The sequence below is a fragment of the Anastrepha obliqua genome, chromosome 2, assembly GCF_027943255.1.
Source record: "Anastrepha obliqua isolate idAnaObli1 chromosome 2, idAnaObli1_1.0, whole genome shotgun sequence".
Classification (NCBI taxonomy): domain Eukaryota; kingdom Metazoa; phylum Arthropoda; class Insecta; order Diptera; family Tephritidae; genus Anastrepha; species Anastrepha obliqua.
The window spans coordinates 58,973,358-59,209,825 of NC_072893.1; the positions used below are offsets into that span (position 1 = coordinate 58,973,358).

Sequence of the window (236,468 nt, forward strand, 5' to 3'; positions counted from 1 at the left end):
TAAAAAAAAACTTGTTGTATCAGTTGGCGTTTTGTGCCCTGGATTTCGAAGAGTGGACTTCCGAATTATTGTCATGCACCAACTTATTTGACTCCGAAGGCTACAATTCTTTGGCCATTTTAAAATCCTTTTCGCGTGTGCGTAGAACAATTTAACGAGATATCATCGCAATCGGATGTATGTTACATTTACACAGATGAGGGAAAAACGCAAACTTTAATTTTCTTATATGAGATTGCATAGATGCATGCATAAACCTAATATTTTACATATAAAACTAGCACTGAAGAGTTCACCTTAGCGGTTTATTACGGTATTACATAGAAAAACGTTCAACACATGACCATTTTCTAATACAGCTAATTTTTTATAAAATAGTACTTAATAATTTTCAGGTCAGATATCTCTCATATTTCTCCCAGTTATGAGGAAATAAAGAAGGTAGTTTTTTTTGTATAAAATATTTGGGGGGCGTGTTTGATATTTTAGTTGAGAGGTTTATAGAAAACTTCTTTAAATGTGGAAAATCATGAAGATTGTCGAAGCAGTCTTTAGAAACGTATCGTTTTACAACCTCGTAACCAAGAGGAGAATATAACAGTAAAGCCATTAGAGATACCCCAAAAATGTGAGTAAATTATATTTTAACCACTCTACTTTTATCACACGCTGAAAGGAACAAGAGCCTTTTCTGGGTTATTTTCGCGAAAAAGAATTTTTCATACACATTTTTTATTACTATTTTCCGAGGTTTTTTAAAATTCAAAATGTTTATCCAGAAATATCGAGGTTCCTAAAGAGGAATACAAAACAGAAAGTTAAAGTCAAATATATATTGTTTCACAAGATAATTTGAACTTGTAAGAGATTAAAAATTTTTCTCTTCATTTACAAAATTTTTAATTATTATAGAATTTGTTTACAAAATAGCAAGAAATGCGATATAATAAAATGTATATGTAACAATATTGCTTTGAATCCCTGAAGCCGAGCCGTACATCAACACTTCGAGTGGCCTTCGTTTTATCATATCAGCCCCAAATACGATCTTAAACCATACAGGCACAGTCGCATTCGTGACACAGCTGTGATCGGTGTGTTTTTTTTTTTGCAGTGCTCTGGTTTCATTTAGCAAAAAAAGAAAAGGCGTAGTAAAATTGAAAGATACAACAGATAGTGACATTTTTTTCGCGGAATTCGGTGTATAGCGCTGTAATGGTTCTGTCTGTGAAAACCACGTGTTTTTTTTTATTATTACTTCCTGGAATTTCCACCTGAAAGGCTAACGTATAGAGTTTTCTTACCGCAAAAGTGCCTGCGGTAAGCCGCAAAAAAGGTGATGCGATGGCGTCCTCAACGCCTTCGGCATCGTGCTCAGCAGAGGATTTTGAGGAATTTTGCGCTAGCAATGAATCTCTGATCCATAAACCTGCTAGTGAAAAAGTGGATACAAATCTGCGAAAGACTAACAATAAAGGTCAAAGCGATGTATTTAAGAAAAAAAGAGTGAAACATATTCTTGATCCGACCAAGCCACATGCTTCGGTTGAGAAGAGTGGATTTCAGTCAGATGGAAATGAGAGTGAGGAGATGATGGAGTGTGAGGTTGTAAAATCTTCGAAAGACTCCGTAAAAATGCAAAATATTTGTAATGCTGAAACTGGTACAGTTGAAAAAAATGCAACTGCCAAAAAAATCCAGAATACAAATAAATCAGATAGCTCCGTTTACTATCCATCCAATTTTATAGGCAAACCTTTTGTTTTAGTAGACACCTCAGAGTGTGACCTATTCAAAAATATCAAAATTAGAAATGGCATGAGTCTATATCAGCATATCCGTCACTTAAAAATACAGGATATCGATATAATTGAAGCAGTTGGTGTCACCTTATATAAGGTATTCTTCTTCAATCCCAAATCGGCAAACAATTTCTTTACCAATAATGACATTTTAAAAATGAAACTAAAGCCTTTCATTCCCAGAACGGCCTTTGAAATATATGGCGTAATTCGAGGAGTTGCGCTTAACCTTTCCAATGAAGAAATCCTAAGAGATATAAAGTCTGCTAGCAAGGTAAACTTCGTACAACGTTTTCTTAGACGTGATCCGGAGGATTCAAGCAAATTTCTCCCAACCTTCTCAGTTAAGCTGGGATTTTTGGGCAACAGCCTACCTAAGGATGTCAAGCTTGAGTATACAAATTTTCAAGTAGAACATTACTTTCCATCTGTTAGACAATGCTACAACTGTGGAAGATTAGGACACACACAAAAAGGCTGTTGCTCTGTGGTAGTACGGAAGTTTGTATACCGCCATGCAAAATAAGTCAATGCATTCTATGCAAAGGTAACGACCATAAATATTCAGATAGGGAGAAGTGTCCAGTATGGAAGAAGGAAAATTAAATTAATAAATTGAAAACCGTAAAAAAGTTATCTCGTAAAGAAGTGCTAAATATTTTCTTTCCGAAAAGCAACAACCGCTTCGATGTCTTAGATGTTGAAGATACGGATTTTCCGGTACTGGTTGAGAACGACAACATGATCGACTCTAATGAAGTCATAAATCGTTCCTTGACAAAAAAGAAATATAGCTCAGTTGTCAAGAAGGGTGCAATTCCCAAACAGTCCTCTGTCAAGCCTGATAAGGTCTTGAACAAAAATACCAAGCCTCGTGTGGTTCCAGTCTTTGAAAGACAAGACTATCAAATTACTTCCCAACTAGAAAAGGTGTTATGGGAGCTAGTGAAGATAGCTAGAGCTACTTGTGTAAGACTTAATGATACTGAGACCCTTGCCCAGGTCACCAAACTGAGCGGTATGAGGGATCAGACTTTGGCTAATCGAGACGTAGCACTTTTTAAGTGCGGTTCGGCATTAGTAGATTCATTAGATTAAATGTCTGCAATATAATTGCCAATCCTTGAAGACAAATATACACAATATTGATTATTATATTAATAATAATTGTGTTGATGTGGTTTGTCTTAGTGAAATATTTGAGTATAATGAAAATAAATGTAGAAAATGTATCAATTTTAATATGATTAGAAAAAACAGACCAGATGGCTATGGGGGTGTTGCCATAGCCCTGAAAAAACATATTCAATTCAAGAGCATAACGTTCGCTTCTTATCTGGATATAATTGTTGCAAAGACGGTTAATTTAAACCCACACTTTGTAATTTGTGCGGTCTACTTCCCTCCAAGTCTACACTTAAATGAATTTGCGACCGAAGTCAAAAGGTTGTTTCAGTTTCTAAACGGTTTTAGAAATGTTTTAATTTGTGGCGATTTCAATGCCAGATCGACTGTATGGGGTGACAGTTTAAATTCACCCAGAGGTAAGAAATTGGTTGAACTTGTTAATTCATCCGATTTCTGGTGTCTGAACAATTCTTGCTTTACTTTAAAAGAGATCTAAACAGGACCGATGGGTCGGTTTTGGATCTAACCTTCACAAATGCTCCTACCAGCTGTACTTGGAATCTTCTGCCTTTTCAGCTTGGTGGTAGCCACTATTTCCCAATTTTAATAGAGTTCTCCAAAGTAAGTATAAACAATCCCAAATTTCTGGCCAAAAAGAAGCTTCTAAATGCCTTAGGGGATAATTCCTTTGATCCATCTTTTGAAATGATAGAAAATAAACTTCAAGAAGAAATATCTGCTGCCACCTTCCGTTGGTCTGAGAAATGCAAACCAAAGGCTTGGTGGAATGAGGGACTAGCCAAGTCCTATCGTCTACTTGTTGCTGCTTACAAAAAAGCTAAACCCTATCCATCTCCGGAAAATTTGGAAGTAGCTTTGCAACGCAAGAAGCTGTGGCAAGCTGAAGTAAAAGAGGGCAAAAAAGAAAATTTTGAGGAAAAAATAGCGGAGCTGAATTGTAATTCAAATTCGAGAGAGGCGTGGAATTTTGTAAAATGCCTTAGAGGAGTAAATGGATATTCTGCAGACTTTAAGTGGAACTCAGACAATAATGATGTGTACCTTAAGCATTTGAAATCACAGGTAACACCCAACTCTGCTGCCTGGCAGGAATTACCCAATACAACTCCTGTATTCAGGCTAGCCTTTCAGTATGATGAAGTGGTCACGGTGCTTAATGCCAAAAAACGGCGCTCAGCAGGAGGCTGGGATGGAATAACATACGACATGATTCGCGCTCTCTCTGACAAAAGCTTATGCAACCTTTTAACAGCTCTAAATGATGCTTTTCTTGCAAATAATATTAGAGAATCGTGGAGATGTATTAAGATTGTTCCCATTCCAAAAAAAGATAAAGACCTTACAGACTTCAAAAATTTTAGACCTATTTCCTTGATTTCAGTCATATTAAAGTTAATTAACCAAATGATCAAGCTAAAAATAACCGGTGCCTTTGATGGGAGTCGCGCCCTCCCCAGGAACTCTTTTGCGTACAGGACGGATAGATCGGCTGCTATGTGCATCAATCAATTACAATATACAAATACAATTGCTATATGGAAAAATAGAGGTCTTAAGGTTATACTCCTTACTTTGGATATAGAAAATGCCTATAACTGTGTAAGGAGTAATCTGTTAGTTGATATACTCAGAAAAAAAGGCATAGAGGGTCATTATACGTCCTGGATTGCGAATTTCCTATCCAATAGAATCCTAAAAATTGGTACGGATTCGGTTGTTGTAAATGACGGCTTACCCCAAGGTAGATGTTTATCGCCTATACTTCTTAATGTCTATACGGCTAAGTTGCACGATATTCAGGATAATTGTACCTCCATCTATCAATTTGCGGATGATTTTATTATTGCCTCATATCATAGAGATTTTGATTTGGCTGAGGCCAATCTCCACAGTAAAGTTCGAGAGTTTAATCTTGCGGCAAATACGTTAAATCTGTCATTCAACCTTGAGAAATGCAACCTGATGTATGTTGCAAAGGGTAACCGTAAAACTCTGAACAATAATTTTGGCAGTGTGATGATTAAACAGACAAAAAGTATTAAGTTCCTTGGTCGTGTAATAAGCTCATCACTGACCCTAGGAACGCACTATGATCAGATAATCAAGCACTCGGCCTTCAATTTAAATTTTTTCAAGATGTTGACTTCTGTCAGGGCTGGGTTACACCCCTCAGACTGCTATGAAGTTCTATAGAAGCTTTATAAGATCAAAAATTGAGTATTGTAGGACCACCACCGGTCATGCAAATAAGACTGTGATCAGAAAGATTACTATCTTTCAAAATTGCTTCCTTAGGAGAAGTTTAGGGGTTCCTCCAGCTACACCAGTTCCCTTGCTGTATGCTGTTGCCTATGAGTTACCACCCACTGAAAGATCTCTTTGGCTTACTGCCAAAGAAATCGTGAAATTAAAACAAACAAACTCTAGCATTTACAAAATGATTGAAAACTCTGCAGAGGTTAAATCCAGTTATAGCTTTGTTTTCAAAAAATTTGAAGAGATTTTTGTGAATACCAATGTAAATTTAATGACCGTAAACTGTGAAAACTCGGTGGTGATAGATGACTCCTTGTCTAGAGCGAAAAGCAAATTTTCTAATCATGAAATTAAAGCTATTTTTGCTGAAAAAATCGATGAAATCAAGCGTGATGGTGTCGATCTTCTGGCAACTGATGCGTCTGTTGAGCTTAATGCCGTTGGGTGTGGCATTTTTAATGGAGCATTTGTTTAAAATAGAAATGCGAACCTCCTCCACTTTTGGTGAGTTGTGGGCCTTGCTTAAGGCCTTAGATATTGCGAAAGAATGCAAAATGAGTAAGATCTGTATTTTTACTGATAGTCTGAGTTCATGTCTGCTGCTCAAGAAAGCAAGCTCCAACAACTGCTGTGTTACTCTTTTTAAACAAAACGTAAATGAATACGGTTTTGACAGTGTTCGGGTGATTTGGACGCCTGGACATGTTGGTATTCCAATAAATGAAAGAGCCGATGCCATTGCAAAAAAAGCTGTTTGCTACGGCTCAATATTGAGCATAGAATTCACTTTTGAAGAGGCACTCAGAATTATAAGAAATTTAATATTCAGGGATTGGTATGACGGCTGTCGTTCATTCTCAGAAGAAAAACCAAACCTTTTTGCCAAACTGCATGATTGCTTGCCGACAAAACCTTGGTTTCATAAAGCTTCCTTTGATGTCAAAATTATCAAAATGGTAAATAGAATACTAGTAGGATGTACTTATGACATCATATATTTCCAAAAAATAGGGGCCAATAACACTGATCTTTGTATGTGCGGTGAAACTAACTCTTACGTTCACAGAATCTTTAACTGTCCACTCCTTAATCACATCAGAACAAATTACAGCAAGCTTGATTCATACACGGACCTCGTTTCCGTATTTAAAAACAATGAAGTCTTTAGGTCTTTTATTTCATTTCTTAGTGCTGCCAGCCTTTCCTTTTAAATAATGTCACTCTCAAAACTTTGATGCACCAGAGCACTTAGTTTTGCATACTGAAAATAGGTATTTTTCAATACCAAACGTTGAACACCCTGGCTTTTTGTGGATGTAAAATCCCGCCAAACACATCTCAAATTCCAAAAAAAAACCATACAGGTAGTATTGTATCTGTTTGAGGACACCTTAATTCCGGATGCCGTTTGGTCTTTTTTGGTCTTTAGTCTGGCACAACTTGACTTCTAACAGCTGATTTTTACTTTGTCAAGCTTGTCCGTAGTGGAAGCAAATCTATATATGGTGATATGGTAGAGTAGCTAATTTTTTTTATTACGATTTGCTACGTCAAAGTGACCAGCTTAGCTGTTGCGTTTTTTTTTTATTTGTTTGCATTCTCATTCTCAGATTTTCACGTTCAAAGTACCAAATTTCAAAAACAAAATATATGTAAATATCGTTGTTGCTCTGGCTTCACCACCTTGTATAGTAGTTGTGCAGTTTCAGAGGATTTACAGAACTACTTTATATGCGTTCTTGATGCCATTGCCCCTAATGACATTAATGGTCGTTTCATCTCTAAATACCAATTTATCGTTTTAATAAAGATCTGAATTTTTCGTTTTTAAAAGCATTTAATAAGATTTAGTTCGTTTCTCCCGATTTTTAATAAGACCAATAAAGGTCGATATATGCAAAATTTTGTAGCTCAAATCTTAATCTGAGTTGAAAATATATGTACATGAGAATGTATTTATAGGAAACGCTAATCTCTATTCTTCTGATTTCCTGAGTTTCTTCTTTCTGAGTTATGGAAAGAACTTCTTGAATATTACTTAAAAGCTCTGTCGAATAGTACAACTTGTTTAAAAGTTTGAAAATTAAAAAAGATTCGTATAATTAAAACCTAATATCTTTTTTAATATTATTATTGAAAATCATACTCATTGCAATATTTTAATCAAGTATATATAATTAGAAACTGGCAATGCTGTGAAGTTACTCGCCATTTTGTTTTGCATTTTTCACCACTTGGGTGCATAGAAAATTTTAAGAAGGCGAGACAAATCTGCTTCAAATTTCAGATTGGATTAAAAATTTGAGAGAATTTTGAAGAAAGTGAAAGATACAGTTTTATGATTAATAGTGATATGACTTTTGAAATGATTTGTGATTGATCTTAATCGAAAGGTATGGATTGTATTCCAGACAGTTTTAGAAATAAAAGCAGAACACAGGGAGCGAATTAGTAGACGTCTTCGTATCTAGTGTGGTAGAAAAGGCGTTGATAAATTTTTTCGACTATCGTCGACGGACGACAGTTGACGACGTTAGAGCTAATCAGAATTGTGATTTCTGTTTAAATACTTGAATCTAATGGAAAAATAAAATATCATAATAGAAATAGTGTAAATAAGTAATTGGGAATGTAAGTTATATAAAAAATGATATTCGGGTAGTTCGAGCGATAAGAAAACTCAAGTAGAGTATGTGATGAATGACGAATATAGTTGTGGTTGTGTATGTAGGTTTGTGTATAAAGCAGTGCGTTGGGGATATAATGGATTAAGGTGTATTCAGTCAATTTAGTTTTTTAAGTATATGGAGAAATAACTATTTTATCCGCAAATAAAATATATTTATATAAGAATTGCTTGTTTTGGTATTATCGAGATAATTTGAATATGTAATTCAAAGTCGAATAAAATATTTTGGGGTATGGGGTTGCTGTCGTTATCGAGACCATTTTTTGATTTGGCTAAAGGTGTAGCACTTTCTATGTTTCAAATGCTCAATTTCCATTGGAGTACAATTTTTCATTTAATATTGCAGAACTATTTATCATTTCTCAAGTAAGAAGAGATTCGACGTCAATGGTAAGAAGCGACGGCGCCGACGTTGTCGCACCCAAAGTAAAACAAAAAGAAAACATTTAATTGGCTTTGGAAAACAACAAACAATGTGGCTTGTTTTTTCGATTGAAAGTTCGGAATATATGGGAGGCATTAAAACTCAATGCTATAGAATTTTATTGGAATGATCTAAATAAAATAAATACATTTTAACCATATATGACCCTATTTATTTTTATTGCTATTAAGATATTGGATATACATATATTTTATCTCGATCTTTTTTAATTAATTTACTTAAAGGAAGCTAAGGGTGTATTTTAAGCACCTTTACAAGAAAAACTAGGATACGTAAGCACCTTCACAGAAGCAAATAACATGAGCAACAATGCCACCAGCACGTCCTGGAAGTCTTAAGGATCCGGAAATTGCCGATCTTTTCAACAAACATGATCCTGAAAAAATATTCGAGGATCTGCGCGAGATTGGCCATGGCTCGTTTGGCGCCGTTTATTATGCGCGATGCAATCTTACCAAAGAAATCGTGGCCATCAAGAAGATGTCCTATTTGGGCAAACAAAGCCTTGAAAAATGGCAGGACATTCTTAAAGAAATCAGGTTAAATGTTATTTTAGTTTATAGCAAATTGTCAATTGATAATAATTTTATTTTAGATTTCTGCGTCAATTGAATCATCCGAACACCATTGAGTATAAGGGTTGTTATTTACGTGAATCTACGGCGTGGCTGGTGATGGAATATTGTGTCGGTTCGGCTTCAGATATTATTGAAGTGCACAAGAAGCCATTACATGAGAATGAAATTGCAGCAATTTGTGATGGCGTTTTGAATGGTCTAAGTTACTTACACAGCTTAGGGAGAATACATAGAGACATAAAAGCAGGGAATATCCTTCTCACGGATAATGGTATTGTCAAATTAGCAGATTTTGGTAGTGCTGCCATTAAATGTCCGGCTAATAGTTTTGTCGGCACGCCGTACTGGATGGCGCCAGAGGTAATTCTGGCTATGGATGAAGGGCAGTATGACGGCAAGGTAGACGTGTGGTCATTAGGTATTACTTGCATTGAATTGGCTGAACGAAAACCTCCATATTTTAATATGAACGCAATGTCTGCTCTTTATCACATTGCTCAAAATGATTCTCCAACCTTATCGGTAAGATTGCATGTTTTATAGACTTCTATAACGAATAAAAAAATATATATTATTTACAGAAAAACGAATGGTCGGACACGTTTTGCAATTTTGTCGAGTTGTGTCTTAAAAAAATGCCCGTGGAGCGTCCCTCGTCATCGAAACTGCTAAAACATACATTTTTGACGCAGCCACGTTCAGATATTGTACTGTTGGAGCTGATCGCCCGTACAAAGGCGGCTGTGCGTGAACTAGATAATTTGAACTACCGTAAAATGAAGAAAATTCTTATGGTAGACACCTGCGAGACTGAGAGCGCCATTGGCGATACGGATGATACACAAGACGAACACGCCGGTGGCGATAGCAGCAAAAGTAATAGTATTACTTCAGAACACTCCATACATTCGGTGGGTGTGTCGGCGGCCAGTAGTCAAGTAGTACAGCCATCTCAAACCTATGTCTTAGTACAAATGTGCGCAACTAATGTCTTTCTTTTTGTAGAGCTCTTCGTCGAACTCTATCCCCACCGCTCAAAACCACATATTGACGCAACAGCAGCATATTGCTGTAAATTATCAGCAACAAGCAGCTGCAGCCGCGGCGGCGGCAGCAGCCCAAACAGCGGCTGTGAGTGGAGCTGCAGCACGAAATTCTTCACGCCAGCGGAATCTGCCACCATTACCTAATATAATGCACAATATGAATAACAATGTTACTCCTACGAACTCAACTTCGGTCGTACCAGCGCCTATAATGCCGGTGTCGGTCACAGGTCATCCAGTTGGTAGCGGAGGCTCCCCTGCAGCAACAGCAAATATGAGCACTGGCATGTTGTCGCAGGCTATTGGTGTTGGCGTGGGAAGTGCTGGTGGCGGTGGTGATCGTATGCCGCGCTATTTATCATCACCCGCTGCCGCTGCCGCCGTATACGCAGCATCTTCACAGCAAGCCATCTCAAATGCTGTAAATGAGCATGGACCGAACAATTTTGCAACAATTCGAACTACAAGCATCGTAACAAAACAACAAAAGGAACATATGCAGGTAAAAAATTTGTATATTTCGAGAGTTTGTGGTCATTCAATTTTTGATATGCATCTTAAACGTTTTTTGTTTCTACATATATACATTTTTTAAGTACATTATTCTCACGATTGAACATTTTATGTTTGTTGCCAATTGTTGAAATTTTAATTGATGTTAATAGAACACTTGAATAAATTTTGCGATATTACTTAAAATTTTGCACTAGAACAAGAGTTCAGAATGGTAAAATTGTGTCACTTTGGGCGATAAATTGCGTGACTTTTATAATAAGTATCGCCTTAGATTTTGGGGTCAAATAAATTTGGCTATCCAGTAGAGTAAAATAAAAATAACGACTTTACTTACAGTAATTAATGTTTTAGAAAGAAAAGTTATGAAGTGTTTTTTGGTTTGGTTACATAAGTACTGCATCACAACGAATATTTTTTCCGTTTCCTATTTTATGTTAAACGAACATTTTTTCCCACTAATATATTTATTTAGCACTGCCTCCTAAATGCCATGTGTGAGCGGTTGTTTTTTTCGGTGCCGAAAACTTGTTTCCAAACGAATATTTTGTCCTGTACAGTAAACAGCTTTGATTTTAAAATGCAATGACTTGTTTGAGTGGGAAGTTTTTCGTTTGTTTGCTAAAACAATCATTTTCTAACGATTTGCAAGAATAATAATGTTTCAATATAATAATAATTTATATAGTTTTTCTATTATAATTAGCGTTGGTTAGAGGCAGTTTTGTTTTTAATCTCTTTTCAATTCTTCACTTAATATGCCATCTGGAACTAATAATTAAACTTAAAATATTTTAGCTGTAGCCGGTTGGGTTGAAATAAATGTACTTGACATTAAACTACTCTGAAGTAATTGTAACAAAGAATCTCTTACAATAAATTGTTTCATTGAAGCATTTTTCACATGCATCATGTATATTTGTAAAAAAATATATATCCTGAAAATTAATTCCACCTTACTCTCGCTAGGAATCGTACTCTTATGTCCTGTGCCCATCCAAATGCGGCGAAAGTGGCAATTGTATAATCTCATAACTAATTAGGATGTGCAAAACGAGCGAATGGGATAATTTAAAACACCTGATGGCCGCAATAAAACAAAAAGTCACACGCATTCTGTTTGAGTAACAACACTGCCGATTTCTTTAAATTTTGCTTTCATTCCATCTAAAATGAGATACGAAATTACGTTTAATCTATTTCATTTATTACACTTCAATCGCTATGTGTTGGGGCTTAAATCAAATACAACTGGTGCTGGCTTTACACACTTATCAAATCGAAATCATAAAGGCTAGTTGTTCTGCCTTTTCATTCAAACATTGTCTGCGATTTTAAGGAATGTTTTATTACTGTTTTTTCGTTAATTGTCTGAAAGCAAAATATATAAATTATATATTATGTAGAATATTTTTGTCTATATTTGACAAACTTACTGTATCCAGTTCCAACTGTATTTTGAAGTCCATTTTGATGAAAAAACTAAGAATTTCATTAGTCATTGTATACACACATACCTACAAATTTTTAGTGCATACACATTTGATGGCATCATTAATAATGAGATTTTTGGTTATTTTTTTTATTTTTAATGAAAGTTTTTTTGTAATAAAACACATATGCGCTTACGCCTTTTAATTTATATTGCCCTAGCTTTGGTGCCCAAAAAATACGTCCGCAGTAAAAACGAATCGTGTCATATTAAAAATAATGTGCCTTTCTTGAGAATAACGCTTTATTAATTATTAATTTTTAAACGAAGGAGGATTTAAACATTTTCAGTTCCCGACAGGTGTTTGATTATTTGAGTGAATTATTATTTCTAATATTTATTTTTGAAAACCTAAACATTTTAATCGCAATCCCAAACTTTTTTTAATTAGTCCAATTATCCAATAATTAATCCATTTCAAAAATTTAATTTTTGTTAAAAAAAAACACAAAAAAATATTCATATTTCAAAGAATTGCGAGCGAATATACTATATTAAAGAACAAAATAAGTTTTTCCACACAAACGGATGGCTTTTTAGTTTTTTGCCGGCTCAGAGACTTTTATAGTATATTTAAAAATGGATTTTTAAATTTAATTTCTTAAAAATCTGTTAACTTCTTCAACGCGACTTAGTGATCTTTGAGTGCAGTACTATTTTCCCTACTTTTTACGGATTAGAAATACAGTTTGTTGCTGGACTAATCTCGCACAATTCAAGCATTTTTTTTTTAAAGTGAACGAAAAAATGGTGTTGGAAATTATTTCAATGCTTATTTTGTAATTTTCTGACTCTAGTCGTTTCTGCGACCAACTTCAGTAGACTCCAATGCATCTTCTCCTTGAATGTAGCGCTATAGCGAGGGGAAAGTTGAGACATCTCGGCCAACACCAGTCAGAAGAAAGGCACAGACGCTCAATCCAACCAAGCTCTATCCTGAGTTTAAGGCACCTTTCTGGTCTAGAGACGTGAAAATTGAATAAAAACAATCGGTATCTATTGAAAATCATTTTTATTCATTAGATCAATTCTTTATTTACAAAAAAAAAAAATTTCAATGACAATAATAAAAAAATTGCTTCCCTTGACGTAACACATGCCATTGGCATAATTGATTGACCTGCTCAGCTACGGTCGATTATTGATCAGGAGGTATGCCGCTATGTGGGTATCATATTTAAAAAAAAATTTCTAAATATTTCATCTGTTTATTGGAAAAACAAAAAAAAAAGGATTTTTTCACGTTCTCGCTCTTGAAAAAAAATAGAAAAGTTGATTATCAATTATAATTCTACTACCCGCGATAGCCACAAGTCTACTCAATAACATATTAAAAATTCAAATCAATCGGTTCAGTACTTTTTGAGAAATTACCAACGCCAACTCGGAAAAAATAGTTTCGAAAAAAACACGGTTAACGCACTTATACCTGGGCGTCGTACTCCAAACCGGTATCGTTTTAAAGGACTGTAACCTTTAAACTACAACGAATTTCAAAATAAAAATGTACAAGTATTTTTTTGAAAGTATAAACTGTCATAACATGAAAAAAAAAACAAAAATCGATTTTTTCGAAATTCTAGACCCAAAAGATGCCTTAATAAGAAGTACAAACCTCGTAGAAAATCGAATCTAATCTAATCAGTAATTCTCTGTGGCCATATAACGGCAACCGTTGTGGTGTCCTTTATGATATCTTTAAATTCGATTCGATTAAATATATGAAAATAAATGTCCAAGGATTAGTTTTATTTAGGTGGCTAGCAATAAGCAATATTTTGTATCTAATTTAGATTTTTATTATTTTGCATTTGTTTTGCGTGACAGTTGCATATCATCGTGTGCTTAATTTAGCATTGTACCCTTAAAAGTGTTGTTGTTTCACAATGACTTTTAATTATTTCATTTCGTGAGGAATTGGATAGATTTAGTTGGATAGTAATTTGTTTATAGAAAAAACACTGTTAAAATACTTAAAGAAAAATATATATATTTAAAAAAAAAAAATTTATTTCGTATAAATTTACCGAATATTTACCATTTCCATGAAATACAGCTAAACAATCTAATAATGTGTTGTCCCCATTTTGTACAGGAGGAAATGCATGAACAAATGTCGGGCTATAAACGAATGCGCCGCGAACATCAGGCTGCGTTAGTGAAGCTCGAGGAGAAGTGTAAATTGGAAATGGAGGCCCACAAGGGCGGATTAGACAAGGAATACGATAATCTACTGCATAACTTTACAAGGGAACTGGAACGGCTAGAGGTGCGTTCGTCGTTGATGCATACTTTTTGTGTTTTTGTTTTTTAAGCTTATGCTTAATTTTGTATGCGTTTTCAGGCGAAACATCAGCAGGATTTGGAACGCCGACAAAAGCAAACATCTGCGGCTGAAAAGAAACTATTTAAAGAGATTTCGCTTAAACAGGAAAGCGACCGCAAAGCCTTTGATTTGAACCGCAAAAAAGAATACAAGGCGAATAAGGAGCGTTGGAAACGTGAACTTTCCATGGATGAATCGACACCTAAACGACAACGTGATTTAACGTTGCAATCGCAGAAAGACAATTTGAAGCAAGCGGAAGCGCAGGAAGAACAGCGATTGCTCAGAGTACAAAAACAGTATATTGAATTGGAGATGCGCAAGTTCAAAAGAAGGCGTCTAATATCTCTTCACGAACTCGAAGATCAATTGTTACGTGATGTGAGTGATGAGATGTTAACGCATAGTTGCTTTTTATTTTTTTATGAGAACTTGTATATATCTAGGAATTAAGCAAAAAGCAACACCAACTTGAACAGGCGCATGCTATGCTTCTAAAACATCACGAAAAAACGCAAGAACTGGAGTATCGGCAACAGAAAAGCGTACATCAACTTCGTGAGGAACAGGTATAAGAAATTGTGAACTTTTTTCTTGCATTTATAGTTAATTTTTTACTACTATATTATTGTATTTATGATTTCTGCTCAGATAAATACTCAGCACGACACGGAATTGAAGAACCAAAAGGACTATATGGAGCGAGTTAAGAAGGAGCTTCTGCGAAAGCACGCGCTAGAAATCAGACAACATCCTAAAAGTTTAAAGGTGTGTATAAATGTGTGTATCATAGTAGCATTTGATAAATATCAGCCCAGGATTGAAATGCTCGAAAATGACAAGAGGATGGTTCGGGTCTCGCTTATCGGAACGATTCGGCTTTCATTCCAGCAGCATTCTGCAAACATTTACGGCGAATGTTTATGTTGTAACGACAACAACAACTGATCGGGTATACGTTACCATAATTGCTACTATTCTAGCTGCATCCAAAATTATTATATATTTACGTTCTGGACACATTTGGACAATTTGTATCCTTAATCGATGACTTCTAAAACGTACCATTGAATTGCATGTATTATTATTTACTGATGCGCAAATTGATATGGTAACGTGTTTTTATTGCTTTCAGCAAGTCTTTCGAAGTGATCTACATGTAAAAAAAAATGTTATAAATATTTTGTTCTGCGGCAAATGACATTTCAGAAGTTAACCACTATATTATTAATACCCGAGTTTGCATTTATACTCGTATTATACTTTCTCATAATCCTTTCGTTATTTTTTTTTTTATTGTTTAGCAAAAAGAATTGCAAATCCGTAAACAATTCCGCGAAACGTGCAAAACTCAAACAAAACAATACAAACGGTATAAGGCACAAATTCTCCAAACAACACCGAAGGAACAGCAGAAGGAAGTTATTAAGCAGTTGAAAGAAGAGAAGCATCGAAAATTAACACTTCTCGGCGAACAGGTAAATTAGTCATTTTTGTCTCCTCCTCAGACTCACTTACTTTAAATTTACATTTGCAACTGCAGTATGAACAAAGTATTGCTGACATGTTCCAAAGTCAGAGCTATAAATTGGATGAGACCCAAGTGATTGAGTGCCATCGTACCAACGAACAGTTGGAGTACGAACTTGAAGTACTCACTGCCTATCAAAATAAAAACAAGAAACAAGCTCAGGAGCAGCGTGATCGTGAGCGCAAGGAGTTGGAAAATCGTGTAAACGTGCGAAGAGGTTTACTGGAGAGCAAGGTAATGCGGCGCTACATCTCCATTGTTTTTTTAAACATATTTTGTATGCTTTATTTTGTTTAGATGAATGCGGAATTGCAGCAATTCAATCAAGAACGTGCTGAACGTTTACGCATTAAACAAGAAAAGCATTCTAGAGAGCTGGAAGCTTTCGATCAGGAGTCACTTGCATTAGGTTTCAGGTAAGGGTATTCAAGATTTACAAATTTAGAGTTTTAGCAAACTTTGTTATATCCACTTGTGACCCTCTCTTTTAATTCTAAGAAATGGTTCTTGGCTGCTAAATTCCTATAAATATAAACCAAGTAAGGCGTAAGGCTTTTTTAGTTCTGCAATATTTATTTAGTTTTAATAACAATTTTTAATGTTGATGAGTTGATAAATAATGTTTGGGATTTAAGTGCGAAGAATATTTTTTAAAATTTTCCGAAAGTTACAATGTTGAGCAATAATATCCATTTGAGACCATAGCTTATCAATTCCAATTGTTCTTAGAAGAAAGCAAAAATCTTTAATCGATATCGGAATGAAACATTGGGATGAAACATTTTCATTAGCAGATGCCATAATAAAATACTGCCAAGAAAATGAGTGTTAGTTAAGAAAAGGTAAATAGGGTAACTCAATTAGGATTTTTAATAACTTCCACAAATCACACAGTATTTCACTCTTTTATTAATAAGATTCCACTGACTTATGGGTGAATGTGTGTGTGAACTATTTTTGATAATATTAAATTCAAGAGAATCGTACTATTTTAACTCTTAAAACTGTTCTAAGTTCCATACAAAAATTTCTATTTTTGATTTCAAAGAAAAAACCTCCAACAAGTTAAAATGTCTATATTCAATCTTACGGTTACAATATTGGATGCCTGCTAACAAGTTTTAAAGTGGAATTTTGTAATTTGTAAATGGGAAAGCGGTGTTTTGTGCAAGAAATAACTGCTATCTTTATTCTGTTTTAAAATATAATTTCGGATTATTTGGCCTATAAATAATGATAAAATTAAATATTTTAAATTTTACTGTAAATCAATTTGGAGACAAGAAAACGCAAATTCACACAGCCTATAGAAATATTTAAATAGTGGCAATTAGTTTGGCAGCCGGCGTCTAAAGTTTAGATATGTATACAATCAATGTCCAAAAAAGTGTACACCATATATTGACACGCTTGGACTTTTTATTTATTTACTTTTTAATTTTCTTTCTAAAATTGATTTTTTTAAGTTTCTAAATTAAATTTTTCTAAAATTTTGATAAAACTTCAAGTATGCAGTTTATAGATCATTGAGTTATGGTATAATAGAGTGCAAGTTACGCTAATTTTATAGAATTTAACGCCTACTCCATTTTTTTTATATGAAAAAAAAACAAAAAAAATTGCCAAAAATCCATGCAATTTTTCAACCGCTTAAAATTTGCACTTAAATATACATATATATAACATATATGGCCGAGCTTACCCTTCTATATGTGGTGTGCGTCTTGATGATGTTTCACAAATTGAGTTGCTTTTTTAAGAGGAGCTTTTTCATGTCAGAAATACACTCGGAACTTTGGCATTGCCTGCCGTTATAAAAAATTGTTCTTTCTATCATTTTGGTGTTTCATGTACGGAAATTCGAACCTACGCACTTCCGATTGGTAGTCACGCACCAATCCATTTGGCTACGGTGGCACTTTATTATGCCAAAATTCAAAGATATATAAAACAACATTCCCGAAAATTTTCTAAAAATTCTGAGTAAAAAGTTGGTAATTTTGATGAAAATTTTAGAAAAATTTAATTTAGAAACTTATTTATTAATATGTGGTGTGCATTTTATTTTAACGCTAATAGTACATACACAAAAATAAAAAAAAACAAAGGCGAATCTATCAGGTCAGTCCATAAGTTCGTGCGTTTTTTAAAGGTAGTTTTAAAATTAATGAAAAAGATGTTTAAAGTATTTATTATTCAATAATATATTTTCCTTCATTATTTACAATGACTTCCCAACGTTTAGGCAAATTTTTAATTCCCTGCTCAAGAAATTTTTTGTCCTTGGAGCCAAAATACGTTTCGATATCCCTTTTATAAGTTCTTTTGAGGAGTAGTTCTTGTTACTCATATGGGATTGAAGTCCACGGAAAAGGTGATAATCACAAGGAGCAATATCTAGAGAGTATGGTGGCTGCGGCATTAGCTCCCATCCGAGCTCGTTCAGCTTGCCTAATGTTTGCCTTGCGGTATGAGATCTTGCGTTGTCGTGGTGAAACAAAACTTTGCGTCTATTCACTAAAGACGTAAGTGCCTCATTCAGGTTTGATAGCTGATGGGAAAAATAATCAGCAGTTATCGTCTGGTTTGGTTCCAGAAGTTCATAATAAACAATACCGGCCATACCCCACCAAATAGACAGGACAATCTTCTTGGGGTGAAGGCCATCTCTAGGCGTCGGTTCTGGTGTTTCATCTTTATCTAACCACTGGCGTTTCCGAACAAGATTATTGAAAAGGACTCATTTTTCATCACCAGTAACGATACGGTTCAAAACACTTTCATTTTCCAGCCGTTACAGTAGCTGAGAACACACATTCACTCTCTGCTGAAGGTTGGCGACGGAAAGTCTATGCGGAACCTATTTTCCCAGCTTTGAAACCTTTCCCAATTGAACCAGATGCGCGTGAACTGTTACATGCGATGAATTTAACCTCTGAGCTATCATATCGACTGTCAAATTTGGCTCAGCTTCCACGAGTTCGAGCAAGGCGTCGGAGTTAAAGACTTCAGGACGACCAGTGCGTGGGGCATCCTCCACGTCGCAGTTACCACTTCGGAGTGTTGAAAACCACTTTTGCGCAGTCCTTACACTCACGGTATCCTCTCCGTGAACAGTGTTTATTTCTGCAGCAGCAGTTATTGTATTTTTACCACTTTTATAAAAAAAAAATAAAATATGCCTCTTATACGCATTCGAAGATTCCATTTTATTTTTTAACAACACGTGCTTCTATCCGCGATTAAAATCGTGCAGATTGTAATTGAAAGTATAAGGACAAGTCCACCTAGCATATGGCACAGCACAACATTTTGAACATATTGATACAGATTTATGTTGTTATATTATATGAATTATAACTTAGTAATATTCTAATACGTATTTGGTATTCTTTTTTCTTCAATTTTTAGCGCCCTATCACTCAGCGAGGTGTCGCGGGAAACATACCCTGACGAGGAGGGTAGCTTATCAGGGTCCATGATAAGTTTAGCGCATAGTAATAGCTCTACAAGTTTTCCGGCTGGCTCCCTATAGCATAGAAACGTAAATAAGTGTAATAATGGCAATTTTAATAACACTAACATAATTTCAATAACAAAGAAAGGATTTCGTAATTCTAGTGATGATGGTAAAAACCAATTAAAAGACGACATTGAAGTAAATCGATTAAATCAGGTGTCGCTCTCTTCAATGTAAAAAAAAAACTAAAAGCAAAAACTTAAAAATTCAAAATTTAAAGCAAAAATACATTAAAGAAGGAAAAAGTATGAACAATACGCATGTGAGTGAAAATAAAAAGAAACTAAAATAAATTAATAAAAGTAAACAAAAAATATGCAATTTATTGAAGATAAAATAATAACATAAACATAAATAATAATATTAGCAGTTGACGCGAGTTATATTTATTATTAAGTTAATAAACTAATTAAAATTAAAAAAAATACAATCGAAAATTAATAACAGCGACATAGAGAAAAACAAAAGCAGATATAAAAGACGGTAACTAAAATAAAATAAATTTGCATTAGTGAAAAATTCCTTAAGCCTTGGAAAGCTTGGAATAAAATAATCGAAAATAGGCGTAAAAAGCTAGCTGCAAATAGGGGCGTTAATTTTTTATATAATGCAGTATAATAGCCGCTTAAAGAAATATATACATGCATGTAGATTACAAAATATCATAAAAAAAATCTGTCATGCGTCCGCACGAATGCTCGCTTACACACATCCATATATGGGACTGTATGTACATTAAGTTTTCGAAACATTATTCCTGCTTAATAGTTTCCATACGAAAAAAAGTTCAAGTATTAAAATACAACAAAATTTAAATTATTAAAAATTTGAATTTTAAAATACAGCAAAATTTAAATGTTTAAAAATTTCAATTTTATAATACAAAATTTTAATTATTGAAAAATTCATTTTTAAAATACAGCAAAATTTAAATTATTAAAAATTTCAATTTTAAAATACAAAATTTAAATTATTGAAAAATTCCGTTTTAAAATACATCAAAATTTAAATGTACCTATGAAAGATCGCATTGCATAATTTTTCATACAACGCAAATGTATATGCTCATATAGCGAAAGTACGGCAAAAACGATAGGCATTAACAAAAGAACTGTTCATATGTATTATGTACATACAACACAAATACTATACCCAGATATGTATACGTACGTACGCACATATGCCTGCATATTGATACATTCTGCGGACACCGCCAAATTTACAACTTACAATTCGAATGCCATTTTTCCTATAACTATATAAACACACACACATGCTTAAACTTACCTAATATATGTACATATACATGTGTATGTGGGGATTTAAATTAATCTAATAGTTTTGTAGCTATATTTTATAACCTACGCACTGCCCTTCACACAAGCTATTGCGGGTACTTTTGTTGTGCTGATCCAGTGAATTTCTTTTCTAAGTTATTTTATAGAAAATGTATGTATAATAAATACACAACAGCATGGACAAATTTTTATAATTTTCTGGTTGTGATATAACAAATCAAAGAATTTGCAACATCTTTATTTAAATTGGTTAAATGATCAATGTCGTAATAGAGTTATTATTCCGTCACATTTATCTGTATTTTCGTCTGTTAGCAGAGTCTAGTCCCACCATTATATTATATATGCACACATTGTGTATAATTGTTGGAAATTTTGTTTATATGTATAACTTGGGATAACTCTTTGGCCGAACTTTTTGAAATTTGCACGCTTTTATTGTCATAGTCCCAATATAAGTTCTATCGTTGAATCTATCGTATACTACCACGAATCCGTGAGAAATCTGTCGAAAAAAATTTAAACACTCCAAAAAGGTGTGGACTTACTAATACTAACTTCAAAGTGTCGCTTTACGCTTCAGTTTCTCAATTTCCTGCCAAAACCAAAAGCGCTCGTTCCGATATGCGAGAAAGTCATTGATAATTGATAAATATTTTGTTTTGGCTTTTGTTGTTGTTGTAGCACCAACATTCGCATTCCCCCTAAATGTTTAAGGAATGCTCCTGGAGTAACTTAATTTGGTCGGATACAAGTTTGGATCGTTCCGGTAACGCAGGAACATTTGTTATTTATTTCATTCGCCTTTTTAAATAATTTCTATACAAGTTATTTGAAGCTTGAAGTAAAAAAAGCTATTTTCTACACCAACAACAACAACCTGCTTCCACTTAGAGCAATTGAATTTTAATAGGTGAAAAAGTAAACGAGCTCATATTAACTTCTCGCGCATTCCTCAATTCGCAAAGCTTGGCAGTGATTATTATGACTACCGCGGCTAATGACTGCTTTCTAAATGCTTGTGTAAAAAAAATTTAAGCATAAATATATGTGAAAAGCCTTACTAAATTATTTTAACTACAAAAAAATGTCTAAAAAACAGTAAGGGTAAGTGAGTAAAAGAAACCTCTTTACTAAAAACTAATTATTATTACAGGTGATACATAGTTTTTTATAAAAAAATCATACTTTTTTACCAAAGCATAAGGCTTTAGCACAAATATAGATGGTTTACGAATATACGGAGTAGCGGTCAGTAACCGTTTTGCAGATTAGTGGTCACTAATAGCGACTGGCTGATAGCTTTTTTATGAATACCGGCATAAAGTTGGCGTAATTAAATATTTGCATTTCAAACAAATGATTTTTATTTTTGACGTCCAAACTTGCATAGGCCCTTTAAATGTATAAGGGACATTTAATAGTTTTTACAAAAGCACAACGATTGTACGCGCATTTGCGAGTTATTTTAGCGACACATACTATTGTTTTTGGCTTTTAGATTTTCGGTTATAGATGGTTGGAATTGGTGCAATTATACTATGCCAAGCTTGTTTGTTTTTTAAAGCATTTTAATGTGGCAATTAAATAGAATTTAAGCAAGCGGCTTGCATTATTTATAATGCACAATTTACAAAAATTGTCAATTATGTTAGAAAATTGTTGTGTATCTATCGTACATTTCGGAAAGCAATTTAGTGCTGGCTGAAACGTTTTATAGACATGCATCTTCTATCCCAGGAAACTCAGTAAATCAATAAACAATTTTGCTAACATTCCAATTAAATAACGTTTGGCCGCTTATGTGGCGGGAAAATTTTCGTAGCAAATTAAAATTTTCAAATGGCACTGTGCAGCCACCAATAATCTTAAAAATCAACAAGTTATACACAGTTCAAGCCCGTTGTGGTAGCAGTGCGAACATGTTTGCTGCTGTAATTAAAGCCGAGCTGAACTGAACGCAAACTGAGTATCCTAAGGAAAGTATTGATTTGCTGTTCATTGTTATTGTATTACAGCGCATCAGTCATCCTGAGTATTATTCTTTAGTTTTGAATACGGGCGTACAAACGTACCACAGTATCTTAAATGAATCAGAATCTGAATGTTAAGAGGTCATAGAAAATTAACATGCTCATAAAATTACAGCCCGTTTCACACTAGAGCGATCTTGTGCATTATTTCATATTGGCCATTGAATGGATATCGTGCTCGTATATGACTGGAATTACGCTTTCGCACTACTATTTCGAGCTGCTAATATTTTTATAACAAATATGAATATAAAGAAATTGCATGAAAATAAGGACTATATCAGAAGTTCTATTAATTATAAATTGGAAAGGGAAATTAGGATATTTAAAATAAAAATAATTTTTAAAAATTTTACAATTAGCTAAAATGTTGTGTTAATATAATATAATTTTAGTAAACAACTTAATATTGTATATTTGTTCATGTTTTTAACTTTTTTGTTGTTGAGCTGTGCACGCGAGAAAATGTTTGTTGTACAGCTTTTCTCTAGGCCACCGATTAATAGTTCGTTTCGTATGCTAACGGTTCAGTTTTGTTCGGAAAATAAAATAAATATATTAAAAATGTATAATTACACATACAATACTACAATTTTATAACATTAATTTCCAATAAATAAATATGAAAAAAAAAAACATGAGGGCTGGTCACGCCGTATTCGTTGCATTGCCAAACACAGCAGCTGCGTGAAAAGAAAGCAACGCATAATGCAATGCTTTGGTTTGGATACTTGAGCTCGGTGTGAAAATGCCCATACAGGCATAAATATTGTACAGTACTTTAATATAAATGTAATATTGTGTTATGTTGATGGAGGGAAGGGAAGGAAAGTAAATGAAATAAATAACCTCAAAGTTTATAAGAGCAACACAACAGAGTATTATTTATAGTCAAAAATGGATGACAAAGTCGATTTCAAATTATAACTCCATTTAATTCTACTTGATGAAAATAACCGAAAAATGAAAGACTCCAACAATATTTTTCGTAGTAATAAAAAAATGTTTGAAATGCATATTTTGTAAAATTATTATTTTGGCTTTAAAGCAATTTATATCGTTGTTCCTTTCCTCCATTTCAATTAATATTTATTTTAAGTAAGAGCTATAAAGATGCAATGTTGATTGCAACAGAGAACGCCACATATAAAATATGTAGAATAGTTTCCACGCCAGCAAAAACAAACCAATCATAAATGTTAAAATTAAAGAAGCAAAACAGATCCAAACCACAATTTTAGTAGTTTAGTTTTGTAGTAACTTAAAATTTGTAACAATACACACATATACATGCATATACATACATACATATATTAAAAGAAAACTTAAAAACGTATTAAAAGATCATAAGAAAAACTTTAAAAACCATTTTATGTTTAAAATAATGAAATCAAATTTATTTTATTTTTATGCTAGATATTATAATAAAAAACATGAAATAACAAAATTAATACGTCTATAAACAATAAAGACGACGAAAATTATATAATTCAATAGTTTTACTTTGTCAACTCAATCACAAAATACCATATTCTCGGGTAGTTGTGTTCTAGCGGATTTATTTTCTCTAGAAAAAAATTCTCCAATTTTGAACTCCTGGGTATAACATTTTTTCTTAAAAAATTTTGAGTGTAGAAAATTCGAACTTCGAAACAGCTGAATTCTGAATTTTTTCACACAGTTCTAAGTGGTGCGAATTGTGTCAAAATTTTAACTGCTTCAAACAAAAACGGAAAAAAGTGAGAAGAAGTAAATAAATATTAAACAATTCATAATAAATATAACATTAGAAACACAGTAGAAGTCAGACTACAGAAACAGCTGCAAAGTGAAAACCCAATTTTCTCGAATCGATGGTGCATTTAATTGAGAACGGCCATACGATCATGATGCTTTGAGTCAATTAATATCATTCAAACAAATGCTCCTCTTTTGAATCAACAGCAGAAAGCAGCGTACGAAATATTGGTCGACTTCATCGAAAGAGTTCTTCCCCGATGTTGCTGTTGTTGTAGCAGTTTACTAAACCCTGATGGTGCAGTGTAGTAATCGATCGTCATCATCTAACGGTGGACTCAGGAAACGTGCTGTTTCGGCAGGTTGGGTCCAGAGGGAGAGGGGATGTGATTATGTAGTTAGTATCGTGCGGTGTGTCTTCCTATTCTGGACATATATCGACTATGGCCCGGTTGATTCTGCATAAGTAGAAGTTTAACCTACTACAATATCCAGAACTTAATTGACACAAAGTTAATTGATCTTTGGGTTCCTCATTGACGGACAGCGTTTAAACTACCTCCGAATTTGCAAACGATAAATGAATTACCATACATTTCTAAAAAATCTGCATCAATTGGGACGAGTGTACGATGTCATACAAATGAGCATTGGAAACACAATCGAAAGTTGAAGAATTTGTGCAACGACCTGAACATCTTTTGTGATAAATTGGTACTGCTGGCCGGCGACTTTTCGCCAAACACTGCCAATCATTAAAAGATAACTGATTCAAATAATAAAAATAAATATTTGCTTGAAGTCATCGATTTGTGGAAACAACTATGTATGTTAAAATTTTCAAGTTGAACACAAATATGTGATTTTACTAACGCTAATAACGCTATGCTCCCGAGAGGAGTGAACAAGGAAAAAAAACATGAAAATAGTATTGATTCTGCCATTAGCGTTGATTCCAACCGATTTGGCGCTTTAGTTTAAACGTGGCTAGTTCCCGGTTCACCTAGCATTCGCAATGACGATTAATAAATTGCAATGCTAAGCATTAGACGTATGTGGAGTAATCCTGGAGAAGCTCTGTTTTGCTCATGGTCGGTTGTATGTAGGTATACTCAAGACTCGATAAATCATCGGCTCTTTTGGTTTTTAAAATAATAAAATTTCTATTCATTATAAAAAATTAAAAATTGGAAATTTATGGAAACATTAGTTTGGATTAATCTTTTCTAGACGAAGAGACTGAGTATGTATATAAAGATGCAGAATGAAAAACAGTTTCATCAACAACTCTTAATTTTAGAATACAGGTGCCATTTTATAGTAAATTATAACTTTCAATGTGGTTTTTACAAGAGTCATAAACAAATCACTTTTTTATTACATTAAACAATCTATAAAACTATGTTTATTTATAATTTTTGTAGTGGCTATAATGAATTCAACGTTATTATCTTCCTGCTGAGAAAGAAATCTTAGCGCTGCGATCTCCGCAAATGTACAGCCACCTATGAAAAATATCATAATGACACGTGGAATGTTGAGAGCTGAACCATCGATCGGTGTAGTTGAATTGTGGCGACCACCGATACCAGTTAACTGTGCTTGAAAATCTTCAAAAGTTGGACCTGGTAAATTATTGATTTGGCTTTTCAATGATTGCCAACCCAGAGGTTTGAGTGTCTGTTCCACGATTCGTGCAGTCAACGGTGCATAAAAACTATGTACATAACTTATATCTTTTGGCTCCACTTCAACGACGTCGTCCACAGTCAAATTTAGGGTCTGTAAATGAATGTTACAAAGCTATTACATTTAACGATTTGCAATTTAATGCATACTGACCTTTCGCAATACTGCATATGCCCGCGCTTCTGATTGAGTGTAGAGTAGGCCTGCCTTTTCCAAATTACTTATTTTAAGTAAAACATCAAGACCGTATACATGCACCAGTTCGCGTTTATAATAATTCAAAACCTACGATAAACAAAAGATGCGATCAAGTTAGATAGATACGTCATTAATTGTTTAGATTTATTAACTTTTTCCTTGAATCCGGAAGCCGCGGCACATTGCATTGACAGTAGACGTAGCACATTTCGAATATCGCTTTTTTTGGCAATTAGACCTTCAATATAGGCACTGGCCTTGTCTATGTCCTCACACATCATAAACTCTTGCTCGGCTGCGAGGTCATCGGAAAATTCGAACACATCCAATTGTTTTCGAATCAATTCCGCTATCGTGGTATGCACTGCCACAGATTGTTTTTGTGCCAACAACGCTGGCAACTTGTCTACAAAGCGTTTCATATCCTGTACCGATGCATCCTGTGCATTCGCGTTCATTTGGGCACTAATTTCTCGAGCATTACGAGATAAAATTTTTCCAACTTCGTTAAAATTTTTATTTCTCAATTCTGCGTACAACTTTTCTCCTGAGTTCAAAAATATAGTTTTTTTTTCTGCTACAAGTTGAGGCTGAGATGGGCTTTGTTCTTCGTTACGTGAGGTGAACAATTCAGCAGGCAATACAATTTGGTTATTTTTGATACCGAAAAATTCATCGATTAAACCTTCATATGTAAGTTGCGTAGCCACCGCACTTAGAATGTCAATTGAACGGTCAAGAAGTATAATTTGATCTATCAAGCCTTTGTCACTGTTCCACATCTTTTCTTCCGTACCCAGTTGTTTTGCATGCTCCCAAACTCTTTGTGAATTACCACCTTTCCCATAGATTTTTGGTATACGTCCATAGAGACGTTGTAGTTGTACCAATCCAACAGCTGCCTGATACAAGACTGTCGGATCACCATCAACTTCAACATCATGGAATGCAAACGGCATTTCCATTGAAACGATATCATTGTCTATAGGAAGGAAATTCCATTCCAACTCTTTAATTTGGGTAAAGTTATCATAAACTTTTAAATTCTCTAAGTGTTTAATGCACAGACAAGATTTCCGTGGTACAAAATATATGTGGAACTGCCGCTTTTTATCTCGATTCCTTTTTACATGTTCAGCTACTATGTCCATGAGCCGCAGTTTTGTCCGAACTATGTAAACGATATTAGAGGCATCGCGTGGTAGTTGTGTGTCTACGTTTAGCTTTAGTAGCTTTACGTTCCGGTCTGAAAATAGGGATGGAGAGGCTACCAAACCCAGAGGTCCCAGTATTTCTTCATCTAAAAGCAACTGTTTGGAACCGTCAATTAGCTGTAGAAGATTTACAATCTCCCTACAAGCGGACTCCTGCAGCAACTGAATATTTACACGGTGACTTTGCAAATAATGAAACATCTGAATGTAATACTGAAAATATTCTAGTTTTACTCTGTTGATATCAAAAATAAAGGGCGTCTGATTGTGGCCAATTAACAGCTGATATCATCATCTTTATAAAGTGCACATCATTCACAATAATTTCAATACGAGTAGTGCTGTGAAAAAATGTGTGAGAAATACTTCAAAGTTTTATTTAGAACATAATGCGTTTTACTGTATCTAACATTTGCCCTAATTCTAATTTTAAATTTTATGAGAAAAAAATAAAAAAAAATTTTTTTCTGTAATAAAATATGACGTTTGATGAATTAAATAATAAATAGAAAGAAAAAAAATATTTGGAAAAAATATTCTATTAAATAGTTAAAAGTAACAATAACGAGAAGGAAAACGTTGAGTTAATTTTTCAAAAACATAAAACATTACGGTATGAAAATAAAGTTCCTTAAATATAGTTTTGTGTTATAGCTTTTTCTTAATATTATTGGCTTCATTGCAGGATTAGTTTGCATTTAGGGTCATGAATATTAATTTAATTATATACTGCTTGAAGAACGTTGACGGAATTCGAGAATAAACAGATTTTCAATACTTGAATAACTGAAGACTTACGGTGCCCACAAAAAAACTTGGACTAAAATGAAAGATGCACAAACCGCATGATAAAAGAGAAATACGAGGCAATTCAGTATAAGTTGTTCAACACTGTCACTTCCAGAGTAAAACAGTGCTGCAAAAGTATATGACAAGATTAATGCAGAGTCACGGTTATTTAAGAGATAGGAAAGTTATAGGAAGGGGAACCATTTGCTCCACGAAAACATTTGAGCTGCAGTTTTTTTTCAGCAGAATGTACAGCAAAAGAAGCAATTCTCGTCGCCAACTATGAGAAAATTGGATGTAAAATAAGAAAATGTGACCACTCATATATTTATATAAAGAAATAAAAGACTATTTGAAAATTCCGAAGGAACTTTGAGACTAGTTGGACTCTAATTTGTTAAAATTTAGTTTGAGCTATAAGTAAAAGGATTTCTGAAGTAATTAAAGGTAAAGAGATGCAAAAAATTAATTTAACTAAAAATAATTTACTTTTCTCGTCATGTTCTTAAACTTGTTTGTACAAGGGGCACACATTTAATTACCTTTTGAATGGATTATAATTTTGCAAGTGTCGTTGTACTTCAGTCATATTTCATACTTGTGGACTAGACACCTACAGACAAGAAATGGAGCGCGTAAGGTCACAATAAAGACTTCCATCATTTAAAAAAAAATTTGTTTTTATTTAGTATTCAAAAACAAAATTGAATGATTCATTTTGCGCCACCTTGTATAGGACTAGAGTTGTCATATACAAGTTTCATAGAAAACCTTATTTGCTATAAGCAAGGCAAAAGTAGTAGCAGTAGGGTTACACTTTGACGTTCTCTATTTATTTGGTTTCTAAACTGTCAAATTTTGTTAAAGCTACTCTAAACTGTAAATTTTTTGTTTATAGATTTTGACATTCTACGCACCAAAACAAAAACAAAATACATTTGGTCTATTGGTTTTTACTCTACTGCTGCTCCGTCTTTAATGAGCCTTAGCTAGAAGTAAGACTCAATAAAAGTCTGATATGATCGGTCTTATAATTTTTAACATCATACATATGAATGACCAGTAATCCGAATTTATTATGCGTGTTGTAATAAATAAATATCACATATTAGCAAATGGTTTACTTTTTCGTGCTTAACTCTCAATCCATAATTAAAAAGTGAGATTTCCCATACACAATTCCTCTTCCAAAACCTGAGATTATAAAATAATAGATAATAACCATATTTAAAACAATAATAAATATAATAATAATAACCAAACTTATAAAAATAAAAATTCCACCAAAGCAATTTCTATGAAGAAAAATCTTTCAAAACAGCCTTGATAGCTGATTGTCAATGTTGCAGATAATCTACCATATGTGAACGGGTAGATTAATTTTGTGGATTCATTGCTAATAAATGCATATGTGAGCGGACTTTAACTCTTAAGTTATAATCCAGTTGCATGAAACGCTTTATACAATAATCGCTAGTGCATACTACTTATTAATATTTTTCGTATCTCTTATGCTACATATTCGTGAATCAATTCTTGAATGACTACTGAAGAAACTTATCCGTATTTTGTTTAATGTATTGTTATTAAAAAATAATTTAATAAACAACGCGTATCTGAAAGAAATTACCGCAATGGAAGCGGTTTCTTCAAATGATCCAATGCGTACAGCGTTGAAAATGCTTATTCGGCATTCAAAGTGAGTCTTTAAGGAGTTGTGTTTGTGACAGCTGTTCTAAGCCTTTTTGTTGTAAATGCTAGTAGTAATATTTTAACATAATGTTATTTATTGCTTTTTGTTAATCATTCAAAAAGTAGCGGGTTTTCAAACGCATTGAAGTGGTCGAATCTGATTTCGAGTAATAACTCATTTATTTTATTTGCAGTGCTACTTTTAGCGCGGACGATGTGCTGAGAGAATTTCGTACGACAAAGGAGAAGCGTTCCAATCGAAAGTTATTGAAAATATTAGAAATAATTTCAAAAAATCAACCACAAGCGGAAGAACATTTGCTGGAAGCAGCCAAGTTACTGGAGAAGTATATAGAGAATTGCTTTATTTCTGTCAATTTAGCGCTATTAATGCGTTTCGTATCACCTTCAGAAAAGACCCATTCTATTGTTTGCTCAGTTTTTTGAATCATTATTCTGAGACAAACATCATGCAGTCAATGCGGAAAAAGGATATATCTACATCAACCCCATTATTGAGCAAAAAAATGTTTGAAACAGTTACTCCAGACAGTGTATCTGACGTAAGTAGCACATCTAATTTATTGAAGGAAACCATTCTGGAGGAATTACTATTATTTTTTAGATCAAAGAGCGGGTGGTGCAAGCAGCTACTGGAGGGCTAACACGTACGGGACAAAATAGTTCTATGACAAATGTGGTCGGGGGACATTCTGCAAGTTCCTTGCATTTTACTACATGTAACAAACAACGAACTGATACACCGTGGGACTACCATACAATTGATAACCTTCAATTTCAACAAAGCAATATCAGTGCGATACCAATTAGTAGCCAAGAGACGTTACTCTTATACGATCTTATATACTGTTTAACAGGCATGCATGGTTCATACATAACACCAGAAGAGAGTGTAACCAGTGGACACAACGGTGGTCTTAAATTCAAGATATCTGATCAGATCCACAGTTCACTAAGAGACATCGCACAAGAGATGCTCCCTCTAGCCTCTTATTATACATGTGTAGAACAATTCATACAAAACGCGAGCTTCACAGACTGTGGCCAAGTACTACAAGCTTTGAGTGAAGCGCTAAGAACTATATTACACGATTATTATGTGAGTATTTTTTCTGGTTGAATTGACTATGCTATCGTCTGATATTTTGTGTACTATAATATTTATATATATTAATATTATTATTGTATCAACAAGTTGCTCTTGGCTCAGTTGGAATCAGAGTTGAATGCCGGTAATTTAACGGTCCATAAAATGCTATTTTATGTACGACCCACTCTAAATACAATGGAAGTTTTGGCAGGTGCAGTATCGGACATTTTGGTGGTAAGATTTACTAAATACCCATTGTGACGCCTTCAAAATATTTTGTCTTCTCCACTGACAGAACGAATTACGTGGTGGGCAAGTTTTAACACTTCTCTTTAATAAAATCAGCGCTTTGACTGGTGATGAGGAATCACAAAAGTTTGTCATACAATTAACACAATTAGCGGCGGTGCCTTACATGGAAATTTTGCAGCTGTGGGTGCAAAAAGGTGTTATTTGCGATCCGCAGCAAGAATTTTTAGTCGAAGACAATGAAGTTATTCGCCGTGAAGAGTTACCTGAACATTATTCAGCGGATTACTGGGAGAAGCGGTAATATCACAAAATATACATATTAGCAATTTCTACATTAATTTATATATTTGTTTGGCAGGTACACAATACGTCGTGAACGTATCCCATGTTTCCTTGAAAAAGTTTCAGATATAATATTATGTACTGGCAAGTACTTGAATGTTATCCGCCAGTGTGGCAAAAAAGTGACACCGCCTCAATCAATGAATTTGCAATTTTCACCCACAAATCAAAATTACATTAATGTCATTCAAAATGCATATCGATTCGCTTCAAAGAATCTCTTAGAAGTGTTGCTCAAGGAAAATGATTTGATGGGACACCTCATGTCTGTCAAACGCTATTTATTGTTACATCAAGGTGATTTTATCACACAGTTTATGGATGCATGTGAGGATGAGCTTACTAAAAATGTTGATAAAGTATTGCCAATGACGTTGGAAAACTTGCTCGGACTCACATTACGTTTATCGTCTGCTAAACATGACCCGTATAAAGATGATGTTCACTGTGAACTGTTAACTTACGATCTAGTAACTCAAATGTCGAAAATTATGAATAACGAAGAGGGTGTGTATATTATCAACTATAGTATTATAGTAAAAAATTAAATTCAATTAAACTATACATATACATGCGTAACAAAGTTATAGGTAAAGAAAGGATCTTTATTGTTTTTACTGCAGAGTATTGGCAATCGCACGATCGACTGGATTTAAATGGTTTGGAATGCTTTGCCTTTAGATACGAAGTGAAATGGCCTGTTTCTTTGGTGTTGAATCATATAGCAATTTCCAAATATCAAATGCTTTTCAGACAGCTTTTTTATTGCAAACATGTTGAACGACAATTGTGCAAGTAAGTTAAAAAAATTATCATGAGTAGCTTATTAATTTTTTTTACTACGATAGCCACAGTGAGAGTTATGAACTCAGTAACGCATTTCAAAATTAGTTTTTTTCTATGCAACTCGTTTTCACTATATACATACATACATACATATATATGCTTTAACATTATCATTTCCTCTTTTAGAATTTGGAAGGAAAATTCTATAGCCAAGAAATTTTCACCACAAGCAGCAGAACTCTATCGTTCCGCATTTACTTTACGCCAGCGTATGATGAATGCCGTACAAAATCTTGAATATTACATGATGATTGAAGTTATCGAACCTAATTGGCATATCTTCATACAGAATATGAATAAGGTAAGTACATACATATACGCACACGCCTTATTGGATGTAGAAAAAAAGTGCATACCCTTTTTAATTTTAGATTGAAAATGTAGATGAAGTGCTTTCATTTCATCAAGACTTTCTGGATTCCTGCTTGAAGAATTGCATGCTGACCGATACAACGTTGTTGAATCGTTCAATTTTCAAGTTGTGCAACATTTGCCTAAAGTTCTGTGAATTCATACAGGTAAATAAGAAAATATTTTCCCGTTTAGAGAGTTCACTCGCTTACCGTCAAATGTACTTCTAAAAAACATTACTTGTGGAATATTGAAGAATTGGCAAATTTCAAAGTTCTTTCCGCTTTTCATTCTCATAATTTTCATTACTACTCCAGATATGCATAGATTTCTTTAATTACTGTTATTTAACTTGTACATCTGCAAATTTTTTCCTTCATAATCTTGTTTTCCTATTGCTTGAAAAGAAATCCCAACGTTTTTTTCTTGACGCTGAGCTCAAGTCAATGGTCTGCGACAGTAACGATGAGGAAAATTCTGATTCGGAGGTTGATTTTTCGAGTCAGAAGCAGGTACAAACGAATCTAAGTTGTGACATATGTATATATATATATATATATTATATATCTTGCTTCTGTACATTTATTAACAAATGCTCTCAAACTTTTAAACTTACACATGTGCTGATTTTTTAATTTATTAATATATTTTCTTCATAAATTTGTTTTTCGGTTTTGTAAATAACAAATATTTAATTTGTTGGTCAACTGTATATGTAATTTATGATGCAAAATTTATTTTCATAATTTTTAATAAATATCTTTTTAAGTCCGAGTCATCTTTGGCACCAAACGACACTTTTTCGGAACGCGTAAAACGTTTTGATCTTGAATTCACCGGATTATTAATTGGACTCTTAAAACAGATTAATGATGTGGCATCGGACAACCCGTCGGATCGTTTTATTAACCTAGTGCATCGCATCAACTTCAATTCATTTTATAATCAGCAAATGGACAAATTATGTGCCAAGGACTCGATGATGGCACACCAGTAAATACATATAGAGTGATTGCTCAATCCATTTCTGCAGTATTTCCACATAATTATTCTGTTTAGCAATTAAATATTTTTTTTTGCATATCTTTCTTTAATATTTTACAATAAGTATTCATGTTTGTTTGTTAACCATTCCTGAAATTTCGCAAGAACCTGTGTCATTTAAAATAAATAATACTCTTTCTTTGTTGAAAAGGTGTTTGTATTAAGTAACACTTGGTATTATTAACAAATCAATGCTGGTACGTAGGAAAATATATATAAAAATCCAATTCTTGTGGTTTGTTAGTTTTTTTGTCGGTGGGATTGATTTAACACGTTCGCGGACACTAAAAATTTCAGGGAATTGCAATATCCAAAATCTGATGATACATATATTATAAGAGTAGTCAGAACATCGTATTTTAACTGTTATACAATATAAAAGTACTTAATGAATCAAGTGGTCATTACTTTGCAATGTATATTAATTACAAAAACTTAAAGTTACACGGAATTAAATGAACAAAACTTGGCTCTAAAATTTGAATGTTGTAGCATTAACGTCATTTTGCATTACTATAAAAATAAATGCTATAGCGCGCGCGTTCACGCCGTTAATTACATCAGTTTTATTAATTCGAGAAATAAAATAATTGACCACATGTCAACGACCGTGACAGGACTCGAACCTGCAATCTTCGGATCCGAAGTCCGACGCCTTATCCATTAGGCCACACGGCCAGTTGGAATTTATCTGCTAAACGTTCAATACATACGAAAGCACTACAAATCTGTTCTTTTATTACTTACAGCCGAGTTGCCACAACAGTTTGAAAGCTATTGTCGGAATGTTATTAATAGCTAACAAATAAAACTTATAGCTAAATAAAAATATGCAATATGCTTATGAATTAAAATTTAAAATGTGTTGCTTTTATAAAACAATATAAAAATTTCTGTAAGCAATTTAAAAATACATACTCATAAACGAAAAATATATTAAGTAAATAAGTATAAACTTCAGGTAATTAAATACGGAGGTCATAGTTTTTCAGCTTAAAATAACATATACATACATATTTATATTCACTTTTGGTTTTTAATAACTTTCTTACTAAAAAAAATCCAGAAAAAAAAGATTTTGTGTGATAACAATCTTTATTTTGTTTTTTACACGTTCCATTCCTTGTTTGTTTGTATACTGCATCTTTCTGATTCACAAGTGTCCAATATGATTGACTTACGATATGCCTTTTGCAAAAATTATTAAATAACATAACATAATTTATTTTCTATTAAATAACACGAATAAGTAAACTTTGCACTCATTTAAATTTTTTGCCCGCTTATAGTTTGTAACATCAGAAATACGGACAGAAATTTAGTCTTAACGTACGAAAAGTGAGCGTAGTTCTTATCCAATCTCAATATAAATGTCGGATCTAAACAAGAATGATAGATTTTTGATAAACATATCCCAAGTGACGTCAGCCCATCTGCTATTTTTGTAAATTTCTCTCAGAGGCTAATAACGATCTGCTATCCAGCGCACCTCTAACAGACTTTGCACCATGAGATCTAAATGAGTGTGGCATAGCGTATACCCTTGTGTGCAAGTGCGCGTGGGTATAAAATTTACAGACCCACTCGAAATCTATTGTTATTGCTCTCAAACCCACAATTTACATATTACGTTTGCCACAAAGAGATTGTCCCGCGTTAAATGAAGATTAGCAGAGATAAGTATATCAACAAGAGCCCACTTGACGAGCCAATAGTCAAATTAGATTTAGATTTAAAAACTCGCTGCTCGATTTTAATGTATTTCTAAGCGACCCAATAACTAAAACAAACAAAACAAGTAAAAAAAAATTAATATCTTATTTTAAACATTTTTATATTAGGGGTGTATATATATATAGAGGGGTGTATACCCATCTTAAAACTGAAAACCGCACCTTCCGGAGGTTTATAGTTTTTAGGTAATTTAATGTTAAAGTTCTGTAATTTAGGGAAAAGTTGGTGTTGCCATACACTTGAAATAAAAACGAAGTTCGTATGCAGAGATGTTCAGTGGAGGGTTGATTGTAAAACTGCAGTGTTTTTTTCTGTAATTTAAAATTGAGAAATATTTTTGAAAATAAAAACATACAAATCATCAAAACTTAAAAATTATTAAGCGTACCACAAAAAAAAAAAATAAAGAAGATTAAAAGCTAAAAATTACGGTTTATAAGTGTATTGTATTGCTCCGATCAGTTTTACAAACGGGTCCTGATGCATAGAACATTTTTTGGCATGGGCGTGCTTCGGCCGGGCTTCAAAAAAATAACCCCATCAGTCCAACTCCGACTACGCAATCCACAGTATTTTTGCGTAGAACTCCTTTTCGTGTTAAAACCATTGAACCCAAATTTTTCTTCATATTTTTGTTTTCATTTGCAGGCATCCGGCAACACCGTACTGTTCTCATTCCAATCTTCTTCTTATTCGCGTTTAAAATTGAAAAGTGGTTGTATGGACAAATGCATTTGCATTTAATTTTAACGAAAATAATTCGAATATAAGTATAAAAATAGGTAAATACACGCGTGTGAGTGTATATTTAGCGAATTTTTAGTGAAGTGTAAAAAAATATATAGTGTAATGTGCCAAACTATAGTGAAGTTCCCGGGGGCACTTTGAAGGCAAATAATTACGAAATTATTATTTCCCGAATAATTTGGAGTTATAAAGATTGTTCCTTAACACCTCCATAACATCTCCACCAAGTTTGTGCGTTATTGCGAATCCCAGCCAAAGATGTGATTTTGATTAAATTTGCTTTGCATATAAAAGCATCATTTTGAAATATAGTGAAGAACAGTCCACAGGCAAGTCCATCACCCACACAAAATTTGGCTCCAATTCTTAAAGATGGTCTGATTTTGTTAATACACGTTGTTAATCTTTATAAAACGCTGAAAATATTTATTTCAAGCCTGTTTCTTTTTTCATTGCTTTATTGTTTAAGGGGTTAGGGTAGTAAGAGGCCCGAAAAAATTATCATTTTCAATAATTTTTTTTTTTTGTTAATATAGTTAATTGCTTTATTTTTCAAAAATAAAAACAGAGCATTAATACATCATTTTTCGACTTGACTTTAGCAAAATTTCAACAAAAAAACTAATAATTGGGAAAGTTACCGCTGTTTGTGTGGAGCCCGTTTCTCCAGAAGTCCCTTGCGGTGATCATCACACATCCTTGGAGATTCATCTAAAATCAATTAGTTTTATTAATAGATAATCTTGTGCCTGATCGAAGCTTTTGGTTTTTGAAATTAACAATATGACGGGTTCAGGAAATATTTTTCAGATTTTCGAGAAAAAAAAAACGACAAATAATTGTTTAAAAAAAAAGGGAAATTAAAAAAAAAAATCCTTTGATCAGGCACGAGTTTTTATGTAGCAGTATAAATTGAAATCTACCAAGCGGTTTTTAAGTTACAGTGATCTCCAGTTCAAAAAACATAGTTTTGAGAAAAACGCATTTAAATGCTAGCTACTTGCTCTCGAACGCTCCTTTGTTAATTGTTGAATAACTCGAAAAGTATGTTTCGGATTGACTTCAAATTTTCACACAATATTTTTAAATATTATACTTTAAGAAAATGCAAAAAAAAATCAAATTTTTTGAAAACTCTGACTATCCCTAACCCCTTAAGGTATAATTGTATTTAGGCCCACGATACACACATATAGATTGAGATCCACTGATAAATACACTTTTTATGATTAAGTTTAATATGCAACCATAACTGACAAAAGCTCAAGTCGGAGTTTGCAACTTGGTTACAAAATATCACTATTAGTATGAAATTATTTTTGGAGATTTTTTCTCCTTGCGTCAGTTTCTTCATTTCGGGTCGCAAGCGAAAAAGTAGCCAATTCAGCCAATACCTATGACTCTTCTTAAACAAATTGCTGCTACGTCTACAATATCGAGCTTGGGAACTTTTTCCGAATCTTCAATATTTATTAAATTGAGCTTTTTATTCTAAGCTCAGCCAACTTATTTTCTTCGATGCATTCTGTCCGCTAACCAGCGGCGCACTAACCTAGTCGGAGGCCCAGGTCGGCATATTTAAATGAGGCCCTTCTTAGTGCAAAAAGATTGTGATTAATTTTAAATATGTCTGCCTAAGTATTTTTACATAATTATGTTTATTTGATTCAGGTCTTATAATTCGAGTTTGAATTAGACTTTAATAAACAGTTGGAATAATAAAATAAGTAAGTACAATTAAAAAAAAAACATGCAATAGAATTAAGAAATAATATATTTATTTACATATATTTTATGATATGCAAGTATGTAAGAATGAAGGCATAATACATATGTATACATAATATTATGTAGGTAACATGAACCTTATACTTATATTAAATTTTATGTTTTCGTGTCTTCATTTTACTTATCTCTTCAATAACTGCAGTGAAACCAATTTCTTTTGAAACTTTTCTTTCAATTGAACGCACAGACAGAGTGACAAGTCGCTCTTGATTCATTGTAGATCGAAGGTAATTTTTAAGGAGTTTCAATTTAGAAAAACTTCGCTCGCATGATGCATTTGAAATGCAAATTGTTAAGAAATACTGAAATATAAGCGATATGCAGGGCGAGGGCTCAGTAAAGTCCCATGTTATTATGAATTGTAGGACTTCTTGGGATGTCCATCTATGTAGATGCAACGTCCGCACTCGTATCGGTAGTACGGATGTGCCTGCGGTATCTTTCTATTTCTTGTAAAAGCTGGTCTTTATCAAATTCATTGTAAATTTCTACCAGATTATCCAGTGCTACAGCCAGAACGTCATCTGAAGCTTCCATCATGAACTTTGTTTGAATTATTTGGAAAATATTGTTTATTTATTTGATAGCCTTGTATCGTTGCGACAATTCCTGTATAAATCGGACTATGCATTCAAACATTGACCGCCGTATTTCATCTTGAATCGATAATTCAGCATCACGAGCTAATTCAACCTCCATAGTTTTTTTTTACCTTCCTTCTTCCTCGTCTCTCGATGTTAATATTAATATTATTGCAGGGCAATATTCATGCAGGGCTTTTATTTTGATAAGTCCTATATCCAGAGTCATTTTTGGAGACTGTAAATATTTTTGAACCAAATAACTTCCTCCAGTAAAGAGACCCAAAATTGTACATAGGTCAAAAAGGTAAAATCGCAAATAGCCGGCAGTAGCAAGTTTGCTCTTGATCTTGTACCAAAATTTGCTTGTGAAGGATCTTGTAAATTTTCGAGTACATTGACTATTACCTCTACGTTTTCTTTGACTACTTTTACTGACTCGTAATGTGCGCTCCAGCGAGTATCAGATACACGTTTTAATTTTTTTTCTTTTTTCTCATTAAGCAACTCCCGTCTCTTCATAGATGCCGAAAAAAATGAATGTAATTTCTCTACTGTTCCAAAACACGTGACACTAGAAGGAACGCATCAAAATGCGTGGACTCCGCAAATATTCAAAGAATGATTCGAACAAGAACTGAAAAGCGCTTTTGGATTGACTTCTCGGATTTTCCTGCACAACGAAATATCAAGGCCATCTTTTTCTAGCTGTTCCTGAATATCTTTCGACATAGCCTCAGCAGTTTTTCCAGACATCAAAATGAAACCCAAGAAAGATTCTCGTACCTCCACGATGTCATTTCTATATGAACGTATCTAATGATTTGGCTCATTTGGTCTGTTTTACTTTCATCAGGGGTGCTGTCAAAAAGGATTCCGTAACACTTTGCCCTTTTTATATCTGCAATAAGTGTTCGCCTCACATGTTCACCCAAATATTGAATAAATTCATTTTGTATACCTTTTGAAAAATAACTGGGAACTCCTTTTGAACCACCAGCGGTAGCTTCAAGTGGATTATATTTTGATAACAGTCGTATCAATTCTAGAAAATTTCTACTGTTTTCAAAAAAAATCTCTACATACAACAAGCAAACACTTACAACTGGGATAACTGAGAAATTCGCAATAAATGAGTGCACCACAATAGGAATATCGGTTTATTTTGAGTTTTAAAGAAGAAAACATACATATATGACAACAGACAATTTCACTAGAAGAACAGTAGTTGCAGAGCGAAAATAACTACCACTATCCCATTTAAGCATTGCTACCAAATTTAGAAATATTATATAGTACATATATGTATGTATATAGCGAAAAGATGCTAACCCAATATTTTGGCATAAACTAACAATTGGAAAACGGTAGGGATATGTATTAAATCGTTGTACACTCATTGAAATAATTCATATAATATATGTATATATGTATATGATTTTATTAGGGTCTCGTTAGGTGCATAGTAGGTATTGAATAAAATAGTTGGTATTCATATTTGGTTTGTTTGAAGTGAGTGTACTGGTGGGGATTTAAATTGTCAACGACCATACCACGCTGAAAACATCGGTTCTCGTCCGATCACCGAAATTAAGCAGCGTCGGGCGCGGTTAGTACTTGGATGGGGGACCGCTTGGGAACACCGCGTGTTGTTGACATCCAACAATTTTTTTTCTTCATTTTATTTTTGCATTTCTTATTAATATAATATTTATTTGAAATTATAATTTTATACTCTGCTCTTATATTAACGTTTGCTATTTGTACTTCAATGAATTTCTTTACTCGTTTTTACTCCATGTAGTTAGTAGAATTATTTAACTCGTTTATTTGTGTAATCACTCCTTTAATGTTTTCGAGTTTACTTTATTTAGTTAAAGAATTAATTTTATATTTTATAAAATGTTTTATGCATAAAATTCAAGCCGAATAAAACAAGCTTGCAACAGCCACCCAAAAACTACATACAACAAGCAAACACTTACAACTGGGATAACTGAGAAATTCGCAATAAATGAGTACACCACAATAGGAATATCGGTTTATTTTGAGTTTTAAAGAAGAAAACATACATATATGACAACAGACAATTTCACTAGAAGAACAGTAGTTGCAGAGCGAAAATAACTACCACTATCCCATTTAAGCATTGCTACCAAATTTAGAAATATTATATAGTACATATATGTATGTATATAGCGAAAAGATGCTAACCCAATATTTTGGCATAAACTAACAATTGGAAAACGGTAGGGATATGTATTAAATCGTTATACACTCATTGAAATAATTCATATAATATATGTACATATGTATATGATTTTATTAGGGTCTCGTTAGGTGCATAGTAGGTATTGAATAAAATAGTTGGTATTCATATTTGGTTTGTTTGAAGTGAGTGTACTGGTGGAGATTTAAATTGTCAACGACCATACCACGCTGAAAACATCGGTTCTCGTCCGATCACCGAAATTAAGCAGCGTCGGGCGCGGTTAGTACTTGGATGGGGGACCGCTTGGGAACACCGCGTGTTGTTGACATCCAACAATTTTTTTTTCTTCATTTTATTTTTGCATTTCTTATTAATATAATATTTATTTGAAATTATAATTTTATACTCTGCTCTTATATTAACGTTTGCTATTTGTATTTCAATGAATTTCTTTACTCGTTTTTACTCCATTTAGTTAGTAGAATTATTTAACTCGTTTATTTGTGTAATCACTCCTTTAATGTTTTCGAGTTTACTTTATTTAGTTAAAGAATTAATTTTATATTTTATAAAATGTTTTATGCGAAAATTCAAGCCGAATAAAACAAGCTTGCAACAGCCACCCAAAAACTACATACAACAAGCAAACACTTACAACTGGGATAACTGAGAAATTCGCAATAAATGAGTACACCACAATAGGAATATCGGTTTATTTTGAGTTTTAAAGAAGAAAACATACATATATGACAACAGACAATTTCACTAGAAGAACAGTAGTTGCAGAGCGAAAATAACTACCACTATCCCATTTAAGCATTGCTACCAAATTTAGAAATATTATATAGTACATATATGTATGTATATAGCGAAAAGATGCTAACCCAATATTTTGGCATAAACTAACAATTGGAAAACGGTAGGGATATGTATTAAATCGTTATACACTCATTGAAATAATTCATATAATATATGTATATATGTATATGATTTTATTAGGGTCTCGTTAGGTGCATAGGTATTGAATAAAATAGTTGGTATTCATATTTGGTTTGTTTGAAGTGAGTGTACTGGTGGGGATTTAAATTGTCAACGACCATACCACGTTGAAAACATCGGTTCTCGTCCGATCACCGAAATTAAGGCAGCGTCGGGCGCGGTTAGTACTTGGATGGGGGACCGCTTGGGAACACCGCGTGTTGTTGACATCCAACAATTTTTTTTTCTTCATTTTATTTTTGCATTTCTTATTAATATAATATTTATTTGAAATTATAATTTTATACTCTGCTCTTATATTAACGTTTGCTATTTGTATTTCAATGAATTTCTTTACTCGTTTTTACTCCATTTAGTTAGTAGAATTATTTAACTCGTTTATTTGTGTAATCACTCCTTTAATGTTTTCGAGTTTACTTTATTTAGTTAAAGAATTAATTTTATATTTTATAGAATGTTTTATGCGAAAATTCAAGCCGAATAAAACAAGCTTGCAACAGCCACCCAAAAACTACATACAACAAGCAAACACTTACAACTGGGATAACTGAGAAATTCGCAATAAATGAGTACACCACAATAGGAATATCGGTTTATTTTGAGTTTTAAAGAAGAAAACATACATATATGACAACAGACAATTTCACTAGAAGAACAGTAGTTGCAGAGCGAAAATAACTACCACTATCCCATTTAAGCATTGCTACCAAATTTAGATAAATTATATAGTACATATATGTATGTATATAGCGAAAAGATGCTAACCCAATATTTTGGCATAAACTAACAATTGGAAAACGGTAGGGATATGTATTAAATCGTTGTACACTCATTGAAATAATTCATATAATATATGTATATATGCATATGATTTTATTAGGGTCTCGTTAGGTGCATAGGTATTGAATAAAATAGTTGGTATTCATATTTGGTTTGTTTGAAGTGAGTGTACTGGTGGGGATTTAAATTGTCAACGACCATACCACGCTGAAAACATCGGTTCTCGACCGATCACCGAAATTAAGCAGCGTCGGGCGCGGTTAGTACTTGGATGGGGGACCGCTTGGGGGACAATTTTTTTTTCTTCATTTTATTTTTGCATTTCTTATTAATATAATATTTATTTGAAATTATAATTTTATACTCTGCTCTTATATTAACGTTTGCTATTTGTATTTCAATGAATTTCTTTACTCGTTTTTACTCCATTTAGTTAGTAGAATTATTTAACTCGTTTATTTATGTAATCACTCCTTTAATGTTTTCGAATTTACTTTATTTAGTTAAAGAATTAATTTTATATTTTATAAAATGTTTTATGCATAAAATTCAAGCCGAATAAAACAAGCTTGCAACAGCCACCCAAAAACTACATACAACAAGCAAACACTTACAACTGGGATAACTGAGAAATTCGCAATAAATGAGTACACCACAATAGGAATATCGGTTTATTTTGAGTTTTAAAGAAGAAAACATACATATATGACAACAGACAATTTCACTAGAAGAACAGTAGTTGCAGAGCGAAAATAACTACCACTATCCCATTTAAGCATTGCTACCAAATTTAGAAATATTATATAGTACATATATGTATGTATATAGCGAAAAGATGCTAACCCAATATTTTGGCATAAACTAACAATTGGAAAACGGTAGGGATATGTATTAAATCGTTGTACACTCATTGAAATAATTCATATAATATATGTATATATGTATATGATTTTATTAGGGTCTCGTTAGGTGCATAGGTATTGAATAAAATAGTTGGTATTCATATTTGGTTTGTTTGAAGTGAGTGTACTGGTGGGGATTTAAATTGTCAACGACCATACCACGTTGAAAACATCGGTTCTCGTCCGATCACCGAAATTAAGCAGCGTCGGGCGCGGTTAGTACTTGGATGGGGGACCGCTTGGGAACACCGCGTGTTGTTGACATCCAACAATTTTTTTTTCTTCATTTTATTTTTGCATTTCTTATTAATATAATATTTATTTGAAATTATAATTTTATACTCTGCTCTTATATTAACGTTTGCTATTTGTATTTCAATGAATTTCTTTACTCGTTTTTACTCCATTTAGTTAGTAGAATTATTTAACTCGTTTATTTGTGTAATCACTCCTTTAATGTTTTCGAGTTTACTTTATTTAGTTAAAGAATTAATTTTATATTTTATAGAATGTTTTATGCGAAAATTCAAGCCGAATAAAACAAGCTTGCAACAGCCACCCAAAAACTACATACAACAAGCAAACACTTACAACTGGGATAACTGAGAAATTCGCAATAAATGAGTACACCACAATAGGAATATCGGTTTATTTTGAGTTTTAAAGAAGAAAACATACATATATGACAACAGACAATTTCACTAGAAGAACAGTAGTTACAGAGCGAAAATAACTACCACTATCCCATTTAACCCTCCGTCGGGCGCACCCGATCTGTGAGGCACAGCTCACACATTTTTTTGTCTCACTCTATTATTTTTTACCGTTTACTACTCTTTTGCTCAATAGCTGCTTCTTATGGTGTGCTCTTTATATCAAATCAACTCAGTTTGTGTTTTCCCTTCCCAAAGTGAAGTTATACGCAGTTTGATCAGAGAAGCTCATTGCGCCCTAACTCACCACATTTTTTAAAGTAAGTATTTTCAAAATTACTGATTTCAATTAACTACTGCCCCATTTTAATACCAAATAATTTATTAACATTTAATAATTAGTTGAAAATAACCTGAGTTATTGATGTGGCCTGCAGGGCACATTGCGCCCAAACTCGTTACAAAGGTTTTATGTTTTAATTTGTTTTATATTCTTGATAGAAATGTGTCGTCGATACTTCAATCTAAATGAGTCCAAAGACGTGGAAGAAGTTATAAATTTACTGGTGGCTGATGACGACGATCCCACAATGGAAGACGAATTTGGGGAGGAAAGCGATGTTGCTTCAGATGACGAGGTAGAAGAACGGGGTGAAAATTCCGAGACAGAGCAGGATGATGAGACCGACCTAGATGATGAAAATTCTGGAGACATACATTTTTTTCTAGGAAAAGATAAGATCAGTAAGTGGAATCAAAATCCACCTCTGCGAAGTGCACGCAGAGGGCCTCACAACATAATTACTCACTTACCTGGAGTAAAAGGGAATGCAAGAAATGCTAGTACTGCTGTTGATATATGGAATAATATTTTTACCGACGAAATATTAAACATAATAGTAACATACACCAACCAATACATTGAGACCATTAGAAACAATTTTTCTAGAGAAAGGGACATTAAACCCACTGACCGTATAGAAATACGAGCTTTTATTGGGTTATTATATCTTGCAGGAGCATACAGGGGAATCGTCAATATCTGGAAGAACTTTGGGGAATAGACGATGATGGGAATGAAAGATTTGGCCTTGTCATGAATATTAAGCTATTCAAGACACTTATGCGGTGCCTTCGTTTTGATGACCGAAGTACAAGAGAGGAAAGAAAAGAACTGGATCGGCTCGCTCCAGTTCGAGACATTTTCGAGAAATTCATAAGAAGTTGCCAAGATAGTTACATTCCTGGGGAAAATATGACTATAGACGAAATGCTACCCGGTTTTCGTGGAAACTGTTCCTTTAGGCAGTATATACCATCTAAGCCAAATAAATATGGCATCAAGTGTTTTGCTCTCGTCGACGCGAAAATTAATTACGTATACAATATGGAAATCTATGCTGGAAGGCAACTAGAGGGGTCCTTTTCTATTAGCAACCTAGTTTTGAGAATGTCTGAGCCTCTTTTTGGCACTGGACGCAATATAACAGGCGATAACTGGTTTACTGATATGGATCTAGTTGACGAACTGAAACAAAAAAAACTATCCTATGTCCAGAGGACGAAAATACTCTATCCGAAGAGACCTAAAACAAGCGCAATAAAAGGATTGTTTGAGTTTTATATTTTTATTGTACCTCTAATTAATTAGTTTTCTTGATATAATGATATAATTTACAACAAAATGAAATTTTTATTGGATTCTTTCATTTTTTGTAAACTATTTTCGGTTGACTGTTTTAACTTTTTATTTTCAACCTTAATTTACGACTATCTTTTGTAACTGATAAATTTTTGTCAAATAAACAGATTTTTATGAAAATATTTAGATTTATTTCTTATTCATATCCCTTAATGCCACTTCTGTATTTCCCATATATATAAACTATGTAATTATACTTTTATTATGTGTTTTTAAAAGTGTGCCACTTAGGCACATTGCGCCCGAAGTTCACAGCCTGATAGTTGCGCCTGACGGAAGGTTAAGCATTGCTACCAAATTTAGAAATATTATATAGTACATATATGTATGTATACAGCGAAAAGTTGCTAACCCAATATTTTGGCATAAACTAGCAATTGGAAAACGGTAGGGATATGTATTAAATCGTTGTACACTCATTGAAATAATTCATATAATATATGTATATATGTATATGATTTTATTTGGGTCTCGTTAGGTGCATAGGTATTGAATAAAATAGTTGGTATTCATATTTGGTTTGTTTGAAGTGAGTGTACTGGTGGGGATTTAAATTGTCAACGACCATACCACGCTGAAAACATCGGTTCTCGTCCGATCACCGAAATTAAGCAGCGTCGGGCGCGGTTAGTACTTGGATGGGGGACCGCTTGGGAACACCGCGTGTTGTTGACATCCAACCATTTTTTTTCTTCATTTTATTTTTGCATTTCTTATTAATATAATATTTATTTGAAATTATAATATTTGTATTTCAATGAATTTCTTTACTCGTTTTTACTCCATTTAGTTAGTAGAATTATTTAACTCGTTTATTTATGTAATCACTCCTTTAATGTTTTCGAATTTACTTTATTTAGTTAAAGAATTAATTTTATATTTTATAAAATGTTTTATGCATAAAATTCAAGCCGAATAAAACAAGCTTGCAACAGCCACCCAAAAACTACATACAACAAGCAAACACTTACAACTGGGATAACTGAGAAATTCGCAATAAATGAGTACACCACAATAGGAATATCGGTTTATTTTGAGTTTTAAAGAAGAAAACATACATATATGACAACAGACAATTTCACTAGAAGAACAGTAGTTGCAGAGCGAAAATAACTACCACTATCCCATTTAAGCATTGCTACCAAATTTAGAAATATTATATAGTACATATATGTATGTATACAGCGAAAAGTTGCTAACCCAATATTTTGGCATAAACTAGCAATTGGAAACGGTAGGGATATGTATTAAATCGTTGTACACTCATTGAAATAATTCATATAATATATGTATATATGTATATGATTTTATTAGGGTCTCGTTAGGTGCATAGGTATTGAATAAAATAGTTGGTATTCATATTTGGTTTGTTTGAAGTGAGTGTACTGGTGGAGATTTAAATTGTCAACGACCATACCACGCTGAAAACATCGGTTCTCGTCCGATCACCGAAATTAAGCAGCGTCGGGCGCGGTTAGTACTTGGATGGGGGACCGCTTGGGAACACCGCGTGTTGTTGACATCCAACAATTTTTTTTCTTCATTTTATTTTTGCATTTCTTATTAATATAATATTTATTTGAAATTATAATATTTGTATTTCAATGAATTTCTTTACTCGTTTTTACTCCATTTAGTTAGTAGAATTATTTAACTCGTTTATTTATGTAATCACTCCTTTAATGTTTTCGAATTTACTTTATTTAGTTAAAGAATTAATTTTATATTTTATAAAATGTTTTATGCATAAAATTCAAGCCGAATAAAACAAGCTTGCAACAGCCACCCAAAAACTACATACAACAAGCAAACACTTACAACTGGGATAACTGAGAAATTCGCAATAAATGAGTACACCACAATAGGAATATCGGTTTATTTTGAGTTTTAAAGAAGAAAACATACATATATGACAACAGACAATTTCACTAGAAGAACAGTAGTTGCAGAGCGAAAATAACTACCACTATCCCATTTAAGCATTGCTACCAAATTTAGAAATATTATATAGTACATATATGTATGTATATAGCGAAAAGATGCTAACCCAATATTTTGGCATAAACTAACAATTGGAAAACGGTAGGGATATGTATTAAATCGTTATACACTCATTGAAATAATTCATATAATATATGTATGTATATGAATTTATTAGGGTCTCGTTAGGTGCATAGGTATTGAATAAAATAGTTGGTATTCATATTTGGTTTGTTTGAAGTGAGTGTACTGGTGGAGATATAAATTGTCAACGACCATACCACGCTGAAAACATCGGTTCTCGTCCGATCACCGAAATTAAGCAGCGTCGGGCGCGGTTAGTACTTGGATGGGGGACCGCTTGGGAACACCGCGTGTTGTTGACATCCAACAATTTTTTTTCTTCATTTTATTTTTGCATTTCTTATTAATATAATATTTATTTGAAATTATAATATTTGTATTTCAATGAATTTCTTTACTCGTTTTTACTCCATTTAGTTAGTAGAATTATTTAACTCGTTTATTTATGTAATCACTCCTTTAATGTTTTCGAATTTACTTTATTTAGTTAAAGAATTAATTTTATATTTTATAAAATGTTTTATGCATAAAATTCAAGCCGAATAAAACAAGCTTGCAACAGCCACCCAAAAACTACATACAACAAGCAAACACTTACAACTGGGATAACTGAGAAATTCGCAATAAATGAGTACACCACAATAGGAATATCGGTTTATTTTGAGTTTTAAAGAAGAAAACATACATATATGACAACAGACAATTTCACTAGAAGAACAGTAGTTGCAGAGCGAAAATAACTACCACTATCCCATTTAAGCATTGCTACCAAATTTAGAAATATTATATAGTATATGCATGTAGATAGCGAAAAGATGCTAACCCAATATTTAAGCGTAAACTAACAATTAGAAAATGGTAGGGATATGTATTAAATCGTTATACACTCATTGAAATAATTCATATAATATATGTATATGATTTTATTAGGGTCTCGTTATGTGCATAGGTATTCAATATAATAGTTGGTATTCATATTTGTTTTGTTTGAAGTGAGTGTACTGGTGGGGATTTAAATTGTCAACGACCATACCACGCTGAAAACATCGGTTCTCGTCCGATCACCGAAATTAAGCAGCGTCGGGCGCGGTTAGTACTTGGATGGGGGACCGCTTGGGAACACCGCGTGTTGTTGACATCCAACCATTTTTTTTCTTCATTTTATTTTTGCATTTCTTATTAATATAATATTTATTTGAAATTATAATTTTATACTCTGCTCTTATATTAACGTTTGCTATTTGTATTTCAATGAATTTCTTTACTCGTTTTTACTCCATTTAGTTAGTAGAATTATTTAACTCGTTTATTTGTGTAATCACTCCTTTAATGTTTTCGAGTTTACTTTATTTAGTTAAAGAATTAATTATATATTTTATAGAATGTTTTATGCGAAAATTCAAGCCGAATAAAACAAGCTTGCAACAGCCACCCAAAAACTACATACAACAAGCAAACACTTACAACTGGGATAACTGAGAAATTCGCAATAAATGAGTACACCACAATAGGAATATCGGTTTATTTTGAGTTTTAAAGAAGAAAACATACATATATGACAACAGACAATTTCACTAGAAGAACAGTAGTTGCAGAGCGAAAATAACTACCACTATCCCATTTAAGCATTGCTACCAAATTTAGAAATATTATATAGTACATATATGTATGTATATAGCGAAAAGATGCTAACCCAATATTTTGGCATAAACTAACAATTGGAAAACGGTAGGGATATGTATTAAATCGTTATACACTCATTGAAATAATTCATATAATATATGTATGTATATGAATTTATTAGGGTCTCGTTAGGTGCATAGGTATTGAATAAAATAGTTGGTATTCATATTTGGTTTGTTTGAAGTGAGTGTACTGGTGGGAATTTAAATTGTCAACGACCATACCACGCTGAAAACATCGGTTCTCGTCCGATCACCGAAATTAAGCAGCGTCGGGCGCGGTTAGTACTTGGATGGGGGACCGCTTGGGGGACAATTTTTTTTTCTTCATTTTATTTTTGCATTTCTTATTAATATAATATTTATTTGAAATTATAATTTTATACTCTGCTCTTATATTAACGTTTGCTATTTGTATTTCAATGAATTTCTTTACTCGTTTTTACTCCATTTAGTTAGTAGAATTATTTAACTCGTTTATTTGTGTAATCACTCCTTTAATGTTTTCGAGTTTACTTTATTTAGTTAAAGAATTAATTTTATATTTTATAAAATGTTTTATGCGAAAATTCAAGCCGAATAAAACAAGCTTGCAACAGCCACCCAAAAACTACATACAACAAGCAAACACTTACAACTGGGATAACTGAGAAATTCGCAATAAATGAGTACACCACAATAGGAATATCGGTTTATTTTGAGTTTTAAAGAAGAAAACATACATATATGACAACAGACAATTTCACTAGAAGAACAGTAGTTGCAGAGCGAAAATAACTATCACTATCCCATTTAAGCATTGCTACCAAATTTAGAAATATTATATAGTACATATATGTATGTATATAGCGAAAAGATGCTAACCCAATATTTTGGCATAAACTAACAATTGGAAAACGGTAGGGATATGTATTAAATCGTTATACACTTATTGAAATAATTCATATAATATATGTATATATGTATATGATTTTATTTGGGTCTCGTTAGGTGCATAGGTATTGAATAAAATAGTTGGTATTCATATTTGGTTTGTTTGAAGTGAGTGTACTGGTGGGGATTTAAATTGTCAACGACCATACCACGTTGAAAACATCGGTTCTCGTCCGATCACCGAAATTAAGCAGCGTCGGGCGCGGTTAGTACTTGGATGGGGGACCGCTTGGGAACACCGCGTGTTGTTGACATCCAACAATTTTTTTTTCTTCATTTTATTTTTGCATTTCTTATTAATATAATATTTATTTGAAATTATAATATTTGAATTTCTTTACTCGTTTTTACTCCATTTAGTTAGTAGAATTATTTAACTCGTTTATTTATGTAATCACTCCTTTAATGTTTTCGAATTTACTTTATTTAGTTAAAGAATTAATTTTATATTTTATAAAATGTTTTATGCATAAAATTCAAGCCGAATAAAACAAGCTTGCAACAGCCACCCAAAAACTACATACAACAAGCAAACACTTACAACTGGGATAACTGAGAAATTCGCAATAAATGAGTACACCACAATAGGAATATCGGTTTATTTTGAGTTTTAAAGAAGAAAACATACATATATGACAACAGACAATTTCACTAGAAGAACAGTAGTTGCAGAGCGAAAATAACTACCACTATCCCATTTAAGCATTGCTACCAAATTTAGAAATATTATATAGTACATATATGTATGTATGTAGCGAAAAGATGCTAACCCAATATTTTGGCATAAACTAACAATTGGAAAACGGTAGGGATATGTATTAAATCGTTATACACTCATTGAAATAATTCATATAATATATGTATGTATATGAATTTATTAGGGTCTCGTTAGGTGCATAGTAGGTATTGAATAAAATAGTTGGTATTCATATTTGGTTTGTTTGAAGTGAGTGTACTGGTGGAGATATAAATTGTCAACGACCATACCACGCTGAAAACATCGGTTCTCGTCCGATCACCGAAATTAAGCAGCGTCGGGCGCGGTTAGTACTTGGATGGGGGACCGCTTGGGAACACCGCGTGTTGTTGACATCCAACAATTTTTTTTTCTTCATTTTATTTTTGCATTTCTTATTAATATAATATTTATTTGAAATTATAATTTTATACTCTGCTCTTATATTAACGTTTGCTATTTGTATTTCAATGAATTTCTTTACTCGTTTTTACTCCATTTAGTTAGTAGAATTATTTAACTCGTTTATTTGTGTAATCACTCCTTTAATGTTTTCGAGTTTACTTTATTTAGTTAAAGAATTAATTTTATATTTTATAAAATGTTTTATGCGAAAATTCAAGCCGAATAAAACAAGCTTGCAACAGCCACCCAAAAACTACATACAACAAGCAAACACTTACAACTGGGATAACTGAGAAATTCGCAATAAATGAGTACACCACAATAGGAATATCGGTTTATTTTGAGTTTTAAAGAAGAAAACATACATATATGACAACAGACAATTTCACTAGAAGAACAGTAGTTGCAGAGCGAAAATAACTATCACTATCCCATTTAAGCATTGCTACCAAATTTAGAAATATTATATAGTACATATATGTATGTATATAGCGAAAAGATGCTAACCCAATATTTTGGCATAAACTAACAATTGGAAAACGGTAGGGATATGTATTAAATCGTTATACACTTATTGAAATAATTCATATATTATATGTATATATGTATATGATTTTATTTGGGTCTCGTTAGGTGCATAGGTATTGAATAAAATAGTTGGTATTCATATTTGGTTTGTTTGAAGTGAGTGTACTGGTGGAGATATAAATTGTCAACGACCATACCACGCTGAAAACATCGGTTCTCGTCCGATCACCGAAATTAAGCAGCGTCGGGCGTCGGGCGCGGTTAGTACTTGGATGGGGGACCGCTTGGGAACACCGCGTGTTGTTGACATCCAACAATTTTTTTTCTTCATTTTATTTTTGCATTTCTTATTAATATAATATTTATTTGAAATTATAATATTTGTATTTCAATGAATTTCTTTACTCGTTTTTACTCCATTTAGTTAGTAGAATTATTTAACTCGTTTATTTATGTAATCACTCCTTTAATGTTTTCGAATTTACTTTATTTAGTTAAAGAATTAATTTTATATTTTATAAAATGTTTTATGCATAAAATTCAAGCCGAATAAAACAAGCTTGCAACAGCCACCCAAAAACTACATACAACAAGCAAACACTTACAACTGGGATAACTGAGAAATTCGCAATAAATGAGTACACCACAATAGGAATATCGGTTTATTTTGAGTTTTAAAGAAGAAAACATACATATATGACAACAGACAATTTCACTAGAAGAACAGTAGTTGCAGAGCGAAAATAACTACCACTATCCCATTTAAGCATTGCTACCAAATTTAGAAATATTATATAGTACATATATGTATGTATATAGCGAAAAGATGCTAACCCAATATTTTGGCATAAACTAACAATTGGAAAACGGTAGGGATATGTATTAAATCGTTATACACTTATTGAAATAATTCATATAATATATGTATATATGTATATGATTTTATTTGGGTCTCGTTAGGTGCATAGGTATTGAATAAAATAGTTGGTATTCATATTTGGTTTGTTTGAAGTGAGTGTACTGGTGGAGATATAAATTGTCAACGACCATACCACGCTGAAAACATCGGTTCTCGTCCGATCACCGAAATTAAGCAGCGTCGGGCGCGGTTAGTACTTGGATGGGGGACCGCTTGGGAACACCGCGTGTTGTTGTTGACATCCAACAATTTTTTTTCTTCATTTTATTTTTGCATTTCTTATTAATATAATATTTATTTGAAATTATAATATTTGTATTTCAATGAATTTCTTTACTCGTTTTTACTCCATTTAGTTAGTAGAATTATTTAACTCGTTTATTTATGTAATCACTCCTTTAATGTTTTCGAATTTACTTTATTTAGTTAAAGAATTAATTTTATATTTTATAAAATGTTTTATGCATAAAATTCAAGCCGAATAAAACAAGCTTGCAACAGCCACCCAAAAACTACATACAACAAGCAAACACTTACAACTGGGATAACTGAGAAATTCGCAATAAATGATTACACCACAATAGGAATATCGGTTTATTTTGAGTTTTAAAGAAGAAAACATACATATATGACAACAGACAATTTCACTAGAAGAACAGTAGTTGCAGAGCGAAAATAACTACCACTATCCCATTTAAGCATTGCTACCAAATTTAGAAATATTATATAGTACATATATGTATGTATATAGCGAAAAGATGCTAACCCAATATTTTGGCATAAACTAACAATTGGAAAACGGTAGGGATATGTATTAAATCGTTATACACTCATTGAAATAATTCATATAATATATGTATGTATATGAATTTATTAGGGTCTCGTTAGGTGCATAGTAGGTATTGAATAAAATAGTTGGTATTCATATTTGGTTTGTTTGAAGTGAGTGTACTGGTGGAGATATAAATTGTCAACGACCATACCACGCTGAAAACATCGGTTCTCGTCCGATCACCGAAATTAAGCAGCGTCGGGCGTCGGGCGCGGTTAGTACTTGGATGGGGGACCGCTTGGGAACACCGCGTGTTGTTGACATCCAACAATTTTTTTTCTTCATTTTATTTTTGCATTTCTTATTAATATAATATTTATTTGAAATTATAATATTTGTATTTCAATGAATTTCTTTACTCGTTTTTACTCCATTTAGTTAGTAGAATTATTTAACTCGTTTATTTGTGTAATCACTCCTTTAATGTTTTCGAGTTTACTTTATTTAGTTAAAGAATTAATTTTATATTTTATAGAATGTTTTATGCGAAAATTCAAGCCGAATAAAACAAGCTTGCAACAGCCACCCAAAAACTACATACAACAAGCAAACACTTACAACTGGGATAACTGAGAAATTCGCAATAAATGAGTACACCACAATAGGAATATCGGTTTATTTTGAGTTTTAAAGAAGAAAACATACATATATGACAACAGACAATTTCACTAGAAGAACAGTAGTTGCAGAGCGAAAATAACTACCACTATCCCATTTAAGCATTGCTACCAAATTTAGATAAATTATATAGTACATATATGTATGTATATAGCGAAAAGATGCTAACCCAATATTTTGGCATAAACTAACAATTGGAAAACGGTAGGGATATGTATTAAATCGTTATACACTCATTGAAATAATTCATATAATATATGTATATATGCATATGATTTTATTAGGGTCTCGTTAGGTGCATAGGTATTGAATAAAATAGTTGGTATTCATATTTGGTTTGTTTGAAGTGAGTGTACTGGTGGGGATTTAAATTGTCAACGACCATACCACGCTGAAAACATCGGTTCTCGTCCGATCACCGAAATTAAGCAGCGTCGGGCGCGGTTAGTACTTGGATGGGGGACCGCTTGGGGGACAATTTTTTTTTCTTCATTTTATTTTTGCATTTCTTATTAATATAATATTTATTTGAAATTATAATTTTATACTCTGCTCTTATATTAACGTTTGCTATTTGTATTTCAATGAATTTCTTTACTCGTTTTTACTCCATTTAGTTAGTAGAATTATTTAACTCGTTTATTTGTGTAATCACTCCTTTAATGTTTTCGAGTTTACTTTATTTAGTTAAAGAATTAATTTTATATTTTATAAAATGTTTTATGCATAAAATTCAAGCCGAATAAAACAAGCTTGCAACAGCCACCCAAAAACTACATACAACAAGCAAACACTTACAACTGGGATAACTGAGAAATTCGCAATAAATGAGTACACCACAATAGGAATATCGGTTTATTTTGAGTTTTAAAGAAGAAAACATACATATATGACAACAGACAATTTCACTAGAAGAACAGTAGTTGCAGAGCGAAAATAACTACCACTATCCCATTTAAGCATTGCTACCAAATTTAGAAATATTATATAGTACATATATGTATGTATATAGCGAAAAGATGCTAACCCAATATTTTGGCATAAACTAACAATTGGAAAACGGTAGGGATATGTATTAAATCGTTATACACTCATTGAAATAATTCATATAATATATGTATGTATATGAATTTATTAGGGTCTCGTTAGGTGCATAGTAGGTATTGAATAAAATAGTTGGTATTCATATTTGGTTTGTTTGAAGTGAGTGTACTGGTGGAGATATAAATTGTCAACGACCATACCACGCTGAAAACATCGGTTCTCGTCCGATCACCGAAATTAAGCAGCGTCGGGCGCGGTTAGTACTTGGATGGGGGACCGCTTGGGAACACCGCGTGTTGTTGACATCCAACAATTTTTTTTCTTCATTTTATTTTTGCATTTCTTATTAATATAATATTTATTTGAAATTATAATATTTGTATTTCAATGAATTTCTTTACTCGTTTTTACTCCATTTAGTTAGTAGAATTATTTAACTCGTTTATTTATGTAATCACTCCTTTAATGTTTTCGAATTTACTTTATTTAGTTAAAGAATTAATTTTATATTTTATAAAATGTTTTATGCATAAAATTCAAGCCGAATAAAACAAGCTTGCAACAGCCACCCAAAAACTACATACAACAAGCAAACACTTACAACTGGGATAACTGAGAAATTCGCAATAAATGAGTACACCACAATAGGAATATCGGTTTATTTTGAGTTTTAAAGAAGAAAACATACATATATGACAACAGACAATTTCACTAGAAGAACAGTAGTTGCAGAGCGAAAATAACTACCACTATCCCATTTAAGCATTGCTACCAAATTTAGAAATATTATATAGTACATATATGTATGTATATAGCGAAAAGATGCTAACCCAATATTTTGGCATAAACTAACAATTGGAAAACGGTAGGGATATGTATTAAATCGTTATACACTTATTGAAATAATTCATATAATATATGTATATATGTATATGATTTTATTTGGGTCTCGTTAGGTGCATAGGTATTGAATAAAATAGTTGGTATTCATATTTGGTTTGTTTGAAGTGAGTGTACTGGTGGAGATATAAATTGTCAACGACCATACCACGCTGAAAACATCGGTTCTCGTCCGATCACCGAAATTAAGCAGCGTCGGGCGCGGTTAGTACTTGGATGGGGGACCGCTTGGGAACACCGCGTGTTGTTGTTGACATCCAACAATTTTTTTTCTTCATTTTATTTTTGCATTTCTTATTAATATAATATTTATTTGAAATTATAATATTTGTATTTCAATGAATTTCTTTACTCGTTTTTACTCCATTTAGTTAGTAGAATTATTTAACTCGTTTATTTATGTAATCACTCCTTTAATGTTTTCGAATTTACTTTATTTAGTTAAAGAATTAATTTTATATTTTATAAAATGTTTTATGCATAAAATTCAAGCCGAATAAAACAAGCTTGCAACAGCCACCCAAAAACTACATACAACAAGCAAACACTTACAACTGGGATAACTGAGAAATTCGCAATAAATGAGTACACCACAATAGGAATATCGGTTTATTTTGAGTTTTAAAGAAGAAAACATACATATATGACAACAGACAATTTCACTAGAAGAACAGTAGTTGCAGAGCGAAAATAACTACCACTATCCCATTTAAGCATTGCTACCAAATTTAGAAATATTATATAGTACATATATGTATGTATATAGCGAAAAGATGCTAACCCAATATTTTGGCATAAACTAACAATTGGAAAACGGTAGGGATATGTATTAAATCGTTATACACTCATTGAAATAATTCATATAATATATGTATGTATATGAATTTATTAGGGTCTCGTTAGGTGCATAGTAGGTATTGAATAAAATAGTTGGTATTCATATTTGGTTTGTTTGAAGTGAGTGTACTGGTGGAGATATAAATTGTCAACGACCATACCACGCTGAAAACATCGGTTCTCGTCCGATCACCGAAATTAAGCAGCGTCGGGCGCGGTTAGTACTTGGATGGGGGACCGCTTGGGAACACCGCGTGTTGTTGACATCCAACAATTTTTTTTCTTCATTTTATTTTTGCATTTCTTATTAATATAATATTTATTTGAAATTATAATATTTGTATTTCAATGAATTTCTTTACTCGTTTTTACTCCATTTAGTTAGTAGAATTATTTAACTCGTTTATTTATGTAATCACTCCTTTAATGTTTTCGAATTTACTTTATTTAGTTAAAGAATTAATTTTATATTTTATAAAATGTTTTATGCATAAAATTCAAGCCGAATAAAATAAGCTTGCAACAGCCACCCAAAAACTACATACAACAAGCAAACACTTACAACTGGGATAACTGAGAAATTCGCAATAAATGAGTACACCACAATAGGAATATCGGTTTATTTTGAGTTTTAAAGAAGAAAACATACATATATGACAACAGACAATTTCACTAGAAGAACAGTAGTTGCAGAGCGAAAATAACTACCACTATCCCATTTAAGCATTGCTACCAAATTTAGAAATATTATATAGTACATATATGTATGTATATAGCGAAAAGATGCTAACCCAATATTTTGGCATAAACTAACAATTGGAAAACGGTAGGGATATGTATTAAATCGTTGTACACTCATTGAAATAATTCATATAATATATGTATATATGTATATGATTTTATTAGGGTCTCGTTAGGTGCATAGGTATTGAATAAAATAGTTGGTATTCATATTTGGTTTGTTTGAAGTGAGTGTACTGGTGGGGATTTAAATTGTCAACGACCATACCACGCTGAAAACATCGGTTCTCGTCCGATCACCGAAATTAAGCAGCGTCGGGCGCGGTTAGTACTTGGATGGGGGACCGCTTGGGAACACCGCGTGTTGTTGACATCCAACAATTTTTTTTTCTTCATTTTATTTTTGCATTTCTTATTAATATAATATTTATTTGAAATTATAATTTTATACTCTGCTCTTATATTAACGTTTGCTATTTGTATTTCAATGAATTTCTTTACTCGTTTTTACTCCATTTAGTTAGTAGAATTATTTAACTCGTTTATTTGTGTAATCACTCCTTTAATGTTTTCGAGTTTACTTTATTTAGTTAAAGAATTAATTTTATATTTTATAGAATGTTTTATGCGAAAATTCAAGCCGAATAAAACAAGCTTGCAACAGCCACCCAAAAACTACATACAACAAGCAAACACTTACAACTGGGATAACTGAGAAATTCGCAATAAATGAGTACACCACAATAGGAATATCGGTTTATTTTGAGTTTTAAAGAAGAAAACATACATATATGACAACAGACAATTTCACTAGAAGAACAGTAGTTGCAGAGCGAAAATAACTACCACTATCCCATTTAAGCATTGCTACCAAATTTAGATAAATTATATAGTACATATATGTATGTATATAGCGAAAAGATGCTAACCCAATATTTTGGCATAAACTAACAATTGGAAAACGGTAGGGATATGTATTAAATCGTTATACACTCATTGAAATAATTCATATAATATATGTATATATGCATATGATTTTATTAGGGTCTCGTTAGGTGCATAGGTATTGAATAAAATAGTTGGTATTCATATTTGGTTTGTTTGAAGTGAGTGTACTGGTGGGGATTTAAATTGTCAACGACCATACCACGCTGAAAACATCGGTTCTCGTCCGATCACCGAAATTAAGCAGCGTCGGGCGCGGTTAGTACTTGGATGGGGGACCGCTTGGGGGACAATTTTTTTTTCTTCATTTTATTTTTGCATTTCTTATTAATATAATATTTATTTGAAATTATAATTTTATACTCTGCTCTTATATTAACGTTTGCTATTTGTATTTCAATGAATTTCTTTACTCGTTTTTACTCCATTTAGTTAGTAGAATTATTTAACTCGTTTATTTGTGTAATCACTCCTTTAATGTTTTCGAGTTTACTTTATTTAGTTAAAGAATTAATTTTATATTTTATAAAATGTTTTATGCATAAAATTCAAGCCGAATAAAACAAGCTTGCAACAGCCACCCAAAAACTACATACAACAAGCAAACACTTACAACTGGGATAACTGAGAAATTCGCAATAAATGAGTACACCACAATAGGAATATCGGTTTATTTTGAGTTTTAAAGAAGAAAACATACATATATGACAACAGACAATTTCACTAGAAGAACAGTAGTTGCAGAGCGAAAATAACTACCACTATCCCATTTAAGCATTGCTACCAAATTTAGAAATATTATATAGTACATATATGTATGTATATAGCGAAAAGATGCTAACCCAATATTTTGGCATAAACTAACAATTGGAAAACGGTAGGGATATGTATTAAATCGTTATACACTCATTGAAATAATTCATATAATATATGTATGTATATGAATTTATTAGGGTCTCGTTAGGTGCATAGTAGGTATTGAATAAAATAGTTGGTATTCATATTTGGTTTGTTTGAAGTGAGTGTACTGGTGGAGATATAAATTGTCAACGACCATACCACGCTGAAAACATCGGTTCTCGTCCGATCACCGAAATTAAGCAGCGTCGGGCGCGGTTAGTACTTGGATGGGGGACCGCTTGGGAACACCGCGTGTTGTTGACATCCAACAATTTTTTTTCTTCATTTTATTTTTGCATTTCTTATTAATATAATATTTATTTGAAATTATAATATTTGTATTTCAATGAATTTCTTTACTCGTTTTTACTCCATTTAGTTAGTAGAATTATTTAACTCGTTTATTTATGTAATCACTCCTTTAATGTTTTCGAATTTACTTTATTTAGTTAAAGAATTAATTTTATATTTTATAAAATGTTTTATGCATAAAATTCAAGCCGAATAAAACAAGCTTGCAACAGCCACCCAAAAACTACATACAACAAGCAAACACTTACAACTGGGATAACTGAGAAATTCGCAATAAATGAGTACACCACAATAGGAATATCGGTTTATTTTGAGTTTTAAAGAAGAAAACATACATATATGACAACAGACAATTTCACTAGAAGAACAGTAGTTGCAGAGCGAAAATAACTACCACTATCCCATTTAAGCATTGCTACCAAATTTAGAAATATTATATAGTACATATATGTATGTATATAGCGAAAAGATGCTAACCCAATATTTTGGCATAAACTAACAATTGGAAAACGGTAGGGATATGTATTAAATCGTTATACACTTATTGAAATAATTCATATAATATATGTATATATGTATATGATTTTATTTGGGTCTCGTTAGGTGCATAGGTATTGAATAAAATAGTTGGTATTCATATTTGGTTTGTTTGAAGTGAGTGTACTGGTGGAGATATAAATTGTCAACGACCATACCACGCTGAAAACATCGGTTCTCGTCCGATCACCGAAATTAAGCAGCGTCGGGCGCGGTTAGTACTTGGATGGGGGACCGCTTGGGAACACCGCGTGTTGTTGACATCCAACAATTTTTTTTCTTCATTTTATTTTTGCATTTCTTATTAATATAATATTTATTTGAAATTATAATATTTGTATTTCAATGAATTTCTTTACTCGTTTTTACTCCATTTAGTTAGTAGAATTATTTAACTCGTTTATTTATGTAATCACTCCTTTAATGTTTTCGAATTTACTTTATTTAGTTAAAGAATTAATTTTATATTTTATAAAATGTTTTATGCATAAAATTCAAGCCGAATAAAACAAGCTTGCAACAGCCACCCAAAAACTACATACAACAAGCAAACACTTACAACTGGGATAACTGAGAAATTCGCAATAAATGAGTACACCACAATAGGAATATCGGTTTATTTTGAGTTTTAAAGAAGAAAACATACATATATGACAACAGACAATTTCACTAGAAGAACAGTAGTTGCAGAGCGAAAATAACTACCACTATCCCATTTAAGCATTGCTACCAAATTTAGAAATATTATATAGTACATATATGTATGTATATAGCGAAAAGATGCTAACCCAATATTTTGGCATAAACTAACAATTGGAAAACGGTAGGGATATGTATTAAATCGTTATACACTCATTGAAATAATTCATATAATATATGTATGTATATGAATTTATTAGGGTCTCGTTAGGTGCATAGTAGGTATTGAATAAAATAGTTGGTATTCATATTTGGTTTGTTTGAAGTGAGTGTACTGGTGGAGATATAAATTGTCAACGACCATACCACGCTGAAAACATCGGTTCTCGTCCGATCACCGAAATTAAGCAGCGTCGGGCGCGGTTAGTACTTGGATGGGGGACCGCTTGGGAACACCGCGTGTTGTTGACATCCAACAATTTTTTTTCTTCATTTTATTTTTGCATTTCTTATTAATATAATATTTATTTGAAATTATAATATTTGTATTTCAATGAATTTCTTTACTCGTTTTTACTCCATTTAGTTAGTAGAATTATTTAACTCGTTTATTTATGTAATCACTCCTTTAATGTTTTCGAATTTACTTTATTTAGTTAAAGAATTAATTTTATATTTTATAAAATGTTTTATGCATAAAATTCAAGCCGAATAAAATAAGCTTGCAACAGCCACCCAAAAACTACATACAACAAGCAAACACTTACAACTGGGATAACTGAGAAATTCGCAATAAATGAGTACACCACAATAGGAATATCGGTTTATTTTGAGTTTTAAAGAAGAAAACATACATATATGACAACAGACAATTTCACTAGAAGAACAGTAGTTGCAGAGCGAAAATAACTACCACTATCCCATTTAAGCATTGCTACCAAATTTAGAAATATTATATAGTACATATATGTATGTATATAGCGAAAAGATGCTAACCCAATATTTTGGCATAAACTAACAATTGGAAAACGGTAGGGATATGTATTAAATCGTTGTACACTCATTGAAATAATTCATATAATATATGTATATATGTATATGATTTTATTAGGGTCTCGTTAGGTGCATAGGTATTGAATAAAATAGTTGGTATTCATATTTGGTTTGTTTGAAGTGAGTGTACTGGTGGGGATTTAAATTGTCAACGACCATACCACGCTGAAAACATCGGTTCTCGTCCGATCACCGAAATTAAGCAGCGTCGGGCGCGGTTAGTACTTGGATGGGGGACCGCTTGGGAACACCGCGTGTTGTTGACATCCAACAATTTTTTTTTCTTCATTTTATTTTTGCATTTCTTATTAATATAATATTTATTTGAAATTATAATTTTATACTCTGCTCTTATATTAACGTTTGCTATTTGTATTTCAATGAATTTCTTTACTCGTTTTTACTCCATTTAGTTAGTAGAATTATTTAACTCGTTTATTTGTGTAATCACTCCTTTAATGTTTTCGAGTTTACTTTATTTAGTTAAAGAATTAATTTTATATTTTATAGAATGTTTTATGCGAAAATTCAAGCCGAATAAAACAAGCTTGCAACAGCCACCCAAAAACTACATACAACAAGCAAACACTTACAACTGGGATAACTGAGAAATTCGCAATAAATGAGTACACCACAATAGGAATATCGGTTTATTTTGAGTTTTAAAGAAGAAAACATACATATATGACAACAGACAATTTCACTAGAAGAACAGTAGTTGCAGAGCGAAAATAACTACCACTATCCCATTTAAGCATTGCTACCAAATTTAGATAAATTATATAGTACATATATGTATGTATATAGCGAAAAGATGCTAACCCAATATTTTGGCATAAACTAACAATTGGAAAACGGTAGGGATATGTATTAAATCGTTATACACTCATTGAAATAATTCATATAATATATGTATATATGCATATGATTTTATTAGGGTCTCGTTAGGTGCATAGGTATTGAATAAAATAGTTGGTATTCATATTTGGTTTGTTTGAAGTGAGTGTACTGGTGGGGATTTAAATTGTCAACGACCATACCACGCTGAAAACATCGGTTCTCGTCCGATCACCGAAATTAAGCAGCGTCGGGCGCGGTTAGTACTTGGATGGGGGACCGCTTGGGGGACAATTTTTTTTTCTTCATTTTATTTTTGCATTTCTTATTAATATAATATTTATTTGAAATTATAATTTTATACTCTGCTCTTATATTAACGTTTGCTATTTGTATTTCAATGAATTTCTTTACTCGTTTTTACTCCATTTAGTTAGTAGAATTATTTAACTCGTTTATTTGTGTAATCACTCCTTTAATGTTTTCGAGTTTACTTTATTTAGTTAAAGAATTAATTTTATATTTTATAAAATGTTTTATGCATAAAATTCAAGCCGAATAAAACAAGCTTGCAACAGCCACCCAAAAACTACATACAACAAGCAAACACTTACAACTGGGATAACTGAGAAATTCGCAATAAATGAGTACACCACAATAGGAATATCGGTTTATTTTGAGTTTTAAAGAAGAAAACATACATATATGACAACAGACAATTTCACTAGAAGAACAGTAGTTGCAGAGCGAAAATAACTACCACTATCCCATTTAAGCATTGCTACCAAATTTAGAAATATTATATAGTACATATATGTATGTATATAGCGAAAAGATGCTAACCCAATATTTTGGCATAAACTAACAATTGGAAAACGGTAGGGATATGTATTAAATCGTTATACACTCATTGAAATAATTCATATAATATATGTATGTATATGAATTTATTAGGGTCTCGTTAGGTGCATAGTAGGTATTGAATAAAATAGTTGGTATTCATATTTGGTTTGTTTGAAGTGAGTGTACTGGTGGAGATATAAATTGTCAACGACCATACCACGCTGAAAACATCGGTTCTCGTCCGATCACCGAAATTAAGCAGCGTCGGGCGTCGGGCGCGGTTAGTACTTGGATGGGGGACCGCTTGGGAACACCGCGTGTTGTTGACATCCAACAATTTTTTTTCTTCATTTTATTTTTGCATTTCTTATTAATATAATATTTATTTGAAATTATAATATTTGTATTTCAATGAATTTCTTTACTCGTTTTTACTCCATTTAGTTAGTAGAATTATTTAACTCGTTTATTTATGTAATCACTCCTTTAATGTTTTCGAATTTACTTTATTTAGTTAAAGAATTAATTTTATATTTTATAAAATGTTTTATGCATAAAATTCAAGCCGAATAAAACAAGCTTGCAACAGCCACCCAAAAACTACATACAACAAGCAAACACTTACAACTGGGATAACTGAGAAATTCGCAATAAATGAGTACACCACAATAGGAATATCGGTTTATTTTGAGTTTTAAAGAAGAAAACATACATATATGACAACAGACAATTTCACTAGAAGAACAGTAGTTGCAGAGCGAAAATAACTACCACTATCCCATTTAAGCATTGCTACCAAATTTAGAAATATTATATAGTACATATATGTATGTATATAGCGAAAAGATGCTAACCCAATATTTTGGCATAAACTAACAATTGGAAAACGGTAGGGATATGTATTAAATCGTTATACACTCATTGAAATAATTCATATAATATATGTATGTATATGAATTTATTAGGGTCTCGTTAGGTGCATAGTAGGTATTGAATAAAATAGTTGGTATTCATATTTGGTTTGTTTGAAGTGAGTGTACTGGTGGGGATTTAAATTGTCAACGACCATACCACGCTGAAAACATCGGTTCTCGTCCGATCACCGAAATTAAGCAGCGTCGGGCGTCGGGCGCGGTTAGTACTTGGATGGGGGACCGCTTGGGAACACCGCGTGTTGTTGACATCCAACAATTTTTTTTCTTCATTTTATTTTTGCATTTCTTATTAATATAATATTTATTTGAAATTATAATATTTGTATTTCAATGAATTTCTTTACTCGTTTTTACTCCATTTAGTTAGTAGAATTATTTAACTCGTTTATTTATGTAATCACTCCTTTAATGTTTTCGAATTTACTTTATTTAGTTAAAGAATTAATTTTATATTTTATAAAATGTTTTATGCATAAAATTCAAGCCGAATAAAACAAGCTTGCAACAGCCACCCAAAAACTACATACAACAAGCAAACACTTACAACTGGGATAACTGAGAAATTCGCAATAAATGAGTACACCACAATAGGAATATCGGTTTATTTTGAGTTTTAAAGAAGAAAACATACATATATGACAACAGACAATTTCACTAGAAGAACAGTAGTTGCAGAGCGAAAATAACTACCACTATCCCATTTAAGCATTGCTACCAAATTTAGAAATATTATATAGTACATATATGTATGTATATAGCGAAAAGATGCTAACCCAATATTTTGGCATAAACTAACAATTGGAAAACGGTAGGGATATGTATTAAATCGTTGTACACTCATTGAAATAATTCATATAATATATGTATATATGTATATGATTTTATTAGGGTCTCGTTAGGTGCATAGGTATTGAATAAAATAGTTGGTATTCATATTTGGTTTGTTTGAAGTGAGTGTACTGGTGGGGATTTAAATTGTCAACGACCATACCACGTTGAAAACATCGGTTCTCGTCCGATCACCGAAATTAAGCAGCGTCGGGCGCGGTTAGTACTTGGATGGGGGACCGCTTGGGAACACCGCGTGTTGTTGACATCCAACAATTTTTTTTTCTTCATTTTATTTTTGCATTTCTTATTAATATAATATTTATTTGAAATTATAATTTTATACTCTGCTCTTATATTAACGTTTGCTATTTGTATTTCAATGAATTTCTTTACTCGTTTTTACTCCATTTAGTTAGTAGAATTATTTAACTCGTTTATTTGTGTAATCACTCCTTTAATGTTTTCGAGTTTACTTTATTTAGTTAAAGAATTAATTTTATATTTTATAGAATGTTTTATGCGAAAATTCAAGCCGAATAAAACAAGCTTGCAACAGCCACCTAAAAACTACATACAACAAGCAAACACTTACAACTGGGATAACTGAGAAATTCGCAATAAATGAGTACACCACAATAGGAATATCGGTTTATTTTGAGTTTTAAAGAAGAAAACATACATATATGACAACAGACAATTTCACTAGAAGAACAGTAGTTACAGAGCGAAAATAACTACCACTATCCCATTTAACCCTCCGTCGGGCGCACCCGATCTGTGAGGCACAGCTCACACATTTTTTTGTCTCACTCTATTATTTTTTACCGTTTACTACTCTTTTGCTCAATAGCTGCTTCTTATGGTGTGCTCTTTATATCAAATCAACTCAGTTTGTGTTTTCCCTTCCCAAAGTGAAGTTATACGCAGTTTGATCAGAGAAGCTCATTGCGCCCTAACTCACCACATTTTTTAAAGTAAGTATTTTCAAAATTACTGATTTCAATTAACTACTGCCCCATTTTAATACCAAATAATTTATTAACATTTAATAATTAGTTGAAAATAACCTGAGTTATTGATGTGGCCTGCAGGGCACATTGCGCCCAAACTCGTTACAAAGGTTTTATGTTTTAATTTGTTTTATATTCTTGATAGAAATGTGTCGTCGATACTTCAATCTAAATGAGTCCAAAGACGTGGAAGAAGTTATAAATTTACTGGTGGCTGATGACGACGATCCCACAATGGAAGACGAATTTGGGGAGGAAAGCGATGTTGCTTCAGATGACGAGGTAGAAGAACGGGGTGAAAATTCCGAGACAGAGCAGGATGATGAGACCGACCTAGATGATGAAAATTCTGGAGACATACATTTTTTTCTAGGAAAAGATAAGATCAGTAAGTGGAATCAAAATCCACCTCTGCGAAGTGCACGCAGAGGGCCTCACAACATAATTACTCACTTACCTGGAGTAAAAGGGAATGCAAGAAATGCTAGTACTGCTGTTGATATATGGAATAATATTTTTACCGACGAAATATTAAACATAATAGTAATATACACCAACCAATACATTGAGACCATTAGAAACAATTTTTCTAGAGAAAGGGACATTAAACCCACTGACCGTATAGAAATACGAGCTTTTATTGGGTTATTATATCTTGCAGGAGCATACAGGGGAATCGTCAATATCTGGAAGAACTTTGGGGAATAGACGATGATGGGAATGAAAGATTTGGCCTTGTCATGAATATTAAGCTATTCAAGACACTTATGCGGTGCCTTCGTTTTGATGACCGAAGTACAAGAGAGGAAAGAAAAGAACTGGATCGGCTCGCTCCAGTTCGAGACATTTTCGAGAAATTCATAAGAAGTTGCCAAGATAGTTACATTCCTGGGGAAAATATGACTATAGACGAAATGCTACCCGGTTTTCGTGGAAACTGTTCCTTTAGGCAGTATATACCATCTAAGCCAAATAAATATGGCATCAAGTGTTTTGCTCTCGTCGACGCGAAAATTAATTACGTATACAATATGGAAATCTATGCTGGAAGGCAACTAGAGGGGTCCTTTTCTATTAGCAACCTAGTTTTGAGAATGTCTGAGCCTCTTTTTGGCACTGGACGCAATATAACAGGCGATAACTGGTTTACTGATATGGATCTAGTTGACGAACTGAAACAAAAAAAACTATCCTATGTCCAGAGGACGAAAATACTCTATCCGAAGAGACCTAAAACAAGCGCAATAAAAGGATTGTTTGAGTTTTATATTTTTATTGTACCTCTAATTAATTAGTTTTCTTGATATAATGATATAATTTACAACAAAATGAAATTTTTATTGGATTCTTTCATTTTTTGTAAACTATTTTCGGTTGACTGTTTTAACTTTTTATTTTCAACCTTAATTTACGACTATCTTTTGTAACTGATAAATTTTTGTCAAATAAACAGATTTTTATGAAAATATTTAGATTTATTTCTTATTCATATCCCTTAATGCCACTTCTGTATTTCCCATATATATAAACTATGTAATTATACTTTTATTATGTGTTTTTAAAAGTGTGCCACTTAGGCACATTGCGCCCGAAGTTCACAGCCTGATAGTTGCGCCTGACGGAAGGTTAAGCATTGCTACCAAATTTAGAAATATTATATAGTACATATATGTATGTATACAGCGAAAAGTTGCTAACCCAATATTTTGGCATAAACTAGCAATTGGAAAACGGTAGGGATATGTATTAAATCGTTGTACACTCATTGAAATAATTCATATAATATATGTATATATGTATATGATTTTATTTGGGTCTCGTTAGGTGCATAGGTATTGAATAAAATAGTTGGTATTCATATTTGGTTTGTTTGAAGTGAGTGTACTGGTGGGGATTTAAATTGTCAACGACCATACCACGCTGAAAACATCGGTTCTTGTCCGATCACCGAAATTAAGCAGCGTCGGGCGTCGGGCGCGGTTAGTACTTGGATGGGGGACCGCTTGGGAACACCGCGTGTTGTTGACATCCAACCATTTTTTTTCTTCATTTTATTTTTGCATTTCTTATTAATATAATATTTATTTGAAATTATAATTTTATACTCTGCTCTTATATTAACGTTTGCTATTTGTATTTCAATGAATTTCTTTACTCGTTTTTACTCCATTTAGTTAGTAGAATTATTTAACTCGTTTATTTGTGTAATCACTCCTTTAATGTTTTCGAGTTTACTTTATTTAGTTAAAGAATTAATTATATATTTTATAGAATGTTTTATGCGAAAATTCAAGCCGAATAAAACAAGCTTGCAACAGCCACCCAAAAACTACATACAACAAGCAAACACTTACAACTGGGATAACTGAGAAATTCGCAATAAATGAGTACACCACAATAGGAATATCGGTTTATTTTGAGTTTTAAAGAAGAAAACATACATATATGACAACAGACAATTTCACTAGAAGAACAGTAGTTGCAGAGCGAAAATAACTACCACTATCCCATTTAAGCATTGCTACCAAATTTAGAAATATTATATAGTACATATATGTATGTATATAGCGAAAAGATGCTAACCCAATATTTTGGCATAAACTAACAATTGGAAAACGGTAGGGATATGTATTAAATCGTTGTACACTCATTGAAATAATTCATATAATATATGTATATATGTATATGATTTTATTAGGGTCTCGTTAGGTGCATAGGTATTGAATAAAATAGTTGGTATTCATATTTGGTTTGTTTGAAGTGAGTGTACTGGTGGGGATTTAAATTGTCAACGACCATACCACGCTGAAAACATCGGTTCTCGTCCGATCACCGAAATTAAGCAGCGTCGGGCGCGGTTAGTACTTGGATGGGGGACCGCTTGGGAACACCGCGTGTTGTTGACATCCAACAATTTTTTTTTCTTCATTTTATTTTTGCATTTCTTATTAATATAATATTTATTTGAAATTATAATTTTATACTCTGCTCTTATATTAACGTTTGCTATTTGTATTTCAATGAATTTCTTTACTCGTTTTTACTCCATTTAGTTAGTAGAATTATTTAACTCGTTTATTTGTGTAATCACTCCTTTAATGTTTTCGAGTTTACTTTATTTAGTTAAAGAATTAATTTTATATTTTATAGAATGTTTTATGCGAAAATTCAAGCCGAATAAAACAAGCTTGCAACAGCCACCCAAAAACTACATACAACAAGCAAACACTTACAACTGGGATAACTGAGAAATTCGCAATAAATGAGTACACCACAATAGGAATATCGGTTTATTTTGAGTTTTAAAGAAGAAAACATACATATATGACAACAGACAATTTCACTAGAAGAACAGTAGTTGCAGAGCGAAAATAACTACCACTATCCCATTTAAGCATTGCTACCAAATTTAGAAATATTATATAGTACATATATGTATGTATATAGCGAAAAGATGCTAACCCAATATTTTGGCATAAACTAACAATTGGAAAACGGTAGGGATATGTATTAAATCGTTGTACACTCATTGAAATAATTCATATAATATATGTATATATGTATATGATTTTATTAGGGTCTCGTTAGGTGCATAGGTATTGAATAAAATAGTTGGTATTCATATTTGGTTTGTTTGAAGTGAGTGTACTGGTGGGGATTTAAATTGTCAACGACCATACCACGTTGAAAACATCGGTTCTCGTCCGATCACCGAAATTAAGCAGCGTCGGGCGCGGTTAGTACTTGGATGGGGGACCGCTTGGGAACACCGCGTGTTGTTGACATCCAACAATTTTTTTTTCTTCATTTTATTTTTGCATTTCTTATTAATATAATATTTATTTGAAATTATAATTTTATACTCTGCTCTTATATTAACGTTTGCTATTTGTATTTCAATGAATTTCTTTACTCGTTTTTACTCCATTTAGTTAGTAGAATTATTTAACTCGTTTATTTGTGTAATCACTCCTTTAATGTTTTCGAGTTTACTTTATTTAGTTAAAGAATTAATTTTATATTTTATAGAATGTTTTATGCGAAAATTCAAGCCGAATAAAACAAGCTTGCAACAGCCACCCAAAAACTACATACAACAAGCAAACACTTACAACTGGGATAACTGAGAAATTCGCAATAAATGAGTACACCACAATAGGAATATCGGTTTATTTTGAGTTTTAAAGAAGAAAACATACATATATGACAACAGACAATTTCACTAGAAGAACAGTAGTTACAGAGCGAAAATAACTACCACTATCCCATTTAACCCTCCGTCGGGCGCACCCGATCTGTGAGGCACAGCTCACACATTTTTTTGTCTCACTCTATTATTTTTTACCGTTTACTACTCTTTTGCTCAATAGCTGCTTCTTATGGTGTGCTCTTTATATCAAATCAACTCAGTTTGTGTTTTCCCTTCCCAAAGTGAAGTTATACGCAGTTTGATCAGAGAAGCTCATTGCGCCCTAACTCACCACATTTTTTAAAGTAAGTATTTTCAAAATTACTGATTTCAATTAACTACTGCCCCATTTTAATACCAAATAATTTATTAACATTTAATAATTAGTTGAAAATAACCTGAGTTATTGATGTGGCCTGCAGGGCACATTGCGCCCAAACTCGTTACAAAGGTTTTATGTTTTAATTTGTTTTATATTCTTGATAGAAATGTGTCGTCGATACTTCAATCTAAATGAGTCCAAAGACGTGGAAGAAGTTATAAATTTACTGGTGGCTGATGACGACGATCCCACAATGGAAGACGAATTTGGGGAGGAAAGCGATGTTGCTTCAGATGACGAGGTAGAAGAACGGGGTGAAAATTCCGAGACAGAGCAGGATGATGAGACCGACCTAGATGATGAAAATTCTGGAGACATACATTTTTTTCTAGGAAAAGATAAGATCAGTAAGTGGAATCAAAATCCACCTCTGCGAAGTGCACGCAGAGGGCCTCACAACATAATTACTCACTTACCTGGAGTAAAAGGGAATGCAAGAAATGCTAGTACTGCTGTTGATATATGGAATAATATTTTTACCGACGAAATATTAAACATAATAGTAACATACACCAACCAATACATTGAGACCATTAGAAACAATTTTTCTAGAGAAAGGGACATTAAACCCACTGACCGTATAGAAATACGAGCTTTTATTGGGTTATTATATCTTGCAGGAGCATACAGGGGAATCGTCAATATCTGGAAGAACTTTGGGGAATAGACGATGATGGGAATGAAAGATTTGGCCTTGTCATGAATATTAAGCTATTCAAGACACTTATGCGGTGCCTTCGTTTTGATGACCGAAGTACAAGAGAGGAAAGAAAAGAACTGGATCGGCTCGCTCCAGTTCGAGACATTTTCGAGAAATTCATAAGAAGTTGCCAAGATAGTTACATTCCTGGGGAAAATATGACTATAGACGAAATGCTACCCGGTTTTCGTGGAAACTGTTCCTTTAGGCAGTATATACCATCTAAGCCAAATAAATATGGCATCAAGTGTTTTGCTCTCGTCGACGCGAAAATTAATTACGTATACAATATGGAAATCTATGCTGGAAGGCAACTAGAGGGGTCCTTTTCTATTAGCAACCTAGTTTTGAGAATGTCTGAGCCTCTTTTTGGCACTGGACGCAATATAACAGGCGATAACTGGTTTACTGATATGGATCTAGTTGACGAACTGAAACAAAAAAAACTATCCTATGTCCAGAGGACGAAAATACTCTATCCGAAGAGACCTAAAACAAGCGCAATAAAAGGATTGTTTGAGTTTTATATTTTTATTGTACCTCTAATTAATTAGTTTTCTTGATATAATGATATAATTTACAACAAAATGAAATTTTTATTGGATTCTTTCATTTTTTGTAAACTATTTTCGGTTGACTGTTTTAACTTTTTATTTTCAACCTTAATTTACGACTATCTTTTGTAACTGATAAATTTTTGTCAAATAAACAGATTTTTATGAAAATATTTAGATTTATTTCTTATTCATATCCCTTAATGCCACTTCTGTATTTCCCATATATATAAACTATGTAATTATACTTTTATTATGTGTTTTTAAAAGTGTGCCACTTAGGCACATTGCGCCCGAAGTTCACAGCCTGATAGTTGCGCCTGACGGAAGGTTAAGCATTGCTACCAAATTTAGAAATATTATATAGTACATATATGTATGTATACAGCGAAAAGTTGCTAACCCAATATTTTGGCATAAACTAGCAATTGGAAAACGGTAGGGATATGTATTAAATCGTTGTACACTCATTGAAATAATTCATATAATATATGTATATATGTATATGATTTTATTTGGGTCTCGTTAGGTGCATAGGTATTGAATAAAATAGTTGGTATTCATATTTGGTTTGTTTGAAGTGAGTGTACTGGTGGGGATTTAAATTGTCAACGACCATACCACGCTGAAAACATCGGTTCTTGTCCGATCACCGAAATTAAGCAGCGTCGGGCGTCGGGCGCGGTTAGTACTTGGATGGGGGACCGCTTGGGAACACCGCGTGTTGTTGACATCCAACCATTTTTTTTCTTCATTTTATTTTTGCATTTCTTATTAATATAATATTTATTTGAAATTATAATTTTATACTCTGCTCTTATATTAACGTTTGCTATTTGTATTTCAATGAATTTCTTTACTCGTTTTTACTCCATTTAGTTAGTAGAATTATTTAACTCGTTTATTTGTGTAATCACTCCTTTAATGTTTTCGAGTTTACTTTATTTAGTTAAAGAATTAATTATATATTTTATAGAATGTTTTATGCGAAAATTCAAGCCGAATAAAACAAGCTTGCAACAGCCACCCAAAAACTACATACAACAAGCAAACACTTACAACTGGGATAACTGAGAAATTCGCAATAAATGAGTACACCACAATAGGAATATCGGTTTATTTTGAGTTTTAAAGAAGAAAACATACATATATGACAACAGACAATTTCACTAGAAGAACAGTAGTTGCAGAGCGAAAATAACTACCACTATCCCATTTAAGCATTGCTACCAAATTTAGAAATATTATATAGTACATATATGTATGTATATAGCGAAAAGATGCTAACCCAATATTTTGGCATAAACTAACAATTGGAAAACGGTAGGGATATGTATTAAATCGTTATACACTCATTGAAATAATTCATATAATATATGTATGTATATGAATTTATTAGGGTCTCGTTAGGTGCATAGGTATTGAATAAAATAGTTGGTATTCATATTTGGTTTGTTTGAAGTGAGTGTACTGGTGGGAATTTAAATTGTCAACGACCATACCACGCTGAAAACATCGGTTCTCGTCCGATCACCGAAATTAAGCAGCGTCGGGCGCGGTTAGTACTTGGATGGGGGACCGCTTGGGGGACAATTTTTTTTTCTTCATTTTATTTTTGCATTTCTTATTAATATAATATTTATTTGAAATTATAATTTTATACTCTGCTCTTATATTAACGTTTGCTATTTGTATTTCAATGAATTTCTTTACTCGTTTTTACTCCATTTAGTTAGTAGAATTATTTAACTCGTTTATTTGTGTAATCACTCCTTTAATGTTTTCGAGTTTACTTTATTTAGTTAAAGAATTAATTTTATATTTTATAGAATGTTTTATGCGAAAATTCAAGCCGAATAAAACAAGCTTGCAACAGCCACCCAAAAACTACATACAACAAGCAAACACTTACAACTGGGATAACTGAGAAATTCGCAATAAATGAGTACACCACAATAGGAATATCGGTTTATTTTGAGTTTTAAAGAAGAAAACATACATATATGACAACAGACAATTTCACTAGAAGAACAGTAGTTGCAGAGCGAAAATAACTATCACTATCCCATTTAAGCATTGCTACCAAATTTAGAAATATTATATAGTACATATATGTATGTATATAGCGAAAAGATGCTAACCCAATATTTTGGCATAAACTAACAATTGGAAAACGGTAGGGATATGTATTAAATCGTTATACACTTATTGAAATAATTCATATAATATATGTATATATGTATATGATTTTATTTGGGTCTCGTTAGGTGCATAGGTATTGATTAAAATAGTTGGTATTCATATTTGGTTTGTTTGAAGTGAGTGTACTGGTGGGGATTTAAATTGTCAACGACCATACCACGCTGAAAACATCGGTTCTCGTCCGATCACCGAAATTAAGCAGCGTCGGGCGCGGTTAGTACTTGGATGGGGGACCGCTTGGGAACACCGCGTGTTGTTGACATCCAACAATTTTTTTTTCTTCATTTTATTTTTGCATTTCTTATTAATATAATATTTATTTGAAATTATAATATTTGTATTTCAATGAATTTCTTTACTCGTTTTTACTCCATTTAGTTAGTAGAATTATTTAACTCGTTTATTTATGTAATCACTCCTTTAATGTTTTCGAATTTACTTTATTTAGTTAAAGAATTAATTTTATATTTTATAAAATGTTTTATGCATAAAATTCAAGCCGAATAAAACAAGCTTGCAACAGCCACCCAAAAACTACATACAACAAGCAAACACTTACAACTGGGATAACTGAGAAATTCGCAATAAATGAGTACACCACAATAGGAATATCGGTTTATTTTGAGTTTTAAAGAAGAAAACATACATATATGACAACAGACAATTTCACTAGAAGAACAGTAGTTGCAGAGCGAAAATAACTACCACTATCCCATTTAAGCATTGCTACCAAATTTAGAAATATTATATAGTACATATATGTATGTATGTAGCGAAAAGATGCTAACCCAATATTTTGGCATAAACTAACAATTGGAAAACGGTAGGGATATGTATTAAATCGTTATACACTCATTGAAATAATTCATATAATATATGTATGTATATGAATTTATTAGGGTCTCGTTAGGTGCATAGTAGGTATTGAATAAAATAGTTGGTATTCATATTTGGTTTGTTTGAAGTGAGTGTACTGGTGGAGATATAAATTGTCAACGACCATACCACGCTGAAAACATCGGTTCTCGTCCGATCACCGAAATTAAGCAGCGTCGGGCGCGGTTAGTACTTGGATGGGGGACCGCTTGGGGGACAATTTTTTTTTCTTCATTTTATTTTTGCATTTCTTATTAATATAATATTTATTTGAAATTATAATTTTATACTCTGCTCTTATATTAACGTTTGCTATTTGTATTTCAATGAATTTCTTTACTCGTTTTTACTCCATTTAGTTAGTAGAATTATTTAACTCGTTTATTTGTGTAATCACTCCTTTAATGTTTTCGAGTTTACTTTATTTAGTTAAAGAATTAATTTTATATTTTATAAAATGTTTTATGCATAAAATTCAAGCCGAATAAAATAAGCTTGCAACAGCCACCCAAAAACTACATACAACAAGCAAACACTTACAACTGGGATAACTGAGAAATTCGCAATAAATGAGTACACCACAATAGGAATATCGGTTTATTTTGAGTTTTAAAGAAGAAAACATACATATATGACAACAGACAATTTCACTAGAAGAACAGTAGTTGCAGAGCGAAAATAACTACCACTATCCCATTTAAGCATTGCTACCAAATTTAGAAATATTATATAGTACATATATGTATGTATATAGCGAAAAGATGCTAACCCAATATTTTGGCATAAACTAACAATTGGAAAACGGTAGGGATATGTATTAAATCGTTGTACACTCATTGAAATAATTCATATAATATATGTATATATGTATATGATTTTATTAGGGTCTCGTTAGGTGCATAGGTATTGAATAAAATAGTTGGTATTCATATTTGGTTTGTTTGAAGTGAGTGTACTGGTGGGGATTTAAATTGTCAACGACCATACCACGCTGAAAACATCGGTTCTCGTCCGATCACCGAAATTAAGCAGCGTCGGGCGTCGGGCGCGGTTAGTACTTGGATGGGGGACCGCTTGGGAACACCGCGTGTTGTTGACATCCAACAATTTTTTTTTCTTCATTTTATTTTTGCATTTCTTATTAATATAATATTTATTTGAAATTATAATTTTATACTCTGCTCTTATATTAACGTTTGCTATTTGTATTTCAATGAATTTCTTTACTCGTTTTTACTCCATTTAGTTAGTAGAATTATTTAACTCGTTTATTTGTGTAATCACTCCTTTAATGTTTTCGAGTTTACTTTATTTAGTTAAAGAATTAATTTTATATTTTATAGAATGTTTTATGCGAAAATTCAAGCCGAATAAAACAAGCTTGCAACAGCCACCCAAAAACTACATACAACAAGCAAACACTTACAACTGGGATAACTGAGAAATTCGCAATAAATGAGTACACCACAATAGGAATATCGGTTTATTTTGAGTTTTAAAGAAGAAAACATACATATATGACAACAGACAATTTCACTAGAAGAACAGTAGTTGCAGAGCGAAAATAACTACCACTATCCCATTTAAGCATTGCTACCAAATTTAGAAATATTATATAGTATATGCATGTAGATAGCGAAAAGATGCTAACCCAATATTTAAGCGTAAACTAACAATTAGAAAATGGTAGGGATATGTATTAAATCGTTATACACTCATTGAAATAATTCATATAATATATGTATATATGTATATGATTTTATTAGGGTCTCGTTATGTGCATAGGTATTCAATATAATAGTTGGTATTCATATTTGTTTTGTTTGAAGTGAGTGTACTGGTGGGGATTTAAATTGTCAACGACCATACCACGCTGAAAACATCGGTTCTCGTCCGATCACCGAAATTAAGCAGCGTCGGGCGCGGTTAGTACTTGGATGGGGGACCGCTTGGGAACACCGCGTGTTGTTGACATCCAACAATTTTTTTTCTTCATTTTATTTTTGCATTTCTTATTAATATAATATTTATTTGAAATTATAATTTTATACTCTGCTCTTATATTAACGTTTGCTATTTGTATTTCAATGAATTTCTTTACTCGTTTTTACTCCTTTTAGTTAGTAGAATTATTTAACTTGTTTATTTATGTAATCACTCCTTTAATGTTTTCGAGTTTACTTTATTTAGTTAAAGAATTAATTTTATATTTTATAAAATGTTTTATGCATAAAATTCAATCCGAATAAAACAAGCTTGCAACAGCCACCCAAAAACTACATACAACAAGCAAACACTTACAACTGGGATAACTGAGAAATTCGCAATAAATGAGTACACCACAATAGGAATATCGGTTTATTTTGAGTTTTAAAGAAGAAAACATACAGTTGCGGTCAAAATAATAGTAGTGCTACTAAGGTATATAGTTTATTATGTTTATTTTTTCCTACTGACTCCTTTATTTTACTTTCTCCTTACAATACTGTTGTACATAGAGCGTACAATAAAAAAGTACCGTTAAACCGGTCAAAGTTAGCATTTGTTTTTTCAAATTCATTTTTTTCCAATGTTTTGCTGAATTGAGTCAGTCAAAATAATAGTAGTGCGAAGAGTTTGCTCTCAAAAAATACAAAATACAAATTGTTTACTTATAAAACAATTATAAAAGTGCTTTCACTCGTAAGTATTACATTTTGTTAGTGTATTTGTATATAATTTTGATTTAATTTGATTAAAACATTTTACAGCAATGGGACGAGGCAAACACTGCACGGCTGAGCAGCGGCAGCTTATAAAAAAAATGATTTCGATGGGGAAAACTTATAAAGAAGTGCAGGATATTGTTGGTTGTTCACCGACAATGATTTGTAATACCCTTAAATACAAATCGCAGCCAGAAACACGTGGACGGAATCCAGCAATGGCCACTAAAATGATTAAGCGTGTGGTAAGATTTTCCAAAAATAATCCGTTCACGCCAGCAACAAAAATAAAAACGGAATTGGAAGTGGAAGCAAGCGTGGAAACTATTCGCAGGCGTTTGCGGGAACACGATTTGGTAGCTCGCAGCCCCAGAAAAGTGCCACTATTAACAAAGCGACATGTGGCCAACCGACTAAAGTTTGCTAAGAGTCATTTGGAATGGACAGACGAGAGATGGCGAAATATTTTATGGACAGACGAGTCTAAAATTGTGCTTCATGGTGCAAAAGGATCGCGCCAATATGTCAGACGGCCAATTAACTCAGAATACAATCCGAAATATACCTGCAAAACGATTAAACACGGCGGATCCAGTATCATGATTTGGGCATGTTTTTCTTTTTATGGAGTAGGACCGATATACTGGATAAAAGAAATGATGGATCGCCATGTATACGTAAAAATCTTGGAGGAGGCCATGCTACCATATGCTCGGGAGGAAATGCCGCTGATTTGGGTCTTCCAACAAGACAATGACCCAAAACATACAAGCCGATTAGCGAAGGAGTGGTTCCAGAAAAATAGGGTTGAGGTAATGGAATGGCCTGCACAGTCTCCAGACCTCAACCCGATTGAAAATTTGTGGTGCGATGTGAAAGAGGCAGTTTCTAATTGTAATCCAAGCAACAACAATCAGCTTTGGGAAACAGTGGAGCATGCATGGAAATCAATTTCCCAGGAGAGATGTGAAAATCTTGTAAATTCAATGAATCGACGTTGTGCTGCAGTAATTGCAAATAAAGGATACGCTACTAAGTATTAATAACATACTATTATTATTAAGAAATATTGCCTTAGTCTTACTTTAACATAAAATTCCTTCCAAAAGAACACATGTCTTAGTTATCCTTTTTTATATTAATCATACTACTATTTTTTTGACCGTCCATATTCGAAGAGTTCATATGAAATATCATTTTATTTGCATTACATTGGTTTTTTTTCGAAATATTTTTTATAATTACATTGTTAAAAGTCATTACTTTTTAAAATAAAACACAACATAAAAATTTTGCGGAAAAAAATCCCACTTTTTTTCAATTTCTTTCACATGGTATGCGCACTACTATTATATTGACCGCAGCTGTACATATATGACAACAGACAATTTCACTAGAAGATCAGTAGTTACAGAGCGAAAATAACTACCACTATCCCATTTAAGCATTGCTACCAAATTTAGAAATATTATATAGTACATATATGTATGTATACAGCGAAAAGTTGCTAACCCAATATTTTGGCATAAACTAACAATTGGAAACGGTAGGGATATGTATTAAATCGTTGTACACTCATTGAAATAATTCATATAATATATGTATATATGTATATGATTTTATTAGGGTCTCGTTAGGTGCATAGGTATTGAATAAAATAGTTGGTATTCATATTTGGTTTGTTTGAAGTGAGTGTACTGGTGGGGATTTAAATTGTCAACGACCATACCACGCTGAAAACATCGGTTCTCGTCCGATCACCGAAATTAAGCAGCGTCGGGCGCGGTTAGTACTTGGATGGGGGACCGCTTGGGAACACCGCGTGTTGTTGACATCCAACAATTTTTTTCCTTCATTTTATTTTTGCATTTCTTATTAATATAATATTTATTTGAAATTATAATATTTGTATTTCAATGAATTTCTTTACTCGTTTTTACTCCATTTAGTTAGTAGAATTATTTAACTCGTTTATTTATGTAATCACTCCTTTAATGTTTTCGAATTTACTTTATTTAGTTAAAGAATTAATTTTATATTTTATAAAATGTTTTATGCATAAAATTCAAGCCGAATAAAACAAGCTTGCAACAGCCACCCAAAAACTACATACAACAAGCAAACACTTACAACTGGGATAACTGAGAAATTCGCAATAAATGAGTACACCACAATAGGAATATCGGTTTATTTTGAGTTTTAAAGAAGAAAACATACATATATGACAACAGACAATTTCACTAGAAGAACAGTAGTTGCAGAGCGAAAATAACTACCACTATCCCATTTAAGCATTGCTACCAAATTTAGAAATATTATATAGTACATATATGTATGTATATAGCGAAAAGATGCTAACCCAATATTTTGGCATAAACTAACAATTGGAAAACGGTAGGGATATGTATTAAATCGTTATACACTCATTGAAATAATTCATATAATATATGTATGTATATGAATTTATTAGGGTCTCGTTAGGTGCATAGTAGGTATTGAATAAAATAGTTGGTATTCATATTTGGTTTGTTTGAAGTGAGTGTACTGGTGGAGATATAAATTGTCAACGACCATACCACGCTGAAAACATCGGTTCTCGTCCGATCACCGAAATTAAGCAGCGTCGGGCGCGGTTAGTACTTGGATGGGGGACCGCTTGGGGGACAATTTTTTTTTCTTCATTTTATTTTTGCATTTCTTATTAATATAATATTTATTTGAAATTATAATTTTATACTCTGCTCTTATATTAACGTTTGCTATTTGTATTTCAATGAATTTCTTTACTCGTTTTTACTCCATTTAGTTAGTAGAATTATTTAACTCGTTTATTTGTGTAATCACTCCTTTAATGTTTTCGAGTTTACTTTATTTAGTTAAAGAATTAATTTTATATTTTATAGAATGTTTTATGCGAAAATTCAAGCCGAATAAAACAAGCTTGCAACAGCCACCCAAAAACTACATACAACAAGCAAACACTTACAACTGGGATAACTGAGAAATTCGCAATAAATGAGTACACCACAATAGGAATATCGGTTTATTTTGAGTTTTAAAGAAGAAAACATACATATATGACAACAGACAATTTCACTAGAAGAACAGTAGTTGCAGAGCGAAAATAACTACCACTATCCCATTTAAGCATTGCTACCAAATTTAGAAATATTATATAGTATATGCATGTAGATAGCGAAAAGATGCTAACCCAATATTTAAGCGTAAACTAACAATTAGAAAATGGTAGGGATATGTATTAAATCGTTATACACTCATTGAAATAATTCATATAATATATGTATATATGTATATGATTTTATTAGGGTCTCGTTATGTGCATAGGTATTCAATATAATAGTTGGTATTCATATTTGTTTTGTTTGAAGTGAGTGTACTGGTGGGGATTTAAATTGTCAACGACCATACCACGCTGAAAACATCGGTTCTCGTCCGATCACCGAAATTAAGCAGCGTCGGGCGCGGTTAGTACTTGGATGGGGGGGGGACCGCTTGGGAACACCGCGTGTTGTTGACATCCAACAATTTTTTTTCTTCATTTTATTTTTGCATTTCTTATTAATATAATATTTATTTGAAATTATAATTTTATACTCTGCTCTTATATTAACGTTTGCTATTTGTATTTCAATGAATTTCTTTACTCGTTTTTACTCCTTTTAGTTAGTAGAATTATTTAACTTGTTTATTTATGTAATCACTCCTTTAATGTTTTCGAGTTTACTTTATTTAGTTAAAGAATTAATTTTATATTTTATAAAATGTTTTATGCATAAAATTCAATCCGAATAAAACAAGCTTGCAACAGCCACCCAAAAACTACATACAACAAGCAAACACTTACAACTGGGATAACTGAGAAATTCGCAATAAATGAGTACACCACAATAGGAATATCGGTTTATTTTGAGTTTTAAAGAAGAAAACATACATACATATATGACAACAGACAATTTCACTAGAAGAACAGTAGTTACAGAGCGAAAATAACTACCACTATCCCATTTAAGCATTGCTACCAAATTTAGAAATATTATATAGTACATATATGTATGTATACAGCGAAAAGTTGCTAACCCAATATTTTGGCATAAACTAACAATTGGAAACGGTAGGGATATGTATTAAATCGTTGTACACTCATTGAAATAATTCATATAATATATGTATATATGTATATGATTTTATTAGGGTCTCGTTAGGTGCATAGGTATTGAATAAAATAGTTGGTATTCATATTTGGTTTGTTTGAAGTGAGTGTACTGGTGGGGATTTAAATTGTCAACGACCATACCACGCTGAAAACATCGGTTCTCGTCCGATCACCGAAATTAAGCAGCGTCGGGCGCGGTTAGTACTTGGATGGGGGACCGCTTGGGAACACCGCGTGTTGTTGACATCCAACAATTTTTTTCCTTCATTTTATTTTTGCATTTCTTATTAATATAATATTTATTTGAAATTATAATATTTGTATTTCAATGAATTTCTTTACTCGTTTTTACTCCATTTAGTTAGTAGAATTATTTAACTCGTTTATTTATGTAATCACTCCTTTAATGTTTTCGAATTTACTTTATTTAGTTAAAGAATTAATTTTATATTTTATAAAATGTTTTATGCATAAAATTCAAGCCGAATAAAACAAGCTTGCAACAGCCACCCAAAAACTACATACAACAAGCAAACACTTACAACTGGGATAACTGAGAAATTCGCAATAAATGAGTACACCACAATAGGAATATCGGTTTATTTTGAGTTTTAAAGAAGAAAACATACATATATGACAACAGACAATTTCACTAGAAGAACAGTAGTTGCAGAGCGAAAATAACTACCACTATCCCATTTAAGCATTGCTACCAAATTTAGAAATATTATATAGTACATATATGTATGTATATAGCGAAAAGATGCTAACCCAATATTTTGGCATAAACTAACAATTGGAAAACGGTAGGGATATGTATTAAATCGTTATACACTCATTGAAATAATTCATATAATATATGTATGTATATGAATTTATTAGGGTCTCGTTAGGTGCATAGTAGGTATTGAATAAAATAGTTGGTATTCATATTTGGTTTGTTTGAAGTGAGTGTACTGGTGGAGATATAAATTGTCAACGACCATACCACGCTGAAAACATCGGTTCTCGTCCGATCACCGAAATTAAGCAGCGTCGGGCGCGGTTAGTACTTGGATGGGGGACCGCTTGGGAACACCGCGTGTTGTTGACATCCAACAATTTTTTTTCTTCATTTTATTTTTGCATTTCTTATTAATATAATATTTATTTGAAATTATAATATTTGTATTTCAATGAATTTCTTTACTCGTTTTTACTCCATTTAGTTAGTAGAATTATTTAACTCGTTTATTTGTGTAATCACTCCTTTAATGTTTTCGAGTTTACTTTATTTAGTTAAAGAATTAATTTTATATTTTATAGAATGTTTTATGCGAAAATTCAAGCCGAATAAAACAAGCTTGCAACAGCCACCCAAAAACTACATACAACAAGCAAACACTTACAACTGGGATAACTGAGAAATTCGCAATAAATGAGTACACCACAATAGGAATATCGGTTTATTTTGAGTTTTAAAGAAGAAAACATACATATATGACAACAGACAATTTCACTAGAAGAACAGTAGTTGCAGAGCGAAAATAACTACCACTATCCCATTTAAGCATTGCTACCAAATTTAGATAAATTATATAGTACATATATGTATGTATATAGCGAAAAGATGCTAACCCAATATTTTGGCATAAACTAACAATTGGAAAACGGTAGGGATATGTATTAAATCGTTATACACTCATTGAAATAATTCATATAATATATGTATATATGCATATGATTTTATTAGGGTCTCGTTAGGTGCATAGGTATTGAATAAAATAGTTGGTATTCATATTTGGTTTGTTTGAAGTGAGTGTACTGGTGGGGATTTAAATTGTCAACGACCATACCACGCTGAAAACATCGGTTCTCGTCCGATCACCGAAATTAAGCAGCGTCGGGCGCGGTTAGTACTTGGATGGGGGACCGCTTGGGGGACAATTTTTTTTTCTTCATTTTATTTTTGCATTTCTTATTAATATAATATTTATTTGAAATTATAATTTTATACTCTGCTCTTATATTAACGTTTGCTATTTGTATTTCAATGGATTTCTTTACTCGTTTTTACTCCATTTAGTTAGTAGAATTATTTAACTCGTTTATTTGTGTAATCACTCCTTTAATGTTTTCGAGTTTACTTTATTTAGTTAAAGAATTAATTTTATATTTTATAAAATGTTTTATGCATAAAATTCAAGCCGAATAAAACAAGCTTGCAACAGCCACCCAAAAACTACATACAACAAGCAAACACTTACAACTGGGATAACTGAGAAATTCGCAATAAATGAGTACACCACAATAGGAATATCGGTTTATTTTGAGTTTTAAAGAAGAAAACATACATATATGACAACAGACAATTTCACTAGAAGAACAGTAGTTGCAGAGCGAAAATAACTACCACTATCCCATTTAAGCATTGCTACCAAATTTAGAAATATTATATAGTACATATATGTATGTATATAGCGAAAAGATGCTAACCCAATATTTTGGCATAAACTAACAATTGGAAAACGGTAGGGATATGTATTAAATCGTTATACACTCATTGAAATAATTCATATAATATATGTATGTATATGAATTTATTAGGGTCTCGTTAGGTGCATAGTAGGTATTGAATAAAATAGTTGGTATTCATATTTGGTTTGTTTGAAGTGAGTGTACTGGTGGAGATATAAATTGTCAACGACCATACCACGCTGAAAACATCGGTTCTCGTCCGATCACCGAAATTAAGCAGCGTCGGGCGCGGTTAGTACTTGGATGGGGGACCGCTTGGGAACACCGCGTGTTGTTGACATCCAACAATTTTTTTTTCTTCATTTTATTTTTGCATTTCTTATTAATATAATATTTATTTGAAATTATAATTTTATACTCTGCTCTTATATTAACGTTTGCTATTTGTATTTCAATGAATTTCTTTACTCGTTTTTACTCCATTTAGTTAGTAGAATTATTTAACTCGTTTATTTGTGTAATCACTCCTTTAATGTTTTCGAGTTTACTTTATTTAGTTAAAGAATTAATTTTATATTTTATAAAATGTTTTATGCGAAAATTCAAGCCGAATAAAACAAGCTTGCAACAGCCACCCAAAAACTACATACAACAAGCAAACACTTACAACTGGGATAACTGAGAAATTCGCAATAAATGAGTACACCACAATAGGAATATCGGTTTATTTTGAGTTTTAAAGAAGAAAACATACATATATGACAACAGACAATTTCACTAGAAGAACAGTAGTTGCAGAGCGAAAATAACTACCACTATCCCATTTAAGCATTGCTACCAAATTTAGAAATATTATATAGTATATGCATGTAGATAGCGAAAAGATGCTAACCCAATATTTAAGCGTAAACTAACAATTAGAAAATGGTAGGGATATGTATTAAATCGTTATACACTCATTGAAATAATTCATATAATATATGTATATATGTATATGATTTTATTAGGGTCTCGTTATGTGCATAGGTATTCAATATAATAGTTGGTATTCATATTTGTTTTGTTTGAAGTGAGTGTACTGGTGGGGATTTAAATTGTCAACGACCATACCACGCTGAAAACATCGGTTCTCGTCCGATCACCGAAATTAAGCAGCGTCGGGCGCGGTTAGTACTTGGATGGGGGACCGCTTGGGAACACCGCGTGTTGTTGACATCCAACAATTTTTTTTCTTCATTTTATTTTTGCATTTCTTATTAATATAATATTTATTTGAAATTATAATTTTATACTCTGCTCTTATATTAACGTTTGCTATTTGTATTTCAATGAATTTCTTTACTCGTTTTTACTCCTTTTAGTTAGTAGAATTATTTAACTTGTTTATTTATGTAATCACTCCTTTAATGTTTTCGAGTTTACTTTATTTAGTTAAAGAATTAATTTTATATTTTATAAAATGTTTTATGCATAAAATTCAATCCGAATAAAACAAGCTTGCAACAGCCACCCAAAAACTACATACAACAAGCAAACACTTACAACTGGGATAACTGAGAAATTCGCAATAAATGAGTACACCACAATAGGAATATCGGTTTATTTTGAGTTTTAAAGAAGAAAACATATGTACATATATGACAACAGACAATTTCACTAGAAGAACAGTAGTTACAGAGCGAAAATAACTACCACTATCCCATTTAAGCATTGCTACCAAATTTAGAAATATTATATAGTACATATATGTATGTATACAGCGAAAAGTTGCTAACCCAATATTTTGGCATAAACTAACAATTGGAAAACGGTAGGGATATGTATTAAATCGTTGTACACTCATTGAAATAATTCATATAATATATGTATATATGTATATGATTTTATTAGGGTCTCGTTAGGTGCATAGGTATTGAATAAAATAGTTGGTATTCATATTTGGTTTGTTTGAAGTGAGTGTACTGGTGGGGATTTAAATTGTCAACGACCATACCACGCTGAAAACATCGGTTCTCGTCCGATCACCGAAATTAAGCAGCGTCGGGCGTCGGGCGCGGTTAGTACTTGGATGGGGGACCGCTTGGGAACACCGCGTGTTGTTGACATCCAACAATTTTTTTCCTTCATTTTATTTTTGCATTTCTTATTAATATAATATTTATTTGAAATTATAATATTTGTATTTCAATGAATTTCTTTACTCGTTTTTACTCCATTTAGTTAGTAGAATTATTTAACTCGTTTATTTATGTAATCACTCCTTTAATGTTTTCGAATTTACTTTATTTAGTTAAAGAATTAATTTTATATTTTATAAAATGTTTTATGCATAAAATTCAAGCCGAATAAAACAAGCTTGCAACAGCCACCCAAAAACTACATACAACAAGCAAACACTTACAACTGGGATAACTGAGAAATTCGCAATAAATGAGTACACCACAATAGGAATATCGGTTTATTTTGAGTTTTAAAGAAGAAAACATACATATATGACAACAGACAATTTCACTAGAAGAACAGTAGTTGCAGAGCGAAAATAACTACCACTATCCCATTTAAGCATTGCTACCAAATTTAGAAATATTATATAGTACATATATGTATGTATATAGCGAAAAGATGCTAACCCAATATTTTGGCATAAACTAACAATTGGAAAACGGTAGGGATATGTATTAAATCGTTGTACACTCATTGAAATAATTCATATAATATATGTATATATGTATATGATTTTATTAGGGTCTCGTTAGGTGCATAGGTATTGAATAAAATAGTTGGTATTCATATTTGGTTTGTTTGAAGTGAGTGTACTGGTGGGGATTTAAATTGTCAACGACCATACCACGCTGAAAACATCGGTTCTCGTCCGATCACCGAAATTAAGCAGCGTCGGGCGCGGTTAGTACTTGGATGGGGGACCGCTTGGGAACACCGCGTGTTGTTGACATCCAACAATTTTTTTTTCTTCATTTTATTTTTGCATTTCTTATTAATATAATATTTATTTGAAATTATAATTTTATACTCTGCTCTTATATTAACGTTTGCTATTTGTATTTCAATGAATTTCTTTACTCGTTTTTACTCCATTTAGTTAGTAGAATTATTTAACTCGTTTATTTGTGTAATCACTCCTTTAATGTTTTCGAGTTTACTTTATTTAGTTAAAGAATTAATTTTATATTTTATAGAATGTTTTATGCGAAAATTCAAGCCGAATAAAACAAGCTTGCAACAGCCACCCAAAAACTACATACAACAAGCAAACACTTACAACTGGGATAACTGAGAAATTCGCAATAAATGAGTACACCACAATAGGAATATCGGTTTATTTTGAGTTTTAAAGAAGAAAACATACATATATGACAACAGACAATTTCACTAGAAGAACAGTAGTTGCAGAGCGAAAATAACTACCACTATCCCATTTAAGCATTGCTACCAAATTTAGATAAATTATATAGTACATATATGTATGTATATAGCGAAAAGATGCTAACCCAATATTTTGGCATAAACTAACAATTGGAAAACGGTAGGGATATGTATTAAATCGTTATACACTCATTGAAATAATTCATATAATATATGTATATATGCATATGATTTTATTAGGGTCTCGTTAGGTGCATAGGTATTGAATAAAATAGTTGGTATTCATATTTGGTTTGTTTGAAGTGAGTGTACTGGTGGGGATTTAAATTGTCAACGACCATACCACGCTGAAAACATCGGTTCTCGTCCGATCACCGAAATTAAGCAGCGTCGGGCGCGGTTAGTACTTGGATGGGGGACCGCTTGGGGGACAATTTTTTTTTCTTCATTTTATTTTTGCATTTCTTATTAATATAATATTTATTTGAAATTATAATTTTATACTCTGCTCTTATATTAACGTTTGCTATTTGTATTTCAATGAATTTCTTTACTCGTTTTTACTCCATTTAGTTAGTAGAATTATTTAACTCGTTTATTTGTGTAATCACTCCTTTAATGTTTTCGAGTTTACTTTATTTAGTTAAAGAATTAATTTTATATTTTATAAAATGTTTTATGCATAAAATTCAAGCCGAATAAAACAAGCTTGCAACAGCCACCCAAAAACTACATACAACAAGCAAACACTTACAACTGGGATAACTGAGAAATTCGCAATAAATGAGTACACCACAATAGGAATATCGGTTTATTTTGAGTTTTAAAGAAGAAAACATACATATATGACAACAGACAATTTCACTAGAAGAACAGTAGTTGCAGAGCGAAAATAACTACCACTATCCCATTTAAGCATTGCTACCAAATTTAGAAATATTATATAGTACATATATGTATGTATATAGCGAAAAGATGCTAACCCAATATTTTGGCATAAACTAACAATTGGAAAACGGTAGGGATATGTATTAAATCGTTATACACTCATTGAAATAATTCATATAATATATGTATGTATATGAATTTATTAGGGTCTCGTTAGGTGCATAGTAGGTATTGAATAAAATAGTTGGTATTCATATTTGGTTTGTTTGAAGTGAGTGTACTGGTGGAGATATAAATTGTCAACGACCATACCACGCTGAAAACATCGGTTCTCGTCCGATCACCGAAATTAAGCAGCGTCGGGCGTCGGGCGCGGTTAGTACTTGGATGGGGGACCGCTTGGGAACACCGCGTGTTGTTGACATCCAACAATTTTTTTTTCTTCATTTTATTTTTGCATTTCTTATTAATATAATATTTATTTGAAATTATAATTTTATACTCTGCTCTTATATTAACGTTTGCTATTTGTATTTCAATGAATTTCTTTACTCGTTTTTACTCCATTTAGTTAGTAGAATTATTTAACTCGTTTATTTGTGTAATCACTCCTTTAATGTTTTCGAGTTTACTTTATTTAGTTAAAGAATTAATTTTATATTTTATAAAATGTTTTATGCGAAAATTCAAGCCGAATAAAACAAGCTTGCAACAGCCACCCAAAAACTACATACAACAAGCAAACACTTACAACTGGGATAACTGAGAAATTCGCAATAAATGAGTACACCACAATAGGAATATCGGTTTATTTTGAGTTTTAAAGAAGAAAACATACATACATATATGACAACAGACAATTTCACTAGAAGAACAGTAGTTACAGAGCGAAAATAACTACCACTATCCCATTTAAGCATTGCTACCAAATTTAGAAATATTATATAGTACATATATGTATGTATACAGCGAAAAGTTGCTAACCCAATATTTTGGCATAAACTAACAATTGGAAACGGTAGGGATATGTATTAAATCGTTGTACACTCATTGAAATAATTCATATAATATATGTATATATGTATATGATTTTATTAGGGTCTCGTTAGGTGCATAGGTATTGAATAAAATAGTTGGTATTCATATTTGGTTTGTTTGAAGTGAGTGTACTGGTGGAGATATAAATTGTCAACGACCATACCACGCTGAAAACATCGGTTCTCGTCCGATCACCGAAATTAAGCAGCGTCGGGCGCGGTTAGTACTTGGATGGGGGACCGCTTGGGAACACCGCGTGTTGTTGACATCCAACAATTTTTTTTCTTCATTTTATTTTTGCATTTCTTATTAATATAATATTTATTTGAAATTATAATATTTGTATTTCAATGAATTTCTTTACTCGTTTTTACTCCATTTAGTTAGTAGAATTATTTAACTCGTTTATTTGTGTAATCACTCCTTTAATGTTTTCGAGTTTACTTTATTTAGTTAAAGAATTAATTTTATATTTTATAGAATGTTTTATGCGAAAATTCAAGCCGAATAAAACAAGCTTGCAACAGCCACCCAAAAACTACATACAACAAGCAAACACTTACAACTGGGATAACTGAGAAATTCGCAATAAATGAGTACACCACAATAGGAATATCGGTTTATTTTGAGTTTTAAAGAAGAAAACATACATATATGACAACAGACAATTTCACTAGAAGAACAGTAGTTGCAGAGCGAAAATAACTACCACTATCCCATTTAAGCATTGCTACCAAATTTAGATAAATTATATAGTACATATATGTATGTATATAGCGAAAAGATGCTAACCCAATATTTTGGCATAAACTAACAATGGGAAAACGGTAGGGATATGTATTAAATCGTTATACACTCATTGAAATAATTCATATAATATATGTATATATGTATATGATTTTATTAGGGTCTCGTTAGGTGCATAGGTATTGAATAAAATAGTTGGTATTCATATTTGGTTTGTTTGAAGTGAGTGTACTGGTGGGGATTTAAATTGTCAACGACCATACCACGCTGAAAACATCGGTTCTCGTCCGATCACCGAAATTAAGCAGCGTCGGGCGTCGGGCGCGGTTAGTACTTGGATGGGGGACCGCTTGGGGGACAATTATTTTTTCTTCATTTTATTTTTGCATTTCTTATTAATATAATATTTATTTGAAATTATAATTTTATACTCTGCTCTTATATTAACGTTTGCTATTTGTATTTCAATGAATTTCTTTACTCGTTTTTACTCCATTTAGTTAGTAGAATTATTTAACTCGTTTATTTGTGTAATCACTCCTTTAATGTTTTCGAGTTTACTTTATTTAGTTAAAGAATTAATTTTATATTTTATAAAATGTTTTATGCATAAAATTCAAGCCGAATAAAACAAGCTTGCAACAGCCACCCAAAAACTACATACAACAAGCAAACACTTACAACTGGGATAACCGAGAAATTCGCAATAAATGAGTACACCACAATAGGAATATCGGTTTATTTTGAGTTTTAAAGAAGAAAACATACATATATGACAACAGACAATTTCACTAGAAGAACAGTAGTTGCAGAGCGAAAATAACTACCACTATCCCATTTAAGCATTGCTACCAAATTTAGAAATATTATATAGTACATATATGTATGTATATAGCGAAAAGATGCTAACCCAATATTTTGGCATAAACTAACAATTGGAAAACGGTAGGGATATGTATTAAATCGTTATACACTCATTGAAATAATTCATATAATATATGTATATATGCATATGAATTTATTAGGGTCTCGTTAGGTGCATAGTAGGTATTGAATAAAATAGTTGGTATTCATATTTGGTTTGTTTGAAGTGAGTGTACTGGTGGAGATATAAATTGTCAACGACCATACCACGCTGAAAACATCGGTTCTCGTCCGATCACCGAAATTAAGCAGCGTCGGGCGCGGTTAGTACTTGGATGGGGGACCGCTTGGGAACACCGCGTGTTGTTGACATCCAACAATTTTTTTTCTTCATTTTATTTTTGCATTTCTTATTAATATAATATTTATTTGAAATTATAATATTTGTATTTCAATGAATTTCTTTACTCGTTTTTACTCCATTTAGTTAGTAGAATTATTTAACTCGTTTATTTATGTAATCACTCCTTTAATGTTTTCGAATTTACTTTATTTAGTTAAAGAATTAATTTTATATTTTATAAAATGTTTTATGCATAAAATTCAAGCCGAATAAAACAAGCTTGCAACAGCCACCCAAAAACTACATACAACAAGCAAACACTTACAACTGGGATAACTGAGAAATTCGCAATAAATGAGTACACCACAATAGGAATATCGGTTTATTTTGAGTTTTAAAGAAGAAAACATACATATATGACAACAGACAATTTCACTAGAAGAACAGTAGTTGCAGAGCGAAAATAACTACCACTATCCCATTTAAGCATTGCTACCAAATTTAGAAATATTATATAGTACATATATGTATGTATATAGCGAAAAGATGCTAACCCAATATTTTGGCATAAACTAACAATTGGAAAACGGTAGGGATATGTATTAAATCGTTATACACTCATTGAAATAATTCATATAATATATGTATGTATATGAATTTATTAGGGTCTCGTTAGGTGCATAGTAGGTATTGAATAAAATAGTTGGTATTCATATTTGGTTTGTTTGAAGTGAGTGTACTGGTGGAGATATAAATTGTCAACGACCATACCACGCTGAAAACATCGGTTCTCGTCCGATCACCGAAATTAAGCAGCGTCGGGCGCGGTTAGTACTTGGATGGGGGACCGCTTGGGAACACCGCGTGTTGTTGACATCCAACAATTTTTTTTCTTCATTTTATTTTTGCATTTCTTATTAATATAATATTTATTTGAAATTATAATATTTGTATTTCAATGAATTTCTTTACTCGTTTTTACTCCATTTAGTTAGTAGAATTATTTAACTCGTTTATTTATGTAATCACTCCTTTAATGTTTTCGAATTTACTTTATTTAGTTAAAGAATTAATTTTATATTTTATAAAATGTTTTATGCATAAAATTCAAGCCGAATAAAACAAGCTTGCAACAGCCACCCAAAAACTACATACAACAAGCAAACACTTACAACTGGGATAACTGAGAAATTCGCAATAAATGAGTACACCACAATAGGAATATCGGTTTATTTTGAGTTTTAAAGAAGAAAACATACATATATGACAACAGACAATTTCACTAGAAGAACAGTAGTTGCAGAGCGAAAATAACTACCACTATCCCATTTAAGCATTGCTACCAAATTTAGAAATATTATATAGTACATATATGTATGTATATAGCGAAAAGATGCTAACCCAATATTTTGGCATAAACTAACAATTGGAAAACGGTAGGGATATGTATTAAATCGTTGTACACTCATTGAAATAATTCATATAATATATGTATATGATTTTATTAGGGTCTCGTTAGGTGCATAGGTATTGAATAAAATAGTTGGTATTCATATTTGGTTTGTTTGAAGTGAGTGTACTGGTGGGGATTTAAATTGTCAACGACCATACCACGCTGAAAACATCGGTTCTCGTCCGATCACCGAAATTAAGCAGCGTCGGGCGCGGTTAGTACTTGGATGGGGGACCGCTTGGGAACACCGCGTGTTGTTGACATCCAACAATTTTTTTTTCTTCATTTTATTTTTGCATTTCTTATTAATATAATATTTATTTGAAATTATAATTTTATACTCTGCTCTTATATTAACGTTTGCTATTTGTATTTCAATGAATTTCTTTACTCGTTTTTACTCCATTTAGTTAGTAGAATTATTTAACTCGTTTATTTGTGTAATCACTCCTTTAATGTTTTCGAGTTTACTTTATTTAGTTAAAGAATTAATTTTATATTTTATAGAATGTTTTATGCGAAAATTCAAGCCGAATAAAACAAGCTTGCAACAGCCACCCAAAAACTACATACAACAAGCAAACACTTACAACTGGGATAACTGAGAAATTCGCAATAAATGAGTACACCACAATAGGAATATCGGTTTATTTTGAGTTTTAAAGAAGAAAACATACATATATGACAACAGACAATTTCACTAGAAGAACAGTAGTTGCAGAGCGAAAATAACTACCACTATCCCATTTAAGCATTGCTACCAAATTTAGAAATATTATATAGTACATATATGTATGTATATAGCGAAAAGATGCTAACCCAATATTTTGGCATAAACTAACAATTGGAAAACGGTAGGGATATGTATTAAATCGTTATACACTCATTGAAATAATTCATATAATATATGTATGTATATGAATTTATTAGGGTCTCGTTAGGTGCATAGTAGGTATTGAATAAAATAGTTGGTATTCATATTTGGTTTGTTTGAAGTGAGTGTACTGGTGGAGATATAAATTGTCAACGACCATACCACGCTGAAAACATCGGTTCTCGTCCGATCACCGAAATTAAGCAGCGTCGGGCGCGGTTAGTACTTGGATGGGGGACCGCTTGGGAACACCGCGTGTTGTTGACATCCAACAATTTTTTTTTCTTCATTTTATTTTTGCATTTCTTATTAATATAATATTTATTTGAAATTATAATATTTGTATTTCAATGAATTTCTTTACTCGTTTTTACTCCATTTAGTTAGTAGAATTATTTAACTCGCTTATTTATGTAATCACTCCTTTAATGTTTTCGAATTTACTTTATTTAGTTAAAGAATTAATTTTATATTTTATAAAATGTTTTATGCATAAAATTCAAGCCGAATAAAACAAGCTTGCAACAGCCACCCAAAAACTACATACAACAAGCAAACACTTACAACTGGGATAACTGAGAAATTCGCAATAAATGAGTACACCACAATAGGAATATCGGTTTATTTTGAGTTTTAAAGAAGAAAACATACATATATGACAACAGACAATTTCACTAGAAGAACAGTAGTTGCAGAGCGAAAATAACTACCACTATCCCATTTAAGCATTGCTACCAAATTTAGAAATATTATATAGTACATATATGTATGTATATAGCGAAAAGATGCTAACCCAATATTTTGGCATAAACTAACAATTGGAAAACGGTAGGGATATGTATTAAATCGTTGTACACTCATTGAAATAATTCATATAATATATGTATATGATTTTATTAGGGTCTCGTTAGGTGCATAGGTATTGAATAAAATAGTTGGTATTCATATTTGGTTTGTTTGAAGTGAGTGTACTGGTGGGGATTTAAATTGTCAACGACCATACCACGCTGAAAACATCGGTTCTCGTCCGATCACCGAAATTAAGCAGCGTCGGGCGCGGTTAGTACTTGGATGGGGGACCGCTTGGGAACACCGCGTGTTGTTGACATCCAACAATTTTTTTTTCTTCATTTTATTTTTGCATTTCTTATTAATATAATATTTATTTGAAATTATAATTTTATACTCTGCTCTTATATTAACGTTTGCTATTTGTATTTCAATGAATTTCTTTACTCGTTTTTACTCCATTTAGTTAGTAGAATTATTTAACTCGTTTATTTGTGTAATCACTCCTTTAATGTTTTCGAGTTTACTTTATTTAGTTAAAGAATTAATTTTATATTTTATAGAATGTTTTATGCGAAAATTCAAGCCGAATAAAACAAGCTTGCAACAGCCACCCAAAAACTACATACAACAAGCAAACACTTACAACTGGGATAACTGAGAAATTCGCAATAAATGAGTACACCACAATAGGAATATCGGTTTATTTTGAGTTTTAAAGAAGAAAACATACATATATGACAACAGACAATTTCACTAGAAGAACAGTAGTTGCAGAGCGAAAATAACTACCACTATCCCATTTAAGCATTGCTACCAAATTTAGATAAATTATATAGTACATATATGTATGTATATGTATGTATATAGCGAAAAGATGCTAACCCAATATTTTGGCATAAACTAACAATTGGAAAACGGTAGGGATATGTATTAAATCGTTATACACTCATTGAAATAATTCATATAATATATGTATGTATATGAATTTATTAGGGTCTCGTTAGGTGCATAGTAGGTATTGAATAAAATAGTTGGTATTCATATTTGGTTTGTTTGAAGTGAGTGTACTGGTGGAGATATAAATTGTCAACGACCATACCACGCTGAAAACATCGGTTCTCGTCCGATCACCGAAATTAAGCAGCGTCGGGCGCGGTTAGTACTTGGATGGGGGACCGCTTGGGAACACCGCGTGTTGTTGACATCCAACAATTTTTTTTCTTCATTTTATTTTTGCATTTCTTATTAATATAATATTTATTTGAAATTATAATATTTGTATTTCAATGAATTTCTTTACTCGTTTTTACTCCATTTAGTTAGTAGAATTATTTAACTCGCTTATTTATGTAATCACTCCTTTAATGTTTTCGAATTTACTTTATTTAGTTAAAGAATTAATTTTATATTTTATAAAATGTTTTATGCATAAAATTCAAGCCGAATAAAACAAGCTTGCAACAGCCACCCAAAAACTACATACAACAAGCAAACACTTACAACTGGGATAACTGAGAAATTCGCAATAAATGAGTACACCACAATAGGAATATCGGTTTATTTTGAGTTTTAAAGAAGAAAACATACATATATGACAACAGACAATTTCACTAGAAGAACAGTAGTTGCAGAGCGAAAATAACTACCACTATCCCATTTAAGCATTGCTACCAAATTTAGAAATATTATATAGTACATATATGTATGTATATAGCGAAAAGATGCTAACCCAATATTTTGGCATAAACTAACAATTGGAAAACGGTAGGGATATGTATTAAATCGTTATACACTCATTGAAATAATTCATATAATATATGTATGTATATGAATTTATTAGGGTCTCGTTAGGTGCATAGTAGGTATTGAATAAAATAGTTGGTATTCATATTTGGTTTGTTTGAAGTGAGTGTACTGGTGGAGACATAAATTGTCAACGACCATACCACGCTGAAAACATCGGTTCTCGTCCGATCACCGAAATTAAGCAGCGTCGGGCGCGGTTAGTACTTGGATGGGGGACCGCTTGGGAACACCGCGTGTTGTTGACATCCAACAATTTTTTTTTCTTCATTTTATTTTTGCATTTCTTATTAATATAATATTTATTTGAAATTATAATTTTATACTCTGCTCTTATATTAACGTTTGCTATTTGTATTTCAATGAATTTCTTTACTCGTTTTTACTCCATTTAGTTAGTAGAATTATTTAACTCGTTTATTTGTGTAATCACTCCTTTAATGTTTTCGAGTTTACTTTATTTAGTTAAAGAATTAATTTTATATTTTATAAAATGTTTTATGCGAAAATTCAAGCCGAATAAAACAAGCTTGCAACAGCCACCCAAAAACTACATACAACAAGCAAACACTTACAACTGGGATAACTGAGAAATTCGCAATAAATGAGTACACCACAATAGGAATATCGGTTTATTTTGAGTTTTAAAGAAGAAAACATACATATATGACAACAGACAATTTCACTAGAAGAACAGTAGTTGCAGAGCGAAAATAACTACCACTATCCCATTTAAGCATTGCTACCAAATTTAGATAAATTATATAGTACATATATGTATGTATATAGCGAAAAGATGCTAACCCAATATTTTGGCATAAACTAACAATTGGAAAACGGTAGGGATATGTATTAAATCGTTGTACACTCATTGAAATAATTCATATAATATATGTATATATGTATATGATTTTATTAGGGTCTCGTTAGGTGCATAGGTATTGAATAAAATAGTTGGTATTCATATTTGGTTTGTTTGAAGTGAGTGTACTGGTGGGGATTTAAATTGTCAACGACCATACCACGCTGAAAACATCGGTTCTCGTCCGATCACCGAAATTAAGCAGCGTCGGGCGCGGTTAGTACTTGGATGGGGGACCGCTTGGGAACACCGCGTGTTGTTGACATCCAACAATTTTTTTTCTTCATTTTATTTTTGCATTTCTTATTAATATAATATTTATTTGAAATTATAATATTTGTATTTCAATGAATTTCTTTACTCGTTTTTACTCCATTTAGTTAGTAGAATTATTTAACTCGTTTATTTGTGTAATCACTCCTTTAATGTTTTCGAGTTTACTTTATTTAGTTAAAGAATTAATTTTATATTTTATAAAATGTTTTATGCGAAAATTCAAGCCGAATAAAACAAGCTTGCAACAGCCACCCAAAAACTACATACAACAAGCAAACACTTACAACTGGGATAACTGAGAAATTCGCAATAAATGAGTACACCACAATAGGAATATCGGTTTATTTTGAGTTTTAAAGAAGAAAACATACATATATGACAACAGACAATTTCACTAGAAGAACAGTAGTTGCAGAGCGAAAATAACTACCACTATCCCATTTAAGCATTGCTACCAAATTTAGAAATATTATATAGTATATGCATGTAGATAGCGAAAAGATGCTAACCCAATATTTAAGCGTAAACTAACAATTAGAAAATGGTAGGGATATGTATTAAATCGTTATACACTCATTGAAATAATTCATATAATATATGTATATGATTTTATTAGGGTCTCGTTATGTGCATAGGTATTCAATATAATAGTTGGTATTCATATTTGTTTTGTTTGAAGTGAGTGTACTGGTGGGGATTTAAATTGTCAACGACCATACCACGCTGAAAACATCGGTTCTCGTCCGATCACCGAAATTAAGCAGCGTCGGGCGCGGTTAGTACTTGGATGGGGGACCGCTTGGGAACACCGCGTGTTGTTGACATCCAACAATTTTTTTTCTTCATTTTATTTTTGCATTTCTTATTAATAGAATATTTATTTGAAATTATAATTTTATACTCTGCTCTTATATTAACGTTTGCTATTTGTATTTCAATGAATTTCTTTACTCGTTTTTACTCCATTTAGTTAGTAGAATTATTTAACTCGTTTATTTGTGTAATCACTCCTTTAATGTTTTCGAGTTTACTTTATTTAGTTAAAGAATTAATTTTATATTTTATAGAATGTTTTATGCGAAAATTCAAGCCGAATAAAACAAGCTTGCAACAGCCACCCAAAAACTACATACAACAAGCAAACACTTACAACTGGGATAACTGAGAAATTCGCAATAAATGAGTACACCACAATAGGAATATCGGTTTATTTTGAGTTTTAAAGAAGAAAACATACATATATGACAACAGACAATTTCACTAGAAGAACAGTAGTTGCAGAGCGAAAATAACTACCACTATCCCATTTAAGCATTGCTACCAAATTTAGAAATATTATATAGTATATGCATGTAGATAGCGAAAAGATGCTAACCCAATATTTAAGCGTAAACTAACAATTAGAAAATGGTAGGGATATGTATTAAATCGTTATACACTCATTGAAATAATTCATATAATATATGTATATGATTTTATTAGGGTCTCGTTATGTGCATAGGTATTCAATATAATAGTTGGTATTCATATTTGGTTTGTTTGAAGTGAGTGTACTGGTGGAGATATAAATTGTCAACGACCATACCACGCTGAAAACATCGGTTCTCGTCCGATCACCGAAATTAAGCAGCGTCGGGCGCGGTTAGTACTTGGATGGGGGACCGCTTGGGAACACCGCGTGTTGTTGACATCCAACAATTTTTTTTCTTCATTTTATTTTTGCATTTCTTATTAATATAATATTTATTTGAAATTATAATATTTGTATTTCAATGAATTTCTTTACTCGTTTTTACTCCATTTAGTTAGTAGAATTATTTAACTCGTTTATTTATGTAATCACTCCTTTAATGTTTTCGAATTTACTTTATTTAGTTAAAGAATTAATTTTATATTTTATAGAATGTTTTATGCGAAAATTCAAGCCGAATAAAACAAGCTTGCAACAGCCACCCAAAAACTACATACAACAAGCAAACACTTACAACTGGGATAACTGAGAAATTCGCAATAAATGAGTACACCACAATAGGAATATCGGTTTATTTTGAGTTTTAAAGAAGAAAACATACATATATGACAACAGACAATTTCACTAGAAGAACAGTAGTTGCAGAGCGAAAATAACTACCACTATCCCATTTAAGCATTGCTACCAAATTTAGAAATATTATATAGTACATATATGTATGTATATAGCGAAAAGATGCTAACCCAATATTTTGGCATAAACTAACAATTGGAAAACGGTAGGGATATGTATTAAATCGTTATACACTCATTGAAATAATTCATATAATATATGTATGTATATGAATTTATTAGGGTCTCGTTAGGTGCATAGTAGGTATTGAATAAAATAGTTGGTATTCATATTTGGTTTGTTTGAAGTGAGTGTACTGGTGAGGATTTAAATTGTCAACGACCATACCACGCTGAAAACATCGGTTCTCGTCCGATCACCGAAATTAAGCAGCGTCGGGCGCGGTTAGTACTTGGATGGGGGACCGCTTGGGAACACCGCGTGTTGTTGACATCCAACAATTTTTTTTCTTCATTTTATTTTTGCATTTCTTATTAATATAATATTTATTTGAAATTATAATTTTATACTCTGCTCTTATATTAACGTTTGCTATTTGTATTTCAATGAATTTCTTTACTCGTTTTTACTCCTTTTAGTTAGTAGAATTATTTAACTTGTTTATTTATGTAATCACTCCTTTAATGTTTTCGAGTTTACTTTATTTAGTTAAAGAATTAATTTTATATATTATAAAATGTTTTATGCATAAAATTCAATCCGAATAAAACAAGCTTGCAACAGCCACCCAAAAACTACATACAACAAGCAAACACTTACAACTGGGATAACTGAGAAATTCGCAATAAATGAGTACACCACAATAGGAATATCGGTTTATTTTGAGTTTTAAAGAAGAAAACATACATATATGACAACAGACAATTTCACTAGAAGAACAGTAGTTACAGAGCGAAAATAACTACCACTATCCCATTTAAGCATTGCTACCAAATTTAGAAATATTATATAGTACATATATGTATGTATACAGCGAAAAGTTGCTAACCCAATATTTTGGCATAAACTAACAATTGGAAACGGTAGGGATATGTATTAAATCGTTATACACTCATTGAAATAATTCATATAATATATGTATATATGTATATGATTTTATTAGGGTCTCGTTAGGTGCATAGGTATTGAATAAAATAGTTGGTATTCATATTTGGTTTGTTTGAAGTGAGTGTACTGGTGGGGATTTAAATTGTCAACGACCATACCACGCTGAAAACATCGGTTCTCGTCCGATCACCGAAATTAAGCAGCGTCGGGCGCGGTTAGTACTTGGATGGGGGACCGCTTGGGAACACCGCGTGTTGTTGACATCCAACAATTTTTTTTCTTCATTTTATTTTTGCATTTCTTATTAATATAATATTTATTTGAAATTATAATTTTATACTCTGCTCTTATATTAACGTTTGCTATTTGTATTTCAATGAATTTCTTTACTCGTTTTTACTCCATTTAGTTAGTAGAATTATTTAACTCGTTTATTTGTGTAATCACTCCTTTAATGTTTTCGAATTTACTTTATTTAGTTAAAGAATTAATTTTATATTTTATAAAATGTTTTATGCATAAAATTCAAGCCGAATAAAACAAGCTTGCAACAGCCACCCAAAAACTACATACAACAAGCAAACACTTACAACTGGGATAACTGAGAAATTCGCAATAAATGAGTACACCACAATAGGAATATCGGTTTATTTTGAGTTTTAAAGAAGAAAACATACATATATGACAACAGACAATTTCACTAGAAGAACAGTAGTTGCAGAGCGAAAATAACTACCACTATCCCATTTAAGCATTGCTACCAAATTTAGATAAATTATATAGTACATATATGTATGTATATAGCGAAAAGATGCTAACCCAATATTTTGGCATAAACTAACAATTGGAAAACGGTAGGGATATGTATTAAATCGTTATACACTCATTGAAATAATTCATATAATATATGTATATATGTATATGATTTTATTAGGGTCTCGTTAGGTGCATAGGTATTGAATAAAATAGTTGGTATTCATATTTGGTTTGTTTGAAGTGAGTGTACTGGTGGGGATTTAAATTGTCAACGACCATACCACGCTGAAAACATCGGTTCTCGTCCGATCACCGAAATTAAGCAGCGTCGGGCGCGGTTAGTACTTGGATGGGGGACCGCTTGGGGGACAATTTTTTTTCTTCATTTTATTTTTGCATTTCTTATTAATATAATATTTATTTGAAATTATAATTTTATACTCTGCTCTTATATTAACGTTTGCTATTTGTATTTCAATGAATTTCTTTACTCGTTTTTACTCCATTTAGTTAGTAGAATTATTTAACTCGTTTATTTGTGTAATCACTCCTTTAATGTTTTCGAATTTACTTTATTTAGTTAAAGAATTAATTTTATATTTTATAAAATGTTTTATGCATAAAATTCAAGCCGAATAAAACAAGCTTGCAACAGCCACCCAAAAACTACATACAACAAGCAAACACTTACAACTGGGATAACTGAGAAATTCGCAATAAATGAGTACACCACAATAGGAATATCGGTTTATTTTGAGTTTTAAAGAAGAAAACATACATATATGACAACAGACAATTTCACTAGAAGAACAGTAGTTACAGAGCGAAAATAACTACCACTATCCCATTTAAGCATTGCTACCAAATTTAGAAATATTATATAGTACATATATGTATGTATACAGCGAAAAGTTGCTAACCCAATATTTTGGCATAAACTAACAATTGGAAACGGTAGGGATATGTATTAAATCGTTATACACTCATTGAAATAATTCATATAATATATGTATATATGTATATGATTTTATTAGGGTCTCGTTAGGTGCATAGGTATTGAATAAAATAGTTGGTATTCATATTTGGTTTGTTTGAAGTGAGTGTACTGGTGGGGATTTAAATTGTCAACGACCATACCACGCTGAAAACATCGGTTCTCGTCCGATCACCGAAATTAAGCAGCGTCGGGCGCGGTTAGTACTTGGATGGGGGACCGCTTGGGAACACCGCGTGTTGTTGACATCCAACAATTTTTTTTCTTCATTTTATTTTTGCATTTCTTATTAATATAATATTTATTTGAAATTATAATATTTGTATTTCAATGAATTTCTTTACTCGTTTTTACTCCATTGAGTTAGTAGAATTATTTAACTCGTTTATTTATGTAATCACTCCTTTAATGTTTTCGAATTTACTTTATTTAGTTAAAGAATTAATTTTATATTTTATAAAATGTTTTATGCATAAAATTCAAGCCGAATAAAACAAGCTTGCAACAGCCACCCAAAAACTACATACAACAAGCAAACACTTACAACTGGGATAACTGAGAAATTCGCAATAAATGAGTACACCACAATAGGAATATCGGTTTATTTTGAGTTTTAAAGAAGAAAACATACATATATGACAACAGACAATTTCACTAGAAGAACAGTAGTTGCAGAGCGAAAATAACTACCACTATCCCATTTAAGCATTGCTACCAAATTTAGAAATATTATATAGTATATGCATGTAGATAGCGAAAAGATGCTAACCCAATATTTAAGCGTAAACTAACAATTAGAAAATGGTAGGGATATGTATTAAATCGTTATACACTCATTGAAATAATTCATATAATATATGTATATGATTTTATTAGGGTCTCGTTATGTGCATAGGTATTCAATATAATAGTTGGTATTCATATTTGTTTTGTTTGAAGTGAGTGTACTGGTGGGGATTTAAATTGTCAACGACCATACCACGCTGAAAACATCGGTTCTCGTCCGATCACCGAAATTAAGCAGCGTCGGGCGCGGTTAGTACTTGGATGGGGGACCGCTTGGGAACACCGCGTGTTGTTGACATCCAACCATTTTTTTTCTTCATTTTATTTTTGCATTTCTTATTAATATAATATTTATTTGAAATTATAATTTTATACTCTGCTCTTATATTAACGTTTGCTATTTGTATTTCAATGAATTTCTTTACTCGTTTTTACTCCATTTAGTTAGTAGAATTATTTAACTCGTTTATTTGTGTAATCACTCCTTTAATGTTTTCGAGTTTACTTTATTTAGTTAAAGAATTAATTATATATTTTATAGAATGTTTTATGCGAAAATTCAAGCCGAATAAAACAAGCTTGCAACAGCCACCCAAAAACTACATACAACAAGCAAACACTTACAACTGGGATAACTGAGAAATTCGCAATAAATGAGTACACCACAATAGGAATATCGGTTTATTTTGAGTTTTAAAGAAGAAAACATACATATATGACAACAGACAATTTCACTAGAAGAACAGTAGTTGCAGAGCGAAAATAACTACCACTATCCCATTTAAGCATTGCTACCAAATTTAGAAATATTATATAGTACATATATGTATGTATATAGCGAAAAGATGCTAACCCAATATTTTGGCATAAACTAACAATTGGAAAACGGTAGGGATATGTATTAAATCGTTATACACTCATTGAAATAATTCATATAATATATGTATGTATATGAATTTATTAGGGTCTCGTTAGGTGCATAGGTATTGAATAAAATAGTTGGTATTCATATTTGGTTTGTTTGAAGTGAGTGTACTGGTGGGAATTTAAATTGTCAACGACCATACCACGCTGAAAACATCGGTTCTCGTCCGATCACCGAAATTAAGCAGCGTCGGGCGCGGTTAGTACTTGGATGGGGGACCGCTTGGGGGACAATTTTTTTTTCTTCATTTTATTTTTGCATTTCTTATTAATATAATATTTATTTGAAATTATAATTTTATACTCTGCTCTTATATTAACGTTTGCTATTTGTATTTCAATGAATTTCTTTACTCGTTTTTACTCCATTTAGTTAGTAGAATTATTTAACTCGTTTATTTGTGTAATCACTCCTTTAATGTTTTCGAGTTTACTTTATTTAGTTAAAGAATTAATTTTATATTTTATAAAATGTTTTATGCGAAAATTCAAGCCGAATAAAACAAGCTTGCAACAGCCACCCAAAAACTACATACAACAAGCAAACACTTACAACTGGGATAACTGAGAAATTCGCAATAAATGAGTACACCACAATAGGAATATCGGTTTATTTTGAGTTTTAAAGAAGAAAACATACATATATGACAACAGACAATTTCACTAGAAGAACAGTAGTTGCAGAGCGAAAATAACTATCACTATCCCATTTAAGCATTGCTACCAAATTTAGAAATATTATATAGTACATATATGTATGTATATAGCGAAAAGATGCTAACCCAATATTTTGGCATAAACTAACAATTGGAAAACGGTAGGGATATGTATTAAATCGTTATACACTTATTGAAATAATTCATATAATATATGTATATATGTATATGATTTTATTTGGGTCTCGTTAGGTGCATAGGTATTGAATAAAATAGTTGGTATTCATATTTGGTTTGTTTGAAGTGAGTGTACTGGTGGGGATTTAAATTGTCAACGACCATACCACGTTGAAAACATCGGTTCTCGTCCGATCACCGAAATTAAGCAGCGTCGGGCGCGGTTAGTACTTGGATGGGGGACCGCTTGGGAACACCGCGTGTTGTTGACATCCAACAATTTTTTTTTCTTCATTTTATTTTTGCATTTCTTATTAATATAATATTTATTTGAAATTATAATATTTGAATTTCTTTACTCGTTTTTACTCCATTTAGTTAGTAGAATTATTTAACTCGTTTATTTATGTAATCACTCCTTTAATGTTTTCGAATTTACTTTATTTAGTTAAAGAATTAATTTTATATTTTATAAAATGTTTTATGCATAAAATTCAAGCCGAATAAAACAAGCTTGCAACAGCCACCCAAAAACTACATACAACAAGCAAACACTTACAACTGGGATAACTGAGAAATTCGCAATAAATGAGTACACCACAATAGGAATATCGGTTTATTTTGAGTTTTAAAGAAGAAAACATACATATATGACAACAGACAATTTCACTAGAAGAACAGTAGTTGCAGAGCGAAAATAACTACCACTATCCCATTTAAGCATTGCTACCAAATTTAGAAATATTATATAGTACATATATGTATGTATGTAGCGAAAAGATGCTAACCCAATATTTTGGCATAAACTAACAATTGGAAAACGGTAGGGATATGTATTAAATCGTTATACACTCATTGAAATAATTCATATAATATATGTATGTATATGAATTTATTAGGGTCTCGTTAGGTGCATAGTAGGTATTGAATAAAATAGTTGGTATTCATATTTGGTTTGTTTGAAGTGAGTGTACTGGTGGAGATATAAATTGTCAACGACCATACCACGCTGAAAACATCGGTTCTCGTCCGATCACCGAAATTAAGCAGCGTCGGGCGCGGTTAGTACTTGGATGGGGGACCGCTTGGGAACACCGCGTGTTGTTGACATCCAACAATTTTTTTTTCTTCATTTTATTTTTGCATTTCTTATTAATATAATATTTATTTGAAATTATAATTTTATACTCTGCTCTTATATTAACGTTTGCTATTTGTATTTCAATGAATTTCTTTACTCGTTTTTACTCCATTTAGTTAGTAGAATTATTTAACTCGTTTATTTGTGTAATCACTCCTTTAATGTTTTCGAGTTTACTTTATTTAGTTAAAGAATTAATTTTATATTTTATAAAATGTTTTATGCGAAAATTCAAGCCGAATAAAACAAGCTTGCAACAGCCACCCAAAAACTACATACAACAAGCAAACACTTACAACTGGGATAACTGAGAAATTCGCAATAAATGAGTACACCACAATAGGAATATCGGTTTATTTTGAGTTTTAAAGAAGAAAACATACATATATGACAACAGACAATTTCACTAGAAGAACAGTAGTTGCAGAGCGAAAATAACTATCACTATCCCATTTAAGCATTGCTACCAAATTTAGAAATATTATATAGTACATATATGTATGTATATAGCGAAAAGATGCTAACCCAATATTTTGGCATAAACTAACAATTGGAAAACGGTAGGGATATGTATTAAATCGTTATACACTTATTGAAATAATTCATATATTATATGTATATATGTATATGATTTTATTTGGGTCTCGTTAGGTGCATAGGTATTGAATAAAATAGTTGGTATTCATATTTGGTTTGTTTGAAGTGAGTGTACTGGTGGAGATATAAATTGTCAACGACCATACCACGCTGAAAACATCGGTTCTCGTCCGATCACCGAAATTAAGCAGCGTCGGGCGTCGGGCGCGGTTAGTACTTGGATGGGGGACCGCTTGGGAACACCGCGTGTTGTTGACATCCAACAATTTTTTTTCTTCATTTTATTTTTGCATTTCTTATTAATATAATATTTATTTGAAATTATAATATTTGTATTTCAATGAATTTCTTTACTCGTTTTTACTCCATTTAGTTAGTAGAATTATTTAACTCGTTTATTTATGTAATCACTCCTTTAATGTTTTCGAATTTACTTTATTTAGTTAAAGAATTAATTTTATATTTTATAAAATGTTTTATGCATAAAATTCAAGCCGAATAAAACAAGCTTGCAACAGCCACCCAAAAACTACATACAACAAGCAAACACTTACAACTGGGATAACTGAGAAATTCGCAATAAATGAGTACACCACAATAGGAATATCGGTTTATTTTGAGTTTTAAAGAAGAAAACATACATATATGACAACAGACAATTTCACTAGAAGAACAGTAGTTGCAGAGCGAAAATAACTACCACTATCCCATTTAAGCATTGCTACCAAATTTAGAAATATTATATAGTACATATATGTATGTATATAGCGAAAAGATGCTAACCCAATATTTTGGCATAAACTAACAATTGGAAAACGGTAGGGATATGTATTAAATCGTTATACACTTATTGAAATAATTCATATAATATATGTATATATGTATATGATTTTATTTGGGTCTCGTTAGGTGCATAGGTATTGAATAAAATAGTTGGTATTCATATTTGGTTTGTTTGAAGTGAGTGTACTGGTGGAGATATAAATTGTCAACGACCATACCACGCTGAAAACATCGGTTCTCGTCCGATCACCGAAATTAAGCAGCGTCGGGCGCGGTTAGTACTTGGATGGGGGACCGCTTGGGAACACCGCGTGTTGTTGTTGACATCCAACAATTTTTTTTCTTCATTTTATTTTTGCATTTCTTATTAATATAATATTTATTTGAAATTATAATATTTGTATTTCAATGAATTTCTTTACTCGTTTTTACTCCATTTAGTTAGTAGAATTATTTAACTCGTTTATTTATGTAATCACTCCTTTAATGTTTTCGAATTTACTTTATTTAGTTAAAGAATTAATTTTATATTTTATAAAATGTTTTATGCATAAAATTCAAGCCGAATAAAACAAGCTTGCAACAGCCACCCAAAAACTACATACAACAAGCAAACACTTACAACTGGGATAACTGAGAAATTCGCAATAAATGAGTACACCACAATAGGAATATCGGTTTATTTTGAGTTTTAAAGAAGAAAACATACATATATGACAACAGACAATTTCACTAGAAGAACAGTAGTTGCAGAGCGAAAATAACTACCACTATCCCATTTAAGCATTGCTACCAAATTTAGAAATATTATATAGTACATATATGTATGTATATAGCGAAAAGATGCTAACCCAATATTTTGGCATAAACTAACAATTGGAAAACGGTAGGGATATGTATTAAATCGTTATACACTCATTGAAATAATTCATATAATATATGTATGTATATGAATTTATTAGGGTCTCGTTAGGTGCATAGTAGGTATTGAATAAAATAGTTGGTATTCATATTTGGTTTGTTTGAAGTGAGTGTACTGGTGGAGATATAAATTGTCAACGACCATACCACGCTGAAAACATCGGTTCTCGTCCGATCACCGAAATTAAGCAGCGTCGGGCGTCGGGCGCGGTTAGTACTTGGATGGGGGACCGCTTGGGAACACCGCGTGTTGTTGACATCCAACAATTTTTTTTCTTCATTTTATTTTTGCATTTCTTATTAATATAATATTTATTTGAAATTATAATATTTGTATTTCAATGAATTTCTTTACTCGTTTTTACTCCATTTAGTTAGTAGAATTATTTAACTCGTTTATTTATGTAATCACTCCTTTAATGTTTTCGAATTTACTTTATTTAGTTAAAGAATTAATTTTATATTTTATAAAATGTTTTATGCATAAAATTCAAGCCGAATAAAATAAGCTTGCAACAGCCACCCAAAAACTACATACAACAAGCAAACACTTACAACTGGGATAACTGAGAAATTCGCAATAAATGAGTACACCACAATAGGAATATCGGTTTATTTTGAGTTTTAAAGAAGAAAACATACATATATGACAACAGACAATTTCACTAGAAGAACAGTAGTTGCAGAGCGAAAATAACTACCACTATCCCATTTAAGCATTGCTACCAAATTTAGAAATATTATATAGTACATATACATATGTATGTATATAGCGAAAAGATGCTAACCCAATATTTTGGCATAAACTAACAATTGGAAAACGGTAGGGATATGTATTAAATCGTTGTACACTCATTGAAATAATTCATATAATATATGTATATATGTATATGATTTTATTAGGGTCTCGTTAGGTGCATAGGTATTGAATAAAATAGTTGGTATTCATATTTGGTTTGTTTGAAGTGAGTGTACTGGTGGGGATTTAAATTGTCAACGACCATACCACGCTGAAAACATCGGTTCTCGTCCGATCACCGAAATTAAGCAGCGTCGGGCGCGGTTAGTACTTGGATGGGGGACCGCTTGGGAACACCGCGTGTTGTTGACATCCAACAATTTTTTTTTCTTCATTTTATTTTTGCATTTCTTATTAATATAATATTTATTTGAAATTATAATTTTATACTCTGCTCTTATATTAACGTTTGCTATTTGTATTTCAATGAATTTCTTTACTCGTTTTTACTCCATTTAGTTAGTAGAATTATTTAACTCGTTTATTTGTGTAATCACTCCTTTAATGTTTTCGAGTTTACTTTATTTAGTTAAAGAATTAATTTTATATTTTATAGAATGTTTTATGCGAAAATTCAAGCCGAATAAAACAAGCTTGCAACAGCCACCCAAAAACTACATACAACAAGCAAACACTTACAACTGGGATAACTGAGAAATTCGCAATAAATGAGTACACCACAATAGGAATATCGGTTTATTTTGAGTTTTAAAGAAGAAAACATACATATATGACAACAGACAATTTCACTAGAAGAACAGTAGTTGCAGAGCGAAAATAACTACCACTATCCCATTTAAGCATTGCTACCAAATTTAGATAAATTATATAGTACATATATGTATGTATATAGCGAAAAGATGCTAACCCAATATTTTGGCATAAACTAACAATTGGAAAACGGTAGGGATATGTATTAAATCGTTATACACTCATTGAAATAATTCATATAATATATGTATATATGCATATGATTTTATTAGGGTCTCGTTAGGTGCATAGGTATTGAATAAAATAGTTGGTATTCATATTTGGTTTGTTTGAAGTGAGTGTACTGGTGGGGATTTAAATTGTCAACGACCATACCACGCTGAAAACATCGGTTCTCGTCCGATCACCGAAATTAAGCAGCGTCGGGCGCGGTTAGTACTTGGATGGGGGACCGCTTGGGGGACAATTTTTTTTTCTTCATTTTATTTTTGCATTTCTTATTAATATAATATTTATTTGAAATTATAATTTTATACTCTGCTCTTATATTAACGTTTGCTATTTGTATTTCAATGAATTTCTTTACTCGTTTTTACTCCATTTAGTTAGTAGAATTATTTAACTCGTTTATTTGTGTAATCACTCCTTTAATGTTTTCGAGTTTACTTTATTTAGTTAAAGAATTAATTTTATATTTTATAAAATGTTTTATGCATAAAATTCAAGCCGAATAAAACAAGCTTGCAACAGCCACCCAAAAACTACATACAACAAGCAAACACTTACAACTGGGATAACTGAGAAATTCGCAATAAATGAGTACACCACAATAGGAATATCGGTTTATTTTGAGTTTTAAAGAAGAAAACATACATATATGACAACAGACAATTTCACTAGAAGAACAGTAGTTGCAGAGCGAAAATAACTACCACTATCCCATTTAAGCATTGCTACCAAATTTAGAAATATTATATAGTACATATATGTATGTATATAGCGAAAAGATGCTAACCCAATATTTTGGCATAAACTAACAATTGGAAAACGGTAGGGATATGTATTAAATCGTTATACACTCATTGAAATAATTCATATAATATATGTATGTATATGAATTTATTAGGGTCTCGTTAGGTGCATAGTAGGTATTGAATAAAATAGTTGGTATTCATATTTGGTTTGTTTGAAGTGAGTGTACTGGTGGAGATATAAATTGTCAACGACCATACCACGCTGAAAACATCGGTTCTCGTCCGATCACCGAAATTAAGCAGCGTCGGGCGCGGTTAGTACTTGGATGGGGGACCGCTTGGGAACACCGCGTGTTGTTGACATCCAACAATTTTTTTTCTTCATTTTATTTTTGCATTTCTTATTAATATAATATTTATTTGAAATTATAATATTTGTATTTCAATGAATTTCTTTACTCGTTTTTACTCCATTTAGTTAGTAGAATTATTTAACTCGTTTATTTATGTAATCACTCCTTTAATGTTTTCGAATTTACTTTATTTAGTTAAAGAATTAATTTTATATTTTATAAAATGTTTTATGCATAAAATTCAAGCCGAATAAAACAAGCTTGCAACAGCCACCCAAAAACTACATACAACAAGCAAACACTTACAACTGGGATAACTGAGAAATTCGCAATAAATGAGTACACCACAATAGGAATATCGGTTTATTTTGAGTTTTAAAGAAGAAAACATACATATATGACAACAGACAATTTCACTAGAAGAACAGTAGTTGCAGAGCGAAAATAACTACCACTATCCCATTTAAGCATTGCTACCAAATTTAGAAATATTATATAGTACATATATGTATGTATATAGCGAAAAGATGCTAACCCAATATTTTGGCATAAACTAACAATTGGAAAACGGTAGGGATATGTATTAAATCGTTATACACTTATTGAAATAATTCATATAATATATGTATATATGTATATGATTTTATTTGGGTCTCGTTAGGTGCATAGGTATTGAATAAAATAGTTGGTATTCATATTTGGTTTGTTTGAAGTGAGTGTACTGGTGGAGATATAAATTGTCAACGACCATACCACGCTGAAAACATCGGTTCTCGTCCGATCACCGAAATTAAGCAGCGTCGGGCGCGGTTAGTACTTGGATGGGGGACCGCTTGGGAACACCGCGTGTTGTTGACATCCAACAATTTTTTTTCTTCATTTTATTTTTGCATTTCTTATTAATATAATATTTATTTGAAATTATAATATTTGTATTTCAATGAATTTCTTTACTCGTTTTTACTCCATTTAGTTAGTAGAATTATTTAACTCGTTTATTTATGTAATCACTCCTTTAATGTTTTCGAATTTACTTTATTTAGTTAAAGAATTAATTTTATATTTTATAAAATGTTTTATGCATAAAATTCAAGCCGAATAAAACAAGCTTGCAACAGCCACCCAAAAACTACATACAACAAGCAAACACTTACAACTGGGATAACTGAGAAATTCGCAATAAATGAGTACACCACAATAGGAATATCGGTTTATTTTGAGTTTTAAAGAAGAAAACATACATATATGACAACAGACAATTTCACTAGAAGAACAGTAGTTGCAGAGCGAAAATAACTACCACTATCCCATTTAAGCATTGCTACCAAATTTAGAAATATTATATAGTACATATATGTATGTATATAGCGAAAAGATGCTAACCCAATATTTTGGCATAAACTAACAATTGGAAAACGGTAGGGATATGTATTAAATCGTTATACACTCATTGAAATAATTCATATAATATATGTATGTATATGAATTTATTAGGGTCTCGTTAGGTGCATAGTAGGTATTGAATAAAATAGTTGGTATTCATATTTGGTTTGTTTGAAGTGAGTGTACTGGTGGAGATATAAATTGTCAACGACCATACCACGCTGAAAACATCGGTTCTCGTCCGATCACCGAAATTAAGCAGCGTCGGGCGCGGTTAGTACTTGGATGGGGGACCGCTTGGGAACACCGCGTGTTGTTGACATCCAACAATTTTTTTTCTTCATTTTATTTTTGCATTTCTTATTAATATAATATTTATTTGAAATTATAATATTTGTATTTCAATGAATTTCTTTACTCGTTTTTACTCCATTTAGTTAGTAGAATTATTTAACTCGTTTATTTATGTAATCACTCCTTTAATGTTTTCGAATTTACTTTATTTAGTTAAAGAATTAATTTTATATTTTATAAAATGTTTTATGCATAAAATTCAAGCCGAATAAAATAAGCTTGCAACAGCCACCCAAAAACTACATACAACAAGCAAACACTTACAACTGGGATAACTGAGAAATTCGCAATAAATGAGTACACCACAATAGGAATATCGGTTTATTTTGAGTTTTAAAGAAGAAAACATACATATATGACAACAGACAATTTCACTAGAAGAACAGTAGTTGCAGAGCGAAAATAACTACCACTATCCCATTTAAGCATTGCTACCAAATTTAGAAATATTATATAGTACATATATGTATGTATATAGCGAAAAGATGCTAACCCAATATTTTGGCATAAACTAACAATTGGAAAACGGTAGGGATATGTATTAAATCGTTGTACACTCATTGAAATAATTCATATAATATATGTATATATGTATATGATTTTATTAGGGTCTCGTTAGGTGCATAGGTATTGAATAAAATAGTTGGTATTCATATTTGGTTTGTTTGAAGTGAGTGTACTGGTGGGGATTTAAATTGTCAACGACCATACCACGCTGAAAACATCGGTTCTCGTCCGATCACCGAAATTAAGCAGCGTCGGGCGCGGTTAGTACTTGGATGGGGGACCGCTTGGGAACACCGCGTGTTGTTGACATCCAACAATTTTTTTTTCTTCATTTTATTTTTGCATTTCTTATTAATATAATATTTATTTGAAATTATAATTTTATACTCTGCTCTTATATTAACGTTTGCTATTTGTATTTCAATGAATTTCTTTACTCGTTTTTACTCCATTTAGTTAGTAGAATTATTTAACTCGTTTATTTGTGTAATCACTCCTTTAATGTTTTCGAGTTTACTTTATTTAGTTAAAGAATTAATTTTATATTTTATAGAATGTTTTATGCGAAAATTCAAGCCGAATAAAACAAGCTTGCAACAGCCACCCAAAAACTACATACAACAAGCAAACACTTACAACTGGGATAACTGAGAAATTCGCAATAAATGAGTACACCACAATAGGAATATCGGTTTATTTTGAGTTTTAAAGAAGAAAACATACATATATGACAACAGACAATTTCACTAGAAGAACAGTAGTTGCAGAGCGAAAATAACTACCACTATCCCATTTAAGCATTGCTACCAAATTTAGATAAATTATATAGTACATATATGTATGTATATAGCGAAAAGATGCTAACCCAATATTTTGGCATAAACTAACAATTGGAAAACGGTAGGGATATGTATTAAATCGTTATACACTCATTGAAATAATTCATATAATATATGTATATATGCATATGATTTTATTAGGGTCTCGTTAGGTGCATAGGTATTGAATAAAATAGTTGGTATTCATATTTGGTTTGTTTGAAGTGAGTGTACTGGTGGGGATTTAAATTGTCAACGACCATACCACGCTGAAAACATCGGTTCTCGTCCGATCACCGAAATTAAGCAGCGTCGGGCGCGGTTAGTACTTGGATGGGGGACCGCTTGGGGGACAATTTTTTTTTCTTCATTTTATTTTTGCATTTCTTATTAATATAATATTTATTTGAAATTATAATTTTATACTCTGCTCTTATATTAACGTTTGCTATTTGTATTTCAATGAATTTCTTTACTCGTTTTTACTCCATTTAGTTAGTAGAATTATTTAACTCGTTTATTTGTGTAATCACTCCTTTAATGTTTTCGAGTTTACTTTATTTAGTTAAAGAATTAATTTTATATTTTATAAAATGTTTTATGCATAAAATTCAAGCCGAATAAAACAAGCTTGCAACAGCCACCCAAAAACTACATACAACAAGCAAACACTTACAACTGGGATAACTGAGAAATTCGCAATAAATGAGTACACCACAATAGGAATATCGGTTTATTTTGAGTTTTAAAGAAGAAAACATACATATATGACAACAGACAATTTCACTAGAAGAACAGTAGTTGCAGAGCGAAAATAACTACCACTATCCCATTTAAGCATTGCTACCAAATTTAGAAATATTATATAGTACATATATGTATGTATATAGCGAAAAGATGCTAACCCAATATTTTGGCATAAACTAACAATTGGAAAACGGTAGGGATATGTATTAAATCGTTATACACTCATTGAAATAATTCATATAATATATGTATGTATATGAATTTATTAGGGTCTCGTTAGGTGCATAGTAGGTATTGAATAAAATAGTTGGTATTCATATTTGGTTTGTTTGAAGTGAGTGTACTGGTGGAGATATAAATTGTCAACGACCATACCACGCTGAAAACATCGGTTCTCGTCCGATCACCGAAATTAAGCAGCGTCGGGCGCGGTTAGTACTTGGATGGGGGACCGCTTGGGAACACCGCGTGTTGTTGACATCCAACAATTTTTTTTCTTCATTTTATTTTTGCATTTCTTATTAATATAATATTTATTTGAAATTATAATATTTGTATTTCAATGAATTTCTTTACTCGTTTTTACTCCATTTAGTTAGTAGAATTATTTAACTCGTTTATTTATGTAATCACTCCTTTAATGTTTTCGAATTTACTTTATTTAGTTAAAGAATTAATTTTATATTTTATAAAATGTTTTATGCATAAAATTCAAGCCGAATAAAACAAGCTTGCAACAGCCACCCAAAAACTACATACAACAAGCAAACACTTACAACTGGGATAACTGAGAAATTCGCAATAAATGAGTACACCACAATAGGAATATCGGTTTATTTTGAGTTTTAAAGAAGAAAACATACATATATGACAACAGACAATTTCACTAGAAGAACAGTAGTTGCAGAGCGAAAATAACTACCACTATCCCATTTAAGCATTGCTACCAAATTTAGAAATATTATATAGTACATATATGTATGTATATAGCGAAAAGATGCTAACCCAATATTTTGGCATAAACTAACAATTGGAAAACGGTAGGGATATGTATTAAATCGTTATACACTTATTGAAATAATTCATATAATATATGTATATATGTATATGATTTTATTTGGGTCTCGTTAGGTGCATAGGTATTGAATAAAATAGTTGGTATTCATATTTGGTTTGTTTGAAGTGAGTGTACTGGTGGAGATATAAATTGTCAACGACCATACCACGCTGAAAACATCGGTTCTCGTCCGATCACCGAAATTAAGCAGCGTCGGGCGCGGTTAGTACTTGGATGGGGGACCGCTTGGGAACACCGCGTGTTGTTGACATCCAACAATTTTTTTTCTTCATTTTATTTTTGCATTTCTTATTAATATAATATTTATTTGAAATTATAATATTTGTATTTCAATGAATTTCTTTACTCGTTTTTACTCCATTTAGTTAGTAGAATTATTTAACTCGTTTATTTATGTAATCACTCCTTTAATGTTTTCGAATTTACTTTATTTAGTTAAAGAATTAATTTTATATTTTATAAAATGTTTTATGCATAAAATTCAAGCCGAATAAAACAAGCTTGCAACAGCCACCCAAAAACTACATACAACAAGCAAACACTTACAACTGGGATAACTGAGAAATTCGCAATAAATGAGTACACCACAATAGGAATATCGGTTTATTTTGAGTTTTAAAGAAGAAAACATACATATATGACAACAGACAATTTCACTAGAAGAACAGTAGTTGCAGAGCGAAAATAACTACCACTATCCCATTTAAGCATTGCTACCAAATTTAGAAATATTATATAGTACATATATGTATGTATATAGCGAAAAGATGCTAACCCAATATTTTGGCATAAACTAACAATTGGAAAACGGTAGGGATATGTATTAAATCGTTATACACTCATTGAAATAATTCATATAATATATGTATGTATATGAATTTATTAGGGTCTCGTTAGGTGCATAGTAGGTATTGAATAAAATAGTTGGTATTCATATTTGGTTTGTTTGAAGTGAGTGTACTGGTGGAGATATAAATTGTCAACGACCATACCACGCTGAAAACATCGGTTCTCGTCCGATCACCGAAATTAAGCAGCGTCGGGCGCGGTTAGTACTTGGATGGGGGACCGCTTGGGAACACCGCGTGTTGTTGACATCCAACAATTTTTTTTCTTCATTTTATTTTTGCATTTCTTATTAATATAATATTTATTTGAAATTATAATATTTGTATTTCAATGAATTTCTTTACTCGTTTTTACTCCATTTAGTTAGTAGAATTATTTAACTCGTTTATTTATGTAATCACTCCTTTAATGTTTTCGAATTTACTTTATTTAGTTAAAGAATTAATTTTATATTTTATAAAATGTTTTATGCATAAAATTCAAGCCGAATAAAATAAGCTTGCAACAGCCACCCAAAAACTACATACAACAAGCAAACACTTACAACTGGGATAACTGAGAAATTCGCAATAAATGAGTACACCACAATAGGAATATCGGTTTATTTTGAGTTTTAAAGAAGAAAACATACATATATGACAACAGACAATTTCACTAGAAGAACAGTAGTTGCAGAGCGAAAATAACTACCACTATCCCATTTAAGCATTGCTACCAAATTTAGAAATATTATATAGTACATATATGTATGTATATAGCGAAAAGATGCTAACCCAATATTTTGGCATAAACTAACAATTGGAAAACGGTAGGGATATGTATTAAATCGTTGTACACTCATTGAAATAATTCATATAATATATGTATATATGTATATGATTTTATTAGGGTCTCGTTAGGTGCATAGGTATTGAATAAAATAGTTGGTATTCATATTTGGTTTGTTTGAAGTGAGTGTACTGGTGGGGATTTAAATTGTCAACGACCATACCACGCTGAAAACATCGGTTCTCGTCCGATCACCGAAATTAAGCAGCGTCGGGCGCGGTTAGTACTTGGATGGGGGACCGCTTGGGAACACCGCGTGTTGTTGACATCCAACAATTTTTTTTTCTTCATTTTATTTTTGCATTTCTTATTAATATAATATTTATTTGAAATTATAATTTTATACTCTGCTCTTATATTAACGTTTGCTATTTGTATTTCAATGAATTTCTTTACTCGTTTTTACTCCATTTAGTTAGTAGAATTATTTAACTCGTTTATTTGTGTAATCACTCCTTTAATGTTTTCGAGTTTACTTTATTTAGTTAAAGAATTAATTTTATATTTTATAGAATGTTTTATGCGAAAATTCAAGCCGAATAAAACAAGCTTGCAACAGCCACCCAAAAACTACATACAACAAGCAAACACTTACAACTGGGATAACTGAGAAATTCGCAATAAATGAGTACACCACAATAGGAATATCGGTTTATTTTGAGTTTTAAAGAAGAAAACATACATATATGACAACAGACAATTTCACTAGAAGAACAGTAGTTGCAGAGCGAAAATAACTACCACTATCCCATTTAAGCATTGCTACCAAATTTAGATAAATTATATAGTACATATATGTATGTATATAGCGAAAAGATGCTAACCCAATATTTTGGCATAAACTAACAATTGGAAAACGGTAGGGATATGTATTAAATCGTTATACACTCATTGAAATAATTCATATAATATATGTATATATGCATATGATTTTATTAGGGTCTCGTTAGGTGCATAGGTATTGAATAAAATAGTTGGTATTCATATTTGGTTTGTTTGAAGTGAGTGTACTGGTGGGGATTTAAATTGTCAACGACCATACCACGCTGAAAACATCGGTTCTCGTCCGATCACCGAAATTAAGCAGCGTCGGGCGCGGTTAGTACTTGGATGGGGGACCGCTTGGGGGACAATTTTTTTTTCTTCATTTTATTTTTGCATTTCTTATTAATATAATATTTATTTGAAATTATAATTTTATACTCTGCTCTTATATTAACGTTTGCTATTTGTATTTCAATGAATTTCTTTACTCGTTTTTACTCCATTTAGTTAGTAGAATTATTTAACTCGTTTATTTGTGTAATCACTCCTTTAATGTTTTCGAGTTTACTTTATTTAGTTAAAGAATTAATTTTATATTTTATAAAATGTTTTATGCATAAAATTCAAGCCGAATAAAACAAGCTTGCAACAGCCACCCAAAAACTACATACAACAAGCAAACACTTACAACTGGGATAACTGAGAAATTCGCAATAAATGAGTACACCACAATAGGAATATCGGTTTATTTTGAGTTTTAAAGAAGAAAACATACATATATGACAACAGACAATTTCACTAGAAGAACAGTAGTTGCAGAGCGAAAATAACTACCACTATCCCATTTAAGCATTGCTACCAAATTTAGAAATATTATATAGTACATATATGTATGTATATAGCGAAAAGATGCTAACCCAATATTTTGGCATAAACTAACAATTGGAAAACGGTAGGGATATGTATTAAATCGTTATACACTCATTGAAATAATTCATATAATATATGTATGTATATGAATTTATTAGGGTCTCGTTAGGTGCATAGTAGGTATTGAATAAAATAGTTGGTATTCATATTTGGTTTGTTTGAAGTGAGTGTACTGGTGGAGATATAAATTGTCAACGACCATACCACGCTGAAAACATCGGTTCTCGTCCGATCACCGAAATTAAGCAGCGTCGGGCGTCGGGCGCGGTTAGTACTTGGATGGGGGACCGCTTGGGAACACCGCGTGTTGTTGACATCCAACAATTTTTTTTCTTCATTTTATTTTTGCATTTCTTATTAATATAATATTTATTTGAAATTATAATATTTGTATTTCAATGAATTTCTTTACTCGTTTTTACTCCATTTAGTTAGTAGAATTATTTAACTCGTTTATTTATGTAATCACTCCTTTAATGTTTTCGAATTTACTTTATTTAGTTAAAGAATTAATTTTATATTTTATAAAATGTTTTATGCATAAAATTCAAGCCGAATAAAACAAGCTTGCAACAGCCACCCAAAAACTACATACAACAAGCAAACACTTACAACTGGGATAACTGAGAAATTCGCAATAAATGAGTACACCACAATAGGAATATCGGTTTATTTTGAGTTTTAAAGAAGAAAACATACATATATGACAACAGACAATTTCACTAGAAGAACAGTAGTTGCAGAGCGAAAATAACTACCACTATCCCATTTAAGCATTGCTACCAAATTTAGAAATATTATATAGTACATATATGTATGTATATAGCGAAAAGATGCTAACCCAATATTTTGGCATAAACTAACAATTGGAAAACGGTAGGGATATGTATTAAATCGTTATACACTCATTGAAATAATTCATATAATATATGTATGTATATGAATTTATTAGGGTCTCGTTAGGTGCATAGTAGGTATTGAATAAAATAGTTGGTATTCATATTTGGTTTGTTTGAAGTGAGTGTACTGGTGGGGATTTAAATTGTCAACGACCATACCACGCTGAAAACATCGGTTCTCGTCCGATCACCGAAATTAAGCAGCGTCGGGCGTCGGGCGCGGTTAGTACTTGGATGGGGGACCGCTTGGGAACACCGCGTGTTGTTGACATCCAACAATTTTTTTTCTTCATTTTATTTTTGCATTTCTTATTAATATAATATTTATTTGAAATTATAATATTTGTATTTCAATGAATTTCTTTACTCGTTTTTACTCCATTTAGTTAGTAGAATTATTTAACTCGTTTATTTATGTAATCACTCCTTTAATGTTTTCGAATTTACTTTATTTAGTTAAAGAATTAATTTTATATTTTATAAAATGTTTTATGCATAAAATTCAAGCCGAATAAAACAAGCTTGCAACAGCCACCCAAAAACTACATACAACAAGCAAACACTTACAACTGGGATAACTGAGAAATTCGCAATAAATGAGTACACCACAATAGGAATATCGGTTTATTTTGAGTTTTAAAGAAGAAAACATACATATATGACAACAGACAATTTCACTAGAAGAACAGTAGTTGCAGAGCGAAAATAACTACCACTATCCCATTTAAGCATTGCTACCAAATTTAGAAATATTATATAGTACATATATGTATGTATATAGCGAAAAGATGCTAACCCAATATTTTGGCATAAACTAACAATTGGAAAACGGTAGGGATATGTATTAAATCGTTGTACACTCATTGAAATAATTCATATAATATATGTATATATGTATATGATTTTATTAGGGTCTCGTTAGGTGCATAGGTATTGAATAAAATAGTTGGTATTCATATTTGGTTTGTTTGAAGTGAGTGTACTGGTGGGGATTTAAATTGTCAACGACCATACCACGTTGAAAACATCGGTTCTCGTCCGATCACCGAAATTAAGCAGCGTCGGGCGCGGTTAGTACTTGGATGGGGGACCGCTTGGGAACACCGCGTGTTGTTGACATCCAACAATTTTTTTTTCTTCATTTTATTTTTGCATTTCTTATTAATATAATATTTATTTGAAATTATAATTTTATACTCTGCTCTTATATTAACGTTTGCTATTTGTATTTCAATGAATTTCTTTACTCGTTTTTACTCCATTTAGTTAGTAGAATTATTTAACTCGTTTATTTGTGTAATCACTCCTTTAATGTTTTCGAGTTTACTTTATTTAGTTAAAGAATTAATTTTATATTTTATAGAATGTTTTATGCGAAAATTCAAGCCGAATAAAACAAGCTTGCAACAGCCACCTAAAAACTACATACAACAAGCAAACACTTACAACTGGGATAACTGAGAAATTCGCAATAAATGAGTACACCACAATAGGAATATCGGTTTATTTTGAGTTTTAAAGAAGAAAACATACATATATGACAACAGACAATTTCACTAGAAGAACAGTAGTTACAGAGCGAAAATAACTACCACTATCCCATTTAACCCTCCGTCGGGCGCACCCGATCTGTGAGGCACAGCTCACACATTTTTTTGTCTCACTCTATTATTTTTTACCGTTTACTACTCTTTTGCTCAATAGCTGCTTCTTATGGTGTGCTCTTTATATCAAATCAACTCAGTTTGTGTTTTCCCTTCCCAAAGTGAAGTTATACGCAGTTTGATCAGAGAAGCTCATTGCGCCCTAACTCACCACATTTTTTAAAGTAAGTATTTTCAAAATTACTGATTTCAATTAACTACTGCCCCATTTTAATACCAAATAATTTATTAACATTTAATAATTAGTTGAAAATAACCTGAGTTATTGATGTGGCCTGCAGGGCACATTGCGCCCAAACTCGTTACAAAGGTTTTATGTTTTAATTTGTTTTATATTCTTGATAGAAATGTGTCGTCGATACTTCAATCTAAATGAGTCCAAAGACGTGGAAGAAGTTATAAATTTACTGGTGGCTGATGACGACGATCCCACAATGGAAGACGAATTTGGGGAGGAAAGCGATGTTGCTTCAGATGACGAGGTAGAAGAACGGGGTGAAAATTCCGAGACAGAGCAGGATGATGAGACCGACCTAGATGATGAAAATTCTGGAGACATACATTTTTTTCTAGGAAAAGATAAGATCAGTAAGTGGAATCAAAATCCACCTCTGCGAAGTGCACGCAGAGGGCCTCACAACATAATTACTCACTTACCTGGAGTAAAAGGGAATGCAAGAAATGCTAGTACTGCTGTTGATATATGGAATAATATTTTTACCGACGAAATATTAAACATAATAGTAATATACACCAACCAATACATTGAGACCATTAGAAACAATTTTTCTAGAGAAAGGGACATTAAACCCACTGACCGTATAGAAATACGAGCTTTTATTGGGTTATTATATCTTGCAGGAGCATACAGGGGAATCGTCAATATCTGGAAGAACTTTGGGGAATAGACGATGATGGGAATGAAAGATTTGGCCTTGTCATGAATATTAAGCTATTCAAGACACTTATGCGGTGCCTTCGTTTTGATGACCGAAGTACAAGAGAGGAAAGAAAAGAACTGGATCGGCTCGCTCCAGTTCGAGACATTTTCGAGAAATTCATAAGAAGTTGCCAAGATAGTTACATTCCTGGGGAAAATATGACTATAGACGAAATGCTACCCGGTTTTCGTGGAAACTGTTCCTTTAGGCAGTATATACCATCTAAGCCAAATAAATATGGCATCAAGTGTTTTGCTCTCGTCGACGCGAAAATTAATTACGTATACAATATGGAAATCTATGCTGGAAGGCAACTAGAGGGGTCCTTTTCTATTAGCAACCTAGTTTTGAGAATGTCTGAGCCTCTTTTTGGCACTGGACGCAATATAACAGGCGATAACTGGTTTACTGATATGGATCTAGTTGACGAACTGAAACAAAAAAAACTATCCTATGTCCAGAGGACGAAAATACTCTATCCGAAGAGACCTAAAACAAGCGCAATAAAAGGATTGTTTGAGTTTTATATTTTTATTGTACCTCTAATTAATTAGTTTTCTTGATATAATGATATAATTTACAACAAAATGAAATTTTTATTGGATTCTTTCATTTTTTGTAAACTATTTTCGGTTGACTGTTTTAACTTTTTATTTTCAACCTTAATTTACGACTATCTTTTGTAACTGATAAATTTTTGTCAAATAAACAGATTTTTATGAAAATATTTAGATTTATTTCTTATTCATATCCCTTAATGCCACTTCTGTATTTCCCATATATATAAACTATGTAATTATACTTTTATTATGTGTTTTTAAAAGTGTGCCACTTAGGCACATTGCGCCCGAAGTTCACAGCCTGATAGTTGCGCCTGACGGAAGGTTAAGCATTGCTACCAAATTTAGAAATATTATATAGTACATATATGTATGTATACAGCGAAAAGTTGCTAACCCAATATTTTGGCATAAACTAGCAATTGGAAAACGGTAGGGATATGTATTAAATCGTTGTACACTCATTGAAATAATTCATATAATATATGTATATATGTATATGATTTTATTTGGGTCTCGTTAGGTGCATAGGTATTGAATAAAATAGTTGGTATTCATATTTGGTTTGTTTGAAGTGAGTGTACTGGTGGGGATTTAAATTGTCAACGACCATACCACGCTGAAAACATCGGTTCTTGTCCGATCACCGAAATTAAGCAGCGTCGGGCGTCGGGCGCGGTTAGTACTTGGATGGGGGACCGCTTGGGAACACCGCGTGTTGTTGACATCCAACCATTTTTTTTCTTCATTTTATTTTTGCATTTCTTATTAATATAATATTTATTTGAAATTATAATTTTATACTCTGCTCTTATATTAACGTTTGCTATTTGTATTTCAATGAATTTCTTTACTCGTTTTTACTCCATTTAGTTAGTAGAATTATTTAACTCGTTTATTTGTGTAATCACTCCTTTAATGTTTTCGAGTTTACTTTATTTAGTTAAAGAATTAATTATATATTTTATAGAATGTTTTATGCGAAAATTCAAGCCGAATAAAACAAGCTTGCAACAGCCACCCAAAAACTACATACAACAAGCAAACACTTACAACTGGGATAACTGAGAAATTCGCAATAAATGAGTACACCACAATAGGAATATCGGTTTATTTTGAGTTTTAAAGAAGAAAACATACATATATGACAACAGACAATTTCACTAGAAGAACAGTAGTTGCAGAGCGAAAATAACTACCACTATCCCATTTAAGCATTGCTACCAAATTTAGAAATATTATATAGTACATATATGTATGTATATAGCGAAAAGATGCTAACCCAATATTTTGGCATAAACTAACAATTGGAAAACGGTAGGGATATGTATTAAATCGTTGTACACTCATTGAAATAATTCATATAATATATGTATATATGTATATGATTTTATTAGGGTCTCGTTAGGTGCATAGGTATTGAATAAAATAGTTGGTATTCATATTTGGTTTGTTTGAAGTGAGTGTACTGGTGGGGATTTAAATTGTCAACGACCATACCACGCTGAAAACATCGGTTCTCGTCCGATCACCGAAATTAAGCAGCGTCGGGCGCGGTTAGTACTTGGATGGGGGACCGCTTGGGAACACCGCGTGTTGTTGACATCCAACAATTTTTTTTTCTTCATTTTATTTTTGCATTTCTTATTAATATAATATTTATTTGAAATTATAATTTTATACTCTGCTCTTATATTAACGTTTGCTATTTGTATTTCAATGAATTTCTTTACTCGTTTTTACTCCATTTAGTTAGTAGAATTATTTAACTCGTTTATTTGTGTAATCACTCCTTTAATGTTTTCGAGTTTACTTTATTTAGTTAAAGAATTAATTTTATATTTTATAGAATGTTTTATGCGAAAATTCAAGCCGAATAAAACAAGCTTGCAACAGCCACCCAAAAACTACATACAACAAGCAAACACTTACAACTGGGATAACTGAGAAATTCGCAATAAATGAGTACACCACAATAGGAATATCGGTTTATTTTGAGTTTTAAAGAAGAAAACATACATATATGACAACAGACAATTTCACTAGAAGAACAGTAGTTGCAGAGCGAAAATAACTACCACTATCCCATTTAAGCATTGCTACCAAATTTAGAAATATTATATAGTACATATATGTATGTATATAGCGAAAAGATGCTAACCCAATATTTTGGCATAAACTAACAATTGGAAAACGGTAGGGATATGTATTAAATCGTTGTACACTCATTGAAATAATTCATATAATATATGTATATATGTATATGATTTTATTAGGGTCTCGTTAGGTGCATAGGTATTGAATAAAATAGTTGGTATTCATATTTGGTTTGTTTGAAGTGAGTGTACTGGTGGGGATTTAAATTGTCAACGACCATACCACGTTGAAAACATCGGTTCTCGTCCGATCACCGAAATTAAGCAGCGTCGGGCGCGGTTAGTACTTGGATGGGGGACCGCTTGGGAACACCGCGTGTTGTTGACATCCAACAATTTTTTTTTCTTCATTTTATTTTTGCATTTCTTATTAATATAATATTTATTTGAAATTATAATTTTATACTCTGCTCTTATATTAACGTTTGCTATTTGTATTTCAATGAATTTCTTTACTCGTTTTTACTCCATTTAGTTAGTAGAATTATTTAACTCGTTTATTTGTGTAATCACTCCTTTAATGTTTTCGAGTTTACTTTATTTAGTTAAAGAATTAATTTTATATTTTATAGAATGTTTTATGCGAAAATTCAAGCCGAATAAAACAAGCTTGCAACAGCCACCCAAAAACTACATACAACAAGCAAACACTTACAACTGGGATAACTGAGAAATTCGCAATAAATGAGTACACCACAATAGGAATATCGGTTTATTTTGAGTTTTAAAGAAGAAAACATACATATATGACAACAGACAATTTCACTAGAAGAACAGTAGTTACAGAGCGAAAATAACTACCACTATCCCATTTAACCCTCCGTCGGGCGCACCCGATCTGTGAGGCACAGCTCACACATTTTTTTGTCTCACTCTATTATTTTTTACCGTTTACTACTCTTTTGCTCAATAGCTGCTTCTTATGGTGTGCTCTTTATATCAAATCAACTCAGTTTGTGTTTTCCCTTCCCAAAGTGAAGTTATACGCAGTTTGATCAGAGAAGCTCATTGCGCCCTAACTCACCACATTTTTTAAAGTAAGTATTTTCAAAATTACTGATTTCAATTAACTACTGCCCCATTTTAATACCAAATAATTTATTAACATTTAATAATTAGTTGAAAATAACCTGAGTTATTGATGTGGCCTGCAGGGCACATTGCGCCCAAACTCGTTACAAAGGTTTTATGTTTTAATTTGTTTTATATTCTTGATAGAAATGTGTCGTCGATACTTCAATCTAAATGAGTCCAAAGACGTGGAAGAAGTTATAAATTTACTGGTGGCTGATGACGACGATCCCACAATGGAAGACGAATTTGGGGAGGAAAGCGATGTTGCTTCAGATGACGAGGTAGAAGAACGGGGTGAAAATTCCGAGACAGAGCAGGATGATGAGACCGACCTAGATGATGAAAATTCTGGAGACATACATTTTTTTCTAGGAAAAGATAAGATCAGTAAGTGGAATCAAAATCCACCTCTGCGAAGTGCACGCAGAGGGCCTCACAACATAATTACTCACTTACCTGGAGTAAAAGGGAATGCAAGAAATGCTAGTACTGCTGTTGATATATGGAATAATATTTTTACCGACGAAATATTAAACATAATAGTAACATACACCAACCAATACATTGAGACCATTAGAAACAATTTTTCTAGAGAAAGGGACATTAAACCCACTGACCGTATAGAAATACGAGCTTTTATTGGGTTATTATATCTTGCAGGAGCATACAGGGGAATCGTCAATATCTGGAAGAACTTTGGGGAATAGACGATGATGGGAATGAAAGATTTGGCCTTGTCATGAATATTAAGCTATTCAAGACACTTATGCGGTGCCTTCGTTTTGATGACCGAAGTACAAGAGAGGAAAGAAAAGAACTGGATCGGCTCGCTCCAGTTCGAGACATTTTCGAGAAATTCATAAGAAGTTGCCAAGATAGTTACATTCCTGGGGAAAATATGACTATAGACGAAATGCTACCCGGTTTTCGTGGAAACTGTTCCTTTAGGCAGTATATACCATCTAAGCCAAATAAATATGGCATCAAGTGTTTTGCTCTCGTCGACGCGAAAATTAATTACGTATACAATATGGAAATCTATGCTGGAAGGCAACTAGAGGGGTCCTTTTCTATTAGCAACCTAGTTTTGAGAATGTCTGAGCCTCTTTTTGGCACTGGACGCAATATAACAGGCGATAACTGGTTTACTGATATGGATCTAGTTGACGAACTGAAACAAAAAAAACTATCCTATGTCCAGAGGACGAAAATACTCTATCCGAAGAGACCTAAAACAAGCGCAATAAAAGGATTGTTTGAGTTTTATATTTTTATTGTACCTCTAATTAATTAGTTTTCTTGATATAATGATATAATTTACAACAAAATGAAATTTTTATTGGATTCTTTCATTTTTTGTAAACTATTTTCGGTTGACTGTTTTAACTTTTTATTTTCAACCTTAATTTACGACTATCTTTTGTAACTGATAAATTTTTGTCAAATAAACAGATTTTTATGAAAATATTTAGATTTATTTCTTATTCATATCCCTTAATGCCACTTCTGTATTTCCCATATATATAAACTATGTAATTATACTTTTATTATGTGTTTTTAAAAGTGTGCCACTTAGGCACATTGCGCCCGAAGTTCACAGCCTGATAGTTGCGCCTGACGGAAGGTTAAGCATTGCTACCAAATTTAGAAATATTATATAGTACATATATGTATGTATACAGCGAAAAGTTGCTAACCCAATATTTTGGCATAAACTAGCAATTGGAAAACGGTAGGGATATGTATTAAATCGTTGTACACTCATTGAAATAATTCATATAATATATGTATATATGTATATGATTTTATTTGGGTCTCGTTAGGTGCATAGGTATTGAATAAAATAGTTGGTATTCATATTTGGTTTGTTTGAAGTGAGTGTACTGGTGGGGATTTAAATTGTCAACGACCATACCACGCTGAAAACATCGGTTCTTGTCCGATCACCGAAATTAAGCAGCGTCGGGCGTCGGGCGCGGTTAGTACTTGGATGGGGGACCGCTTGGGAACACCGCGTGTTGTTGACATCCAACCATTTTTTTTCTTCATTTTATTTTTGCATTTCTTATTAATATAATATTTATTTGAAATTATAATTTTATACTCTGCTCTTATATTAACGTTTGCTATTTGTATTTCAATGAATTTCTTTACTCGTTTTTACTCCATTTAGTTAGTAGAATTATTTAACTCGTTTATTTGTGTAATCACTCCTTTAATGTTTTCGAGTTTACTTTATTTAGTTAAAGAATTAATTATATATTTTATAGAATGTTTTATGCGAAAATTCAAGCCGAATAAAACAAGCTTGCAACAGCCACCCAAAAACTACATACAACAAGCAAACACTTACAACTGGGATAACTGAGAAATTCGCAATAAATGAGTACACCACAATAGGAATATCGGTTTATTTTGAGTTTTAAAGAAGAAAACATACATATATGACAACAGACAATTTCACTAGAAGAACAGTAGTTGCAGAGCGAAAATAACTACCACTATCCCATTTAAGCATTGCTACCAAATTTAGAAATATTATATAGTACATATATGTATGTATATAGCGAAAAGATGCTAACCCAATATTTTGGCATAAACTAACAATTGGAAAACGGTAGGGATATGTATTAAATCGTTATACACTCATTGAAATAATTCATATAATATATGTATGTATATGAATTTATTAGGGTCTCGTTAGGTGCATAGGTATTGAATAAAATAGTTGGTATTCATATTTGGTTTGTTTGAAGTGAGTGTACTGGTGGGAATTTAAATTGTCAACGACCATACCACGCTGAAAACATCGGTTCTCGTCCGATCACCGAAATTAAGCAGCGTCGGGCGCGGTTAGTACTTGGATGGGGGACCGCTTGGGGGACAATTTTTTTTTCTTCATTTTATTTTTGCATTTCTTATTAATATAATATTTATTTGAAATTATAATTTTATACTCTGCTCTTATATTAACGTTTGCTATTTGTATTTCAATGAATTTCTTTACTCGTTTTTACTCCATTTAGTTAGTAGAATTATTTAACTCGTTTATTTGTGTAATCACTCCTTTAATGTTTTCGAGTTTACTTTATTTAGTTAAAGAATTAATTTTATATTTTATAGAATGTTTTATGCGAAAATTCAAGCCGAATAAAACAAGCTTGCAACAGCCACCCAAAAACTACATACAACAAGCAAACACTTACAACTGGGATAACTGAGAAATTCGCAATAAATGAGTACACCACAATAGGAATATCGGTTTATTTTGAGTTTTAAAGAAGAAAACATACATATATGACAACAGACAATTTCACTAGAAGAACAGTAGTTGCAGAGCGAAAATAACTATCACTATCCCATTTAAGCATTGCTACCAAATTTAGAAATATTATATAGTACATATATGTATGTATATAGCGAAAAGATGCTAACCCAATATTTTGGCATAAACTAACAATTGGAAAACGGTAGGGATATGTATTAAATCGTTATACACTTATTGAAATAATTCATATAATATATGTATATATGTATATGATTTTATTTGGGTCTCGTTAGGTGCATAGGTATTGATTAAAATAGTTGGTATTCATATTTGGTTTGTTTGAAGTGAGTGTACTGGTGGGGATTTAAATTGTCAACGACCATACCACGCTGAAAACATCGGTTCTCGTCCGATCACCGAAATTAAGCAGCGTCGGGCGCGGTTAGTACTTGGATGGGGGACCGCTTGGGAACACCGCGTGTTGTTGACATCCAACAATTTTTTTTTCTTCATTTTATTTTTGCATTTCTTATTAATATAATATTTATTTGAAATTATAATATTTGTATTTCAATGAATTTCTTTACTCGTTTTTACTCCATTTAGTTAGTAGAATTATTTAACTCGTTTATTTATGTAATCACTCCTTTAATGTTTTCGAATTTACTTTATTTAGTTAAAGAATTAATTTTATATTTTATAAAATGTTTTATGCATAAAATTCAAGCCGAATAAAACAAGCTTGCAACAGCCACCCAAAAACTACATACAACAAGCAAACACTTACAACTGGGATAACTGAGAAATTCGCAATAAATGAGTACACCACAATAGGAATATCGGTTTATTTTGAGTTTTAAAGAAGAAAACATACATATATGACAACAGACAATTTCACTAGAAGAACAGTAGTTGCAGAGCGAAAATAACTACCACTATCCCATTTAAGCATTGCTACCAAATTTAGAAATATTATATAGTACATATATGTATGTATGTAGCGAAAAGATGCTAACCCAATATTTTGGCATAAACTAACAATTGGAAAACGGTAGGGATATGTATTAAATCGTTATACACTCATTGAAATAATTCATATAATATATGTATGTATATGAATTTATTAGGGTCTCGTTAGGTGCATAGTAGGTATTGAATAAAATAGTTGGTATTCATATTTGGTTTGTTTGAAGTGAGTGTACTGGTGGAGATATAAATTGTCAACGACCATACCACGCTGAAAACATCGGTTCTCGTCCGATCACCGAAATTAAGCAGCGTCGGGCGCGGTTAGTACTTGGATGGGGGACCGCTTGGGGGACAATTTTTTTTTCTTCATTTTATTTTTGCATTTCTTATTAATATAATATTTATTTGAAATTATAATTTTATACTCTGCTCTTATATTAACGTTTGCTATTTGTATTTCAATGAATTTCTTTACTCGTTTTTACTCCATTTAGTTAGTAGAATTATTTAACTCGTTTATTTGTGTAATCACTCCTTTAATGTTTTCGAGTTTACTTTATTTAGTTAAAGAATTAATTTTATATTTTATAAAATGTTTTATGCATAAAATTCAAGCCGAATAAAATAAGCTTGCAACAGCCACCCAAAAACTACATACAACAAGCAAACACTTACAACTGGGATAACTGAGAAATTCGCAATAAATGAGTACACCACAATAGGAATATCGGTTTATTTTGAGTTTTAAAGAAGAAAACATACATATATGACAACAGACAATTTCACTAGAAGAACAGTAGTTGCAGAGCGAAAATAACTACCACTATCCCATTTAAGCATTGCTACCAAATTTAGAAATATTATATAGTACATATATGTATGTATATAGCGAAAAGATGCTAACCCAATATTTTGGCATAAACTAACAATTGGAAAACGGTAGGGATATGTATTAAATCGTTGTACACTCATTGAAATAATTCATATAATATATGTATATATGTATATGATTTTATTAGGGTCTCGTTAGGTGCATAGGTATTGAATAAAATAGTTGGTATTCATATTTGGTTTGTTTGAAGTGAGTGTACTGGTGGGGATTTAAATTGTCAACGACCATACCACGCTGAAAACATCGGTTCTCGTCCGATCACCGAAATTAAGCAGCGTCGGGCGTCGGGCGCGGTTAGTACTTGGATGGGGGACCGCTTGGGAACACCGCGTGTTGTTGACATCCAACAATTTTTTTTTCTTCATTTTATTTTTGCATTTCTTATTAATATAATATTTATTTGAAATTATAATTTTATACTCTGCTCTTATATTAACGTTTGCTATTTGTATTTCAATGAATTTCTTTACTCGTTTTTACTCCATTTAGTTAGTAGAATTATTTAACTCGTTTATTTGTGTAATCACTCCTTTAATGTTTTCGAGTTTACTTTATTTAGTTAAAGAATTAATTTTATATTTTATAGAATGTTTTATGCGAAAATTCAAGCCGAATAAAACAAGCTTGCAACAGCCACCCAAAAACTACATACAACAAGCAAACACTTACAACTGGGATAACTGAGAAATTCGCAATAAATGAGTACACCACAATAGGAATATCGGTTTATTTTGAGTTTTAAAGAAGAAAACATACATATATGACAACAGACAATTTCACTAGAAGAACAGTAGTTGCAGAGCGAAAATAACTACCACTATCCCATTTAAGCATTGCTACCAAATTTAGAAATATTATATAGTATATGCATGTAGATAGCGAAAAGATGCTAACCCAATATTTAAGCGTAAACTAACAATTAGAAAATGGTAGGGATATGTATTAAATCGTTATACACTCATTGAAATAATTCATATAATATATGTATATATGTATATGATTTTATTAGGGTCTCGTTATGTGCATAGGTATTCAATATAATAGTTGGTATTCATATTTGTTTTGTTTGAAGTGAGTGTACTGGTGGGGATTTAAATTGTCAACGACCATACCACGCTGAAAACATCGGTTCTCGTCCGATCACCGAAATTAAGCAGCGTCGGGCGCGGTTAGTACTTGGATGGGGGACCGCTTGGGAACACCGCGTGTTGTTGACATCCAACAATTTTTTTTCTTCATTTTATTTTTGCATTTCTTATTAATATAATATTTATTTGAAATTATAATTTTATACTCTGCTCTTATATTAACGTTTGCTATTTGTATTTCAATGAATTTCTTTACTCGTTTTTACTCCTTTTAGTTAGTAGAATTATTTAACTTGTTTATTTATGTAATCACTCCTTTAATGTTTTCGAGTTTACTTTATTTAGTTAAAGAATTAATTTTATATTTTATAAAATGTTTTATGCATAAAATTCAATCCGAATAAAACAAGCTTGCAACAGCCACCCAAAAACTACATACAACAAGCAAACACTTACAACTGGGATAACTGAGAAATTCGCAATAAATGAGTACACCACAATAGGAATATCGGTTTATTTTGAGTTTTAAAGAAGAAAACATACAGTTGCGGTCAAAATAATAGTAGTGCTACTAAGGTATATAGTTTATTATGTTTATTTTTTCCTACTGACTCCTTTATTTTACTTTCTCCTTACAATACTGTTGTACATAGAGCGTACAATAAAAAAGTACCGTTAAACCGGTCAAAGTTAGCATTTGTTTTTTCAAATTCATTTTTTTCCAATGTTTTGCTGAATTGAGTCAGTCAAAATAATAGTAGTGCGAAGAGTTTGCTCTCAAAAAATACAAAATACAAATTGTTTACTTATAAAACAATTATAAAAGTGCTTTCACTCGTAAGTATTACATTTTGTTAGTGTATTTGTATATAATTTTGATTTAATTTGATTAAAACATTTTACAGCAATGGGACGAGGCAAACACTGCACGGCTGAGCAGCGGCAGCTTATAAAAAAAATGATTTCGATGGGGAAAACTTATAAAGAAGTGCAGGATATTGTTGGTTGTTCACCGACAATGATTTGTAATACCCTTAAATACAAATCGCAGCCAGAAACACGTGGACGGAATCCAGCAATGGCCACTAAAATGATTAAGCGTGTGGTAAGATTTTCCAAAAATAATCCGTTCACGCCAGCAACAAAAATAAAAACGGAATTGGAAGTGGAAGCAAGCGTGGAAACTATTCGCAGGCGTTTGCGGGAACACGATTTGGTAGCTCGCAGCCCCAGAAAAGTGCCACTATTAACAAAGCGACATGTGGCCAACCGACTAAAGTTTGCTAAGAGTCATTTGGAATGGACAGACGAGAGATGGCGAAATATTTTATGGACAGACGAGTCTAAAATTGTGCTTCATGGTGCAAAAGGATCGCGCCAATATGTCAGACGGCCAATTAACTCAGAATACAATCCGAAATATACCTGCAAAACGATTAAACACGGCGGATCCAGTATCATGATTTGGGCATGTTTTTCTTTTTATGGAGTAGGACCGATATACTGGATAAAAGAAATGATGGATCGCCATGTATACGTAAAAATCTTGGAGGAGGCCATGCTACCATATGCTCGGGAGGAAATGCCGCTGATTTGGGTCTTCCAACAAGACAATGACCCAAAACATACAAGCCGATTAGCGAAGGAGTGGTTCCAGAAAAATAGGGTTGAGGTAATGGAATGGCCTGCACAGTCTCCAGACCTCAACCCGATTGAAAATTTGTGGTGCGATGTGAAAGAGGCAGTTTCTAATTGTAATCCAAGCAACAACAATCAGCTTTGGGAAACAGTGGAGCATGCATGGAAATCAATTTCCCAGGAGAGATGTGAAAATCTTGTAAATTCAATGAATCGACGTTGTGCTGCAGTAATTGCAAATAAAGGATACGCTACTAAGTATTAATAACATACTATTATTATTAAGAAATATTGCCTTAGTCTTACTTTAACATAAAATTCCTTCCAAAAGAACACATGTCTTAGTTATCCTTTTTTATATTAATCATACTACTATTTTTTTGACCGTCCATATTCGAAGAGTTCATATGAAATATCATTTTATTTGCATTACATTGGTTTTTTTTCGAAATATTTTTTATAATTACATTGTTAAAAGTCATTACTTTTTAAAATAAAACACAACATAAAAATTTTGCGGAAAAAAATCCCACTTTTTTTCAATTTCTTTCACATGGTATGCGCACTACTATTATATTGACCGCAGCTGTACATATATGACAACAGACAATTTCACTAGAAGATCAGTAGTTACAGAGCGAAAATAACTACCACTATCCCATTTAAGCATTGCTACCAAATTTAGAAATATTATATAGTACATATATGTATGTATACAGCGAAAAGTTGCTAACCCAATATTTTGGCATAAACTAACAATTGGAAACGGTAGGGATATGTATTAAATCGTTGTACACTCATTGAAATAATTCATATAATATATGTATATATGTATATGATTTTATTAGGGTCTCGTTAGGTGCATAGGTATTGAATAAAATAGTTGGTATTCATATTTGGTTTGTTTGAAGTGAGTGTACTGGTGGGGATTTAAATTGTCAACGACCATACCACGCTGAAAACATCGGTTCTCGTCCGATCACCGAAATTAAGCAGCGTCGGGCGCGGTTAGTACTTGGATGGGGGACCGCTTGGGAACACCGCGTGTTGTTGACATCCAACAATTTTTTTCCTTCATTTTATTTTTGCATTTCTTATTAATATAATATTTATTTGAAATTATAATATTTGTATTTCAATGAATTTCTTTACTCGTTTTTACTCCATTTAGTTAGTAGAATTATTTAACTCGTTTATTTATGTAATCACTCCTTTAATGTTTTCGAATTTACTTTATTTAGTTAAAGAATTAATTTTATATTTTATAAAATGTTTTATGCATAAAATTCAAGCCGAATAAAACAAGCTTGCAACAGCCACCCAAAAACTACATACAACAAGCAAACACTTACAACTGGGATAACTGAGAAATTCGCAATAAATGAGTACACCACAATAGGAATATCGGTTTATTTTGAGTTTTAAAGAAGAAAACATACATATATGACAACAGACAATTTCACTAGAAGAACAGTAGTTGCAGAGCGAAAATAACTACCACTATCCCATTTAAGCATTGCTACCAAATTTAGAAATATTATATAGTACATATATGTATGTATATAGCGAAAAGATGCTAACCCAATATTTTGGCATAAACTAACAATTGGAAAACGGTAGGGATATGTATTAAATCGTTATACACTCATTGAAATAATTCATATAATATATGTATGTATATGAATTTATTAGGGTCTCGTTAGGTGCATAGTAGGTATTGAATAAAATAGTTGGTATTCATATTTGGTTTGTTTGAAGTGAGTGTACTGGTGGAGATATAAATTGTCAACGACCATACCACGCTGAAAACATCGGTTCTCGTCCGATCACCGAAATTAAGCAGCGTCGGGCGCGGTTAGTACTTGGATGGGGGACCGCTTGGGGGACAATTTTTTTTTCTTCATTTTATTTTTGCATTTCTTATTAATATAATATTTATTTGAAATTATAATTTTATACTCTGCTCTTATATTAACGTTTGCTATTTGTATTTCAATGAATTTCTTTACTCGTTTTTACTCCATTTAGTTAGTAGAATTATTTAACTCGTTTATTTGTGTAATCACTCCTTTAATGTTTTCGAGTTTACTTTATTTAGTTAAAGAATTAATTTTATATTTTATAGAATGTTTTATGCGAAAATTCAAGCCGAATAAAACAAGCTTGCAACAGCCACCCAAAAACTACATACAACAAGCAAACACTTACAACTGGGATAACTGAGAAATTCGCAATAAATGAGTACACCACAATAGGAATATCGGTTTATTTTGAGTTTTAAAGAAGAAAACATACATATATGACAACAGACAATTTCACTAGAAGAACAGTAGTTGCAGAGCGAAAATAACTACCACTATCCCATTTAAGCATTGCTACCAAATTTAGAAATATTATATAGTATATGCATGTAGATAGCGAAAAGATGCTAACCCAATATTTAAGCGTAAACTAACAATTAGAAAATGGTAGGGATATGTATTAAATCGTTATACACTCATTGAAATAATTCATATAATATATGTATATATGTATATGATTTTATTAGGGTCTCGTTATGTGCATAGGTATTCAATATAATAGTTGGTATTCATATTTGTTTTGTTTGAAGTGAGTGTACTGGTGGGGATTTAAATTGTCAACGACCATACCACGCTGAAAACATCGGTTCTCGTCCGATCACCGAAATTAAGCAGCGTCGGGCGCGGTTAGTACTTGGATGGGGGGGGGACCGCTTGGGAACACCGCGTGTTGTTGACATCCAACAATTTTTTTTCTTCATTTTATTTTTGCATTTCTTATTAATATAATATTTATTTGAAATTATAATTTTATACTCTGCTCTTATATTAACGTTTGCTATTTGTATTTCAATGAATTTCTTTACTCGTTTTTACTCCTTTTAGTTAGTAGAATTATTTAACTTGTTTATTTATGTAATCACTCCTTTAATGTTTTCGAGTTTACTTTATTTAGTTAAAGAATTAATTTTATATTTTATAAAATGTTTTATGCATAAAATTCAATCCGAATAAAACAAGCTTGCAACAGCCACCCAAAAACTACATACAACAAGCAAACACTTACAACTGGGATAACTGAGAAATTCGCAATAAATGAGTACACCACAATAGGAATATCGGTTTATTTTGAGTTTTAAAGAAGAAAACATACATACATATATGACAACAGACAATTTCACTAGAAGAACAGTAGTTACAGAGCGAAAATAACTACCACTATCCCATTTAAGCATTGCTACCAAATTTAGAAATATTATATAGTACATATATGTATGTATACAGCGAAAAGTTGCTAACCCAATATTTTGGCATAAACTAACAATTGGAAACGGTAGGGATATGTATTAAATCGTTGTACACTCATTGAAATAATTCATATAATATATGTATATATGTATATGATTTTATTAGGGTCTCGTTAGGTGCATAGGTATTGAATAAAATAGTTGGTATTCATATTTGGTTTGTTTGAAGTGAGTGTACTGGTGGGGATTTAAATTGTCAACGACCATACCACGCTGAAAACATCGGTTCTCGTCCGATCACCGAAATTAAGCAGCGTCGGGCGCGGTTAGTACTTGGATGGGGGACCGCTTGGGAACACCGCGTGTTGTTGACATCCAACAATTTTTTTCCTTCATTTTATTTTTGCATTTCTTATTAATATAATATTTATTTGAAATTATAATATTTGTATTTCAATGAATTTCTTTACTCGTTTTTACTCCATTTAGTTAGTAGAATTATTTAACTCGTTTATTTATGTAATCACTCCTTTAATGTTTTCGAATTTACTTTATTTAGTTAAAGAATTAATTTTATATTTTATAAAATGTTTTATGCATAAAATTCAAGCCGAATAAAACAAGCTTGCAACAGCCACCCAAAAACTACATACAACAAGCAAACACTTACAACTGGGATAACTGAGAAATTCGCAATAAATGAGTACACCACAATAGGAATATCGGTTTATTTTGAGTTTTAAAGAAGAAAACATACATATATGACAACAGACAATTTCACTAGAAGAACAGTAGTTGCAGAGCGAAAATAACTACCACTATCCCATTTAAGCATTGCTACCAAATTTAGAAATATTATATAGTACATATATGTATGTATATAGCGAAAAGATGCTAACCCAATATTTTGGCATAAACTAACAATTGGAAAACGGTAGGGATATGTATTAAATCGTTATACACTCATTGAAATAATTCATATAATATATGTATGTATATGAATTTATTAGGGTCTCGTTAGGTGCATAGTAGGTATTGAATAAAATAGTTGGTATTCATATTTGGTTTGTTTGAAGTGAGTGTACTGGTGGAGATATAAATTGTCAACGACCATACCACGCTGAAAACATCGGTTCTCGTCCGATCACCGAAATTAAGCAGCGTCGGGCGCGGTTAGTACTTGGATGGGGGACCGCTTGGGAACACCGCGTGTTGTTGACATCCAACAATTTTTTTTCTTCATTTTATTTTTGCATTTCTTATTAATATAATATTTATTTGAAATTATAATATTTGTATTTCAATGAATTTCTTTACTCGTTTTTACTCCATTTAGTTAGTAGAATTATTTAACTCGTTTATTTGTGTAATCACTCCTTTAATGTTTTCGAGTTTACTTTATTTAGTTAAAGAATTAATTTTATATTTTATAGAATGTTTTATGCGAAAATTCAAGCCGAATAAAACAAGCTTGCAACAGCCACCCAAAAACTACATACAACAAGCAAACACTTACAACTGGGATAACTGAGAAATTCGCAATAAATGAGTACACCACAATAGGAATATCGGTTTATTTTGAGTTTTAAAGAAGAAAACATACATATATGACAACAGACAATTTCACTAGAAGAACAGTAGTTGCAGAGCGAAAATAACTACCACTATCCCATTTAAGCATTGCTACCAAATTTAGATAAATTATATAGTACATATATGTATGTATATAGCGAAAAGATGCTAACCCAATATTTTGGCATAAACTAACAATTGGAAAACGGTAGGGATATGTATTAAATCGTTATACACTCATTGAAATAATTCATATAATATATGTATATATGCATATGATTTTATTAGGGTCTCGTTAGGTGCATAGGTATTGAATAAAATAGTTGGTATTCATATTTGGTTTGTTTGAAGTGAGTGTACTGGTGGGGATTTAAATTGTCAACGACCATACCACGCTGAAAACATCGGTTCTCGTCCGATCACCGAAATTAAGCAGCGTCGGGCGCGGTTAGTACTTGGATGGGGGACCGCTTGGGGGACAATTTTTTTTTCTTCATTTTATTTTTGCATTTCTTATTAATATAATATTTATTTGAAATTATAATTTTATACTCTGCTCTTATATTAACGTTTGCTATTTGTATTTCAATGGATTTCTTTACTCGTTTTTACTCCATTTAGTTAGTAGAATTATTTAACTCGTTTATTTGTGTAATCACTCCTTTAATGTTTTCGAGTTTACTTTATTTAGTTAAAGAATTAATTTTATATTTTATAAAATGTTTTATGCATAAAATTCAAGCCGAATAAAACAAGCTTGCAACAGCCACCCAAAAACTACATACAACAAGCAAACACTTACAACTGGGATAACTGAGAAATTCGCAATAAATGAGTACACCACAATAGGAATATCGGTTTATTTTGAGTTTTAAAGAAGAAAACATACATATATGACAACAGACAATTTCACTAGAAGAACAGTAGTTGCAGAGCGAAAATAACTACCACTATCCCATTTAAGCATTGCTACCAAATTTAGAAATATTATATAGTACATATATGTATGTATATAGCGAAAAGATGCTAACCCAATATTTTGGCATAAACTAACAATTGGAAAACGGTAGGGATATGTATTAAATCGTTATACACTCATTGAAATAATTCATATAATATATGTATGTATATGAATTTATTAGGGTCTCGTTAGGTGCATAGTAGGTATTGAATAAAATAGTTGGTATTCATATTTGGTTTGTTTGAAGTGAGTGTACTGGTGGAGATATAAATTGTCAACGACCATACCACGCTGAAAACATCGGTTCTCGTCCGATCACCGAAATTAAGCAGCGTCGGGCGCGGTTAGTACTTGGATGGGGGACCGCTTGGGAACACCGCGTGTTGTTGACATCCAACAATTTTTTTTTCTTCATTTTATTTTTGCATTTCTTATTAATATAATATTTATTTGAAATTATAATTTTATACTCTGCTCTTATATTAACGTTTGCTATTTGTATTTCAATGAATTTCTTTACTCGTTTTTACTCCATTTAGTTAGTAGAATTATTTAACTCGTTTATTTGTGTAATCACTCCTTTAATGTTTTCGAGTTTACTTTATTTAGTTAAAGAATTAATTTTATATTTTATAAAATGTTTTATGCGAAAATTCAAGCCGAATAAAACAAGCTTGCAACAGCCACCCAAAAACTACATACAACAAGCAAACACTTACAACTGGGATAACTGAGAAATTCGCAATAAATGAGTACACCACAATAGGAATATCGGTTTATTTTGAGTTTTAAAGAAGAAAACATACATATATGACAACAGACAATTTCACTAGAAGAACAGTAGTTGCAGAGCGAAAATAACTACCACTATCCCATTTAAGCATTGCTACCAAATTTAGAAATATTATATAGTATATGCATGTAGATAGCGAAAAGATGCTAACCCAATATTTAAGCGTAAACTAACAATTAGAAAATGGTAGGGATATGTATTAAATCGTTATACACTCATTGAAATAATTCATATAATATATGTATATATGTATATGATTTTATTAGGGTCTCGTTATGTGCATAGGTATTCAATATAATAGTTGGTATTCATATTTGTTTTGTTTGAAGTGAGTGTACTGGTGGGGATTTAAATTGTCAACGACCATACCACGCTGAAAACATCGGTTCTCGTCCGATCACCGAAATTAAGCAGCGTCGGGCGCGGTTAGTACTTGGATGGGGGACCGCTTGGGAACACCGCGTGTTGTTGACATCCAACAATTTTTTTTCTTCATTTTATTTTTGCATTTCTTATTAATATAATATTTATTTGAAATTATAATTTTATACTCTGCTCTTATATTAACGTTTGCTATTTGTATTTCAATGAATTTCTTTACTCGTTTTTACTCCTTTTAGTTAGTAGAATTATTTAACTTGTTTATTTATGTAATCACTCCTTTAATGTTTTCGAGTTTACTTTATTTAGTTAAAGAATTAATTTTATATTTTATAAAATGTTTTATGCATAAAATTCAATCCGAATAAAACAAGCTTGCAACAGCCACCCAAAAACTACATACAACAAGCAAACACTTACAACTGGGATAACTGAGAAATTCGCAATAAATGAGTACACCACAATAGGAATATCGGTTTATTTTGAGTTTTAAAGAAGAAAACATATGTACATATATGACAACAGACAATTTCACTAGAAGAACAGTAGTTACAGAGCGAAAATAACTACCACTATCCCATTTAAGCATTGCTACCAAATTTAGAAATATTATATAGTACATATATGTATGTATACAGCGAAAAGTTGCTAACCCAATATTTTGGCATAAACTAACAATTGGAAAACGGTAGGGATATGTATTAAATCGTTGTACACTCATTGAAATAATTCATATAATATATGTATATATGTATATGATTTTATTAGGGTCTCGTTAGGTGCATAGGTATTGAATAAAATAGTTGGTATTCATATTTGGTTTGTTTGAAGTGAGTGTACTGGTGGGGATTTAAATTGTCAACGACCATACCACGCTGAAAACATCGGTTCTCGTCCGATCACCGAAATTAAGCAGCGTCGGGCGTCGGGCGCGGTTAGTACTTGGATGGGGGACCGCTTGGGAACACCGCGTGTTGTTGACATCCAACAATTTTTTTCCTTCATTTTATTTTTGCATTTCTTATTAATATAATATTTATTTGAAATTATAATATTTGTATTTCAATGAATTTCTTTACTCGTTTTTACTCCATTTAGTTAGTAGAATTATTTAACTCGTTTATTTATGTAATCACTCCTTTAATGTTTTCGAATTTACTTTATTTAGTTAAAGAATTAATTTTATATTTTATAAAATGTTTTATGCATAAAATTCAAGCCGAATAAAACAAGCTTGCAACAGCCACCCAAAAACTACATACAACAAGCAAACACTTACAACTGGGATAACTGAGAAATTCGCAATAAATGAGTACACCACAATAGGAATATCGGTTTATTTTGAGTTTTAAAGAAGAAAACATACATATATGACAACAGACAATTTCACTAGAAGAACAGTAGTTGCAGAGCGAAAATAACTACCACTATCCCATTTAAGCATTGCTACCAAATTTAGAAATATTATATAGTACATATATGTATGTATATAGCGAAAAGATGCTAACCCAATATTTTGGCATAAACTAACAATTGGAAAACGGTAGGGATATGTATTAAATCGTTGTACACTCATTGAAATAATTCATATAATATATGTATATATGTATATGATTTTATTAGGGTCTCGTTAGGTGCATAGGTATTGAATAAAATAGTTGGTATTCATATTTGGTTTGTTTGAAGTGAGTGTACTGGTGGGGATTTAAATTGTCAACGACCATACCACGCTGAAAACATCGGTTCTCGTCCGATCACCGAAATTAAGCAGCGTCGGGCGCGGTTAGTACTTGGATGGGGGACCGCTTGGGAACACCGCGTGTTGTTGACATCCAACAATTTTTTTTTCTTCATTTTATTTTTGCATTTCTTATTAATATAATATTTATTTGAAATTATAATTTTATACTCTGCTCTTATATTAACGTTTGCTATTTGTATTTCAATGAATTTCTTTACTCGTTTTTACTCCATTTAGTTAGTAGAATTATTTAACTCGTTTATTTGTGTAATCACTCCTTTAATGTTTTCGAGTTTACTTTATTTAGTTAAAGAATTAATTTTATATTTTATAGAATGTTTTATGCGAAAATTCAAGCCGAATAAAACAAGCTTGCAACAGCCACCCAAAAACTACATACAACAAGCAAACACTTACAACTGGGATAACTGAGAAATTCGCAATAAATGAGTACACCACAATAGGAATATCGGTTTATTTTGAGTTTTAAAGAAGAAAACATACATATATGACAACAGACAATTTCACTAGAAGAACAGTAGTTGCAGAGCGAAAATAACTACCACTATCCCATTTAAGCATTGCTACCAAATTTAGATAAATTATATAGTACATATATGTATGTATATAGCGAAAAGATGCTAACCCAATATTTTGGCATAAACTAACAATTGGAAAACGGTAGGGATATGTATTAAATCGTTATACACTCATTGAAATAATTCATATAATATATGTATATATGCATATGATTTTATTAGGGTCTCGTTAGGTGCATAGGTATTGAATAAAATAGTTGGTATTCATATTTGGTTTGTTTGAAGTGAGTGTACTGGTGGGGATTTAAATTGTCAACGACCATACCACGCTGAAAACATCGGTTCTCGTCCGATCACCGAAATTAAGCAGCGTCGGGCGCGGTTAGTACTTGGATGGGGGACCGCTTGGGGGACAATTTTTTTTTCTTCATTTTATTTTTGCATTTCTTATTAATATAATATTTATTTGAAATTATAATTTTATACTCTGCTCTTATATTAACGTTTGCTATTTGTATTTCAATGAATTTCTTTACTCGTTTTTACTCCATTTAGTTAGTAGAATTATTTAACTCGTTTATTTGTGTAATCACTCCTTTAATGTTTTCGAGTTTACTTTATTTAGTTAAAGAATTAATTTTATATTTTATAAAATGTTTTATGCATAAAATTCAAGCCGAATAAAACAAGCTTGCAACAGCCACCCAAAAACTACATACAACAAGCAAACACTTACAACTGGGATAACTGAGAAATTCGCAATAAATGAGTACACCACAATAGGAATATCGGTTTATTTTGAGTTTTAAAGAAGAAAACATACATATATGACAACAGACAATTTCACTAGAAGAACAGTAGTTGCAGAGCGAAAATAACTACCACTATCCCATTTAAGCATTGCTACCAAATTTAGAAATATTATATAGTACATATATGTATGTATATAGCGAAAAGATGCTAACCCAATATTTTGGCATAAACTAACAATTGGAAAACGGTAGGGATATGTATTAAATCGTTATACACTCATTGAAATAATTCATATAATATATGTATGTATATGAATTTATTAGGGTCTCGTTAGGTGCATAGTAGGTATTGAATAAAATAGTTGGTATTCATATTTGGTTTGTTTGAAGTGAGTGTACTGGTGGAGATATAAATTGTCAACGACCATACCACGCTGAAAACATCGGTTCTCGTCCGATCACCGAAATTAAGCAGCGTCGGGCGTCGGGCGCGGTTAGTACTTGGATGGGGGACCGCTTGGGAACACCGCGTGTTGTTGACATCCAACAATTTTTTTTTCTTCATTTTATTTTTGCATTTCTTATTAATATAATATTTATTTGAAATTATAATTTTATACTCTGCTCTTATATTAACGTTTGCTATTTGTATTTCAATGAATTTCTTTACTCGTTTTTACTCCATTTAGTTAGTAGAATTATTTAACTCGTTTATTTGTGTAATCACTCCTTTAATGTTTTCGAGTTTACTTTATTTAGTTAAAGAATTAATTTTATATTTTATAAAATGTTTTATGCGAAAATTCAAGCCGAATAAAACAAGCTTGCAACAGCCACCCAAAAACTACATACAACAAGCAAACACTTACAACTGGGATAACTGAGAAATTCGCAATAAATGAGTACACCACAATAGGAATATCGGTTTATTTTGAGTTTTAAAGAAGAAAACATACATACATATATGACAACAGACAATTTCACTAGAAGAACAGTAGTTACAGAGCGAAAATAACTACCACTATCCCATTTAAGCATTGCTACCAAATTTAGAAATATTATATAGTACATATATGTATGTATACAGCGAAAAGTTGCTAACCCAATATTTTGGCATAAACTAACAATTGGAAACGGTAGGGATATGTATTAAATCGTTGTACACTCATTGAAATAATTCATATAATATATGTATATATGTATATGATTTTATTAGGGTCTCGTTAGGTGCATAGGTATTGAATAAAATAGTTGGTATTCATATTTGGTTTGTTTGAAGTGAGTGTACTGGTGGAGATATAAATTGTCAACGACCATACCACGCTGAAAACATCGGTTCTCGTCCGATCACCGAAATTAAGCAGCGTCGGGCGCGGTTAGTACTTGGATGGGGGACCGCTTGGGAACACCGCGTGTTGTTGACATCCAACAATTTTTTTTCTTCATTTTATTTTTGCATTTCTTATTAATATAATATTTATTTGAAATTATAATATTTGTATTTCAATGAATTTCTTTACTCGTTTTTACTCCATTTAGTTAGTAGAATTATTTAACTCGTTTATTTGTGTAATCACTCCTTTAATGTTTTCGAGTTTACTTTATTTAGTTAAAGAATTAATTTTATATTTTATAGAATGTTTTATGCGAAAATTCAAGCCGAATAAAACAAGCTTGCAACAGCCACCCAAAAACTACATACAACAAGCAAACACTTACAACTGGGATAACTGAGAAATTCGCAATAAATGAGTACACCACAATAGGAATATCGGTTTATTTTGAGTTTTAAAGAAGAAAACATACATATATGACAACAGACAATTTCACTAGAAGAACAGTAGTTGCAGAGCGAAAATAACTACCACTATCCCATTTAAGCATTGCTACCAAATTTAGATAAATTATATAGTACATATATGTATGTATATAGCGAAAAGATGCTAACCCAATATTTTGGCATAAACTAACAATGGGAAAACGGTAGGGATATGTATTAAATCGTTATACACTCATTGAAATAATTCATATAATATATGTATATATGTATATGATTTTATTAGGGTCTCGTTAGGTGCATAGGTATTGAATAAAATAGTTGGTATTCATATTTGGTTTGTTTGAAGTGAGTGTACTGGTGGGGATTTAAATTGTCAACGACCATACCACGCTGAAAACATCGGTTCTCGTCCGATCACCGAAATTAAGCAGCGTCGGGCGTCGGGCGCGGTTAGTACTTGGATGGGGGACCGCTTGGGGGACAATTATTTTTTCTTCATTTTATTTTTGCATTTCTTATTAATATAATATTTATTTGAAATTATAATTTTATACTCTGCTCTTATATTAACGTTTGCTATTTGTATTTCAATGAATTTCTTTACTCGTTTTTACTCCATTTAGTTAGTAGAATTATTTAACTCGTTTATTTGTGTAATCACTCCTTTAATGTTTTCGAGTTTACTTTATTTAGTTAAAGAATTAATTTTATATTTTATAAAATGTTTTATGCATAAAATTCAAGCCGAATAAAACAAGCTTGCAACAGCCACCCAAAAACTACATACAACAAGCAAACACTTACAACTGGGATAACCGAGAAATTCGCAATAAATGAGTACACCACAATAGGAATATCGGTTTATTTTGAGTTTTAAAGAAGAAAACATACATATATGACAACAGACAATTTCACTAGAAGAACAGTAGTTGCAGAGCGAAAATAACTACCACTATCCCATTTAAGCATTGCTACCAAATTTAGAAATATTATATAGTACATATATGTATGTATATAGCGAAAAGATGCTAACCCAATATTTTGGCATAAACTAACAATTGGAAAACGGTAGGGATATGTATTAAATCGTTATACACTCATTGAAATAATTCATATAATATATGTATATATGCATATGAATTTATTAGGGTCTCGTTAGGTGCATAGTAGGTATTGAATAAAATAGTTGGTATTCATATTTGGTTTGTTTGAAGTGAGTGTACTGGTGGAGATATAAATTGTCAACGACCATACCACGCTGAAAACATCGGTTCTCGTCCGATCACCGAAATTAAGCAGCGTCGGGCGCGGTTAGTACTTGGATGGGGGACCGCTTGGGAACACCGCGTGTTGTTGACATCCAACAATTTTTTTTCTTCATTTTATTTTTGCATTTCTTATTAATATAATATTTATTTGAAATTATAATATTTGTATTTCAATGAATTTCTTTACTCGTTTTTACTCCATTTAGTTAGTAGAATTATTTAACTCGTTTATTTATGTAATCACTCCTTTAATGTTTTCGAATTTACTTTATTTAGTTAAAGAATTAATTTTATATTTTATAAAATGTTTTATGCATAAAATTCAAGCCGAATAAAACAAGCTTGCAACAGCCACCCAAAAACTACATACAACAAGCAAACACTTACAACTGGGATAACTGAGAAATTCGCAATAAATGAGTACACCACAATAGGAATATCGGTTTATTTTGAGTTTTAAAGAAGAAAACATACATATATGACAACAGACAATTTCACTAGAAGAACAGTAGTTGCAGAGCGAAAATAACTACCACTATCCCATTTAAGCATTGCTACCAAATTTAGAAATATTATATAGTACATATATGTATGTATATAGCGAAAAGATGCTAACCCAATATTTTGGCATAAACTAACAATTGGAAAACGGTAGGGATATGTATTAAATCGTTATACACTCATTGAAATAATTCATATAATATATGTATGTATATGAATTTATTAGGGTCTCGTTAGGTGCATAGTAGGTATTGAATAAAATAGTTGGTATTCATATTTGGTTTGTTTGAAGTGAGTGTACTGGTGGAGATATAAATTGTCAACGACCATACCACGCTGAAAACATCGGTTCTCGTCCGATCACCGAAATTAAGCAGCGTCGGGCGCGGTTAGTACTTGGATGGGGGACCGCTTGGGAACACCGCGTGTTGTTGACATCCAACAATTTTTTTTCTTCATTTTATTTTTGCATTTCTTATTAATATAATATTTATTTGAAATTATAATATTTGTATTTCAATGAATTTCTTTACTCGTTTTTACTCCATTTAGTTAGTAGAATTATTTAACTCGTTTATTTATGTAATCACTCCTTTAATGTTTTCGAATTTACTTTATTTAGTTAAAGAATTAATTTTATATTTTATAAAATGTTTTATGCATAAAATTCAAGCCGAATAAAACAAGCTTGCAACAGCCACCCAAAAACTACATACAACAAGCAAACACTTACAACTGGGATAACTGAGAAATTCGCAATAAATGAGTACACCACAATAGGAATATCGGTTTATTTTGAGTTTTAAAGAAGAAAACATACATATATGACAACAGACAATTTCACTAGAAGAACAGTAGTTGCAGAGCGAAAATAACTACCACTATCCCATTTAAGCATTGCTACCAAATTTAGAAATATTATATAGTACATATATGTATGTATATAGCGAAAAGATGCTAACCCAATATTTTGGCATAAACTAACAATTGGAAAACGGTAGGGATATGTATTAAATCGTTGTACACTCATTGAAATAATTCATATAATATATGTATATGATTTTATTAGGGTCTCGTTAGGTGCATAGGTATTGAATAAAATAGTTGGTATTCATATTTGGTTTGTTTGAAGTGAGTGTACTGGTGGGGATTTAAATTGTCAACGACCATACCACGCTGAAAACATCGGTTCTCGTCCGATCACCGAAATTAAGCAGCGTCGGGCGCGGTTAGTACTTGGATGGGGGACCGCTTGGGAACACCGCGTGTTGTTGACATCCAACAATTTTTTTTTCTTCATTTTATTTTTGCATTTCTTATTAATATAATATTTATTTGAAATTATAATTTTATACTCTGCTCTTATATTAACGTTTGCTATTTGTATTTCAATGAATTTCTTTACTCGTTTTTACTCCATTTAGTTAGTAGAATTATTTAACTCGTTTATTTGTGTAATCACTCCTTTAATGTTTTCGAGTTTACTTTATTTAGTTAAAGAATTAATTTTATATTTTATAGAATGTTTTATGCGAAAATTCAAGCCGAATAAAACAAGCTTGCAACAGCCACCCAAAAACTACATACAACAAGCAAACACTTACAACTGGGATAACTGAGAAATTCGCAATAAATGAGTACACCACAATAGGAATATCGGTTTATTTTGAGTTTTAAAGAAGAAAACATACATATATGACAACAGACAATTTCACTAGAAGAACAGTAGTTGCAGAGCGAAAATAACTACCACTATCCCATTTAAGCATTGCTACCAAATTTAGAAATATTATATAGTACATATATGTATGTATATAGCGAAAAGATGCTAACCCAATATTTTGGCATAAACTAACAATTGGAAAACGGTAGGGATATGTATTAAATCGTTATACACTCATTGAAATAATTCATATAATATATGTATGTATATGAATTTATTAGGGTCTCGTTAGGTGCATAGTAGGTATTGAATAAAATAGTTGGTATTCATATTTGGTTTGTTTGAAGTGAGTGTACTGGTGGAGATATAAATTGTCAACGACCATACCACGCTGAAAACATCGGTTCTCGTCCGATCACCGAAATTAAGCAGCGTCGGGCGCGGTTAGTACTTGGATGGGGGACCGCTTGGGAACACCGCGTGTTGTTGACATCCAACAATTTTTTTTTCTTCATTTTATTTTTGCATTTCTTATTAATATAATATTTATTTGAAATTATAATATTTGTATTTCAATGAATTTCTTTACTCGTTTTTACTCCATTTAGTTAGTAGAATTATTTAACTCGCTTATTTATGTAATCACTCCTTTAATGTTTTCGAATTTACTTTATTTAGTTAAAGAATTAATTTTATATTTTATAAAATGTTTTATGCATAAAATTCAAGCCGAATAAAACAAGCTTGCAACAGCCACCCAAAAACTACATACAACAAGCAAACACTTACAACTGGGATAACTGAGAAATTCGCAATAAATGAGTACACCACAATAGGAATATCGGTTTATTTTGAGTTTTAAAGAAGAAAACATACATATATGACAACAGACAATTTCACTAGAAGAACAGTAGTTGCAGAGCGAAAATAACTACCACTATCCCATTTAAGCATTGCTACCAAATTTAGAAATATTATATAGTACATATATGTATGTATATAGCGAAAAGATGCTAACCCAATATTTTGGCATAAACTAACAATTGGAAAACGGTAGGGATATGTATTAAATCGTTGTACACTCATTGAAATAATTCATATAATATATGTATATGATTTTATTAGGGTCTCGTTAGGTGCATAGGTATTGAATAAAATAGTTGGTATTCATATTTGGTTTGTTTGAAGTGAGTGTACTGGTGGGGATTTAAATTGTCAACGACCATACCACGCTGAAAACATCGGTTCTCGTCCGATCACCGAAATTAAGCAGCGTCGGGCGCGGTTAGTACTTGGATGGGGGACCGCTTGGGAACACCGCGTGTTGTTGACATCCAACAATTTTTTTTTCTTCATTTTATTTTTGCATTTCTTATTAATATAATATTTATTTGAAATTATAATTTTATACTCTGCTCTTATATTAACGTTTGCTATTTGTATTTCAATGAATTTCTTTACTCGTTTTTACTCCATTTAGTTAGTAGAATTATTTAACTCGTTTATTTGTGTAATCACTCCTTTAATGTTTTCGAGTTTACTTTATTTAGTTAAAGAATTAATTTTATATTTTATAGAATGTTTTATGCGAAAATTCAAGCCGAATAAAACAAGCTTGCAACAGCCACCCAAAAACTACATACAACAAGCAAACACTTACAACTGGGATAACTGAGAAATTCGCAATAAATGAGTACACCACAATAGGAATATCGGTTTATTTTGAGTTTTAAAGAAGAAAACATACATATATGACAACAGACAATTTCACTAGAAGAACAGTAGTTGCAGAGCGAAAATAACTACCACTATCCCATTTAAGCATTGCTACCAAATTTAGATAAATTATATAGTACATATATGTATGTATATGTATGTATATAGCGAAAAGATGCTAACCCAATATTTTGGCATAAACTAACAATTGGAAAACGGTAGGGATATGTATTAAATCGTTATACACTCATTGAAATAATTCATATAATATATGTATGTATATGAATTTATTAGGGTCTCGTTAGGTGCATAGTAGGTATTGAATAAAATAGTTGGTATTCATATTTGGTTTGTTTGAAGTGAGTGTACTGGTGGAGATATAAATTGTCAACGACCATACCACGCTGAAAACATCGGTTCTCGTCCGATCACCGAAATTAAGCAGCGTCGGGCGCGGTTAGTACTTGGATGGGGGACCGCTTGGGAACACCGCGTGTTGTTGACATCCAACAATTTTTTTTCTTCATTTTATTTTTGCATTTCTTATTAATATAATATTTATTTGAAATTATAATATTTGTATTTCAATGAATTTCTTTACTCGTTTTTACTCCATTTAGTTAGTAGAATTATTTAACTCGCTTATTTATGTAATCACTCCTTTAATGTTTTCGAATTTACTTTATTTAGTTAAAGAATTAATTTTATATTTTATAAAATGTTTTATGCATAAAATTCAAGCCGAATAAAACAAGCTTGCAACAGCCACCCAAAAACTACATACAACAAGCAAACACTTACAACTGGGATAACTGAGAAATTCGCAATAAATGAGTACACCACAATAGGAATATCGGTTTATTTTGAGTTTTAAAGAAGAAAACATACATATATGACAACAGACAATTTCACTAGAAGAACAGTAGTTGCAGAGCGAAAATAACTACCACTATCCCATTTAAGCATTGCTACCAAATTTAGAAATATTATATAGTACATATATGTATGTATATAGCGAAAAGATGCTAACCCAATATTTTGGCATAAACTAACAATTGGAAAACGGTAGGGATATGTATTAAATCGTTATACACTCATTGAAATAATTCATATAATATATGTATGTATATGAATTTATTAGGGTCTCGTTAGGTGCATAGTAGGTATTGAATAAAATAGTTGGTATTCATATTTGGTTTGTTTGAAGTGAGTGTACTGGTGGAGACATAAATTGTCAACGACCATACCACGCTGAAAACATCGGTTCTCGTCCGATCACCGAAATTAAGCAGCGTCGGGCGCGGTTAGTACTTGGATGGGGGACCGCTTGGGAACACCGCGTGTTGTTGACATCCAACAATTTTTTTTTCTTCATTTTATTTTTGCATTTCTTATTAATATAATATTTATTTGAAATTATAATTTTATACTCTGCTCTTATATTAACGTTTGCTATTTGTATTTCAATGAATTTCTTTACTCGTTTTTACTCCATTTAGTTAGTAGAATTATTTAACTCGTTTATTTGTGTAATCACTCCTTTAATGTTTTCGAGTTTACTTTATTTAGTTAAAGAATTAATTTTATATTTTATAAAATGTTTTATGCGAAAATTCAAGCCGAATAAAACAAGCTTGCAACAGCCACCCAAAAACTACATACAACAAGCAAACACTTACAACTGGGATAACTGAGAAATTCGCAATAAATGAGTACACCACAATAGGAATATCGGTTTATTTTGAGTTTTAAAGAAGAAAACATACATATATGACAACAGACAATTTCACTAGAAGAACAGTAGTTGCAGAGCGAAAATAACTACCACTATCCCATTTAAGCATTGCTACCAAATTTAGATAAATTATATAGTACATATATGTATGTATATAGCGAAAAGATGCTAACCCAATATTTTGGCATAAACTAACAATTGGAAAACGGTAGGGATATGTATTAAATCGTTGTACACTCATTGAAATAATTCATATAATATATGTATATATGTATATGATTTTATTAGGGTCTCGTTAGGTGCATAGGTATTGAATAAAATAGTTGGTATTCATATTTGGTTTGTTTGAAGTGAGTGTACTGGTGGGGATTTAAATTGTCAACGACCATACCACGCTGAAAACATCGGTTCTCGTCCGATCACCGAAATTAAGCAGCGTCGGGCGCGGTTAGTACTTGGATGGGGGACCGCTTGGGAACACCGCGTGTTGTTGACATCCAACAATTTTTTTTCTTCATTTTATTTTTGCATTTCTTATTAATATAATATTTATTTGAAATTATAATATTTGTATTTCAATGAATTTCTTTACTCGTTTTTACTCCATTTAGTTAGTAGAATTATTTAACTCGTTTATTTGTGTAATCACTCCTTTAATGTTTTCGAGTTTACTTTATTTAGTTAAAGAATTAATTTTATATTTTATAAAATGTTTTATGCGAAAATTCAAGCCGAATAAAACAAGCTTGCAACAGCCACCCAAAAACTACATACAACAAGCAAACACTTACAACTGGGATAACTGAGAAATTCGCAATAAATGAGTACACCACAATAGGAATATCGGTTTATTTTGAGTTTTAAAGAAGAAAACATACATATATGACAACAGACAATTTCACTAGAAGAACAGTAGTTGCAGAGCGAAAATAACTACCACTATCCCATTTAAGCATTGCTACCAAATTTAGAAATATTATATAGTATATGCATGTAGATAGCGAAAAGATGCTAACCCAATATTTAAGCGTAAACTAACAATTAGAAAATGGTAGGGATATGTATTAAATCGTTATACACTCATTGAAATAATTCATATAATATATGTATATGATTTTATTAGGGTCTCGTTATGTGCATAGGTATTCAATATAATAGTTGGTATTCATATTTGTTTTGTTTGAAGTGAGTGTACTGGTGGGGATTTAAATTGTCAACGACCATACCACGCTGAAAACATCGGTTCTCGTCCGATCACCGAAATTAAGCAGCGTCGGGCGCGGTTAGTACTTGGATGGGGGACCGCTTGGGAACACCGCGTGTTGTTGACATCCAACAATTTTTTTTCTTCATTTTATTTTTGCATTTCTTATTAATAGAATATTTATTTGAAATTATAATTTTATACTCTGCTCTTATATTAACGTTTGCTATTTGTATTTCAATGAATTTCTTTACTCGTTTTTACTCCATTTAGTTAGTAGAATTATTTAACTCGTTTATTTGTGTAATCACTCCTTTAATGTTTTCGAGTTTACTTTATTTAGTTAAAGAATTAATTTTATATTTTATAGAATGTTTTATGCGAAAATTCAAGCCGAATAAAACAAGCTTGCAACAGCCACCCAAAAACTACATACAACAAGCAAACACTTACAACTGGGATAACTGAGAAATTCGCAATAAATGAGTACACCACAATAGGAATATCGGTTTATTTTGAGTTTTAAAGAAGAAAACATACATATATGACAACAGACAATTTCACTAGAAGAACAGTAGTTGCAGAGCGAAAATAACTACCACTATCCCATTTAAGCATTGCTACCAAATTTAGAAATATTATATAGTATATGCATGTAGATAGCGAAAAGATGCTAACCCAATATTTAAGCGTAAACTAACAATTAGAAAATGGTAGGGATATGTATTAAATCGTTATACACTCATTGAAATAATTCATATAATATATGTATATGATTTTATTAGGGTCTCGTTATGTGCATAGGTATTCAATATAATAGTTGGTATTCATATTTGGTTTGTTTGAAGTGAGTGTACTGGTGGAGATATAAATTGTCAACGACCATACCACGCTGAAAACATCGGTTCTCGTCCGATCACCGAAATTAAGCAGCGTCGGGCGCGGTTAGTACTTGGATGGGGGACCGCTTGGGAACACCGCGTGTTGTTGACATCCAACAATTTTTTTTCTTCATTTTATTTTTGCATTTCTTATTAATATAATATTTATTTGAAATTATAATATTTGTATTTCAATGAATTTCTTTACTCGTTTTTACTCCATTTAGTTAGTAGAATTATTTAACTCGTTTATTTATGTAATCACTCCTTTAATGTTTTCGAATTTACTTTATTTAGTTAAAGAATTAATTTTATATTTTATAGAATGTTTTATGCGAAAATTCAAGCCGAATAAAACAAGCTTGCAACAGCCACCCAAAAACTACATACAACAAGCAAACACTTACAACTGGGATAACTGAGAAATTCGCAATAAATGAGTACACCACAATAGGAATATCGGTTTATTTTGAGTTTTAAAGAAGAAAACATACATATATGACAACAGACAATTTCACTAGAAGAACAGTAGTTGCAGAGCGAAAATAACTACCACTATCCCATTTAAGCATTGCTACCAAATTTAGAAATATTATATAGTACATATATGTATGTATATAGCGAAAAGATGCTAACCCAATATTTTGGCATAAACTAACAATTGGAAAACGGTAGGGATATGTATTAAATCGTTATACACTCATTGAAATAATTCATATAATATATGTATGTATATGAATTTATTAGGGTCTCGTTAGGTGCATAGTAGGTATTGAATAAAATAGTTGGTATTCATATTTGGTTTGTTTGAAGTGAGTGTACTGGTGGGGATTTAAATTGTCAACGACCATACCACGCTGAAAACATCGGTTCTCGTCCGATCACCGAAATTAAGCAGCGTCGGGCGCGGTTAGTACTTGGATGGGGGACCGCTTGGGAACACCGCGTGTTGTTGACATCCAACAATTTTTTTTCTTCATTTTATTTTTGCATTTCTTATTAATATAATATTTATTTGAAATTATAATTTTATACTCTGCTCTTATATTAACGTTTGCTATTTGTATTTCAATGAATTTCTTTACTCGTTTTTACTCCTTTTAGTTAGTAGAATTATTTAACTTGTTTATTTATGTAATCACTCCTTTAATGTTTTCGAGTTTACTTTATTTAGTTAAAGAATTAATTTTATATATTATAAAATGTTTTATGCATAAAATTCAATCCGAATAAAACAAGCTTGCAACAGCCACCCAAAAACTACATACAACAAGCAAACACTTACAACTGGGATAACTGAGAAATTCGCAATAAATGAGTACACCACAATAGGAATATCGGTTTATTTTGAGTTTTAAAGAAGAAAACATACATATATGACAACAGACAATTTCACTAGAAGAACAGTAGTTACAGAGCGAAAATAACTACCACTATCCCATTTAAGCATTGCTACCAAATTTAGAAATATTATATAGTACATATATGTATGTATACAGCGAAAAGTTGCTAACCCAATATTTTGGCATAAACTAACAATTGGAAACGGTAGGGATATGTATTAAATCGTTATACACTCATTGAAATAATTCATATAATATATGTATATATGTATATGATTTTATTAGGGTCTCGTTAGGTGCATAGGTATTGAATAAAATAGTTGGTATTCATATTTGGTTTGTTTGAAGTGAGTGTACTGGTGGGGATTTAAATTGTCAACGACCATACCACGCTGAAAACATCGGTTCTCGTCCGATCACCGAAATTAAGCAGCGTCGGGCGCGGTTAGTACTTGGATGGGGGACCGCTTGGGAACACCGCGTGTTGTTGACATCCAACAATTTTTTTTCTTCATTTTATTTTTGCATTTCTTATTAATATAATATTTATTTGAAATTATAATTTTATACTCTGCTCTTATATTAACGTTTGCTATTTGTATTTCAATGAATTTCTTTACTCGTTTTTACTCCATTTAGTTAGTAGAATTATTTAACTCGTTTATTTGTGTAATCACTCCTTTAATGTTTTCGAATTTACTTTATTTAGTTAAAGAATTAATTTTATATTTTATAAAATGTTTTATGCATAAAATTCAAGCCGAATAAAACAAGCTTGCAACAGCCACCCAAAAACTACATACAACAAGCAAACACTTACAACTGGGATAACTGAGAAATTCGCAATAAATGAGTACACCACAATAGGAATATCGGTTTATTTTGAGTTTTAAAGAAGAAAACATACATATATGACAACAGACAATTTCACTAGAAGAACAGTAGTTGCAGAGCGAAAATAACTACCACTATCCCATTTAAGCATTGCTACCAAATTTAGATAAATTATATAGTACATATATGTATGTATATAGCGAAAAGATGCTAACCCAATATTTTGGCATAAACTAACAATTGGAAAACGGTAGGGATATGTATTAAATCGTTATACACTCATTGAAATAATTCATATAATATATGTATATATGTATATGATTTTATTAGGGTCTCGTTAGGTGCATAGGTATTGAATAAAATAGTTGGTATTCATATTTGGTTTGTTTGAAGTGAGTGTACTGGTGGGGATTTAAATTGTCAACGACCATACCACGCTGAAAACATCGGTTCTCGTCCGATCACCGAAATTAAGCAGCGTCGGGCGCGGTTAGTACTTGGATGGGGGACCGCTTGGGGGACAATTTTTTTTCTTCATTTTATTTTTGCATTTCTTATTAATATAATATTTATTTGAAATTATAATTTTATACTCTGCTCTTATATTAACGTTTGCTATTTGTATTTCAATGAATTTCTTTACTCGTTTTTACTCCATTTAGTTAGTAGAATTATTTAACTCGTTTATTTGTGTAATCACTCCTTTAATGTTTTCGAATTTACTTTATTTAGTTAAAGAATTAATTTTATATTTTATAAAATGTTTTATGCATAAAATTCAAGCCGAATAAAACAAGCTTGCAACAGCCACCCAAAAACTACATACAACAAGCAAACACTTACAACTGGGATAACTGAGAAATTCGCAATAAATGAGTACACCACAATAGGAATATCGGTTTATTTTGAGTTTTAAAGAAGAAAACATACATATATGACAACAGACAATTTCACTAGAAGAACAGTAGTTACAGAGCGAAAATAACTACCACTATCCCATTTAAGCATTGCTACCAAATTTAGAAATATTATATAGTACATATATGTATGTATACAGCGAAAAGTTGCTAACCCAATATTTTGGCATAAACTAACAATTGGAAACGGTAGGGATATGTATTAAATCGTTATACACTCATTGAAATAATTCATATAATATATGTATATATGTATATGATTTTATTAGGGTCTCGTTAGGTGCATAGGTATTGAATAAAATAGTTGGTATTCATATTTGGTTTGTTTGAAGTGAGTGTACTGGTGGGGATTTAAATTGTCAACGACCATACCACGCTGAAAACATCGGTTCTCGTCCGATCACCGAAATTAAGCAGCGTCGGGCGCGGTTAGTACTTGGATGGGGGACCGCTTGGGAACACCGCGTGTTGTTGACATCCAACAATTTTTTTTCTTCATTTTATTTTTGCATTTCTTATTAATATAATATTTATTTGAAATTATAATATTTGTATTTCAATGAATTTCTTTACTCGTTTTTACTCCATTGAGTTAGTAGAATTATTTAACTCGTTTATTTATGTAATCACTCCTTTAATGTTTTCGAATTTACTTTATTTAGTTAAAGAATTAATTTTATATTTTATAAAATGTTTTATGCATAAAATTCAAGCCGAATAAAACAAGCTTGCAACAGCCACCCAAAAACTACATACAACAAGCAAACACTTACAACTGGGATAACTGAGAAATTCGCAATAAATGAGTACACCACAATAGGAATATCGGTTTATTTTGAGTTTTAAAGAAGAAAACATACATATATGACAACAGACAATTTCACTAGAAGAACAGTAGTTGCAGAGCGAAAATAACTACCACTATCCCATTTAAGCATTGCTACCAAATTTAGATAAATTATATAGTACATATATGTATGTATATAGCGAAAAGATGCTAACCCAATATTTTGGCATAAACTAACAATTGGAAAACGGTAGGGATATGTATTAAATCGTTATACACTCATTGAAATAATTCATATAATATATGTATATATGCATATGATTTTATTAGGGTCTCGTTAGGTGCATAGGTATTGAATAAAATAGTTGGTATTCATATTTGGTTTGTTTGAAGTGAGTGTACTGGTGGGGATTTAAATTGTCAACGACCATACCACGCTGAAAACATCGGTTCTCGTCCGATCACCGAAATTAAGCAGCGTCGGGCGCGGTTAGTACTTGGATGGGGGACCGCTTGGGAACACCGCGTGTTGTTGACATCCAACAATTTTTTTTCTTCATTTTATTTTTGCATTTCTTATTAATATAATATTTATTTGAAATTATAATTTTATACTCTGCTCTTATATTAACGTTTGCTATTTGTATTTCAATGAATTTCTTTACTCGTTTTTACTCCATTTAGTTAGTAGAATTATTTAACTCGTTTATTTGTGTAATCACTCCTTTAATGTTTTCGAATTTACTTTATTTAGTTAAAGAATTAATTTTATATTTTATAAAATGTTTTATGCATAAAATTCAAGCCGAATAAAACAAGCTTGCAACAGCCACCCAAAAACTACATACAACAAGCAAACACTTACAACTGGGATAACTGAGAAATTCGCAATAAATGAGTACACCACAATAGGAATATCGGTTTATTTTGAGTTTTAAAGAAGAAAACATACATATATGACAACAGACAATTTCACTAGAAGAACAGTAGTTGCAGAGCGAAAATAACTACCACTATCCCATTTAAGCATTGCTACCAAATTTAGATAAATTATATAGTACATATATGTATGTATATAGCGAAAAGATGCTAACCCAATATTTTGGCATAAACTAACAATTGGAAAACGGTAGGGATATGTATTAAATCGTTATACACTCATTGAAATAATTCATATAATATATGTATATATGTATATGATTTTATTAGGGTCTCGTTAGGTGCATAGGTATTGAATAAAATAGTTGGTATTCATATTTGGTTTGTTTGAAGTGAGTGTACTGGTGGGGATTTAAATTGTCAACGACCATACCACGCTGAAAACATCGGTTCTCGTCCGATCACCGAAATTAAGCAGCGTCGGGCGCGGTTAGTACTTGGATGGGGGACCGCTTGGGGGACAATTTTTTTTTCTTCATTTTATTTTTGCATTTCTTATTAATATAATATTTATTTGAAATTATAATTTTATACTCTGCTCTTATATTAACGTTTGCTATTTGTATTTCAATGAATTTCTTTACTCGTTTTTACTCCATTTAGTTAGTAGAATTATTTAACTCGTTTATTTGTGTAATCACTCCTTTAATGTTTTCGAATTTACTTTATTTAGTTAAAGAATTAATTTTATATTTTATAAAATGTTTTATGCATAAAATTCAAGCCGAATAAAACAAGCTTGCAACAGCCACCCAAAAACTACATACAACAAGCAAACACTTACAACTGGGATAACTGAGAAATTCGCAATAAATGAGTACACCACAATAGGAATATCGGTTTATTTTGAGTTTTAAAGAAGAAAACATACATATATGACAACAGACAATTTCACTAGAAGAACAGTAGTTGCAGAGCGAAAATAACTACCACTATCCCATTTAAGCATTGCTACCAAATTTAGATAAATTATATAGTACATATATGTATGTATATAGCGAAAAGATGCTAACCCAATATTTTGGCATAAACTAACAATTGGAAAACGGTAGGGATATGTATTAAATCGTTGTACACTCATTGAAATAATTCATATAATATATGTATATATGTATATGATTTTATTAGGGTCTCGTTAGGTGCATAGGTATTGAATAAAATAGTTGGTATTCATATTTGGTTTGTTTGAAGTGAGTGTACTGGTGGGGATTTAAATTGTCAACGACCATACCACGCTGAAAACATCGGTTCTCGTCCGATCACCGAAATTAAGCAGCGTCGGGCGTCGGGCGCGGTTAGTACTTGGATGGGGGACCGCTTGGGAACACCGCGTGTTGTTGACATCCAACAATTTTTTTTCTTCATTTTATTTTTGCATTTCTTATTAATATAATATTTATTTGAAATTATAATATTTGTATTTCAATGAATTTCTTTACTCGTTTTTACTCCATTTAGTTAGTAGAATTATTTAACTCGTTTATTTGTGTAATCACTCCTTTAATGTTTTCGAATTTACTTTATTTAGTTAAAGAATTAATTTTATATTTTATAAAATGTTTTATGCATAAAATTCAAGCCGAATAAAACAAGCTTGCAACAGCCACCCAAAAACTACATACAACAAGCAAACACTTACAACTGGGATAACTGAGAAATTCGCAATAAATGAGTACACCACAATAGGAATATCGGTTTATTTTGAGTTTTAAAGAAGAAAACATACATATATGACAACAGACAATTTCACTAGAAGAACAGTAGTTGCAGAGCGAAAATAACTACCACTATCCCATTTAAGCATTGCTACCAAATTTAGATAAATTATATAGTACATATATGTATGTATATGTATGTATATAGCGAAAAGATGCTAACCCAATATTTTGGCATAAACTAACAATTGGAAAACGGTAGGGATATGTATTAAATCGTTATACACTCATTGAAATAATTCATATAATATATGTATGTATATGAATTTATTAGGGTCTCGTTAGGTGCATAGTAGGTATTGAATAAAATAGTTGGTATTCATATTTGGTTTGTTTGAAGTGAGTGTACTGGTGGAGATATAAATTGTCAACGACCATACCACGCTGAAAACATCGGTTCTCGTCCGATCACCGAAATTAAGCAGCGTCGGGCGCGGTTAGTACTTGGATGGGGGACCGCTTGGGAACACCGCGTGTTGTTGACATCCAACAATTTTTTTTCTTCATTTTATTTTTGCATTTCTTATTAATATAATATTTATTTGAAATTATAATATTTGTATTTCAATGAATTTCTTTACTCGTTTTTACTCCATTTAGTTAGTAGAATTATTTAACTCGTTTATTTGTGTAATCACTCCTTTAATGTTTTCGAGTTTACTTTATTTAGTTAAAGAATTAATTTTATATTTTATAGAATGTTTTATGCGAAAATTCAAGCCGAATAAAACAAGCTTGCAACAGCCACCCAAAAACTACATACAACAAGCAAACACTTACAACTGGGATAACTGAGAAATTCGCAATAAATGAGTACACCACAATAGGAATATCGGTTTATTTTGAGTTTTAAAGAAGAAAACATACATATATGACAACAGACAATTTCACTAGAAGAACAGTAGTTGCAGAGCGAAAATAACTACCACTATCCCATTTAAGCATTGCTACCAAATTTAGATAAATTATATAGTACATATATGTATGTATATAGCGAAAAGATGCTAACCCAATATTTTGGCATAAACTAACAATTGGAAAACGGTAGGGATATGTATTAAATCGTTATACACTCATTGAAATAATTCATATAATATATGTATATATGTATATGATTTTATTAGGGTCTCGTTAGGTGCATAGGTATTGAATAAAATAGTTGGTATTCATATTTGGTTTGTTTGAAGTGAGTGTACTGGTGGGGATTTAAATTGTCAACGACCATACCACGCTGAAAACATCGGTTCTCGTCCGATCACCGAAATTAAGCAGCGTCGGGCGCGGTTAGTACTTGGATGGGGGACCGCTTGGGGGACAATTTTTTTTTCTTCATTTTATTTTTGCATTTCTTATTAATATAATATTTATTTGAAATTATAATTTTATACTCTGCTCTTATATTAACGTTTGCTATTTGTATTTCAATGAATTTCTTTACTCGTTTTTACTCCATTTAGTTAGTAGAATTATTTAACTCGTTTATTTGTGTAATCACTCCTTTAATGTTTTCGAATTTACTTTATTTAGTTAAAGAATTAATTTTATATTTTATAAAATGTTTTATGCATAAAATTCAAGCCGAATAAAACAAGCTTGCAACAGCCACCCAAAAACTACATACAACAAGCAAACACTTACAACTGGGATAACTGAGAAATTCGCAATAAATGAGTACACCACAATAGGAATATCGGTTTATTTTGAGTTTTAAAGAAGAAAACATACATATATGACAACAGACAATTTCACTAGAAGAACAGTAGTTGCAGAGCGAAAATAACTACCACTATCCCATTTAAGCATTGCTACCAAATTTAGATAAATTATATAGTACATATATGTATGTATATAGCGAAAAGATGCTAACCCAATATTTTGGCATAAACTAACAATTGGAAAACGGTAGGGATATGTATTAAATCGTTGTACACTCATTGAAATAATTCATATAATATATGTATATGATTTTATTAGGGTCTCGTTAGGTGCATAGGTATTGAATAAAATAGTTGGTATTCATATTTGGTTTGTTTGAAGTGAGTGTACTGGTGGGGATTTAAATTGTCAACGACCATACCACGCTGAAAACATCGGTTCTCGTCCGATCACCGAAATTAAGCAGCGTCGGGCGCGGTTAGTACTTGGATGGGGGACCGCTTGGGAACACCGCGTGTTGTTGACATCCAACAATTTTTTTTTCTTCATTTTATTTTTGCATTTCTTATTAATATAATATTTATTTGAAATTATAATTTTATACTCTGCTCTTATATTAACGTTTGCTATTTGTATTTCAATGAATTTCTTTACTCGTTTTTACTCCATTTAGTTAGTAGAATTATTTAACTCGTTTATTTGTGTAATCACTCCTTTAATGTTTTCGAGTTTACTTTATTTAGTTAAAGAATTAATTTTATATTTTATAGAATGTTTTATGCGAAAATTCAAGCCGAATAAAACAAGCTTGCAACAGCCACCCAAAAACTACATACAACAAGCAAACACTTACAACTGGGATAACTGAGAAATTCGCAATAAATGAGTACACCACAATAGGAATATCGGTTTATTTTGAGTTTTAAAGAAGAAAACATACATATATGACAACAGACAATTTCACTAGAAGAACAGTAGTTGCAGAGCGAAAATAACTACCACTATCCCATTTAAGCATTGCTACCAAATTTAGATAAATTATATAGTACATATATGTATGTATATGTATGTATATAGCGAAAAGATGCTAACCCAATATTTTGGCATAAACTAACAATTGGAAAACGGTAGGGATATGTATTAAATCGTTATACACTCATTGAAATAATTCATATAATATATGTATGTATATGAATTTATTAGGGTCTCGTTAGGTGCATAGTAGGTATTGAATAAAATAGTTGGTATTCATATTTGGTTTGTTTGAAGTGAGTGTACTGGTGGAGATATAAATTGTCAACGACCATACCACGCTGAAAACATCGGTTCTCGTCCGATCACCGAAATTAAGCAGCGTCGGGCGCGGTTAGTACTTGGATGGGGGACCGCTTGGGAACACCGCGTGTTGTTGACATCCAACAATTTTTTTTCTTCATTTTATTTTTGCATTTCTTATTAATATAATATTTATTTGAAATTATAATATTTGTATTTCAATGAATTTCTTTACTCGTTTTTACTCCATTTAGTTAGTAGAATTATTTAACTCGCTTATTTATGTAATCACTCCTTTAATGTTTTCGAATTTACTTTATTTAGTTAAAGAATTAATTTTATATTTTATAAAATGTTTTATGCATAAAATTCAAGCCGAATAAAACAAGCTTGCAACAGCCACCCAAAAACTACATACAACAAGCAAACACTTACAACTGGGATAACTGAGAAATTCGCAATAAATGAGTACACCACAATAGGAATATCGGTTTATTTTGAGTTTTAAAGAAGAAAACATACATATATGACAACAGACAATTTCACTAGAAGAACAGTAGTTGCAGAGCGAAAATAACTACCACTATCCCATTTAAGCATTGCTACCAAATTTAGAAATATTATATAGTACATATATGTATGTATATAGCGAAAAGATGCTAACCCAATATTTTGGCATAAACTAACAATTGGAAAACGGTAGGGATATGTATTAAATCGTTATACACTCATTGAAATAATTCATATAATATATGTATGTATATGAATTTATTAGGGTCTCGTTAGGTGCATAGTAGGTATTGAATAAAATAGTTGGTATTCATATTTGGTTTGTTTGAAGTGAGTGTACTGGTGGAGACATAAATTGTCAACGACCATACCACGCTGAAAACATCGGTTCTCGTCCGATCACCGAAATTAAGCAGCGTCGGGCGCGGTTAGTACTTGGATGGGGGACCGCTTGGGAACACCGCGTGTTGTTGACATCCAACAATTTTTTTTTCTTCATTTTATTTTTGCATTTCTTATTAATATAATATTTATTTGAAATTATAATTTTATACTCTGCTCTTATATTAACGTTTGCTATTTGTATTTCAATGAATTTCTTTACTCGTTTTTACTCCATTTAGTTAGTAGAATTATTTAACTCGTTTATTTGTGTAATCACTCCTTTAATGTTTTCGAGTTTACTTTATTTAGTTAAAGAATTAATTTTATATTTTATAAAATGTTTTATGCGAAAATTCAAGCCGAATAAAACAAGCTTGCAACAGCCACCCAAAAACTACATACAACAAGCAAACACTTACAACTGGGATAACTGAGAAATTCGCAATAAATGAGTACACCACAATAGGAATATCGGTTTATTTTGAGTTTTAAAGAAGAAAACATACATATATGACAACAGACAATTTCACTAGAAGAACAGTAGTTGCAGAGCGAAAATAACTACCACTATCCCATTTAAGCATTGCTACCAAATTTAGATAAATTATATAGTACATATATGTATGTATATAGCGAAAAGATGCTAACCCAATATTTTGGCATAAACTAACAATTGGAAAACGGTAGGGATATGTATTAAATCGTTGTACACTCATTGAAATAATTCATATAATATATGTATATATGTATATGATTTTATTAGGGTCTCGTTAGGTGCATAGGTATTGAATAAAATAGTTGGTATTCATATTTGGTTTGTTTGAAGTGAGTGTACTGGTGGGGATTTAAATTGTCAACGACCATACCACGCTGAAAACATCGGTTCTCGTCCGATCACCGAAATTAAGCAGCGTCGGGCGCGGTTAGTACTTGGATGGGGGACCGCTTGGGAACACCGCGTGTTGTTGACATCCAACAATTTTTTTTCTTCATTTTATTTTTGCATTTCTTATTAATATAATATTTATTTGAAATTATAATATTTGTATTTCAATGAATTTCTTTACTCGTTTTTACTCCATTTAGTTAGTAGAATTATTTAACTCGTTTATTTGTGTAATCACTCCTTTAATGTTTTCGAGTTTACTTTATTTAGTTAAAGAATTAATTTTATATTTTATAAAATGTTTTATGCGAAAATTCAAGCCGAATAAAACAAGCTTGCAACAGCCACCCAAAAACTACATACAACAAGCAAACACTTACAACTGGGATAACTGAGAAATTCGCAATAAATGAGTACACCACAATAGGAATATCGGTTTATTTTGAGTTTTAAAGAAGAAAACATACATATATGACAACAGACAATTTCACTAGAAGAACAGTAGTTGCAGAGCGAAAATAACTACCACTATCCCATTTAAGCATTGCTACCAAATTTAGAAATATTATATAGTATATGCATGTAGATAGCGAAAAGATGCTAACCCAATATTTAAGCGTAAACTAACAATTAGAAAATGGTAGGGATATGTATTAAATCGTTATACACTCATTGAAATAATTCATATAATATATGTATATGATTTTATTAGGGTCTCGTTATGTGCATAGGTATTCAATATAATAGTTGGTATTCATATTTGTTTTGTTTGAAGTGAGTGTACTGGTGGGGATTTAAATTGTCAACGACCATACCACGCTGAAAACATCGGTTCTCGTCCGATCACCGAAATTAAGCAGCGTCGGGCGCGGTTAGTACTTGGATGGGGGACCGCTTGGGAACACCGCGTGTTGTTGACATCCAACAATTTTTTTTCTTCATTTTATTTTTGCATTTCTTATTAATAGAATATTTATTTGAAATTATAATTTTATACTCTGCTCTTATATTAACGTTTGCTATTTGTATTTCAATGAATTTCTTTACTCGTTTTTACTCCATTTAGTTAGTAGAATTATTTAACTCGTTTATTTGTGTAATCACTCCTTTAATGTTTTCGAGTTTACTTTATTTAGTTAAAGAATTAATTTTATATTTTATAGAATGTTTTATGCGAAAATTCAAGCCGAATAAAACAAGCTTGCAACAGCCACCCAAAAACTACATACAACAAGCAAACACTTACAACTGGGATAACTGAGAAATTCGCAATAAATGAGTACACCACAATAGGAATATCGGTTTATTTTGAGTTTTAAAGAAGAAAACATACATATATGACAACAGACAATTTCACTAGAAGAACAGTAGTTGCAGAGCGAAAATAACTACCACTATCCCATTTAAGCATTGCTACCAAATTTAGAAATATTATATAGTATATGCATGTAGATAGCGAAAAGATGCTAACCCAATATTTAAGCGTAAACTAACAATTAGAAAATGGTAGGGATATGTATTAAATCGTTATACACTCATTGAAATAATTCATATAATATATGTATATGATTTTATTAGGGTCTCGTTATGTGCATAGGTATTCAATATAATAGTTGGTATTCATATTTGGTTTGTTTGAAGTGAGTGTACTGGTGGAGATATAAATTGTCAACGACCATACCACGCTGAAAACATCGGTTCTCGTCCGATCACCGAAATTAAGCAGCGTCGGGCGCGGTTAGTACTTGGATGGGGGACCGCTTGGGAACACCGCGTGTTGTTGACATCCAACAATTTTTTTTCTTCATTTTATTTTTGCATTTCTTATTAATATAATATTTATTTGAAATTATAATATTTGTATTTCAATGAATTTCTTTACTCGTTTTTACTCCATTTAGTTAGTAGAATTATTTAACTCGTTTATTTATGTAATCACTCCTTTAATGTTTTCGAATTTACTTTATTTAGTTAAAGAATTAATTTTATATTTTATAGAATGTTTTATGCGAAAATTCAAGCCGAATAAAACAAGCTTGCAACAGCCACCCAAAAACTACATACAACAAGCAAACACTTACAACTGGGATAACTGAGAAATTCGCAATAAATGAGTACACCACAATAGGAATATCGGTTTATTTTGAGTTTTAAAGAAGAAAACATACATATATGACAACAGACAATTTCACTAGAAGAACAGTAGTTGCAGAGCGAAAATAACTACCACTATCCCATTTAAGCATTGCTACCAAATTTAGAAATATTATATAGTACATATATGTATGTATATAGCGAAAAGATGCTAACCCAATATTTTGGCATAAACTAACAATTGGAAAACGGTAGGGATATGTATTAAATCGTTATACACTCATTGAAATAATTCATATAATATATGTATGTATATGAATTTATTAGGGTCTCGTTAGGTGCATAGTAGGTATTGAATAAAATAGTTGGTATTCATATTTGGTTTGTTTGAAGTGAGTGTACTGGTGGGGATTTAAATTGTCAACGACCATACCACGCTGAAAACATCGGTTCTCGTCCGATCACCGAAATTAAGCAGCGTCGGGCGCGGTTAGTACTTGGATGGGGGACCGCTTGGGAACACCGCGTGTTGTTGACATCCAACAATTTTTTTTCTTCATTTTATTTTTGCATTTCTTATTAATATAATATTTATTTGAAATTATAATTTTATACTCTGCTCTTATATTAACGTTTGCTATTTGTATTTCAATGAATTTCTTTACTCGTTTTTACTCCTTTTAGTTAGTAGAATTATTTAACTTGTTTATTTATGTAATCACTCCTTTAATGTTTTCGAGTTTACTTTATTTAGTTAAAGAATTAATTTTATATATTATAAAATGTTTTATGCATAAAATTCAATCCGAATAAAACAAGCTTGCAACAGCCACCCAAAAACTACATACAACAAGCAAACACTTACAACTGGGATAACTGAGAAATTCGCAATAAATGAGTACACCACAATAGGAATATCGGTTTATTTTGAGTTTTAAAGAAGAAAACATACATATATGACAACAGACAATTTCACTAGAAGAACAGTAGTTACAGAGCGAAAATAACTACCACTATCCCATTTAAGCATTGCTACCAAATTTAGAAATATTATATAGTACATATATGTATGTATACAGCGAAAAGTTGCTAACCCAATATTTTGGCATAAACTAACAATTGGAAACGGTAGGGATATGTATTAAATCGTTATACACTCATTGAAATAATTCATATAATATATGTATATATGTATATGATTTTATTAGGGTCTCGTTAGGTGCATAGGTATTGAATAAAATAGTTGGTATTCATATTTGGTTTGTTTGAAGTGAGTGTACTGGTGGGGATTTAAATTGTCAACGACCATACCACGCTGAAAACATCGGTTCTCGTCCGATCACCGAAATTAAGCAGCGTCGGGCGCGGTTAGTACTTGGATGGGGGACCGCTTGGGAACACCGCGTGTTGTTGACATCCAACAATTTTTTTTCTTCATTTTATTTTTGCATTTCTTATTAATATAATATTTATTTGAAATTATAATTTTATACTCTGCTCTTATATTAACGTTTGCTATTTGTATTTCAATGAATTTCTTTACTCGTTTTTACTCCATTTAGTTAGTAGAATTATTTAACTCGTTTATTTGTGTAATCACTCCTTTAATGTTTTCGAATTTACTTTATTTAGTTAAAGAATTAATTTTATATTTTATAAAATGTTTTATGCATAAAATTCAAGCCGAATAAAACAAGCTTGCAACAGCCACCCAAAAACTACATACAACAAGCAAACACTTACAACTGGGATAACTGAGAAATTCGCAATAAATGAGTACACCACAATAGGAATATCGGTTTATTTTGAGTTTTAAAGAAGAAAACATACATATATGACAACAGACAATTTCACTAGAAGAACAGTAGTTGCAGAGCGAAAATAACTACCACTATCCCATTTAAGCATTGCTACCAAATTTAGATAAATTATATAGTACATATATGTATGTATATAGCGAAAAGATGCTAACCCAATATTTTGGCATAAACTAACAATTGGAAAACGGTAGGGATATGTATTAAATCGTTATACACTCATTGAAATAATTCATATAATATATGTATATATGTATATGATTTTATTAGGGTCTCGTTAGGTGCATAGGTATTGAATAAAATAGTTGGTATTCATATTTGGTTTGTTTGAAGTGAGTGTACTGGTGGGGATTTAAATTGTCAACGACCATACCACGCTGAAAACATCGGTTCTCGTCCGATCACCGAAATTAAGCAGCGTCGGGCGCGGTTAGTACTTGGATGGGGGACCGCTTGGGGGACAATTTTTTTTCTTCATTTTATTTTTGCATTTCTTATTAATATAATATTTATTTGAAATTATAATTTTATACTCTGCTCTTATATTAACGTTTGCTATTTGTATTTCAATGAATTTCTTTACTCGTTTTTACTCCATTTAGTTAGTAGAATTATTTAACTCGTTTATTTGTGTAATCACTCCTTTAATGTTTTCGAATTTACTTTATTTAGTTAAAGAATTAATTTTATATTTTATAAAATGTTTTATGCATAAAATTCAAGCCGAATAAAACAAGCTTGCAACAGCCACCCAAAAACTACATACAACAAGCAAACACTTACAACTGGGATAACTGAGAAATTCGCAATAAATGAGTACACCACAATAGGAATATCGGTTTATTTTGAGTTTTAAAGAAGAAAACATACATATATGACAACAGACAATTTCACTAGAAGAACAGTAGTTACAGAGCGAAAATAACTACCACTATCCCATTTAAGCATTGCTACCAAATTTAGAAATATTATATAGTACATATATGTATGTATACAGCGAAAAGTTGCTAACCCAATATTTTGGCATAAACTAACAATTGGAAACGGTAGGGATATGTATTAAATCGTTATACACTCATTGAAATAATTCATATAATATATGTATATATGTATATGATTTTATTAGGGTCTCGTTAGGTGCATAGGTATTGAATAAAATAGTTGGTATTCATATTTGGTTTGTTTGAAGTGAGTGTACTGGTGGGGATTTAAATTGTCAACGACCATACCACGCTGAAAACATCGGTTCTCGTCCGATCACCGAAATTAAGCAGCGTCGGGCGCGGTTAGTACTTGGATGGGGGACCGCTTGGGAACACCGCGTGTTGTTGACATCCAACAATTTTTTTTCTTCATTTTATTTTTGCATTTCTTATTAATATAATATTTATTTGAAATTATAATATTTGTATTTCAATGAATTTCTTTACTCGTTTTTACTCCATTGAGTTAGTAGAATTATTTAACTCGTTTATTTATGTAATCACTCCTTTAATGTTTTCGAATTTACTTTATTTAGTTAAAGAATTAATTTTATATTTTATAAAATGTTTTATGCATAAAATTCAAGCCGAATAAAACAAGCTTGCAACAGCCACCCAAAAACTACATACAACAAGCAAACACTTACAACTGGGATAACTGAGAAATTCGCAATAAATGAGTACACCACAATAGGAATATCGGTTTATTTTGAGTTTTAAAGAAGAAAACATACATATATGACAACAGACAATTTCACTAGAAGAACAGTAGTTGCAGAGCGAAAATAACTACCACTATCCCATTTAAGCATTGCTACCAAATTTAGATAAATTATATAGTACATATATGTATGTATATAGCGAAAAGATGCTAACCCAATATTTTGGCATAAACTAACAATTGGAAAACGGTAGGGATATGTATTAAATCGTTATACACTCATTGAAATAATTCATATAATATATGTATATATGCATATGATTTTATTAGGGTCTCGTTAGGTGCATAGGTATTGAATAAAATAGTTGGTATTCATATTTGGTTTGTTTGAAGTGAGTGTACTGGTGGGGATTTAAATTGTCAACGACCATACCACGCTGAAAACATCGGTTCTCGTCCGATCACCGAAATTAAGCAGCGTCGGGCGCGGTTAGTACTTGGATGGGGGACCGCTTGGGAACACCGCGTGTTGTTGACATCCAACAATTTTTTTTCTTCATTTTATTTTTGCATTTCTTATTAATATAATATTTATTTGAAATTATAATTTTATACTCTGCTCTTATATTAACGTTTGCTATTTGTATTTCAATGAATTTCTTTACTCGTTTTTACTCCATTTAGTTAGTAGAATTATTTAACTCGTTTATTTGTGTAATCACTCCTTTAATGTTTTCGAATTTACTTTATTTAGTTAAAGAATTAATTTTATATTTTATAAAATGTTTTATGCATAAAATTCAAGCCGAATAAAACAAGCTTGCAACAGCCACCCAAAAACTACATACAACAAGCAAACACTTACAACTGGGATAACTGAGAAATTCGCAATAAATGAGTACACCACAATAGGAATATCGGTTTATTTTGAGTTTTAAAGAAGAAAACATACATATATGACAACAGACAATTTCACTAGAAGAACAGTAGTTGCAGAGCGAAAATAACTACCACTATCCCATTTAAGCATTGCTACCAAATTTAGATAAATTATATAGTACATATATGTATGTATATAGCGAAAAGATGCTAACCCAATATTTTGGCATAAACTAACAATTGGAAAACGGTAGGGATATGTATTAAATCGTTATACACTCATTGAAATAATTCATATAATATATGTATATATGTATATGATTTTATTAGGGTCTCGTTAGGTGCATAGGTATTGAATAAAATAGTTGGTATTCATATTTGGTTTGTTTGAAGTGAGTGTACTGGTGGGGATTTAAATTGTCAACGACCATACCACGCTGAAAACATCGGTTCTCGTCCGATCACCGAAATTAAGCAGCGTCGGGCGCGGTTAGTACTTGGATGGGGGACCGCTTGGGGGACAATTTTTTTTTCTTCATTTTATTTTTGCATTTCTTATTAATATAATATTTATTTGAAATTATAATTTTATACTCTGCTCTTATATTAACGTTTGCTATTTGTATTTCAATGAATTTCTTTACTCGTTTTTACTCCATTTAGTTAGTAGAATTATTTAACTCGTTTATTTGTGTAATCACTCCTTTAATGTTTTCGAATTTACTTTATTTAGTTAAAGAATTAATTTTATATTTTATAAAATGTTTTATGCATAAAATTCAAGCCGAATAAAACAAGCTTGCAACAGCCACCCAAAAACTACATACAACAAGCAAACACTTACAACTGGGATAACTGAGAAATTCGCAATAAATGAGTACACCACAATAGGAATATCGGTTTATTTTGAGTTTTAAAGAAGAAAACATACATATATGACAACAGACAATTTCACTAGAAGAACAGTAGTTGCAGAGCGAAAATAACTACCACTATCCCATTTAAGCATTGCTACCAAATTTAGATAAATTATATAGTACATATATGTATGTATATAGCGAAAAGATGCTAACCCAATATTTTGGCATAAACTAACAATTGGAAAACGGTAGGGATATGTATTAAATCGTTGTACACTCATTGAAATAATTCATATAATATATGTATATATGTATATGATTTTATTAGGGTCTCGTTAGGTGCATAGGTATTGAATAAAATAGTTGGTATTCATATTTGGTTTGTTTGAAGTGAGTGTACTGGTGGGGATTTAAATTGTCAACGACCATACCACGCTGAAAACATCGGTTCTCGTCCGATCACCGAAATTAAGCAGCGTCGGGCGCGGTTAGTACTTGGATGGGGGACCGCTTGGGAACACCGCGTGTTGTTGACATCCAACAATTTTTTTTCTTCATTTTATTTTTGCATTTCTTATTAATATAATATTTATTTGAAATTATAATATTTGTATTTCAATGAATTTCTTTACTCGTTTTTACTCCATTTAGTTAGTAGAATTATTTAACTCGTTTATTTGTGTAATCACTCCTTTAATGTTTTCGAATTTACTTTATTTAGTTAAAGAATTAATTTTATATTTTATAAAATGTTTTATGCATAAAATTCAAGCCGAATAAAACAAGCTTGCAACAGCCACCCAAAAACTACATACAACAAGCAAACACTTACAACTGGGATAACTGAGAAATTCGCAATAAATGAGTACACCACAATAGGAATATCGGTTTATTTTGAGTTTTAAAGAAGAAAACATACATATATGACAACAGACAATTTCACTAGAAGAACAGTAGTTGCAGAGCGAAAATAACTACCACTATCCCATTTAAGCATTGCTACCAAATTTAGATAAATTATATAGTACATATATGTATGTATATGTATGTATATAGCGAAAAGATGCTAACCCAATATTTTGGCATAAACTAACAATTGGAAAACGGTAGGGATATGTATTAAATCGTTATACACTCATTGAAATAATTCATATAATATATGTATGTATATGAATTTATTAGGGTCTCGTTAGGTGCATAGTAGGTATTGAATAAAATAGTTGGTATTCATATTTGGTTTGTTTGAAGTGAGTGTACTGGTGGAGATATAAATTGTCAACGACCATACCACGCTGAAAACATCGGTTCTCGTCCGATCACCGAAATTAAGCAGCGTCGGGCGCGGTTAGTACTTGGATGGGGGACCGCTTGGGAACACCGCGTGTTGTTGACATCCAACAATTTTTTTTCTTCATTTTATTTTTGCATTTCTTATTAATATAATATTTATTTGAAATTATAATATTTGTATTTCAATGAATTTCTTTACTCGTTTTTACTCCATTTAGTTAGTAGAATTATTTAACTCGTTTATTTGTGTAATCACTCCTTTAATGTTTTCGAGTTTACTTTATTTAGTTAAAGAATTAATTTTATATTTTATAGAATGTTTTATGCGAAAATTCAAGCCGAATAAAACAAGCTTGCAACAGCCACCCAAAAACTACATACAACAAGCAAACACTTACAACTGGGATAACTGAGAAATTCGCAATAAATGAGTACACCACAATAGGAATATCGGTTTATTTTGAGTTTTAAAGAAGAAAACATACATATATGACAACAGACAATTTCACTAGAAGAACAGTAGTTGCAGAGCGAAAATAACTACCACTATCCCATTTAAGCATTGCTACCAAATTTAGATAAATTATATAGTACATATATGTATGTATATAGCGAAAAGATGCTAACCCAATATTTTGGCATAAACTAACAATTGGAAAACGGTAGGGATATGTATTAAATCGTTATACACTCATTGAAATAATTCATATAATATATGTATATATGTATATGATTTTATTAGGGTCTCGTTAGGTGCATAGGTATTGAATAAAATAGTTGGTATTCATATTTGGTTTGTTTGAAGTGAGTGTACTGGTGGGGATTTAAATTGTCAACGACCATACCACGCTGAAAACATCGGTTCTCGTCCGATCACCGAAATTAAGCAGCGTCGGGCGCGGTTAGTACTTGGATGGGGGACCGCTTGGGGGACAATTTTTTTTTCTTCATTTTATTTTTGCATTTCTTATTAATATAATATTTATTTGAAATTATAATTTTATACTCTGCTCTTATATTAACGTTTGCTATTTGTATTTCAATGAATTTCTTTACTCGTTTTTACTCCATTTAGTTAGTAGAATTATTTAACTCGTTTATTTGTGTAATCACTCCTTTAATGTTTTCGAATTTACTTTATTTAGTTAAAGAATTAATTTTATATTTTATAAAATGTTTTATGCATAAAATTCAAGCCGAATAAAACAAGCTTGCAACAGCCACCCAAAAACTACATACAACAAGCAAACACTTACAACTGGGATAACTGAGAAATTCGCAATAAATGAGTACACCACAATAGGAATATCGGTTTATTTTGAGTTTTAAAGAAGAAAACATACATATATGACAACAGACAATTTCACTAGAAGAACAGTAGTTGCAGAGCGAAAATAACTACCACTATCCCATTTAAGCATTGCTACCAAATTTAGATAAATTATATAGTACATATATGTATGTATATAGCGAAAAGATGCTAACCCAATATTTTGGCATAAACTAACAATTGGAAAACGGTAGGGATATGTATTAAATCGTTATACACTCATTGAAATAATTCATATAATATATGTATGTATATGAATTTATTAGGGTCTCGTTAGGTGCATAGTAGGTATTGAATAAAATAGTTGGTATTCATATTTGGTTTGTTTGAAGTGAGTGTACTGGTGGAGATATAAATTGTCAACGACCATACCACGCTGAAAACATCGGTTCTCGTCCGATCACCGAAATTAAGCAGCGTCGGGCGTCGGGCGCGGTTAGTACTTGGATGGGGGACCGCTTGGGAACACCGCGTGTTGTTGACATCCAACAATTTTTTTTCTTCATTTTATTTTTGCATTTCTTATTAATATAATATTTATTTGAAATTATAATATTTGTATTTCAATGAATTTCTTTACTCGTTTTTACTCCATTTAGTTAGTAGAATTATTTAACTCGTTTATTTATGTAATCACTCCTTTAATGTTTTCGAATTTACTTTATTTAGTTAAAGAATTAATTTTATATTTTATAAAATGTTTTATGCATAAAATTCAAGCCGAATAAAACAAGCTTGCAACAGCCACCCAAAAACTACATACAACAAGCAAACACTTACAACTGGGATAACTGAGAAATTCGCAATAAATGAGTACACCACAATAGGAATATCGGTTTATTTTGAGTTTTAAAGAAGAAAACATACATATATGACAACAGACAATTTCACTAGAAGAACAGTAGTTGCAGAGCGAAAATAACTACCACTATCCCATTTAAGCATTGCTACCAAATTTAGATAAATTATATAGTACATATATGTATGTATATAGCGAAAAGATGCTAACCCAATATTTTGGCATAAACTAACAATTGGAAAACGGTAGGGATATGTATTAAATCGTTATACACTCATTGAAATAATTCATATAATATATGTATATATGCATATGATTTTATTAGGGTCTCGTTAGGTGCATAGGTATTGAATAAAATAGTTGGTATTCATATTTGGTTTGTTTGAAGTGAGTGTACTGGTGGGGATTTAAATTGTCAACGACCATACCACGCTGAAAACATCGGTTCTCGTCCGATCACCGAAATTAAGCAGCGTCGGGCGCGGTTAGTACTTGGATGGGGGACCGCTTGGGAACACCGCGTGTTGTTGACATCCAACAATTTTTTTTCTTCATTTTATTTTTGCATTTCTTATTAATATAATATTTATTTGAAATTATAATTTTATACTCTGCTCTTATATTAACGTTTGCTATTTGTATTTCAATGAATTTCTTTACTCGTTTTTACTCCATTTAGTTAGTAGAATTATTTAACTCGTTTATTTGTGTAATCACTCCTTTAATGTTTTCGAATTTACTTTATTTAGTTAAAGAATTAATTTTATATTTTATAAAATGTTTTATGCATAAAATTCAAGCCGAATAAAACAAGCTTGCAACAGCCACCCAAAAACTACATACAACAAGCAAACACTTACAACTGGGATAACTGAGAAATTCGCAATAAATGAGTACACCACAATAGGAATATCGGTTTATTTTGAGTTTTAAAGAAGAAAACATACATATATGACAACAGACAATTTCACTAGAAGAACAGTAGTTGCAGAGCGAAAATAACTACCACTATCCCATTTAAGCATTGCTACCAAATTTAGATAAATTATATAGTACATATATGTATGTATATAGCGAAAAGATGCTAACCCAATATTTTGGCATAAACTAACAATTGGAAAACGGTAGGGATATGTATTAAATCGTTATACACTCATTGAAATAATTCATATAATATATGTATGTATATGAATTTATTAGGGTCTCGTTAGGTGCATAGTAGGTATTGAATAAAATAGTTGGTATTCATATTTGGTTTGTTTGAAGTGAGTGTACTGGTGGAGATATAAATTGTCAACGACCATACCACGCTGAAAACATCGGTTCTCGTCCGATCACCGAAATTAAGCAGCGTCGGGCGCGGTTAGTACTTGGATGGGGGACCGCTTGGGAACACCCGCGTGTTGTTGACATCCAACAATTTTTTTTCTTCATTTTATTTTTGCATTTCTTATTAATATAATATTTATTTGAAATTATAATATTTGTATTTCAATGAATTTCTTTACTCGTTTTTACTCCATTTAGTTAGTAGAATTATTTAACTCGTTTATTTGTGTAATCACTCCTTTAATGTTTTCGAGTTTACTTTATTTAGTTAAAGAATTAATTTTATATTTTATAGAATGTTTTATGCGAAAATTCAAGCCGAATAAAACAAGCTTGCAACAGCCACCCAAAAACTACATACAACAAGCAAACACTTACAACTGGGATAACTGAGAAATTCGCAATAAATGAGTACACCACAATAGGAATATCGGTTTATTTTGAGTTTTAAAGAAGAAAACATACATATATGACAACAGACAATTTCACTAGAAGAACAGTAGTTGCAGAGCGAAAATAACTACCACTATCCCATTTAAGCATTGCTACCAAATTTAGATAAATTATATAGTACATATATGTATGTATATAGCGAAAAGATGCTAACCCAATATTTTGGCATAAACTAACAATTGGAAAACGGTAGGGATATGTATTAAATCGTTATACACTCATTGAAATAATTCATATAATATATGTATATATGTATATGATTTTATTAGGGTCTCGTTAGGTGCATAGGTATTGAATAAAATAGTTGGTATTCATATTTGGTTTGTTTGAAGTGAGTGTACTGGTGGGGATTTAAATTGTCAACGACCATACCACGCTGAAAACATCGGTTCTCGTCCGATCACCGAAATTAAGCAGCGTCGGGCGCGGTTAGTACTTGGATGGGGGACCGCTTGGGGGACAATTTTTTTTTCTTCATTTTATTTTTGCATTTCTTATTAATATAATATTTATTTGAAATTATAATTTTATACTCTGCTCTTATATTAACGTTTGCTATTTGTATTTCAATGAATTTCTTTACTCGTTTTTACTCCATTTAGTTAGTAGAATTATTTAACTCGTTTATTTGTGTAATCACTCCTTTAATGTTTTCGAATTTACTTTATTTAGTTAAAGAATTAATTTTATATTTTATAAAATGTTTTATGCATAAAATTCAAGCCGAATAAAACAAGCTTGCAACAGCCACCCAAAAACTACATACAACAAGCAAACACTTACAACTGGGATAACTGAGAAATTCGCAATAAATGAGTACACCACAATAGGAATATCGGTTTATTTTGAGTTTTAAAGAAGAAAACATACATATATGACAACAGACAATTTCACTAGAAGAACAGTAGTTGCAGAGCGAAAATAACTACCACTATCCCATTTAAGCATTGCTACCAAATTTAGATAAATTATATAGTACATATATGTATGTATATAGCGAAAAGATGCTAACCCAATATTTTGGCATAAACTAACAATTGGAAAACGGTAGGGATATGTATTAAATCGTTATACACTCATTGAAATAATTCATATAATATATGTATGTATATGAATTTATTAGGGTCTCGTTAGGTGCATAGTAGGTATTGAATAAAATAGTTGGTATTCATATTTGGTTTGTTTGAAGTGAGTGTACTGGTGGAGATATAAATTGTCAACGACCATACCACGCTGAAAACATCGGTTCTCGTCCGATCACCGAAATTAAGCAGCGTCGGGCGCGGTTAGTACTTGGATGGGGGACCGCTTGGGAACACCGCGTGTTGTTGTTGACATCCAACAATTTTTTTTCTTCATTTTATTTTTGCATTTCTTATTAATATAATATTTATTTGAAATTATAATATTTGTATTTCAATGAATTTCTTTACTCGTTTTTACTCCATTTAGTTAGTAGAATTATTTAACTCGTTTATTTATGTAATCACTCCTTTAATGTTTTCGAATTTACTTTATTTAGTTAAAGAATTAATTTTATATTTTATAAAATGTTTTATGCATAAAATTCAAGCCGAATAAAACAAGCTTGCAACAGCCACCCAAAAACTACATACAACAAGCAAACACTTACAACTGGGATAACTGAGAAATTCGCAATAAATGAGTACACCACAATAGGAATATCGGTTTATTTTGAGTTTTAAAGAAGAAAACATACATATATGACAACAGACAATTTCACTAGAAGAACAGTAGTTGCAGAGCGAAAATAACTACCACTATCCCATTTAAGCATTGCTACCAAATTTAGAAATATTATATAGTACATATATGTATGTATATAGCGAAAAGATGCTAACCCAATATTTTGGCATAAACTAACAATTGGAAAACGGTAGGGATATGTATTAAATCGTTATACACTCATTGAAATAATTCATATAATATATGTATATATGTATATGATTTTATTTGGGTCTCGTTAGGTGCATAGGTATTGAATAAAATAGTTGGTATTCATATTTGGTTTGTTTGAAGTGAGTGTACTGGTGGGGATTTAAATTGTCAACGACCATACCACGCTGAAAACATCGGTTCTCGTCCGATCACCGAAATTAAGCAGCGTCGGGCGCGGTTAGTACTTGGATGGGGGACCGCTTGGGAACACCGCGTGTTGTTGACATCCAACAATTTTTTTTTCTTCATTTTATTTTTGCATTTCTTATTAATATAATATTTATTTGAAATTATAATATTTGTATTTCAATGAATTTCTTTACTCGTTTTTACTCCATTTAGTTAGTAGAATTATTTAACTCGTTTATTTATGTAATCAGTCCTTTAATGTTTTCGAATTTACTTTATTTAGTTAAAGAATTAATTTTATATTTTATAAAATGTTTTATGCATAAAATTCAAGCCGAATAAAACAAGCTTGCAACAGCCACCCAAAAACTACATACAACAAGCAAACACTTACAACTGGGATAACTGAGAAATTCGCAATAAATGAGTACACCACAATAGGAATATCGGTTTATTTTGAGTTTTAAAGAAGAAAACATACATATATGACAACAGACAATTTCACTAGAAGAACAGTAGTTGCAGAGCGAAAATAACTACCACTATCCCATTTAAGCATTGCTACCAAATTTAGAAATATTATATAGTACATATATGTATTAGCGAAAAGATGCTAACCCAATATTTTGGCATAAACTAACAATTGGAAAACGGTAGGGATATGTATTAAATCGTTATACACTCATTGAAATAATTCATATAATATATGTACCTAATGGAAATAAGTATATGTGCACAAATTTTTTTTTCTGTATCTCTACTAAAATTAACGGTACATTTATTTTTTATTTATTTTTGGTATACACAATTGAGCCTACTGCAAGAATATTACTGTAAAATTCTTCTTCGTCACCATTCGCGGTACCGTTATCATAGTTTTGTGTGTCATCATAGCACACTTCATAGGAAATAAGTATATGTGCAATATGACATTAGTGGGTATTTGGCAGCGATCGCGATCACATTAAAATATTTTGGCAATTCTTTTTAATTTTTTTTTAATTATTAATCACGTAAGTAATTAATTAAAAGCGTGAGCAATTAGAAATTGTCATATTGTTGTTGAATTGAACTGTAGAATGCCACGTGGGACCCATTTGACCACTGAAGAGCGTGGTTTGATTCTGGGAATGAGAGAAAGTGGCAAAACAATTGCAGAAATTTCTTCCCGCGTAGATCATCACATCAACACCATAACAAACTTTTGCAAAAATGCATCCAGTTATGGTAAAAGCAAGCGCAGCGGCCGACCAACGTCTCTTAAAGAACGCTCCAAAAGGGAGATTTGGCGTCTTGCTGCCCAAAAAGAGATGTCCTGCAGCGAAATTTGCAGCCATCTGAACCTCAACGTTTCCAGGAGACGAGTCAACCAAATAATTTGCGAAAATAAGAATCTGTCATATGCTTTGCGAGAGCCTGTACCAAAGCTACTACCACGTCACCTTAAGGCCCGCTTGGCATTCGCGGAAAAATACAAATTTTGGACTCACGAGTTCCGAAATGTGGTTTTTTCCGACGAGAAAAAATTTAATTTAGACGGTCCAGATGGCTGCCACAAGTATTGGCAAGATAAAAGACTGCCCCGACAAACCCGTCACAAACGCAACTTCGGTGGAGGGTCGTTAATGGTATGGGCTGCCTTTGGATATGCCGGAAAGTCCCGAATATGCTTTATTCCGACAAGAACCAACGCGGAAATGTACATACAGCTTCTTGACCAAGAGCTCATTGATTATTCGGAAACATTTTATCCTGACAAGTGGACTTTTCAGCAGGACAATGCTCCAATACATACTGCAAACTTGTTCAAAATGTTTTTTTCATCACGAAATATTGATGTTTTAGAGTGGCCAGCATTAAGTCCTGACCTTAATCCAATAGAGGACCTTTGGGGCATACTTTCTGCCAAGGTTTACAAAAATGGACGTCAGTTTGAGTCCATTGTGCACCTCAAGGATGCTGTGGTCGCTGAGTGGGCAAAAATTAGCAAATCCACGCTAGAAAAATTGGCCGACTCAATGCCCACTCGCTTAAACAAAGTTATTTCAGCCAAAGGCAACCATATTAATTATTAAATTAAAAAAAATAAGTTGAAATCATTGAACTTCGGCAAGAAATGCGACAAAATTGTGAAATGCACATATAATTATTTCCTATTAAACTTTTTCATTTTATTTTTTATTTTTGTAAGTTAAAAAAAAAATGAAGTTTTTGTTATTGTTTTTTAATTGTTTTAATTAGATTTATAAGTAAAAAATAAGTCAATAAATTCTATTTCATTTGAAATATATTTTTTTCACATAAATTGTCATGCACATATACTTATTTCCATGAGGTATGTATATGAATTTATTAGGGTCTCGTTAGGTGCATAGTAGGTATTGAATAAAATAGTTGGTATTCATATTTGGTTTGTTTGAAGTGAGTGTACTGGTGGAGATATAAATTGTCAACGACCATACCACGCTGAAAACATCGGTTCTCGTCCGATCACCGAAATTAAGCAGCGTCGGGCGTCGGGCGCGGTTAGTACTTGGATGGGGGACCGCTTGGGGGACAATTTTTTTTTCTTCATTTTATTTTTGCATTTCTTATTAATATAATATTTATTTGAAATTATAATTTTATACTCTGCTCTTATATTAACGTTTGCTATTTGTATTTCAATGAATTTCTTTACTCGTTTTTACTCCATTTAGTTAGTAGAATTATTTAACTCGTTTATTTGTGTAATCACTCCTTTAATGTTTTCGAGTTTACTTTATTTAGTTAAAGAATTAATTTTATATTTTATAAAATGTTTTATGCGAAAATTCAAGCCGAATAAAACAAGCTTGCAACAGCCACCCAAAAACTACATACAACAAGCAAACACTTACAACTGGGATAACTGAGAAATTCGCAATAAATGAGTACACCACAATAGGAATATCGGTTTATTTTGAGTTTTAAAGAAGAAAACATACATATATGACAACAGACAATTTCACTAGAAGAACAGTAGTTGCAGAGCGAAAATAACTACCACTATCCCATTTAAGCATTGCTACCAAATTTAGAAATATTATATAGTACATATATGTATGTATATAGCGAAAATATGCTAACCCAATATTTAAGCGTAAACTAACAATTAGAAAATGGTAGGGATATGTATTAAATCGTTATACACTCATTGAAATAATTCATATAATATATGTATATGATTTTATTAGGGTCTCGTTATGTGCATAGGTATTCAATATAATAGTTGGTATTCATATTTGTTTTGTTTGAAGTGAGTGTACTGGTGGGGATTTAAATTGTCAACGACCATACCACGCTGAAAACATCGGTTCTCGTCCGATCACCGAAATTAAGCAGCGTCGGGCGCGGTTAGTACTTGGATGGGGGACCGCTTGGGAACACCGCGTGTTGTTGACATCCAACAATTTTTTTTCTTCATTTTATTTTTGCATTTCTTATTAATATAATATTTATTTGAAATTATAATTTTATACTCTGCTCTTATATTAACGTTTGCTATTTGTATTTCAATGAATTTCTTTACTCGTTTTTACTCCTTTTAGTTAGTAGAATTATTTAACTCGTTTATTTGTGTAATCACTCCTTTAATGTTTTCGAATTTACTTTATATAGTTAAAGAATCAATTTTATATTTTATAAAATGTTTTATGCAAAAATTCAATCCGAATAAAACAAGCTTGCAACAGCCACCCAAAAACTACATACAACAAGCAAACACTTACAACTGGGATAACTGAGAAATTCGCAATAAATGAGTACACCACAATAGGAATATCGGTTTATTTTGAGTTTTAAAGAAGAAAACATACATATATGACAACAGACAATTTCACTAGAAGAACAGTAGTTGCAGAGCGAAAATAACTACCACTATCCCATTTAAGCATTGCTACCAAATTTAGAAATATTATATAGTACATATATGTATGTATATAGCGAAAAGATGCTAACCCAATATTTTGGCATAAACTAACAATTGGAAAACGGTAGGGATATGTATTAAATCGTTGTACACTCATTGATTGTGTATGTATATGATTTTATTTGGGTCTCGTTAGTGGCATAGGTATTGAATAAAATAGTTGGCATTCATATTTGGTTTGTTTGAAGTGAGTGTACTGGTGGGGATTTAAATTGTCAACGACCATACCACGCTGAAAACATCGGTTCTCGTCCGATCACCGAAATTAAGCAGCGTCGGGCGTCGGGCGCGGTTAGTACTTGGATGGGGGACCGCTTGGGAACACCGCGTGTTGTTGACATCCAACAATTTTTTTTCTTCTTTTTTCTCTTCATTTTATTTTTGCATTTCTTATTAATACAATATTTATTTGAAATTATAATTTTATACCCTGCTCTTATATTAACGTTTGCTATTTGTATTTCAATGAATTTCTTTACTCGTTTTTACTCCTTTTAGTTAGTAGAATTATTTAACTCGTTTATTTGTGTAATCACTCCTTTAATGTTTTCGAATTTACTTTATGTAGTTAAAGAATTAATTTTATATTTTATAAAATGTTTTATGCAAAAATTCAATCCGAATAAAACAAGCTTGCAACATCCACCCAAAAACTACATACAACAAGCAAACACTTACAACTGGGATAACTGAGAAATTCGCAATAAATGAGTACACCACAATAGGAATATCGGTTTATTTTGAGTTTTAAAGAAGAAAACATACATATATGACAACAGACAATTTCACTAGAAGAACAGTAGTTGCAGAGCGAAAATAACTACCACTATCCCATTTAAGCATTGCTACCAAATTTAGAAATATTATATAGTACATATATGTATGTATATAGCGAAAAGATGCTAACCCAATATTTTGGCATAAACTAACAATTGGAAAACGGTAGGGATATGTATTAAATCGTTGTACACTCATTGATTGTGTATGTATATGATTTTATTAGGGTCTCGTTAGTGGCATAGGTATTGAATAAAATAGTTGGCATTCATATTTGGTTTGTTTGAAGTGAGTGTACTGGTGGGGACTTAAATTGTCAACGACCATACCACGCTGAAAACATCGGTTCTCGTCCGATCACCGAAATTAAGCAGCGTCGGGCGTCGGGCGCGGTTAGTACTTGGATGGGGGACCGCTTGGGAACACCGCGTCTTGTTGACATCCAACAATTTTTTTTTATTCATTTTATTTTTGCATTTCTTATTAATATAATATTTATTTGAAATTATAATTTTATACTCTGCTCTTATATTAACGTTTGCTATTTGTATTTCAATGAATTTCTTTACTCGTTTTACTCCATGTCGTTAGTAGAATTATTTAACTCGTTTATTTATGTAATCACTCCTTTAATGTTTTGGAGTTTAGTTTATTTTTCTCACACTTTCTATATTAGCGGGGTAAAGTGTTTTGTTCTCAGTGAGTTCTTCCTTAGGATTGACTATGACTATTATAAGGACGGCACAGGACTTAGATAAGCGCAATACAGTGGGTTGCTCCTTCTCCATAGCCTCTACTAAGCCGAGACCGTTAGTGCGAGATGAAGAATCACACCCTGCGCGAGGTAACCCTGCTACTTAACTCAGTAAGATCCCTTGCTGTCATATGACAAATTTTGTGATTAGTGAGTTAAAACAGAACACTACGGATCGAGACTTGAACTGTCGATAACGGGCTGTTCTTCAACAGTGGCTCCCTTGAAGAGTACAAATAGGGCCACTTCGGTATATACGGCACAATAGAATTCGTTTTAGAGGTATGGTTCCTTCGGCAAAGTTTCTTATTTTGATCCCTAGAATACGATTTTCACAGAGCAATGAGCGATTTTTAAATCGCCCCGCCCTACTGTTCATATAACACCAAATATTTCCTTTACGCAAATTAACTTTCAGCATAGCATATTGGCTACGCCTCTTAAATGCCGCAGCCAAGCGAAACTGCACACAAATCCTCACATCCTCCTCTCATTAATTCAAAAACCATGGGTGTCGAAAGGACAAATACCGGGCTTGGGAGTTATAAAGTGGGGGATAGACCCCTTTATAAAGAGGGAGAGGTCCGTCCGCGTACGTGTATTATTGTGCCAAAAGCGGTTGATTGCATTTTGTTACGACAATTCTGCAGTCAAGACTTAGTTGCAGTCAAGATAAAGTATCTATTAGAGGGGAAAGGGGTAGAGACAATCGTCGTCTCGGCCTGTGGCACAAAATGTAACTTCAGGGGGCATAAACTCATGGACTTCATTCTGTCATCTCGCTTGGTTATACAGAACATTGGTACCAGCCCGACTTTTGTAACCAGCAGAAGGCAATTGGGGTGAGTTTTAAACGAGTGTTATAATAAGGTGTGCCCGGAACATAGGAGAAGAATGAGTAAGAGAGTCCCTTGCTGGAACGCCGAACTCTCGAAACTCTAGAAAACTTCCAGGAAACTTAAACCTCAGTTGGAAGGGGATTGAACTGCCTACCGTAAACTGAGGAAGGAATATAAAAAGAAAATTAGATCATTTAAATTGATCTTTTATAGAACCTTCTGCAGTGAACTGGAGAAACGCAAGAATTCAACGAGGTTATGCAAGGTCATCCAAAGAGACCGGACGGCTAGGCTGGACTCACTGCTCAAACCTGGTGGTACTTATACTGACTCAAAATCAGATGTGTACGATGTTATCTTTTCAACACATTTCCCTTGCTATCCATCAATCTGACCATGTCGGTATAATTACCAGCAGAGGTGATTGGTTCATTGCATCTAGGATAGTTAACGAGGAAACGATAAGGTTCGTCTTCTCGTCATTCGAAAACTTTAAGTCCCCAGGACTCGATGGCATTTACTTAATCATGCTCAAGAGTAGCGGAGAACAACTAATGAAGGTTCTAAAAAAATCTTTACGGCATGTCTTGCGCACGCTTATGTTTCACAAACGTGGTGTTTGGTGAAAGTTGTCTTTGTGTCAAAGCCAGGCAAGGACAACTACGCTTTTCCAAAAAGTTTCAGACCTATAAGCCTGACATCGTTTATGCTTAAAGGCCTGGATTGCATGGTAAAGAAACACATTAAGACGAAGGTTTTAAGTCGAAAGCCTCTCAATGTCAGACAGCATGCTTATCAAAGTGGGAAATCTTGCGAATCGGCTCTGCACGAGTGTGTCAGCATGTCAGCAGCTGGAAACAAGAAAGTACACTCTTCGTGTGTTTGACTCTATGTGCTCTTCTATCAGAAGTTATGGAGTAGAAGAAATCATTGTCAGATAGATTTACTCTACGCTATCCAAAAGACTCCTTACCATGGATAGAGAAAGCGATGAAGGAGTCAAGGTTGAGGTTAAGAAGGATTGCCCACAAGACGGTGTACTCTCTTTCCTACTTTCATGATTTGTTGTGGACTCTCTTCTTAATTATCTGCAGGAAATTGGATACATCCAAGCATACGCGGACGCGTATTAATCTCAGGACGATCACTTCAAGCTATATGCAATTAAATGCAGGTAGCTCTAAATAAGATTAACACGTTCCCTGTCCCAATACAAAAATGCCAAATTGACCGACAAGTCCAACAGGGTTTTTTGAATAATTTGTTTTTACTTTATTATCGTACCAGCACGTCCAGTGCAGAAACTGTACAGTTCCGTTACAGTTCCGTCCAGTCAAATAATTTGTGCTCAGTGCTTATCAGGCGCACGTTTCCTGAACCATATGTGGCTCAGCGGACAGGGAACGTGTTAAGCATTGATGCGAATTGCACGGTCTTTCGGTGAATCCTTTAAGAAGTACCTTAGTGCTATACACTAGGAAACGCAATATGTTACTACTAATACTTGTTACTACCCACATTGAAAGGGGTAACACTGCAACTGTCTTCTGAAGTTTAATACTTAGGAGTAATCCTAATCCTTACCTGGAAGAAGCACGTCGAGCAGAAGGTCTCTCCAACACTAAAAGTCTTCGAGAAGTGTAAGAGAACCTTTAGCAAGACATGGGGTCCAAGACCAGGTTACATTCGCCTCTGTAGTATGGTGGAAGGCTACAATGGTTGCAAAAATTAGAAATCTACCCATATTGTGATTAATTTTTTGTAGTATTGTTTATTGGTACTCAATTCCAAATCAAGTTTTATTGAAGTGATCTTACACCAGGTGATTGGTTATATGAAAATCTTTCAGAAATATTGTTTGATTGTAAACAATTGTTTCAAAATTTTACCAGGTGAATCACAGATGTTCTTAAATTAATAGCAAATCATAAAGAGAAGCGTATGACTTCTCTTCGGTGGGTCCGGTTTGGAACCCACTGTGGACATAGAACACCAAGTTAAAGAAAAATATTTTTCCAGTAGCGGTCGCCAAACGGCAAACAGTGTCAAACCTGAAGTGCAGCTCTTCTCGTAAATAACAATCAACCATTCGGTTGCTGCATAAAACTGTAAGACGCTCGTTTCCTAGGCAAACATCAAAACACCAGCGCGCCACAAATTGGAGGAGAAATTCAGCCACTTTGAAATTTCGACAGCTAATAAAAGGTACTAATAGTTCTTGTGGTTTTAGAATTCTCACTGAAAGTACAATATAAAATAAAAAAACTATTATGGATAAAATAATTTCAATTGAACTATTCAATGTGATAAATTATGTTAATTTTTTTCCCGAACCCTTGTCGCGATCCATAAAAAATGTTTAAAGATTTTAAAATTTCCGTCGATTCATTTATTTTGTACACACGATATGAGATTTGACTTTTGGTGTTGGCAATTTGTGTGACTGTAACAAATTTCATTATCTTAGCTTTCGTTGTTCCCTTTTCCAATACCTAGCACTTTTCACCATAATTAGCTTAATTGTTGACAAGTTTTGACGATTTATTTGGTTCTTATATAATTTTAGTATTTTTTTATGAAACCACACAAATCATAGCTTTAAACTTTATTCAAATTAAACGAAAAGTAATCGAAAAATTTTTTTAGACTTAAAACTTTTTAATTAGAAGCACGCAGTTTTATAGCCCTTTGGATTCTGTTATAATAACGTGAAAGTTTGAAGTGGCTCAAAAATCACGTTAAATTGTGGCTTTTCTTTTTTGGCTGGCGGTTCTGTGTGTCCTCTCCAAACAACGAATATTCAAAATTTTTAAATCGAAGAAAAAATCCAAAGCCGTCGGCCAGAAAAATTGACATAAATCAATGCAATCCATGATTAATAATCTGGAGAAATACTGCACTGAATAGAATATGGAAGTAAACCCAATAAATTAGAGATGAGGGTCTATAGAAGAGGTGGACGACTTTCTCAGGCAGAAAAATGGTGGCATCAAGGTGAAGAAAGTAAAGTGGTTGCAGAATATAAATACCTTGATGCCATTCTCACACCAAAAATGGCGTTCTGCAAGCACTTAGAAGCCAGAAATACTTCAGCAAAAGTTAGTATTATTTGCACATGGAGCAATTCCTTAGCGAAGCCATTAATCTCATTAAAATCAAAATGGGAGCTGTTCCAAGTTATGTGCACAGCTTTACAAACTTACGCCGCCCAAGTTTGTGGCTATACCTCATCCTTATCATATCCCCTTGTCGTGCCATTTAGCTCGACGAAACTTGGGCCCAAGTGTTACGCGTCAACGCATGGTAAACAGATTAGAATAATATAAACTACTTTGTAACAGCAATTATGAGACTCGTGACGAACTCTGGTGGCGTACAGATAGAAACTAAAATTCAATCAAGACCCAGGCTCGTGATGTTTATGTTGGATCCGACGATCTATTCACGAGCCCGGCTCGTCATGTCACGAGTTAGACTCGTTAAAGCACGGCAAGGGGTTAAAAGGAATTAGGTAAGGTTAGGTTGACCTGGCTGGCTGAAAGCTATCACATAGACCTATTGGTCCTTAGTGTTACCAGATGAAGCTGAACCACTACGTTTCTTTGTAGTACACATTTTGTAATACGTCTGCGTCTTTTGCTAATCTAAGTAAACTCTGAAGCTCTAACCTCGAGAGACATTCTAACCTCCCACATTGTTTAGGATTTCATTCAGGTTCTAGCTAATGCAGGGCAAGAACATAGAAGCTGTTCTAGCGTTTTCCTCTCTTCTAGTGCATTGCAAAATGTGCTGCTATCGTTGTTTGTAATTCCTATCTTGTATGTGTGCGCCCCTAGCAAATTGTAGGCTGTCAGCATACCTACGACAGTTCTGCTTTCTTTTCTGACCAGAGCCAGTACGAATCGGACGTATTTATCTGCATTCTGTGTACACATGATTTTCGCGGTTTTGCAAGTGGCTAGGTTATTCCACTTCCTGTCTATCCGTACTTTCATGTCCGCAGCGATGTCATTGTATATCGTATTTAAATGTTTCAGTATGTCATTTACTGGTACAAACGGTATGTAAACAGCGCTCTTGGTAATCTCATCTACAATTTCGTTTCCTGCAATGCCCTTATGCCCAGGTACCCAATAAATGTATAACCGTCTGTCTGCGACTAGTCTCTCTATGGTTTCCCTGCTTTTTAGAACATTTTTACATTAAATTTCATATGAGTTTATTACTTTTATCGCCGCTTGGCTGTCAACGTACATATTTATTTTGGCGTTGCTTCATGTCTTTGCGAATGATATTTCCGCAGCCTTACCTAGAGCAAAGACTTCTGCTTGAAAGATACTGCAGTGGTCGGGTAGCTTAAATGCAGTATCACTAGAATCTAACGTAAAAGGTAGCCACATATATTCTTTAGAGCTACACATAAAGTATATTTAGAAAACCATCTATAAATACAATTGCAACAGACTCTCACGCAAACGAACACAAGGCATCTTAAATAAAAATATGTTTTGGCTTAAGGGGGTCTTCTGGTCTCGAGGCCCTGAAATGAAGGGTTTTTTTGCGGATTGATTGTGACAAATCCTGTGAATATTTAAAAAAAATTTTTTTTTTTATTTTAAAGGTACATGTCTTGGCTTTTAAAAAATGGTTTTGACTTTGAAAAAAATTAACACCCGCGACCTTGAAATGGCGCTGAAGACGTCCACCTCCAAACGAAACAGGTCTCCATTTTGGTCACGGTTTTTCCACCTGGGTAATCAGAAAGCAAAAATTAGATATGCGTTGTCTTCAGAGTTGCCCTGGTTAAGTTTTTCCGTGACAGATTTTTTTTTTTAATTTTTTTCAAAAGTTATGCAACAATTTGCAAAAAAAATTTTTTTTTGCTCATTTTTTGAACTTTAAAAGGTTATAAAAATGGAATGAAAAAAAATGTCAAAAATCGTACACGGGGAAACTTAGCGGTAAGTTTTCCAAACCTTTTAAGACCAAAACCATTGAAATCGGAGTATAACTACTATGAAAAGTGTGACCAAAATGCTTAAAAAACACGATTTTCGGGGAAACGCGTTTAAAGATAAAGTTTATGATAAAACGGCCGGAGGAGGGTACACTTCGGTGCCCAGAAAAATGTGAAAAAATGCGATTTTCAAAAAATCCTTTCTGTGGCGTATTCTCGCATACACATACAACAAAATTATGCAAAAAAAAAAAATCGATTTTTTTTTCGCTGGAGACCAGAAGACCCCCTTAAGCATCTGAACGACGTGGGAATGGTAGGTAGGTAGGTAGGTAAGATGGCAAGAGTACCCCAGGTACGCTACAAGTAGCACTTACGTGCCGTTTTGATACCATAGAGTGGACCACTACCTGTGAAAGGATTAAGGGAGGAGATAAGACCGTCTACAGCCATCCAGTGCTGTTGATGTAGCGGAGGAGAGAAAAGGGATCTAGGCTGGAGAATTTCGTCAAGTCATCCCCAAAGGGAACGCTGAGGAATCTCAAGCGCCTAGCCGCAAAAGCCGGACATCTGCAGAGAAAGTGTACCACAGTCTCTTTCTCTGTAGGATCCCCACAGCTTCTGCAATGGGGGTTGTACGGAATTCCAAGCTTCTCCGCGTGAGTGGTGATCAACCAGTGGCCAGTGATCACCGCGATGAGTTTGGAAATTGAATGGCGGGGGGTTCCCATCACCTTAAGCGTTCTGTTTAGGTCGTATTGAGGCCATAGTGCTTTTGAAATGGCACACGATGAGACAGACTTCCATCTGTCTTGCGCCTTTCTTAGAAAGAAGTTGTGTAGTTTCCCTTTAACGACAGCCAAGGGGATACCGATGTCTGAGAAGAGGGCAGCTGGACTCGGTTCTGCCGCCCCCTTCCTGGCAAGCTCATCGGCAATTTCATTTCCCTCTATATTCCTGTGCCCAGGAACCCAGATGAGGGAAATGTCTCCTGCCCGCTCGAGGCGTTTAAGTTCCTCCTTACAGGAGTTTACGAGAAGAGAGCTGCAATGCGGCGACGACAGTGCCTTATTGCAGCTTGGCTATCGGAAAAAATTTTTATGTCTCCCTCCCAACAGCGATCCCGAAGCATTTTGCATGCCTGCAGGATCGCGAAGACCTCTGCTTGAAAGACGCTGCTTGTCTCCGGCAGTTTATAGGAGACCGAGATGTTGGCTGATTTGGAGTAGACCCCCGCTCCCACTCCAGACTCCATTTTGGATCCGTCAGTGAAAACAGAGGCATCTATATCCGCAACAACTCTCCCCTCTTTCCAATCTTGCCTGCTCGGAAAGATAGCCCTAGCACAACCCTCAAAGCACAGTTTGCGGATGGAGAGGTCGGTGCGAATATCAGAGAAGGAAGGGGAGATCTGCTTCAGGATGCTGCTATGCCCAACAGGGAGTTGTCTCCAGAGGCCAAACTCCCTCAGTCTGATCGCACTCTGAGCAGCAATGGATTTAACTTGCAGATCCACAGGAATTAAGTGGAGTATAACGTTGAGCGCAGCGGTGGGACATGTTCTGCAGGCACCAGTGATGCCCACACATGCAGTTCTTTGCACTCTCTCTAATTTAGTGAAGTTGTAGCCCTTCTGAAGAGCTAACCACCAAACTAGGCAACCGTATGTCAAAATTGGCAGAACCACTAAGTTGTACATCCAGAGTACGACACGTGGCTTGAGGCCCCATTTCTTGCCGAACATAGATTTACAGGCATAGAAGGCTATATTAGCCTTCTTAACTCGATTTTCTATGTGCAGCTTCCAGTGGAGCTTGGGGTCAAGTATTACACCAAGATACTTGACTTCCGATGAAAGTGTAAGACACTGGTTATTAAGTCTAGGAAGCTTAAACAGCAGAGGCTTGTATTTTCTGGTGAATAGCATCAACTCCGTTTTGTCAGAGTTGACTCTGAGACCGCTACTGGCGGCCCACCTGCTGAGTGTAGCCAGTGCACCTTCCAAAATTTCAGCCATTACTGATGAGAAGGGACCTGAGACCATCAGGACCAAGTCATCGGCATATGCTACCACCGGTGTCAGGGGCATCACAGGTAACCCCTCCTGCCGGTTCGGGTCTTCGTTACAGACCGGATCAATAGAGTTTTCCGGGAAATGGGCATCAATAAGGATTTTTAAGGATTCGCCTGCAGATTCAGCCCACTCCCCGTTCTCTCTTTTGACAAGAGTTTTACAGGAGTGGTCCTTGGATAGGATCCTGCTGAGTCTGGCCGAGTCTTTTACGGATTCGATGGATTCGCAGTACTCTTTCCAAGAGTTGCGCTTCGCATCTCTAATGGCTTTCTTATAAACTTTCAAAATATCCCGGTAATCTTGAAAGTTCCTTATTTGATAACATTTGTTGAAGACTCTCCTAACCTTCTCTTTCAAGTCGGTCAGCGTTTTGCTCCACCAGGGAGGAAAGTCTTTCTTGCTAAAGGATACTGGGCAGGCCACTTTGAAGGCAGTCTGATAAGACGTGGGAATGGAGTTCTACCTAAAGTTTGCAGAAACATCAGTCTGAAAGATCGCTGTGTGCAGCTTCTTACCAAAATGAAGTGAAAAGATCTGAGCATGGCAAAGCAAGGAGCAGCGAAGCGAATTTACAAACAATTAGACTACTCAAAAGGGGACTCATATATGTATTAAAGAAGATAAGCTGACAATTTTTCAACAATTTTCAAAGCAAGATGTGGTTTACTAAAGCTAAATGCTGCTACGTATGGAGAATTTGGACCATTTGCAATTTACAAGAAGAAAAAGGCATGCAGCGCTTCTTAGGAAATTATCCGTTACTGAAAGAAATCAGAACAAGATACTTAGACGCAGTGAAGCTATATGAAGCAGAAATAATGAATATATTTAATGGTCAAAATTGGAAAAAGACTAACTTGTTTTATATAGTCAGCCTTACGTTAGAGAGAATTTCTTGTTGCAGAGTTAGTAAGTAGTAATTATTTATTAATTTTAGAGCTGTCATAGACAACTTTGTTATTGCCACAAATTTATTATTTACTTCTTTATATATTTATATATTTTAATGAATGATTGTATAAATTATTGCAATGTAAGATGCAATATTTATGAATAAATAAAGAAGTTATTATTGAAGTAACTTTTTCTGAACCACTTCAAACTTGGCTACCACTTGAATTCACTTCACTACAGTCCGGCATACTTAAGATTTTCTAACGATTCTGATTAAAAAGTTTGAAGTTTTGATGCCAGTTTTTGAAATTTGCAAAAAGTTTGAAAGATGGACTTATATAATTTTTGTATGAGAATGAATTATGTTTTTATACAAAAATTATTAAAATGAAATAAGAAACAAATGAATTTGTTAAAATTTTTTAATAAGCCCCTGTGCTACATTATTTTAGGCATTGTATAGTTTAGAAAAGAAATAGTTGAATTTTTTAATTTAAAAACATAGTAAAATATAGTAAATTAAAAAACACTCGAATCACATTTTTATATATATATACAAGGTGAAGTCCAAAATAAACAAGACTGAGACCAAATACAAACGACAGGAGTTTTTTTCTGATAACTTCGAGTTTATTTATTCAAAATAGTCCCTTCTGGCGGGATACACTGTTTTGCGCGATCTAAAAGCTTTTCGAAAGAGAGTTTCAGGTCATTGACCGAAATGTCCTTCGGGATGTCGGTACAAGCGTTTTGAATGGCCTCTACGAACGTTTTAGGTAGAAGTCACAGAGAGCCATATCAAAATGCGATTTCTAGTTAATTCTAGGCATTGACGGTTTGGCCCGTTGGCACGAACTACTTGTGTACAACTCCCTTGGAATTGTAAAAACAAATGAGCATCGACTTGATTTTTGATTTCTCCAAACGCGGTTTTTGGCTCGGGTGGTGGCTCGTCTGGCTCGTCGGTGGTCTTCCATTCGGCACTTTGACACTTAGTTTCAGGTTCATATTGAAAACACCACGTTTCATCACCAGTTACAATGTTGTAAACGAAGTTCTCGTCTTTTCTCGCCCCTTTAATGAGGTCTTTCTAATGTTGAATTCTGAGCAAATTTTGGTCCTCAGTCAACTTGTGCGGAATGAAACGTGCACAGATCTTTCGTAAGCCGAAATCATGAGTTAAAATGCGATAAACCGATGTTTTGGAGATATTCAACTCCGATTCCATGAATTTCAATGATGATTTCGGTTCATTTTTGATAAATTGACGACCAATTTCGATGGAGATTTCGGTGATTACTGATTTTGGCCATTTATTGTCATTTATGTCCTCACAACCATCTCTGAAACGTGTAAGCCACTCATGAACACTGGCACGAGATAGACAACTATAAACTTTTTTTATCAATTCAAATGTTTGGGTAAACGTTTTACCGATTTTAAAACAAAATTTGATATTAGCTGTTTGTTCGAAACTCATTTTTGTGCCGATGACTCAAACATATCGACACTTCAGACGCAATAACTTCGCTTCTACTGAACGGAATGTCACCAAGCTTTCGCTGGAAGTCAGCGAGGGATGTAACTTTCACCGCACTAACTCATTAAAAAGATGGCGCCATCAAAAACATTTTTATGACGTCAGTCTTGTTTACTTTGGACTTCACCTTGTACAATTGGTACACCCTTTTTGGGTGTTTGGCCGAGCTCCTCCTTGCGTTTTGATGTTGTTCCACAAACGTAGAGACCTACAGTTTCAAGCCGACTCTGAACGGCAGATATTTTTTTATGAGGAGCTTTTTCATGGCAGAAATACATTCGGAGGTTTGCCATTGCCTGCCGAGGGTCGCCATTGTCGCGGAGGGGCGACCGCTATTAGAAACAACTTTTTTCTTCATTTTGGTCTTTCACCGAGATTCGACTTACGTTCTCTCTGAACTCCGAATGGTAGTCTGGCACCAACCCTTTCGGCTACGGAGGCATAACTTTACTGAATAATAATGCCTTGTTTTTCAAAAATCATATTTTAAACATTTAAATACTTATGCACGCACGTACATATCTGATAGCAAGCATGTGCCGATGCAGTGAATTGAAAATTTAATACCCCGAATGTATTTTATGCAAGTTCGCATACCCACATATTTACATACATACACGCATACTCGTACATGGTACATAAGCATTTAAGTACTTAAGTGCATGATCAAATATTGTACGCAAATGCTTATGTAAACGTGTTTTTTTCATATCGATCTCTTCATGCGGCCTCTCTTGAGGCATTAAAAGTGTACAACAACAAAATTCCGAGTACACGTTTATTTGTCGTAATTGATTTTCGGTAATTCATCCAAACGCAAATTGCCAATTTAACGAGAACCTCAGCCAACTCTGCTAGTCGCCAGCAGCTTGATACAAGTATCATTTCATAAATGTCCCTGCATGATATTCTCTTTGATGCCATTCCCCATTCGCCATTTCCATTTCATTTTGGCAGTAATCGACGTGTCTGCTCACCCACTCTACATATAGTAGTATATGTACATACATATGGTATATACATATGAACCTATATGCATGTAGAGTGCATTTTCCATTTGCCCATCTAAGAGCGGCGTTGTATGTAATATAGTATTTTTATAAAGTGTCTATATATATTTACATATACATGCATTACCAGTTGCTTATTAATTTTAAACGGAATATATATAAATTATCAAATAGACGAGGGGTACATTTATTATGAGACGTACAGTATAATTTGGCGACATTCTAGCGCGTGGTATGTACCTACTAAGGTTAAATCCATCATTAGGTGTTATTATTATTATTGCTATCAGCAGGGAATCCCGCTCTGTATTGAAAAATAATTGAAAAGAAGTGAAGAAGACCATAAGCTCCTGTGAAACAGAACTTTTTATACTCAGCACACATAGCGAGTTAAATGCCAAAGTCATACAATAACGATATTTATGACTCCAAAATTTGTTCGAGAATTGCATCTAATTGACTTGATAATATTAGTTTGAGGAAAAATAGATCCATTATTTTTGCGTAAAATGTTTCCGCAAATCATTTAAAACTGTTTTACGGTCGATCTCTAGCTCCTGGGCGATGCTACGACTAGTGATATGACCGTCAACTTCGATTATTTCTGTTGTATCGACATATTCTACATTTTCTTTAACATTAAAAATAATTGAACGGCACCGATGAAACCAAAATTGCACGTAATTAGCTGTTACAGTCGGCATCATAAGCACCATTCAGAATTTCAGCGGCTGGCTTGCATTTTTGGCTTTATCAAAAAACAAAACTGTAAAATGTACCGAATTTTCTCTTTGTTGATTTCCATTGTTAACACCCTGTAACTCACAATTGAATGGAACAAACAAAAAACAGCAAACGATTTTATTCGTGTGTCATGTCGTATGTCACCCACACAACGAGCATGAACCTTGAATTGTTTGATCGATACCGAAAAAATTATTGATTTATTTTTCCCCAAACTAATATTTAAGCCAATGCATATTCTAATTTGCGACCTTTATGCAAGTACCAAATTTTATTTAAAAGTGAGTTGTCATGACCAAGAAAAGTTTTCAAAATTGGAAATTTGTTTTGAAAGTAGTTTAACCTGGCAGCACTCATTACCAGCTAGGTAGGTAGGTAGGCTGCCTATCAGACAATGACCAGTTAATACCCCACCTCTATGATTTTTCTTATATTTTCTCTGTTAAATCTTAACAAGCTTTTTGATCAACAGCTGTTTCATCTAGGCCATGTCGGTCTGCTTAGTTCGCATGTTGAGAGGTTTTGCCAACTTGTATTTACCTTATTGGTGGTTTCCCTACCTATCAGTAGTTTACAAGTGGGTAAAGGCATGGGTATCAGCGTCTTATCGACTTGGAGGTCGATCGTTGTACCGATTCGAGCAAGTTCATCTGCTTTGCAGTTCTCTGCTATATTCCTGTGGCCTGGCACCCAAATAAGATGTACATACTTTGTAGTATTTTGATACGTCATTTAGAAGTTTAAAACATTCTATGTCTGGCGCTTTCTTTGCTAGCGCTTTTATTGCTGCTTAACTGTCCGAGTATATGAAGACTTCATTTGTGGATAATAATCTCGTTTTTATTACCGTAAGTCCCTCTTTTATGGCAGTGACTTCCGAAAAGATTGGCTAACTCCGAGTTTATCGGAGTAAACCCCTCCACCTACTCTGGTGTCTAGTTTATTTACCAGCTAAAAAATATTAGTGTTCCCAAATGAAGTTGTTTTTCTTTTATTCTAAGCTTCCAGCTACATAGACTTGACACTTTGAAGAATGATTCACCTTTTACTACAGAATAAAATCATAGTTTCCTTTTGGGTTTCAAAAAGATTAAAAAGAGGTATCATTCGTCCAAAAAAAGAACAAAGTTAGTTGCTCTTAGTTTCAGCAATGCGCCGCGTTCGTTTAAAAAAAAATTGTAGGACATAAAAAGTTTGAAATGAAATGCGAACTGGACTACTATGGGCGAAGTTCGAGCAGAAATCTGTGTTACCAAAAGATGGCCATTGATTCTTTGTGCTTTAGATGAAATTGATAACTTTAATTACTTTCTTAAATAACGCCCATAATGTCTGTGCCATCTTTTATCCGGTACCGAGTATTTATGTTTGTAAGTACTTAGTGACTACTTACCGCCGGGTTAAGAATTATTTTTCAAAGCAATTTTATTTTGAAATAGCACCTACCTTGGCCAACTGCTGATCTGTGGTTACCCCACAGGGACCAGAGCCAATAATCGGAATCAGTTCTACAGGAATCGTTAATTGGATCAGCGATTATGTATGCAATTTACATAAAGAGCGATGGTCTGGACTAGACTGTTGTAGAACTGCAAAGTTTTTCGTGACAAGCTCGAACAGGAAACTGTCAAACTTTCTTCTGAAACTTCGAAGAAAAGGCGTTCGGTTGATGGTCGGTATTATTATAGTATACAACCCATAGAGTCAGCATATGACCATGATTGGAACCATTGAGGATTGGGCTTGCCTAACATGCTTAGAGGAGGCAGATAGCAGTGAGCATTTTCTCTGTGGTGTCCTAGCTTTGCTAGTGCAAGGCTAGGAATTTTGGGTTCCGATGTTATGAGAATGAGAACGAATATTTCGTTGTCTCAAACTGGAGGCTATATTCAGATTTGCCAAAGAATCTGGAAAATTCTCCCAGGACTAGCTATATCTGTCTCTGTCTCTATTCCCTTATATGTGTTTCTTTTTGTTACTTTCTCGCTTTTCCTCCTTGACTATCTACCGTTTTACTTTCCAGACCTTTGAATAACATGGGCTTTTTAGCGCCTGAGTGTTATAGGAGTTGCCAATCTCTCGGTGCTTCTTGGCTCGCGTTTTTCAAACTACAATTTCAAGTGCGCTGGTCATCTAAGTATTACCAGATGGCGCAAAAAGTGTCAGCTGATTTGTTTTTGCTGTAATTCCAGATATTACAGAAAAACGTAGTTAAATAAATAAAAAATTAATATTTTTTTTGAATTTTTTGATATTTGCTTAATATTTTATATAAATATACATTCTGCTCAAATATGAACGAGACGTTATCAATAAAACGGTCCGCGGATGACATATGGCAAAAATAATTTTTTTGTTTTTTGGTAGGACTGTTATAAGCTTACATGGCAAATTTCAGCGTGATATGTCACATAGTTTGTTTTCTGTGCTACTGTAAACAAGTCAAGCTCGAGTGTGTTCTTCGAATTCTCTTTTATGACTTCAATTGTCTCAAAATGTTTTCCACGGAGCGGCAACTTGAGCTTGGGAAACAGGAAAAAGTCACATGGAGCTATATCAGGCGAATACGGTGCTTGCGGAACGATATTAACATTATTTTTGTTCAAATAATCGCGAACAAGACGTGATGTGTGAGCTGGTGCATTATCGTGATGCAAGAACCATGACTTGTTGTCCCACAATTCCTTCCTTTTAAGACGAATGTTCTCGCGCAAACGCTTTAAAACGTCTAAATAATATTCAACGTTAACCGATCGGCCTTGCGGAAGGAACTCCGAGTGCACCACACCTTCGTAATCGAAAAAAACAGTCAGCATAACCTTAATTTTTGAGGGACTTTGGCGTGGTTTTTTGGGTTGATGTACGGCCCTCTTTGAACGATTTGTACCACTGGAAAACACGTGCACGCGATAGAGCAGAGTCCCCATAGGTTGTCTGCAACATTTTGAAGGCGTCTGAAGCCGAAATTTTGTTGGAATAACAAAATTTCAAACAAATTCTTTGTTCAACTTGAATTTCCATCGTTATATTCGAAGAACACACTCGAGTTTAACTTGTTTACAGTAGCACAGAAAACAAACTATGTGACATATCACGCTGAAATTTGCCATGTAAGCTTATAACAGTCCTAGCAAAAAACAAAAAAATTATTTTTGCCATATGTCATCCGCGGACCGTTTTATTGATAACGTCTCGTTCATATTTGAGTAGAAGCTATACTCGGTTGTCCTCCATCAAAGTTCATGCGAAGATTTCCGGTTTAGATTGTTGATTTTTGGCGAATGTTATTTTTAAGAACCTGTACACCTCGGAAAGTTTTGTCTAATAGAAGACACGAGAAACTGCTGTTGCCTTAAACAAAGTGTTTGGTTTGCTTACGTGCCTAGAGATGTGAAAATGAGCCACGTATAAAATTTCAGACGATTCGGTTGCCGAAAAAAGTCGTTTCGAGATAAATGAGCTTAAAATTTGAGGTACAGGAGCGCGCGGACCGCTCTCTACCTAATTAATTGGCTGTAGAAGCCATAATATTGGGAATTTTCGCATGAAAATTTCACAGTATATTCTTAAGATACTGTATATATAATATATAGATATATATATAATTGGCGGGTATACCCTTTTTGGGTGTTTGGCCGAGCTCGTCCTCCTATTTGTGGTGTGCGTTTTGTTGTTTTTCCACAAATGAAGGAATCTACAGTTACAAGCCGACTCCGAGTGGCAGATATTCTTATGAGGAGCTTTTTCGTGGCAGAAATACACTCTCGGAGGTTTGCCATTGCCTGCCGAGGGGCGACCGCTATTAGAAAAATGTTTTTCTTAATTGTGGTGTTTCACCGATATTCGAACCTACGTTCTCTCTGTGAATTCCGAATGGCAGTCACGCATCAACCCATACCGAAAAAAAACAATTTTTTGAAATTTCGACTTAAGGGGACCGATGCATCAGACGTTGAATTACACAGTGCAACAGCACTTTTGGGGGCGGACTGATTCCTATTTAGGATGAAAGGCCTAGTTCAAATAAAGTCAGTTTATTTTATATGACCATATTAAGTCTGCAATTTTTTTGCTGAGTGTTTTTTTGAATAAGTGGAAAAAGGTTTAAATTTAAATATTGTAAAATTTCACAAGAACTAACTTGGTATAACATTTTAACCCATTAGCTCTTTCACAAAAGGGTCTATTAGACCTTTTTTTTGGAAGGCCTAAATAAAGTCCCACTTATAAGGTCGCTAGAGCGATAATTTGTTCTACAAACTTAATCTACGGAAAATTTCAGCAGGGGTGTTCTCAGACAAAATATTCATACAAAGAACGTAAAAGTAAACAGGAAATAAAAAAGGCGAATATGTCCCCTTAAATCTGCAACTTCTTTTTTATTCTTGATGAATTTCATTTTGTGTTCCTGTATAATGTAAAAGACCAATTTTTATTATTATTTTGTTATTTAGAAGAGCATTAATTATAAATATTCATCCACACATACATAGATATGAAACGCTGGCCGGAGTACCGTCGGCAAATACAGAAATTTTGTGGATCCATTGGTATGTATTTCTCCTGCCACTTCGTGTCGTCCGATTGGACAGCCAGTAACTATGTAAATCCACGCTTGTATAGTACATATGTACTTATTTTTATTTATTCATACAAAGTTATTATATTTAAATACATACATACCTACACACATAAAAAGCGCAAATATTTTGATATTTATAAGTGCTGTTAAAAGTTCGTAAATTAAAGTTGAATGAACGCGTTCACATGATTTGCAAACCATTTTATTCAAGTAGTATTTTTGTAAATAATAGTTAATAAGGACACGTGCCTGCACTTTGCTTCATTGTCTATGTGTACATGTGTGTGTGTGTGTGTGTGCTTGTAGCGGAAAGAGCAAATTAATACGTGGTTTGTTGGTAAGTCAAAACGTCACCAGTTATAAAGTGTGTCGTCACGTGCCTCTGTCTCTGCCTCTGTCGCTGTTTGTTCAACCTTTTGTTGGCCAACCGGGTGAATGTAACACATCCATACACACACATACCTATGTACATATTTACTATATGTATGAATGTATGTACTTGTACCTACAATGTATGGATGATGGTAGCTAAAGTACCACAAGCGCACTCCACAGAGCTTCCTAATTTTGCACTACGGGTTGCTATTCAAACGTCATTTCGCCATACAATTGACAGTCGGCGAGTAGGTGTTACCTCCAATTTGTCGCATCATTGTTAGTTTAGTCCACATTGACGCCTATATTTCACCTTTGATGGCGAGTGAATGTATGTGCGCATATGTATGTAGTTTGTATGTTTGTATGCGAGTATTCAAGGAGGTTTATTGAATGAGTCATGTGGCTTATTGTGTTTATAATATTTTTTAATAGTATTGTTTAATTAAATGCCATCTTGTTGCCTTTAACCCGCACTGTTTTATATTTACAATTTTTCTAATAGGAGCGTGACCGGTAAAATTCAAACTTAGAGTTCGATAATAAAAAAAAAAAATTACGCTATTAAATAGGCGTCTCCTTTTTGCAATACGCGTTATGAAAATTGTTAGTTTTGTGAGAAATTTTGAAATCGCACGTTGTTTTTACAAAATGAGTTCCACGTATGAAAAACGACTTGAAGTAGTGTTCCTACAATCCGGTTCACTGGATTAGAGGCAATAATTTTTATGAAATAAAATGGTTATTAAATCAACTGTATTTGATCTAGTAACACAAGGTTCAAGTGAAGACTGTACTTTGCTCGAAATAAATATGCATCAAAATATTATTCCATCCAATGCTATTTCGCAGTAGTTGTAATACTGTCCTTAATTTATTGGTTTACTTGAGTAGAGGCACTCAGTTTTCCTACATTATTTGCGCATTAAGGGGGTATTCTAGTCTAGAGGCTCGAACTTCGAGTATTTTTGGACGGTGAATAAAAAAAAAGCTATTGATATTTTTATCACCCATTTTCTTATCATTTATTTATTTATATATTAAGAGCACACAAAATGAATTAAAACAAAAAAAAAAAATTTTCATGGAACTATGCGTCCTTGAAGTGGACGCAGAAAAAAAGGGGAAAAAATTCTGTTTCACAAAATGGCGGCTACTCAAAAATTGAGGTTGATTTTTCCCTAATTTTTAAGCTTTCTCGAATTGTTTACACATATTAAAAAATTGAAATTTCCAGTTTTTCGTGCGTCATGCGATAGAGATATATTTAAAGAATATTCATGATAAACTTCAAGCAAATCGCTTGATTAGAACTTGAGATATCGTGCCGACCTTATCGAAAGAAGTAGTTTCGAGAAAAACACGTTTGAAGTTCGCCGTCCGCTCAAACCAGACTAGCTGTCGTATCACTAAAATAGCTGTAACTTCGAAAATAATTCGAATTTTGAAATTTGAGATATTTTTGAATACTTAAACTATCGAATTTTGAAAAAAAAAATCTTTGATCTTTTCAAATTTCTAGACTAGAATATCCCCTTAAAGCTGTGAAAATGTATCGTTTGTTTAAGCATTCATTGCGTTTGATCGAAAATTTCTTAATTCTAATGAAATGCGAAAGCAGAAAGGTTTAAAACATTGCAAAAAAGAACTAATCGATATTTTGACCTCAGAGGAGCTTTCAAATCAGCAAATTGCCAAAAAATTGGTCGAAGTCCAAACGTTGGGGATCTTTACGTGAAACCAGATGCCTCCTATGGTAAGAACCACAAAGGCAGAATTGTGATGGCTTTGACACTGAAGGAAAACCGGAAAATTTTTAGGATTGCGTTAAATTCTGCCCTTCTAATAACAAAAATCAAAGTAATGGCAAAGGTTGCAACCAGCAAATCCACTGTTTGAAGGGTTGTACTAAAAGCGGCACATCTGAAGCATACAATTTACAAAAAAACCACCTTTGAATAAATTTTACAAAGAACGTAGCCTCGATGTTGTACGGGACCACATGGCTAGGTGCGAAAAGAAGTTCAATTTGGATTCAATCATGAGGAGCACTATGAATAAGTTCGTGCGGTTTTTTTTCGAAATTTGAATTTCGGATCATTCCCATGGCTTTTAAACGTTTGGAAATGGTTGATTGATCAACTCCCAAAGTTTTTGCAACCTCTTCTTGCGTTTGAGCCGGATCTTGATCGAGCAATTCCTCCAATTCGGTATCCATGAACTTTGGCGGCGCGGCCAAAATCACCACTTTTAAAGCGTGCAAACCACTTCTGGCACGTTCGCTCAGCTAGAGCATGCTCACCATAAACTTCCACCAAGATACGATGACTTTCGGCTGCTTTTTTCTTCATATTAAAGAATTCCCCGCAAAAACACATTATTTGGCACGAAATTCGACATTTTCAAGTGTGGTAAAAATATTGTTGTTTACGCTTCAAATAAAAAACTTATACTGACGTTTGTGCCTTACGACAGTAGCTCTCCAATGAATGTTTGGAAATGTGGATCGATGGAATAATAATCAAGTTACGCCATCTGTTGTAAAACCGCACGAACTTATCCATAGACCATATGGCGCGTTCGCATTGGAAATTGTAGACTACAAAATGGCGTGGAAACAGCTATAGAGCTCTAATGGAATCACCTTTCTCCGAGATTCGTGAAACATTTGAATTGGATCTTTCAATAGGATGAAGTCTGTAAACACTTGAAGTGTGGTCGAAACTTGGATAGCGTCCCAAAACGTTGAAATTCTAGTATGGCCACCGTATTCCCCAGATCTGAACATCTATGGATATTACTTGCTCGTAAGGTTTATGAGAATGGGCAACAATTTGAAGAGAAAAAAGCTTTAGTTCGAATCAATAAAACGACCTGGTCTGAAGTTTCATTAGGCTATCTGCAGAATTTGTACAAATCCATTCACCAACGTAATATAAGTTTCCATATTTCAATTGGAATTACTAAGCAAAATATTTTTAAAATTCAGTAATGCACGGGTGGAATCCATTACTGATGAAACCGATTACAATTTACGAAAATCCATTAATTAGAATGAGTAATATCAACAGCGCCAGTTTTGTGTACTCGCACTGTCAATATGTATCTGCTTTAGTCACTAGAGAGTAAAGTTTCATTCAATTTTAACGCGATATACTATAACATATGATAAAACTCCGATTCCATCGAATGCACAACATAACTTTGGAGTTACAAGTATTCGCACTTGGTGTTACTATGGAGCTGTAATGACCTTCAGTGACGATTCGATACAAAACCTCCTTTCTTTTCCGGTTTTGTAGTTGCTGTACACAAGTGAATGAGTGCTTTTATTTTGGGCTATCGGCTGATGAGTAATGATTTCTTGTTTTCAATCCTTCTAAATAGCATTAAACGCTTTGATGTCGCTATTAGTGTTGCCAGAAGTGAGGATTTATGTACAGGGTCCGGCACTCGAAGTGTAACCAACTTCAGACCGCTCACTCAGCTGATGCACGAGCATCTAAATGACACGGACAGAATGGATTTCAAACGTAATAGTGTGATTACATTATATTTGGCTGGACCACACACAACCAGCGACTGTTCGTGAGCTCGAGCACCTTAAAGTAAATAAAGTTTTTGTTTATCGCACCATTACTCGTTACAATGATACTGGTAGCATCGCAAAACGGCATGGAGATGTTCATCAAAAGACTGCAACGTCACGTGAAATGGTTCAAAACGGTACCAATCAAAGAAAGAAACTGAAAATATCTGGCCGTAGCATCCGCTGCATACTGAAAAATGATCTCAAAGTCAAGCCTTATAAGATTGAAAAGGTGTATGATCTCTCAGCAAAGCAGCAACAAGTCAGACCTAAGGGCGCGAAGGAGTTGCTCCGCTTGGCCGAAAGCGGTCAATTTCCGAACATTGGGACGAAAAGATTTTTCAAATTGAGCAATTCGTACCTCCCAAAACGATAGGGTTTATTTGACCGACCGTTCATATGAGAATTTGAGTCATCGATTGGCCACCAGGAGGCAGCACCCGCCACAGGTAATGATTTGGGCCGCTGTAACCGCAGATGGGCGCTCTCCGATCATTTTCATCGAGCCTGGCATCAAGGTAAATGCGAAATGTTATCGGTAAAGTATTCTGAAGGTTGCTTTGAAGTCGTGGCCAGACGAAGATTTCACACATTTTTTACTTTGAATTGAATAAAAGAATTTTCCAAACTAGATTTATGGCCTTTTTAATTGGCTACACTTCGAGTGCCGGACTCTGTAAACGCCTTGATGCGGCTATTAGTGTTGCGAGAAGTGAGGATTTATCTATAAAATGAAATATTTTTATTTTGTAAACTAGTAAGCATCTGGCATGTCCTGGTCTGCAAAGTATTATATATACGATGGAGTAGAGAGAAACACAACAACAGCAAATATAGAAGTGTGAGATGATATACTCATCATATTTGCTTGGCCTGCTTATACCCGCTTATCCCGATTAATGGAGTTCCACAAATGGCGAATATACACACACAAACCAAGGATGATAGAATACAAGTTTGTGCCTTCCGAGTTCGCTGTGTAGACAGGGTCCATGAATAAACAAACAAAAGGAGTAGGCGAAAGCAATGAAAACAACCAAACAAATAAAACAATTTCACAATTTAACACGCAGCACTTCGTTTTCATTCGTTTGTTTAGTTTAAGTTTCACAATTCACAATAGTGCCAAGCCACATTTTCACAAACATGTAATTTCGCCTCCTTTTGTTTATTTTATTCGTTTGCTTTGTATTGGCAAAGAACCTGACGTCAGACTTATCAAAATCGCGAAAAATAAAGTACCTATTTTTGGAAGACGTCACCTTCAGTATTCAATTCGCCTTGCATATAAATAACATTTTTTGAAAAAATTTTTCTTTTACTTAAAAAAAATTGAATAGTACTTGAAATAATTCAGTGATTTGATTAATGTAGAATGGTGGTAAATATAATATTTCAATGTTTTACAGAAAGAAAATAATATAGTACTCCAATCAGTTGAGCCATTTTTGATTTGTTGCATGTGAAACATTTATTTAATGATTTAAAAAGAAAAAAAAGCTTGGGATATCTGGCAATGGATACTTTAGACAAATATTTTATTTTTGTCAACTATGAGTATTTGCTACCTTCAATTGACTAAAATGGTAAATTTTTTGTCTCCAACACTAAGATTATCATCTTTCCAGCACTGAAGACCTTTTCTGAAAAATTCACTGTGTTGACATATTTTCAATAAAAAAAAAAATAAATGAACACAAACAAAGTAACACAAATGAAGCAATTCTGAAACAGCGAGTTTCCATTTATGCTCCCAATTCATATAATTTTGTTAGTCTAAGTTCTTTTCGTACTCATTTCAACAGCTGAATTCCTCTTGACTAGCTGACAGGTTCGCAATTGCCTAAATAACACTAGTTTTGAAGTAAAAATTTGTTTCACTACAGGAAGATCCACTCACACAATTCCTCGTATAAGTAATATTTGTTTTTGTTGCTGTTATTCGGCCTATTCATGACAATAAATTGATTTCAAATATTGTGGCTCTGTTCAACAATTCATTTGTGTCATTATTGTTGTCGTCCCTGCTATAGTTGTTGTTGCACAGCAGAGCATTGTTTTTTGATCTAGAGTTACAAATTTGTCGTTGGTACCAGCTATGGTGCCTAGTGAATTGTAAACTGACGCAGTGGTTTGTCATTTCGTTTGTCAGCAAATGCACCCAAATGCTGTACTACGGAGACCCACTAACCCAGCAAGCCAAAAGGTTGATAAGGCGTTAAATGCCCTTTAATTATAATTATAGTGCTGCAAGGAAAGAAAAAAAAATTGGTCGTTGATTTTACGAATCGAATGATTGTTTGGAAACATATAAACACGGATAATTTTCTTTGAGCTCACACGAATAATTTAACAAAACATACGCCAAGTATGATAAGAATATTCTAGTAAAAAATGAGTAATAAAATCATTCAAGTAAAAAAGGAGCTACAAAAAGAATAACTTGTCATATCTCCGAAACCGTAAGTTTTCGGGCCCATGTTTATTGAGACTTTTTTGCTTCTTTTGGCCCCTACGATTTCCTCCTTAAATAAAGGTTTTTTTAAGAAGAGGTGTTATTTTGATATTCAAAGAATATGCTATTTTTTAATATAAATGGACGGAAGTTTATTTCATTATAAATAGAAAGGTATGCCGTTAATAGTGGAAAATAACATCCTTGTCATGAAATTTTCCATATTGCCCTATGTCATCGGTAGCCTCACGAATTCCATCTTTGAGTGTTAAATCACAAGATGTCGGTGGCCAATTGTGATCACCTCTTTGAGAGATAACACGGTCCGGAAACTTTTCCCGTAAAAGATCAATGATTTCGTTGCTTGTGTGGTATGTAGCGCCGTCTTGTTGAACATAAACGTTGTCCAGATCAATATCATCCAATTCCGGCCATAACAAATCGTTAATCATCTCTCGATAGCGCAATTGATTCACCTTTAACGCCTGTTATTGGAAAATCCTTTATTTTACATAATTTTTAACACCCTGTATAATGATTTGGAATTATGTGTAGGCGTGAAAAAGCAATTATTAAATCATACAGAATTAAAAATATACTTTTTTTCTCTACGCAATATGAATGTATATATTTATGATGAAAGTTGGTAATTCTTTTCCCACACCTAAATACTTTTTTTTGTTAAAAACGTTATCGCTAGTATTTAGATAGTAGTCACTCGTTGCTATAACGCCTAAGAGTCTCTAATATGTGTTGCTAGGAGGTGACTGTTGTTCGGACATTGGGATAATACTCGTAGTACCCTAGGTAGGTAGAAATCTGATTCTTAGATTCTGAAAGGGATTAGGCGTAGTCAGAATTTAAAAAAATTTTGTTTTTTTTGCATTTTCTTAAAGTATGTTATAATATATTAAAAATATTGTGTGAAAGTTTTAAGTGAATCCGACAAATATTTTTCGAGTTATTTAACAATTAACAAAGGGCGCCATGGCGCTCTGGAGCGTTCGAGAGCAAGTAGCGGAATGCTGCACCTATAAAAGCGCTAACGATAACACTTGAAAAGGTAGAATTCTACGTAGGCAACAGCAAATCGATATTTCGGAAGCTGCTGTGACGGCTGAAGAACTATTATAGGTATGGCACAGGAATAGATGACATAGTTTAAGTAATTAAATAATTCGTAATTAAATAAATCGGTAGCAAAACTTTATATTGTACTTTTTCTCAAAACCATGTTTTTTGAACTGGTGATCACTGTAACTTAAAAACCGCTTGGTAGATTTCAATAAAATTTATACTGCTTTTGAAAAACGTAAAAAACTCGTGCCTGATCGAAGGTTTTTGTTTTTCAAAAATTTCGATTTTTTTAAACAATTAATTGCCGGTTGTTTTCTTGAAAATATGAAAAATATTTCCTGAGGCCGCCATATTGTTAATTTTTAAAACCAAAAGCTGCGATCAGCACAAGATTATTTATTAATAAAACTAATTTCTCTTGTCCGATTGATTTGAGATGAATCTCCAAGGACTTGTGATGATCACCGCAAGGGACTTCTGGAGAAACGGACTCCACATAAACAGCGATATCTTTTACAAATATATTTTTTTTTAATATTGCTAAAGTCAGGTCGAAACATGATGTATTACTGCTATGTTTTTTTTTTTGTAAAATAAAGCAATTGACTAGCAAAAAAAGTTATTGAAAATCATCATTTTTTCGGACCTCTGACTACCCCTAACCCTTCGAACATACGAAGTACGTGTCTTTGTTAAAGTTGCCCAGTGTGCTGTAGTTAGAAAATAGAAATGAAAAAAGTAATGCAGAAAAAGAATAATGCAGTACAGAGCTGTGGCAGTTTGGTGCTCTGGGAAATCTCACAAGCATATGTATACCCCGAAATTGATTATAAATACGCATACTTGCCTGCAAATGTACGTATGTTTGCTACTGCTTTCTCAAATTACAAACGTTGCAAAATTCCATATACAGCACTCAATTGTCCATTCAACTTAATGGCTGTATGCCTATCGTTACTTGCATAGTTGTCAGCAGTTCGTCCTTGCGGTGATCGCTGCTGAACAACTGTGCGTTTTAGTGCGACACCCCAAGGTGTTGGCAGTCACTTGGAATGATTGTAATGAGGGGAGGATAAAAGGGCAAGCCCAAAAGTCGGCTGATGTTTTGTTGGTTTGCTCTGACAAATCCGTCTACCACTGCACCTTCGCCATTTGAAGTGGAAGCGCATGAACGTACATATTTATTCCATCGCATATGGCTCACTGACGCAGGCAGCAGCTGAAGTGTACACACACTTGTCGCATGGTGTGCCTTACCGTACTACTTCCAGCCAGCATCCCACCCACTGTGGGCCGACGCAAGAGCTCGACTGAAAATAGAAATGGAAATGGGTTAGCAATCATTTGCAATTATTTAGGCAATAATTACTATTGTGTCGTATGCTTACATTTTGCTGAAAACTCTCCAATGTAACAAGTACGAGTACATGCGTACTTCAATTTAATGCTGTCGACACAAACATCCCTGATTAAGTCAATGTGCATTGAAGATTTGTGGTGTCCTCTCGTGCATTAGTTTCGCTCGATTCAACCCCGCTTTAAAAACTAACGTTCGCACCAATGTGGTTGGGCTTGATGATCAGCTTGTAATTGTTATCATAGTATTTGTAGAATTTTGGAGGATTTGCAGCTACGGATGTAAGTAATCTGACATATTTACATGCATTAGAAATGGTAATCGGATCTTCGAAATGTATGTATGTCTTATGTAAAGTAGAAATGAGTGAAAAAATGCTTAATTAATTATATTTCTGTGACTATTTCTTTTTTCAAAGATTTTTAATTGTCTATATTTGGCAGTCAAGGTCAATAGTACAGTGCAGTACATAATACTTTTACTCCATTTCGACCACTGTTAATTTGGGGTCTTGAAAATGGCTCTATTTTTCTTTTTTTTTTAATTTTTCAGTGGAAAGTCAATACACTTCTTCATTCGCTTGAACCAATTTTCAAAGCACTTTTGCCACTCAGAAGTAGATACCTCCAAAACGAGCTGTTTAAAGGCTTCAATAGCTCCTTAAGGTGTTGAAAAACGTTCACCGCGTATTTTATTTTTCATATACGAGAACAAAAATAAATCGGTAGGCGCTACATCACTGCTGTAAGATGGATTTAATTCGGTGTTTTGAGTCCCCAAAAACTTTCTGATGTGAGCCGATACGCGGGAGCTCGCATAGTGTTGGTGAGGAATGATTCGTCTTTGGAGAGAAATGGTGGTATATTAAACATAATTTACTGCTTTAAGTTTTTTTTGTGGTACAATTGCAGCATGACTAGATGTTCTGAAAAAAAACAGGCAACCATTTGATATGAGAAGATCCAAGATTCGTTACCTGTTACAATGTAATAGAAGTGCTTTGAATCATCGTGGCTGAATTTCTTCAACATTTCTTTTAGCAATCGACACGACACGAGTCCTTTTCAATAGTCGTTTTAACTTGAACCGAAGAAGTTTTTTTTTTGAGTGCATTTACTCCATTTTGACCACTGTTCATTTGTGGTCTTGAAAATGGCTTTATTGTTCTTTTTTTTTAATTTGTTCAGTGTAAAGTCAATACATGATACATGATCGTGGAGGTTATTTTTGGATTTTGCGCGACTGATGCTATGAAGGGGTTTTTTTTAATAAGAAAAGAATTTAATAAATACCTGTATCACAGAGATAAAATTTTCCTGCGATACTTTTTTTTACAAATTAAAAGCATAAGCATCAATTGTGCTAGGCTTTGGAAATTATGAAGAACATATGGCAGATAAGAAGCTGATTATGTTTTAGGCTCATATTGATAAAAAAATTTTAAAAAGTTTCAGCCGTGCGTCTGAAAGGGTTAAAGAGCAAGCTAATAAAAGTAGTGATCTCTTCTCTACCATAAAAAAAGTTACTCTATTTGATTCACATGCAAAACTTTGATATATGTACAGATATGCATATACTCACATACATGACTATTTTTTTACATATTATTTTGTATGTGTCCTCTTGCATTAGAAAAACGCATTAATGTATCCACAAGAACATGTACAAGTCCATGCATGTGTATGTACATATATACATGCGCACATGCATACTTACTCGCATACTGACACCCCTTTGCAGTTCGAAATTACATTCAAATTATACGATTTTGATAAGAGGACATTTCAAAAGTTTCCAATTTCAAGTTTTTCGCTCTTGAAGCCATCAAAGCGCGCCATGTCGTCGTCCGTCAATGCACGACGCCGAGTAATGTGACATCTTTATGCGAAAATATGGAAAAAGTGGAAAAGTTGACATATGTGCGCCCGGAGCAATTTTTAAGCAGCAACAGGAGCAGCAACAATAGATGGTGGGGTGGCTGTTGAGTGAGGCAGTCTGCAGCGGGAAAACACTTGATTTCGCTGCAAAGTGTTTTGTCGATGATGCTTCAACGGATTGCTGGGGAAATTGCTTGATTGAAAAATTAATAGGCAACGAAAGCCGAAGCAGAAACGGAAAATAAACAGAATCTGAGCCTGAGTTAGTGTTCTTTGTTTAAATCTGAGATAAACTTGAAACGAATCTTAATAATATATTTCACTATGAACTGTCGCGTCTAGTGCTCAACATTTTTCGAAATATAGAACTTTTGTTAAAATATTTTGTAGAATATAAACAATAAATTAAAGCGTATAATACGTTCACATATAAGTAGATGATCTACTTTTTTGCGCTTAATTCAAAACCCGTAATTAAAAAGCGCGATTTCCCATATTCTCTCCCAAAATCTGAGATTATAAAATAATCCCAGATAATAACGATACTTATTGTCATACAACCCTGTGTTTTCTGTGATATCGATAATTAGTATTATGAATGTAAGGAGAAACATCAAAACTAAATGAAATGGATGCCGGCAAAGAAAACAGGTCTGTAAACATAATTCTAATACAATTTTTGTTAAATATTACTAATTATGGTTTCATTTTACAGAAAAAAGCGTGTGCTCACAAACGTTTTGTCCTCTTATTACTTACTATAAAATGCAATATCGAATTTCAAATGCGTATTGCTGCCATAATTTTTTGCAACCTCAGTAAACGTCGCATACGGATTTCCTCCAATTGTTTATTATTAGCAGGCAATTGCGCAATTAAATTAGCTTTTCCTTGTATTTTCTTCATATCCTTAATAATAATTAGAGAGACCAAAATCACCGAAATATTCCACCAAAATAATTTCTATGAAGAAAAACCTCTCAAAGCAGTATTGACAGCTGATTGTAGATTTTGCAGGTAATCTGCGATATGTGAACGGGCAGATTAATTTGGTGGATTTATAGGTGTTTAATGCATATGTGAACGATTATTAGATGTGTATAAGTATGAGGGTATTTTGCAACAAAATAAATGAATATTACTAAACCAAATTATTTAAGCGTTCTTGCAGTTAGTTTGACAAAATACAAAGTGGCTCAAAATTAATCACCCAATTTTGTTTTTGATCAATTTTTTTACTAAATTAAAACAGATGATTTTGAGTGAGGGAAATTTTTATTTTGACCTTTGCGCGCTTCACTCCTTTGTTTTTGTGTTTTATAAGGAGGTTGAAATAAAAATGTCAGAAACATTATCAAAGGTGCCGTCACATCAAAGGTATGTTGATCTTGCTCACACTAACACTATAACATTCCTCCTCTCCAGCTGATGTCCACACTGGAACCGCGTTAGCAATTCTTCAAGGTGGAGCGGCGTTTACGTCTATTGACACAACAGATCCCTGCGTTCAGGCTCCGCTCCTATGGGCTTATGGAGACTTTGCGTCATCGATATTATTCATTTCTGCCACTGCGTTCGAAAGCAGAAAATGTGCAATATGTAGTCTGATTCTCATAAACTATTGTCTTGTCTTTTGTTTGATACTGTAGTAAGTGTTGACTCAAGCGTTTGCATCTGTCGTCGGTTTGTCTAAAACAATCCATCTCCACTGCCAAGCAGCTAGAAAAGGTGCTTACGAATCTTTAAAAACAAGAGAAATATATAAGGTGTGTTTTTTTTTTTCAAAACTGAAAACATTATCGACATTTTCTTTAACATCAAAAATTCCTAAACGGAGTCGACGAAACCAAAATTGCAGTTACAGTATCGGCAAAATTAGCTGTTACAGTATCGGCACCATAAATATCATTCACAAAAATACAATTTTATCAAAGCAAAACTGTAAAATGTACCGAATTTTATCTTTGTTGACTTCCATTGTTAATACCTTGTAACTCACAATTTATTGGAACAAACAAAAAACAGCGAAAGAATTTTTTAGTGTGAAATGTGAAAACAAATTGATTCAGTATTATTTTCTAGTCAGCAAAAACCAACAAGTGGCAGTACAATTAAACCACGGATTGAACCGCTTACCCCTTCAACAATTTTTCTCCTCTAACTCAAAGTTTTTTTAAGCATCAATAGACTAAACCTGTATTTGTCGGACGGGCACTGAGCGCAATTCCAGTCCGTATCGGCACGTCAGAAACCATCTCTTCCAAATCGCCGATGGGATACAAACTACACAAGACAGCCCAACTGAACCCAATGGAATATATGTATTCTCAGCTTTTAAACGGCATTTACTGAGTATTCATTAGTAACTTCACGAGCTCTGGCGCCCTGAATGCCTTTATCGCAGTTCAAGTACTACCGATAGTGGACGAAGAGCAGTAGATGGCTCGTAAAATCCGCGCTACCCTAGCACAATTACATTATTGGGGTTTTAGCACGCCAAACTTCTACTTATCTAGAATTGACTCCGATGTACTCAATATAATACATAAATCCGGTATGTTTTTTTTTTTTTGTTCCGGGATGACGCCCATGAAGAGGTAACTCTCGTGAGTACTGCTGTACCGACATAGCAGTATGCACGACTTGTAGCCTCACAGCTACACCTACGTACTAAACACCTCTCCACTATCTACCACTCTCCCCGCGGAACTGCCCAAGAAGGAATTACCTCACGGGGCTGGTTAGCTCATAGGCTTCTAGTTATTTCGTCTACGAACCTCCGCGCGTCTTAGATCATTGTGGATATATTTTGCATGCGCGCAGATTCGCTTCCAGCTATCGCTTGATTTTAGCATAAAATCTGTAATTTTTTCTCCGTTTAATATACCACAAGTTTCGGGAGCATAGCGGGGACATTGGAACAAGACGTGGTTAGCGTCTTCTTCCCTATCCGTGCAGATTGGGCAGTTTGGGGAACTGTCATGGCCGATTCTATGGAGGTATTTTCTAAATACTCCGTGCCCTGAAAGAAATTGGGTTAGGTAGAAGTTTGTTTCCGCATGGTTCCTTTCTAACCACGTCGTAAGAATGGGTATTAGCCCATGCGTCCATCTACCTTTCGGTGAACTGTTCCACCGGTCTTGGCAGTGGGCGATCGAACGACGCCTTTCTTCTTCTGCAATAGTTTTACGACTTGCTCTACCGTCGTGTTCAGATAGTCTTATATACACTCTCTACATTTCTTTCGCCAAAATGTCTACCGGAGCTAGCCCTGCTATAACGAAGGAAGCATCGTTCGAAATTGTACGGAAGCCGCAGATAGTTCGCAAAGCGCTTAGCCGATAGACGGCTGTCAGTTTTTTTGTGAAGCTTTTTAAGTTCAGTGCATCAGCCCAGATCGGTGCGGCATACAAAAGAACTGAGCTGACTAGCCTGCTATATAGCATTCTTTTGCTGTGGCTAGGTCCGCCATGATTCGCGACAGGCAGGACTGCACACTCGATGCTTTCTTCACGGCGTATTCCAGGTGCGTTTTGAAGTTTAAACGGCTGTCAACCATCACTCCAAGGTATTTTATAGCGGGTTTTGAACTAATGGTTACAGAACCAACATTTACATTTATAGTTTCTACTATCTTCCTGCTGCTTATTAGAACTACATCGAGCTTATGCTCAGCTAATTCCAGCTTCATAGACTTTAGCCAAGTCTTGATTCTGCTTACTGATTCGCTGGCTATCCTCTCAATTTCGTGGATATGTTTTGCTACCATTACCACCGCGATGTCATCCGCGAATCCAATGACTTTAGTTCTAGGGGGCATATCCAGTCTTAGAACCCCATCGTACATTAGGTTCCATAGCAGTGGGCCCAGAACTGATCCTTGAGGAACCCCTGCTGATACGATATACTCCTCAACGCCTTTGTCACTTCTGAACCTCAGTTTACGGTCCCTGAAATAGCTCTCAATTATTTTGATTATATAACTAGGCGACCCCATTTTTGCGAGGGTTTCTAGTATACGCTGCCAGCTAGCTGTGTTAAAAGCATTTTTGACGACCAGAGTCACCACAGCGCAGTATAAGGACATATAAGGTACCGGTATGTGGTACCACTGTGTCGAAACAGCGCGTTTTATGAACCTATCACCATTCTAAGCAGGGAACAGCAAGCTGCCACAACAACAACAACTACCACAATGAAATTATTAATTAAATTAAATAAATATAAAAAGTATTTTTTATTATTTTAATGCTCACATATTTATGTATAATAGAAGCATAATGATTTGAAATTTAGTTCTAAAATTAAAAAAAAAATCTTGAAAATATGCGACATAGGTATCTGCATATTTGCACTTACTACATGTATGTGTATGTATATATATGCCTGTGTCATATGGCATCTGTTGAACTTTTATAAACAAAGTAGTATGTAAATAGGTGTATAAGTATGCCTGCTTATATACATACATACATATATAAACATACATACATAAAAAATGTTTTCAAAGGTAGAAATTTTGAAAAAAAGCAGAAACAAAACACGCATCCACTTTCCTTTCTTGCTAAGTTGCCATTAAGACCTTTTGTTGTTGTTGCTCTTGTGTTTGCTCTTTGTGACATTTTTAAAAGAAGCTTTTAGCGGTTAATAATGAAAAGTTAAAAAGCCACATCAATAAGTTTTTTTCACCATTTTTTTCCGTTACTATTCTGTTGTCCTCATTTGCGCATCGGAAAGGAAACGTAGAACAAGACGTACTGATGGCGCTGCATTACAAGGGCATCGGTAAGTATGCGTAAATATTCACAAACACACATAAAAATACATTCCAGTTCTTCTGTTTGTCGTTGATGTGCTTGTGAACTTGTGATTTTGCAAAAAAACAAAAAAAAAAAAAATGGCGCATATTCATTTTCATTTTCGCTTTTCTTTTCATGTTTTGCGATAACTTTTTTGTTGTTGTTTGATGTTCAAATGCTCTAAAAGTAGATGGACCGTAATGGCTGCGTTTTATGATGCGCTTTTGTGGCTGGCTATATGTGCAGATATACAAGTACATGTACACAAACAAAGCACATCCCACGCACCCAACAACACACTAATGGTACACCATTCATGCAAATATTCACATGTACGAGTATATGAGTATGTACTCGTACATATATATCAGGCGGAAGCTATAGTCAACTGTCTGTGGTTAGAAGGGGCAGTGCACTGGGTGTTTGTGTTTGTTTGCGTGAGTGTGCGTGTATGTGTGGATATGTTTGTATAAATTGAAATGATACACAAATTAGTGTGCTGAATGGACTTTTAATAGCTTCACCACATGCTAAGGGGACTCATTTTATGCGCACATTCGTTTACATATACATAAGTACATAACCTGTAGTCAAATGAACTAGTTGTGAACTATCTTCCAACTCGCAGTAGGGCACAACTAGTTTGGGCCTCAGATTCAACTAGTCAGGCAACTGTCTTTGTTCCATATAAACAACTGTAGGCTACATGAGAAGTGAATTGTCAGATTTCGATTACAAATACAGTAGGTTCTGTTTTTATGCGGCAGATACGTTCCGCAAGAAACAGCATAAAAAAACAGCATAAAAAAAGCTACTAGTTCTATAGTAAAACTATAGATACGTTTCAAAAGTACTAAAACCGCATAAATCTGAAATAATGTAATAAAATCGCATAAAAAAGAGTACTAGTCCCATATTATAACTATAGATACGTTCCATAGACCGCATGAATCTGAAATAATTAAATAAAATCGCATAAACAAAATATTGTATTTTTGAAAATTATATCTTTATTTAAGAAACGTCAGAATCGAAAAATAAATTTAAGTCAGAAATAAAATCAGACAATACCCACATGTTGCGCGTTCGTTTAGGATTTGGCGTAAAATCACTTTCGTCACTTGAGGAAATGTACACGTCTGATCTAGATAGTTATGCAGGCGGTTCCATACTTGTAGGGTTAGCATTTCTGATGTAATCTGTGATGAGTTTTTGCTTAGCTGGCTTAGAATCTTGTTTATATGTATAATTCCCGATAGGTCGACATGCATTTTGTAATTTAAAAAAAAACCGCACTATTTCAAAACCGCATAAAAAAAGCCACATAAAAACAGAACCTACTGTATACCAGTTCAATTATGCACCAAAACCACTGGTTTTGAAAAGGGTAATTAAAAAATACACAATAGAAATCTGCAGTCTTTGCGAACATTCAAACAGCATTCAACATTGAAAATGATTTTGCATGCTATTAGTTCATAAAATACAAAAAAAAAAACCCAAAAAATAGTGTAACTTGTTTTATTTTTCTTTTTTTTAATTTTGAGTTGCGTTACAATATTTTTGAATGTTTTTAATTTAGTATTCGGTATTTTTGTTATCGCTTTTATTGTCGTTAGAAGTTTTAAATTTTTTGGTTGGTTAGAAATACTCAGATGCTAGATATAGAGATTTTGATTTTTCAATGCAAATGTCTTTCAGTGGAATTTGGCTGAAGAAATCAAGAGATACATCTCCAAATATATGCCATTATTTGTTATTTTGAAGCCAGTAAACTTTATAACGCACAACGCGTGAACGTAAGATGGTTATGAAAATATTTTCCATTTACTTTGAACTGATTTTGTTTTTACCTTTGAGCTCCATAACCGTTAGAGTAATTTTGACCGGCGGGACTCGAGTCGTGAAAAGTTGTATACCAAATATATTTGGTTTTGTATTGCTCATATAAATACTTGAGGCTTTGATGTGCTTAGTATGCAGTTTTTCAAAAGTACCCTTAACTTTATCCAATTGAATATTTTGTAATACCAGATTATTCTTTCATCAATTGGATTTTGTAGGCAATTTGCACAAGTCATCGATAAATCGACCTTCAAACATGGCCTTAAACCACTCAGCACTTTTCGCTATTCCACTTTTGAACAGTTGGCAACAAAATGGATACCAATGTTTGTTCTTCCGAATCAATCCCACAAATACCGAATATGTTTCCAATGTATGCAAATTTAAGTGGTTTTTTGTAATTATATTCAGTAGAATTGAATCACTTGATTACATTTTTGTTAAATTTATTTATCAGCAACAAAACTTGGAACATTTTTCTTCACTTCTGCCACAAAACCATTTACAATATCAAAAACAAAATCTTCACTTTCTAGCTTTATTACGTATTTTTTATTTCACTGGGTTCTCCAACTTCACTTTCCGAAGAACTTACGACGGCTTTTTCAAAACTATCTCTGATGTCTCTCTTAGCCATTGCGTTCTGTTTTTGTTTTTCTTTGTCGGTACAGATTAGCAAGTACAACACTTAGAAAACATTAAGTCGATTGTACTGCACTCGGTTTCCATTTTTAGTTTTCTTTAAATCTACCCGACCTCCGAAGAAATCTGAGTAGATTTTTGGTGCTGAGGAGTCATGGTGGTCGCATCTCATTCGAGCGAAGGCTTGGCAGACACAGAGAAAGTGGTCCGCCGTCTCATCCTCCTCTCCACATGTTGGGCAGAGTGCACTGTCTGAAATGCCTACCTTTTCCACAAATTTCGCCCATAGAAAGTGGCCCGTCATCAGTTCAACCAGCTGCCTTTCTGCTTAATGGCAGGGGGATCTTCGACGGTCGGCCGGACATGACAAGTAACATCAGTTTTGTCCATCTGCAGCCTCTCCAAGAGCGAAATGTTGTTTTATACCGCTGGATTCCACGTAGACACCAGAGCCGGAGCCATGCTCGATCCTGAAGCCATCCGCGAAAATGCGAAAACATTGCGTTCTTACTGTGTATCGAACGAGCGACTGAAAAATAAATGCACGTATTATTTTTTAATGGGTACAAATTTCTACAAGTTCTTTTTTACAGTTTGCCGATGTTTTTTACATCTCTCCACATTTGATAATGTTGCCCTTTTATTGTTATTAACTGCTATCTTTCTTTCTTTATATTTTTTAGCACCTCGGTGGCCCGTAAGGTACATGAGAATATTCCAGATTTTCCAGAATGGGTTTCCATACTAAATAATCTTTTTATACTGCAATAGAACTATCGCAATTGTCTGACACGTGTAAGTATCAAATTGTAAAATACTAAATAAATAATGTGAAATCTACAATCTGACAAATATGAGTATGTTCAACAATACATCCTGTATTCTTACACTCCATTTCTACACCGTGGATTCTAACATCCAAATTCTACACAATCGAAAATTCCGGCTTCTAACTTTCAAATTCTATACATTTTGAAAGTTCCGCGTTCTAAAATTCTACATGACCTGACAAAAAATAAAATGTATACATTTATCAGGTTTTAGTGTTTGATAGGCTTACATATTTTACTTGCATGACGACTTTTATTTCGTGTCGCCTTTGCATATTTACGAGCGCTTAATTATTTTTAATCATAAAACCATTTTATTAAGAGTAATTTAAAATAATAAACAGTTGTATTAAGCAGCCTTAGATTTGCTGATAATATCAGTTTCACAATTTCTGAATCATAGAAAGAAAAAATAACTACGTAAATATTTCAAAATTGTCATAAATTCAAAGATTAAATAAAAATATTTTTCATTACATTTATCAAAAGTAAGTTAATTTAAGTATAATAAATAATATTATTTTTAGAGAGGAGATTCGAACTGAATGTTGGGCACGCACCAATCTGTTCGGCTACGGCGGCCGAGCTAGCTAAATAAAATAGGCTTGAATAAAATAGGTATGAGTAAATTGAATAGACTTGAGTTATATCGGTACAAACCTGGGCTTTTTCGTACTACTTCGAATTTGGTCAGGAGTTCCAGTTGTAAACTAGTACTTTTTCTGATGTAGTTAGGTGTTTCACTGCAGGGTGGTTATATACCCTGTCCGTGAGTACGCGCACACACATATACACTAGCATATAAGTATGGCTTTTTGATCACATTTTTGATAATGGATCTATTTATTTTTACATCTACCAACGTAAAAGAATATAACCACAGCTGGACAACCACTGCATTCGATTTCGGGATGCATTACTGTATGCATGTATGGAAAATATGTGATTTTGAAAAAAATATGATTAGTCCTTGCTAACGTGGTTTTGTAGTTGCAAGATCTACGTTATCTAACTTGTCAGTTTTTTCTGAAGATTGCCAAACAGGCTTTCAGAGTAGAATTCAAATTAATTCGATCTATCCGGACTTCTTTAAGGCCTTCGATAAAGTCTCCCATACGAATTTAGTAACTGAATTGGCAAGTCTTGGTTTACATTCGATTTTTCTTGAAATGATTCGATCTTATTTATTAAATAAGAACAGCCTAGTAAAAGTAGAAATCCATGGGGCCTTTATGGCCTTTAGTGTACCTCAAGGTAGTATTTTATTACCTTCATTATTTGTTTTGTTTGTAGGTTATATTTGTTCACATTTGTTTTTTTTTGCTAAACTTCTGCTCTGAGTGGATAGTCTAAAAGAAATAAAGAAATTCTGATACATCTGCCATCTTACAGTCTGAGTTGAGTAATTTATTTGCCTGGTGCCTGCCACATTTTCTAAACTCCGAAAACCCTTTAATACATGTTATCATATTAATAATATATGTATATTTGGCTTCGCCTGATGCGATTAAAGATTTGGAGGTGTTTTTGATACAAGGCTCAATCTTATTACGCACTTGAATTATGCCATTTCCAATTCACTTGTTGTGCTCGCTTTTGTAAAATGTTACTTTTCGCACTTAACTGACCCAAATATTTTTAAAATATTATGCTCCGCATTTGTTCGGTCCGGGTTTGGCAGCTAGATGATTAAGGTCACTGGCTGTTCCTTTCTTCGACAGCCTGGGGCTGTGCTCCAACCAGGATCAGTTTTTTTTCAGCAAAGACCAAAAATTTTATGAGCGTGGAGTCATGCTACTACCAGAAAGATGGCAAACGGTGTTGGATCAGAATGGCCAATATATAATTTAAGTAAATATTTATTTATTATACGAAAATAGTCCTTCATTTTCACCACCACAAAACGAAATTACTTTCCGAACAACCCAATAAATAGTTTAATCGTATTTCCTTTTTTTAATGCCTTAACGCCTATTAACCTTAAAATATGTCTCTTAGCCTAAAATGCAATATCATCGCAATATAACACTGTGCGATAAAAATCACCTTTTATGGTTATCCAGAAAAAATTTCATATGCACGAAAACTCTATATTTCATACTAATATACCATAATAATGCTACATTCTCAGTTCTTTATTTTCTCATAAACGTAAACACAGGTATACATTGCGTATACTTCATTTCATAGTAGGAAAGTTCAACAATTTTTCTTTATGTTTTTATAAAACAACAAGAATAATGAAGTCGTAGTATGTGCTACTCCATTTACAAGGTGGCGTAAGATTAATCATCTAATTTTGTTTTTAAATAACTTTAAAATACAATAAGAGAAATATATTAATAAAACTGTGGGTCCCTCCATTTGTGGAAGAACATCAAGTCGCCTTCCAAAAATAGGAGGAGGAGCTCGACTTAACACCCAAAAAGAGTGGTAAATGCCAATCACATATATACAAATAATTATTCTGTTTTGCGAGTGATGGAAATATTTGTTTTGATCTTTACGCGCTTGACTGTTGGTCATTACTTGTCTGTTTGCATACTGCAGCTTTTTAGTTGACAAGTGGATCGACGTACGACACCATTTGCAAAAATTATTCATATTCCTATAGGGTGATTAATTTTGCGCCACATTGTACTTGTAGTAGCACATACTACAACTTCGTTCTTCTTGCTGTAAAAACACAAAAAAAAAATGTTGAAGTTTCTTACTATGAAATAAGGTATACGCAATGGATAAAATAAAGAACTGAGTATGTAGCATTATTATATAATACAAAAACTTAAAGTTTTACGTGCCTATGAAATTTTACAATTTAACAATAACAGTTGATTTTTATACATTTTGTCAAAGAACGTTATTGCACTATTTATCCTGGCGAAAGTAAAAAAATATTATTTTCTAATAGTTGGATGCTGGGTATCCTCCTTCGTTTGATATTCATGTCAATATCATGCAACGAGTATAAGTATTTAAAATAATTTCTTGTTAATTTAGTGCTTTGTGACTTTAAAGTGCTTTAATGAGTAAATGAAAAACTGACCATGCAGCATTACTATATAAAATCTATAGTTTCACTTGCATTTGAAACTTTTCCTGGATAACTTCCACTGTAGCTCGTTGTTATGCTCACATTGCACTAGAAACTCGAGTCATTTATTGGTAATTTTGGAGTTGAATAGATGTTCTCACGGGCACCGCCAGTTGAGTTATTTGTTCCCTCAATTACTTTTGCAAGTTAACTTATTTACTCAACATACTCGTATTCGAAAAACAAGGCTTCACTGTATCGCTCATTATAATTTCCATCTTGCTATACGGTAGTGAAACGTGGACACTCAGATAGTGAAGCTTGGACTGCAGATAAATAGAAGCTGCTGATTTTCGAGAGGTGAGTTCTGCGAAAAAATTTTGCGCAATACGCGGCGAAAAAGGTGAGTGGCGGAAGCGCTACAATCATGAACTCGACAAACTATTTGTGATAACCACAATCATGATCAACAGATTGAGATGGGCAGGTCACATATTGCGGGCTGACAGGGAATACCTACGTCAACAAATGTATGTATGTATGTATAATTGGCGTGTACGCCCTTTTTGGGTATTTGGCTGAGCTCCTCCTCCTATTTGTGGTGTGCGTCTTGATGTTGTTCCACAAATGGACTAATGGAGGTACCGCTATTAGAAAAATGGTTTTATTAATTTTGGTGTTAGTAGAAGCCCAAGGCGTCTTACTGGATAGTCGAAGCAATATTTTGACTGAAGTATTGGGTTTCAGTGTGCGCAATGGGTGCCGCATTCGCTAGCAATGGAACAAAAACACATTCGAAAACGACTTTCTCAACAACATTTAAGGCGTTTTTGAAAACTTAAAATAAAGAGTGGTGTGCAGCTGGTTCTTCGGCTCCGAACCAAGTTCGTGTCCAGAAATCGGCCAAGAAGGTGTTAGCACCAGTTTTTGGAATACGAAAAGAATTTTGCATGTGGACTACTTACAAACTAGTAAAACAAAAAAATCTGAATATTATTGTAACCTTTTAGACCAGCTGAAGGAAACAATCGTGAATTCCCAGTTTGCAAAAGAAAAAATGTTTTTCATTAGGAGAAGGCCCCGTGTCACAAGATCATTTTGACAATGGCTAAAATCGATCAACTAAAGCTCGAATTATTGGGGTTTCCACCGTATTCACCAGATTTGGCTCCTAGCGACTTTCATCTGTTTCCAGACCTAAAAAAATTTATGCGTGGAAGGCGTTTTTCATCAACACAACACAACGTCACATAACAGCTGAGAAAGTATATCTTGCAGCCCTTCCAGATTCTCACTTCAGGCGAGCAGAGAAGTAGCGGATCGAAGGCGCCTTTCATATCGTATAAATATAAAATTGGCACTTACACCCTATATTGGGTATTGGACCGAGCTCCTCCTCCTATTTGTGGTGTGCGTCTTGATGTTGGCCGACGAAGGGATGGCCTTCAGCTCCTTCTATTTGATCTCCTCTATCGCCTAAAATCTCCTTCCACAAAGTGGTAACTTCAACTTGGGAAACAAAAAGAAGTCCCACGGGGCCATATCAGATGAATACGGTGCTTGCACGATGGTATTTACTTGGTGTTTGGTAAAATAATCCAGCACAATTTGGGCTCGGTGCGATGTCGTGTTATCATCATGCAAAATCCAAGAATTGCTTACCCACATTTCCGGCCGGCCAGGTAGACACTAATGATCCGATGGCGCTAAAAAGTGACAGATGTGTGTCTGTCCTACCAACATAAGGCAAAAATATGGATCGGTTCCCACGTGGGCGGTTCGTTTAAGTTAAACATTCCCGGAACTTTTTGATCATAAGGTATATAAGTTATATAAGACATCTATAAATGTCATTTAACTAATATAATTAAATAGTTTTTTTTTTACTTTTTTTTTATTTAAATATATTTCGTACATTAATTAAGCAAATTTAATTTAAATATTTTTGTATTTGTATATTTTTAGCAAGTTGAATTTTAAAATTGAATAGAAAAGTCAACCATAGTTGCATAGACCAGGAAAAAAATTAAGAGCCACCAATGAGCGTGGCAAATAACTTGTTGGACTACATCCATTTGTACACACCTATTTAATAAAAGTACATACATATGTATATATTACTATATATTATATGTGTGTATCTAAGGCAAATACATATGTACGTTTGAATTTTTTGCTCATGCACCTTCAAATGCAGGCTCTATTTTCTCCTTTTCACTGATTTTAAGCTGGAACTAAAAACTACTTTACAAAACGCATTAAGTGCAGTAATGGCTTTTCATTAGATCTTTTATGTTTGCCTTCTTACTTTACGATGTTTTACTCGAATGTCAAAGCTTTCAGTATCTTTTGCAGTGTTGAAGCATTTGTCGAAATTTGTCTGTGTAAAAACGAATAAAAATGAAGAAAGAAATGCTCTTTACTTAAATTCGTTTCATTAATGCCATGATGGCCGCTGCTGTGCAAGTGGAGTGGAGCATTTAAGTGCTTAAAGTATTTGGCTGATAGAAAAGGACTTTCGCTCACATATATGTACATACATATATAAGAGTGTGTTAATACAAATGTATGTATGTTGGTATGTATATATGCACACATACATGTGCCTACTGTGAAAATTGAGTTGTTCTCATGAAGGGCTACTTCCATACTACTTACTTACTTTGAAACCATTTCGGTACATGTGCAAAATTCATGGATACAGAGTGGCACTAATAATAATACTATAGAATGGCGAAAACATCTTTGACCAGTGTTTTGTCCAGGCGCATATTCTTAACTGTAGTATGTGGCATGCCTGGTGATTGGAATTTATGTGTGCTGTGTCCAATCCATAAGAAGGACGATCCTGCAATCTGTGCCAATTACCGCGGGATTAGTCTTCTAAATATGGCCTATAAGGTTCTAGCGAGCGTATTGTGTGAAAGGCTGTGAAGCCCACGGTCAACCAACTGATTGGACCTTATCCGTGTGGCTTTAGACCTGGAAAGTCTACCATCGACCACATATTTACAATACTCCAAATCTTGGAAAAGACCCACGAAAGGAGAATCGACACACACCATCTTTTCGTCGATTTCAAAGCTGCATTCGACAGTATGGAAAGGAGTTACTTGTATGCCGCGATGTCTGAATTTGGTGTCCCCACAAAACTAATACGGCTATGCAAGATGACGTTGCTCAACACCAGCAGCGCCGTCAGAATTGGGAATGACCTCCCCGAGCCGTTTGATACCAAACGAGGGTTCAGACAGGGTGACTCGTTATCGTGTGACTTCTTCAACCTGATGTTGGAGAGCATCGTACGAGCCGAACAACTTAATCGCTTCGGCACAATATTTTATAAGAGCGTGCATTGTTGGCGTATCATCGGCCTTAACAACCGCGCTGTTAGTTTTGCCTTCTCCAAACTGGATAAAAAGGCAAAGCGAATGGGTCTGGTGGTGAACGAGGACAAAACAAGTAGATCCTGTCTTCAAACAAACAGTCGGCGCACTCGCGTATCGGCACCCACGTCACTGTAGACAGCTATAATTTCGAGGTTGTGAAAGACTTCGTTTATTTAGGAACCAGCATTAACACCGATAACAATGTCAGCCTTGAAATCCAATGTAGAATCTCTCTTGCCAACAAGTGCTACTTTGGACTAAGTAGGCAACTGAGCAGTAAAGTCCTCTCTCGACGAACAAAACTAACACTCTACAAGACTCTCATCATGCCAGTCCTAACGTAAGGCGCAGAAGCTTGGACGATGACAACATCCGATGAAGCGACGCTTGGAGTGTTTGAGAGAAAGATTCTGCGGAAGATTTTTGGACCTTTGCACGTTGGGAACGGTGAATATCACAGGCGATAGAACGATGAGCTGTATGAGCTTTACGACGACATAGACATAGCGCAGCGAATAAAGATCCAGCGGCTACGTTGGCTGGGTCATGTCATCCGAATGCGGTACCAGCTGGTGGTAATAGAGGAAGAGGAAGGCCTCCTCTGCGTTGGAAAGATCAGGTGGAGAAGGACTTGGCTTCACTTGGTGTGTCCAATTGGGGCCGGTTAGTACGCGAAAGAAACGACTAGCGCGCTTTGTTAAACTCGGCCAAAACCGCGTAAGCGGTTATCGCGCAAATTAAGAAGAAGAAGAAGTGTGTGGCAAATATTGCTCCACAAATGGAACGCTCTAAAATTGTATGACTTCTCTTTTTATGCTAGAAATACATTTGGAGGTTTTAGAATTGCCGATTGAGGGGCTACCGTTTTTTTGGATAAAAGTTGTTCAAGTTTCTTGTTCGCGGTGGGCTTCGAAAGCAGCTACATGTTATGCACAAAAGCCCTAGATCGTGGCGGTTGTTAAATGTTAAACTATTACAAAATATTTGTAAGGTCTTAGCAGTGACAACACGAAAAAAGCTAGATAGCTGAAAGCATTTGCTGGCGATTATCTGCGGACGGATGCCGTCCCACACTGCGCCGTCTTTAAAAGTGCTTGTTTGTAGAGGGCATACCCATACATATTTTTCTAAGTGTTTGCCCTAACCACTACTACCCCTACTATTCTTTCTCATATGTCATAACATACCAATATTTTTTTTTTATAAAACTACAACAAAAACCAATTAACGCAAAATTTTCCAAAATTTCATCGAAACCTTTAACTTTTTAACCAGAGTTTTCTGAATATGCAGTTATATGTACAGCCAAGTACAAGTTTTATGCGACTACGAAATACCGCTGATTTTAAACATTTTTTTGTTGACGGTGCTAGGCGTTCTGTTCCTACTTTATGGGGAAGAAAAGGTGCAAAATTTGACAAAATTCAACGGTATTTTGAAATCTCTTGAAACTTGTTGTACTACAATTCAATGGGATATAAAATATTTAGCCAAAAACTTAAAAGTTTGGTTGAAATTTGAAAAAAATTTCCCTATATAGGTTTTCATTTAGTATGAACTATATTTTTATAAAAAAATATGTGTTGTGTGCTTATAGATAGTTTTGCAACCGGGTGTAAATGAGAAGTAATCGTAGGGGTACGAATTAATAGGGGTTAGGGCGGATATATACAAATGTACATACATAAGTGTGTATGTTAGACTGTGTGGCACAGTTGGAGATTGATACTTTTCTCTTGTTTTTTTTTTGCTTTATTCTGTATGCTTTTCGTCAAGTTTTTGTGTTTGTAGCTTAACGTTGTACCCTATTAGGTGGATTTATTTCGATTTCGTTGTGCGCAGATGTACAATTTAGGACGGTGCGTATGTATGTAAGTATTTCGGAGCCTTATGGTTTTTGCGGAAAAGTATGAATGTATGCACACACATACATGCATTTGTGAAGAGCCCGAAGTGTGCATTTATAAGCACATACATACGTACACATGCATATACATTGCATGCATGTGCAGATTGCATATATTTCGAATATCATTTCCATCCGCATTTGCCTGTGTCACTATGCGGTGTTTTCCATCCGCCGTCAGCTGCTCGGTTAATTTCTCATACTTATCGAATGAGCTTTGCTACATTTCATCTTCACAAATTATTCGGTCGCTTAACTTAAGCACAAAGGTACGAATGGAGTTTTGAGTTGTTGCAGATTTGAGCTTATAAACCCGATTGTGAAATTTATAACCAAATATTATATGATCCATATTGTCCTCTGGCGACCTGGTGGTTTTTACGATAAAAATAAAATATCTTCTACTTCACGCATACACCTTTCCCATTGCAATATTCTCAACAAGAACAAAAACAAAAAAATGAAAAATGCAAAGCATACACTGGTAAGTTGACCTGATGATATCTATAGAGAAGTATAGTATAATAGTGAAACATCAAATATGTCATAAGCCCAATACCTATAATACACCAAATTCACTTCCTTACTAGTTTGTGCATTAACTCATTTTTGTTGTTGCCATGTTACAAGATTTACGTCTGCGTGTTTTTTAAGCCTGAAACAGAACTACATACATATGTGTATATATACATTTATTTTAATGTACGTATGTGTGTATGTAGAATCGGTATTTTGTTGTCTCCCCCACATAAGCCAACGCCATCTTCTGCAGCGCCACTCTGGAACAGTCCGCATTTGCACCACCGCCATCGACAACAGCACTCTGATTGCATTTGTTGTTGTTGTTGGCACAGATGCCAGTTTTAACGAGGACTAATTCATTGCGCAGTCAAGTTTTTTCGTCCTTTGTTTGCACTTGTGTTGAGAAACAATTTTTGATTGGTAGGAAGTAGCTGCGAACATCTGTCAAAAGCGAGAAAGAGATGTGCGTGAGAGTGAGAAGGATAAGCATAGCACATAAAAAGGTGTCACACTCTACACAAGTCATTTTACGTACAGTACGAATGAAAACTAGCATAACATTGGTGAATTTTGCAGTGGCCTTTAAACTGTGTGGTAGATAAAATTGTTAAAAACATTGATAGCCTGAAGGTCAAACTGCGGATACAACTACACAGGCATACGTTCATAGTTTATTTCCGATGTCACAATAGAGAGTGCAGCTCATAGTTTAGGTATATGAGTATTAGGTTTTGGACAAAAACTTTCGTTAGAATTCTTAATTCAAAAATATGCTTTGACATCATAAACCTATGAATTTTATGTATGTATATTTATTGTTTTTTGCTTATATTCATATGTATATTTACATATCAATATTGGCTAAACCCCAAGATGACCTCACAAGATCTGCATAAGACTGGAATCCCAAAGGGAGTCGCAGGCGCGGAAGACCAGCAAACACATGGAGATGACAAGTTGAAGTTGAAGCGAAAAACCCATTTTTGCATCAAATTTAATTCTTAGCTCTAAATAAATCAAATTACAATTTATTTATTGAGGCCCTCTGTTCTACCTAGGGACTATGTGAAAATATATTTATATATATAGTAGATATATTGAGCTTTCCCAGTCAATACAAACGAGTTTTGCTCCCGAATGGGTGTTCGGAAACTACTTAGAGGATACTTTGGCTAATCCCGGAAGTTGTGAGCTGCTTGAACCATATTTAGAAGAATCGTCCTGGCACTCCCAAGTGAATGGAAGCACAAAACGAAGTACCTCCTGACATCAAACAAACAATCGGCTCTGAAAGTATTCGATGCGGTACCAGCTGGTGGTAGGAGAGGAAGAGCAAGACCTCCTCTGTGTTGGAAAGATCACGTGGATGACTTAGACATTTTTTCTTGGGGTCAATTGCAGATGCGTTCTTCGCCACGCAATAGATGTCGTCCACTCGCTTTCTCATAAGACGAGAATAGTGACTTTACTCTACTCATTCCATCCCAGTGTATGTCTTTTGGGTAGATGTTTTATAATGGGTATCATTTTCAAAACCAATTTATTAATAAAACATTTTTTAACTGAAAATTTGTTGTTTGCCCTTTACTCTATTTGATTTGAATACCATTTCGTTTTATGATTTGTTTTCTATTTGAACGTACTTTGCTCTTATCCAACAAATTACACAAATTTATTAACAATTAAGTATTGATTGACTATTAATAGCTGCAATTTTTGTATGGTAAATTGTACTACAATTAAGACTTAAATTGCTGAAGTTTTCTTAATTTCCAATTAGGTGCTTATTTGAACATAGTCTAAGTATTGGAATTTCATACAATATTTAAAGGGAATCTGAAAATTATGAATCGGACCTTTTTTTAGGCACACATTTTATTTATTTATTACATTTATTTATTTATTTATATCTGCAGTACAGAGTAAGACTTGGGCATTTTAATAGTATCTCAACATTATTATATGCAATTAGAATGATTTTGGCATGCAAGTTCCTTAATCTAATTTTTTACAAATTCATAAACAAATCAATACAATTTAACTTAACCATAATAATAAAATACGCCTATCGATAGTAGGAAGAGAAAATGTAGATTAAAAAAAGAAGACCAAAGGGTTGTTATTATAGAATAGAAGATAAATTTAATGCCATTATTCCATGCAACCAAACCCTATTGAAGTAATCATAAACTTGCGACTTGCAGATAAATTTGTTAGGTCCAGTCTTCACAGTGTCGGGTACTGAATTAATAAGAATGAAAATGTGACATTTCACTAAAAAAGAACAGCGCGTGTGCATTAGAAAGGCTAAAGAAAATATTTGGTATGACAAAAAAAAAGACAATTATTTTTTCTTATTTATTATTTCATATGGAATAAGATGCACTTTCCCCTAAATTTGGTATAAAATGTTTACAGGTCGATATTAAAGGGTGGGCTATGTAAAATTTGCTTTTTGAATCGGCTATAAAAAAAAAAAAACTAATCAATATTTTCTCAAACGTTTTTTTTATTTTGAAGATTGAACATTGTCATTTATGAATGAAAAATAAAATCGTTCAACTGCCACGACTGTCTTTACAGTAGGCCATTCGATCAACCCAATTTTTAAGCACATTTTCGATTGTTTGGGCTCCAATTTCATGAATGGCAACTTCGATTTCGTGTTTTAAAGCATCAATCGTCTCTGGATGGTTCGCATAGCATTTGTCCTTAACGGCTCCCCACAAAAAATAGTCCAACGAGCTTAAATCACAGCTCCGAGGCGGCCAATTGATATCGGAATTTCGGCTGATTATTCGGTTTTCAAAAACGGTAGCTAAAAGTGCGAGTGTAACTTGGCCAAATGTCGTCTATGTCATCCTCTTCAATTTTTGGAAACAAAAACTCGTTGAGCATGTCACGGTAACGCTCGCCATTTACTGTAACCGCGGCTCCTCGCTCATTTTCGAAAAAAATGGCCCGATGATGCCGCCAGACTAAAAACCGCACCAAACAGTGACTCGTTGTGGATGCATTTGCTTCTCTACAGTAACGTGTGGATTTTATGAGCCCCAAATCCGACAATTTTGCTTATTGACGTATCCACCGATGTGAAAATGAGCTTCATCAGAAAAGATGATTTTTCGGTAAAAATGTTCATCTTCTCATTTCTCACAGTTTGAGTGCAAGACTCACCACTTTGGAAATAGGTTTTCAATATTTCCCAATTTTGTTCAAGCGTATAGCGTCCCATTTCGTAAATGTCAAACCTTCAAGTAAATTATGAACACATTTGACATGCCATTTGTGTTACCACTCTCAAAAAAATAGGTGGTTCAAAAAGCAAACGCTATATGGCCCACCCTGTATTTAAGCTCCTCTTTTTCTATCTCTTTCCAAATGTTTAAAAAATTATGTTTTATTAAAAAATAAATTAACATCATGAACTTGCTCGCCCGATAGTTAAAAAATAATGCACTTAAGTGGCCGCCAATGTTGTAATTGAGCTGTGTAAATCTAAACTACATACTTTCGTTTGGTCTAAGCAGTCAGATGCAGCACCAAAAGATGAAGAGCAGAATTTTCGTTCAGTGGAGTTGAATCGCGTCATCAAGCGTGGCGTGGTAGGTACTCCTAATTTAAATTACCAATGCATTTTCCTTCTTACAGACGTTTGTTATTATTTCATAAACTTTGAATTGACATATTTTTCGCGTACTGTGTCCGGTTCTTTCTGCCAAGCTGTTTGCGCCTTGTGTCAAACACTATACATGTTTATGCAAATGTATGTATGCACATGGATAAGAGTATGTGCGTATTCGTGAGTAGTGTCGATAACTGTTGTGAAATTTAAATTTGCAAAGTTGGCGCGTAAATCAACATTCAACAAACCAATGCCAAGAATGCGTTGAATATCTTCGTCGTAACTACGAAACTATACTCACTTTTATTTTTACAGTTCTACATACATATGTATGGAAATACTCGCATGTTGGTTTTATACTTTGCGTGGACGTATAAACTCAAGGGAAGTGTGTCAGACGCATAGTGATGATCCATTTTATCATTTTGAAGGCTTGTCTGTCATCGTCACACTGTTGGCCATTGCTTTAGCGCTTTTAAAGCAGTATTGGTTTCTCTGTGTCTCCTGGCTCCCATTGTATTTCGAACCAAGCTTGCAAATGTTGTTTCATTTTTCCAACAGATTGTGCATACACTTGTGTGCTCATATAAGAAAGAGGAAAAAAAAAACAACAACATAGCACACAG

At 32.9% G+C, this 236,468-nt stretch overlaps 3 protein-coding genes, 102 non-coding genes and 24 pseudogenes across 110 annotated transcripts; 127 read left to right on the forward strand and 2 right to left on the reverse strand.

The window, feature by feature from the left end:
- Positions 1-7,446: 7,446 nt before the first annotated feature.
- Positions 7,447-23,264, forward strand: LOC129239704 (serine/threonine-protein kinase Tao). Of its 5 annotated transcripts, none has more exons than XM_054875445.1 (14): positions 7,447-7,600; positions 8,566-8,880; positions 8,937-9,441; positions 9,501-9,860; positions 9,925-10,467; positions 14,066-14,239; positions 14,315-14,677; positions 14,743-14,865; positions 14,948-15,064; positions 15,601-15,774; positions 15,840-16,061; positions 16,125-16,243; positions 19,239-19,381; positions 19,449-23,264. In XM_054875445.1, exons 2-13 carry the CDS (start codon positions 8,651-8,653, stop codon positions 19,360-19,362), a joined length of 3,054 nt encoding a protein of 1,017 aa, XP_054731420.1. In that variant the 5' UTR covers positions 7,447-7,600; positions 8,566-8,650; the 3' UTR covers positions 19,363-19,381; positions 19,449-23,264. The 5 variants fall into 5 exon arrangements, with proteins under 5 accessions (XP_054731420.1, XP_054731421.1, XP_054731418.1 ...); XM_054875446.1 differs by having other exon boundaries at positions 19,239-19,371; XM_054875443.1 differs by having other exon boundaries at positions 19,239-23,264.
- A 2,491-nt stretch (positions 23,265-25,755) lies between these two features.
- Positions 25,756-27,795, reverse strand: LOC129239107 (vacuolar protein sorting-associated protein 33A). The gene is made up of 3 exons (XM_054874409.1): positions 26,455-27,795; positions 26,258-26,389; positions 25,756-26,197 (listed from the first exon to the last, which is right to left on the reverse strand). Exons 1-3 carry the CDS (start codon positions 27,715-27,717, stop codon positions 25,793-25,795), a joined length of 1,800 nt encoding a protein of 599 aa, XP_054730384.1. The 5' UTR covers positions 27,718-27,795; the 3' UTR covers positions 25,756-25,792.
- A 2,039-nt stretch (positions 27,796-29,834) lies between these two features.
- On the forward strand, positions 29,835-34,093 carry LOC129238680 (gamma-tubulin complex component 2 homolog). Of its 2 annotated transcripts, XM_054873783.1 has the most exons (12): positions 29,835-30,004; positions 30,192-30,344; positions 30,410-30,560; positions 30,623-31,117; positions 31,214-31,342; positions 31,404-31,657; positions 31,719-32,209; positions 32,326-32,497; positions 32,675-32,849; positions 32,920-33,066; positions 33,307-33,411; positions 33,669-34,093. In XM_054873783.1, exons 1-12 carry the CDS (start codon positions 29,940-29,942, stop codon positions 33,894-33,896), a joined length of 2,565 nt encoding a protein of 854 aa, XP_054729758.1. In that variant the 5' UTR covers positions 29,835-29,939; the 3' UTR covers positions 33,897-34,093. The 2 variants fall into 2 exon arrangements, with proteins under 2 accessions (XP_054729758.1, XP_054729759.1); XM_054873784.1 differs by lacking the exon at positions 33,307-33,411.
- Positions 34,094-34,548: 455 nt separating this feature from the next.
- On the reverse strand, positions 34,549-34,621 carry Trnar-ucg (transfer RNA arginine (anticodon UCG)). The gene has a single exon. It is a non-coding gene; the product is annotated as a tRNA-Arg (tRNA).
- Positions 34,622-40,332: 5,711 nt separating this feature from the next.
- Positions 40,333-40,451, forward strand: LOC129239722 (5S ribosomal RNA). Its single transcript, XR_008581881.1, has one exon. It is a non-coding gene; the product is annotated as a 5S ribosomal RNA (ribosomal RNA).
- A 763-nt stretch (positions 40,452-41,214) lies between these two features.
- On the forward strand, positions 41,215-41,333 carry LOC129239817 (5S ribosomal RNA). The gene has a single exon (XR_008581944.1). It is a non-coding gene; the product is annotated as a 5S ribosomal RNA (ribosomal RNA).
- Positions 41,334-42,093: 760 nt separating this feature from the next.
- On the forward strand, positions 42,094-42,213 carry LOC129239782 (5S ribosomal RNA). The gene has a single exon (XR_008581937.1). It is a non-coding gene; the product is annotated as a 5S ribosomal RNA (ribosomal RNA).
- Positions 42,214-43,831: 1,618 nt separating this feature from the next.
- LOC129239769 (5S ribosomal RNA) lies at positions 43,832-43,950 on the forward strand. Its single transcript, XR_008581924.1, has one exon. It is a non-coding gene; the product is annotated as a 5S ribosomal RNA (ribosomal RNA).
- A 2,647-nt stretch (positions 43,951-46,597) lies between these two features.
- Positions 46,598-46,716, forward strand: LOC129239914 (5S ribosomal RNA). The gene has a single exon (XR_008581976.1). It is a non-coding gene; the product is annotated as a 5S ribosomal RNA (ribosomal RNA).
- Positions 46,717-47,444: 728 nt separating this feature from the next.
- On the forward strand, positions 47,445-47,563 carry LOC129239970 (5S ribosomal RNA). Its single transcript, XR_008582007.1, has one exon. It is a non-coding gene; the product is annotated as a 5S ribosomal RNA (ribosomal RNA).
- A 725-nt stretch (positions 47,564-48,288) lies between these two features.
- LOC129239981 (5S ribosomal RNA) lies at positions 48,289-48,407 on the forward strand. Its single transcript, XR_008582018.1, has one exon. It is a non-coding gene; the product is annotated as a 5S ribosomal RNA (ribosomal RNA).
- Positions 48,408-49,124: 717 nt separating this feature from the next.
- LOC129239729 (5S ribosomal RNA) lies at positions 49,125-49,243 on the forward strand. The gene has a single exon (XR_008581887.1). It is a non-coding gene; the product is annotated as a 5S ribosomal RNA (ribosomal RNA).
- A 1,612-nt stretch (positions 49,244-50,855) lies between these two features.
- On the forward strand, positions 50,856-50,974 carry LOC129239770 (5S ribosomal RNA). Its single transcript, XR_008581925.1, has one exon. It is a non-coding gene; the product is annotated as a 5S ribosomal RNA (ribosomal RNA).
- A 719-nt stretch (positions 50,975-51,693) lies between these two features.
- On the forward strand, positions 51,694-51,812 carry LOC129239741 (5S ribosomal RNA). The gene has a single exon (XR_008581898.1). It is a non-coding gene; the product is annotated as a 5S ribosomal RNA (ribosomal RNA).
- Positions 51,813-52,572: 760 nt separating this feature from the next.
- Positions 52,573-52,698, forward strand: LOC129239785 (5S ribosomal RNA; annotated as a pseudogene).
- A 729-nt stretch (positions 52,699-53,427) lies between these two features.
- LOC129239778 (5S ribosomal RNA) lies at positions 53,428-53,546 on the forward strand. Its single transcript, XR_008581933.1, has one exon. It is a non-coding gene; the product is annotated as a 5S ribosomal RNA (ribosomal RNA).
- A 731-nt stretch (positions 53,547-54,277) lies between these two features.
- Positions 54,278-54,403, forward strand: LOC129239786 (5S ribosomal RNA; annotated as a pseudogene).
- A 1,585-nt stretch (positions 54,404-55,988) lies between these two features.
- On the forward strand, positions 55,989-56,107 carry LOC129239753 (5S ribosomal RNA). Its single transcript, XR_008581909.1, has one exon. It is a non-coding gene; the product is annotated as a 5S ribosomal RNA (ribosomal RNA).
- A 729-nt stretch (positions 56,108-56,836) lies between these two features.
- Positions 56,837-56,955, forward strand: LOC129239779 (5S ribosomal RNA). Its single transcript, XR_008581934.1, has one exon. It is a non-coding gene; the product is annotated as a 5S ribosomal RNA (ribosomal RNA).
- Positions 56,956-57,686: 731 nt separating this feature from the next.
- LOC129239764 (5S ribosomal RNA) lies at positions 57,687-57,805 on the forward strand. The gene has a single exon (XR_008581920.1). It is a non-coding gene; the product is annotated as a 5S ribosomal RNA (ribosomal RNA).
- A 729-nt stretch (positions 57,806-58,534) lies between these two features.
- Positions 58,535-58,653, forward strand: LOC129239776 (5S ribosomal RNA). The gene has a single exon (XR_008581931.1). It is a non-coding gene; the product is annotated as a 5S ribosomal RNA (ribosomal RNA).
- Positions 58,654-60,270: 1,617 nt separating this feature from the next.
- On the forward strand, positions 60,271-60,389 carry LOC129239787 (5S ribosomal RNA). The gene has a single exon (XR_008581939.1). It is a non-coding gene; the product is annotated as a 5S ribosomal RNA (ribosomal RNA).
- Positions 60,390-61,118: 729 nt separating this feature from the next.
- On the forward strand, positions 61,119-61,237 carry LOC129239798 (5S ribosomal RNA). Its single transcript, XR_008581940.1, has one exon. It is a non-coding gene; the product is annotated as a 5S ribosomal RNA (ribosomal RNA).
- A 728-nt stretch (positions 61,238-61,965) lies between these two features.
- Positions 61,966-62,084, forward strand: LOC129239810 (5S ribosomal RNA). The gene has a single exon (XR_008581941.1). It is a non-coding gene; the product is annotated as a 5S ribosomal RNA (ribosomal RNA).
- Positions 62,085-62,813: 729 nt separating this feature from the next.
- On the forward strand, positions 62,814-62,932 carry LOC129239815 (5S ribosomal RNA). The gene has a single exon (XR_008581942.1). It is a non-coding gene; the product is annotated as a 5S ribosomal RNA (ribosomal RNA).
- A 1,617-nt stretch (positions 62,933-64,549) lies between these two features.
- LOC129239788 (5S ribosomal RNA) lies at positions 64,550-64,675 on the forward strand (annotated as a pseudogene).
- Positions 64,676-65,403: 728 nt separating this feature from the next.
- On the forward strand, positions 65,404-65,529 carry LOC129239789 (5S ribosomal RNA; annotated as a pseudogene).
- Positions 65,530-66,258: 729 nt separating this feature from the next.
- LOC129239771 (5S ribosomal RNA) lies at positions 66,259-66,377 on the forward strand. The gene has a single exon (XR_008581926.1). It is a non-coding gene; the product is annotated as a 5S ribosomal RNA (ribosomal RNA).
- A 2,647-nt stretch (positions 66,378-69,024) lies between these two features.
- Positions 69,025-69,150, forward strand: LOC129239804 (5S ribosomal RNA; annotated as a pseudogene).
- A 759-nt stretch (positions 69,151-69,909) lies between these two features.
- LOC129239816 (5S ribosomal RNA) lies at positions 69,910-70,028 on the forward strand. Its single transcript, XR_008581943.1, has one exon. It is a non-coding gene; the product is annotated as a 5S ribosomal RNA (ribosomal RNA).
- Positions 70,029-70,788: 760 nt separating this feature from the next.
- On the forward strand, positions 70,789-70,907 carry LOC129239772 (5S ribosomal RNA). The gene has a single exon (XR_008581927.1). It is a non-coding gene; the product is annotated as a 5S ribosomal RNA (ribosomal RNA).
- A 2,647-nt stretch (positions 70,908-73,554) lies between these two features.
- Positions 73,555-73,680, forward strand: LOC129239805 (5S ribosomal RNA; annotated as a pseudogene).
- Positions 73,681-75,292: 1,612 nt separating this feature from the next.
- Positions 75,293-75,411, forward strand: LOC129239818 (5S ribosomal RNA). The gene has a single exon (XR_008581945.1). It is a non-coding gene; the product is annotated as a 5S ribosomal RNA (ribosomal RNA).
- Positions 75,412-76,998: 1,587 nt separating this feature from the next.
- LOC129239790 (5S ribosomal RNA) lies at positions 76,999-77,124 on the forward strand (annotated as a pseudogene).
- Positions 77,125-77,880: 756 nt separating this feature from the next.
- LOC129239819 (5S ribosomal RNA) lies at positions 77,881-77,999 on the forward strand. The gene has a single exon (XR_008581946.1). It is a non-coding gene; the product is annotated as a 5S ribosomal RNA (ribosomal RNA).
- Positions 78,000-80,445: 2,446 nt separating this feature from the next.
- LOC129239823 (5S ribosomal RNA) lies at positions 80,446-80,564 on the forward strand. The gene has a single exon (XR_008581950.1). It is a non-coding gene; the product is annotated as a 5S ribosomal RNA (ribosomal RNA).
- A 1,581-nt stretch (positions 80,565-82,145) lies between these two features.
- On the forward strand, positions 82,146-82,268 carry LOC129239783 (5S ribosomal RNA; annotated as a pseudogene).
- A 763-nt stretch (positions 82,269-83,031) lies between these two features.
- Positions 83,032-83,150, forward strand: LOC129239835 (5S ribosomal RNA). Its single transcript, XR_008581958.1, has one exon. It is a non-coding gene; the product is annotated as a 5S ribosomal RNA (ribosomal RNA).
- Positions 83,151-83,878: 728 nt separating this feature from the next.
- Positions 83,879-83,997, forward strand: LOC129239847 (5S ribosomal RNA). Its single transcript, XR_008581963.1, has one exon. It is a non-coding gene; the product is annotated as a 5S ribosomal RNA (ribosomal RNA).
- Positions 83,998-85,582: 1,585 nt separating this feature from the next.
- LOC129239859 (5S ribosomal RNA) lies at positions 85,583-85,701 on the forward strand. Its single transcript, XR_008581966.1, has one exon. It is a non-coding gene; the product is annotated as a 5S ribosomal RNA (ribosomal RNA).
- Positions 85,702-86,457: 756 nt separating this feature from the next.
- LOC129239871 (5S ribosomal RNA) lies at positions 86,458-86,576 on the forward strand. Its single transcript, XR_008581970.1, has one exon. It is a non-coding gene; the product is annotated as a 5S ribosomal RNA (ribosomal RNA).
- A 764-nt stretch (positions 86,577-87,340) lies between these two features.
- LOC129239791 (5S ribosomal RNA) lies at positions 87,341-87,466 on the forward strand (annotated as a pseudogene).
- A 729-nt stretch (positions 87,467-88,195) lies between these two features.
- LOC129239882 (5S ribosomal RNA) lies at positions 88,196-88,314 on the forward strand. Its single transcript, XR_008581971.1, has one exon. It is a non-coding gene; the product is annotated as a 5S ribosomal RNA (ribosomal RNA).
- Positions 88,315-89,931: 1,617 nt separating this feature from the next.
- On the forward strand, positions 89,932-90,057 carry LOC129239792 (5S ribosomal RNA; annotated as a pseudogene).
- A 763-nt stretch (positions 90,058-90,820) lies between these two features.
- Positions 90,821-90,939, forward strand: LOC129239895 (5S ribosomal RNA). The gene has a single exon (XR_008581973.1). It is a non-coding gene; the product is annotated as a 5S ribosomal RNA (ribosomal RNA).
- Positions 90,940-92,535: 1,596 nt separating this feature from the next.
- Positions 92,536-92,654, forward strand: LOC129239907 (5S ribosomal RNA). Its single transcript, XR_008581975.1, has one exon. It is a non-coding gene; the product is annotated as a 5S ribosomal RNA (ribosomal RNA).
- A 728-nt stretch (positions 92,655-93,382) lies between these two features.
- On the forward strand, positions 93,383-93,501 carry LOC129239920 (5S ribosomal RNA). The gene has a single exon (XR_008581977.1). It is a non-coding gene; the product is annotated as a 5S ribosomal RNA (ribosomal RNA).
- Positions 93,502-94,222: 721 nt separating this feature from the next.
- Positions 94,223-94,341, forward strand: LOC129239932 (5S ribosomal RNA). Its single transcript, XR_008581979.1, has one exon. It is a non-coding gene; the product is annotated as a 5S ribosomal RNA (ribosomal RNA).
- A 759-nt stretch (positions 94,342-95,100) lies between these two features.
- LOC129239943 (5S ribosomal RNA) lies at positions 95,101-95,219 on the forward strand. The gene has a single exon (XR_008581981.1). It is a non-coding gene; the product is annotated as a 5S ribosomal RNA (ribosomal RNA).
- Positions 95,220-95,941: 722 nt separating this feature from the next.
- Positions 95,942-96,060, forward strand: LOC129239953 (5S ribosomal RNA). Its single transcript, XR_008581990.1, has one exon. It is a non-coding gene; the product is annotated as a 5S ribosomal RNA (ribosomal RNA).
- Positions 96,061-96,829: 769 nt separating this feature from the next.
- LOC129239964 (5S ribosomal RNA) lies at positions 96,830-96,948 on the forward strand. Its single transcript, XR_008582001.1, has one exon. It is a non-coding gene; the product is annotated as a 5S ribosomal RNA (ribosomal RNA).
- Positions 96,949-97,676: 728 nt separating this feature from the next.
- On the forward strand, positions 97,677-97,795 carry LOC129239965 (5S ribosomal RNA). Its single transcript, XR_008582002.1, has one exon. It is a non-coding gene; the product is annotated as a 5S ribosomal RNA (ribosomal RNA).
- Positions 97,796-98,555: 760 nt separating this feature from the next.
- Positions 98,556-98,674, forward strand: LOC129239966 (5S ribosomal RNA). The gene has a single exon (XR_008582003.1). It is a non-coding gene; the product is annotated as a 5S ribosomal RNA (ribosomal RNA).
- Positions 98,675-99,390: 716 nt separating this feature from the next.
- Positions 99,391-99,509, forward strand: LOC129239967 (5S ribosomal RNA). Its single transcript, XR_008582004.1, has one exon. It is a non-coding gene; the product is annotated as a 5S ribosomal RNA (ribosomal RNA).
- Positions 99,510-100,256: 747 nt separating this feature from the next.
- Positions 100,257-100,375, forward strand: LOC129239968 (5S ribosomal RNA). Its single transcript, XR_008582005.1, has one exon. It is a non-coding gene; the product is annotated as a 5S ribosomal RNA (ribosomal RNA).
- A 727-nt stretch (positions 100,376-101,102) lies between these two features.
- On the forward strand, positions 101,103-101,221 carry LOC129239969 (5S ribosomal RNA). Its single transcript, XR_008582006.1, has one exon. It is a non-coding gene; the product is annotated as a 5S ribosomal RNA (ribosomal RNA).
- A 759-nt stretch (positions 101,222-101,980) lies between these two features.
- LOC129239971 (5S ribosomal RNA) lies at positions 101,981-102,099 on the forward strand. Its single transcript, XR_008582008.1, has one exon. It is a non-coding gene; the product is annotated as a 5S ribosomal RNA (ribosomal RNA).
- A 1,616-nt stretch (positions 102,100-103,715) lies between these two features.
- On the forward strand, positions 103,716-103,834 carry LOC129239972 (5S ribosomal RNA). Its single transcript, XR_008582009.1, has one exon. It is a non-coding gene; the product is annotated as a 5S ribosomal RNA (ribosomal RNA).
- Positions 103,835-104,551: 717 nt separating this feature from the next.
- LOC129239973 (5S ribosomal RNA) lies at positions 104,552-104,670 on the forward strand. Its single transcript, XR_008582010.1, has one exon. It is a non-coding gene; the product is annotated as a 5S ribosomal RNA (ribosomal RNA).
- A 1,612-nt stretch (positions 104,671-106,282) lies between these two features.
- Positions 106,283-106,401, forward strand: LOC129239773 (5S ribosomal RNA). The gene has a single exon (XR_008581928.1). It is a non-coding gene; the product is annotated as a 5S ribosomal RNA (ribosomal RNA).
- Positions 106,402-107,120: 719 nt separating this feature from the next.
- On the forward strand, positions 107,121-107,239 carry LOC129239974 (5S ribosomal RNA). Its single transcript, XR_008582011.1, has one exon. It is a non-coding gene; the product is annotated as a 5S ribosomal RNA (ribosomal RNA).
- Positions 107,240-107,999: 760 nt separating this feature from the next.
- On the forward strand, positions 108,000-108,125 carry LOC129239793 (5S ribosomal RNA; annotated as a pseudogene).
- A 729-nt stretch (positions 108,126-108,854) lies between these two features.
- Positions 108,855-108,973, forward strand: LOC129239780 (5S ribosomal RNA). Its single transcript, XR_008581935.1, has one exon. It is a non-coding gene; the product is annotated as a 5S ribosomal RNA (ribosomal RNA).
- Positions 108,974-109,704: 731 nt separating this feature from the next.
- Positions 109,705-109,830, forward strand: LOC129239794 (5S ribosomal RNA; annotated as a pseudogene).
- A 733-nt stretch (positions 109,831-110,563) lies between these two features.
- Positions 110,564-110,682, forward strand: LOC129239975 (5S ribosomal RNA). The gene has a single exon (XR_008582012.1). It is a non-coding gene; the product is annotated as a 5S ribosomal RNA (ribosomal RNA).
- A 1,617-nt stretch (positions 110,683-112,299) lies between these two features.
- LOC129239976 (5S ribosomal RNA) lies at positions 112,300-112,418 on the forward strand. The gene has a single exon (XR_008582013.1). It is a non-coding gene; the product is annotated as a 5S ribosomal RNA (ribosomal RNA).
- A 729-nt stretch (positions 112,419-113,147) lies between these two features.
- LOC129239977 (5S ribosomal RNA) lies at positions 113,148-113,266 on the forward strand. The gene has a single exon (XR_008582014.1). It is a non-coding gene; the product is annotated as a 5S ribosomal RNA (ribosomal RNA).
- Positions 113,267-113,994: 728 nt separating this feature from the next.
- On the forward strand, positions 113,995-114,113 carry LOC129239978 (5S ribosomal RNA). The gene has a single exon (XR_008582015.1). It is a non-coding gene; the product is annotated as a 5S ribosomal RNA (ribosomal RNA).
- Positions 114,114-114,842: 729 nt separating this feature from the next.
- Positions 114,843-114,961, forward strand: LOC129239979 (5S ribosomal RNA). The gene has a single exon (XR_008582016.1). It is a non-coding gene; the product is annotated as a 5S ribosomal RNA (ribosomal RNA).
- A 1,617-nt stretch (positions 114,962-116,578) lies between these two features.
- Positions 116,579-116,697, forward strand: LOC129239980 (5S ribosomal RNA). The gene has a single exon (XR_008582017.1). It is a non-coding gene; the product is annotated as a 5S ribosomal RNA (ribosomal RNA).
- A 729-nt stretch (positions 116,698-117,426) lies between these two features.
- On the forward strand, positions 117,427-117,545 carry LOC129239982 (5S ribosomal RNA). The gene has a single exon (XR_008582019.1). It is a non-coding gene; the product is annotated as a 5S ribosomal RNA (ribosomal RNA).
- Positions 117,546-118,273: 728 nt separating this feature from the next.
- On the forward strand, positions 118,274-118,392 carry LOC129239983 (5S ribosomal RNA). Its single transcript, XR_008582020.1, has one exon. It is a non-coding gene; the product is annotated as a 5S ribosomal RNA (ribosomal RNA).
- A 729-nt stretch (positions 118,393-119,121) lies between these two features.
- LOC129239985 (5S ribosomal RNA) lies at positions 119,122-119,240 on the forward strand. The gene has a single exon (XR_008582021.1). It is a non-coding gene; the product is annotated as a 5S ribosomal RNA (ribosomal RNA).
- A 1,617-nt stretch (positions 119,241-120,857) lies between these two features.
- Positions 120,858-120,983, forward strand: LOC129239795 (5S ribosomal RNA; annotated as a pseudogene).
- Positions 120,984-121,711: 728 nt separating this feature from the next.
- On the forward strand, positions 121,712-121,837 carry LOC129239796 (5S ribosomal RNA; annotated as a pseudogene).
- Positions 121,838-122,566: 729 nt separating this feature from the next.
- On the forward strand, positions 122,567-122,685 carry LOC129239774 (5S ribosomal RNA). The gene has a single exon (XR_008581929.1). It is a non-coding gene; the product is annotated as a 5S ribosomal RNA (ribosomal RNA).
- A 2,647-nt stretch (positions 122,686-125,332) lies between these two features.
- On the forward strand, positions 125,333-125,458 carry LOC129239806 (5S ribosomal RNA; annotated as a pseudogene).
- Positions 125,459-126,217: 759 nt separating this feature from the next.
- LOC129239986 (5S ribosomal RNA) lies at positions 126,218-126,336 on the forward strand. Its single transcript, XR_008582022.1, has one exon. It is a non-coding gene; the product is annotated as a 5S ribosomal RNA (ribosomal RNA).
- Positions 126,337-127,096: 760 nt separating this feature from the next.
- LOC129239775 (5S ribosomal RNA) lies at positions 127,097-127,215 on the forward strand. The gene has a single exon (XR_008581930.1). It is a non-coding gene; the product is annotated as a 5S ribosomal RNA (ribosomal RNA).
- A 2,647-nt stretch (positions 127,216-129,862) lies between these two features.
- On the forward strand, positions 129,863-129,988 carry LOC129239807 (5S ribosomal RNA; annotated as a pseudogene).
- A 1,612-nt stretch (positions 129,989-131,600) lies between these two features.
- Positions 131,601-131,719, forward strand: LOC129239987 (5S ribosomal RNA). The gene has a single exon (XR_008582023.1). It is a non-coding gene; the product is annotated as a 5S ribosomal RNA (ribosomal RNA).
- A 1,587-nt stretch (positions 131,720-133,306) lies between these two features.
- Positions 133,307-133,432, forward strand: LOC129239797 (5S ribosomal RNA; annotated as a pseudogene).
- Positions 133,433-134,188: 756 nt separating this feature from the next.
- LOC129239723 (5S ribosomal RNA) lies at positions 134,189-134,307 on the forward strand. Its single transcript, XR_008581882.1, has one exon. It is a non-coding gene; the product is annotated as a 5S ribosomal RNA (ribosomal RNA).
- A 2,446-nt stretch (positions 134,308-136,753) lies between these two features.
- On the forward strand, positions 136,754-136,872 carry LOC129239724 (5S ribosomal RNA). The gene has a single exon (XR_008581883.1). It is a non-coding gene; the product is annotated as a 5S ribosomal RNA (ribosomal RNA).
- A 1,581-nt stretch (positions 136,873-138,453) lies between these two features.
- LOC129239784 (5S ribosomal RNA) lies at positions 138,454-138,576 on the forward strand (annotated as a pseudogene).
- A 763-nt stretch (positions 138,577-139,339) lies between these two features.
- On the forward strand, positions 139,340-139,458 carry LOC129239726 (5S ribosomal RNA). Its single transcript, XR_008581884.1, has one exon. It is a non-coding gene; the product is annotated as a 5S ribosomal RNA (ribosomal RNA).
- A 728-nt stretch (positions 139,459-140,186) lies between these two features.
- LOC129239727 (5S ribosomal RNA) lies at positions 140,187-140,305 on the forward strand. Its single transcript, XR_008581885.1, has one exon. It is a non-coding gene; the product is annotated as a 5S ribosomal RNA (ribosomal RNA).
- Positions 140,306-141,890: 1,585 nt separating this feature from the next.
- LOC129239728 (5S ribosomal RNA) lies at positions 141,891-142,009 on the forward strand. The gene has a single exon (XR_008581886.1). It is a non-coding gene; the product is annotated as a 5S ribosomal RNA (ribosomal RNA).
- Positions 142,010-142,765: 756 nt separating this feature from the next.
- On the forward strand, positions 142,766-142,884 carry LOC129239730 (5S ribosomal RNA). The gene has a single exon (XR_008581888.1). It is a non-coding gene; the product is annotated as a 5S ribosomal RNA (ribosomal RNA).
- A 764-nt stretch (positions 142,885-143,648) lies between these two features.
- Positions 143,649-143,774, forward strand: LOC129239799 (5S ribosomal RNA; annotated as a pseudogene).
- A 729-nt stretch (positions 143,775-144,503) lies between these two features.
- LOC129239732 (5S ribosomal RNA) lies at positions 144,504-144,622 on the forward strand. Its single transcript, XR_008581889.1, has one exon. It is a non-coding gene; the product is annotated as a 5S ribosomal RNA (ribosomal RNA).
- A 1,617-nt stretch (positions 144,623-146,239) lies between these two features.
- Positions 146,240-146,365, forward strand: LOC129239800 (5S ribosomal RNA; annotated as a pseudogene).
- A 763-nt stretch (positions 146,366-147,128) lies between these two features.
- Positions 147,129-147,247, forward strand: LOC129239733 (5S ribosomal RNA). Its single transcript, XR_008581890.1, has one exon. It is a non-coding gene; the product is annotated as a 5S ribosomal RNA (ribosomal RNA).
- A 1,596-nt stretch (positions 147,248-148,843) lies between these two features.
- LOC129239734 (5S ribosomal RNA) lies at positions 148,844-148,962 on the forward strand. The gene has a single exon (XR_008581891.1). It is a non-coding gene; the product is annotated as a 5S ribosomal RNA (ribosomal RNA).
- A 728-nt stretch (positions 148,963-149,690) lies between these two features.
- Positions 149,691-149,809, forward strand: LOC129239735 (5S ribosomal RNA). Its single transcript, XR_008581892.1, has one exon. It is a non-coding gene; the product is annotated as a 5S ribosomal RNA (ribosomal RNA).
- Positions 149,810-150,530: 721 nt separating this feature from the next.
- LOC129239736 (5S ribosomal RNA) lies at positions 150,531-150,649 on the forward strand. Its single transcript, XR_008581893.1, has one exon. It is a non-coding gene; the product is annotated as a 5S ribosomal RNA (ribosomal RNA).
- A 759-nt stretch (positions 150,650-151,408) lies between these two features.
- On the forward strand, positions 151,409-151,527 carry LOC129239737 (5S ribosomal RNA). Its single transcript, XR_008581894.1, has one exon. It is a non-coding gene; the product is annotated as a 5S ribosomal RNA (ribosomal RNA).
- A 722-nt stretch (positions 151,528-152,249) lies between these two features.
- On the forward strand, positions 152,250-152,368 carry LOC129239738 (5S ribosomal RNA). The gene has a single exon (XR_008581895.1). It is a non-coding gene; the product is annotated as a 5S ribosomal RNA (ribosomal RNA).
- Positions 152,369-153,137: 769 nt separating this feature from the next.
- Positions 153,138-153,256, forward strand: LOC129239739 (5S ribosomal RNA). Its single transcript, XR_008581896.1, has one exon. It is a non-coding gene; the product is annotated as a 5S ribosomal RNA (ribosomal RNA).
- Positions 153,257-153,984: 728 nt separating this feature from the next.
- On the forward strand, positions 153,985-154,103 carry LOC129239740 (5S ribosomal RNA). The gene has a single exon (XR_008581897.1). It is a non-coding gene; the product is annotated as a 5S ribosomal RNA (ribosomal RNA).
- A 760-nt stretch (positions 154,104-154,863) lies between these two features.
- LOC129239743 (5S ribosomal RNA) lies at positions 154,864-154,982 on the forward strand. Its single transcript, XR_008581899.1, has one exon. It is a non-coding gene; the product is annotated as a 5S ribosomal RNA (ribosomal RNA).
- Positions 154,983-155,698: 716 nt separating this feature from the next.
- Positions 155,699-155,817, forward strand: LOC129239744 (5S ribosomal RNA). Its single transcript, XR_008581900.1, has one exon. It is a non-coding gene; the product is annotated as a 5S ribosomal RNA (ribosomal RNA).
- A 747-nt stretch (positions 155,818-156,564) lies between these two features.
- LOC129239745 (5S ribosomal RNA) lies at positions 156,565-156,683 on the forward strand. The gene has a single exon (XR_008581901.1). It is a non-coding gene; the product is annotated as a 5S ribosomal RNA (ribosomal RNA).
- Positions 156,684-157,410: 727 nt separating this feature from the next.
- On the forward strand, positions 157,411-157,529 carry LOC129239746 (5S ribosomal RNA). Its single transcript, XR_008581902.1, has one exon. It is a non-coding gene; the product is annotated as a 5S ribosomal RNA (ribosomal RNA).
- A 759-nt stretch (positions 157,530-158,288) lies between these two features.
- Positions 158,289-158,407, forward strand: LOC129239747 (5S ribosomal RNA). Its single transcript, XR_008581903.1, has one exon. It is a non-coding gene; the product is annotated as a 5S ribosomal RNA (ribosomal RNA).
- Positions 158,408-160,023: 1,616 nt separating this feature from the next.
- On the forward strand, positions 160,024-160,142 carry LOC129239748 (5S ribosomal RNA). Its single transcript, XR_008581904.1, has one exon. It is a non-coding gene; the product is annotated as a 5S ribosomal RNA (ribosomal RNA).
- Positions 160,143-160,871: 729 nt separating this feature from the next.
- LOC129239749 (5S ribosomal RNA) lies at positions 160,872-160,990 on the forward strand. The gene has a single exon (XR_008581905.1). It is a non-coding gene; the product is annotated as a 5S ribosomal RNA (ribosomal RNA).
- Positions 160,991-162,608: 1,618 nt separating this feature from the next.
- On the forward strand, positions 162,609-162,734 carry LOC129239801 (5S ribosomal RNA; annotated as a pseudogene).
- A 738-nt stretch (positions 162,735-163,472) lies between these two features.
- Positions 163,473-163,591, forward strand: LOC129239750 (5S ribosomal RNA). Its single transcript, XR_008581906.1, has one exon. It is a non-coding gene; the product is annotated as a 5S ribosomal RNA (ribosomal RNA).
- Positions 163,592-165,169: 1,578 nt separating this feature from the next.
- On the forward strand, positions 165,170-165,288 carry LOC129239751 (5S ribosomal RNA). Its single transcript, XR_008581907.1, has one exon. It is a non-coding gene; the product is annotated as a 5S ribosomal RNA (ribosomal RNA).
- Positions 165,289-166,057: 769 nt separating this feature from the next.
- On the forward strand, positions 166,058-166,176 carry LOC129239752 (5S ribosomal RNA). Its single transcript, XR_008581908.1, has one exon. It is a non-coding gene; the product is annotated as a 5S ribosomal RNA (ribosomal RNA).
- A 728-nt stretch (positions 166,177-166,904) lies between these two features.
- Positions 166,905-167,023, forward strand: LOC129239754 (5S ribosomal RNA). Its single transcript, XR_008581910.1, has one exon. It is a non-coding gene; the product is annotated as a 5S ribosomal RNA (ribosomal RNA).
- A 760-nt stretch (positions 167,024-167,783) lies between these two features.
- On the forward strand, positions 167,784-167,902 carry LOC129239755 (5S ribosomal RNA). The gene has a single exon (XR_008581911.1). It is a non-coding gene; the product is annotated as a 5S ribosomal RNA (ribosomal RNA).
- Positions 167,903-168,618: 716 nt separating this feature from the next.
- On the forward strand, positions 168,619-168,737 carry LOC129239756 (5S ribosomal RNA). Its single transcript, XR_008581912.1, has one exon. It is a non-coding gene; the product is annotated as a 5S ribosomal RNA (ribosomal RNA).
- A 747-nt stretch (positions 168,738-169,484) lies between these two features.
- LOC129239757 (5S ribosomal RNA) lies at positions 169,485-169,603 on the forward strand. The gene has a single exon (XR_008581913.1). It is a non-coding gene; the product is annotated as a 5S ribosomal RNA (ribosomal RNA).
- A 727-nt stretch (positions 169,604-170,330) lies between these two features.
- LOC129239758 (5S ribosomal RNA) lies at positions 170,331-170,449 on the forward strand. The gene has a single exon (XR_008581914.1). It is a non-coding gene; the product is annotated as a 5S ribosomal RNA (ribosomal RNA).
- Positions 170,450-171,208: 759 nt separating this feature from the next.
- Positions 171,209-171,327, forward strand: LOC129239759 (5S ribosomal RNA). The gene has a single exon (XR_008581915.1). It is a non-coding gene; the product is annotated as a 5S ribosomal RNA (ribosomal RNA).
- Positions 171,328-172,943: 1,616 nt separating this feature from the next.
- On the forward strand, positions 172,944-173,062 carry LOC129239760 (5S ribosomal RNA). Its single transcript, XR_008581916.1, has one exon. It is a non-coding gene; the product is annotated as a 5S ribosomal RNA (ribosomal RNA).
- Positions 173,063-173,791: 729 nt separating this feature from the next.
- LOC129239761 (5S ribosomal RNA) lies at positions 173,792-173,910 on the forward strand. The gene has a single exon (XR_008581917.1). It is a non-coding gene; the product is annotated as a 5S ribosomal RNA (ribosomal RNA).
- Positions 173,911-175,528: 1,618 nt separating this feature from the next.
- Positions 175,529-175,647, forward strand: LOC129239762 (5S ribosomal RNA). Its single transcript, XR_008581918.1, has one exon. It is a non-coding gene; the product is annotated as a 5S ribosomal RNA (ribosomal RNA).
- A 738-nt stretch (positions 175,648-176,385) lies between these two features.
- On the forward strand, positions 176,386-176,504 carry LOC129239763 (5S ribosomal RNA). Its single transcript, XR_008581919.1, has one exon. It is a non-coding gene; the product is annotated as a 5S ribosomal RNA (ribosomal RNA).
- A 1,585-nt stretch (positions 176,505-178,089) lies between these two features.
- Positions 178,090-178,215, forward strand: LOC129239802 (5S ribosomal RNA; annotated as a pseudogene).
- Positions 178,216-178,944: 729 nt separating this feature from the next.
- On the forward strand, positions 178,945-179,063 carry LOC129239765 (5S ribosomal RNA). Its single transcript, XR_008581921.1, has one exon. It is a non-coding gene; the product is annotated as a 5S ribosomal RNA (ribosomal RNA).
- Positions 179,064-179,822: 759 nt separating this feature from the next.
- On the forward strand, positions 179,823-179,942 carry LOC129239777 (5S ribosomal RNA). Its single transcript, XR_008581932.1, has one exon. It is a non-coding gene; the product is annotated as a 5S ribosomal RNA (ribosomal RNA).
- A 1,585-nt stretch (positions 179,943-181,527) lies between these two features.
- Positions 181,528-181,646, forward strand: LOC129239781 (5S ribosomal RNA). The gene has a single exon (XR_008581936.1). It is a non-coding gene; the product is annotated as a 5S ribosomal RNA (ribosomal RNA).
- A 732-nt stretch (positions 181,647-182,378) lies between these two features.
- On the forward strand, positions 182,379-182,497 carry LOC129239766 (5S ribosomal RNA). Its single transcript, XR_008581922.1, has one exon. It is a non-coding gene; the product is annotated as a 5S ribosomal RNA (ribosomal RNA).
- A 3,207-nt stretch (positions 182,498-185,704) lies between these two features.
- On the forward strand, positions 185,705-185,823 carry LOC129239767 (5S ribosomal RNA). The gene has a single exon (XR_008581923.1). It is a non-coding gene; the product is annotated as a 5S ribosomal RNA (ribosomal RNA).
- A 740-nt stretch (positions 185,824-186,563) lies between these two features.
- On the forward strand, positions 186,564-186,689 carry LOC129239803 (5S ribosomal RNA; annotated as a pseudogene).
- A 752-nt stretch (positions 186,690-187,441) lies between these two features.
- LOC129239808 (5S ribosomal RNA) lies at positions 187,442-187,567 on the forward strand (annotated as a pseudogene).
- Positions 187,568-236,468: the final 48,901 nt, after the last annotated feature.

Coding starts and splice junctions, on each gene's coding strand:
- LOC129239107 (XM_054874409.1), bottom strand. CDS start 27,717: ATGTTTCATTATTTGCAAAGTCACCGTGTAAATATTCAGTTGCTGCAG. Junction 26,390..26,454: donor CTTCCGGATTCAAGGAAAAA/GTTAATAAATCT, acceptor TGTTTATCGTAG/GTTTTGAATTATTATAAACG. Junction 26,198..26,257: donor CATATGCAGTATTGCGAAAG/GTCAGTATGCAT, acceptor ATTCATTTACAG/ACCCTAAATTTGACTGTGGA.
- LOC129239704 (XM_054875443.1), top strand. CDS start 8,651: ATGCCACCAGCACGTCCTGGAAGTCTTAAGGATCCGGAAATTGCCGAT. Junction 15,775..15,839: donor TAACACTTCTCGGCGAACAG/GTAAATTAGTCA, acceptor TTGCAACTGCAG/TATGAACAAAGTATTGCTGA. Junction 16,062..16,124: donor GAGGTTTACTGGAGAGCAAG/GTAATGCGGCGC, acceptor TATTTTGTTTAG/ATGAATGCGGAATTGCAGCA.
- LOC129238680 (XM_054873783.1), top strand. CDS start 29,940: ATGGAAGCGGTTTCTTCAAATGATCCAATGCGTACAGCGTTGAAAATG. Junction 30,561..30,622: donor CTCCAGACAGTGTATCTGAC/GTAAGTAGCACA, acceptor ATTATTTTTTAG/ATCAAAGAGCGGGTGGTGCA. Junction 31,118..31,213: donor CTATATTACACGATTATTAT/GTGAGTATTTTT, acceptor TGTATCAACAAG/TTGCTCTTGGCTCAGTTGGA.